This window comes from Cynocephalus volans, chromosome 8 (genome assembly GCF_027409185.1).
Source record: "Cynocephalus volans isolate mCynVol1 chromosome 8, mCynVol1.pri, whole genome shotgun sequence".
NCBI lineage: Eukaryota > Metazoa > Chordata > Mammalia > Dermoptera > Cynocephalidae > Cynocephalus > Cynocephalus volans.
The window spans coordinates 44,147,644-44,369,794 of NC_084467.1; the positions used below are offsets into that span (position 1 = coordinate 44,147,644).

General features: G+C 39.9%; 5 protein-coding genes across 8 annotated transcripts; 3 read left to right on the forward strand and 2 right to left on the reverse strand.

The window, feature by feature from the left end:
• Positions 1 to 6,722: 6,722 nt before the first annotated feature.
• ZYG11B (zyg-11 family member B, cell cycle regulator) lies at positions 6,723 to 102,646 on the forward strand. Of its 2 annotated transcripts, XM_063106938.1 has the most exons (14): positions 6,734 to 6,953; positions 30,833 to 30,998; positions 41,647 to 42,401; positions 47,098 to 47,238; positions 51,623 to 51,799; positions 56,126 to 56,190; positions 67,027 to 67,126; positions 67,382 to 67,432; positions 72,358 to 72,519; positions 72,628 to 72,675; positions 80,745 to 80,942; positions 81,079 to 81,131; positions 85,468 to 85,565; positions 96,984 to 102,646. In XM_063106938.1, exons 1-14 carry the CDS (start codon positions 6,924 to 6,926, stop codon positions 97,172 to 97,174), a joined length of 2,235 nt encoding a protein of 744 aa, XP_062963008.1. In that variant the 5' UTR covers positions 6,734 to 6,923; the 3' UTR covers positions 97,175 to 102,646. The 2 variants fall into 2 exon arrangements, with proteins under 2 accessions (XP_062963009.1, XP_062963008.1); XM_063106939.1 differs by lacking the exons at positions 72,358 to 72,519; positions 72,628 to 72,675 and having other exon boundaries at positions 6,723 to 6,953.
• LOC134385070 (1-acylglycerol-3-phosphate O-acyltransferase ABHD5-like) lies at positions 26,261 to 27,664 on the forward strand. 2 transcript variants are annotated; one of them, XM_063106942.1, is made up of 2 exons: positions 26,261 to 27,123; positions 27,311 to 27,664. In XM_063106942.1, the coding sequence occupies exons 1-2, from the start codon at positions 26,351 to 26,353 to the stop codon at positions 27,372 to 27,374; spliced, it is 837 nt and encodes a 278-aa protein (XP_062963012.1). In that variant the 5' UTR covers positions 26,261 to 26,350; the 3' UTR covers positions 27,375 to 27,664. The 2 variants fall into 2 exon arrangements, with proteins under 2 accessions (XP_062963012.1, XP_062963011.1); XM_063106941.1 differs by having other exon boundaries at positions 26,261 to 27,664.
• Positions 102,647 to 116,150: 13,504 nt separating the features above from the next.
• ZYG11A (zyg-11 family member A, cell cycle regulator) lies at positions 116,151 to 177,674 on the forward strand. The gene is given in 14 exon segments (XM_063105753.1): positions 116,151 to 116,237; positions 129,640 to 129,805; positions 143,334 to 144,082; positions 154,676 to 154,816; positions 157,281 to 157,457; positions 158,755 to 158,819; positions 159,801 to 159,900; positions 159,986 to 160,039; positions 164,361 to 164,522; positions 164,599 to 164,643; positions 168,037 to 168,231; positions 171,314 to 171,375; positions 171,773 to 171,870; positions 177,496 to 177,674. Coding segments are annotated over 14 exon segments (2,280 nt in total).
• Positions 177,675 to 179,344: 1,670 nt separating this feature from the next.
• ECHDC2 (enoyl-CoA hydratase domain containing 2) lies at positions 179,345 to 201,278 on the reverse strand. 2 transcript variants are annotated; one of them, XM_063104676.1, is made up of 10 exons: positions 201,085 to 201,278; positions 190,998 to 191,065; positions 190,840 to 190,927; positions 188,356 to 188,442; positions 187,505 to 187,597; positions 185,850 to 185,906; positions 185,455 to 185,642; positions 182,322 to 182,372; positions 180,769 to 180,816; positions 179,345 to 179,904 (listed from the first exon to the last, which is right to left on the reverse strand). In XM_063104676.1, the coding sequence occupies exons 1-10, from the start codon at positions 201,215 to 201,217 to the stop codon at positions 179,827 to 179,829; spliced, it is 891 nt and encodes a 296-aa protein (XP_062960746.1). In that variant the 5' UTR covers positions 201,218 to 201,278; the 3' UTR covers positions 179,345 to 179,826. The 2 variants fall into 2 exon arrangements, with proteins under 2 accessions (XP_062960746.1, XP_062960747.1); XM_063104677.1 differs by lacking the exons at positions 187,505 to 187,597; positions 188,356 to 188,442 and having other exon boundaries at positions 179,349 to 179,904.
• On the reverse strand, positions 192,441 to 199,238 carry LOC134384878 (uncharacterized). The gene is given in 1 exon segment (XM_063106671.1): positions 192,441 to 199,238. A coding segment is annotated over 1 exon segment (5,064 nt). The 5' UTR covers positions 198,342 to 199,238; the 3' UTR covers positions 192,441 to 193,277.
• Positions 201,279 to 222,151: the final 20,873 nt, after the last annotated feature.

The following is a 222,151-nucleotide window of genomic DNA, read 5'->3' on the forward strand; positions in this document are numbered from 1 at the left end:
TTCTTATCTATCAAATGGGATAATAACCCCTTCTAACTAGCTCCAGAGGATTGTTATGAGGCTGGGTGATAAATTGCTTTCTAAAAAACTGTCTGCTGTGACATTGTGAGAGTTTGCTAGAGTTACTATATGGATTGCTACTTCCAGCCCTGAAAAAATCTCCATGTAACTGCCTAGCTCTGTGTAAAGAGTAGCCAGCCCACCAACCATGGGTAGTTCTTTTAGTAGATGATGTTTATTGAAAACTTCTGCCCTAAATCTTGGGTTGTGATGAGCAATTGAAATGCAGCTTAACACCTCCTACTCAGGGAGTGGCCAGCTGAAATTTCATCCTCTTCAGTAAGTGTGTTTTTCCCCTCATTAAATTGTTAAGGAGGAGCTCATTTATTTTTTACTAATTGGGAGTCTTTTTCAGTATCCAACAGAGTTCACAAAGGACAGGAGACCTTCAGAATGGCCCCTTCCCTCAAAGTTTCAGGGCACTGAATATTAAAAATAACAGGAAATCCTGCCTCAGAAATCAGTGAGTTGTATTGAAATTCCTAATCTTTTGCTTTTGCCTTTTTCCATTTAACTTTCTTGAAACCCTGACTCTTAGCATTAGACGTAATCTTAACAATCATCATCAAATCCAATTTTTTTTAGTGATTATAGAGTTTCTATCATATCCCCAACATTTTGTCAATCAGCCCCTTTTTGTACATCTCTGGTGACCAGGCGCTTATACCTCATAAGTAGCTCATTCCAGATGGGATAGTTCTCACTCTTAGAAGGTTCTTCCTTTTGTTGAACTGATATCTGCCTTCCTGTAGCTTCCCTTTCCTCCTTTGTTTCTGACTCTACCTTCTAGAGCAAATTGATATTCTCTGAATAATAATAGCTATCATTTTAGAATATGAAGGAGTCTTCCAAATTCTGAAAACAATTGTCTTGCTGGAGAAATAATTATAAACCCTGAATACCTTAGATTCAGCCTTGATTATAATTAGGTTGAAACCAGAGGCCACAAGCTTCAATAGCAGGAATTTTGAAAGGACACAAATGTTTTTGAGAGGGCAAAGCACTGGATTAACCATTAACTTCTGTTTACATACATAAGGAAGGAAGAATAGTGCATAATTATATACCACTTATCATTGAATTTAGGCTAAAGATATACTTATTCTGAATACTTCCTCATAAAGTTGAGTTTTTATGTTTACCAAAAGGAGCAGAGCTTCCCAATAATATCAAAAGTTTTGTTTTAATAGTTCCAAGGACTATCAATTTGTAATCTTGAGAATATGCATTGCCATAGGAAATTACATTTGTTAAAATGTTTGCTGTAGAAAACAATATTTGTTAACTTAAAGTTGTAAACTCTGTTGGCCGAAGGAGGTGGACTATATTCACCAACCTTATAATGTGTAATCATTAATCTAGTTCTAATTAACTCAATAAGAATAAAAGACTGTACAGGACTTCTTAAAATTAGAAACATTGATAAAGGCATTCCTCATTATAAAAAGTTAATCTTACTTATGGAATAAATATGTGGCTCTAAATTATTATCTTTAAATTTTTATTTATTTGCTTTTAGAAGGTAGCACATTCTCATGATTTAAAAAATCAAAAGGTACAAAAGGCTATATAACTATGAAAAGTCTCCCTCCTACCCATCTCCTGCCATCCAGTTCTCTCCCTGCCCTCAATAAGGCGATCAATAATATCAGTTTCTGTTAAATTCTTTCAGGGACATTTTATGCATATATAAGTAATTATGAATGTATATTACTACCACCACTTTTTACAGGTATGATAACATGCAACACACTGTTTAGGACCTTGCTTTTTCATTTAACAATAGATTTTGAAAATCATTCTGTATTAGTACACAAAGAACTTTCTCATTCTTTTTTAGGGCTGCAGCTTACGTATTGTATGACTACACTGGTATTTAGCCAGGCCTGTATTGATAAACACTCAAATTGTTTCCAATATTTTGCTGTTACAAATAAGGCTTGTACATATACTTGAGCATATGTGTCGATTAAATTTTTACAAATGGAATTGCTGGGTCAAAGGGAATGTGCATTTAAAATTTGATAAATACCACCACCAAATTATCCTCCATAGAAGATATTCCAATTTATACTCCCACCAATAAAATATGAGTAACTGTTAAACATCATCCCCCCGTTACCACAAACTGTCCTATAAGTCTTAAAGATCTTTGCCAATCTGATAGCTGAAAAACAGTATTTCAAAGAAATTTTAATTTGCATTTCTCTTATTATGAGGAGTGAGCACTTAAGAGCCATTTCTGGTTTTTTTCTGTGAACTATCAATTCATATCTTTTGCACATTTTTCCCATTGGATTTTTGTTCTTACTGATTTCAGCTCTTATATATAAATTTGAAAACTATGGGCCGGCCCGTGGCTCACTCGGGAGAGTGCGGTGCTGATAACACCAAGGCCCCGGGTTCGGATCCCATATACGGATGGCCGGTTCGCTCACTGGCTGAGCGTGGTGCTGACAACACCAAGTCAAGGGTTAAGATCCCCTTACCGGTCATCTTTTTAAAAAAAAAAAAAAAAAAGAAAACTATTCATTTTCCTGTGATATGAAATGCAAATATATGTATATAGACATTTGTCATCTGACTCTCACTATGGTCACTTTTGCCTTACAGACATTTTTTGACTCATTTCTTTTCTTTTCCTTTTTTGGTGGCCAGCTGGTAAGGGGATCCAAACCAGTGACCTTGGTCTTATCAGACTGTGCTTTAACCAAGTGAGCTAACTGGCCAGCCCCTCCTTACAGACATTTTTTAAAAATTTCTATATAGCTGAATTTATCAATCTTTTTTTTTTTTTTTTATGGTGTTTAGGTTTTGTTTTATACTTAAAAAGATCTTCCTCACTTTGAGATTATAAAAAATTCTCCCACAGTTCCTTCATTTTTTGCTTTCTTTTTTTTCTTTACGTTTAAATGTTTTTTTTTTTTTTTTAAAGATGACCGGTAAGGGGATCTTAACCCTTGACTTGGTGTTGTCAGCACCACACTCAGCCAGTGAGCGAACCGGCCATCCGTATATGGGATCCAAACCCGGGGCCTTGGTGTTATCAGCACCGCACTCTCCCGAGTGAGCCACGGGCCGGCCCAACGTTTAAATGTTTGATACATTTGAAATTTATCTTCGTGAAAACTATGAGGTGTAGATCCAAGTAAAAATTTTCTAGATGGTTATCCAGTTACTCTAACACCAAATACAATTCCACCTTTGTCTTACTGATTTGAAATTCTGCCTTTATGAAACTAAATTCACATGTATATTTGGACTTTCTATTCCGTTCTATCGATTACAGATCAACTGTGTCTCCATTTCTTTCTTTCTTTCTTTTAGCAGTTGGCCAGCATGGGGAATCCAAGCCCTTGATCTTGGTGTTATAACACTGCACTCTAACCAACTGAGCTAACCAGCCAGCCCTATGGCTCCATTCTTTCTTGATGGCAGATCCCTGATTTTATATGGTGATTTTCTTCTGCAACCAGTGACTTTTCAGTTAAAATTTAGTACCTGTTTAAATTGCTCGTTGTTTCAGTAAATTTCCATAACTAACCTCTCACTCTGTTTCTTTCTCTCTGCTTTTTAAGATAATGCCACCAGTGCAGAAATCATGAGTTGTTTGCCTATGGTGTTTTGCAGGACCATTGGAGTTAGCTTGGCCCAACCCAAACCAGGCTAAACTGGTTGAGCCCACAGACATCCCTACTGAGCCTGTACAAATGTTCAATGGACAACATTTTGACATCAGAGGGCCAAAAACTCCACCTCCAGATCATGCTAATGCCACCATTTTTTTGAACATGCAACCCATGGAGAGGTGTACGGATGTCTTGCACCTGTGCAGATCACTGAATAACATCCTCAAACTCTTTAACCAATCATGAACCCCCATGCTTTGCACCACTCCAACCACCTTCTCCATAAATATACCTTTTTCTGCTGTCAAGAAAGTGGATTTATTTATTTCTCCCATCTTCTCTCTTGGCTGCCTTGTGAATAAACCTTTATCTCTGCTGGAAAGACCGGTGTCAGTATTTGGCTTGCCATGCATTGGGTGATGGGACTTGTTTGGTTTCACTTCCACTACCACCAGCTCTTCAGGGAAAGTGACTCAAAGATCAGACACAGAGAGTAAATCTGATTGGTCTCAGCTAATACTGGTGGTCTTATTCTCTTTGCTATTTATTGATTTAGCCATGGCCAACAGCACTTGAGGGGAAGTCTATCAGGTGGCTACTAGGAAAAATAGTAGCCTATTTTACACATGAAAGGAGGTGGTTAGTTGGCAGTTTGGATATATAACTCTGAAATGTAGAAAAGAGGTCCAGAATGAAGATGTAATCTGGGGGTATTATCACTACATAGATCATATTTAAAGTAATGTGATGGGATAAGATCATCAAGGAGTGAGTGTAAATGGAAAATGTAAAAAGTGTAAGTTCTGAGGCCTGGGGCACTGCAGTATTTAGAGGTCAGAGAAATGAGGAGAAACTAGGAGCAGACAGTGAGGTAAAAGAACCAGGGGAGTGAAATATTACAGAAGTCAAAGAAGAGGTAGTAATGAGCTGTGTCTAGTGCTCTTGGTAGGTCAAGTAACACATGGACTGAGAATTGATTATTAGCAAATTGGCATCTCTGGTGGCCTTGACAAGAGCATTTCAGTGGGGTATTGGAGGTGTAACCTTTACGGGAGAGAGTCCCACAGAAAATGGGAAAAAGGAAATCAAAATATCAAGTGCAGTATAGGCCACCTTTGTGAGGCCCCCTGCTGTAAAGGAGAGCAAAGAAATAGGGCAGTAGCTAGAGGGTCAAGCTGAGTCAAGAGAGGGTTTCTTGTTGTTGTTTGCATATTGGTTTAAGATGGAAGAAATAAATTCATGTTGGTATAATGATGGGAAAGAAAAACAGAAAATGGTGACATAGGAGAGAGGGAGAACTGCTGGATAGATGTCTCTGAGACCTAGTACCTGTACTCCTCAAAGTGTGGTCTGTGGACTAGTGATGGTCTATGAATAGTTTGTCACCAGTTTGTGGCAGAAATCGAGAGTAAATATTTAGAACAATTTATAACTTTTATAACAATTTAACAAAAAAAATTTATATCTATTGGATCTAATAATAAAAAATCCTAATTAGAGTACTCAAATTTGTAGAGACAGAAAGTAGAACAGTGGTTGCCAGGGTTTGTGGGGAGGAGGGAATGGGAAGTTATTGTTTAATTGGTATAGGGTTTCATTTTGGCAAGATGAAAAGAGTTCTGGAGCTGCATGGTGGTGATGGTTGCACAACAATGTGAATGCGCTTAATATCACTGAACTGTACAGTTGGCTCAGTTAGTTAGAGCGTGGTGCTGATAACAGCAAGGTCCAGGGTTCAATCTCTGTACTGGCCAGCAGCCAAAAAGAAACAAACATGGTTGAGATGGTAAAAAAAATCTGAGCTTGCATTTTGTATGTCTGCTTTTTAAATTTTATTTTTTCTAGCAATCAATTTTTATTGTATTTTACGAAGTATAGGTCTGTGACTGGGGGAAAACCTGGGTCTTTTAGCACAGATAGTTTGAGAAGAACTGAAGAGGGTCTGACATTAGCTAAAAGACAAACACAGTAACTTACTTATAGTGAGGAAATGAAGGCAGAATAGAGGCAGAGTTACAGGTAGGTTGGAACTCATGGCGTGTGGTGAAACTTGTGGGTATTCTCTTTTGTTTGCTCCATTTTCTTAGTGTATGGGAAGCAAAATCATCAGTTAAATGAGGATAAGGGAGGAAGTGCTGGAGGTCTGAAGAGACAGAAGATGTGAAATAGTTCTTTTGGAGGGATAGTGGGAGACTGTACGAAACTGGAGAAATATAGTAGTAGAGCAAAACATCAAGGGCCCGTTTGAGGATAATGATTATCAAATTTACAGGGAGTCAGTCAACCAGTTAGTATGGTTTTGGATTTTTCTCTACCCTCCCCCGTTTTGCTGCAGGTTCAGGATTGGAGTTTCATCAGTACAAAGAAAGGAGAGAAGAACTGGAGAAATGGTGAATACCTGGGAATGAGTTTCATGAAGGACAGTAGAATCTAAGCTGTTTAAGGAAAGAAGTCAGGATGTGAGGGCAGTGTGAATAGTGAAAAGGTAGTAGGATCAATTAATTTTGTGTTTAGGTGGAGTTAAACAGTTTTTGGAGTTGGAGCATTAGAGGGAGTGAGCTAGAAAGGAAGGAGGTTGTGGTGGGAATCAGATGATTAAAATTGAGATTACAGAGGGGTTACAGTTATTGGTAATGAGCATGGAAGTGAGAGGCTAAGGCAAGGGTGATCTCTGGAGAAGAACCTGAGAAGCCAGAGAATCGAAAGAGTCATCTTCGAGAATGTTGAAATCACCAAGAATTACAATAGTAGTAAATGACAGTGAACCAAAAGCGAAAATCGTAAAGAATAATGATGAGTGACACAGGGGTCTATAGGTGACTGAAACGAGTGGATGCTCTAGTCTTCTGTCAAGACAATATTTAAAGCTCTTATTATTTTTAAAGGGAGGCTAGGAGGATTTTAGGAGGCGTGGCTCCTTTAAAGGCCTGGGAGGGAGAGAATCCAGAGGTCAGGCTTGGGGGCGGGATACCTTGGCTGAGTCTGCGCATTGAGAGAGGAGGCGGGGCTAAACTCGGGCGAGCAAGAGAGGGCGGGGCCTTACGGGGGCGGAGTCTGCGCTCCGATTCGGGCTGCGGCTGCGGCTGCTGCACTTCTGTCTTCTGGGGGAAGGAGGCTGAGGCCTGGGCAAAGGCCCGAGCCGCTGCTCGCCGGAGCCTCCTGGAGCCCCCGCGCAGGCTCAGCCTGGGGGCGGGCTCGGGCCCGGCCCGCCGCCGCACCCAGGACCGAGGCTGCATGCCCGAGGACCAGGCCGGCACAGCCATGGTGAGGGAGCGAGGCCTGCCCAAGCCGCAGCCGCCCGCCACCCTAGCCCCCGCAGGCTTGCCCCTCCCTAGCTCTGGTGTTCCCTCGGGCTCCCTGCTTTTACCTCACCCCCTTGTTACCGCCCCAGTCGGTATCTAGCTCCTCCGTCCTTGTGTTCCCTATCCACCTGCTAGGGTGAACCCCTTTAGGTGACACCCCCTTTAATCTCCCTCCTCCCCGGTGACACCCTTTTTATCACCCCCAGCGACAGCCTCTTTCACTCTTCCTTTGCCGCCGCCTCCTCGTCGTTTAACCCTTCCTTCTCTCCTCTACCGTTTTGCCTTCTTCTCTCTTCTATGATCTTTACTCCTTCCTTCTTTTTCCTTCTTGTTTTTCGCTCCTGCTTTTTGCCCTCCCTTCTCACTCCCCTTCACCATTTTATCTCCACTTCCCCCTCCTCTCCGAAGCCCTTCATCCCTTCGTCCTCTACCATCCACATTTCCTCTCTCCCTTATCGAATGTCCTCGCTCGCCCACTCTCACAGTCGTCCCCGTTTCCTTCTACAGGCATCAGGGGTCTAAGCAGAACAATTTGAGGGCTGTTGCTTCCCAGGAGCTGTAGGGCGGGCAGATAAAGATTCTCAGGCTTTCTTCTTCCTTTTCTTTTTTGGAGAGGGGAAGGAAGAGATGGGAGGTGTTGAAGAAAGCCTGGAAGCCTTATTATCTTGTGTCATTGCAAAATGTGAGTGGAGGTGTGTTATCGAGTGATGGAGTGAGGGTGGGCTTACATATTGTGACCTTATGAGATATCTAGCCTTATGACTGAAATAGCTAAAAATGTTTTGAAATCTATTTTTATTTTGAGTGTCCTTTAATGTGGAGATGCAGTTTGAGAATTTAAAAATACTTATTTACAGACTTGACTGTTCTTACTTAGAATAAATGATTTGTTTTTGTTTGGAGGCAAAGACCAAGGGCATTGGAGGACTGAAAATCAGCTTGGCAATCAGATTGTGATAGTTTCTTTAATACCTTCTGAAGGGTTCATTTGTTTTGCCCTCTCTGCCTTTAGCTGGGAGAACCTTGTATTTGCAAATTTTCTCCTCCCTGTTTCAAAATAGATTGAGACTTCTGCTGGTTTTTCATTGAATTGGGTTACACATGGTTTGCAGTACGTTTGTTGAAAAAATTGCTCCATCGTATGCAACAAGCTCAATTTTTGGTCTCTTGAGAGGATTAAGACATTCTAGTCAAAACTAAGTCCTGATCATCATGTTCTCCTAGAATATTAGTTTCTATTTTCCCTCCATCTGTTGTTTAGGAAAGTGGTTTACTATAAAATCATTTAATCTGTGAACTCTCCCTTACTCCCTGACTCCTACATTTTTAGGTTGTCATTCTCCTTTGTCTCTTTGACTTTCACAACCCATCAGACTGTCATTGTGTGCTATCCTGTTTCTCCCTGTGGAATGTGAGTTCTAGGTGACAACTAGTCCTTACTTATTCTTGTTATTCCCAGTGCCCAGGCCAAGTAGTGCTTGAATGATTCACTTATGGTCTCATTTTCCCATCTGAAAGTATAATCTTAAACTGAAATTTGAGGCAACTCATGGACTGTACAGAAAGAGAGTATGAGAATTTTAATTTTGGTACAAAAAGGAAATTTAGTGAGATAAGATGATATTCTCTTCAGAATAAAGAGCCATCCTACCCAAGACATCAAACTGCTAGAGTTTTGGAAGTGTAGGTGCTCCTATTGAGAATGTACGTGTACAGAAGAAGGGGTAATGAACTCCTCTTTGGGTATTTACAATCCAAAAGTGTCATTTGAGCTGGTCCTGAAAGATGAATAGGCTTTATATATATCATTTTTAGGAAGTGGAAGAATGCTTCATTGTGAATGTGAGTAGAAAGTCGAAAGGAATTAGGTTGTATTGTAGGAAGTAGGATTAACTTCTTTTTTTTTTAGGATCACCTGTATATAGTATGGAAGGATGCAAGAATGAGGATGTGTAGTAGGACAGTGAGGCTGGAATGATATTGTCTTAGTCCGTTCGGACTGCTATAACAAAATACCATACACTTGGTCTTATAAACAACAGAAATTTATATCCCAGAGTTCTGGAGGATGAGAAGTTCAAGATAAAGGTGCCCACAGATTTGGTTTTTGGTGAAGGTTCTCCTCCTGGTTCATAGATGGCAACTTCTTGCTGCGTCCTCACGTGGTGGAAGGGGCAAGGCAGCTCTCTAAGGGCTTCTTTTATAAGGACACTAATCTCATTCTTGAGGGTTCTGCCCTGGTCATCTAATCACCTCCCAAAGTCTCACCTCCCAATATCATCACATTGGGGGTTAGGATTTCAACATATGAATTCTGGTGGGACACAAACATTCAGACCATAGCAGTTATATTAGACATGATTATGTTTTGGACTTTGCCTCCAACTAAATTGATTTTTCATTACTTGTTGAAACACGTGTGCGCAGAGTAAGAGTGTGTGTATCGAAGAAGTGAAGGGAAGGCAAAATATTAGCTTTTTGTGATCTGGAAATTATCTGTAGAGGCTACTTTTTTTGTTTTCCTTGTATAATAATTATGTTTAGTAGGCACTCAATAAATAGAGTTGAATGAATGATTATTGTAAAGTTTTGAGTAGGGCCTGAGAGTTTGCATTTCTGACAACCCATGTAATGCTGATGCTGCTGGTCTGTGACCCGCACTTTGAGAACAACTGGTTTAAGATATAATCTTTACTTTTCATTCATCTAACAATGTTTTTGGAGTGCCATTGATGTGTTGGCATTGAGGATATCAGAGTAAAACAAATGTGGTCCCTGCCTTTTTGTATCTTAACGCGTGTAGAGTAATTTTAAATGTGAAGAGCAGTGTTGTAACACCAACGTAAAGGGTTCAGATCCCCAGCCTGCTGCCTAATTAATAAATAAATGTGACGAGTTTTAGTACTTTTTTTTTTTTTTGGTGGCTGGCTGGTACAGGGATTGAACCCTGTACCTTGGTGTTATCAGTGACATTTTCTAACCAACCAAGCTAACTGGCGAGCCCATTTTAGTACATTTTAAATGTGCTAAGAAAGGAGAAATTGCTGCATCAGGAATGGGATAGTCAAAGGTGGCTTCACAGACAATCTTGCTTTTAAGTAGAGAACTGAGGGATTAAATTATTGGAGTTGTGTTATGGAAAGAGTAGTCTAGATAGAAGGAACAGCATGTGCAAATGACCTGTGGTGGTACTTATTTTGCTGCTTTAACTCTGACATACACTGTAGTTCTCAATTTAAGGAACTGAGGGAAACCCTATTTGCCCTGCCTACTCCTCAAAAAAAAGTAGGTCACACCCCTTTCTATTATGTAGCTCTTTTTCATATAATACATATCAATTGTAATTTTGCATTTCTTGCTGTGATTATTTGATTAGAATATGTCTCTACCTCCAGAGTGTAAAAATCATTGATATAGAGATGATTTTTGCCCAGCTGCTAAGGACCAGGCCATGTTCTAGGCACTGTGGTTACAGTGATTAAAAAAAGGCATGGTGTGTGGAGGGATGGACAATAAACAAATCTAGAAATATATTATGAGAAGTACAGTAGTTATAAATGCTAAGAAAAAATAAACCAGGGTAAGATATAAAGTGATATTTTATATATGTAGCAACTATTTTAGATGGGATGGTTAAGCAGCAACACTAACAGCTAATATTTATTGAACATGACCGTACTACATACTGTTTTAAGCACTTTACATATTTTATCTCATTTAATCCTCATGGCACTCCATTGAGATAGGTATTTGCTCTATAAAGGTAAAGACCATGTTTGTTTGGCTCATCATTACATCTTCAACACCTATGTAAATGTCTAGTCCGCAATAAATGCTGAAAAAATATTTGTTGAATGAATGAATGACTTTGGGGATGACCAGAAATTCAGGGAGGCTTTGTTGAGAATGGGACATTTGAACTGGGCGTTTTAACAAGTGAAGTTTTATTGGGTAAGAATTTGGGAAGAAAAACCATTCCTGGCAAAGCAACCAGTTTGAGCATAGAAGCTGAGACAGAAGCAGGTGTGATGTATTCTGGGAAATATATGATTCTAACATTGCAGATGCTGTAGGAAATGAAACGAGGTGAGCCTAGGATCAGATCATGGAGTACCTTGAATCATAGGCTAAGGAGTTTTGGCTTCATTGTAAAGACCCTGAGTATCTTGAAAGGTTTTTTGTGTGTGAAGGAGTATCATAATCAAGAAAAGATTTTGAGGATGAACAGTCTAAATGCACTATGAAACATGGTTTGGAAAGGGGAGAGCTGTTGCACTAGTCTAGGTGAAAAGTAAATGTGTGAACTTTCATCTTTATCTAGTTACAGTGGTGATGATTTCAATTGGAGGAATAAGAGTTTAGGAAATAATATTTGAAGATCTGTCATACCTCTTTTTGGCTAAGTTAATTTTCCATAGAGGCATCCCTACAGAGTTATAGAAGAAGTGTGAAATCACTAACAGCATTGCAATTTTGTTCACCGGTCCTCAGTTTTCATGTATGCTGCCTTTAGAGATTTATGAGACTATTAAAGCAGAGTACATCCACTGTACCAAAGTCCTTTATTTACAAACAGTAGGTCTCCCAAAGGTCAAATATTAGGGAATTAGCACTTCCCAATCTTATTTATTATTATTTTTTTTTGTTGTTGCTGATATTGTCTTTATTGCCCTGTAATGGCTGAGTATAGGTTACATTAAGCATTAGTCACCATGCGAAAAATACACTGACGTACACACACATCTTTTCACATCTTTTCAAGTAGAAAGCTGGAGATCAAGCAAGGGGCAGTGTCTTGTTTTAACAATGCTCTTTTATAAGAATTCAGTTCCAGGAGCACATCTTTGGCCCATTCTGAGTACACAGTGTTTCACTAGGGCTTCAGAGTGTGGAGGATGTATAGAAGACAGGGAGTTTGTCTGTGAAGAGTGTATATTCCTAGTCATGACAAGGCCTACACAGATACAGCAAAAGGAAAATAATTCCCAGGCAATAATGATCTGCCCCCTGGGGGGTTGTATATGGGGCTATCAACTTTTTTTTTTTTCTTATGATAGTGACATTTTGAGCTAAAAAGATGGAGGTTAGTATTAATATCAGTAAATATGTTCCTGAAACTGGCAAAAGGATGTGTATGTGAGGAATAAATAAGCAAATTGAAATCCCTTCAAAGTATATGTCTTTAAACCATGGTTCTGGGAGGTCTCATTCTAGTTATTAGCTGACTAAAATAATTTCTAAATTAAACAATTATTCTACGTAGGTAGTTATTTTCCATAGATGATAAATCGTGTCCATGGAAACAATTGTATATGAGACAGAATCACTTCCTATTTCACTAAAATTTACAAATAAGACTCAATTACTTTGTTCTCTTTGGGATAGTCATTCCAGTCATTTTCAGAATATCTTGTACTGAATTTCTCTAAGTAAAATTATCTTAAGTTACTGAGATACTTTTTATCAAATTTTACTCATGGTACTCTATATTAAACTTTTTATGGTTCCCAATTTCAAAGTAGTCGTGGTAATCTATTAAATAGAATGTTGTTACTTTTTAGTCCTTTTTATTAAATTTGTTTATAATAGAGGTCATGCTTAATCATTTCCAAGGTCATTTTAAAAATGGTTTTTGTGTGGTATGAGAAAGGAGTAATTTTAAGTAAAATACATTTTATTTTAAAATTACACATATAGTTCATTTAATACATTAAACAGAATATAAAATATATTAAAATATTAAATGTTAAAATATATTAAAACAAATTTCAGCCTTTTCCTGTTTAACAAATGATGTATTAACATAAGATAAAGCATTATTTATCAGATTTTAAAGTGAATGTTTATTAAAATGTAGATTGAAACTATATGGCATCAAAATAGACAAGAACTGACTTTTTCAAAATTTAAATTTATAACTCTTGCATTTTTGTATTTAAAAAATGAAATTTTTATGATTGTTCTGTTTTGTTTCTAAATGACAAAATAAAAGGAAGAGTTCCAGGCTGCTAGTTGCAAGCCTGTTTCCCCAATTATAATCTTGGAAGTATGGAGAGTTTATTTCCAATAAATGAAAATCCAAACTGGATATAACTATCACCATACTTCTTATTTTTAACACTTAGAAAAATACTGAGATATCTTGATATATCATTTAAGAATCCTGATCAGATCAATACACTCATTTTCTTTTTTATTTCATCATCAATGTGACTTACATATACTGTCTTTAACGGATTATTGTAAGAATAAATATACTTTAAAACTACTGTGATGTTCAGGTGAAGTATAACAGTTGAATGACTATATCATGAGTTAGCCTCCTAATTTCCGCTAGTTCAGACATGTTCAGTGTATAAATTTTTGGATACTCTCAAACTATTTTGTTTTCAAAGGAGAAAATTTTAGATAATTATTATTATTATTATTTTTTTTTTGTCCTTTTTTGTGACCGCGCTCAGCCAGTGAGCCAACCGGCCATCCCTATATAGGATCCGAACCCGCGGTGGGAGCGCTGCTGCGCTCCCAGCGCAGCACTCTCCCGAGTGAGCCACGGGGTCGGCCCTTAGATAATTATTTTATTAAATATTCAAAAATATCAAATTGAAATAGACATCAATATTGAATTTAATCACATGAACCTATAGACCGTCCATGAATTGGAAAATGCTGGCTAAAACACTGCTTTTTTTCATAGTTTTTAAAGCTAGCTCTTAAAAGCACACTTAACTAAAAAGTGGCACAAGTAGTATTAGTATTTGTAGTGGAACATTTTAATTTTATTTTTGGTGGTGCAGTGGAACTTTTTAGTGCTAATTAAAATAGAAAAACAATGTTAAGGACAAAAGTCTTGAATGCTGAGACATTTATTTAGAGGAGCATGATCTCACACAGTAGAGTTCATTTCGTGAGTACACAGTGTATTAGGTGATGTACTGATTAATCTTACAGCTCCATGAGGTTGATGTTTTCTCACTGCACAGGTAAGAAACTGAGGCTGTGAGAAACCAAGTAACTTTCGAATGATCATACAGCTAGTTAGTATTAGCAGTAGATTCAAACGCAGATTTGTCTGACCCCTAAGCCATGAGACTGTAGGAATCTGAACTGAATTCAGGTATTTTAAAGATTTGTACCATTGTTTTCATTCTAAAAGTAATTCATATTTATTGAAAGAAAATTGGTCAAAGTGTATGTATAATTTTATGTTTCTTGATCCATACTGCCAAATCACTTTTATAAAGCACTTTGAAGGAGAATATCTATGTCTTCAGCATTTAAGTATTTCTTTGACAAATTATGCTACTAGTACTACTCTGTCACTTACTAATTGTAATTAAGATTGTTCAGGCTCATAAATGAATGAAACGAAAGTTCTCCAACAGTAACAAGGCAAGGATGGAAAGAGGGAAAAAAGATTGAGGGCATGTCATTTTTCCTACTCAGAATTTTTTTGTTTCTCCCTGTTGTCTGAGGCAGTGAACCCAACAAAGATACCTTTTTAACACTGAAAACCTTGGGAAACATTACAGGAATATACTTTCAGAATACATTAATTGTGGGTAAACAAGCAAAAAAGCTGGTAGGAATTTAGTAATATTTTAAAAGGATATTGCATTCTATTAATCCTAACAGTATGTGTTATGCATTGAAAATATTGTATATTTCAAGATATTATTGTGTAGAGAGTGTACATGTTATGCAGGGTGTATTTGGTATGTGAGTTTGTGGACTCCTTATGTAGCCTGCAGTTTAGGCTCTACTAGTTTACAGTGGTCTTGTAGTACTGCTGTTACCACATAGATTGTACTGCACTAAGGCAGCAACCATACATATGGACAGTGCTGGATCTACAAATATCTATATCTTGTGTATTTGGTGATATCTAGCACATAGTAGGGTCAAAGCAAATGAATGTTGAATGAAGGTGTTTTGCATAGTATACTAGGACCCTTATGATCTAATCTTTTCTACTGCCTAAGCCTTATTTCTCATTTTATGAGAAAAAAAGTCTTTATTTTATGCTCAGTAATACTGAGTATACATTATGCTGTTTTTCATGTCTCTAAGTTTTGCTTACACTGTTTCTTTTGCCTAGAATGCTGTTCCACTTCTTGGCTATTAAACCTTCAAGTGTCACCTTATGCTCTACCTCCTTTGTGAAGCCTTCGGTTACCTTCAGGCAGCCTTGGGTTACTCCTTTCCATATGCCCCTCATGTACATGTATGTGCCCTGATTACAGCAATTATTTTGTGGTGGTATTATTGTTTGTTAATGAGGCTGGCTGGCTGTCCAGATTGTGAGCCCTTTGATGGCCGAGACAGTACTGTGTTTTTTGAACTTCATGTTTAAGCACTTAGCATAGTGATTAACACATACATAGTAAGTAGGTAAGTATTTGTTTAGTAAAAGAATGTGTTTTCTGTAGAGAATTCCATAAGGTGGTGTTAACTGAGATGTGAGTTGTGAAGAAGAAAAAAATTTGAACACTCTGTACAGGTCCTCTGATGGGAAAAAGAGATTTGATGGGTAAGAAATGTTAGATCGAGGCTAGCTAGATAGCTCACTTGTTAGAGCCTGGTTCTGGTAACACCAAGGTCAATGGTTCAGATCCCCTTACCAGCCAGCCATACATAAAAAATGTTGGATCAGGTCATTTCTCTTACTAGCCTATGTGGTACTTTTGACCTAGGGTAAATGTTCTGTCTACAAGGGTTTAGCAGGAAGCGTTGGGGAGAAAACCAAGTGATTTGGGGATGAATTGAAAAGCATTATCCTTTTGTATAAAACACTTGTAAGTCACTTGTCTATAATTTGTGGAGGTGTCCTTCCAGAGAAGAGAATATTTAAACTCAGATAGTAAAGAATCAGTTACTGGTAAATCTAGAGGGGTGGTTAATTATTTTAAAAAATTTTTTATTAGCTCTATATAAAGATCTTTTTTGTTTTGTTTTTCCCTATTTTCCTGTCTTCAGCTCTCCTTTGTATAAGCATTTTTCTTAGCTCTTTAGTATCTTAATGCCTGTTCAATGTCATATTCTTCTTTTCTAAGGGCATTTTAAGAAATTTGAATGTTCTTGGTTGTGTACTATTAGTTATTTTCTTTTCATAGGCCTTGTAACCTTTGGCAAAACATTTCACCTCTCTATGCCTCCATTTTTAAATGAAAAGGTTATATTAAATTCTCTCTGTAATTCCTTCCATCTCTAAAAGAAAAGGTAGTAAGATTCTAGTAAATTAAAGGTAAGTACTGTAGTAAACTAGATACATTCTATTAGCTGTAGTACTGTGGGATCTAGGCAAGATGCTTATGTAGGTTTAAATTTTGTGGAAGCTTGAGCTCTTACCTCCATGAATGCATTACCCAGTTTTTTATACCAGGGACCCTTCATTTGAAATATGTTACTATTTGCACAGTTCTTTAGCTTTTTTTTTTTTTTTTAAGGCAAGTCATACTTTAGCATTTTAAAGACATTTTCACACATGTCCCATTTATTCCTCACTGCCATTTTGTGAAGTAGTCAAGGTAGAGGTGTAGCTTCAGTTTTTTAGATAAGGAAACTGAGAAGTTAATTGATTTTCCTAAAGTCACACAGCTAGTAAGTAGCAAAGCCAGGATTACTGCAAGCCCAGTGCTCTTTCCATTATTAACCCCACTTCTCTGTTTACCGTTTTATATTTCAAAACTCATACTTGCAGTTAAGAGGAAAATAATGCTAAAGTATCTCTTTGAGTTAGTGATTCCTGTGATATGCTCAGTGACGACTGACACGAATTTTTGTTTTGTTTCATAGACTAGCTTTATTATGTGAACTAAGATGGAAGGGAGGGAGATTTATTTACCTTTCCAAGCCTTGATCTTCTTGCCCTTTACCACGTAGCTGATTGCCATATTGGCCAGGCCTTGAAGTGATACATGCAAGAAACTTGCTTTATCTGCTTTTTAATTTGGCATATAGGGATCTGTGAAGAGTAGTTGATGGTTTTTAAAAAATGAGAACTCCCCACAGTTCATGCCAAAGTTCAATAAATCTTTATCCTTGATATACTACCTCCTTGACCTTTCTCATCTGTAAAATGATTATGGTTGGAAAGGGGGAGGGTAAAGGGATTAGATCATACCTAAGATTATATTAGATGTTTATTCCTGGAAGCCTGACTTGCTTGAATCAGTAGTAGAAAATACAAGTGAAAAAGAACAAAACAAAGAAAACACCTATAAATGAAGAGGAGATCCAGTTAGCTCAGTTGTTTACCATGTGGTGCTAATAACACCAAGGTCCAGAGTCCTATCCATATATCAGCCAGCCGCGAAAAGAAAAGAGAGATTTCCCATGAAGTACTACAATGAGGAGTCAGTGATGTCTGATATCTGAAGTTTCTTATATATGTACCTGTAAACTCAGATGATACTTGTCAGCTTTTCAATCCCATTTTTAATTTCAAGACTACACTTGGGACTTAATATTTCTCTCTGAACATGTGTCTATTTCTCTAGTGGCAATTAAGCACTATACACCTAACAGTAAATTTGTCTTGACTGTCCATTTATTCATTCAATAAACATTTAGTGCCCACTATGTACTAGGCATTGTTTTAGGCTCTGGGAATATAGCAGTGAACACAACATAGTATTTTTCTATGGAGCTTATATTCTATAATAATAGCTAACATTTATTGAGCAGTTAATATATGCCAGTCACTGTTCTAAGTGTTTTGCACTTAGAATTTATTTAATGCTGAGAAAAATCTTGTGATGTAGGTACTGTTATTGTCTATATTTTACAGATCAAGAAACTGAGGTGCAGGGAGATTAACTACTTTGCCTAGGGTTATATAGTTTTGTAAATGGTAGAGCTGGCATTTTAATCCAGGCAGTCTGACTCCTAAGCCCATACTCTTCATCACAGTATTACACAGTCCTTCAGAAAGATGTCAATAAAATTATTTTTATTATAAGATCGTCAAGTTTGTAATCTTTGTGGTCACCTGGTTTCTGGCCCAATCTTTAGGAAAAAAAATCCTCGGGAATCCAAAAAAGCTCTATCAGAGCCATTGTGTTCTGTTGAAGGATTTGTCAGTCTAGGAATCTTTCAGGTAGGAGATGACATCTTGAGTGTGATTCATATGAGTTGGAACTGAGACCACTACATAAAGCCAGGACTCTAAAAGACCTACATTCTTGGTGAAAAGATAGATTAAGATAATACCTGCCTGATGGTATAGGGATAAAAAGAATCTTGTTTGTCTTGATATCGATTCTGGATGGGAAAAGTCTCTTGAGAATATATAACCATGAACATACCATCCTGTGTAGCTGAGGCTCAAATTTATATTACTTGTGCAAGATTATGGCTAATAAGGGAACACTTACTGAAGGAAGATTTACTGAGTTTAACTGCTCTTCCCACTTTATCCTGACAACAGCATCATGAGATAAGTACAAAGGTTATTCCCATTCTCCAAAAGACAGAACTGCAGGTCAGAAAAGCTAGATAATTTGCCCAATGTGACACCACTAGAATTCAAATCCAGTTCCAGTATTCTTCCTTCTAAACCATGATTCCTCTAGAGAGAACACTTCATTTTTGTGCCTGATCTGCCTTATCTATAAAATGAAATTCGCAATATTTTTCCTTTTACTTCATAAGGTTATTGTGAGTATCAAATGAAATAAAGAATGTGAATATGCTTTCTTTGCTATTAAGCTGTTGTTGTCAGCATCGTCCATAAAGGGTATTTTTCTTTGTAATTAAAACATAGACCTCATTACTCAGAGATTCCGAAGTCCACAGGTCTGTCTTTGAGAAATTAAGACAATTTTTAACACTTTTTGTATCAGATATTTCCTGAAGTAGTGTTGTGAGGAGAAATGAGTTTGAGACAAGTTATCCATCCAGTAATTTTATTAATTCATTCAACAAGTAATTTATTGGATGCGTATTATGGAGCTTCAGTTCCCAAGTATAAAAGATATCTGATCTATGAGAATCTCTTTCATTTTTCATTGTACCAGTATCAGTGGAAGCCCCTGTCCCCTCTAATAGTAGACCACAATTATGATATGTAGTCAATTGTCAGTGTCCCTCATATTCCAACTTGGTAGAAATAGATGGGCTGCTGCTCAGAATGTTGAAATGCTTCTTTGACATGGCTCTGGCAGTATAGTAACAGAATGAAGCTTTAAAATATATACAATATTCATAGATATCTAACAAAATAAATAATTAAATTATGGGAAAGTGAGAATGCCTCAGTTGAGTGTTGTGTATATGACTGAATCAGTTTTCTGTTGCTTATAACATAAAACCTGAAACTGGGTAATTTATAAAGAAATGAATTTATTTCTTACAGTTTTGAAGGCTGGGAGGTCCAAATTTGAAGTTGTGCATTTGGCGAGGGCCTTCTTCCTGGTGGGGACTCTGCCAAGTCTCGAGGTGGTGCAGGGTATAACATGGCAAGAGAGCAAGAGCATGCTAATATGCTCTCTTCGTCTCCTTATAAAGCCACCAGTCTACTCCCATGATAACTCATTAGTCCATTAACCCATGAATGATTAATCCATTCAGGAGGGCATAGGCCTCATGATCCACTCACCTCTTAAAGCCCCACCTTTCGAATATCATATTTGGGAATAAGCTTCAATAAGAGCTTTGGAGGGGACAAACATTCAAACTACAGAAATGACTAAATACTTCAAGGAAGGAGAGTATAAGGCCAGAAAGGGGGAGAAAAAAAGATTAAAAGAAAGCCATGAAAAGGTTTAGGAAGAGCTAATGATATGGAATTCCTTTTTTGCCCTGTCTTCATTGCCTTATTTTCCCAGGTTATGCCATGTTTTTATGAGAAGCTATAGTTAAAAAACAGGGGATCTGCTTATAGGTGGTTCATTTATTCATGCTTATTCCTTACTCAATAGACATAGTATTTACTCTGTCTGAGGAGGGGGTACAGAAGTGGATAAAGAATGGTTTTTAACCTTGGTGTTTTCAATGTGTGGGACACAGAGCTCCTTCTGATGGGTCATGAACTCTTCCAAGAATCCTTTCCATAACTCCTAGGGACTGGCAAATGATACAATTCCCCAGACTTGATTTTTATATACTGTTAAGGGCTCCATACCAGAGAACTACTAAGTGAGATATTAAGGATTTTTATGATTTAGTAATCATAAAATTAAAGTTAGCAGATTACTAGAGTTTACTGAGAACTCAAATGTTTATTAAGAAGTCTACCTGACATTTGGAAGTGTTCTCAGCTCCTACTATGTATGTACAAATGTAGTTTGTTGAATTCCTATAATATCTTGGGAGAGAGCTTTGTAATAAGTGCATCAGAAATGTTTTCTTGAGTTGGTGGTAGATTGTTGTTGGTTTTGTTTCTTAATTATGAATTATTAACTTTATTATTGATTTCATTTGTTTTGGTTTATTTGGTTAACTCTAGTATGTGGTGATGCATATTTGCATTAGTAGTACTTTTGACTTAAAAATTTCCAAATTGAAACATGAGAACGAACTGTTACTCAAATAAAAAACATTCATTTTCTTTTTTCTTTTTTGGCCAGTACAGGGATCTAATTCCAGACCTTGTTATCAGCACCACACTCTAACCAACTGAGCTAACTGAAAACGTCCATTTTCTTATTGTTAAAGTGTATTATGAAATATTCCTTTGCAAAGTGATATTTTATTTTTATCACTGTTTTCCAGTACAACTTAGTAACAAGGAGGGGTTAGGTAGGCTCTGAGATTTTTGCCCCACCTAAGTGGGCCATAGACAACATTTGAGGTCTACTGATTTTCCTTGAATTCGTAGTCTAGAGGGGGAAATAGACATCTAAACAAATAGGTTACACAGTAGAGAACTGTAATATAACTATATACAAAGTGTAGTGTGATTACATCTGTTTTTTGGGTTATGAGAAACAGCTTCATGGAGTAGTGGACCATAGGTACTGGCTCTTACAGAATGAGTAGAAATTGGATAGATTAGCAGGTGGGGAAGGGAATTCTAAGGAAGAGGTAACAGCAAATATAAAGAAAGGGAGGCATGGTTGCCACTAGTAGCTTTCCTTGTGTGAACCTCTGTTTCCCCAACAGAAATAATCTGTTCTCGTTACCTTACAGAGTTGTAATGATTGTTTTGAAAGGGCTTTATAAACTAAGTGCTAGGCAGATGTTATAATGGCGAGGATTCCCCTTGTTATTACTAACTTTTCTTTCTTTTCTTCAACATTTGTGAGCCTTCTGTGCCTGCCATAGGTGGTGTCATGTCAAGACCTCTTCTGACCCCCCTTACAGTGCAGTCATTCTTTCCTTCTTTTTAAAAATTTTTTGTTGTTGTTCTTTTAAGGCTCTGCTCCGTGGTATCCAAAGGTGGGAGCAGAAGAGAGGATATATGTATACACCTAGCTTTGATAGTAGGAGAAAGTCTATAATTGCTTATGTAATATTTGTGGTCTAATCTCAGAGCAATGTCATGATCTTTGGAACATAATCCTATGACCAAAAAATCATTTTGATCCAGTAAGACTCTTAGCAAAAAAAAAAAAAAAAAGTTTCAAAATAACTCAGAATTTTTATTGACATTTCTTGAAATATCATGAAGTAGAATAGAGTTCGTAGATATACTTCTCGAAGTTCCTTTTTTATTTCCTATGTACTTCCCTTAAACATCATAGCTGCTCCCCTTCCTTTTCCCTGAAAACTCCTCTAAAACCTCTTTCCCAATCAGTCTAGCATTATTAGATGGTAAAGGCTCTGGGGAATGTAAGGTTGCTTAGGGAAAGGGTATAAGATCAGTGGTGAGAAGTTACATTATGGCCAATTTAGGAAAAGTAAAAGTGTATGATATATATATACATGTGTACATGTATATATGTATATGTTTGTGTCTATACACACACACTTTCATTCAAAAGTAAAATAATTTTATTGAGTCTAATGGAAAAAGTGTTTATTCATATTAGTTTGAATACATATATTATTGAAAAATATGACCATCATTGTTAAACTTGGAATCGTTTTTGGTTACTAAGATATCTTATAGTATTTGAAAAACAGAAACATTAATGCAGCTTTTTTCATTTCCACAAATTTTATTTATGTTTTTCCATTTTTAATAATTTGACATATTCAGAAGACTATATGAAACATTTAGGTAAGCCATGGAACATGGTAAACAAATATCTAAAAACCCAGCATCCAACTTAACAATAGAACATGACCACTGCCATTTTTTCCCTGTGTGCCCATTCTTCTATCTTACATTTTTTTTTTTTTTTTTTTTAAAGATGACCGGTAAGGGCCGAGCCTGTGGCACACTCGGGAGAGTGCGGCACTGGGAGCGCAGTGACGCTCCCGCCGCGGGTTCGGATCCTATATAGGAATGGCCGGTGCGCTCACTGGCTGAGTGCTGGTCATGAAAAAGACAAAAAAAAGAAGTAGAAGAATCCATTAAAAAAGAAAAAAATGACTTATTAAAAAAAAAAAAAAAAAAAAAGATGACCGGTAAGAGGATCTTAACCCTTGACTTGGTGTTGTCAGCACCACGCTCACCCAGTGAGCTAACCGGCTATCCCTATATGGGATCCGAACCCGTGGCCTTGGTGTTATCAGCACCACACTCTCCCGAGTGAGCCACGGGCCGGCCCCCTATCTTACATTCTGAAGTAAATTTTCAGGCAGTATCATTTCCTATATCTGTATAGATGTATAATTGAAATCCTGCTGCATATATTGTTTTTATTTAGCTTAGATTAATATTTTATTCTTAGTGTTTTGCCTTGTCTTCAAAAGTTACTCAGAAACATATAAATTGTTGTATAATATTCTACAGAGTTGATATGCCATAATTTGATTACCATTTCCTTGTCTTTGGTTGGGGGGAGGGGGAGCTGACCTGTGTGGGATTCCCCCTATTTTAGACATTTGTTTGTGTGTTGGGCTTTTTTGGTCAGAAAAACTGTGATTAACCTCTTTGTATAAATACTTTGTTCATATTTCTGATTATTTCCTTTTAAAAAAATTTTTATATATTCCTGGATGAAGAAGTACTAGATCCAGGAGTAAGGGTGTTTTAAAGATTGTTGTTAAATCTTTAATGTCCAGAAAAATTGTGAAAATTTATACTATAACCAGAAATATTTGGGGTGACCAATCTGGGCAAACTTTATTTGAACAATTCACCATTATCAGGGCTATTTCATGTTCAAGAAAACACCATGTTAACTGAAAACTTAAAGATGGGCTGCACTGTTTTTTTCAGGCTGAAATTGTTTATTCTAGTTGCCATAGGATATCTTTTCAGCCACTGCTCAGGAACCATATCACTCTGCCTGCTATACTTGAGGTAGTTGATTACTTAGTTATCTCTTCTGATCACTTTATTATCTATTTTTTATCTATTCTTAGGACTCAGCTGTCACCACTAGGGGGTGATATTAAAATCTGTACATTCAGCCCAGTTCTTTCACCAAAGCATTAATTAGTTCTATTTCTGTACTTGCCTAAGCAGACAAACTCACTATGACCCTGAAGAAATAATGTCTTGCTCGGTATTCTTATCAGTTTTGTCAGTGAGATCATGGGAGTACTAATCACTATTTTTGTCTCTCTTTCTAACTTTTTATTTTGACAATTTTAGACTTACAAAAAGTTGTAAAAATAATACAAAGAATTCTCATGTAGGATTCTCCCAGGTTCCCCAAATGATAACATTTGTCCCATGTGCTTTATTGTGGCCTCTTTCTTCACACACACACACACACACACACACACACACACACACACACACACACACACACACACACACTCTCTCTCTCTCTCTCTCTCTCTCTCTCTCTCTCTCTCTCACTCACACACACACACTTTTTCCTGGCTAATGGCTATTTTAAATTTTGGATTTATTTTTTGTCTCAACTTCCCTTCTCTCCACTCTTTCCCTCCTTCACCCAAGTGGGGCCTTATGGGCAAAAGAAAGGGCATGGTATTTGGCATTAAAGACTTTGGTTCAAAGCCCAATTCTGCCACATTCTAAGTAGATGAATTTGGGTACATTATTCTTTCTGAGCTCCAGTATCCTCATATACCAAATGGTGTCTATTATAGCAGCTCCACAAGACTGTTGTGAGGCTTAAATAAGATAATGTGTGTCAAAAGTATGCCTGGGGCCCGGGGAAACCGAACCCAGCTGCAACTAGGCAAGCTGCCGCCACTGCCCCAGGCCCCACTGGGGTCCCAGGCATGGAGCCAGGGGAAGATGAACCCAGCTGCAACCAGGTAAAGAGCACACCAAAAACACCATTTTCACATAGGTAGCCCACCATAGCCAGTGCACTTGCCATGGCTGCTACAAAAGTGGCTAGTCTCTATAGCAGCAGTCATAGCCCCTGTGCAGATGGCACACCAGACTCTCAACTGCATTGACACAAGGAGAGGCACCAGTGGCGACCAAAAAAAAAAAAAAAAAAGGAGGTCCTTTCTCTCCACAAAGCACACTCCAGAGTAATAGAGGAAGCATCTGATTATGATAATAGGGGAGGACTTGATCACACCTGTGTCAGTACTGGACAGATCATCCAGGCAACAGACTAACAGAGGAACAGTTAATCTATCAGATGGAGAGAACAAATCTATGGTTATTAGTGGGGGGAGGGGAGGGAGAAGGGGGAGATTGGATAAGGGGCATAAAGAATAAGTATGATTTGTAACAATGAATATGCTAATAAAAATGTTTTTAAAAAAGTATGCTATATGAATGTTGGTCGATCTTCCTTTTTTTTTTGGCAGCTGGCCTGTGTGGGAATCCGAACCCTTGACCTTGTTGTTAATAACACCACACTCTAACTAACTGAGCTGACCAGCCAGCCTGGTTGATCTTTTAAAGAACTCTTGCCTGTCTACTAGGGTGTTAAGATTGTGCTAGGTTCTGGGATTCAGAAAAAATCAGCACCTATTTCCTGTTTGGTTTCTTACTACAGTTTCTCAATTCTTCTGGCAAAATATTTTTCACTTTTGTTTTTTCCCCCATATTTTCATTGCCTCTAATCCACACTGTAACAAATTGGTTCCCAAATTGTTTTTTAGTATTTATGTCAATGCCAGACTAATAATTGTTCTGTCAGAGAGATTATATGGTGTATTAGAAAAAGTATGGACTTCATAATCAAGAGATCTGGGTTTATATCTTGGCCTTCTTAGAATAGCGTGACACTGGGCAAGTCCCTTTACCACTCCTAACTTGAACTTTTTTTTTTTTTTCTTTCTTTCTTAGAGAAGGTAAATATCAGAGACTGTGCTGGGTTCTAGGGTTAAAGGAAGATATTAAGTTCCTTGAACTTGAAGGAGCCCATGGTTGAGTGGGTGAGACAAATACTGTCACAAATAACTATAGTGTAACATGGAATTATAAAAGAAAACTAGCTTTGGAATCAAATATAAAGGGCAGCATATGTAGTGATAAAAGTATAGACTTAATTCTAAAGTCCAATTGCTTGGGTCTAATCCTGAGTTATTAGCTCTGTACCTCAGTGTTCTTATCTGTAGAATAAGAATATATTTTATACTGATGCAATTTAATTAATAGAATTCTTATGAGAAGTAAATGAAATTATGTATGTAAAGCACAGTGTATATATATATAGTACATAGCATATATTAGCATATAACTGCTCAATAATTATGATTATAATATTAGTAGAGCAGTTAAGAGCGTAAAAATATCAGCTTTGACCTCATGTTGGAGTCCCAGTTTAGCAACATGCTGGCCATGTAAATATAGGGAAGATATTTAACCTAAGCCAGTTTCCTCATCTTCAAAATGCGTATTATAATTGTGCTTGGCTCAGGATATAGAAATTGAAAGAGCTCATTTATCTAAAGAGCTGTGCACCAGGACCTGATTCATAGTAAGTGCTTCATAAAAAATAGCTGTTGTGATTTTTATTCTTGCTCTGCCATCTGCTGGCTGTTTTATCTTTGATATGAAAATTAATCTTTCTGTGACTTAGTTTACCCACTTGATTCAAAACAAAGTTGTTTTGAAGATTGCAAATGAACATTAGTGCCTGGCACCATGCAGTTCTCATTCAGTACAAAATAGATATTGTCAGTGGTACAATTTAATTTTTCAGGTGCTGAGAGTAAAATGAATTCTGCCTTAGAAATTCAGAAAGGTATCATGGAACTAGTGAGCTTTGATTGAATTTGATTGAATTTTGAAGGATGAGTGAGATTTTTGCCATTAAATGGCTAATCTAGGGCGCGGCCTTAAGGGTGGCGGCGGCCCGGGGCGGCCCAGTCGGCCTGTCAGCCGGCTTCGTGGCACGCTGAGGCGCTATCGGGGCGGCGGCGGCTATGGCGGCAGAGGAGGACGAGGTGGACTCGGCGGATACCTGCGAGAGGTCAGGATGGCTAACTGGCTGGCTTCCTACATGGTGCCCTACATCTACATCACACCTTAAAGAAGCTGAAGAGAAAATTTTAAAATGTGTCCCCTGCACATACAAAAAAGAATCTGTTCGCATATCTAATGGAAATAAAATATGGACACTGAAGTTTTCTCATAATATTGCAAATAAGACTCCACTTGTCCTCCTCCATGGTTTTGGAGGAGGTCTTGGACTCTGGGCACTGAATTTTGGAGATCTTTGCACCAATAGGCCTGTCTATGCTTTTGACTTACTGGGCTTTGGACGAAGTAGTAGACCCAAGTTTGACAGTGATGCAGAAGAAGTGGAGAATCAGTTTGTGGAATCCATTGAAGAGTGGAGATGTGCCCTAGGATTGAACAAAGTGATCTTGCTTGGGCACAACCTGGGTGGGTTCTTGGCTGCTGCTTACTCACTGAAGTACCCATCAAGGGTTAATCATCTCATTTTAGTGGAGCCTTGGGGTTTTCCTGAGAGACCTGACCTTGCAGATCAAGACAGACCAATTCCAGTTTGGATCAGAATCTTGGGAGCAGCATTGAGTCCCTTTAACCCTTTAGCTGGCCTTAGGATTGCAGGACCTTTTGGTTTAAGTCTAGTGCAGCGTTTAAGGCCTGATTTCAAACGGAAGTATTCTTCAATGTTTGAAGATGATACTGTGACAGAATACATCTACCACTGTAATGTACAGACTCCAAGTGGTGAGACAGCTTTCAAGAATATGACTATTCCTTATGGATGGGCAAAAAGGCCAATGCTTCAGCGAATTGGTAAAATGCATCCGGACATTCCAGTTTCAGTGATCTTCGGCGCCCGATCCTGTATAGATGGCAATTCTGGCACAAGCATCCAGTCACTACGACCACATTCATATGTGAAGACGATAGCTATTCTTGGGGCAGGGCATTATGTATATGCAGATCAACCAGAAGAGTTCAATCAGAAGGTGAAGGAGATCTGTGACACTGTGGACTGAACACACTGAAGCCATTGTGAAAAAACCTGGTGATTGATACAGTTATGCAGCAATAATTCCTAGTCTACAATGAAGAGTAAGGAATCAAATATAAGAACTAGGCAGTCTACTTGACTGTACTTTGCACATATTTTCTTTATGAAGTTGCTTGCACATTTAAACCAGTTAGTGCCTTCTAGAAGAAAGGCTTTCCTTTCTCCTACACGAAATTGAAATACATGAGAGTCTCCAAATTTGATAGCTTTAAATAAAAGGTTATCTGTCCCTCTGATGTACTGAAAAATTGTTATTTTTCAACTGAAATTTTTTTTTACTTTAATCTAAGTTTGCTAGTTGGGTACTTTTTATATTACAGTCTATATTGACAATTTAAAGAAGTGATTTCTGGGTCTATTATGTTATATACTGTAAAGGTGGACTTTATTTTCTTTATTTTCTACATGTATTTACCATTTCTAATAACTGATGTAATTAATACAAATTCAGTGTAGTTTTATGTAAAAGTTTGTCAGTTTAGAATAGTTCACTTCATTTTTGAAATGGAGTGACAAGGCAGGTTTTTAGTTAAAAGGATGAGAGTTGATCACTAGCATTAATTTTTCTGGTTTTCTGTTTTATAGTTAAAGCTGCAAATCCATGTTCAACATTTTAAATGCGATTGATCCTGACATAATCTGCAACAACATAACTCCGTGGAGCCTTCTGTATATAATTCTACACTTCCAAGGAAATATGATATTAATACTTAAGTGATTCAAGTACTGAAAGGCCTTAACTAAAAGTCTATCCTTATTTTCTCCCCATTAATGCTGTTCTTTTTCATGAATCCAAATGCAGCAAACAATAGATTTCCTTACTTAAGGGGATATTAAGACTGTTACCTTCCAGTAAGCCAAGTCATATCATATTTTCATTAACATCTAACTCTTAAAGATAGGTGCTTACACTGGATTACATTTCTACCACTAAAATATAAAAATGGGTGGTGCTGTTATGTCTCATGGCACCAGAAATGAGCTAGAACTTGGTTTTGTTTTTTATTAAGAGTATTGTGTTGATCAAATCATTACATACTTGAAGATATATTACAAAAATTCTATAAGGTTGATTGAACTGTTTGATAATAACTAACATCAAGTATAGCACTTTCTTGTGTTTTTAAAATGAGGAAAACTTTGAAGCTGTAAAAAAGCTCCATGTGGTAACTGGCTGCTGAAAAAGCCCTCCACAAAAGAAAATTGAATATGATTGTCACCAAGGCACCTTTGCCTTATGTTTTGTTAACATTGCTTATCTAGGAGAAAAGTGGTTATGTAAATAAAAGCAGTGAACTAGTGCAAAAAAAAAAAAAAAAAAAAAAAAATGGCTAATCTAAACAAAGGCTCAGAGGTGTGAAAATGTCTATTACAGTGCTTAGGGAACATTTAAGTGCTAGGTTGCATTAAGGAATACTCAGTGTATCTGGCAGCTGTTTGCGGGGAGAAGGGAATATTGGGACATGAGGCTAGAAAGGGAGGGTGGAGCTAGTTAGTGAAACATTTTGAATACCTTGCTAAAATGTTTACACTTTATTCTATAGGTCTCTGTTTTTCCAACTTTTATTTCTAACAACAGAGGAAACTAAACTTTTGGGATAGGGAAGGGAATTACTTGAAACCAGTGTTACAGACAGGAATTTCTTCATAATCTTGTGTTTTAAAGTTTGTGTGACATCTGTCTTCTACTACATAACATATTTTTTTCAATACAAAAATATTGAGTTACTTACTGGTTACATAACTTAGCTTCCCTTTCCTCAGCTCACATACTCTTATCCCCTCAAATAATCTTTGTTTATATTCTAAGAAGATGTACCACATTCATCCTGTAGCTTTAGTGCCCTAGCATATCTCTACTGGGGAACCCTTGTACGTGCTTCCAGCATGAAAACTGTGGTTTCAGATGATTTGGAGTCTGAAATTTCTTTAGAAGGGGAGTGAGGGGATAAGGGCTATCCATTACAGCTGGGTTGGGCCAGATGGAGTAGAAGCTACTTTAATTAAGGAGAACTTTCCTGTTCTTCCTATAAATCATTTAGTCTTTGAACTGTGTGGATTACCTTGTGATCCAAATTAAGTCAGACTTGACCTCATCTCTTTCCTGCTTTTTCAGTATGAGCTTTGTTTTTACTCTGCCTGGGATGTGCCTAGTTAGCAACAGGAAAAACCTCTCTAAGCAGGGACTTTCAACAGAGGAATTGTACAGACATCTAATTCCAGCTTCTGTTTTATCCTTCTTTGTTAGTCTTCCTGTGCTGCTGCTATTGTTTAAAAATAAAGTAGGAAACACTTCTCAATACTTCTGTATTTGTTTAAATTACTGGGATTTGGGGAATCATAGTTGGCAGTATGAGTTCTGTAGTAGATCTCAGATAAACGGAGTACAGCTCTAGTTCTGTCACTGGCTAGATATATAACCTGTCTGTCCTTCCTCTTTGAATGGGGATAACTATCCTTATTCAAGTCACAGACCTGCTTTGAGTATTAGGTGAAATAGTATATTTGAAATTGGCATATAAAGTTAAAAAGATAGTATACTGGTGTTGATGAAGACGCAGGCTCTGAAGCTAGACTTCCTTGGCTTGAATCGTTACTAGCTGTTGTACCTAGACACCTTACTTCACATTTCTGTGCTCCAGTTTCTTTATCTGTAAAATGGGGAAAATGATAACATCTACCTCATAGAATTTTTGTGAAGATCAACACATATTAAATGCTAAGAATAATGATTAGTACATAGCAAGCGGTCAGTAAACATTAATTTTTATTGTTAAAGATATCTGTTAAGTGCCTATACAGTGCTTGGCATATAACAGGTATTTAATTATAATACTTCAGTAGTAAAATAAGATGACTAAACTACAAGTCTAATGACGTGTTTTGCAATTTAACGTGTAACCTAGGCCTCTCAGTTTCTATATTTACTGATTTTTAAAAATCTTTTGTTAAAATAATACAAATCTATTGTTAAAATACACAAATAAAGACATAAAAAAATATGCAGCCTAACAAATTGGTATAAGGCAAATGAAGACCTTTGTAACTATTACCCATGAAAAGAGATAAAAACTTACCAGTCATCCCAGAAGCCTTCCCTGTATCCCTTCAAACACAACCCCTTCCCCCTCCAAGAGTAACTGCTATCCAGACTTTTGGTATTTATTTCCTTACTTAAGAGACTGTATGTAAATATTTGTTTCTGTGTCTGTTTTCTCTTGCTTCTTGACAACATGAATCACACATTATATTCCTATCGCCTTACACAGTATCTGTCATATGATAGACATTGAATAAACACTTGGTGAATAAGTAAATGGATGTTTTATTCTCTGCTTTTCTAGAAACTAACTTGTTGACTTTTATGTTCCCTTTGTGTTTCTTCCTGGGCTCCAAGGAGGAGGCATCTCCCTATTCCTTACTTGATATCTGCTTGAATTTCCTGACTACTCACCTTGAGAAGTTCTGTTCAGCAAGACAAGATGGAACACTGTGTCTGCAGGAACCTGGAGTATTCCCACAGGAGGTGGCTGATCGACTGCTTCAGACCATGGCTTTTCATGGTAAAAAATAAACAGAGAAAATAAAAATTATGTGCTGTTAGTTGGCATTGTATTTTGAACTGCTCTTATGTCCATTTAATTATTTTCTTAGAAATAACAGAAAAGGCCAGATGAGCCTGATTCCAGAAAAAGGAATTAATTTATTTTTACCTATTGTGTCTTACTGTGTAATTTAAAATAAGCATTTTTCTTCCCTAACTTTGGCAAACTTTTTTTTTTTTTTTTGCTTTGAGAAGCCATTCTTATGTCAGAAATAACTTCTCTAACTCACAAAATATCCATCTTATTTTTTTTATTTTTTTATTTTTAAAAAGATGACTGGTAAGGGGATCTTAACCCTTGATTTGGTGTTGTTAGCACCACGCTCACCCAGTGAGCTAACTGGCCATCCCTATATGGGATCTGAACCCGGGGCCTTGGTGTTATCAGCACCACACTCTCCTGAGTGAGCCACGGGCCGGCCCAAAATATCCATCTTAGAAGTCTGCCATCTTAGAAGTCCATTTATAATACCTTATATCTTTATTTGACAGTGGGAGGGTTAATACTGTTATGGAAAAACTCGTTTCTGCTTTTGACCTTTGAAGTGGGAAATCTCAGCTAACTTAGTACTTCTGTTTACAAAAACAAATTCTGAAAATAAATTGGGAAAGATTTATCTGTGAAATTCTGGTTAAATATATTGAGTATTTTTGTTACTTCTATTTACATTTTAAGTTGAAATGTATATATATCTTTAGGGTTTATAAACTCTTACAAGTAGAGAAGATGATTTGTCCACAGAAATAAAATAGAATGAAAATTTGGCAATGATAATAGTTATCATTTAGTCATTGCTTGTTATGTGTCAAGCATTTTATATATGTTTTCATGGAATTTTCTCAAAAACTCTATAAAGTAGCTATTATTATCCCCATTTATATATAGACAAGGAAACTGAGGTTCAGAGAAGTACTTGCTGAGGGTCACATTGCTACCAAATGGTGAAGTCCTGGTTCATGTGCAAGTCTGTTCAATTCTAAATATTTGCTCTTCCCACTGTGCCACATGTCCTTCTTACACCTACATTAGAGGTATCCGTGCTCCTAGATGCCAGATAATTGTTTACACTTTTGCTGTGACTTTAAATATGTATGTAAAACTATTAAGCATGACTGCAGACAATGCATTCCAAGGAAGGGTGGGAAGAAAGGCTGTAATAGAGGCATTTTAAAATAATTTAGGAAAGAAAAAGATAGCTATACTCCTTGGTTTTCACTAAGTTGCTCGAGTCCTCTGTGTCTTTGAACTTTTCCTACCTGCCATGGGAACTAGGGTAAATTTTAGTGAGTACTTGTATACGTTAAAAGTAAAGATCCCTGGGCCGAGCCCGTGGCGCACTCGGTAGAGTGCTGCACTGGGAGCGCAGCGACGCTCCCGCCGCGGGTTCGGATCCTACATAGGAATGACCGGTGCACTCACTGGCTGAGTGCCGGTCACGAAAAAGACAAAATAAATAAATAAATAAATAAATAAATTAAAAAAAAAAAGTAAAGATCCCTTACAAAGCTGCAGAGCAATTTAAGAGATTATGCCAGTGCTAACATTTCTTTGTAATCTCAATTTAATGATTATGTTCAGCTTATTCAATTAAAAAAATGGTCTTATAAATCAAAAGAATGAGTGTTAACTAAAGTTTTAACTTTGCCAGATTCAGTGGTCCTTTTGAAATATAACTACTGATAGCTAATAATAGCAGCTAGCATTTATTGAATGCTTATTATTATATGTCAGGCACTGTGGCACATGCATTATATGGATAAAATAATGGAAGTGGTTTTTAAGTAAGTATAACTAAATAATTGTCCTTTGGAGTGATGTCTTGGAGAGATTATATGCTTGATTAGAATGTATTTTTTATCTCCTCTTTTCAAACTGCCTTCAGGTAAAAAAAAAAACTGAGTACCGGCCAGCCTCCAAAAAAAAAAAAGGAAACTGAGCATCAGAGTAGTAACTTGCTGCTCCTATTTGTGTTACCCCAATGTGGTGACCTGCCTTATTCACCAAAAAAGGTTCTCAGTTATTTAATCTCTTTGTAAAAAAATTGTATTCATCTTCAAACAGTCAAGAGTGGATACTGCTGAGAATATGCAAAAGAACATATTGCCAATTCTTGTCACAATTTTTTAAAAAGTTGCTTGATAAATTTTTCTGTGTTTGAAAATTTTCATAATAAAATGGGCAAAAGGTGCTCTATGAATTCTTTTAAAATTGGTAATAGTATACTTTTTCTAATAGCATATTGAATTTTAAAAGTGATTGACATTTACATTCAGAATTTTTTGCTTATTCAACCAATTCAAAGGATTAATGATATTGGTAGCAGTCTTTATTAAAATAAGTCTGATGCTAAAAAGAGTTTTACTTATTGGGGTCTGTGATTCTCTTCATAATCTTTGCTCATTGTGTCTGTGTTTCGGTGCTAAAAATTTTCCAGGAAATGTGGGTATAAGAGCTAGAAATCAGAATAAGAATTTTTTCGTCTAATAATAATTATATCTCTGTGTCATACTGTCTACGTAATCAAGTTTATAAACCTTGATATGTTCAGCATTCTAATTTGGGATTAAACTGGGAAGAGTAATATCTTTTAAAACATTACAAATTGCTTCCTTCAACAGCCAAATAGACTTTCTAGGTGATTGAAAGTTTATATCCTCAGACTAGTACCCCAGTCATCGGTAGGTCACATTGCTGCTCACCTCAGCTGTCTATAACTTAAACCAGAAAGAAATAAAAAAAGCTTTGGGGCAAAATTCTTCTATTTAGGCTTCTGTACTTTACTCTTTGAAAAAAGCCATTGACTTGCCATTTACAGCATATTGTTTCTTAAATATATACAGTCTAATTACCTTGGTTCTCTACCATAGCAAGTTAATAACTGCAAATCTAGGGCTGGCTGGTTAGCTAACTTCGTTAGAGCTCAGTGTTATATAACACCAAGGCCAAGGGTTCAGATTGCTGTACCAAAAAAAAAGAAAAAAACCCCTGCAAATCTGAAGGGGACAGGCTGCCAACTAAAAATACAAGTGGTTAGCAGGACAGCAAAGGATGATTTAGCATAAACACATTGTAGCAAGTACAATAATTATTGGTCATGAAAAAAGCTAAATGATTCTTTGGTATGTTTATTTTTGAAGGAAGGATAACATACCTAGAAAGATTTCCTTTAAATATAGTTAATGGCATTTGTGTAGTATTTCAGTTTGCAAAATGCTTATGTGTATCATCTTATTTAATCTTCACTGCAATCCCTGTCAGAGAGATATAATTATTCACATTTTACAGATAAGGAGTCTTAGGCTTGTGGAGTAACTTGTCCACTGTCAAACAGCAAATAAATGTTGGAACCAGGGCTCAAACCCGGGACTGGTTTATAGAACTCATGCTCTTTTCCTTTTTTTAAACTCCCTGCTCTTTTAATTCTATTACTGTCAAATGTAGACACTTAAACTTAGTTATTAAAGAAATTCTTTTAATGTAGACTGACCCAAAGAGGCCAAGAATAACCCATTTTTCCAAATGTATATGTACAATATAAAATTTTGTAAGGCACTATGATAATCACTATAAGATTAAAATCAGCCTTAATTAACTAAAGAGTCTGAGGCTGTATAAAACAAAACTAACATTTTGAAATATGTGTACATTTATTTTGTGGCGTAAACAAGGAAAACATTGATCTTAACCCAGGGTCTCTTTCCATTTTTGGTTTTTACAAAGGTCCTTAACAGAAGATCTCTAATATGTGTGTGAAATGAGTTATTTGTGGGTGCAGAAGAGGCCTGTAGAAGTAAAATAATGTATTAGAAGAAGCTCCGGAGAGGAAATTAATTAACACCCATTGTGTGTCAGGCACTATGTTAGGTGTTGAGTGTGTAATATTAAACACAACATGAATTCCTGCTCATGGAGCATATAGTCCAGTGGAAGGAATAATTAAGAAGTAAACAAACAAATATAGAATTACAACTTGTGATAGGGTCTCTGAGGGAAAAAATACTTATCTCAGGAGGAATAATAAAAGAAGGGATCTGTTTAGCTTGGGTGGTCAGAGAAACCTCTAAGAAGGTGATGCTGGGTTGAGACCTGAATAATGAGAAGGAAGCAGGTCAGTAATATAAAGATGGGGCCCCTCAGCATTGCCCAGGAATTCTTGAGTATTTCCCTGGTCAGTTATCCAGTGCTCCTAACAATAGTTTCAGATTTTCTTTGCTCTTTTCAGACTTTCTACCATTTACTCTTTGCAAGAAAATTGAAGCCATCAGATAGAATTACCATAACTCCATGTCCACATACTTTCAAATATTTCTTAGTGATTTTCTTCTTTCCTCCCTTCTTTCCTTCCTCCCTTCCTCCCTTCCTCCCTTCCTCCCTTCCTCCCTTCCTCCCTTCCTCCCTTCCTCCCTTCCTCCCTTCCTCCCTCTCTTTTTTTTTTGCCGCTGGCCAGTACAGGAATCCAAACCCTTGACTTTGGTGTTATAACACCACACTTTAACCAACTGAGCTAACCAGCCAGCCCCGGAGTGATTTTTTTAATTAAACTTTTTATTTTGAGATAATTGTAGATTTACATGCAATTGTAAGAAATAATACAGACAGATACTGTTTTTCTAATGGTAGCATCTTGCAAAACTATACTACAGTATTGCAACCAGAATATTGACGTTGATACAATCAAGATTTCCATCTCTACAAGGATACCTCGTTTCCCTTTTATAGCCACTCTCACTTCTCTCCTGCCCCCACTCTCTTAAACCCCTGGCAACTATTTCTGTTCTCTGTATCTATAATTTTGCCATTTCAAGGAGGATATATAAATGGAATCATTCATATATAAACAGAATTATAAAAAACTTTTGGTATGGCTTTTTTGACTCAGCATAATTCTCTGGAGAGTCATTGTTGTGTATATAGTTCATTTCTTTTTATTGCTGAATAGTATTTTGCGGTATAGAGTACATTCATTCACTGAAGGACATCTGGTTGTTTCCAGTTTTTAGCTATTATAAGTAAAGCTGCTATAATCATTCATATATAGGTTTTGCGTGAACATAAGTTTAATTTCTCTGGGACAAATGCCCAGGAGTGCAATTGCTAGTTTGTACAGTATTAGCATGTTCAGCTTTTAAGAAACTGCCAAACTGTTTTCCAGAGTGGGAATACTGTTTTGTACTCACACCAGCAATGTATGTGTGACCCAGTTTCTTCACATCTTTCCAAGCATTTGGTGTTTGTATTAGTCCATTTTTGTTACTTATAACAAAATATCTAAAACTGGGTAATTTACAAAGAAAAACAAAATTTATTGCTTACAGTTTCTGAGGCTGGGAAGTCCAAAGTCCATCTGGTGGTGGCGACAGTGACCCAGTGGTCTAACATTGCGAGATGATGGAAGCAGAGAGAGAGAGGAAGATAGATGCTCCTCTTTTAAAGCCCTCAGAACCACACTGGTGTCCACCATTTTTAATCCATTCACTACTGCACAGTCCTGCAGTCCAATCACCTCTTCAAGCCTCCACCTTTCAATTACCATAATAGGTTTTCCCACCCTCTTAACAGTCACAGTGGGGGCTAAGTGTCTAATACATAAAACTTGGAGGACACAATTCAAGTTTCAGGGAGTTTTGGGGGTACATAATTCAATCCACTACAGTGTTATTACTATTTTTTGAGTTATTCTGATAGGTTATTTTAATTTGCATTTCCCTAATGGCTCATGATGTTGAACATATATTTACATTGGCTTATTTGATGAAATGTTTGTTCATGTCTTTTGCCAGTTTTCTGATTGGATTGCTATTTTTAACCTATTGACTTTTGAGAGTTCTTGATGTTTTCATGATACTAGTCCTTTGTCAGATATGTGGTTTGCTTTTCTTCCACTCTGTGGCTTTCTTTTTCATCCTCCCAGAAAGATCTTTTGCAAAGCAGAAGTTTTTAATTTTGGTGAAGTTCAAGTTATCAGTTTTTCCTTTTGTGGATTATATTTTTTGTATCAAATATAAGATCCCTTTGCCTAGCCTTATATCTCAAAGATTTTCTTCTGTTTATTTCTTTTTTTTTGGCAGCTGGCCGGTAGGGGGATCTGAACCCTTAACCTTGGTGTTATAGCACTGCACTCTACATAACTGAGCTGACTGGCTAGTCTTCTTCTATTTTTTCCTAAAAGTTTATAGCTTTACATTGTACATGAAAGTTTATGATTCATATTTAGTTAATTTTTGTATAAGGTAGAAGACTTAGGTAAGTTTCATTGTTTTACCTGTGGATGTCTAATTGTGCTAGCACCCATTTGTTGAAAAGCTATTTTTTCGGGCCGAGCCTGTGGCGCACTCGGGAGAGTGCAGCGCTGGGCGTGCAGTGATGCTCCCGCCACGGGTTCGGATCCTATATAAGAATGGCCGGTGCGCTCACTGGCTGAGTGCCGGTCACGAAAAAGACAAAAAAAAAAAAAAAAAGAAGAAAAGCTATTTTTTCCCCATTTCAATTGCTTTTGTATTTTTGTCAAAAATCAGTTGGGTGCATTTGTATGGATTTATTTCTAGATCCTCTATTATGTTCCATTGATCTATGTGCCTGTCCCCTCTCCAGTACCACACAGTCTTGATTATGGTAGTTATATAATCATTCTTGACATTGGGTAGAGTGATTCCTCTCACTTTATTCTTTTTCAAAAAATTTTTTAGCTATTCTAGTTCTTTTACCTTTCTGTGAATTTTATAATATATCTATTCTAAAAATTCTTACTTTGATTTTTATAGGAAATACATTAAACCTGTATATCAATTTGAGGAAAATTGGCATCTTTTGTCAATGTTGAGTCTTCTAATCCATGTATATGTTATGTTTTTCTACTTATTTAGATATCCTTTGATTTATTTCATCAGTGTTTTATAGTTTTCAACATACAAGTCCCATTTTACTATACTTACACCTAAGTATATCAATTCCTTTTGAGTGGTTGTAAATGTTATTGTATTTTGAATTTTGGTGTCCATATTTTCATTGCTAGTATATAAAAACACAATTGATTTTGTATGTTTATCTTGTATCCTGCAACCATGCTGAACTTACTTATTAGTGATAGCAGTTGTAGTTTTTTGGTGGATTCCTTGAGATTTTTATTTTGCCATAAATGGTTATTGAATTTTGTCAAGTGCTTTTTCTGCATCTACAGATATTCATGTAATAGGCAAATACAGACTTTTTTTTCTTCCTTCTTATTTGTATGTCTTTTATTTACTTTTCTAGCCTTATTGCACTGTGTAGAACTTCCAGCCCCAAGTTGAAAAAGAGTGGTGAGAGCAGACATCCTTGCCTTGTTTTTTGGTAGCTGGCCAGTATGGGGGATCTGATTGTTTGACCTTGGTATTATCGACACCGCGTTCTAACTAACTGAGCTAACCTTACCAGTAATAAGTGATTTTTTTAAATTAAAACCTGGACATTTTGAGTATTATTATGAGACTCTTTTAGTTTGTCTCTGATCCCACTCCAGCCCTGGAAGGCAGGAGCACTGCCTCATTACTGCCAGATTGGGATAGATGTTCTGGACTTGGCTTCTGTGAAACACACAAGGTGGGGGACTCCTCATTACTGCTCTGTAGGGGTTGCTCCCCACTAGGACTCTACTGATACATTCCTAGCTGAGAGGGGTATGAGTGTGCCATTTCTGCCTCTCAGTTGACACTGTTGGCATTTGTCATTCCTGTTGTGCATTGTGAAAGTCCTGACTTTCCACTAGGCTCCCTATGATGCCGTATCAGCAGGGAGGGCACGGAGAACCTCATTACTGCCAGATGTGTGTAAAAGTCCTGGCTCCCCACTGGACTTAATAGGGTAGGAGGTGGTTCTCGTTCTTACCACCAGGTGGGAATGAAAGTTCTGGCTCCCTACTCAGCCTTCTCTACCACTTCTCTTGTGGGTAGATTTGGGCAAGTAGTTACAGACTGATGAGGGTGGAAATCTACGTTCCCCTTGGCATTTAATGACATGGGTGGGAGTGGGGTCACAGTTTTTTCTGTGGTGTTTGGCTGAAGTAGAGCAGTTACTATCTAAAAGTTTCCCATCTTGCTAGGCTGCTCCTTTCCTGGTAATTTGGCTAGAGTGAGCAGATTTTGGGGGGGCTTTTTTCATCCTGTGCTCATTGGTGTTTCTGTGTTGCTGGCTTTTTCAACTTTAGATCCTGGGATATATGACTAGGAAAAAACCCAGGAACTCCACCATGGTGTTTCTTGGGTTCCAAGGTCCCTGGCTGATCTGCTTTCTTCTCTTCACCTTTCAGAGTGGTCTAGCCCCAGATCACCTTCTCAGCCTCATTTCTTGTCTCTCCATTTGTGTATTTATATCCCCAGAAATGCACCTCATTCTCACTCACATCTAAGTCTTTACCTATGGTCTTGTTCCCCTCTTTACCAGAGAAACAGCTTATGACTCTAGCTGTTTCTTATGTTCAAGTAATGTAGAACTACTTGCCATTTTCCAGCGATGTGATGTTCTGTCACATCTTTTAAGACTTTGTTTATCCTATATATTCTGACTTTAATACCTCTCATCTTCTTTGGACATCTTTGAATTCTTCCATCATCTTTGAAGGCCTTAGTACAAGATCACTTCTTCCATTGGCTCAGATCTCCAGTCATGATGGATTACTTCCTTTTCTTTGCTTTCATGGTACTTTATATTGGGCACTGGTATACCATATATCTCATTTTGTTATGGTTGTTTGTGTCTTTTTTACTTTATAGAATTATGAATTCTTTGAGTATAGGGGCATATCTTTTTTTCTTTGTATTTACAACATTTAGTAGTGCTTGACATACAGTAATTATTTAATCACTGATTAATGGATGGAACTCCACCGTGAAATTTACTCCCCTAAGACAGAGTTCAGGTAGTCTGAAAGGCTGCCTCTAGAACAGCCCTGTCCAATAAAAATGTGATTTTAAATTTACTAGTGGCCACATTAAAAATGTAAAAAGGGACAGGTGAACTAACTTTAATAATTTTAATTTAACCCAATATATCAAAAATATTATCAACATCAATATAAAATATTATTGAGATTTTTACTTTTTTTTCTGTTAAGTCTTCAAAATCTGGTGTATATTTTACACTTATAGCTTACCTCAGTTTGTACTAGCTGCTTTTTAAGTGCTCAATAGCTGTGTGTGGCTGGTGGCTACTGTAATAGACAGCATAGCTCTAGAATAATAGGGTTCTTAATACATAATTAGTCCTTTTTGTCCAGTATAGCAGATTTTGTAAAGGTTTTCCTTGATTTTAACTGTTTAATGATAATTAAGTCTGCAAGCTCCATTAGGAGTAGTGCTCCCTTTGAAAAACACCTTATTTCTAATTTAAGGGTGGCTGGTTGGCAGCCTGATCTACATCTTTAGTGTGGGCCAGCTAAGGTACCACTTAGAGTCTCTTGACTTCAGGCTGTTTATTTACCTGGCCCCAACTGCTCATTCACCCCAGACTGTTCTTAGACTATCTATTATTGGCGGAACTGTTACTTCTTTCACAGTAAATGCTGATTAGTTGATAGGTGTTATTGTTGAGATGTGGCTCCAAAATATCATGTACTTGTGGCACTATTGGTTGGTAGACATGTAGACCTCTAAGGGACTTCAAGTAGTTACTGTATCTACTTTATTTGCATTCATCTGACAGGGACGGACTATAACTGCTAGATCCTTTTAACGAGACTTCAAATCTGGCTAGTGGCTTAATAATGAATTATAGGCATTATATATGTGCTAAATATATTATGTGTATATGTATTTGTATGTATAATAATGTATTATAATGAATTTAAAGGATAGGCTAGAAATGCATTGGTAACAAATTAAATAGCTTAACACAAAGTTTATACCTCACTCATGGTATATAAATTCTGCAAGTCCATCATAGAGGGTTCTGCTCCATGGTCAACCTAGGATCCAGACTGAAGGAGGCTGCACCCTCATAAAGCTATACTCCCTAGAACTTGAAGCCTCCTCGTTTATTATAACAGAAGATAGTATGGAAAAATCATGCGCTGGCTCTTAGATACTTTAGCCTACAGCCCATTGGCCAGAACTAGGCACATGGCCCCATCTAACTCCGGGAAGTACTGGGAGATGTGGCTTTCTATGTGTCTAAAAAGTTGAGGAGAACCAGATGTTAGTGGATATCAGTAATGTCTACCACTGTCCTGATTTTGCTGCTTACTAGCTCTGTGATATTGGAAAGCTACTTTCTGAGCCCCAGTTTACTCATCTATAAATTGTGGATAATAATTTCCTCACCTAGGGCCGGCCCTTGGCTCACTCGGGAGAGTGCGGTGCTGGTAACACCAAGGCCACAGGTTCGGATCCCATATACGGATGGCCGGTTCACTCACTGGCTGAGTGTGGTGCTGACAACACCAAGACAAGGGTTAAGATCCCCTTACCGGTCATCTTTTAAAAAAAAAATAATAATAATAATAATTTCCTCACCTCACTGTCAAATGAGCGACTGTTACATGAGAATGCTTTGGAAATATGAAGTCTGATATGGAAATTTTAGCTATTTTTCTCTACTGTTTTTTTAAGTTAAAGTACTGTTTGTTTTTCTCCAGGTCTACTAAATGATGGAACTGTGGGTATTTTTAGGGGCAACCAGATGCGCTTAAAGCGTGCTTGCATTCGCAAAGCAAAAATCTCTGCTGTTGCTTTCCGGAAAGCCTTCTGCCACCACAAGTTAGTGGAACTTGATGCCACAGGTGTGAATGCTGACATCACGATTACAGACATTATTAGTGGGCTTGGCAGTAACAAATGGATCCAGCAAAATCTCCAGTGCCTAGTGCTGAACTCATTAACTCTCTCCCTCGAGGATCCTTATGAGCGGTGCTTCAGCAGGCTTTCTGGCCTTAGAGCTTTAAGCATCACCAATGTTCTCTTTTACAATGAAGACCTGGCTGAAGTTGCCTCTTTGCCAAGATTAGAGAGCCTCGATATTTCTAACACCTCAATCACAGACATCACTGCTCTGCTGGCCTGCAAAGATCGACTCAAGTCTCTAACCATGCACCACTTGAAATGTTTAAAAATGACAACTACTCAAATACTGGACGTTGTTCGGGAACTAAAATATCTGAATCATCTTGATATCTCAGATGATAAACAGTTTACATCAGACATAGCTCTTCGCTTATTAGAACAAAAGGACATCCTACCCAATCTTGTCTCCTTGGATGTTTCTGGGAGAAAGCATGTGACAGATAAAGCTGTTGAAGCCTTTATACAACAACGGCCCAGCATGCAATTTGTAGGTTTGCTGGCTACTGATGCTGGTTACTCTGAATTCCTCACAGGCGAAGGATATTTGAAGGTTAGACTTTTAAAATGTGTTATTTTGTCAGGCTGACCAATGTCTGAGTATTATAAGTCTCTGTTAAGATGAATATCAAATAACAAATGAAACGCGTTCGTGAAGCAGGGCATTGTATAATTGTATAGTGGAAAGTCTTGCTTTAGGGTCAGAGTCCTAATCAAAATCCCATCTTACTTGCTTCATGACCCAGAGCATGCTGTGATGTAACTTCTTTGAGTTTCCATTTCTTTATTTGTAAAATAGTTATCATTTCTACCTTACAGAATTCTTCTGAAGATTAGTAATTATATATGTAAAATGCAAATCATGTAGTAGGTCCTGGATAAATAATAATAAGTCTTGTTATGATGATAATGTTTAGATATTTTGAACTATTTTAACATACCATTTCTAATGGATTACTTCAGAGAAACTAGGGATACCCCTTTGTTGAATTGAATGCCTAATGGATGGGAGATTAAGTTCTATGAGGAGATCTCACTGTAGACATGATAAAATTTTGCTTTTCTTAAGGTTTCTCATACCTAATGATTTAAATTTAGTTTAACAAACATCAGTTGGACTTGGTACAGCTTGGGATTCAGAGATGAAGAAGATACAGGATCTGACTCCAAGGAGCTTAGTCTGGTGGGAGTGGTGATGATATGATCACATATATTAATATATTTATATATATGAGGGTACTTCAAAAAGTTCATAGAAAAATAGAATCGAAAGATAATACGAATCCTTCCATGAACTTTTTGAAGTACTCTTGTACGTGCGTGTGTGTGTGTGCACGCACGCGCGCGCTTTAAACTGTATAGACTGAGAATCTAGAAGATACACAGTACTACAGATGAGAGTGTTTAACAGAAAGACCTGACTTAGTTTAAGGTTTCTCTCAGGGAATGATGAATGAGTGGAGATCTTAAGGGTCAGTGGCTTGGTAGACAGCATTACAGGTAGAGAGAATAATATGTGCAAAGGGCCGTATAATAGGAAGAGAGGTGGGACCCAGGCATCAGTATTTTTTAGAGCTCCTTAGGTGATTGCAATGTCCAACCAAAGTTGAGAATCACTGTTTTAAAATAATTTTTAAAAATAGAGATCATTAGAACTTTGCCTTTTATTCAGAGATGAACAGAAATTTTGTTGTTGTAGTTGTTTTTTTGGTTTTTTTTTGCAGCTGGCTAGTATGGGGATCCCAACCCTTGACCTTGCTGTTACAATACCATGGTCTAAATAACTGAGATAATCAGCCAGCCCCCAATGAACAGAAATTCATGTTCCTTTAAATTATTTGTTTGAGGGGGGGGCAGGTCTAAATAAAATAAATAAATAAATAGATTGTTTGACTACCAACTTGAGAGCTGAAAAACGATATATCATTTTAAAGGAGGAGAGCTGAAATTGCCATGTCTCCTTTTTTGCAATTGTCCAATTTAACAAAATTGTTGAAAACATTGTCTGAAATGATTATTTCAGTATTGTGTTGCTTTAGATTAGTTTAGATGGGCTTTTTGGCTTCACGTGCCTCAGTTTTTTTGGTGACGCTAAAGGATGTAAGAAATAGAATCAGTTTGGGGCCGGCCCGTGGCTCACTCGGGATAGTGCGGTGCTGATAACACCAAGGCCCCGGGTTCGGATCCCATATACGGATGGCCGGTTCGCTCACTGGCTGAGCGTGGTGCTGACAACACCAAGTCAAGGGTTAAGATCCCCTTACCGGTCATCTTTAAAAAAAGAAAAAAAAAAAAGAAATAGAATCAGTTTAACTCTCCAGTACTTATTGGTACTCTGGGTAGGTGGTTATAAGAACAAATAATTTGTTTATTGCACTTCCATATGTATTGTTTATTTTGGTCCTTTGGCTCTGTGAGGGAAGTATTGTCCTCAGCAAGAAGAAATGGCTTTCTTAAAGTCAACCAGCTTGTACAGAGCCTACCCTTGTACCCTTGATCTACTTGATACCAAAGCCTGTTTCCTTTCCACTGCACTTCACTGCCTCTATTTGAGTATCTCGTTCTGCCCTTTCCCCTCAGTTTCTAGTCCCACCACAGATAATTTTTTATTATAGAATTTCCAACTCTGTCATTGCTATTTCCCCACCCAATTTTCTCTTCTGTCACCATCAGTTTCCTGAACTTTATACTTCTCCACGACTAGAATTCTTATATTTGTTGGCCACCTCATTCCCAGACTTAGGTTACCTACTAAGCTGTGGCTCCCAGCCAGCTCCTGAGAACACTAGAAATCTGGTAGACCCAATGTTAGTTCTCAGTCTTCATCTTATTTGACCTAAAGTGATATTTGACATAGTTGATCTTGCCTTTCTCCTTGAAATACCTTTTTTTTTTTTTAACTTAGCTTCCAGGATATCACAGTTGTCTTTTTAATTTTTTTCCTACTTGTCTTGCTACTTAGTCTGAATTTTCTTTATTGGTTCTTCCTCATCTTCCAAGCCTCTAAATGTTGAAGTGTTCTGTACCTCAGTCCTTAAACCTATGTGCTGATGACTTCTAAATTTTTATCTTTATAAAAATTTTACCTTAGACCTTGCCCTTGAACTCAGGCTCCTATATTGAACTTCAGTAATCAACGTGCAGTGAAGATACGTAAAAGGGTTTTGAGCCAGAGGAGTTGGTTCTTTTAAAAAAAAATTTACTAAGTACTTTCTAAAGATGTCTGAATTTGTATATCTGCTCTTGAGGTAGTCTAGTGTAGTGGAGGAGAGACAGACAACTTTAAAAATAGCTTTAATCTAGTGCGAGAGATGCTGTAGAGTTATGTACAGAGTGCTATGACAGTTTGTCCTTAGATATAAATCATAGTTTTTTGTTGTTTTTTTAAAAAGATGACCGGTAAGGGGATCTGAACCCGTGGCCTTGGTATTATCAGCACCACACTCTTCCAAGTGAGCCACGCCCATGGGCCAGCCCCTATAAATTGTAGTTTTAATCCATACTATATATATTAATAGGCTTAATTTAGTGGTTAAGGACAGTTTCTCTATTTTAAACTGTTTGCAAAAACTAGTACATACTAACACTTGTTTTTTCGATCTAGTATATGAAATTGATTGAATTGAGGATGTTTATAGTTTGAGGAACCAAATTGCTTGATTTGAGGGTTTATCACAGGCTAAAGAAGTGTTGATCACTGAATAAAACATATAGGCAGTGAAATTGTCTTAAAGTATTTAACATTCTGGTAACAAAAGTTCTTTAATTTTATATTCAAAGATAACATGAGACTTATAACATTTCATAGAAGAGATTTGTAAAGTTGGAACCAACCAAATGTGGGTAAATCAAGTCTGACTGAGATTATTATTATATGTTTTCCCTCCTACATCTTTTTTGTTTCACATTTTGATGTCTTTCTGAATCTGTAAGAAAAAGCTCAGCCTGATTCCAAAAGAACTAAGTGGTTTAGGCTTGCCAGTTAGCTCTGTTGGTTAGAGTGCAGCCTTGTAACACCAAGGTCAAGGTTTGGATCCCCATACCAGCCAGCTGCCACAAAACAAAACAAAAGATCTAAACAGTTTGAAAAATCTTATTATTCAATAACTGATTATGTGATAATGTAGTCAAAATCAATTTGTATGTTTATATATTATACAAAATAGAGAGTTTGAGGTTAGCTGGCTAGCTCAGTTGGAGCATAGTACTGATAACTCCAAGGTCCAGGGTTTGATATCTGTACATTTTTTATTTATTTATTTTATTTTATTTTTTTAAAGATGACTGGTAAGGGGATCTTAACCCTTGACTTGGTGTTGTCAGCACCACACTCAGCCAGTGAGTGAACCGGCCATCCCTATATGGGATCCGAACCCATGGCCTTGGTGTTATCAGCACCACACTCTCCTGAGTGAGCCACGGGCCAGCCCCAATATCTGTACATTTTAAGATAAGTATATTAACCTGTGTAAATGGGAAATTCCTAGATAGATTTAATTTTGAACAGAACCTCTTGATGCTGCATGGGAGCTTGATAAACCTGGGCAAATTAATCAATACATTTATTTGATGAATACTTACTGAGTGCTTATTCTGAGCCAAGCATGTAAAGGGACTTCAAAAAGTTTGTGGAAAAATGGAATTAAAAGATAATACCGGGGCTGGCCGATTAGCTCCATTGGTTAGATCTCAGCATTATAACCCCAAGGTCATGGGTTCAGTTCCCTATACTGGCCAGCCACCAAAAAAATAACAAATAATAATAATAATAATAATAATACCTTTCTATGAGCTTTTTGAAGATTCTCATAATTTTAGCAGTTGGGGCACAGTGGTAAATGGATTAGTCCTCGTAGGTGATTATGATAATGGCCACAAAAGAGATGTTTCATTGGGACCTGATTTAAATCAATGGGTCAGGGAAAGCCTCTCTAAAGAAATGTCATTTAAATTGTATTAGCAAGGGTGAGTAGATATTAGTCAGACAGAGAGGGTTCAGTTAGAGAGGACATTATATGTAATGGCTTTTTGCTGAGAAAGTGTTTGGTTCTAAGCCTGTCTAATATACATCTCTTCAAGATGAATATACCTCTTTAGGGTGACTATTCTGGATGAGTTGGAAAGTAATCATTCCCATTTGTTTCAAGCCTTACATACCTGTCCTGGATGCCATATATACAACTGATGTTTAGACAGAGAAATAGTGTTGAAAAGAATTCTAAAAGGTAATCTTTTGGCTGCATTCAAAGGTGTCTGGAGAAGCCAATGAAACTCAGATTGCAGAAGCATTGAAGCGGTACAGTGAACGGGCATTCTTTGTCCGGGAAGCTCTATTTCATCTTTTTAGCCTGACTCATGTGATGGAAAAAACAAAACCAGAAATTTTAAAGGTAAGAATAAGGAACTAGATATGAGATTTTGAAATTCTCTCCTTGGTTAGATGATGATTTTGTGGAGAAAATTGGTGAAAACTGCATTTAGTCATTGATTTTTATTTGTAATGGGATTGATATGTGATTTCAATTATTAGCCATAAATGAGAGAGGACATAGTTGCATAGTGTTATTGAAGTTTTATAGTAGTCTCCTTAAGCAATATAAATGCCTTCCAGTGCATATTTAATTGCCTAAAACCAGCTACCACCATGATGTTTTATTACCAGCTACAGTAGAAAATGGAAGTATATGACTAGGATCAGGATACTGTATTGTATGTTAATCTTATACTGCTTCCCATAAAGGGTCTTTTTAGAAATACAGTATTGGAGGGCTTGTTGGTTAGCTCAGTTGGTTAGAGCATGGTTTTGATAACCCCAAGGTCCAGGGTTTGATTCTTATACCAGCCAGCTTCCGAAAAAAAAATAAAAGAAGTACAATATTGGAATTCTGTAAGGCAATTTTCCATGCCATTTATGAACCTCCTGTGCTTTTGTAACTGATTCACATTATTCCCTGATTAAGATATTTTAACCAAGACAGCCTTTGAAGGACAAGAAAGGAGATTCTTAATTTTATTGATCGCTTAGGGCAATGTTTATCAAAATGTGGTCCTTTGACCATTAGAAGTCTGGCATATTATTTATTTTTAAAAGCTTATTTCTGCTTATTAGATTCAAGAAAATTAGATTCAGTTGGGCTAGATTAGGCACAGGAATCTGTATTTTAGTAAGCCTCCAAGATAATGCTATGCACATTCAGTTTTGAAAACCAGTGAGTATAGGATTATATTATATTTGGTACCTCATTTAGTGGGCACAAAAATTTCAAGAGATAGGTTTTTATCTTCTGTTTTACAGACTGTGAAACTGAGGGTCTGTGAGGTTAAGTAACAGTAAGTCAGTGATAGATCCAGAATTGGTTTGACCCCCTAGTTATCTTAAATTTTGAGAATGGGGTGCTTGGATAGGAACCAGTAACATTTCAGTTCCTAGGATATTATGCCCAACATCTGTCACTCCCTTCATATATACCTTCATATATACCAGATACTGGCATTTGGTATATACTTTTCTTTTTGATTTTGGTTACTGTGAACCTGAACAACAAAAAACCAGATCTCTAGTCCTGATCTTCATTCATTCATTTATTCAGAGAGAAATTAAAGAATATAGGCAATTCCTGTAAAGAGTTTTGCTGCAAAGGGAAGCAAAGATAATACCACTGAGGAAGTGGTATTAGAAGATACTTTTTTTTTATTGAATCGTAATTGATTATACATATTTTGGGGGTTTGAAGTTGACGTATGTTGATCAAATCAATATCATTAGCATATACATTATTACAGACTGTACTTATTCTTTATGCCCCTTATCTAATCTCTCCCCACCCCCCTCTACGTCCCCCCTCCCACCTCTAATAACACTAGATTTCTTCTCTCCTTAGAGTAATTTACTCTGTTGATTTGTTGCCTAGATGATCTGTCCAATGCTGAGATGTATGTTCAGGTCCCTTACTATTATCATAGAGTAGATTCTTCTTCCGTCATGCTGGAATGGTCTTTGTGGAGAAAATCATCCTCTTCTTTTCTTTGGTCTCTGCTGGTGACTCCCCTTGCGTCAATGTGCTTGAGTGGCTGGTGGGCCCTCTGCATGGTGGCTGTGGCGTCTAGCTGCTTTTGCAGCAGCTATGGCTATTGTTGTGGATGTGGTGGGCCACCCACATGGAATTGGTGTTTTTGGCATGCTCCTTGCATGGTTGCAGGAGGAGGGGTTGGTCTGCAGATCCATGCCTGAGCCCTGTGGCGGCGGCAGCGTGCCTGGTTGCGGGAGGAGGGGTTGGTCCCCAGATCCTTGCCGCAGGACCTCAGGTGGGCCCCATGGCAGTGGCAGTGTGCTTGGTTGCAGGAGGAGGGGTCAGTCCTTGGTTCCATGCCTCAGGACACTGGGCTGGCCCCATGGCAGTGGCAGTGTGCCTGGTTGTGGGAGGAGGGGTTGGTCCCTGGCTCCGTCTGTTTTTACATTCTAAGATGTTGTTGTGGATCAGTTGGGTGGGAGGGGGAGAGGGAAAGAGGGAAGGAAATAGAGTGCAAGAAGAATGAAGGAGGGGGGTGTGATTGAGGCCTGTGGCACCCCCCTCATTCCTGCAGGGGAGACCAGGGGCCTTCTGGTGGTGACTTGGTCGTTGCTGGGCTGAATGCAGATGTCAGGGGGTGTGGCTGAAGCCCTCAGCCCCACACTTCCCTAGCTCAGGAGCCTGGGGCGCTTCCTGCGGCAGCTAGGTGTTCATCACTGGGCTGGTTGCAGGTGTCAGGAGAGCATTGGCTGAGGCCCCTGGCCCTCCCTGCTCCCTGGCTTGGGGGCCCAGGGGGCTTCCGGTCCTTCTAAGTTTTATAGGTGTTCTTTGTATAGTTCTTTCTAACTATAACACACTAGTTAATATCAAACTTTGTCTCTGGTCTGCGGGTATTTTGTTTTTTCTTTTAGTTCTGTGTTGTATTATCCTCTGTTCCTGCCACTTAAACTCTGCACTGAAACTAATCTGTTATCCTTTGGTTACTTCTAAAATGGGGGAACTTCCTGTGGGGAGCAGCACTTGAACCCTGTGGTTGAGGTAAATTGCTACTTTGCTGCTGATTCCCTGGGGAAGGCTTTTTGTGCAGCTCAGGTTTTAATGGTTGACTTTGTAGGTACTCCCAGGTCTCATGAGGTCCAGTATACCTGGGTTATATAGAAATTTTGGTATGGGCCTGTGTCTTTTTCCTGCAAACTACTCACCCTGCAGTTCTGTATTCCTGACCAGTCTCCACTGAGTGGGCCTGCACTGATCAGCTGTCCTTGCTATGCCTCAGTGTTTCCCCGGTAGGCCCATCTCCCCCACCACCTGCACTCCAAACACTTCCCATGGGATGGGCCATGCTTTGGTCCCTTGCGATGACTCACCAGCCTCTGAGCAGCTCCTTTTTTCAGTTATTATGGCTCCTTGCTCCTATGTGGGTCCAAGGGAACACTGTTAGTGGTCTTGCTGGCCTGAGGGCCACCAAGGCCCTCTACTCCTTTGCCGCCTCCAAGCAACATCATAGGAAGGGCATAGTAGCAGCTTTTACCAGCTCTTGCTCCATGTGCTCACCAGATCCAGCCTTGAAGCAGCTGGGATTCGAAATGGTAGAAATGGTCCTTTCTTTCTCTCATCGTGGTTTTGCCTGCCTTCATGCACTCCATAGGTCTCTCCTTCTTTTCCCCTGAGCTCTAGCGGCCCCAGTTTGGCTGTCATTGCGTTTTCATAGTTGTAAATTTGTTGATTTGTGGGAGAGAGTGACACTTGGGACCGTCTAGTCCACCATCTTGACCAGAAGCCTTGTTTTGTTTTTTAAGATAGGAGAGATAATAGTTGTTTGTATGCTCATATGAGTGATCCAACACAGAATAAAAAACTGTAGGAATGAGAAGGGAAAATAGATGAAATGATGTCCTGAGCACACAAGAAGGGAACTATCTATCATATAAGTGGAGGGATTAACTTTAGGGAGGAGCCCAAAAATCAGGAAGGTGGCATATGTATATATGTATGCTGGTGAGGGGGTAGTGAGAATCTGAAGTTCTTTTCTGGTTGCTTTAGTTTTCTTAGTGTAGTTGGAAACAATGTCTTTAGCTGATAGAGAGGAATGGGAAGGATTTGTTGGGGGTTGGAGGAGAGAGGAAATGGTGAGCAATTGTTGTCTAGGCCAGGGTGAAGTGAATGGATTTTATTGCACTTTGACTTCAGCAGTGTCTTCAAGGAACTAAATGTTGGGATTTGAGAATGAAGTTTGCTTCAGGTTTAGTCTATGCAAGTCAGTGAGAGTTTATTTACTGACTTCCATGTAACAGTCACCGTACTAGGTCTTGGAAATACAAAAATGAATTGCCTGTGTAGAAAAGATTCATTAGCAGAAGAATCAGACAGAAGAATCTCTAGATATGAACAACCAGACTACCTGCCTCAGCCAGGTGGGCAGGAACTATTTATGAATAATTGTTATGTCCTAGGGTCTTTGCACATGATGATGAAAAAGATACTTAAGACATCTTTGAGATTTTTTTTTTTTTTTTAAAGATGACTGGTAAGGGGATCTTAACCCTTGACTTGGTGTTGTCAGCACCACGCTCACCCAGTGAGCTAACCGGCCATCCCTATATGGGATCCGAACCCGTGGCCTTGGTGTTATCAGCACCACACTCTCCCGAGGGAGCCACAGGCTAGCCCATCTTTGAGATTATTATAGATCAACAAAGTAATGTTGCTCTTTTTGGAGGGCTTATATTTATAAGGTGAATTAAGAGGACTAATTTTTTTCCAGCTCGTGGTTACTGGGATGAGAAACCACCCTATGAATTTGCCAGTGCAACTGGCTGCGAGCGCCTGTGTATTTAACTTAACCAAGCAGGATCTTGCTGCAGGAATGCCTGTTCGACTCCTGGCTGATGTGACCCATTTGCTGCTCAAAGCCATGGAACATTTTCCCAATCACCAGCAGGTGAGTGAGCATATGTGAATTTCCATTCAAACAGTCCTTTCAGTGTCTCCTTCTATCCATCTTCTGCCTCCATACAGTTCAATGAAATAGACCAAGTCTGGAAATTCAAATATTTTTGGAGGCTATACAGTAATAAATTTGTGGTATGACTGAGTGTAGGACAACAGAGAAGTGAACAATTAAAGAGTACCTTCCCTTGCTAAGAAGATTTAAATCCATATGTTGGGGAAATAGTGCAAGCCATACAAAACTCACCTGCCACCTAGATCTTGAGTTTATGGATAATTTCAGCAAACAGGCACAGAGGATTTGTTTTAGGATAAGCACTATCAAATGCTGGGATACAAAAATGAATAAGACATGTCTGGCAGTTTGGTAGACCATATAACCTGTCCTGTCCTCAGAATGAATAATAAAAATGCTGCTTGAATTTTTTAAGTCTTTTGATATTGAGCAGTGAGTTGGCAAGTTAGTAAAAAATACCCAAAGAGGGTATTTTTGAGAGGCCCAAAACCAAAACTAAGTAAAAATGGCAACCCAAATTGGTGAGTGGATTATTATAGCCAGCTTCCCTCATTGAGGGCAGTTGCCAAACTAGATAAAATTTAGGCTTTGGTTTTTATGGTCTCATGAAGCCGGGTAGATAGTAGAAGACAGACTCCTAGCATAAAGCTATAACCCTCTCCTCAAAGGGATACACCCTTAGTAAAAGGGAGCTATAAATAAACGTGCCTATGTTAGGGAAACAAGAGAACAAGCCCAAAGAAAGTAGAAGGAAGAAAATAATAAAGGTGAAAGTACAAATGAAATAAAAAACAAATGTACCATTGGATTAGAGAGGATCAACAATGCCAAGAATTAATTCTTTGAACATATTTAATAATATTGAAAAATCACTAGCAAAATTGCTCAACGAAAAATGAGAGAAGATGCAAATAAACAACATTAGGAAATGCAGGTGGGAGGAAATGGGGACTGACTGTAATGGGTATGAAGTCTCTTTTTGGGGTGATGAAAATGTTCTAAAATTGATGTGATGGTTTCACAATTCTGTGAATACACTAAAATCCATTGAATTGTATGCTTTAAATAGGTGAATTGTATGGTATGTGAATTATATCTCAATAAGCTGTATATATTTTAAAAAGAATGTTCACAATAACACTGTGTAATAACAAATCAGAAACACCAAATGTCCATGAGCCTGGGTTTAGTCATGCAACAGAATACTTAAAAGCAGTGAATGCTGAATGAATTACAACTCCAGAGTGCAACCTAGATCAATCTCAATTATAAATTGGGTGTAAAAAATCACAGAAGAGTACATACATGTGATTCCATTTACTTACATTTCAAAAACTTGCAAAACTATGCAGTGCATTATTTAGGGATATAAATATGTGTTTTAAAAAAAAAGCAAGGTGGGGAGGGACGGGGGCAAACGAGGAATTAGTCAGGGGACACAAAGAATGATTGCGTATTGTAATGATGAATAAGCTAACTATGCTGATCTAACCACCACACATTGTACACAATTATTGCAAATCAACATTGTACCCCACATGTATGTATAATAAATAAATAAATAAATAAATAAATAAAAATTTTAAAATTTTTTATAAAGCAAGAGACTGTTAAACCCAAAATTCAGGCCAATTTCTCTCAGGGGAAATGAGAGGGAATAGAGGGGGGCAAACAGGATTTGCTAATGGTGCTATGAGTGATATATTCTTTTTCTTAAACGGGGTGGTAGGGACATAGATATTCATTGTGTTATTTCTTTCTACTCAAAGTGTGTTCTGCTAACCAGCTATGTTGGCATCTCCTGAAAGCTAGTTAGTAATGTACAATCTCAAACCTATCCCAAACCTACTGAATCATTTTATAAGGAATCTGCAGGTGATTTGTATACACATTAAATTTTGAGAAGCACTGCTTTTTTGCCTACATACATTTTGTAAATTTTTTATTTAGTAAAAGTATTTAAAATTGACTCAATTAGGCTGACTGATAGGCTCAGTTGGTTAGAGCATGGTGCTAATAACGCCGAGGTATGGGGTTCAATCCCTGTACCTGGCCAGCCACCAAAAAAAGAAATGACTCAAAAAAAAGTCCTTAAAACTCACCAATTAGTTGAAAAGTTGCATATACTATTAGCTATTATGTAAATTCTCTTCAGCTATTTGAACTAATTGCCACAGAAACTTGAGAATGATTAATTCTGCCAGTGGGATATAGACAAAGGTACCAGGCAAGACTTCAAAGAGGAGGTGACATTTGCATCACGTCTCGTAAAATGGATAGGATTTCACATGGGGGAAAAGCAGAGAAAAGCAGAAAAGCAGTGGGACCTATATCTGAACATGCAGGGCATTCCAGGAAGGGCCAGATGCTTGTGACTCCAGTGTAGGAAGGGCAGTGTAGGATAAGGCCAGTAATATCTAGAGTTGGGCCAGATCGGGGCCAGATTTGGTGAATGCCAGCATAGAAAATTCTTGAATATTTGCATAGTTCACACTCTAGCACCAAAAATCAAAACTCTAGCTGGGCAGAACTTGAAGATTACAGCAAAAATTTTCATCTTTTTGTTATTTGCATGTGGTGCTTTTCAGAGGCAGTAAAGCAACAGATCCAGTGAAACTTATCTTCTGTTACCAACTTAGCCATTAGTTCCGTTAAGCTTAGTGTCTCCTTATTGAATTCATAATGTGTGCACCTGTGCTTAAGTTCTATGCATCCAGACACAGGAGCACCTAAAATAGCATAGTGTGGCAAGTACTGAGGTAGAAATAAGTACTATTGGGAGCCCAGGAGAGGCATTTAGGACAATGTGAAAATTAGGAAGCCTTCCTCAAAGAGATAATATCTACCCTGAGCTGGATTGTGAAGGAAAATTAGGAGTGTTCCAGGTAAAGGAGGAACGGGCTTTCCACACAGAGGTAATTGGAATAGCATTATTGCCTCTCTTATTTTGATGGATTCTGTACAAAATTATTGTGTTCATTTAGGGAGAGAAATGAAGAGAAAGGCGGTGTAGTGGGTAAGGTACTCCCTCACTCACTCATCTGCCAGCAAGCTATTCAGCTTTTACGGGAGTTAATTTGATCCTCAAGCAGATTCATTCGATTACCTTAACCATCTGTGGTGAATATAAAACTTCCTGAGAAACCCTCTTAATTAATTATACTTGTACCTGATTTGTTCTATATATCTGCCTGGGACTTGGTATTACTTAGTCTTTTCTGTACCATTCCTTCTATTATATAATCTCTATACATCTTCCATGAAGCAAATAGGATGTTGGTTTTATATCTGTTTTTCTACTTCTTGCAAGCTTTATCTAACCCATTAATCCGAGTTTTGCTTTTATGATTGAACTCCCTTATATTAAGTCTTTTTTTTTTTTTTTTTTGTCTTTGTCGTGACTGGCACTCAGCCAGTGAGTGCACCGGCCAGTCCTATATAGGATCCGAACCTGCGGAGGGAGCGTCGCTGCGCTCCCAGCGCTGCACTCTCCCGAGTGCGCCATGGGCTCGGCCCTTAAGTCTTTTTTGGATAAGAGATTTTCCAACTACACACAGAAAGTATTTAAAAATATTAAAAAACCAATTTTTCCAAATTCAAAAAATTAGTAGTATGCAACAGGACATTTTTTAAAACCCATACCTTAAATTTCTTATTTTGCCTTACGGGAATAACCTGAATCACCTTTCTGTGGTATACCTTTACTCTGTGGATGAATGATTCATATTTTCATTTACTCTTAATTGTACTAGTCTAAGTTTTATTTGAAAGATAGAGCCAAGTCTCAGTCACTATTTAGAGGCCAATGTGTAGAATGCTAGTCCCAGGTACTCTAGGTTAGTCAGGCTGTCTTCAAAGCAAGCTGGCTTAAATTCCTCAATGGTATGTCACCAGACAAAACTTTTAGCTGTTGTTATCCTCTTCAAATCAAAAACACAAAAGACAGGTTTACTTCAGTGGCCACCAGAAGGGAGGGAGATTAGTTGGAATTATCCTATTAGTATCCTATTTCTCATCTAATGGAAAAGACAAAACGTGTCAGTAAACTTGTGCACTGGGAATCAGTCTTTCAATAGTACGTGGGCAGAGTGGAGGTGGTAAGAAGTAACGGGTGTGTTAGCTCAGTTAGAGCAGTTTTGTAACACCAAGGTCAAGAGTTCAGATCCCCTTACCGACCAGCTGACAAAAATAAATAGAAGCAACTGGTGTTATCAGTCTTCTTTTTTTTTTATAGACTACCTCTGGTTAAAAGATAACAAAGTGATATTTTACTGAGGATTTTTTTTCCCTTTGATTCTTTAGTTACAGAAGAATTGCCTCCTTTCACTGTGCAGTGACCGGATCCTTCAAGATGTTCCATTTAACAGGCAAGTGATAGCCCTGGATTGGCCTCTGTTTTCATAGCCCTTTGGTTAAGAATTTATATTGGTCATAGTTTTCATAATATTCACACAATATTGTGGGCTATGAGCATTATTATCGCCATTCAAAAGGTGGAGAAACAGGCAGAGAGATTCAGTGTCTTGCCCATGGTTTTGTTACTAATAACTGCAAAGGTAGAAAGACTGAGGTCTTCTAGTTCTAGGTCCAGTGTTCTTTTCTCTGTAACATACCTCTTATTATCATCATTTGGTAGCAAACTATGGAAGAAACTTTTTAAGCAGAGGTTAGGGGAGGCCATATAGCTGAATTCCGTTAAGTATAAAGGGGGTCCCTTGTTTCTTAAGATGTAATTTGGGAGTTAAAAAGTTTTCTTTTTTCATTTTATTGTTTTAGAATACAATTTTTTTTTTTTTTTTTTTTTTTAAAAAGATGACCGGTAAGGGGATCTTAACCCTTGACTTGGTGTTGTCAGCACCACGCTCAGCCAGTGAGCAAACCGGCCATCCGTATATGGGATCCGAACCCGGGGCCTTGGTGTTATCAGCACCGCACTCTCCCGAGTGAGCCACGGGCCGGCCCTAGAATACAATTTTTTAATGATGGCATTTTGAAAAGGAAAGTTATACTTAATGATTTAATGAAAAAGTGTGTTTCTCAAGCAGCAATTTTACTATGATTTACTTTTATTTGGGTGAGAGAGTATACTGTTATCTGGCCTGGATAAGGAATGGGGTTTACCATTAATTATTTGAAATAATTTAGATAAAATATAACTATATATTCTGATATAGTTTGCTAATTTTGTTTTATAAATATTGAGCCTCTGGACTGATCACTGCAAGTAAGTCAAAGGTAGGAAAGACATACTCTCCTAAAGAAGATTATGTAAGCTGGCCCAGAGGTTGGCAAACATTTTCTTAAAAGAGCTAGATTGTAAATATTTTAGGCTTGTGGGCCATAGGGTCTCTGTTGTAACTACTTAACTCTGCCATTGTACCTCAAAAGCAGCCATAGACAATATGAGGGTACTTCAAAAAGTTCACGGAAAAATAGAATTAAAAGATAATGTGAATCTTTCCATGAACTTTTTGAAGACCCCACATGTATTAGTCAGGGTTCTCCAGAGAGACAGAATCAATAGGATATGTTATATATATATGAGAGGGGATTTATTAGGGCATTGGCTCACACAATTGTGAAGAGAAGTCCCATGACAGGCCATCTGCAAGCTAGATGCTGGTAGTGTGGTCTAAGTACGGAGGCCTCAAAACCAGGGTAGACGATGGTGTCCTTGTTCTAAGTCCTGGAACCCAAAGCTGAAAAGTCGCAAGTTCTAATGTCCAGGGACAAGAGAGAAGAGTGTATCCCACCTCCAGTAGATAGAGAGATTCACCTTTTTTCTGTCTTTTGTTCTCTCTGGGCCCCAGTGGATTGGATGGTGTATTGCTAAGACAATTGTTGGAATCCTGCTTGCAGAGCTAGGGCTAGGGCTCACAGACCCCTCGAGCCCCTTGTACTGACTGGGTGACAAACCCTCCACACTCAGGTCTATGAGCTGGGTAATAGGAAAAAGTCCTGGGAGCAGTGGGTGAAAAATTAATAGGCTTTATTCAGAGCTAGGAGCAGCCACCCTAGTGGCTTCCCAGAGTGTCCCAAGAAGCGCCCTGTGTCAAGAACCGTTAGTCCTTTATACTTAAGTCCATAACCCAAAACACCTGGGTGCCCATGTGCATCTACATCAGACAAACAAGGAACACCTGGGCACATGTGAATATTTACATTAAATGCTTGGCAAGATTCTGAACATCTGAGGGGCCCTGACCATTTCTCTATATTTTCCCAACAGTCCACCCCTTCAGGGTCCCTCACCGTACAATCTACATGTTCAGAATCTTCCGCAATGTTCCCTTAGCGAGGATAAATGACCTCTACATTTATATAACCTATTGTTTATTCATTATGCCTTAAGGCTTGTAGTTCTGTCCTTGTAACTATTAGCTGCACATGTCCAGTTAGTAATCATCATTGGTGTGACTCCTGTAGTCATACTGATGGGCAGTTCAGTGCATATTCAGTAAACCATCACATTGGTCACACGAACGTATATATGTACTCAGTCGACTCTGGTGCCCACAGCCAGAACACTATAGGCAGAAAGACAGAAGGGTTATTGGTACCAATAGGGGGAGTTCTCACCCCTCTGGTAAGATACATGCCAGTTTGCCATCCTGAGAAAGGATGGTTACAGGAATAGGTATCTTACCTGGCTTATGATACCATACTTTATCTGCTAACACTGTTGGATCTGTAGGTTCTACATGTAACAGTATAGGGTAACTCATAATTGGCCATAATGATAATAAAAATGTGCCCTTTGGAATAGAGCACTTATCTGTTCCCGGCCATGTTACCTTTACTTGAGGAGGCCAGGTACTTGTCATCCAAGGTGAAACTTGCAAGTTTTCTTCTAGTACTTTCCCCCAAGGCCCTATTAGACCTACCCAGTATATATGGGGGGCTTCTATTCTCCAAAGCCATTCCCATTGTACTGTCTGTCCATGTTGTAAAGAGGTTGGGGATGGTAAGAGAATATTTCCATTCTTGCCATATCCTGGCTTCAAAAGCTTATCTTTAGTAGTGACTTGCAGTTGTATAGGTGCTGCAGCCCTATGCAACAGAGCTTCCACTGGAGAGGGCCTGCCCTTGCAGGGTCTCATTTAGAATCCTGACTGTCTGCCATAACGCCCTGTCCACCCCTTCAGGGATGGGGGTTGGGCAGATAGCCTTAGTCCTTTTTTTTTTTTTTTTTAAAGATGACCAGTAAGGGGATCTTAACCCTTGGCTTGGTGTTGTCAGCACCATACTCTCCCAAGTGAGCAAACCAGCCATCCCTATGTAGGGATCCGAACCCATGACCTTGGTGTTATCAGTACTACAATCTCCCAAGTGAGCCACAGGCCAGCCCTCCTAGTCCCTTTTTAAAAAGACCATTGTTCCGTTCAGTCATTTCCACTGCTTGGGGATGATATGGCATATGTAACTTCCATTGAATAGACAACTGGGAAGCCCACTCTGAACCTCATGTCCTGTAAAGTGGGTTCCATTATCACTCTCAATGACTACAGGTTGGCCATACATGGCCATAGGCTATTCAGTGCTTTCACAGTGTTTACCTGGTCTGTGGCCTTACAAGGCCTCACAAACAGAAGACCAGTAGCCATATCAACAGCAGTGAAGATGTATCTGGAATTCTCTGACCTTGGCAGTGGTCCAACAAAGTCCACTTGCCATCGAGTCAGGGGCACCCTTCCTCGAGTTATTTGCCCATCTGTATGGGGCACCCGCCAGGGGTGTGGACTCTCTTAAGCACATACTGGACAAACATGACAGGCATTCACTACATCTTCCCATTTTGGATGCAAGGCCCATCTTTGAGCCACCATCCACATGGTTTTGCTGCCAGCATGCTGCATTCATTGATGTAACCACTGGGCTACATCAGCAGCTGGGGCTCTCTCCAGCCATCTTACCTTAGCCAAGGCATCAGCTTCATCATTTCCTGGACTGGCTAAGGGGAAGCGTCCTGTGACATGGAAAAGAGTTACTTCTTTCTCATGTCCCAGTTCCCATAACTCTTGCCATATGGCTTGTCCCCACAGGGGTTGGTGGCCTACCATCCACTGTTGATATTTCTAAGTAGAGATCCAAAGGGTTAAACCTTTGTACACAGCCCAGCTGTCAGTATATATGGTTAATGGCCCAGGCTCATTTTTTATCACCATCCATACTGCTCTCAGTTCAGCCCATTGACTGCTTTGCCCTGTGCCATTTTCATACCACATAGTATCTGTTAAGGGCTGAGGGTTCCATGCTAGAGCCATCTGTATACCAAGCTTGCTCTGTGATAGGTCCCTGTCCCTCATGGAAAGGTATAGTCTCCACTTCCATGGGTAAGGGTTGTGTCAAAGTTTCCTCCACAACCTCTACTGGGCCTAGCACAGTTTGCAACTCTTTGGACAGAGGACTTGTTAACACAGTGTTTCTTTGTTCTATATATGCTCCCCATTAAGACTGAGTGGAGTCTGAGCTACACCCGTTTTAGGGTTGGTTGCCCATGTGCTTAGCCAACCTAGTATGGGGTATGTCATCCTTACTAGGACTTTGGCAGTTCCTGTGATAGCTTCAGTGGCCATCAAGGCAGAATACACAGCTGCTAACTGTTTTTCTGTTAGAGAATAACTCACTTCAGCACCCTTCGAGAGCTGAGACCAGAATCCTCCAGGTATTCAGAATCGGTCTTGTCTCTGCCACAAACCCCATCCTAACCCCTCTTGGGTTATATGTACATTAATTCAAAAGGCTTAGTAGGATCAGCCACTTGTAAAGCCTGTACTTGCTGTATTGCCCTCTTTGTAGCCTGGTAAGCCTGTTCTACTTCCTCAGTCCAATCCCAGGGGGCTCCTTTCTTTGTTAATGCATACAGTGGGCATGCCATTTGGGCCATATGGGGTACACAAGGTATCCAATACCCCAGAAGTCCCAAATATGTCTGTAGCTGAGCTACAGTTGTGGGGTGAGGGTATGCCTGTATCTTGTCTGTAATAGCTTCTGGGATGACTGTCATCTTACCCGACCAGACCACTCCCAAGAATTTGACTGACATCCCAGGTCCTTGCACTTTGGCTGTGTTCACAGCCCACCCACATTGTTTCAAATGACTTAGCAGCTGTTGGAGCTGCCTGGATTAAATCTGCAAGAGAATCAGAGGTTAGTAACACATCATCAGTGTAGTGAAACATTGTAACCATGCTGGGCCTAGTCCACTTGGCTAGGTCCCCAGCCACTAAACTGTGACAGATGGTTGGGCTATGCAGATAACCTTGGGGCAATACCGGAAAGGTCCACTGCCTCCCTTCCCAGCTGAAGGCAAACTGATCTTGGCTATCAGCTGAGATTGGAATAGAGAAAAAAGCATTTGCAAGATCCAGTACATAATGATAAGTTCCCAGCTGAGCTGTCAGCTGATCCATCAAGTTCTGAACTGAAGGCACAGCTGCATGCAAAGGAGGTACTATTTTGTTTAGTTCTCAGTAGTCTACAGTCATTCTCCAGCTACCATCAGGGTTTTTTGCTGGCCATACTGGAGCATTAAATGGGCTATGAGCCAGATGACAATACCAACTTTCTCTAACTCCAATATAGTGGCACCTATCTCTGCATGTCCTCCCGGTAGGTGATATTGCTTTACATTAACTACACATCTGGGCTTGGGTAACACCTGTGGGTCATGTTTAGCATATCCCCATAACACAGGCTTTACTGTCCGTATTCACAGCTGAAACTCTCCAACTGTTGTTTGCAGGTGGAAACCATAAAGTACATCCATACTCAAGATGTATTCATCTACTGGAGATATATATAAAGTATACACACGAGGGGCAATCATCCTATGCCCAATGGCAGTGACACAGCTTTGATTTCAATAGTATATCCTGTGTAGCTATCTACACAAACTGTGGCCCCTGGAAACTTATCTGGATTGCCATCTATCAGGCTACATTCTGTGCCTGTATCTACCAACACCAAAACACACTGCACATTTGTCCTTGACCGATGTATTGCCAATTCAGCGTGAGGCCTCCGGTCCTCGCTTGCCCCCAAAAGACAAGTACCTTGCCTGTTCCCTAATCAAAATGGAACATTTCATCTGCCTCCTTGGGAGCAACCAAAAAAATCCTTTAAATCCACTAAACGTACCTTGCTGCCTGTTTCTGGATGTTTAGTGGAACGCTGTTCAGGGTGCAATTGCTGCCACAAGGCAAACAGGACCACATTTGGCTGCTGGCCAATTTTCTTACTATCAGCCCCTGCTGCAAGCAAGTCAAGCCACATCTGCTTACAGCTAGTCTTGCTTGGTCCCCTTGGGATAAAATTTCGAGCATTTCTTGGGGTTTGGTGTTAGCCACCTTTCGGACCCCTTTTGCTTGTCTGCTATCCTCTACTTCACCCAGGCCAGCTATCATGGTCGTTACTTCATGTATAGGATGACCAATGTATGGGGCCAGTATGGCCATCAGTGACCCAAAGGACATTGACAAGGCATTTTGCAGCACTGTGTCTCTCATCTACCTGTAAAACTTTCATTGTCCGGGCCATGAGTGTTCACATTAAACATGGACTGCTGCATCCTCAGCTCCCGAATTATTTGGACCAACTCAGCATATGTTTGCCATTTATTCACAGTCTTGGGCAGTTCTCCAGCATTCGCCCACACCATTCAGGCAGCTGCATTCACCCATTCCATTAAGGAGCGATTACCTGGCCCTTGTGCATATCTGCCCTATTCTGTAGCTACTGCCTCAGGGATGGGTGCATGCTAATGGAGGCCAATTTTTCCATCTCCTCACCAGAGCATATCACACTGTCCACCCCTAGGTCGCATAAACACAGCAGCCAAGCAGCCAGGGGCTCCCCCTGTTTCTGCCAGAACTGTCTCCCCAAGTCAACTAATTCAACCTGGGTATATGGGACATAGGTAGTGAGTTGGGTCACCTGTGGATTGCCTGCCGGTTGTCCGCCTGGTCCCATAGGCTGCTTGTGCCTCACTTTCTGATGCACCACAGGTTGTGCCTGGAGACGCATGGTCTCCCCCAACTCACCACTGGCTTCGTCATCTTCCAGGTGTCGGAAGCAGGAGTGACTTCAGCCTCCAGGGTATGTACTTGCACTTCCAACCTGTCTGCTCTCTGCTGCAAATCTTGAAAATGTAATGTTTCATGGGGTTTCTGGTCCATGTTGGCTCGCAGTACAGCAAACAACAGCCAGACCCTGTTCAACAGGAAAGCAGCCACCAGGCACCAAATACCGAAGGGTAGCCACGTTTCCTTCCCCTCTCAAAGGGCTTTCTGCTTCTTTACCTGCTTGGCATCCTACCCATGACGCCAATTGCCGGGCTCTTTTACCTGCCCAGAATCCTGCCACAACTACGCCAGTTGTAGAGCTAGGGCTAAAGTCAAAATCCTGCTAACTACGCCAATTGTAGAGCTAGGGCTAGGGCTCACAGACCCCTCGAGCCCCTTGTACAGACTGGGTGACAAACCCTCCACACTCAGGACTACGAGGTAGGTAATAGGAAAAAGTCCTGGGAGCAGTGGGTGAAAAATTAATAGGCTTTATTCAGAGCTAGGAGCAGCCACCCTAGTGGCTTCCCTGAGCATCCTGAGAAGAGCCGTGTATCAGAACCATTAATCCTTTATATTTAAGTCCATAACCTAAAACACTTGGGTGCCCATGTGCATCTACATCAGACAAACAAGGAATACCTGGGCGCATGTGAATATTTACATTAGATGCTTGGCAAGATTCTGAACATCTGAGGGGCCTTGACCATTTCTCTATATTTTCCCAACACTGCTCATGTAGCCAATTGTATTGCTAGGGCCCACAGACCCTTCATACCACAGACCCCTTACATGCCAGGCTGGGTCACTGGACCCCTCATGTGCCAGGCTGGGTCACCAGACCCCTCACATGCAGGTCCATGAGCAAGGTAATTGGGAAAGATCCCGGAAGCCATTAGCAGATGACACAAGCTCAGTCTTCAGCTTCCTCAGCAGCAGGAGAAGCTTATAGCAAATCCAGCAGCAGTGCAGGTGGCAGCCTCCTGGAGCATCCTGGTGGTCCTGGCAGCAACAGCCTCCAGCAGCAGTAGCAGTCTACCTGGGGCATCCCAAGGGTGGGCGGGTAGGTACCCTGTGGATCAGAGCCACTAGTCCTTTATACTCAAATCTGATATTCCAGGACACCTGGGTGTGAGTCAGACAACCCAGGAACACCTGGGCACACATGCGCAATTACATTAGACAATAACCAAGGAATACCTGGGTGTACATGCATGTTTACATCAAATGCTCAGCAAGATTCTGAATCCCTGATAGACACTGACTATTTATATTCGCTTTCCTACAGATGGTTCCCATGCACATTGAGGGTGGGTCTTTTCCACCTCGTCCACTCAGGCTCTCATACTAATCTCTGCTGGAAACACCCTCATGGATACACCTAAAAAGATAGCTTTACCAGGGTTCTTGGCATTCCTTAATTTCATCAAGTTGACACCTAGAATTAACCTTCACACCTTGGAAATGAATGAATGGGTGTGGCTATGTTCCAGTAAAATTATACAAAACAGGCATCTAGGCCTACAGGCTATATAGTTTGCCTACCTTTGATCCAGTCAGTACACTCTGCTAGAATTGAGGTTCTTTGTGGTCAGAGGCTGTGAATGGTTCATTTCTTTGTCTCTAGTTTTTAAGTGGATGTTTAATGAATGGATGGATGAATGATTAAATAAGTACAACATGAGGCAGAATTTATCATAGAATAAGTGTCAGTGGAATGCGTTGAGCCCCCAGACAAGGAAGGAAAGATTCCATCTGATTGATGATCATTAAAGGCTTCATGTTAGTGATAGCACTTGAGATAATAAAGATAACAGCTAACATATGTGAAGCACTTACTATTGCCAGGCACTGTGCTAAAGTGTTTTACTTATTCTTATTTACTTTTCACAACAATCCTGTGAGATTGTTACTTTCATAATCTTCATTTTACAGATGAGGGGACAGTTGCAGAAAGGTTTAGTAACTTACTCAAAGTAAAAAAAAATAGTAAGTAGCAGGGTCTAGGTTTAAACTGAGACTGACTCTAGAGCTTCCATTTTTTACATTCATGTTATGTTTCTTTAAAGATGAGAGCTGGTTGAGTTATTTTATGTTGTGCGAACCACACAGAGGAAGTCAATAATAATAATATTAGTAAAAATTAACTTTCATCAAGAGCTTAGATTTGACTCCGAAGGGTATGATGTTCTTAACAACTTGACTGCATTGCCTCACATGATATAATAATTTATTTTATTATTATCATTAACATTAATTGGAACTAGAATTCAAACCCAGGACTGACTTCAGAATCTGTACTCTTAACCACTAGGCTATATTACCTCTTAATTGTGGGCATGTGTGAGGGCAGTAAGCATAGAGTAGGCAGGAAAAAAGAAGGATTTGGAAGTATGGGCCCATGCTAGAGTTCTAGAATGCTGTGAGTACAGGAGTGTACTCATACCTAAGTCCTCTGACAGGTTTATTTATTATAGTATGCAGGCACAAATTGAAGGGAAAGCAATGGAGACAGAAAAGCCCATTAGGAGGCCGAGCCCGTGGCGCACTTGGTAGAGTGCGGCGCTGGGAGCGCTGCGACGCTCCCGCCGCAGGTTCGGATCCTATATAGGACTGGCCGAGTGCTGGTCACGAAAAGGACAAAAAAAAAAGAAAAAAGAAAAAGAAAAGCCCATTAGGAATCTACTGTGGAAGAATTCCAGTAATGGGACTTGGAGATAGCCTTGGGAATAGAAAGAAGGTGATAGTAAACTTGAGGGAAGTTGCAGAGCACTAATCTACCTCAATGTAATCATTCAGCCAACATGTATTAAGCCATATTTTTGTGTCAATCACTGTATTGGGTGCTTGGCATAAAGGGCTAAACAGGGTATGGTCTCTTCCTTCAAGGAGCTCACAGGCCAGTGGGGGATTCAGGTGAGTCTATAGATGATCACAGATCTGGCAGTTATAAATAAAGTGCTAAGAAGCTGAAAAGGCACTGATAAACTTGCCAATGAAAGCTTTTCAAAGGAAGTGATATTTGAGCAGAGTCTTGAAAGATGAGATTATGGGTAAAATAATCAAATACAGTCTTTGGAGTTATCTTGTTGATTCCTCTCCTTGTCTCATATCCCACATTCAGTCCTTTTGCAAATTGAGCTCTATATTCAAAATATATCCAGAATGTAACCATTTTTCTTCACTTCCATTTCTACCACTCAGAGTGGACTAAAAGTGGTTTCTCCCCTGAATTATTGCAGTAGCCTCTGAATCGCTCTCCTGCTTCTGTCCTTGACCTCCTGAAGCTTAAGACTCTATCTGATTTTGCTCGCCTGTTACCTCTGACTTTGTGTCTTAGAATCTTTCCCCTTGTTCCCTCTGCTCTGACCTCCATTCTATTTCTTAAAACCTCCAGGTACACCCTTACTTCAGGAGTGTTGTCTTTCTCATTCTTTCTGCTTGGAATGCTTTTCCCCTAGATATTCACATGGCTAGCTGTCTCACTTCAAAAGTTTCAGTGAGGCCTTCACTAGCCACCCTACATAAATTTCAACATTTCTCTTTCTTAATATTCTCTCTTTCTCTGCTTAATATTTTTTTTCCTCCATCGCATACGTTAGTACCTAACCATACTATGTATTTTACTTATTTATCTGACTTATTATCTGTCCTCCTCTCTAGAGTAAGCTCTATTAGAGCGGGAATATTTTTCTGTTTTGTTTACTACTCTGTCTCCAGCACTAAGAACACTATGTGGCACAAAGCAGGGTACAATAAATATTTGTGAATGAATTGGCTATCCCCATTGTGCTAGGTGCTATGAGGAACCCAGAAAATACTTAAATTGCAACTACAGTATAGAAATCACTACAGTATACAAATAGAGAATAAAAACATAGAAGTGCTATTATAATTCTAGAAGATGAAATACCAGGTAGTTTTGACAGCATTCTCCAACCTCTTGTTTCTTTACAAAATAGTATCAATTAGTAAAGTGTCCCCTCTAAAACACTGTGTGAATGTTATTCTTTATCAGTTAAAAGGAATTTTCCCTTTCCTTCTTACCTACCTAAATTGTAGCATCAGTTCCCAGCTGGAACTTTGAAAGTGTGCCTGGGCCTCCAGGATTAATTTATGAAAACTTTTGTGTGTTTTCAGGTTTGAAGCAGCCAAGCTTGTCATGCAGTGGCTCTGCAACCATGAGGATCAAAACATGCAAAGGATGGCAGTTGCTATCATTTCTATCCTGGCTGCCAAGGTACCTGAATACTTGCTGAGTAATTTTCTGTAGGCAGCTATTTCCCATTGTAATTACAATTTTCCTGTAAATCTATGTTCCAGAAAGATAAACATGCCTCTCTGCCAGCCTACTTATTGAGGCTGCATTTGATATTACAGAATTCCAGGTTGATCAGAAATTTTATTCTGACATTTGGAGTCTGTTTTAATGAATGATATCAAACTCACACTGGTAAATTTGTGGACATTTACTTTGTCTTATGCTTCTTTATAGCTTTCTACAGAACAAACTGCACAGCTTGGTGCTGAGCTCTTCATTGTCAGGGTAAGTCTATTATCTCCTCTATGCAGGCCACTAGATAGTATTCACTTTTATTGTTTTTAGGCAGCATTGTGTATCTTCTGACATTTTATTTATTTATTTATTTTAATTCTTTTTGTTACTTTTTTTTTTTTTAAAGATGACCGGTAAGGGGATCTTAACCCTTGACTTGGTGTTGTCAGCACCACGCTCACCCAGTGAGCAAACCGGCCATCCCTATATGGGATCCGAACCCGCGGCCTCGGCGCTCCCAGCGCCATACTCTCCCGAGTGAGCCACGGGCTCGGCCCTCTTTTTGTTACTTTGAAATGGATGTATTCATTTCTTTTCATAGAGTCAGCTTTACTCCTTAACAGATGGAAAGAGCCCTGAGTCAGTGACCTAAGATCTAACTTGTAAACTCTCTTGTGAATTTAGGCAAATTACTTGAACTATTGGGACCCACATATGAATTAAGATCCTATCTAGTTCTAAAATTCTGTGATTTTTATTTATGAAGAAAATGCAGAGACTCTATTAGAGGCATAACATTGTCCTAGATGCATTGGGGTATATAATATATAATTATATATAAGTATATAATTTAAATAGCTGATATATGATTTTGCTTGCTTATAGTAAGTTGAGGAAATAATAATAGTCAAAAGTTTTAAAAGCTTTATTTTTTTTGTTTTTTTAAAAAATTTTTATTGAACCGTAATTGATTATACATAATTTTAGGGTTCAGTGTTGGCATATGTTGATCAAATCAATATTATTAGTATATATATTTTTACAAGTTGTACTTATTCTTTATGCCCCTTGTCCAATCTCTGCCTTTCCCACCTCCCTCCCCCCTCCTACCACTGATAACCCTATATTTCTTTCTCCCTCTGAAAGAGTAATGGTTACTCTGTTGATTTTTTGCCTAGATGATCTGTCCAATGCTGAGATGTGTGTTTAGGTCCCCCAATATTAACATAGAGCAGATGATTCTTCTTTCGCTCTGGAATGGGCTTTGTGGAGAAAGACATCCTCTTCCTTTTTTTGGTCCCTGCTGGTGGCTCTCCTTGTGTCGATGCACTCCAGTGGCTAGTGGACCATCTGTGTGGTGGTTGTGACGTCTAGCCACTTTTGTGGCAGCAGTGGTTACTGTGGTGGGCCTCCCACATGGAGGTGATGTTTTTGGCATGTTCCTTGGTGCTGGAGGTGTGCCTGGTTGTGGGGGGTGGTCTAGTCCCTGGCTCCATGCCTCAGGCCCTGGGCGGGCCCTGAGGCACTGGTGGTGTGCCTGGTTGTATGAGGGGAGCCAGTCCACGGTTCTAAGCCTCAGGTCCCCAGGCTGGCCCCGTGGCACTGGTGCTGTGCCTGGATGTGAGCAGGGGGTCCAAACCCCAGATCCATGCCTCAGGTCTCCAGGCAGGCCTTGAGGCACTGGCGATGTGCCTGGTTGTGGGTGGGGGTCTGGTCCGCAGTTCCATGCCTCAGGTCCCTTGGTGGGCCCTGAGGTGCTGGTGGTGTGCCTGGGCCGGAACTAATTTTTTGTCCTTTGCTTACTTCTAAAATGGGGGAACTTCCTGTGGGAACCAGTTCTTGAGCTGTGTGGTTGAGCTAAATTGCTGCTTTGCTGCTGTTTCCCTAGGGAAGGCTTTTTGTGCAGCTCAGGGTTTAATGGTTGACCTTACAGGTACTTGGCAGCTCTCCAGAGACCCAGTGCACCTGGGTTGTGTAGAAACTCTGATCAGGGCCTGAGTCTTTTCATCAAACTGCACCCCATGCAATTCTGCATTCCCGACCATTCTCCTCTGAGTGGTCCTGTGCTGATTGGGGGCCAGATCAGCTGTCCTTGCTGTGTCCCAGTGTTCTCCCAGTGGGCCCATCTCCCCCACTGCCCATGCTGCAAATACTTCCTATGGGACAGACTATGTGCCGGTCTCTTGCGATGACTCACTGGCCTCTGAATGGCTCCTTTTTTTCAGTTGTTGTGGCTCTTCGCTCCTGTGTGGGTCCACGGGAACCCTATTAGTGGTTTTGCTGTCCTGGGGGCCACCAAGGCCCCCTTCTCCCTGCCACCTCCAAGAAATTCCATCTGAAGGGCGCAGCTGTGGCTTTTGCTGGCTCCTGCTCCATGTACTCAGCATTAAAGTGGCCACTGCCCAAAGTGCTCCAAGCAGTTTTTTCTTTCTCTCCTTGTGGCTTCTCCCACCTTCATGAACTCCATAGGTCTCTCCTCCTCTTCCCTTGAGCTCTAGCAGCCCCACCTTGGCTGTTGCTGCTTTTTTATAGTTGTAAATTGGTTGATTTGTGGAAGAGAGTGATGCTGGGGACCATCTATTCTGCCATCTTGACTGGAAGCCTAAAAGCTTTAATAGATATAAATAATGTCTTAGGGAGGACTGGAGGCAAAAAACCCATTTAAGAGCTTCTTGTTAAAATCTTGGCATGAGATGTTTGAACAGTAGTAGTACATGGAAAACTCAAATAAGAGACTCCCTTTTTGTGACTTTCAATTTATGTATGTAATGAGATAAGTCATTCATTTGATTAATATTGTGTAGAGTACACATCAGATACCTGCCCCCTTACCAGATATTAGGGATTCACACTGAATTATGCCTGTAATTCCTGCCTATAATAAATTCACAGTATAGTAGAGAAAATAGCTATGTAGACATGGTTATAATACAGTCTAAAAAGTATAATAATAGAGGTAGTATGAATGAAAAAATAATGTAAAGAGAGGGAAGGCTCTTGTGGTATAATGGAAAGAGTGGGAACTCTGGAGTTAACATGTCTAGGTTTATTCCTACTTCTGTCTCTTACTAGCTGTGTTATTTTGGGCAAGTAACATTCATTTTCTAAGGGGTAATGAAAAATATTTTATACGGTTATTATTAAGATTAATTGAAAATTAATACTTTATACAGTTATTATGAAGATTAATGCTAAGTACCTAACACAAAATACAGTACATACAATAGTCTCCTTTTATTCATGGTTTTGCTTTCTGTGGTTTTAATTATCCATGGTCAACCATGGTCAGAAAATATTAAATGGAAATTTCTAAAAGTAAACAATTGTGGGCTGTTCTGAGTAGTGATGAAAGCTTGTGCTGGCCTGCTCCTTCCCATATGGGTGTGAATCATCCCTTTGTCCAGTGTATCCATGCTGTATGTGCTACCCACACATTCGTCACTTAGCACCTGTCTTCTTTATCAGATCCACTATCAAGGCACTGTAGTGCTTGTGTTCAAGTAATCCTTATTTTACTTAGTAATAGGCCCAAAGTGCAAGAGCGGTGATGTTGGCATATTGTTATAATTGTTCTATTTTATTATTGGTTATTGTTGTTCTCTTACTGTGCCTAATTAATAAATTAAACTTTATCATAAAGATGTATGTATGGGAAAAAACAGTACATATAGGGTCCAGTAATATCTGCAGTTTCAGGTATCCACTAGGGGTCCCCCATGGATAAGGGGGGACTACTGTATCAGATAAGTAGAAAAGTATACTTATTTTATTTACTTTTATTATTTTTAGGGATAGCTTTTTATTGCTGTGTATGTCTCACTAATTTTGGCTGGAGGTATATTCAAAGATTTTAAGGAAGTAATATACCCATGTTTTGCAGCGGGGAAGCAAGCTTAGTTTAAGCAGGAATTAGTAGTAGTAGTAGTAGTAGTGGTGGTAGTAGTAGTAGTAGTAGTAGTAGTAGTAGTAGTAGTAGTAGTGATGATGATACCTAATTTTTTCTTTAGCTTTTCATCACTTGCAATTTACAGATGAGGAAACAAAGAATTAATTTGGTAAACAAGGTTACAAATTTAGTCAAATGCAGAGATTATATCTAAACTCAGATAACTTGATTCTGCCGCCACACTCTTAGCCACTCTGCTGTTGTTACCTAATTGTACTTAGATGTTTGTGTTCCTTAAAATTTTTTTCTGAATTGTATATAACCTTTAGTGACGGTGTTGATTAATGTTTTCTTCTGTCTTTTTTAGCAGAGCTTCCTTTTACCTCCAAAAAATGTGATCTAAAAATGGAATCATGGATGTCTTATTAGTTCTTAAACGATTTACCTTTCCAACTTAAATTTCTTAGGGTAAAGGTATTATAGAAATAATTTACGACTGGAATCGCAAAACTGTTATCTCTTTTATATCCAATATGATTTTAATTCTCTTATCATTGTATGTAGTTTTTCCTTTCTATTTTTTTCTTAAGGAAAACTTGCAATTAGATAGATTAGATCTTCCAATTAATTTTCTCTTACTAAATTGACTATGATAAATTACTATTTCTTAGACTCAATTTCCTTTCCTGAAAAATGGGGGTAACATTACTGAAATAGAGGGTATGATTTGGTGATGCTTTGCAGATATTAGCTTTATTACCCCTTCTCCCCCTCCACTTTTTTTTATCCCAGAATCTGAAATAAGTATGTGCTGTGACTGATTGGGTAAGATAATTTGTCCAAAGCTTTTTTTTTTTTTTTTTTTGTCTTTTTGTGACCGGTAAGGGGATCGCAACCCTTGGTGTGGTTTCGCCCGCACCAGGCTCAGCCAGTGAGCCCACCGGGCATTCCTATATAGGATCCGAACCGCGGTGGGAGCGCCGCTGCGCTCCCAAGCGCTGCACTCTCCCGAGTGCGCCACGGGGCTGGCCCTGTCCAAAGCTTTAATCATTTTGCTTTTAAGTGTTATTTACAGGTCATTAGATTTTAGGTATGGTCAGAATAATACAGAAGCATTTATGAAAATCCCATACTTTTTTCTTGTGGATGGAATAGTCCAATCCAAAGGGCTGTTTGTTGTACTTGTAAGAATTTATGGGAAATGCTTTAAGCCACAAGACTAATCCTCATGGACTTGTGGTTATTAACAAGCACAAATTGCAGTAACAATTCAATAATGAAAAAAGTAATTTTGTTTTCCCTCTTTCAGCAACTTCTTCAAATTGTGAAGCAGAAAACCAATCAAAATTCAGTGGACACTACATTGAAGTTTACTTTGAGTGCACTTTGGAATCTCACAGATGAATCTCCAACCACTTGCAGACACTTTATTGAAAACCAAGGGTTAGAACTCTTCATGAGGGTTCTAGAGGTTAGAATGGGAATTTAGCCTACAGTTTTCACATTTATTGATTAACTTATTTAAGCATTTATTATATTAGGTCTTTAGGTAATTATAGGTTTCTCTTTCTTTTTACAGTCTTTTCCAACTGAGTCATCTATTCAACAGAAAGTTCTAGGACTTTTGGTAAGATATAAGCATTTTCTGCAAAATTCTACTCTGTAATTATTTTTTGTCTGAGGTAATACATTTAAAGTTGCTGCTATGATATTTATGAACACTTAATGACATTGGAAAATACATGCAATATAATTATTAAATCAGGGCTGGCTGGTTAGCTCAGTTGATTAGAATGTGGTATTATTACACCAAGGTCAAGGGTTCGGATCCCCATACCAGCCACCTGCCAAAAAAAAGCTATAAAATTATATATACATATTAATATTTTTGCCCTATTAAAAGGAAAAATATAAATGTTCATACTTTTATATTTTGCTGTTTTTCACATGCAAGAGTATGAAATACTGAGTAGTGAGGAGATGAATTTTTATGAAAGCTGAGGGTTGGCATTTAAGGAGGACCTATCTATTGTAGCTTTAGTTATATAAAGTAGAAAATGGAAAACTATACGCTCAGTAATAGAAGCATTATTTAATAAATTATAGTATTTGATTGTTTTACTTAGCATTCATATGATTATTAGAGATAGAAGTTGGCTCAGATGACCTCAATAGGAAAAGGGGAATTTATTTTAAGGATTTGGAAAGATCTCATAGGGCTTTAAAAATGCTTAAAAATTTTTTTTTTTCAAAAGGAATATGTTTACTATAAGTAGTAAAACAGTACAAAAATGTATTTTAAAAGTTTGACTCAGGTCAGGTATGGAGAGCCCCTCGTCCTGGGAAATAGAGTTTGGCTGGAAAGGGGGCAGCCCCCTTGCCCATCATGCAACACTCAGTTCTTGGGGAACCTGGTGCTAAACCATTAGTAGACAATGTGCTTCTGGGTTGGGGTTTTGTATGTAGCAGAGCAGCTCACTTCCTGTGATCTATTGAGAGTCAAGTGTTTATAATCAAAAAAAAAAGTTTGACTCTGTTCCCAACTTTCCATCATTTTCATCTCCATTAGGTAATTAAATTAATATAACCTGATATGCTTCCTTTCATATCTTTCTCTATTACCTTGTGATTAAAATTTTTTTCAATAATTTATTCTGAGATATTGATTGTAATTTAATTATTTGTGGTCATTCTGAATTTATTCAGACTTGTGTATGGCCCAGATTATGGCCTGTCTTGGTAAATGTTCCATGTGCATTTGAGAACGTGTGTTGTGCTATTATTGCCTACAGTGTTCTATAAATGACTATCAGGTCTAGTTGGTTGATATTGTTCACATCTATCATATCTTTATTGATTTTCTGCCTACCTGTTCTATCAATTATTGACAGAGGGGTTTTGAAATCTCTGATTATAACTGTGGATTTACCAGTTTCTCCTTACAGTTCTAACAGTTTTTGCTTCATGTAATTTAAAAACTCTATTATTACATTCATAAACATTTAGAATTGTGTCCTCCTGATTAATGGACCCATTTACTATCATGAAATGACCTTCATAATCCCTGGTAATATTCCTTGCTTTAAAATCTACTTTATGGGCCGGCCCGTGGCTCACTCGGGAGAGTGTGGTGCTGATAACACCAAGGCCACGGGTTCGGATCCTATATAGGGATGGCCGGTTAGCTCACTGGCTGAGCGTGGTGCTGACAACACCAAGCCAAGGGTTGAGATCCCCTTACCGGTCATCTTTTTTAAAAAAAAATAAAAATAAAAATAAAAATAAAATAAAATAAAATCTACTTTGATATTAACATATCCATTCCAGCTTTCTGTGGACTGTGTTAACATGGTATATCTCTTTCCATTTTTTTACTTTTAATGTATTTTTGTCTTTATGTTTAAACTGTGTTTCTTATAGACAGCATATACTTTGCATCCTGCTTTTTTATCCAATTTGACAATCTCTGCTTTTTATTTGGGATATTTGGATCATTTGATGTGTTTATTTTTTTAACTGACAAATAATAATTGTATATTATTATTTGGAGTGCAATGTGATGTTTTGATATATGTGTACACTGTGTACTGATTAAATCAAGCTAATAAATATTTCCATCATCTCACATATTTATTGTTTTTGTGGTTAGAACATTTAAAATTTATTCTTAGCAATTTAAAAATACAATACATTATTAACTATCATCATAACGCATGCAATAGATCTAAAAAATTTATTCCTCCTGTTTAACTGGAACTTTGTACCCTTTGACTAACATCTCTCCATTCATTCCCCCCACCCCCCAGCCTCTGGTAATGTTCATTCTACTCTCTACTTCTATGAGGTCAACATTTTAGATTCCACATGTAATTGGATCATACAATATTTTTATTTCTTTGTCTGGCTTATTTCATTTAGCATAATGTCTTCCAGGTTCATCTATGTTGTCACAAATGATAATATTTTCTTCTTTTTTAAGGCTAAATAGTAATCCATTGTGTATACATACCACATTTTGCTTATTCATTCTTCTGATGATAGACACTTGATTCCATATCTTGGGCATTGTGTATGATGTTACAATGAACATGAGAGTGCATATATCTCTTCAACACTGATTTCAGTTCCTTTAGATATGTACCCAGAGGTGAGATTGCTGGATCATATGGTAGTTCTATTTTTAGTTTTTTGAGTAATGTGATTATGAATGTGGTTAAATTTGAGTTCATCAACTTGGTATTTGTTTTCTGTTTGTCCCATCTGTTTTTTGCTTTTTCCTTTTTCTGCCTTCTTTTGGTTTGAGGGTTTTTTGTTTTTTTTTTTCTTTCTTGGCATCTGGCCAGGACAGGGATCCAAACTCTTGACCTTGGTGTTACCAACATTGCGCTCTAACCAACTGAGCTAACCAGCCAGCCTGGTTTGAGTATTTTCTGTGATTTCATTTTATTTCCTTTCTTGGCTTAATAGCTATTACTCTTTGCTTTGTTATTTTAATGATTACTTTGAGTTTGTAGTATACATTTTTAATCACAGTCTATCTTTAAGTGACTTTATTCAATTTCATATATAAAATCCTTGGGGTAGTAGACTTTCATTTCTGCTTTTTTGTGGTACTATTGTCATGTATTTTACTTTTTTTTTTTTTTTTTTTTTTTAAAGATGACCGGTAGGGGGATCTCAACCCTTGGCTTGGTGTTGTCAACACCACGCTCAGCCATCGAGCCAACAGGCCATCCCTATATAGGATCTGAACCCGCGGCCTTGGTGTTATCAGCACCGCACTCTCCGGAGTGAGCCACGGGCCCCGTGCATTTTACTTTTAAGTATATTATAAATCACACAAAACATTATTATTTTTGTTTGAAATGTCAATTATTTTTTAAGGAGAATTAAATAATTTTTTAAACTTATACATTTACCCAGATAGTTATTATTTCTGGTGCTCTTCTTTCCTTTTGTGTAGATACAGATTTCTATCTGGTATCATTTTACTTCTGCCTAAAATACATCCTTTAACATTGCTTATAGTGTGGGTCTACCGATGAATTCTTCAGTTTTTGTATGTCTGAAAACACCTTCATTAAATCTTTGTTTTTGCCAGGTATATGTAATTCTAGGTTGACAGTACTTTAAAGATGTTGATTAGTTTATTCTGACTTGTGTCTTTCCAATGAGAAATATGATGTCATCACTATCTTTGTTCCTCTGTATATACATATTGTTTTCTTCTGCCCACTTTTAAGATTAGTAATGATTTTGAGTGCTTTCATTATGGTGTGTCTTGGTGTAATTAACTTCATGTTTCCTATATTTGGGATTCATGGAGCTTTTTGGATCTATAGGTTTATAATTTTCATCAAGTTTGGCAAGTTTTCGACCACTATTTAAAAAAAAAAATTATGCAGCCACCTTCTCCCCGCATTGGAGTTCTTTGTACACTCCAACTTCCCATATATTAATTAAGCTGCTTGAAATTGTCCCACAGCTCACTGATGCTCTTTTAATTTTTTTTGTTTTCTTTTTTCTTGTGTGTTTCAGTTTGGATAGTTTCCATTGCTATGCCTTCTAGTTCAGTAATCTTTTCTTCTACAATACTCAACGTGCTACAATCTCATCTAGTATTTTTTTCATCCTAGATACTGTCATTTTCATCTCTAGAAGTTCAGTTTGGAAGTTTTTAATATCTTCCACATTCCTACTTTTGAATATATGAAATAAATTTGTAGTAGCTATTTTAATCCCTTCTTCTGCTAATGGTAACATCTGTGTCAGTTCTGACTCAATTTCAAATAATTGATTATTGTCCTCATTAAGAGTCATGTTTTTCTGACCCTTTACATGCTTAGTAGGTTTCAATTTACTTTTTAAAAAAATTATTATTATTTTATTGTGGCAAAATGCACATAACATAAAATTTACCATTTTAACCATTTTTTTGTATGTATTCAGTGTTATTGAATACATTCATAATGTTGTGCAACTGTCACCACCATTTATCTCCATATCTCTTTACATCTTGTAAAACCAAAACTCTGTACCTGTTAAACAATAAAGTCCCATTCCCATCTTCCCTAGCCTATGCCAAACACCATTTTATTTTCTGTCTCTGCAGTTTTGACTACTCCAACTACCTCATATAAGTGGAATCATACAGTATTTTTCTTTTTTGTGACTGGCTTATTTTACTTAGCATAATGTCCTCAAGGTTCATTCATGCTATAGCATATGTCAGAATTTCCTTACTTTTTAAGGTTGAGTAATATTTTATTGTATGTATAGAGCACATTTTCCTTACCTATCCATTTGTTGTTGAACACTTGGGTTGCTTCCACATTTTAGCTATTGTGAACATGGGTGTACAAATATCTCTTTAAGATCCTGCTTTCGATTCTTTTATATATATATACAAAAAATTTTTTGAGAAACTGCCAACTGTTTTCCACAGCAGCTGTGTCATTTTACATTACTAACAACAGCGTACATGGGTTCCAGTTTCTCCACCTCCTTGCCAGTACTCGTTATTTTCTGGGGTATTTTTTTGATAGTAGCCATCCTAATGGGGATGAGGTGGTATCTCATTGTAGTTCTAATTTGTATTTCTCTTTTTTTTTTTTTTTAAAAGATGACCCGTAAGGGGATCTTAACCCTTGACTTGGTGTTAGCACCACGCTCAGCCAGTGAGCAACCGGCCATCCCTATATGGGATCCGAACCCGTGGCCTTGGTGTTATCAGCACCACACTCTCCCGAGTGAGCCACGGGCCGGCCCCCTAATTTGTATTTCTCTAATGATTAGTGATGTTCAACATCTTTTTATGTGTTTATTGGCCATTGGTATATCTTCTTTGGAAGAAATATTTATTCAACTCCTTTTCACATTTTTGAATCAAAGTTTTTTTTGTTGTTGAGTTTTAGGAGTTCTCTACATATCCTGTATATCAGTCCTTTATCATGTATATGATTTGCAAATATTTTCTCTTTCTGCTTGATGTATTTTGATTAGATGCCAGACATTGTGAGTTTTACCCTCTTGGGTGCTGGATATTTTTGTTTTCCTATAAATATTCTTGAATTTCATTTTGGGATGCAATTAACTTCCTTTTAAACAGTTTAATCATTTGAGGTCTTGATTTTATGATTTACTAGGTGGTTTCAGAGCAGCAATCAGGCTAGGGCTAATTATTCTCTATTACTGAAACAAGACCTTCCTGAATACTCTACCCAGTGCCCTGTGAATGAAGAATTTTTCCATAATGGATGGTGAGAACAAGTACTATTCCTGGCCCTGCGTGGCACTGGATGCTTTTCCCTAATCCTTTTTGATGGTTCTTTTCCTGCCCTCAGATAGTATACTCATGCTTGTGAACTCTGATAAGTACTCTGCTGAATAGAATGGGATGCTGTGCAGATCTATGGATTCTCTCCCTGTGCGGTTCTCTTATCCCCCGGTATTTTGTCCTATAAATTGTCTTAGTCTCGGGCCGAGCCCGTGGCACACTCAGGAGAGTGCGGCGCTGGGAGCGCAGTGACGCTCCCGCCGCGGGTTTGGATCCTATATGGGAATGGCCAGTGCACTCACTGGCTGAGTGCCGGTCACGAAAAAGACGGGAAAAAAAAAAAAATTGTCTTAGTCTCTGTGGACTTTCAGCTCCATCTCCTCATCTCCTTTACTCTGTGAGTACACTGGGCTCTGCTTCAGGTCTATATTTTTGTGCCACAGCCTGGAAACTGTCTCAAGGCAGTATTTCACTTTGTTTTCCAACTGTAAGGGTCACTGTCTTTATTGCCTAATATTCAATGTCTTTTTTTTTTGGCAGCTGGCGGGTATGGGGATCTGAACCCTTGCCCTTGGTGTTGTAACACCACGCTCTAACCAACAGAGCTACCAACCAGCCATGTTAAATATCTTGAAAACTGTTGTTTCATCTTTGTTTATGTTCTTTCAGTTGTTTCAAGCATGAGTGTAAATCTGGCTGCTTTTACTTTATCTTGTCTGGAACCAGAAGTCTTTCTCACTCTTCCATTAGATTTAAAAGTGAGAAATTGGTCTTTCACATTTACCCACATATTTCTCATACTATTCTACTACATTTTGTCAACCTCTTTTACCTGCCCGTAATCCTACCAGCTGGGCCAAGTGTCAAGCTAGGGCTGTGTCTGGAGCTCACAGACCCCTCAAGCCCATTCACAGACTGGGTCACAAACCCTTCACATGCCAGGCTGGGTCCCCAGACGCCTCAGACGCAGGTCTGTGAGCTAGTAACTGGCCAAAAAAGGTCCTCGGAGCCGTAGGTTTGAGAGCAAAGCCACATGCAGCAGACACCTGAGGCAGTAGACACCAGCCAGGGTGGCAGTGCTGCCCATGCGCACTAACTCCACCCACACACAACTCATTTGCAAAGAATGCACTGCACCACCCCCAACCAGACCTAAGGCAAGGGGGCCTGATTAAATTATCATATTTTCCCAACACATTTCTTATCCTATAGGTCTGCTTGCAATGAATTTTCACTCAGGTTTTGTTTGTGTGAAGAAGTCTGATACTGTATTTTTTTTTTTTTTTTTTAATTATTTCTAGAAGTTACATTTAGGACTTTCCTATATATTCATTTTCTCGCCTCATGTTTGTTTTTATTCCTCCTGACTCATATTTATAATATTTATAATAGCTGTTTTAAGTCCTTCTCTGCTAATTTCACTATCTCTGTCATCTCTGGGTCCATTTCTAGTGATTAATTTTTTCCAGGTTATGGATTACATTTTCCTACTCCTTTGTATGCCTGGTAATTTTTGATTGGATACTAGTTATTGTGAAATTTACATTGTTGTTTGCTGGACTTTATTGTTTTCCTCTAAAGAATCTTGTACTTTGTTCTGGCGTGCAGTTACTTGTAGACCAAGTTGCTCCTTTTTTTTTGGTGGCTGGCTGGTATAGGGATCCAAAATCTTTGACCTTGGTGTTATAACACCACACTCTAACCAACTGAGCCAACCAGCCAGCCATCAAGTTGCTCCTTTTGAAACTTTGTTAGAGTGGCTTTAGAACACCCTTTACCCTAGGGCTAATATATAATTTAGCCTCACTGTTATCAAATGCTTTGTTTATTATGAGATTTCTTCACTCTGTCTGGTGGGATGTGAACTATTCCTAACCCTGTGTGACTTTGGGATTTGTTTGTGTACCACTTTCTGGTGGTTCTTTCCCTAGCCTCTTACAGATTTACTCTATATCACTACTTGGCCAAAGATTTGAGGGACTCCTGTACAGGTCAGTTGGTTTCTCTTGCTCTCTCCCTCTATCCCTGTGGAGCTTTTTCTTTTCCTGTACTTTATTCAGAAAAGTTTGGCTGCTTGGCCACCTGAACTATTATGGTATTTTCTTTCTTTCTTTTTTTTTTTGGCAGCTTTCTGGTACAGGGATTGAACCCTGGACCTTTGTATTATCAGCACCATGTTGTAACCAACTGAGCTAACAGGCCAGCCCAACCCTGAACTGTTATGATCTCTGTATCCTCAGCTCAACAAAACTGCCAGGTTCTCTTTAGGTCCCCCTTACTGCAATCTAGAAACTGACCCATTTGAATACTTTCTCTCAAGGATCACCTTCCTGTATTACCTGTTGTCCACTGTCTGAAACAGTTCTCTCAGCCATTCACTACACATATTACTTTAATTTTTATATCTTCTTTTTTTCCAGAACAATATAGCTGAAGTACAAGAATTACATTCTGAATTAATGTGGAAGGATTTTATAGACCACATCAGTAGTCTCCTGCACAGTGTTGAAGTAGAAGTCAGTTACTTTGCAGCTGGAATTATTGCCCATTTAATATCCAGAGGTGAACAAGCTTGGACATTGAGCCGTAGCCAGAGGAATTCTCTTTTGGATGATTTGGTAGGTTATTTGGTATTTTCTGGAAACATATAAACAGCCAACATTCATAGTGGCTAAACTGTCAAAGCCTTATAATGTATTAATACAGTGCTAAATAAATATTGTAATCCTTTCTTGTTTGTCTTGTATCTTCCAGCATTCAGCTATTTTGAAATGGCCAACTCCAGAGTGTGAGATGGTAGCATACAGGTAATTAGCACAATAATTAACATTAAGGCATAACCTAGTCATTTTTCTTGCCTAGAGATCATTCTTACTAGATGTATAATTTTTCCCACAGGCAGCTTTCTTAGTACTGGCTTTATTATTTTATTTTTACTTTTATTTTATTTATTTATTTATTTATTGGCATCTGACTTGTATAGGGATCCAAACCCTTGACCTTGGTGTTATAACACCATGTTCTAACCAACTGAGCTAACTGGCCAGTCCAGTACTGGCTTTAAAAGAAGCAAAGTATTTTTGCCTTTTTTCTGCCACCTCATTCATCATTCCTCCCTTCTTTCCAAATTTATTGAAGACAAGTGCCAGGAATTTGTTTTATGCTCTTGAAATTCATAGATAAAAAACAAAATGTGAATCAGATATAATTCACCATTATGCTATATGTGCATAGAATGTTATGAAATTAAAGATGAGAGCGTATTTTTTAAAATCTACACTGGAAAATGGTAAAAACCTTACAGAGGAAGTGAGCTGTAAGCTGAGTTTCGAAAGATAAGTAGGGGCAGGAGATTTTAGGAAGAGGAAGCAATGTATCAGTACAAGGAGGTCTAAAATAAGACCCATTGAAGAAACTATAAGTAGCACCAGATTCATTTGGGAAAACAGTTTGTAATAGTTTATTAAAGTGCATACTGGATGCCCAACTCTGTTTATGACAGTTAGGTGACTTGATAGCTAAGATACTAATCACCTGGTGTATTCCATGTTGTTGCATAATTAATCTTATTACAGCTTATTTTTGTCTGATTCATATGCTGATGCAGCCAACATTTTTGACTTCCCCAATTTAGGTTCTACACATTTTTGTTCAGACCAGGAGAAATGGAAAGGCTTATTCTAGACCTTCTTCGTTGTGTTCTGTCAGTCGGTTATCACCTAACTTCTCCATTTCTTAGTTTTTTTTTTTTTTTTTTTTTTTTTTAAAGATGACCGGTAAGGGGATTTCAACCCTTGTCAGCACCACGCTCAGCCAGTGAGCAAACCGGCCTGGTGTTGTCAGCACCACGCTCAGCCAGTGAGCAAACCGGCCATCCCTATATAGGGTCCGAACCCGTGTCCTTGGTGTTATCAGCACCGCACTCTACCGAGTGAGCCACGGGCCGGCCTATCCATTTCTTAGTTTCTGAACAAGAGTCTGCTAGTCTTCAAATGTGTATCTTTAAGAGCAAAAAAGTGCTTTTGAAAAAATTTTGTTCTCTTTTAGTACTGTGTTCTAATCACCTTCTATCTTCCGTGCCAGTACATGTGTGAACACAATCCTTTCTGAAATGGCTAAGACTAAAGACGTTCTATAGCTCATTTATATTAGTCTATAAATAGTAAAATGAATTTCTAAAATGAAATGTTCGAAAATAGAATAATCAGGCCCCCTTGCCTTGGGTTGGGTGGAATTAGTGCGCCTGTGCAGCACTGCCACCTGGCTGGCGTTCACTGCCTCGGGCATCAGCTGCGCGCAGACATGCTCTCAAACCTACTGCTCCAAGGACCTTTTTGCCAGTTACCTAGCTCATAGACCTACGTGTGAAGGGTTTGTGACCCATTCTGGACAATGGGCTTGGGGGGTCTGTGAGCTCCAGACCAAGTCCTAACTTGACAGTTGGCTTAGTTGGTGCAGGATTACGGGCAGGTAAAAGAGCTCAACAGTTGGCATAGTCTGCGACAGGATTCTGAGCAGGTACAGCAGCCAGAAAGCCCTTGGAAGAAGGAGGAAATGTGGCTATCCTTGAGCATGTGGTGCCCAGTGGCCAGTTTCCTATCGATGGGAGCATGGATGCTGCTCACTATGCTGCAAACTGATCGAGATTTGCGGCAGAAAGCAGAGTTGTTGGAAGTACGGATGACTGTCCTGGAGGATGACGTGTAGCAACTGGCCACTCTTGCCTCTCACACCAGGGAAGACAGTGAACGCAGTGGTGAGTTGCGGGAGACCGTGCACCTCCAGGCATGTCGTGCACCAGAAAGTGAAACACGAGCAGTCTGTGGGATCAGTAGGCAACTGACAGGTGACCCAATTCACCACCTATGTCCCGTCTACCCAGGACGAATTGGTTGGCTTGGGGAGACAGTAAAGCAGCAGAAACAGGGAAAGCCCCTGGCTGCTGCAGCCATGGGACCTAGGGGTGAATGGTGAAACACGCTCTGGAGATGGTATTGTAAACGCATGTTGTGTTTGTCTGAAGGCAGATGGCTCGCCAGGTGCCACTTAAACCTGAGAAGGCTCGGAGGGTGCCACTTAAACCTGATGGCTGGCTGGGTACCGTGTAAACTCTAGAAAGCAGATGGCTCGACAGGTGCTATATAAACCTGAGAAAAGAATGACTGAGTGAATGCAGTTGTTCAAACTGTAGGTGAACACTGTAGCGCTGCCTGAGACTGTGAGTGAATAGCTGGTGTGAGCCGAGCTGATTCAAGTAATTCAGGAGCTGGGGATGGGGCAGCTCGATGCTAACAGCCAAGACAATGAAAAGGCCCTGAGGGCATTTCAGAAGTTTGAGAAAGCATCCCTCCCATCATAGACTCTGGGAACTGAGTTTTTTCTGGAGGACAGACCTTGGGCACTGCTGCCCTCAGCAAACTGCTCCTGGCATCCCAGCCGCTCTGGCTGGAGCAGTCCTGCCTCAGCACCTCTGAAGAACAAAAGCCAAAAACCTTGGTGGCATTCACGTTGTGTTAAGTTTGCAGGCCAGAAGTACATGAGAGCAGTTGAGGTGTGGCAGCCTCCACCAAGATTTCAGAAGATGTGTGTAAAAAGCCGGGGATTCAGGTGGAGACCTGCTGCAGGGGTGGAGTCACTGCAGAGGTCATCTACGGAGAAAAGTGGGGTCAGAGCCCCCACAGAGAACCCCCACTGAGGAAATGTCTAGTGGAGCCAGGATGGCGGGACTGCCACCAGGATCCCAGAACCGTGGGGCTGCTGGCAGTGTGCAGCGCCAGCCTGGGAAAGCTGCAGGCACCAGGGCCGCTCAGTGGGCTGCACTTGGCAGAGCTGTAGTGTGACGAGGTAGATTGATTTAGCTTATGCTATTTTTACTATTCGAAAAGTGTTCTTGTTTGAACCCCCCCCCCCCCGCCAACACCTATGGTGAAAATTGAAGGTTAAAAATTGTCCTGTACTTAGAAAAATTCTAAATTCTGCCTGCCTTTGTTGTTTTCCGCCTATGCTGTCCCTAACTGATAAAACCAAGAGCTATATCTGGATGTATCTAGACAACCTAAGGAGGAAACCGCCCTGTGGAAGTTTTTGCTGTCCCTAAGTGATTAACTGGCTTATCTTGGCGGCTTCTGTAACCAGCTTGTGTTAGGCCTCGCAAAACCCCCTCCCTCCTCACACTAGGCGGGAACATGTGTGACTGTATGATAACTTTAAGTGTGTGACTATATGATAACTTTGACTGTGTGACTATATGATTTTCTTGCCTGTGTGACTATGTGCCTTTAAAAGACCCCTTAAACTTAAACTCAAGGCTGTTCTCTTACCAGAATATCTGGAGAGACAGTCACCGGCCAGCTAATAAAGACCCCCTTTTTAAATTCTCAATTGGGTGTTCTGGTTCTTTTTCCATGCGACAGCTTCACAACAGTAGGAGCGAGGTTGCCCAACGCTTTAGGGGTCCAGGTGCCCCAGTGTGCTTAATGTTTGCCCTGTTTGGGTTTATTTGTTTGGGGTCTGTTTTTCTTTCTGTTCCTCCCTTCTGGAACGGGAATGTGTACCCAGCGTCTGTCCCACTGTATCTTGGAAGCTAGATAAACTTGTTTTTGACTCTTTACAGGTTCACGCTGAAAGGAGTTTTTTGCCTTTAGTCTCAGATGAGACTTTGGACTTTTGAGTTGGTGCTGCAGCAGCTAAAGACTTTTGGGACTGGGATGGAATGTGTAATATGTGAATGTAAGGGTCTTCTGTCCTCGCTAAGGGAACATTGCGGAAGATTCTGAACGCGTAGATTGTACAGCGAGGGACCCTGAAGGGGTGGGTTGTAGGGAAAATAGAATAATTTAATCAGGCCCCCTTACCTTGGATTGGGTGGAGTTAGTGCGCATGTGCAGCGTGTGGTGTTGACTGCCTGGGTGATCGGCCACTCGGCCATGCTCTCAAACCTATGGCTCCCAGGACTGTTTTGCTGGTTACCAAGCTTGTAGACCTGTGTGTGAAGAGTTTGTGACCCAGTCTAGACAATGGGCTTGAGGGGTCTGTGAGCTCCAGACCCAGCCCTAGCTTGACAGAAAAGTTTAGGAATTATTGCTTTAGAAAATGATGCTGAGTGTAGGATGTAACTTTGACTCTTTTCTTTTGAACTTTTAGGTCTTTTAATCCGTTTTTCCCATTACTTGGCTGTTTCACAACGCCAGGAGTCCAGCTATGGGCAGTTTGGGCCATGCAACATGTCTGCAGCAAGAATCGTATGTACCAAAAAGGAGAATTATGTTTTTCTTTTTCAAGTGAAATACTCCTTTTATAAGAAAGCCATTTCTAAATTGTATATTGAAGTGATTTTTTAAGGGCACCAACTTTCAAAGATACAATATAAGAGAATCTTATGTTGTAAATTAAATGTATTCTTTCAGAATGGACTTGGCAGTACTAGATACTGAATAACAATGGTGAATGAGACAGTTTGAACCTCATGGAATTTTTTTGGGGGGAGGGTGGCTGGCCAGTAAAAGGATCTGAATGCGTGACCTTGGGGTTATAAGGCTGTGCTCTAAATAACTGAGCTAACTGGCCAGCCATGAAATTAATTTATTAATATATTTATTATTATTATCTTTTAAGAAGATGACTGATAAGGGGATCTTAACCCTTGACTTGGTGTTGTCAGCACCATGCTCTCCGAAGTGAGCTAACCAGCCATCCCTATGTAGGGATCTGAACCCGTGGCCTTGGTGTTACCAGCACCACACTCTCCCAAATGAGCCATGGGCCAGCCCTAGCCATGAAATTTAAAGATGAAGAGCCTACAGTAAATGCATTTGTTGAGTAAAAGGTCTCAAGTAGGTTCATTGTTTATGGTGCATTCCAGTGCCCAATTATCATTCACCCAAAATTCCATGTTTGAGACATTGTTGTCAGCAACCATGGTCTCTGGAAAAGCAAAACATTTAAGTCAGGTTCCATATCATTCTTTTTTGAAGGCTGTTATACAACTCTTTGTCAGTTATTTGTTAATATAAAGTCATTCCACAAATGATTTGACACAAGAAACACAGAAACACTTTAATACCAAAGTATAAATTTGAAAAGAAAAAAAAATTTGGGGGGGGGCAACCTGGCCATTATGGGGAACAATTTTAAGTTAAAAATCAGGACCAAGGAAAAATAATTTTTTTAAAATGTAAGGATGGAAGGGCCGAGCCCGTGGCACACTCGGTAGAGTGCTGCGCTGGGAGCGCGGCGACACTCCCGCCGCGGGTTCGGATCCTATATAGGAATGACCGGTGCACTCACTGGCTGAGTGCCGGTCACGAAAAAAAAAAAAAAAATGTAAGGATGGAAGGAAAATAGTTGAATGTAGACTTGTAGGCCGTACATAGTGATTCATATACCCTGTGGGTGGGTTCCAAATAATCAGCAACCTGGGCCGACCCCGTGGTGTACTCGGGAGGGTGTGGCGCTGGGAGCGCAGTGGTGCTCCCGCCGCGGGTTCGGATCCTATATAAGGATGGCCGGGGGTGCTCACTGGCTGAGTGCGGTGCGTCTGGTCACAAAAAGAAAACAAACAAACAAACAAACAAAAAAACAAATAATCAGCTACCTGGTTCTCCATATAATGGGGAAAAAACATTCTTTATCCTCACGGGAAAGTAAAGCTTTTATAAGCAATTAACTACAAATTAAATTTCTTGTATTGGACCTTAATAGGGAACATATTATAGGGCCTATTGCAATGTTCTTATAGCAATGGTAGTAACATTTTGTGAGATTATTTCTTCTTGCATTTTTTGATGAAAACTTAGTATCTCCCACAAAAAGGCAACTCAGTAAAAGCTCTTCTGTGTCAGGTAGACAGATAAGGAGAGTTTAAAGAATGGTATGTGACAGAGAAAACTTCTTTCTATCCACTTAAACTCCTACAAGAAGGCTTCTCTGGCTTCTCCTAAATTACTCAGAAACAGAGTTGTTCATTCATAAATATAAGACTGCTTATTTAGCTACAATAAACTGTCTCTAACCTAAAACTTTATTCATTTTACTGTACCCATGGGTTTTGAGAACTCCCTAATTTCTTAACAGTCTATTCCATCACATACCCAGCCTCTAATATCTTGGCTTCTTTCCTCATAACTCAAGAAATGGATGTTTCATAGCTCAGTAAGAGAAAATAAAACATAATAAATAAATAATAGTGCATTTTCACATAAGTGATTATTTTTGTGATTACTTTTAGGTGTCAGAGTTCTTTCAAGTTTGCTCTGTGGATGGATAGCCCTGAAGAATTTATTCTAAAATTCACTGAAATTTGGGAAATGTTATAATATTTCATCTCTAACTCAAGATAGTTTAGTTTAGTTTCCTATTTTCTTGCTTTCCTGGTTTATTTTGTTTATATTTTGAGTTGGTTAGAGCATGGTATTGTAACACCAAGGTCAAGGGTTCAGATCTCTGTACCAGCCAGCCACCAAAAAAAAAAGGTTTTGTTTATATTTAAATAGAATTTACTCATGTTTGTATTAGCATGTTTTAATGCTGCTTATAGCTTTTAATAATTAAGAGATAGTGTAGCATGGTGGTTAAGAGCATATAGGACTCCACCTGGATTCAAAACATGTCCACCGTTTACTATGTGTGCCACCTTGGGCAAATTATTAAGCCTGGAGGGCTGGCTGGATAGCTCAGTTGGTTAGAGCATGGTGTTGTTAACACCAAGGTCCAGGGTTTAATCCCTGTTACCAGCCAGCCTCCAAAAATATATGTATATTTTGAGACTAAGACAACCAGGGCCTAGTAAGTACCTCCCGGAAGAAAACCATATATATGTGTATGGGAAAATATATATTAGTACCTATTTCACACATTATAATGAGCATTTTTCAATATTTTAGAAAGTTTTGACATGATTTGTAATAATCACATAATCATTATCGTATGGTGTATCAATTTCCTACACCTGCTGTAACGAAGTACCACAAATTAGATGGCTTAAAACAATAGAAATTTATTGTCTCATGGTTCTTGATGCCAGAAATCTGAAATCAAAGTATCAGTAGAGCCATGTTCTCTCTGATGGCTCTAGGGGAGAAATTTTCCTTGCCTCTTCTAGCTTCTGGTGTTTGCTGCCAATCTTTGGTATTTCTTGGTTTGTAATTGCATCACTCAAATCAGATACCCCCCCTTCTCCCTGTGTGTCCTTTCTTTTTTTTTTTTTTTGCAGCTGGCTGTTATGGGGATCTGAACCCTTGACCTTGGTGTTCTAACACCATGCTCTAACCAAATAACCAGCTCTCCCAGTATGTCTTAACATCATCTTCCTTCTATGTGTGCCTATCTCCATGTTCAGATCTCTTCTTTTCATAAGGTCACCATCATATTGAGGTCTACTAATGACCTCATCTAAACTAATTATATCAGCAGCAACTCTGTTTCCAAATAAGGTCACACTTTGAGGTACTTGGGGTTAGAGCTTCAACGTATTTTTTCATGGGACACAATTCAACCCATAACATACAGCTCTACACTTATTAAATTGATTTTTTAGTAATTTATGTAACTACTTCCCTATTGATGAACATTTTGGTAGTCTACCTTTTAATTTTAAAATTATACTCAAAAGCTTATTTTTATAGAGATACTCATCCGCACATTATTTATAATAGTAAATAACGCTGAATAAGTTAGAGGTCCAGCAATAGGGAAATGTTAAATAATGTTGAAATATCCAGACAGTGGTATTAGTGGAATGTTTGCATGCCATTAAAAGTGAAAGAGACATAATAGAAAATGACATAAGTAGAAATTTATATTCTGGGGCCATAACAGAAGTAACTTGTACCAGATTAGCTCCCTAGCTGTAGAAAAACTGGAGGGTTGGAGGGAAGGTGCTGTTGAAACAACTCTTTCTAGACATTAGACAAAGGCAGCAAGAATTCTGACCCCTGAAAGTAGGGAAACAAACAAGCTCAAGAGTCTCTCTGGTTTTCTTCCTGGAGGTATTTACTAGGCCCTGGCTGTCTTAGTCCATTTTGTGCTGCTATAACAGAATAGCTGGGATTAGGTAATGTATGAAGAACAGACATTTATTTCTCACAGTTTTGGAGGCTGGAAGTTGTGTCTGGTGCAAGACCTTCTTGCATTGTTCTCACATAGCAGAAGTTAGAATGACAAGTTAGCGGGCTAGCTGAATGCTACGTGAAGCCTCTTTTCTAAAGAGCCTTAATCCCACTAACAAGGAAGGAGTCCTCATGGCCTAATCACCTTTTAAAAGCCTCTCTTAATACTGTCATATTGGCAATACCTGAATTTTGGAGAGGACACATTCAAGCCATAATGTTGGCATGGGGGGAGAACTAAGCACAGCACAGCAATTTCATTGAGCAGAGTTGGGCAAGACTGAGGTGCCTGGAATTGTAGGGCAGAGCAATGCAGAAGTGGCAGCTACTTCTACAAAAAACTCCAGAAATCTTCATAAGGATCCCTTGAGTCTTTGGCCAAATACTAAGCTGTGCATGCCTAGGGCTGGACTCCTTGCAGCCTGGGAAAGTACAAGTACCAAGGAGCTGCTAACTGAATAACACTTGGAGCTCACACAAGATTGAGAATTATTTGACTTCTAAACAGAATGGAAAGAACTTAATACCCAGGGCATTCTGTAGAGATGCCAGAAAAGGTTAAACTAGCTCTAAAATATCGGCTACTCACTTTAGGCCAGTCTTAATAAAACTTAAAATACAAGTCTTGAAATGATTAAGCTGCTCTGCAATTAAACTGTCTGCCAAACAACAAATAAGTGCTCTTTTTAAAAAGGCAACAAAATCTGGACATTCAACCACGCGTGTAATATCTGGTAAAAATTGCTAAGTAGACTGGCCCATTGTCTCACTTGGTTAGAGTGTGGTGCTGGTAGCACCAGGGTCAAGGGTTTGGATCCCTGTACTGACCAGCTGCCAAAAATAAATAAATAAATAAATTGCTAAGTGAAGCAGAAAATATGACCCATAACCAGGAGGAAAATCAGACAATTGAAACAGATCCAGGGGCCGGCCCGTGGCTCACTCGGGAGAGTGCGGTGCTGATAACACCAAGGTCCCGGGTTCGGATCCCATATACGGATGGCCGGTTCGCTCACTGGCTGAGCGTGGTGCTGACAACACCAAGTCAAGGGTTAAGATCCCCTTACCGGTCATCTTTTAAAAAAAAAAAAAAAAAAAAACAGATCCAGAAATGATAGTGATGAAAAAGACTTCAAAACATTTTTTATAGATATGACCCAAGATTTTAAAGAAAATATGAACATTAAGAGGAGACAAATACAATATAAAAAAGTAAAACAGAAATAATAGAGCTAAAAATTTTGAATCTAACATGAAAAATATCTAGGTGAGTTTAAGAACAGATAACAGAAGAAAAGATCAGTAAAATTGAAAACATAGCAATAGAAACTGTCCAAAGCATAGAGAGAGAAAGCTAGAATATAAAAAAGATGAACAGAGCCTCAATGACCTCTGGGACAACATCAGTGGCCTAAAATGTAATTAGAGTCCCAGTAGTGGAAAGAGGGAAAACAGAAAAAGATTGGAAAAAATGATGGTTGGAAATATTTCATATTTGATTAAAACTGTAAAAACCACAGATTGAAGAAGCTCAGCAAACACCAAGCAGAATAAACCCCCCAAAATCATACCAATGCTTATCATAATCTAATTGCTGAAAACTGATAACAAAGAGAAAACATTAAAAGCAATCAGAGGAAAAAAGGTGTGTTACATACAGTGCAACAAAAGTATTTTGAACTGAATGAACACACAACATCAAAATGGGTGGGATGCAGGTAAAGCAATACTTAGAGGGATATTTGTAGCATTAAAGGCCTATATTAGAAAAGAAGGGCTGGCTGGTTAGCTCAGTTGGTTAGAGCACTGTGTTACAACACCTGAGTCACTTATGGATCCCCATACTGGCCAGCCTCCAAAACAAACAAACAAACAAAAGGAGTATTTATAGACAACTTTATGCCAATAAATTTGACAGTTTAGATGAAATGGACGAATTCCTTGAAAGACACAAATTACCAAAGCTCACTCACTAAGAAATAGATAACATCTGAGTAGTAGTCTTGTGTCTATTAATGAAATTCAACTTGTAGTTAAAAACTTTCCCACAAAGAAAATTCCAGGTTCAGATGCTTTCTGTGGTAAATTCCACCAGACACCTGGGGAGAGGAAGGGATCTACAAAATCTTCCAAAAAAATTGAAGAGGAGGGAATATTCTTCAGCTTATTCTATGAGGCCACAATTACCCTGATATCAATACCAGTCAAAGAAAATTACTTAATATCTCTCATGAACATAGATGGGAAACCTTAATAAGTTTTTAACAGAATCCAGCAATATATGAAAAGGACCAAACAGGTTTTTCCAGGAATTCAAGATTGATTTAGTATTTGAAAATCAATGTTTTTTATCTTCTTACCAGAACAAAAAAGAAAAGCTATTTCATCTCAATACATGCAGAAAAAGCATGTGAAAAAATCTAACATCCAGTCTTGATAAAGGGTATGTAAGGAAAATCTACAGCTAACATCAAAATTGAGTGAAAAATTAAACATGAATGCTTTCCTCCCAAGATCAGGAACAAGGCAACAATGTTTAATCTCACCGCTATTTAACATTGTGATGGAAGTTCTGGACAGTATGATCAGGAAAGAAACAAAAAAGGCGTTCAGGTTGGAAAGAATGAAGTAAAACTTTTCATTCTCAGATAACATAATCATCTTTGTGGAAAATCCCATGAAATCTACAAAAGGACAACAACATCCAATAAGTGAGTTTAGCAAGGTCCTACAATACAAGATCAAATACAAATCAGTTGCGTTTCTATATACTAGCAACAACCAATATAAATGGGAAAATGACATTTACAGTTGCATCAAAAGCTATGAAATACCTAGGGATATCTGACAAAGATGTGCAAGACCTGCACACTGAAAACAACAAAGCATTGCTGAGAGATATTAAAAGAGGCCTAACTAAATGAAGAGATAGACTGTGTTCATGAGCTGGAAGACTTAATATTGTTCAGATGGCAGTTCTCCCCATACTTATGTATAGATTTGATAAACTCCCAGTCGATATTTCAGCAGGCTTTTGACGGGATTATTGACAGGTTAATTCTAAAAGTCATACAGAAATGCAAAGGACCCAGAATAATTAAACAACTTACAAAAAAGGAAGAACAAAATTGGAGGACTTGGGGCTGGCCACTTAGCTCAGGTGGTTAGAGCCTGGCCTTGTAACACTAAGGTCAAGGGTTCAAATCCCTGTACTGGCCAGCTACCAAAAAAAAAATTGGAGTACTTATACTACTTCTTATACTACTTGACTTCAAGATCTACAGTAGTCCCCACTTATCCTTCGTCACAATTTCACAGATAGAAAGAAGATTGATTCTTACAGTAGATCTTAGCAACCTCACAATATGATTTCTTTTTTCTTTCCTTAAGTTGAAACTTTACCTTTTCATCTACAGAAAGCTCTTTACAGATTCTCTTTGGCTTATCTGAATTTCTTGCATCACTGTTCTTGCACTTTGGGGCCATGATTGAGTAAAATAAGGTTTACTTGAACACAGGCACTGCAATACCTCAACAGTCAATCTGATAACTGAGAAGGCTATGCTTGAATACGCTGGACAAAGGGATGATTCAAGTCTGAGTGGCACACAATTTAAAACTTATGAATTGTTGGGCTGAGCCCGTGGCGCACTCGGTAGCGTGCTGCGCTAGCAGCGCGGCGACGCTCCCGCCGCGGGTTCGGATCCTATATAGGAATGACCGGTGCACTCCCTGGCTGAGCACCGGTCACGAAAAAATAAATAAATAAATAAAACTTATGAATTGTTTACTTCTGGAATTTTCTATTTAATATTTTCAGACCACAGTGGACTATGAATAACTGAAACCATGGAAAGTGAAACCATGGATAAAGGGTGACTAGTGTACTATAAAACACAGTAATTCAGAGAGTGCTTCCTCTTCCGGGGATGGCATCTAGAGGCACTCAGAATGGTCTGGCATCTGGCCTTCCTGTAGTAGGCTTTCCTACAATACAGCCTCTAACAAAATTAGGCTGTCCTGAACGCCTGGAAATAGAATTGTTTAACATTATACCAAGAAGGTTCGGGAAGCACCAAAATCTGCATGTGGTGTGTGTATAAGGCAGACTTATAGGGGTTCTTGCTGTGAGAACTAAAGTTCTTATGAGGTTGTCTAAAACAAAAAACATGTCAGCAATGCCTATGGTGGTTCCATGTGTCCATTACACGATCAAGAGTGCTTTCCTTATTTAAGAGCAGAAAATCGTTGTGAAAGTGTTAAAGGTACAAAGCACAAAGGCAGAAAGCTAAATTAAAAAATGAAGCTTTTGGGGGCCTGCCCCGTGGCTCACTTGGGAGAGTGTGGTGCTGATAACACCAAGGCCACGGGTTCGGATCCCTATATAGGGATGGCCGGGTAGCTCACTTGAGAGAGCATGGTGCTAACCACACCAAGTCAAGGGTTAAGATTCCCTTACCAAAAAAAAAAAAAAAGACTTTTTGAGTAATTAAAAAAAGTGTGTTATAAAAATAGACAAAGATAGTTCAGTGGACTAGAATAGAGAATACAGAAATAGGCCCATACATATATGGTTAATTAGTTTTTGACAGTTCAAAGCAATTCGATGTAGAAAGGATAGTCTTTTCAACAAATGATGCTAGAACAACTGGATGTTCATATGCACAGAAAGTGAACTTTTTGATCCATGCCTTGTACTATATACAAAAATTGACTCTAACCGATCATAAAGCTAAATATAAAACCAAAAACTGTAGAAAATAAAAAACAAAATCTTTGTGATCTTTCCTTAGGCAAAAATTTCTTAGATATGTAAAAAAGTATGATTTATAATAGAAAAAATCCCTAAGTTGGACTTGACCAAAATTTTTAAATTCTGCTCTTTGAAGACACTGTTAAGAGAATGAAAAACCAGTACACATACTGGGAGAATATATTTGCAAATCACATATCTGATAAAGCACTTGTATGTAAATATATAAAGAGCTCTCAAAACTTAGTAATAGGGAAATAATGCAAGTTAAAAAAAAAAATGGACAAGAGTTGAACAGAGCCTTCACTAAAGAAGAGTTATGGATGTCAAATAAGCACATTAAAATATACTCAACTTCAGGGAGAGAGACAGATAGATCCATACATTAGAATTGAGAGTCCAGAAATAATGCCATACATCTATAGTCAATTGATTTTCTTTCTTTTTTTGGCAGCTGGCCAGTATGGGGATCCGAACTTTTGACGCTGGTGTTACAACACTGTGCTCTAACCAACCGAGCTCTAACCAACCAACTGAGTTCTAATCAATTCAACTGATTGTCTTTTTTTTTTTTTTTTAAAAGATGACCGGTAAGGGAATCTTAACCCTTGACTCGGTGTTGTCAGCACCACGCTCTCCCAAGTGAGCCACAGGCCAGCCCTTCAACTGATTTTCAACAAGGATACCAAGACAATTCAGTGGAGAAAGAATAGGTTTTTCAACAGATGGTGCTGGGAAAATTGGATAGGCACATGCAAAAGAATGAATTTGGACCCTTACCTTATATTATATACAAAAATTAAGTCAAAATGAATTATAGGCCTAAAAGAGCTAAATATTTAAAACTTTTAGAAGAAAACATAGGTATGTCTTCATGACCTTGGATTAAGCAATGGTTTTTTTTTTTTTTTTTTGTCTTTTTCATGACCGGCACTCAGCCAGTCCTACATGGGATCCGAACCCGCAGCGGGAGCGTCACTGGGCTCCCAGCGCTGCACTCTCCCAGTGCGCCACGGGCTTGGCCCTAAGCAATGGTTTCTTAGCACACAAAAATAACAAGTGACAAACAAAAAAATAGATTAATTAGATTTAATAAAAATTTTAAAACTTTTATACTTAAAAAGACATTATCAAGAATGTGAAAGAACAATCCACAGAATAGTAAAAAAAAATTTGCAAGTTATATACAATCATATCTGATAAGGAACTTATTTTCAGGATATATAAAGAACTCTTACAACAGTAATAAAAAGAAAACCTGATTTAAAACTCAGCAAAGGATCTGAATAGACATTTCTCCAAAGAAAATATACAAATGGCAAATAAGCACATGAAAAGAAGCTCAACATCCTTAGTCAGAGAAATGTAAATTAAAATCACAATGAGATACCACATCACACCTACCAGGATGGCTCTATGATCAAAAAGGTGGACAGTGACAAGTATTGGCAAGGATGTGGAACAACTTTTTCATTCATTGCTGATGGGACTGTAAAATTAGACAACCATTTTAGAAAACAGTCTGGTAATTCCTTATAAAGGCAAACATACATTTAATATTTCTCCAGCAGTGTAGGTAATTCTTCAAGAGCAACAAAATGGAAAGTCCACAAAATAACTTGTACAAGATGGATCATAGCTGTTTTAGTCATTATAGCCCAAACCTTGGGGAGACAGGGAGACCAACAAATGTCCATCAGTACAATAACAGATTAAAAATATGTAGTATATTCAATGCAATGGAATACTTTCCAACTTAAAAAACTAGTGAAACACATAACAACACGTATCCATCTCAAAAACATCATGCTGAGGAAAAGAAGACAAAAGAAGACATGCCGTATGATTCCATTTATATGAACTTCTAGGACAGGCAAAAGTAGTTTGTATCGTAGAAATTAGAACAATGGTTACCTGAGGTGAGGAGTACAGAGGAGACTGACTGCAAAGGTGCACAAGGAATCTTCTTAGTTGATGAAAATATTCTTTATCCTGATTGTGCTGGTGGTTACACAGGTGTATACATTTGGCATAATTCATCAAACCGTAGAATAAAAATGGTTCATTTTATTTTATCTTTTTCGTGACCAGTACTCAGCCAGTGAGTGCACTGGCCATTCCTATATAGGATCCGAACCCGCAGCTGGAGCGTCGCTGCGCCCCCAGCGCCGCACTCTCCCGAGTGCGCCACGGGCTCGGCCCATTATTTTATATAAATTATACTTCAATAAAAATGGCTGAAAAAAAACTTTAAAGTTATGTACAAAAAAATTTTTTGGAACAAAAGTCAAAGAAAATGTTTAAAATTTTTAAAAATTGCCTGAGCAATATGAGTGCCATTAAGTTAAAAAAAAAAAAGTGGGGCCAGACTGTTAGCTCAGTTGGTTAGAGTGCTGTGTTATAATACAAAGGTCAAGAGTTTGGATCCCCATACTGGCCAGCCGCAGGGGGGAGAAAAAAAGCATAGGAAATGCATAAAAATATAACGGTACTTATCTTACCTGTGATTTTGGATCAGAGATAAGATACTTGTGATTCTGGTTCTTTTTATTTTCTTTTCCACATTGTCTATGCCTTGAGGTTAGAATAGATGGATGGACTGATTGATTGACTGTGTGTTATTTATGTGTGGGCCTTGCACTATACACATAACATCATTACAGAGGTATTTATCAAGCTGTAGCATGTTGGTGGTCAATAACCAAACAACTAAAATATAAATGCAAATAGCTCCTGTGAACTCAGTTTTTTGTGGGATAATTTGTGTTTTAAGAAAAGCTGTTTCTCCTGTTTTCTTTCAGCTTCAAGGTATTGCAGCATGCTGATTGAAGAAGGAGGATTGCAGCATTTATACAACATCAAAGAACATGAACAGACTGATCCCCATGTTCAACAGATTGCTGTGGCCATTCTGGACAGCTTAGAAAAACACATTGTACGCCATGGGAGGCCACCTCCCTGTAAAAAGCAGCCCCAAGCCAGACTAAATTGATAGCCATAGGTAATTGGATAATTGAATCACAGGAATCCTTTTTGTGATTGGTCCATTTGGAATATCTTACCCTTTGTGATTTTTTGAAGGTATCTATGACAAAACTCATAAGATCAGTTTGGAATTGATAATGTATAGTATTGCCCATGTGAACAGTCTCTAATTTGTCTTGTGATTTTTAACTTATGAGGCAAGAAGGGTCTGTTCCTTCATCATTGCCTTTTAGGAAATTTTCCACATCTTTCAGTGTTTGAACTTACCTGTGCTTGAGATTCTACAATTTTATGATAAAGTTTGCACGAATCCTTAGGCCAGACTTTTCTGATCTCAAAGTCCCTTCCGATAAGTTTGCAGCTTCAGATAAATTGTTAATCTGATTTCTGGCACTGCTTCAGTTGTAAATTTTATACTGCTTCTGTATAAAATGCCTTTATTCTCTGTGTATCCTTTATAAGATGTCCTTCTTATTGTGAAAGAATGGAAATCTGGGCTACTTACTGGTAGGAACCTGGATGGCTGGCAGAAAAAATATATTAGAAAGAAAATCTATTAAAGGAGAACAGAGTTTAGGAACTGGGAATTGCTTTCATGGTATAGTTTTTAAAGTGGGGTTTAGGAACTGGGAATTGTGTTCATGGTATAGTTTTTAAGGTGGGACAGGCTATTCCCCTGGAGCCCACCTTTCTTGAAGCAGTGAGCAGAAGCTTGTTCTCCATATTTATGCCTGGAAGCACGAACTGCTATTTCCTGCACAGACTACTGGTTATTCTCTAGAAATATTTCCTGAAGCATCACAGTGTAAAATATTACAGCATTCTGTGTTAAAGACTAACTGTCCAAATCTCTATATGTTATATTATTGTGAAAATGTGAATTTTTAGAATTGTCACCAATTAAAACTGACCATTCTTTTCCCTCTATTTCAAAGTCATTTTGTTCAGTGAAATAAAGACTACACATGGTGTTAACCTGGTCAGTTAAAATACAATTGACAACAGTAAATTTTGACACAAAAAGTTAAGTTTTCTTTTGTTAAAATACAAGGGGCTGGCTGGTTGCTCAGCATGGCGCTGATAACACCAAGATCTAGGGTTTGATCCTTGTACCGGCCAGCTGCACCCCCCAAAATACATGTATCTTCTTAATGTGTTCATGTTGGAGAAAGATGTCCACATCTCACTGCCAAAAATGAAAGGGAAGAATTAGACTATTGTTATATGTTTAAAGGTAACAATTCTAGTTGTCGAGCATAAAAGGAAATATTTATGGGCCGAGCCCGTGGCGCACTCGGTAGGGTGCTGCGCTGGGAGCGCGGCGACGCTCCCGCCGCGGGTTCGGATCCTATATAGGAATGACCAGTGCACTCCCTGGCTGAGTGCCGGTCATGAATAAGACAAAAAAAAAAAAAAAAAAAAGGAAATATTTATGATGGACTATTTTTTAGGCACTTGCTTTTCTTTTAAGATATCTGATACAGTATAGTAAAGAATCAGTTATTATATCAATAATAGCATTTGAGAAGCAGCAAGTCACCAAGAAACTTAATTTCCATTTAAAATTTATTTTGTGAATAAGGTTAATCTGCAGTCTCAGATGACTACATTTTTTCATAGATGGCCAAAGTGTTTTCAACAGAGATTTTAAATGGGATATTTAAATTATAGGGATTATTCAGAAGCGTTTTAACTTAGAAAGGAGCTGGTTTATTAGTTTGCTGATAACATTTTTGACACACTTGTTTCATACCACTACCACAGTAATCAGACTTGAATTTTTGGAGTTCATGGGGATGAAAACTGAGTTAAAGAAAATAGGTATTTAGAAGCATTAATAAATATTAAATTATGGGTTAATTCTGACAATTGGTTTAAGGAATTTTTGTAGGTGTAAAATAAATTTTCACAGATTGTTTATTTAAGAGGAAATGGAAAATTCTTTTGAAGTGTTTTTGTTGTTGTTTTGCCTTTTTCTGAATTTTAATGTCTAAGGTAAAATTCAGAAAATAGGATGGCCTATAGGAGCTTGGAAGTTGACCTTTGGAATAGCTATGTCGACCATTTCCAGGTCTCCTATCTAGTGTAGTTTGGGGAAAGCCCATTTGAGAATTTGGCTTTAAGTTTCTATTTTATACCATTCAAGACAGAACTGCATGTTCTTTATAGGCTACTAGGTTTTTTCCTTTACACCATATTTTCAGAAATGGCTAAAAATGTACAGAAAACAGTAAACCCTTTCTTTACTCACAATAATTTTTTGGTAGATGAAGACTTAAAATTTTTTTAAATTAAATTTAAATTTACTACTCAGCATTGGTAGTGGCCAGATACATCTGAGTATTAAAAGCTGAATAATTCATCACATCCCAAATATATAAAAACTTTAGTGCCTTTGTGGTTTGGATGGTTCATAAAATTGTGTATATAATTAAGGCACACAATTGTCTGTAAGGTCTTGAATTTGGCTAAAATATAGTAGATGTATATATTGAAATTATGAGACATAACTGGCCAGTCTCTAGTTAGAATCTATGAGGCCTCCCTTTTGCAACTGTAAACTAGAATATAACAGTACTTGGTGCCTTCAAAGGTTACCTTTCAGTGACCTTAGAGGTGCTATTTCAAGCACAATTTAGACTAGGGTTGAAGAACTCATTGCTGAAATTGTTGGTGTGCTCAGATATTATAAAACATCACTAGATCACTCCATAAGCAACAGCACGATTTGGCTCTACTAAAGGAAATGGAATTAGACATTTTAGAGTATAATGATACATGCTGGTATCATTGAGCAAAACAAGAACAAATTAGAGCAATTATAATTAAGGCCTCTTAATTTTTACATCAAGAAAATTTTGCTGTGGTCTTTGTACTCTAAAAAAAATTTTTTTTTTCTTTCTGCAGTCGAAAAGAAACATAAATCAAGTAATAATAGTTTAGTTTACCCTCTGACCAATGACTCAGTGGCTACTGGTCTTAGTTGAGAATTTTTAAAAAGCATATCAACCCACAATTCTAGGAATTGACCATAAATATTGCTGCACCTCACCCCTGGACAGGAATGCCATTTAGTGATACTAGTCAACTTAGGTGGATTAGCCAGGGTGAAGATGAATAAGGCTGCTAGGGAGTTTGCTTTCATGATATCTTTTATTTGTAAACTTCCAAAGAATCAAAAATTCATGTTTAGAAACCACCAGTTCTATTTCTCCAGCTTTAGGAAGTTGCTCTTATAAATGAGACCTTTTGTGTTGGCCTGTTTTCTCCTCAGTCACTTTAATTTGGCTATGTTTTTAATTATGCCATGTAGCAAGATAGCATTGGGCCACCTTCCATCCATTTTGAGTACATGTTAATGAAAACATTTTATGTGCTAAATTAGATTAATGAATCACAGATTTGGCTTAGTGTTTTATTTATATATTTATTTTTGGAGGGTGACTGGTAGGGGGACCTGTGACCTGTGACCTTGAGTTTTACAAGATTGCTCTCTAACCCACTGAACTAACTGGCCAGCCCTGACTGAAACGCTTTAAAATGCATGCAACAATATGCAGCAGTACCCAAAGAAGTAGTGGGAGGGCTGGGTGGTTAGCTCAGTTGGTTAGAGTGTGATGTTACAACACCAAGGTAAAGAGTTCAGATCCTGATACCAGTCGCCAATAAAAAATTAAAAGAGGTAGCAGGGAAAATAAACTTACTGTTTTGTATATGGTGAAATCCACCCCTCTCCTACCCGCTAATGGTATGTTTACATTATTTGGCTACTGTACATCTTTTATTGTGGTTTAAACAGTATTAAACTGAAGGCATAAGTTAAAGGCAGTGTTATACAGTCAGCTGATGAGGGCTCTTCCAGTTTTATCTGTATATTACTTATTTGGGGACTGTACTGAAAGGGCTTCTGAATAGTGCTCTGAGACAATTGCCAGAGAGGTCTGCAAACTTTTGGTTTCCCTCTGAAATCCTCTGTAGCAGTTTCAAATGATTTTGTGGGTACTGGATATTTAATCTTTACCATTTGCCATGTGTTGACACATTTTTAATTTTCAGTGTTAACTCATGAACTGCTTTTTTAAGGAATTATATACAAAACCAACCTTTTTCAAATGATGAGAATAGCAGTGTGATAGGAAAATTTGCTGATTGTATATTAAATGAGTAATTGCTTTACCTTATTTAGTATTTCATAGACTTTGCGTGACATGGTACACTCCTAATTATGCATTGTTTGGTTTCCAAATCTTAATGTAAGACACTGTATGTTAACAGACTGGTAGCCTAAGAAAGAGCTTTCTCTGCCTATTCCCTCCACCCTTTTTGGGGGGTAAATTATGCAAAGATCAATGCTGTTTTTCATTACTCTGAATGACATAAAGTTCTTTTGGGCAGCACAGCCTTACTCTATAGCTGGACAGAATGGCTATTAAGAATATTTCAGGACTGGCCAGTTGGCTCAATTGGTTAGAGCGCAGCCTTCTAACACCAAGGTCTAAGGGTAACGGCCAGCTACCAAAAAAAAAAAAAAAAAGAATATTTCAAAAGTCTAAATTTATCAAAATTATTTTATGGGAAATCTTTAGTCCATTAATAGTATGTGCTTAATTTTGGATTTACTTTGGAGAAAACTGTTCAAATTGGGTTCTTTAAACTTATTTTAATCAGCTTAGAAGCAAGAAGGTACTTAGCTAATGAAAGCTGAGACACTTTCATAAGCAGGAAATTCTTGAGAACATTTTTTTCTTTAGAAATGGGAGGATATTATATCAAAATTTATTCTCTCAGATAAGCTGCAAGAATAAAAGTTTTTAAGTCCTGGGCCGGCCCGTGGCTCACTCGGGAGAGTGTGATGCTGATAACACCAAGGCCACGGGTTCGGATCCTATATAGGGATGGCCGGTTTGCTCACTGGCAGAGCGTGGTGCTGACAACACCAAACCAAGGGTTAAGATCCCCTTGGGCCAGCCCCGTGGCTCACTCAGGAGAGTGCGGCATTGGGAGCGCAACTGCACTGCCACAGTGGGTTCGGATCCTATATAGGGATGGCCGGTGCGCTCACTGGCTGAGCGCGGTGCAGACAACACCAAGCCAAGGGTTGCGATCCCCTTACCGGTCATCTTTTTAAAAAAATAAATAAAAGTTTTTAAGTCCCTGACTTTTGTAGAATCTCAACTGTCAAATTCTCACTGACTTTGTGAGAAAAGCTATCTTCTGCTTGAAGTCTGATGGATGTGTTTAACTCCTTTAGAAGGATATGAAAAATTCATTGGAAAATGTAGTGTGTTTATATTTCAGATAAGACTCACTTATCTGGACTGAAGGCACTGTTCTCACTATGGCCAGATGAATGGGAGTATTTTGTACATGGATCATGCTATATTTTAAAACAGGACATCACTTAAGTATTAATGTTGTGTGTACAGATTTTTGTTTTGGGATTTTTTTTTGCCTAAGTAAATAAATGTTATAAATTTTACATGAAGTGTGTCTTGTCTACTTTGATTTTAGACATTATCTTAAAATTTAATATTAATAATGTAAGCTTCAGATTCCTTAGTGATCTACTTGCAACAATTGGTTTTTGAAAAAGTCCATAGTTTTTCTGCATACATTTTCAGTGCTGGAGTGTCATTCATTCAATTCATTAAATACCTGTGCTAGGTACTGTTTTTTGTGGTTTTTTTTTGGTCATTTTTTTGTGACTGGCACTCAGCCAGTGAGTGCACCCGTCATTCCTATATAGGATCCGAACCCGCAGCGGGAGCGTCGCCGCGCTCCCAGCGCAGCACTCTACCGAGTGCGCCACGGGCTCGGCCCTGTGCTAGGTACTGTTTAAGTGTTGGAACTTAACATATAAATACCTCAGGGAACTTAAATTTAGTGGAAAAGAATAAATATTAAATAAATAGATAAATATTATTTAACAGTGTATTACAGACCAGTCCACAGTGCTTGCTATAGAGCACAGAGACCATATCTAATGGATACCCATTAGATTGTCCAAGAAGACTTCCTGGAGAAAATAATATCTAGGTTGACATTCAACCACAGAAATATTGAGATAATTAACTGTTATAATCTATATTGTTTAAGTACGATATACAAAAAGCAAAGTATTATATAAGAACTCCATGACAGGAAGAATCCTTAGTGATTTAATTTTAGAACCTTCACTGTATAGTTAAAGAAAATAGGTCTTAAGTAAAGTGAGTTTGCCCAAGTCACATAGCAAGCCAGTGACAGACTGCACTATGATTTTTATTTCCAAATTTCCAATACAGGGGCTGGGTGGTTAACTCAGTTGGTTAGCACAGTGTTATAACACCAAGTTTAAGGGCTCGGATCCCCATACTGGCCAGCCACTAAAAAACCAACCACAAATTAATTTCCAGTCCACCATATTGTGGCACAATAGCATGAGATTTCTTAGCTCTTTGGCAGTATGTGATTAAGCATCAAATGAATGGTACCGAAAAGAACAGGCACCAAGGAGGGAAGTGGAAATTGTTCAAGATGGTATTATAGGGCAGCACTTGTGCTTTGATGCTATAGAACTGTTAATGATCACTACCAATACTACTGTTTCACTAATATAAACAAAAAGATTAGATGTATTAGGTTGATTGTAGGGTTTTAAAAATGTAGTTTTATTATAATTTTTATCATTATTAACTTTTCTTAACCTTATATGTCCAGAAAGTCACTTAATAGTGACTGTTAACTACAGGCCATATATATAGCGAAGAGGATAAATTCCTTTGGCCAATATTTAACAAGTTGAGCTGTGTTGTGTACAGCCATCACTTCAAAAAAGAAAAAGGAAAAAAATTAAGCCTTCCTTTATTCTTCCCACGTCCCCCTCTTGCAGTTTTTATTATGCTGATTAACCTATGCAGGACTTTCCTGCCTAAAGTCCTCTTTTGCCTCCCTTTTACCCTTCTGTCTCCTATTCCCATCCTCAATCTCCATCATAAAAGTCCAATGAACTGGTCTATCTCCATAATTCCTCAAACTGAGAAGAGGGAGCAAAAGGTGGAAACCATGAACACTCACATTAATCATTTTTTGTCTCATAATTTAAGATTCTAATGCAGTCTCAAAATTAAGCCTTTATACAGGTTCCAGCCTATGAAAGAGCAAGTCATAGGGTGGGGATAATCAGAGCTCTCAGCTTCCAGAAGCCAGCCTTTGGAGGGGCCTGGGGGAGATGGCACCAGTGGCCATGTTGCAGATGAATGGCTTACTCCTGTGCATTCAGTAGGACAGCTGTTTAACACCAAAGTCAAAGGTTCGGATCCCTATACTGATCAGCCACCTAAAATAAAACAAATTTCCCTTCTAGTGACTCAGTCAAGGATTGCTTCTTTTTTTTTTTTTTTTTTTTTTGTCTTTTTCGTGACCGGTACTCAGCCAGTGAGTGCACCGGCCATTCCTATATAGGATCCGAACCCGCAGCGAGAGCGTCGCTGTGCTCCCAGCGCCGCACTCTCCCGAGTGCGCCACGGGCTCGGCCCAAGGATTGCTTCTGAAGAGTGTCTCTCCTAGATTGGAATGTGAATCTAAGAGCTGAGAACAAAAAAACTTTACCTCTCTTGTCACTTTACATTAATACCCATTATAAAAGGAACCATTACAATCACGTTCTTAGAATGTGATTGTCATATTTGCATATGAAGGATAAGAAGTTGCCAAACACATTTTCTACCTAATTCTAGGTCTCATTATTTCAGTCTTAAACAAGGCCCTTCAAAACTGGAAAGATTATGAATAATGAGGAATATACATTGTTTAACACAAAATATCTTCTTTTTATTTTTTTGACCGGTAAGTGGATCGCAAGCCTCGGCACGGTGTGGTCTGTACCTCGCTCGGCCAGTGAGCGCACCGGCCATCCTTATATAGGATTCGAACGGGGCCGGCCCGTGGCTCACTCAGGAGAGTGCGGTGTTGATAACACCAAGGCCCCGGGTTCGGATCCCATATACGGATGGCCGGTTCGCTCACTGGCTGAGCGTGGTGCTGACAACACCAAGTCAAGGGTTAAGATCCCCTTACCGGTCATCTTTAAAAAAAAAAAAAAAAAAAAAAAATATATATATATATATATATAGGATTCGAACCCACAGCCTCGGCGCTAACAGCCCTGCACTCTCCCGAATGAGCCACGGGGCCGGCCCAACACAAAATATCTTCTGAGGAAAAATAATTATCCCCATTTTACAGATGAGGGGAAGCCTACTGAGGTCAAATGACTGCTATCATACAGATAGCAAACAGAGAAACTTGTGTAGATTAAAACCTACACACTCTTGACAAAGGAGTCCTCCTTCTGTAGAATCTTTGTACAATCTCCGTAGAATATAAGGAAAAAGGTATAGTCAAAAGCCCTCCAAAACTGATTCATAAAGTAACCACATTGTTGTTTGTGGATACTAGCAGTGGAGTTAAAGGGTCTTCCCCTTTAAAGATCTATGGGAACAGATCAACCACAGTATAGGATTTGGGGTCAATCAATTAGCACCAAGTGCCAAGTAGTACTATTGTAAGGGTTTTATAATTTCAAATAGGGGTGTCCAGTTAGCTCAGTTAATTAGAGCGCGGTGTTATAACACCAAGGTCGAGAGTTTGGGTTGGATCCCTGCACCAGCCAATTGCCAAAAAAAAAAAAAAAAAAAAAAATTCAAATACCACTAATATGGCTGACCAGTTAGCTCAGTTGGTTAGAGCGCAGCCTTGTGACACTGTGAGGAATAACCTAAGTGATTGATTTTCAGAAATAATTCTGGCCCAGCCCAAAAGCTGTCTGACTGGTCTAGCCCATTCCTTGGGGTATCCCTGAACAGATAAAATTGTCCTTGAGATGGTAATGAGTTACCAACCCTTAATTGTTCTCTTCATTTCCTAAGGCTTCTCCTTTCACAGGGTTTTGGGTGGGTCTTTTTCGCTGGCTTGTCCTGAGCCCTCAGACAAAAGAAATTTCTTACAAGGGGGTAGTAAATTGGGTATTCTTAGACGTCATCCGGGAAGACTGTGCACCCCAACCAATGAGAAGGTGGGGGCAGGGACTTGCACACTAGGGAATAAATTGCTTGTTGCAGCCCCCTTCTGTGTGCCTGCCCGTCAGCCACCCGAACGTTGCAAGGCTGTAATTAAAGTCTCTCTCTTCGCTGTACCTCGCTTCGCTATACCTCTTGTTTCTGTGTCCATCCTTTGGCCTTGGACGGGTGAGGGTGTTTCTCACAACACCAACGTCACAGGTTCAGATCCCAGAAATGTCCAGTTGCAAAAAAAAAAAAAAGAAAACAAATACCACTAGTGATTCAGTAGATTCCAATGACTGACTTGGAATTCCAATGTAGCTAGAGTGTATCAAGGCGAGCACTATGCTAAACCCTATGTATATTTTCCCAGCTAAGCTTTGTGACAACTTTGAAAAGAAGATAGTTTTTCAAAGAAGAAAACTGTGAGGTATTGAATAATTCTGCCACGGTCACAAGGTGTTAGGTGTCAGAGGCACACATCAGACTCAGGTTCTGTCAGGTTCTGAAATCCATGTTCTTAATCACTGTGCTAAAAAGGGGGAAGAATCCAATTTAACCAATATGGCTAATCCCAAATGCCATTTCCTTTCACACGTTTTTCCTGTCCCCCAAAATTGAGCCCATTGACAGCTTTCCAAGTTCATGATTATCAACCTCACCTTGCTCTCAGTGTCATTATTGCAGGTGCATAAGATTTTAGAGAGCAGAAAATGTCTTCCCAAGAATATGCAGTTGTAAAGCCCCCACAACCCACCAAGCTGGTATAGAGATTACTTCAGAATGAAAACATCTGAGCTGCAGAAAATGCAAAAAGAAATTTTATCTGAACTTCCCTTATCTGACTAGAACAGTTTTACAATAGTCAGCTGCCACAAACCATACCTCCCCCCACAGGGAGGTCTCCAGTCATGGAGGCACTGACCTTGGAGTATATAAAGGAGACTCATGAGCCTCTTCCCTTCTTTGAAGCTTTAAGCACCATCTCCCCCTTATTAAGCCAGAATATAAACCTTTACTCCTAACTGTTCCAGGAGCTTCTCTTGCTATAAAGTACTCACACATGTGTTTGTTTTTTTTTTTTTTTTAAAGATGACCGGTAAGGTGATCTCAACCCTTGGCTTGGTGTTGTCAGCACCACGCTCAGCCAGTGAGCAAACCGGCCATCCCTATATAGGATCCGAACCCGTGGCCTTGGTGTTATCAGCACTGCACTCTACCGAGTGAGCCACGGGCCGGCCTACACATGTGTAATAAACTTTTCTCCCATACAATCTGTCTATTGTCAACTAATTCACAGGCCCACCTAACCAGTCAGAACTAAGTTGGTAGAGAAGATTTTCCTCCCAACGGGGCTTAAATTCATTCTTAAAAAATTTAACAGTAATAAATAGGAAGACAGTGTCAGAATAAAGGACAGTACCTTAAACGGGATGCATTTAGTTGTATTTGTATTACCTGTCCTTATTTAATCATTTTCTGCCTATGTATGACAAATAAGGACAGCAAGAGTCTGTGTATCGTCTTAGGGAACCATTGCCCTAGCTAATTCTATTGCCCAGGAGCACTCTCTTTTTCAAGAGTTCAGTAATTCAGCATGTGACCTTTTATTAATAATCCTCCAGAGAGACCTCAACCCAGGTTGAACCTTTCCTGTTTAAAGCTGCTGCCACTCCCTACTCCTCGTGGTGGTTGTTCCTTTCTCCATTTCCTAGACAGGCTATTTCCATAATAAAGGTCTTACTGAAACAGACTAAGGTTAGGCCTGTGAACCAAACTGACTCCATTTTCCCTGCAGAGGACACTTTGTTACTTTTCCACTCCTCAGTCATGAGACCCCCAGGGCAAATGATTACCCCATGGGCTGTCCTAATAAAATAGACTGAGATAAGAGAGGAAACAGATATTTACTGAGTTGCAAAACCCCTCCCCAAGGTTTGTTTACCGTAATTGTAAAAGTTACAGATTAACCTTAAGACCCCTTTTGGAATTCCCACCTGTGCACAAAACATGAAGGTGACTGCTAAAATGACCCTCCTGGGATGAAAATGATGAACACCACTGCCACCTTGAACCTACTGAGCATGCGCCCATAATGCAACCAAGAAGAACAGAATGGACCACCTCCGTCACACTGGCCTGTACCCCTTAACTCCTTTCCCTATAAAAGAACTTGAACAGCTCCCCTTGGGGGGCTAGCTTTACTGTTGCTACCCCCCCCTTATGCATAGTCTATCTCCTCTTTTAATAAAGCATTGCTTGCTTTACTGCTGGGTACATTGTTCATTTCTATTACTTGAATCCAAGAGCCTAATTTAATCACTGGCAGAAATTGGAAATCTTTGGGCACCAGAGAAGACTCTACCTGCAAGAGGCAAGTGGCCACTGGGACAATTTTGCTCCCAAGTCTCTGCTGCTGGTAAGTCTCTCCTGGAGTCCCTGGCCTAAATTCTGACAAGGCAATGCTTTATTCTCTTTTACTCTCCTTTTTTCCCTTTTCTACCTCTTTTTTTTTTTTTTTTTTTGTCTTTTTCGTGACCAGCACCCAGCCAGTGAGTACACTGGCCATTCCTATATAGGATCCGAACCCGCGGCGGGAGCGTCGCCGCGCTCCCAGCGCTGCACTCTCCCGAGTGCGCCACGGGCTCGGCCCCTTTTTCTTCCTCTTTAAAGTGACTGTTGGACAACTACAGGTTAAACTCCTTTCATCCTGTAAGACGCATGCTCCCTCTGGCCAGCAGCGGCTTGCCCTGATGGGTAACTAGCAGAAGTGGGAAAGCCAGTCCTACACTATGAAGATCTTGCTTGAGCAGGTTCCCCCTGACGGGGAAGTCATGACAGTGGCGGGAATCATTCCCACACTGCACAGTGACTGGAAATCTGGAAGCCGCTAAAATTCTCTTTACCTTTCTCTAATTTTGTGAGCCCTCTTCTGCTGTTTGGTTAGATTGTATCCACTACTATGTAGGTGCACCCTGGAGGGCTCCCAGCTATGCTTTGCTTCTGATTTTCCAAGCCCTCTTCTGCTGTTTTGTATAGGTGCACCTTGGAGGGCTCCTGGCTATGCTTTGTTTCTCTGATTTATTTATTTATTTTTTATTTATTATTTTTTTTGTGACCAGCACTCAGCCAGTGAGTGCACCGGCCATTCCTATATAGGATCCGAACCCGCGGCGGGAGCGTTGCCACGCTCACCAGCGCCGCACTCTCCCGAGTGTGCCACGGGCTCGGCCCAGTTTTGTTTCTCTGATTCAAATCTAGGCAGTACTTTGCTTTGTGCCGACAACAGTGGGGAGAACTGCTTCTATCCATTACTATGTCAGCGGAATAGGTTGGTGTCTGGGGCCAAAGAGCCCGGTCCTAGCCTGCCCAGGGTCATGAAGCCCTGCCAATAGCCCTCTGGTACTAAAGATATAAATGCTGTGACCTTTCCACCCTTTTCTCCTTCTTACTGCTTGCACAGACCTAGGCGTAGATCACCGCTGCATTGCTTTAGATAGCTGAGAAATGTTCCGTTTCCCGGAAGGACTTGCCCTGTGGTTTTTCCTGGAAAATGTCTGCATACTTCCTTATCTGATGATTCCCTCCTGCTGGCTATATAAGCTGTGACCTTCTGGCTAATAAACAAGACTTGATCAGAATACTGTCTTGTCTCCATTTCTTGTGTCCCTTGTCCCATCCAATTCCCGCTCCCCCCTCCAGGATCTGCGTTGAATATCCCGCGGGTCGGGACAGGTTGGCACCCCTGATTGGGACTAGGATAAACTGGACCCCACTGCTCCTCTTTTCTCTTTGTTTATTTGCTTGGTTAGATGTTTAGTTGAGTACCGGTAATCTGAATAAACCTTCTAATCCTTGCACCAGCTTTTGGATTTTCAGGTCATTTGTTTAGTGTGAGAGGGCAAGCCAAGCCTGGTCTGTGAGTAGTAACATTACTGCTGATCACTACAATGAGAGAAATAAAGCAAGGCTAACAGACATAGATATGGGTAAATCACAAATCTTAATAGCTAGTCTTCGCTTTTTAAGATATGATTTATCTTATTTAATTTTTAATTCATTAATTTCAGTATATATTCCTGGAAAACATATTGAACACATTAGGTGAAGGAAGGGAGAGATTAAGAGAATGATAAAGATCTTCTGACCCAGCACTTTACACCATTTTATAGATGAAGAGATTGATACTCAGAAAGAGAAAATGACTTGCTTAAAACCACAGATCAACACACAATCTTTTCCTCTAGAAAGTATTCTATCTAAAGGGACACGAAAATCAACTACAACGTATATTGAGAAATGGAGAAGTTAAAATACAAAAAAAAGAAAAGAAAGCATACTATCTGAAAAAATAACACATGGGGTGTTAGACTCTTAGTATCTGAAATTCTGCAAGTTTGGTGTTATCGTTTTATTATCTCATTTACAGAAGAGGAAACTGAATTTCATAGGTTAAGTGCCCAAAGGAGAGGTAGAAGTGGAATTTGAACCAAGGCTTTTTTGACATCGAAGCCTATGATTTTCCCCCTATACTTCATGGCAACAAAGCTAAAGAAATTTTACAAAGTTCTTAAATCCAGCCCTGATGTTAGGATATCTTGACTATGGTTTTCTAATTTAATTTCAGGTGTTTGATTTTTTTAAACTTCCCAAGTTGTCTGTATCTGAACTATCCTTTTCCTGTCTGTTCTTCAGAGTTTGGCAGGAAGAGGATGGGGCATGTCAGTGAAGGTTTTCTAGAAGTCTCATTTACATAAGACCTGAAGGATTAATAGGAATTACATCCTAGGGGGAGGTACTTGTAGCTCACTCTACCGCCCCCCTAGGATGGAAGTCCTATTAATCAATGAATGTGCACTAATACACTCCTAGAACTGAAACAATTTCAGTACACAATGGTCAAAGGAAAGGTTATAACAGGGAAATACTGATGGTTTAAGATAGAGAGGTGAACAGGAGCCAGATCATGAAGGACCATCTAAAACCATCCCAAGAAGTTTGGATTTCATTCAGAGGACAACGGGGAGCCATGGAAGTGTTTTAAGCTGGGGAGAATGGTGATCAGATTTGTGTTTTAGATGAAGCACTCACTGTAAGTGGGCAAAGGAGTCTGGAAATAGATCAATTAGGAGCATGGACTAAATCCCCCCAAAATGTCTGTTAAATTGAAGTGGACACTGAAAAATAGGTGGGGGCAGCTGTACAGGACACTGGAGGAGGAAGGAATAGAAGACACTGTTTTGTCACAACTTGCCTTTCCCTAAATAGATGCAACCTTGTCTCTGATTTTAGGGGAGAAAGCAACCTTTACAGCTACATTCATTTTTTTCAGGTAGCCATTTCATGTATTTTTCATGTATTTTTCAATACTTTTTTATATTAAGGTATAACTGACATATAAAAATAGTATAAACAAATATTATTGAACACCTTCTATAAGTTAGGCACTGTTTTCGGCCTGGGAATATAACAAAACAAAGTCCCTGCCCTCATGTGGTTTACATTTTTTCCTAGTGGGAGGAGGCACAAAATATGCCAAAATAAAATAAATATATAGCATGACAAATAGTAATAAGCAGGAAAGCAAAAGAAGAGAGACAAGAAATGTGGGGAGGGTATGGTGATGGCAGTGAGGGTTGCTATTTAATGTATCAAAGTCAGGGAAGTCCTTGCTGATAAGGCAACATTTGAGCAAAAATTTGAATGAAGAGAGCCAGCCATAAGGATAGCTAAAGTAAGAGAGACAGCCATGAGAACAGCAAGGAGTCCAAACGTGCTGGAATGGAATAAGTAATGGGGAGAGTGGCAAAAGATGAGGTTAGAGAGGTAGGGCATGGGGAGAACAGATTATGTAGAATCTTGTAGAGCACTATCCTCAAGACTTTCATTTTATTCTGAGTGAAATGGAAAGATATTGGAGGGTTTTGGGGAGAGGGGTGACATGACTGGTTTAAAATGATCACTCTAGCTGCTGTATGAATAGATTCTAAGGGGCTGGATGGTTTGCTCAGTTGGTTACAGCATGGTGCTGATAATGTGAAGGTCCAGGATTCAATCCCTATACCGGCCAGCTGCCAAAAAAGAATAGAACACCTTTGTTTTAAGGGAACACCTTTTGTTTTAATGGAACAAAGGTGTAACCTGGAAAACCAGATAGGAGGATATGGTAAAGATCCAAGTGGGTAATGACAGGGCTGGGACCAGGATGGCAGTAATGGAACTGTGGAATATACTATAAAGCATACGTACTTCACAGGTCCTGGTTTTCCAAAGCCTGGCAGTTTCAAATATTGACCTTGCAGAAGACTGGAAATTTTCCTCAGGCTATAAAGTCTCTGGTGCAAGATAAAGATTTGTGGCACAGCAAGGTTGCTGGCTCAAGGCTAGACTAGTTACTGATTGTTATGTAAAGATACTGAGAAATTGCTGTAAGAAGGAATGTTTGCTAAGATCAAGCTTTTGTTGATAGTCTTACTAGAATGTCATCTGGCTTGTTTCACTGAAAGTTACCAGCCTATATTGTTAAACTATAACCCCACGTATGCCTCTTCCTATGACTTCCTGGTCTGGAAAATAAATGCAGGAAGAGAACCCCAATTTGGGGTTAATTTCCTGAGGAAGGGATGCCTCTCACTGGAGCATTCCCAAGGGAAGTTAACCGCTTCGGGGCTTCTCACTGCTCAGAAGAGATGGGCTTTGAGTAATCCTTTGCATCTCCATCACACAGGGGAAGTGGGGTGACAAATCCGTGGGGGGCAGAGCAACAAAAGCAACACGGAACAGGTGTAAGACATAGACAGTCTCTAGATATATTTTGAAGATAGAGCTGACAGGATTTCCTAACAGATAGTATACAGGATATAAGCAAAAAAGAGGAGCGAAGAATGATTTTCAGGCTGGCCCATTGCTCACTTGGGTAGAGCCTGATGCTGATAACAAGGTCTAGGGTTTGGATCCCCTTAACGGTCAGCCACCAAAAACATGGTTTTTGGTATAAGCAACTGAAAGGAAGGATTTGCCATGTACTGAGATGGGGAAGATTGGCAGGAAAAGTAGGTTTGGGGGAGGACATAAGGAGTTTTTTTTTTTTTCCTTAAAAGGTGACCTGTAAGGGGATCTTAACTCTTGGCTTGGTGTTGTCAGCACCACACTCAGCCAGTGAACCAACCGGTCACCCCTACGTAGGATCCGAACCTGTGGCACCACAGTCTCCTGAGTGAGCCACGGGTCAGCCCTGACATCAGGAGTTTATATTTGGAGACGGGGAGGCCTTCTAGATAACTCAGTGGATATGTTTAATAGACAGTTGAATGAGTCTGAAGTTCAAAAGCAAGGAGTAGGCTAGATATATAAAATAACGACACATCAGCACATAGATTGCTTTTTTTTGACAGCTGGCCAAGTTCAGGGATCTGAACCTTTGAAGTTGATGTTACAACTTTAACCAACTAAGCTAATCAGCAGTGCCTAAGATTGCTATATTTTATTTTATTCTATTATTTTACTTTATCTTATTTTTTGGCTGCTGGCCGGTACAGGGATCTGACTAAGATTGCTGTTAAAGTTATCAAACTGGATAAAACCACCTAGTAAGAGAGAATAGTTAGAGAAGAGGATAAATAAGCACTGAGTCCTGGGGTCTACCAAGATTTAGAAGTCTGGGTGATGAGAAATCAGGAGGATGAGAAGGAGCAGCTAGAGGTAGGAGAAGAGAGAGAGAGAAAGAAGAAAGAGAAAGGAATAGGGGGACAAGGAGAAGATGTGTCCTGGAAGCCAAGTGATCAAAGATTTTAGGGAAGAAGAAATGATCATCCAAAAATAAATAAATAAATATTTTTTAAAGGGCCGGCCAGTTAGTTCTCTTGGTTAGAGTGCAGTGCTGATAGCACCAAGGTCAAGGGTTTGGATCCCCATACTGTCCAGCTGCCAAAAATCAATAAATAAATAAGTAGAAATGATCACCAAGTCAAATAAGATGAGGAATAAGAAGGGACCATGAATTTGGCAAATTGGAAATTAATGAGAATGGTTTAGCGGAGTTGCAGGGGTGAAAGACAAAACGGTAGAAGAACTGAAGACAGCAAGAACAGACCACATTTTGAAGAAGTTTCTCTGTAAAGGGGAGAAGAGATATGCAGGAAATACCTGCAGAGAGAAATTGGGTCAGAAGAGTTATTTCTTATTTTTAATTATGGGAGAAGTATCAACTTGTTTATATGCTGATGGAAATGATCGAAGAAAGAGGAAAAAATAATGCAGGAGAAAGGACGTTGCTGGATGATGTCTTTGAGTAAGCAAGAGTAGATGGGACCTAGGGTACAAGTTCCGGAGTTGGCCTTAGATACAAGTATAAACAGTTCATAGCAAGAGGAGCGAACAAAAAGCAGAGAGCGTATACAGGTAGGTGAGTAGATGTGGTGGAGGTTGGGATGCCCTTTTTTGATTGCTTTTCTCAGTGAAAGAGGAAGGTGAGAGTGTGGAAGGGGGAGGAGGTGTTAGAAGTTTGAGGATAGATAAGATATGAAATTGCCCACTTTAAAACAAAAAGTGTAAGGGCCAGCCCATGGCTCACTCGGGACAGCGCGGTGCTGACAACACCAAGGCCACGGGTTCGGTTCGTATATAGGGATGGCCGGTTCGCTCACTGGCTGAGTATGGTGCTGTGACAACACCAAGCCTAGGGTTAAGATACCCTTACCGGTCATCTTTAGAAAAAATAAAAATAAAAAAATAAATAAATAAAACAAAAAGTATATCGATTGTACATGGAGTTAGAAAACTCGATTTTGACTCCCAGGTTGGCCACTCACCAGCTGGGTAAAATTTGTCTATTTAATCTCTCAGTTCTCCAGCTTCCTTGTGGGTAAAATAAATGTGTATGACACTGCTCAGGCTTCTTTTTTTAGTAAGAGGTTTAAATTAAAAACAAAAACAAAAACAAAAACAGTGAAAGGAAAGCATATTGCAAAGTTATTCTTACTTGAAAAATCATTTTAACACTTGAATCTATTATCAAGGACTTGTTATGTGCCAAGCATTGTGATGTGTTTTACATACATTGCCTTATTTAATACTTACGTTAACCTGGTGAGATAAATCAAGAATCATGCCTGGGGTTCACAAGTCAGTAGATGGCTAAGCTGGTATTCCAACTCAGGATTCAAACTCCGAGGTTTATACTCTGAGGTCTTTCCTTTCCTATATTTCCTATGTCTATATTTTCTCTTAAATTAGCTAAGTGTACTAATTTACTGGGCTTCTTTCTTGGAGCAGGTTATAAGTGTCTTCTTGGTACTTTTAGGTAAAAAGAAAGCAGAGTAGTTTTTTTTCCCCTAGATACTCGTCAATGTTTCGTATGCGTTTTGTGTACTTACGAGAGGGCAGAAGTGGTTCTGATACTTGATTTATCCAATGTCTCTAGGAGTTGAAACAGAGAGGACTGTTATGTGAGAGGTGCTGTTGCCAGACCTTCAGGGACAAGGTCTCTGAAAACATTTTTTAACACTGTTCCTCAACTCCACAGAGCTGGTCCTCGAGAAGGCCGCTGAGGAGCGTCAGGTATGTGCGACAAGCCCTGAGGTAGGAGCCTGAGGGAGGCTGGTCTCAGAGGGGAGCGTAGGAGTTGGGTGACTGGTGGGGCGGCCTAAAGTCTCCGGGGGGGCTCGGGTGGGGAAAGGAGGACGGCTGAGGCCCCGGTGCCGTGGAGTAGGGGTCGGCGGCGTCAGGGGCTGGGGACGACCCGTCTGGGGGCGGGGGCAGGGCAGGCCGTCCTTCGCGGGCGCGTGCACGTCGCCACGCCGGGCGTCTCAAAGGCTTGCGGCACGGCCCCGCGCTAGCGCTCTCCGCGCTGCGCGCACAGTCGGGTCGACGCCAGCTCTCGCGGGATCCGGGCTCCCGCTCGACGCCCGCTGTCTTCTAGATACCCCGCGGGCGGGGGTCGCCATGGTCCACTTTTTGCACCCGGGCCTTTCGCCCCGGAACATCGTCCCTCCAGACGTTCAGGATAACCTGGGTTGCTGCGTGGTGCAGGTGAGCACCGGGGCGGGGGACGGGGTGCGAGTCTCGGCTCGACGCCCGACTCCGGAGAGAGTGGTGAGCCGTCCGGGACGCCGCGGAGGCACTTGTTAGGGAGTTTGGCCGACGCGGAGGTGAGGTCTGGAGACCTGCCAGGCCCCGGTCGTCGTCTGGGAAGTGCGTGGGGGAAGGTGGACAGAGCGCTGGACGGGAATTGCCTGTCCCGGGCGCCCGAGCCCCAGGGCTAAGCGCGTCGACTTTGCGCGGCTGAGGCGGCGCGGCAAGAGCCGAGTCCTGAGTGCCGTGTGACCTGGGAGAGCCCCTCCTCAGATCTCGGACTCTCATCTGTACGTTGGCGGAAGCAGCAACCCTGCAGGGTGGTGTAGACTTAGACGTAGATGCTAAGCATGGCACTCGGCTTGGCTCGGAGTAGACGGTGGCTATTATCATTGTCGTGATTAACCCAAATGCCCCAAACTTTGACCGTTTCCCACGTGCGTTGTGGACGTGGTCCTCTCCAGAGGCTGTGACCCTTCGGCACCTACTACCCGAAGCCTTAGGTCCGGGAACCTTACAGGAAGCCCCTTCTGAGCCGGGCTGGGGGAACTGGAACTCCGATGACTGAGATTCCTTCGGTCCCACGTGTTGTCCGCCTCCCCCACCTTAGTGCCTGTTAAAGTAAGCTCTGAGCACAATGCACTCCAAAGATTATTTAGTGCCCACTGTGTGACGTGTCGCATTTCTAAAGCATTTTGGTAATCTCTAGTCCTTTCGTAGCCTGAAACTTAGTTGATTTGTACTTGAACTTGACTTCAGGTGTTCTGACGTCAGACTACATTCAGCAATGCCCCAAGGGCCATCCTCTGAGAACTCAAAAGTCTAGCGGTGAGGGCTTAACCCAAAGTCACTACAGAGGAAAGAAATATTCTGATTAAGGTTGTACTTGATTGCTAACGACTTGTTGGAAGACTTTGTGCCCTGCCAAGGTCTAGCCTATAATCTTTTGGACTCACTTGTAAAAGCTACTTATATAATTTGTAAATTTGTTGGTAGCTAATGGAAAAGCAGGATTTTTATCTATGCGCTAGTAGTGACTCAAGCACAGTTTTTGCTGCCATTGAGTGGAGTCGAAACAACAAGATTTCTTTACAAAAGCGATCATGTCAATCCATTTTCTCTGTCTCGTTTTCTTTGTAAGAATTTATCTATTTAGTTTTTCTTCTTTTTTTAACTTTTTTTTTTTTTTTTTTTGGCGGTTGGCTGGTTCGGGGATCCGAACCCTTGACCTTGGTGTTGTAACATCCCGCTCTAGCTAACTGAGCTAACCGGCCAGCGCCCCCCCCCTCCGATTTTATTTATTTTTAGTTTTTAATTACACAAATAATACGTGAATACATTTACCTGTGACATTTATAAAAATATTTATCTCCATATATTTATGTCGTCTTTAATTTTCTCTTAGCAGTGTTTCGTAGTTTTAAGTAGTTTATCCCTGTTTTTGATACTATTGTGAACATTTTTAAAACTATGCATAAACTTGTGTTATATATAGAAATACATAAAATTGATTTTTGTATATTGATGTGGTATCCTACAGCCTTGCTACAGTCGCTTGTTTTCTGGTTTTTTTTTTTTTTTTTTAGATTTCTTAAGATTTTCTTTTCTTTTTTTTTTTACATTTTTATTTTATTTTATTTTTTTATTATTATTTTTTTAAATTTTATTTTGTCGATATACATTGTGGCTGATTATTGCTCCCCATCACCAAAACCTCCCTCCCTTCTCCCTCCCCCTCTCCCCCTCAACAATGTCCTTTCTGTTGGCTTGTCTATCAACTTCAAGTAATTGTGCTTGTTATATCTTCTCCCCCCCCCTCCCGGTTTTGTGTGTGTGTGTGTGTGTGTGTGTGTGAGAATTTATATATTAATGTGTGTGTGTGTGTGTGTGTGAATTTATATATTAATATTTAGCTCCCACCTAGATTTCTTAAGATTTTCTAAGCAGTCATGTCATCTGCCTTACTTCCTCCTTTCCAGTCTATACTTTTTATCTCTTTTAAAATTGTGGGTTTTTAAAAAAATTTAATTTTATTTTGTCAATATACAATGTGGTTGATTATTGTGGCCCATTACCGGAACCTCCCACCCTCATCCCTCCCCCCTCCCTCCCCATAACCTCCTATCTGTTCACTTGTGGTATCAACTTCAAGGAATTGTAATTGTTGTGTCTTCTTCCCTCCCCCTCCCAGTTTATTTGTGTATTTATTTATTTATTTTTAGCTTCCACAAATAAGTGAGAACATGTGATATTTCTCTTTCTGTGCCTGGCTCGTTTCACTTAATATAATTCTCCCTAGGTCCACCCATGTTGTTTGCAAATGGCAGTTTTTCGTTTAAAATTGTGTTTTCTAAGACCTCCTCTACAATGTTAAAGAAAAGTGGTGTTGGAAAAAAAGTGGTGATGAGAGTGGACATCTTAATTTTCTAGATCTTTCCTAAGTATGATGTTGGCTGTAGGTGTTTTGAGAATGCCCTTTGACAAATTAAAGAAGCTTCCTTCTATTCCTCGTTTCCAAGTTTTTTTTAACATCATGATGTGTGTTAAAAACTTATTTTGTCAAAATTTTTTTGGCATTTGTATTAAAGATACAGTTTTTTTCTTGTTCCGTTAATGTTCTTTTTTTTTTTTCTCCTGGCGTCTAGCCAGTGCCGGGATCCAAACCTGTGACTTTGGGGTTTATAAGGCTGCACTCTAATCAATGGAAGTAAAACTGGCCCCTCTGTTAATATTATTTTTTTATTCTGAATTTCATTATGAATTTATATTCTAGGAATAAACCCCATCTGTCATGATGTATCATTAATTTGTTGTATATCGCAGGATTATATTTGCTAATATTTTGTTGAGTATTTTTATGTCCATGTTTATTAAGGGTATTGCTCTGTAGAAATATTTTATCTGGTTTTGGTATAAGTTAATGCTGTCCTCTTCTGTTTTTGAGTTTGTGTAGGATTGGTATTATTTCTTTATGTTTAATAGTATTCACCAGTGAAGCCATTTAATTTCCTTTAGGGAAGGTTTTTTTTTTTTCCCTCGTGACCGGCACTCAGCCAGTGAGTGCACTGGCCATTCCTGTATAGGATCCGAACCCACAGCAGGAGCGTCGCCGCGCTCCCAGCGCCGCACTCTCCCGAGTGCGGCACGGGCTCGGCCCTTAGGGAAGGTTTTTAATTACATCTATTATCTATTATAATATCTGTTTCTCTGGGAGAATAATTTAATTATATAGGGCTATTCATATACCTTATTTCATATTTAGAAAAGGGTCAATTCATCAAGAGGACGTAACATTCCTAAATGTGTATGCATTTACTAAACAGATTGTCAGTTTTTCGAGGGATTTTTACATTTCATCTGAATTATTAAATTTATGGGCATAAAATAGTTCATAGGGGTTTTTTTTATTATTCCCTTAATGCTTATGGTATCTGTAATGATATTCCTCTTTTGTTCCTGGTGTTGGTAATTTGTGTTTTTCTCTCTTTTTTTCCCCCCGTTGGTCATTGTATGTAGAGATTTAATATTAAATCTTTTCAAAAAACAACTGTTGGCTTTGATTACGTCCATTGTGTATCTTTTTTCCCTTTTATTGATTTCTGCTTGTATCTTAATTTCCTTCTGTTTACTTTGTTTAATTTTGCTTTTATCTCTTTAAGTGGAAACTCAGTCAATTTTGTTTTTGTTTTTTGGCAGTTGGCCGGTACAGAGAATGAAAAGGTCATTACTAATATGCCTTTCTAGTTTCTAATATAAACATTTAGAGCTGTACATTTTCTCCAATACTGGTTAACTCCCGTGAATTTTGATAGATTGTTCAAATTATTTTCTAATTTCTACTGTGATTTCTTCTTTGACCCATGGAATATGCAGAAGTATATTGCTTAGTTCCCAAATATTTGGGGATGTTCTACATATCTTTTTTGTTATTGACTTCTCGTGTATTGTTGTCAAAAATCGTACTATGATTACAGTACATTTACATTTATTGAGATTTATGTTATGGTTCTGATATGATCTTTCTTGGTGAGTGTTTGAGTGCTTTTAAAAGGAATATGTATTCTACAGTTAGATGTAGTACTCATTCTATGAAGTGAGGTCAAGTTGGTTAATAATGTTAATCTGGATTACTGTTTTTCCATCTGTTTTTCTTAGTTACTGAAAGGTGGGTGAGTGTTAATTTCCAACTGTAATTGTGGATTTTTCTTTTTGTCCTTTTAATTTTTTCTCCATGAATTTTGAAGCTGTTGGTAGATGCATATACATTTAAGAATGTTAATTCTTGGTGAATTTGCCCTCTTATCACCATGAAATGTGTATCTTGATCTCTGGTAATATTCTTGTCCTAAACCTTGCTTTTCTTGACATTAATGTAGTCACTCCAGTTTCCTTACAATTAGTGTTTAACAATTCTGTGTCTTTGTTTATGTTTAAAGTGCATTTCTTGTAAACAGCGGTCTTGCTTTTTTATACAGTCTGACCCTCTGCCTCTTTAAAAATCTTTTTGGCTGCTGGCTGGTACAGGGATCAAACCCTGGAACTTGGCGTCATCAACACCACTTGCTTTTGAATTAGAGTAAATGTAGTTATTGGTATTGTTAGGTTTAAGTCTACTGTGTTGCTACTTGTGTTCTATTTGTCCTGTTTGCTTGTTGTTTATTCTTCCTTTCCTTCTTTTCAATTGAGTGTTTAAAACATACTATTATCTCTTATATTGACTTACTAGTTCTTTCTCTCCCTTTCTTCCCATTCCCTCTTATGGTCAACTCAAAGGTGGCAGTTTTCAAAGGGTGGACCCAGGACCTCCAGGATCCCTGAGATCCCATTCTCGTCCATTAAGTCACACATAATGAAAATGGCAAAAATATAAAGCAGTGCTGCTGTTCTCACTAAACTTTCTTAATTCTTTAGGAAAACATAGCTATTTTAAAAAAATGTTCTTTATATTAACATGCTGTGGGGTTTTTATTTTTATTATTTCTTTTCTTTTCTTTTCCTTTTTAAAAGATGACCGGTAAGGGGATCTTAACCCTTGACTTGGTGTTGTCAGCACCACACTCTCCCAAGTGAGCCACGGGCCGGCCCTTATTTTTATTATTTCTAAATGAATCAATGCATACTTTAAATAATATAGTTTTAATTTATGATGTGGTAAATGTTTATAGATATAACCCAATTTTTAACTGTACAAAGGGTGGTCCTAATGTTACCAGAGGAGAGGGTCTGGGGAGATTGGATAGCTGACCTCAACCCTGTCCTCTACCAGGTTCTTGATTGTCCTGCACAAAGAATTAAAAAGCATATTCAATAGAAAGCAAAAACAGGTTTAATGTAAAGAATAAGAAATACACAGTGAATAGCAGCCCGAGAGTCAGTAGCACCAGCCCCGATTTTGTCCTGGATTCTATCTTTTATAGTTGGCTGTATACATATATGCTATCTATGAATATTTCACTAAGGGGATGGTACGTTCTGTACCTTTTATATAACTCTAGCCTTAGGCGTGCTGTTTGTTTATTTTGGCGCATGCTCGGTGGTCAAATTCCAGCGTATACACCAAGTATACTTAAAATATATTCATGTACTCCATGCCCTCTAGCGCTTCCAGTGGAAGGTCATTCAAGGATAAACTCCTTTCTACTGGGCGTGCTTGACCACTGAAATTGATCAAACTTGCCTCCTGTGGTCTCAATCTAACCTAGTTGTGCTGGAAAATAGGTGCAACATGCAACAATAACTCTCTTCTGGCTCAGGACCCAGGGAAGGGGCCTGAGCTCCACGGGAGTGGTTTGAGGCTCAGAGGAGTGGCCTGAGACCCATACTCTGCGAAACTGAAGCACCTCCTATGTCACTAAGACCAAAAAATTTGAGAGCAACAGCTCTAGGCTTTAAAATATGCATCTTAGCAGAGTACGTCTTTCCAGATAACGGGCTCACATCTTTCCATTCCTTGATCACGGAATAAACTTCTCTGCTCTGCTGAACTGAAAAAAATAACAAAAAATAGATGTGCGTCTTTGACTTATCACAGTGTACTATACTTCCACTTTACCTTATAGCACTTTTTTCCTATTCATTGTGCTATTGAAATACTACATTTTACTTCTCCGTGTTATAAATCGCACAGTGTATTGTTTTTATTTTTGCTTTGATCAGTCAGTTATATCTGAAGGAAATTAAGGATTAGAAAAATGTTTTATATTTATCTACATACACGTTCCTCTTTTCAGTACTCTTTTTTTCTCTAGATCCCAAATACCCATCTGGTGTCATTTTTCTTCAGCTTAAAGAACTTCTTTTAACGTTTTCATAGTGTAGATCTGCTTGTGACGAGTTCTCTCTTTTTTGTCTGAGAACTTCTTTCTTTCTTTTTTCTGGCAGCTGGCCTGGTGGATGTTTTTATTTTGTCTTCATTTTTTTCACTGATATTTTCACTGGATATGACAGTTTCCCCTCCTACTGTACTTCATCTTTTTTTCTTTTTCTTCTTCTTCTTCTTTTTTTTTTACTGTGTCTGCACACAACCCCACCACCTCTCTCCCACCTTAAGATTTTTCTCATCATTGGTTTTTAGACATTTGTCAGGTTGTGGGTTTTTTTGTTTATTTTGCTTCTGGGATCAGTGCGATTATATTTTGCATGTAATTTTTTTTTTTTTTTTTTTTTTGTCTTTTCGTGACCGGCACTCAGCCAGTGAGTGCACCGGCCAGTCCTATATGGGATCCGAACCCGCGGCGGGAGCGTCGCAGCGCTCCCAGCGCCGCACTCTACCAAGTGCGCCACGGGCTCGGCCCCTTTTGCATGTAATTTTGTGCAAATGTTTTTTTGCCTCTTTTTTTTAAGAAACCCATCAAATTTATTTGTCCTTTGCACCCAGTGAATTAACTGTGTAATTTTTTTTTTTTTTTTTTTTTTTATATAGATGACTGGTAAGGGGATCTTAACCCTTGGCTTGGTGGTGTTAGCACCATGCTCAGCCAGTGAGCCAACCAGCCATACCTATATAGGATCCGAATCCATGGCCTTGGTGTTATCAGCACCGCACTCTCCCGAGTGAGCCATGGGTCGGCCCTTAAATGTGTAATTCTATAAATGTTTAACTATGAAACAATTTTATAGGTTCGAGGTATAGGATTGTCCTTGTTGACAATTATTTCTTAAAATATTTTTCTTCCCTAATCCTCTTTTCTGGAGTTTGATTCACACATGTATATCAGGGAACTTAAGATTATTCCTTGAGTGCTGATAACACCAAGGTTCAGCGTTCAGTCCCTGTAGCAGCCAGCCACCAAGAAAAAAAAAAGATCGTTTTTTGGGGCACTATGTTTTTTGGTTTTTTGTTTGTTTGTTTTTTTCAAAATTTTCCCAGCCCTTTGCTGTTTTAGTTTGAATAGTTCCTATCACTCTGCCTTCAACTTCCTCAGTGATCTCTTATTTTGTAATATTTAATCTGTTGGGCAATCTCATCTAATGTATTTCTTCAACTCTATAAATTCCATTTGGGTCCGTTTCAGATCTTCCTTTCTCTGTTGAGGTTTCGTATTTGTTCCCTCGTTATGTTCATGTTCTCTTTTAAATATGTGAATTCCATTAGCTTTTGAAAAGTTTTTGTCTGCTAATTATGTCTTTTCATTTATATCTGGACCTGTTTTTATTGTCTGAGTTTTTTTCTTTTTCCCTTCTCCTGCTTCTCATGCCTGGTATTGTAAGCTGAACTTTATGGATACTTCTTTGAATGTCTGTATTTTTGTTGTCTTCCTTCATTTCTCATTTAATTGTTGGCTGCATATAGAAATCAGTTTGTTTTTAATCTTGTACCCATTAAAACATATTAATTAGGAGAATTATGCTTTAGAAATGATGAGTCTGGTCTCTGTGTAGAGATGGATTGGAAAAGGATTGGGAGTAAAAGTAGAGAAACTAATTTTCGAGTTTTGCAGTATTCTAGATAAAATAGTGTCATGGATTAGAAATTGGTAATGGAGCTAGAAAGAAAGGGGATAGACTAGAAATTTGTTTTGGAGTTTTAAGTTTATTTCTGCTGTTTCCCAGCAGAAAACAGATGACACTTTCGAAATAAGGGTAATTCAAGGAGGGTTTAATTAAGGGACTATTTCCAAAGATAATAATGGTGAGGTGTGGAAAGCAACAATAATAGCAGCTGTACTACCCAGAGGGCCTTCCAAAAGGAGAGAGGGCCAAGTTTTAGAGGATTACTTGGGGTACACAAACCAGGGCAACCTTTCAGAGAGAGAGAGCTGAGGAAATATGCTGTAGTGGGTTGAATTGTGTCCCTCGAAAAGTTATGTCCAAGTCCTAACCCCTGGTACCTGTTAATTTATTCTTGGAATAGGGTCTTTGCAGATGTAATTAAGTTGATCTTGATGAGATCATCTGGACCTAAATCCAGTGACTGGTGGTAACCTTATAAGAGAAAGGAGAGGGAGATTTGAGACATAGAGATACAGGGAAGAAGTCCATGTAAAGATGAAGGCAGAGATTTCTGTGCCCCATGTTGTGAAAAGCCAGGAGCCACCAGAAGCTGGGAGAGTCAAGTGTTCACCCTGATAGCCTTCAGAAGGGAACATGGCCCTGCTGACACCTTGATTTTAGAATTTTGTCCTTTAAGAACTGTGAGAATATAAATTTCTGTTGTTTTAAGCCACCAATTTTACAGTAATTTGTTATAGCAGCACTTGAAAACTAATACATGTTTTAACTTCACATGTTCTTGGAACCAAACTGACAACCAGCGAGCAAGAGAATCTATTTATAGGGATCCACACAGGTTACCTCCAGTAGTAGAGAGCAGGATGGAAAAGTTTAAGGAGGTAGGTAGAGGGTAAATAGAAGCTATCTGACACAGAGGTAGAACCACTGGAATTTGACAGTGGATTGGTTTTGTGTTTGTGTGTGGGTATGTTAGAAGAATTCAGAAATTAAATTCTGACTAACTAGTAAAATGCCTCTGTAACTAAATGTGCTTATTTCCCAGGGCACCCAGAACTCAGCCTAGTTAATAATCAACTGCCTATTGGCATCTCGCTTCTGTAATCTTGCTTGCCTGCCCTGCTTGTCTCTGTAATCCTGCCTGCTTGCCTAAGTCACATGGGTGAGAACGAGCTAGAGCCTGCAGCTGCTTGTCTAATATATAAGCTTATGGATCCCGCCAGACTTGCCTAGAAAAACCCTGTCAAATTCATGTTCAGGGTCCCAGGGTTTCAGAACGAAAGTTCACTTGGGTCCCATGTGTAATAAACCTTCTGACTCTCGGACTCCCACAAGTGTCTGGAGCCTTTCTTGAGAAGTTTGTTCCACAGCAGGTGTTGGTTAAGGACAAGGAATTGGGGTAAAGATTGAGCAACTTAATAGATGTGATGCTGCTTACTGAGTTGGGAAAGACTGGAGAAGTTGAATTTGAAGTATTTTTGACACAGTTAAATAGATATGTCAGGGAGGCAATTGGATATTCCAAGACCATGTCTTAAAGTGACATGTATGTGACCTAGAGATAATAATCGGGATTCATTGGTTTTATAGATAGTAGAGTCATGAATTGGTAATTGTCACCTCTCCCCCAGGGTGACGGAGATGCAAAGGATTACTCAAAGCCCATTTCTTCTGAGTGGTGAGAAGCCCCAAAGGGGTTAATTTCCAGGAACCCTCAAGAGAGAGGCATTCCTCCTCAGAAAATTAACACCGAAATTCTCTCTGTATTTATTCTTTAGGCAGGCAAGTTACAGAAAAGGAACATAGGTGGTTACAAAAGAACAGTAAAATAATTGTCATGGCAACAGTCATTAGGTTTGGCTGCACCAAGGACATCTTCCCTTGGAGCCAGCAATTTCGCTGTGTTACAATTCTTTATCTGCAACAGAGACTTTAGCCTGGGGAAAGTTTTTTTGTCTTTCTCAAGCTTAACATTTCTATGTGTAACTTTAAAAAGTTAGGCTATACCTGGAACTACAGGGCTGGGGCCTGTGAAATACATTTACTTATTAATGTTAGCACACTCCACAGTAATGAGATATTATAGAGGCAAAGAGAGAACAGTACTATCCAGAAGAACTTTTTGTGATGAAGGAAATATTCTGTATCTGCAGTGCCCAATATGGTAGCCACAAGACCCTGTGGCTCTTTGTGCAAGGAGGGTGTTAAAGTATAATGCCCTTCAAATTGAGAAGATACTTTGAGACTGAAGAAGGAAGCAGGCAGGTCCATTCAGTATTCAGAGATACTTATTAATCAGGATGACTTACAGACAAGGAAGCTGGGCACAGTGAAGAAGCAGATGAGAGCTCTAACTGCAGGTTAGATAATGTTTATATAGCTAAAGCCCCTGTTACTAAGAATAACTTCAAGGAAAGCCCTTAAGAAAAATAACATCGTTCACCAGGTGTCTTGTGATCCATGAAGGGGGTGGTTGTTGGCTTGTGATATCTGTGCTCAGACCACTCATGCCACCTGCTGTGATAAATTACTCGCTCCCTGAACCTATGTTCACTTTACATTTGCCCTTAGGTTACAGCATAACTGGTCAGTGAAACAAAGGTTAAATAAGGAGGAGTCAGCATGGCAAGTGTGGCACGAATGTCATTGGTTATGTTCACCCTCTAACAGGCTCTTGATCCCTTGAAATGTGGCTACAACTGAATTTCTATTTTATTTTTAAAAGTTTTTATTTATTTATTTTTGTTTTTTATTTTTGGCAGCTGGCCTGTACAGGGATCGAAACCCTTGACCTTAGTGTTACTAACACAGTGAGTGTTAGTAACCAACTGAGCTAACTGAGCAGCTCTGAATTTTTAATTTTAATTAATCTAAGTATAATATAAGCCACATGGGAATAGTGGCAACCATATTGGACAGCACAGTTCTAGGATGAAGCTGCAAGTAGTTCCAAAATTTAAAGTCATTATAGAGAAAGAGGAGTCAATAAAGGAAACTAGAAAAGAGATAGAAGGGAGGGCGATGTCATAGAAGCCAAGAGAAGAGTGTTTTAATGAGGGGGAGTGGTCACTTGTGCCAGAAGCTGCTGAAGAAGACTGAAAAGCATCTGTTAGATTTTGCAGTGGTGAAGTTATTAGTGGTCTTAGTGGGATATGAAGCCAGATAAAATGACATAAAGAATGATTGGAGTAGGAAGGATCTCTAAAACATAATGCTGTGAGGATTTGGAGCAACCAAAACTATAATATGTTGTTTTGGGAATGCAAAGTGGTACAGCCTCTGCAAGAAGAGAGGCTTATATAAAGTTAAATATACACATACATGTGTGACCCAGGAAGAATAAAAACTTTGTTTATGCAAGCATGTATATGAATATTTATAGCAGCTTTATTCAAAATTGCCCAAAACTTCGAAGAATTCAGATGTTCTTCAAATTGTGAATAAAGCATTTGTGGTATATTCATGAAGTGGACTACTTCTCAGGAATAAAAAGGAGTGAATTACAGAAACAGCAACAACATAGATAAACTTCATATGTGTTATGTGAAGTAAAAGAAGTCAGATTCGAAAGGCTATATGACATTCTAGAAAAGGCAGAATATGGGTGCAGAACAGATTACTGGTTGCCTGGTATTGACGGGAAGGATTGTTTACAAAGGGAATTTTTGGGTGATGGAGCTGTTCTTTATCTTTAGTATTAATGGTGGTGGTATGACTATGTATTCATCAAAACTTGTAATTGTACAACAAAAAGTGATTTTTTTTTTGCTATATGTAAATTATACCTCAGTTAAAACAAACAAACCAAAAACCTCAATGAGAGTAAAGTGATTACAGCATGTAGACTTAAACTTTTTTTTTTTTTTTTTTTTGGCAGCTGGCTGGTTGGTACAGGGATGAAACCCCAGACTTTGGTATTATCAGTAGCACCTTCTAACCAATGGAGCAAACCAGCCAGCCCTAGGCTAAACTTACTGGAGAAATTTGTTTATGAGGAGGAGTAACACAGTAAGATGTGGAAGTCAACAGAAGATTTTTCTTTCTTTTCTTTTCTTTTCTTTTTTTTTTTTTGGCAGTTGACCAGTACAGGGATCGGAACCCTTGACTTTGGTGTTACCACACCACTCTCTAACTGAATGAGCCAACCAGCCAGCCAATTTTTTTTTTTTTTAAGACAGAAAATAATAGCATAAATTGTCTGTTGATGAAATGATCTATTTGAGAAGGAGAAATAACAGGAGGGGGGCCAAGGCAAGAGGGATGAAATCCATCCTGTGGAAGTATTGATCTTTGCAAGGGAAAGAGGAGAATAAGGAAAAGATGCATGCAGTTTCTAGCCAAATTTGTTGGTGAGATGGCTTCATTTTTCTCAATGAAGTATGAATCAGGTTCCGATATCAGTAAAAAATAGATTTGAGAAACCAGTAGAAGATATGAAACAGTTTTTGCCAGATAATGGGGTAGAGTCCTGTCTTTAGAAACTGTAGGATTGTAGCTACTGATAGCCCATTTGAAGTTAATGATTACGAATTTGTAGTGGCATGCTATGTTGTGTGAATCTTTCCCCTCTCCATATATGCTTAGCTGCTGGGTATTGGGATAGTGGAGTTCTTCCCGATATAGTTTTTTTTTTTTCTGGAGAGTGTAATGGATGAGGGAACAAGGGAGTTGAGGGTATTTGTTATGGAGTTATTTATACTTGGACCATGGAGGGAATTTAGTGAGGTGAAAGTGGTGTGGGTCAATGAAGTGTTGCATGCTGAGGTTTCTGAGAAAGATATCAGTCTCTTTGGCTTATCTCTTTCTCATGCTTAAATGCAGTGCCATGCCTTTCAAATATTTGTTGAATGAATGAAGGCTTTGGAGGAGAAAAGGACCATATGCCTCTAGAATCTCACCTTCCTGTCAGTTTCTTACTCTTCTATAGCACCTTGGGTGTATTACCCTTATTGGTTGTGAATATTTTTGAGAGTAGTAATAGGCCTTAATATCCTCTGGCACATAATACTCACTCAATAAATATTTGTTGAATGAATAACAATGTGATCTCTGCTTGAAATGTTTCAAATGTTATATTGAAATTGTCAGATTTCTTGGTTGTATTCTCTACTAAACTGTCAGGTCCCAAAGGACTAGAACTGTATCTTACTCATCACTGTATTTTCAGTTGCTGGCACAGAAAAAGGATTGATAGAACTTAATTTTTTTCAAGATACAACAAAAGGTACAACAGATAAAAAATCTTTTATTCAGTTAACAGTTGGAATAAGGTGGTTTCATTACATATTAGAGTAAGGAGGATATATTTTCAGATATCCTTGTCAAATAGGATATGTTATGTCATGACCACTTTTATGTTGAAATTTTGCAGATGTATTCTAACAGAGTTTGTTTGGGGTTTATTTGCTAGGAGGAGGCATCTCCCTACTCTTTGGTCAACCTCTGCCTGAATGTTCTGATTGCTAACCTGGAGAAATTGTGTTCTGAAAGACCTGATGGAACACTGTGCCTTCCTGAGCACTGGAATTTCCCTCAGGAAGTAGCTGATCGATTCCTTGGGGTGATGACTTGGCAAGGTAAATGATAAGGCTCCTCTACAGTCTACTTTTATAGCACTTTACTATTTGAAATGCACATTTACACACAATTCCTGTTTTGATCCTCACAAATTATTTCCATTTTATTTGTGTGGAGGTTGAATCTCAGTCATTCTGGGATCCCATGATGGAAATTGTCTGGCTTCTGGGCTCACCCTGCTATGGCTTCACAGGTAAAGAAAGTGGAAAACTAAGTCAAGTTATTGCTCATCCATCTACTCTCCAGCTTCTACAATGCTGTTGCTGTAGTCTCATCTCACATTCTTTTCATTGTGGAGATGAGCCATTTAAAAAGAAAAAATTTACCATTGTAGTGGGGTTTAAAAAAACTACTTAAGAAAAAGGGTATGTTTTATTTGCCTTGTTACAGGTTTTTCTTAATGAAAATGTTTTTTTCTTATAACAGCTTTATTGATACATACCATACAATTCACACATTTGAAGTATGCAGTTCAGTGATTTTCAGTACAGTCATGTGTTGCTTAATGATGGGGATATGTTCTGAGAAATGCATTTATAGGTCATTTTGTCATTGTGTGTGAAAGTCATAGAGTGTATAGACAGCCTTCCAGGGATTCAACCAACCACAGATTGAAAATATTCAGGAAAAGAAAAGAAATTCCATGAAGTTCCAAAAAAGCAAAACTTGAATTTGCTATGCACCAAATACTACTTTGAATCCATGCAAATGAAGTGTAGGCATTGTATTAGGTGTTAGGTATTATAAGTAATCTAGAGATGATTTAAAGTATATGGGGGTGCTGGCCAGTTAGCTCAGCTGGTTAGAGCATGGTGCTGATAACACCAAGGTCTAGGGTTCAATCCCTGTACTGGCCAGCCACTGAAAAAAAAGTATATGGGAGGATGTGCATAGGTTATATGCAAATACTATGCCATTTTATATAAAGGACTTGGGTATCCTTGGATTTTGGTATGGAGAGGGGTCCTGGAACCAATCTCCCTCAGATACTATACTTACTATGTGAGGGATGACTATACTTACACTGATCTATATGGTATAGCCTATAATATACCCTTAAGCTTTATGGTATAACTTATCGCTCAGACCACTGTTGTATGTGTGGTCTGTTGTTGACCAAAACATCATTATGCAGCACATGACTATATATTCAGAGATTTGTGCAGCCTTGATCACAATCAATTTTAGGTAACCTCACAAGGGTGAAGTGCCTAGGTATTTGGTGACTGAGGCTGATGATTGGGAATTTTGCTGTGTGGTTTAACGGGTCATTATTTAAGAATAGAAACCTCAAGAGAAAACATTAGTTTTTCCCAGTTGAGGAGATGAAAATTATATCAGTGAGATGTCATTTAAGTTTATATAATAATAATAATTTTTATATAATAAAAGCCATGAAAGTTATAACGGCTAACCCTTTGGTAGATACTGTTCCAAAAACTTTACATTCATACTGTCATCCCTTTTTACACATGCAGAAACTATCCAAGGTAACATAGCTCAGAACTGGCAGTCAGGATTTGAACCGAGGCACCCTGGCTCCAGGGACTAAATTGTTGTTGTTGTTTTTGTTTTTTTGGTGGCTGGCCAGTATGGGGATCTGAACCCTTGACCTTGGTGTTACAACATCATGCTCTAACCAACTGAGCTAACCAGCCGGCCTTAGAAACTAAATTTTTTTTCCCCCAAAAGATGACGGGTAAGGGGCTCTTAACCCTTGACTTGGTGTTGTCAGCACCATGCTCTCCCAAGTGAGCTAACTGGCCATCCCTATATAGGGCTCCGAACCTGTGTCCTTGGTGTTATCAGTACCACACTCTCCCAAGTGAGCCAGGGGCCGGCCCAGAAACTAAAGTTTTTAACCACTGTGCTTTAATATGTCCACTGAATTTATGTTGGATTTTTTGGCCAGAAATTTACTAGGTGAATATTTGATAACATTTTCATGAGACTTGCTGCAAATTTCTTTTTCTTTCTTTCTTTTTTTTTTTTTCAATCTTTTTTTTTTTTTTTTTTTTTGTTGATATATAATGTGGTTGATTATTGTGGCCCATTACTGAAACCTCCCTCCCTCCTCCCTCTCCCCCCTCCCACCCAACAATGTCCTTTCTGTATGCTTGTCATGTCAACTTCAAGAAATTGTAATTGTTATGTCTTCTCCCCCCTGGTTTTTTTTTCTTTTGTGTGTGTGTGAATTTATTTATTTATTTTTATCTCCCACCAATAAGTGAGAACATGTGGTATCTTTCTTTCTGTGCCTGACTTGTTTCACTTAATATAATTCTCTCAAGGTCCATCCATGTTGTTGCAAATGGCAGTATTTCATTCGTTTTTATAGCTGAGTAGTATTCCATTGTGTAGATGTACCACATTTTCCGTATCCACTCATCTGATGATGGGCATTTGGGCTGGTTCCAACTCTTGGCTATTGTAAAGAGTGCTGCGATGAACATTGGGGAACAGGTATACCTTCGACTTGATGATTTCCATTCCTCTGGGTATATTCCCAGCAGTGGGATAGCTGGGTCGTATGGTAGATCCATCTGCAATTGTTTGAGGAACCTCCATACCATTTTCCATAGAGGCTGCACCATTTTGCAGTCCCACCAACAATGTATGAGAGTTCCTTTTTCTCCGCAACCTCGCCAGCATTTATCGTTCAGAGTCTTTTGGATTTTAGCCATCCTAACTGGGGTGAGATGGTATCTCAGTGTAGTTTTGATTTGCATTTCCCGGATGCTGAGTGATGTTGAGCATTTTTTCATATGTCTGTTGGCCATTTGTATATCTTCCTTAGAGAAATGCGTACTTAGCACTTTTGCCCATTTTTTAATTGGGTTGCTTGTTTTTTTCTTGTAAAGTTGTTTGAGTTTCTTATATATTCTGGATATTAATCCTTTGTCAGATGTATATTTTGCAAATATTTTCTCCCACTATGTTGGTAGTCTTTTAACTCGGTTAATTGTTTCTTTTGCTGTGCAGAAGCTCTTTAGTTTGATATAATCCCATTTGTTTATTTTTCCTTTGGTTGCCCATGCTTTTGGGGTCGTATTCATGAAGTCTGTGTCCAGTCCTATTTCCTGAAGTGTCTCTCCTATGTTTTCTTTAAGAAGTTTTATTGTTTCAGGGTGTATATTTAATTCTTTAATCCATTTTGAGTTGAATTTAGTGTATGGTGAAAGGTATGGGTCTAGTTTCATTCTGCATATTGATATCTAGTTATCCCAGCACCATTTGCTAAAGAGGCAGTCTCTTTCCCAGTGTATAGGCTTGGTGCCTTTGTCAAAGACCAGATGGCTGTAGGTGTGTGGGTTGATTTCTGGATTTTCTATTCTATTCCATTGATCAGTGTGTCTGTTTTTATGCCAGTACCATATTGTTTTGGTTATTATAGCTTTGTAGTATAGTTTAAAGTAAGGGGGCCGAGCGCGTGGCGCACTTGGGAGAGTGCTGCAGTGGGAGCACGGCGACGCTCCCGCCGCGGGTTCAGATCCTATATAGGAATGGCTGGTGCACTCACTGGCTGAGTGCCGGCCACGAAAAAGACAAAAAATAAATAAATAAATAAATAAAGTCAGGTAGTGTTATGCCTCCAGCTTTATTTTTTTTTGCTCAGCATTGCTTTGGCTATGCATGGTCTTTTGTTATTCCATATAAATGTCTGGATAGTTCTTTCCATTTCTGAGAAAAATGTCATTGGAATTTTGATGGGGATTGCGTTGAATCTATATATCACTTTGGGTAGTATGGACATTTTCACTATGTTGATTCTTCCAATCCAAGAGCATGGGATATCTTTCCATCTTCTTGTATCCTCTTTAATTTCTCTCAGCAGTGGTTTGTAGTTCTCATTATAGAGATTTTTCACCTCCTTGGTTAACTCAATTCCTAAGTATTTTATTTTTTTGGTGGCTATTGTAAATGGGCAGGCTTTCTTGATTTCTCGTTCTGCATGTTCACTATTGCAGAAAAGAAATGCTACTGATTTTTGTGTGTTGATTTTGTATCCTGATACTGTGCTGAAATCATTTATCAATTCCAGCAGTTTTTTTGTAGAGGTTTTAGGCTGTTCGATATATAGGATCATGTCATCTGCAAACAGGGACAGTTTGACTTCATCTTTTCCAATCTGGATGCCCTTTATTTCCTTCTCTTCTCTGATTGCTCTGGCTAGTACTTCCAACACATGTTGAATAGGAGTGGTGAGAGTGGGCATCCTTGTCTAGTTCCTGTTCTTAAAGGAAAAGCTTTCAGCTTTTGCCCATTCAGGATGATATTGGCAGTGGGTTTGGCATATATGGCTTTAATTATGTTGAGATACTTTCCCTCTGTACCTAACTTATAGAGGGTCTTTGTCATGAATGAGTGCTGAACTTTATCAGATGCTTTTTCAGCATCTATAGAGATGATCATATGGTCCTTGTGTTTGACTTTATTAATATGGTGTATCACATTTATTGATTTGCGTATGTTGAACCAACCTTGCAACCCTGGGATGAATCCCACTTGATTGTGGTGAATAATTTTTCGTATGTGTTGCTGTATTCTGTTTGCTAGTATTTTATTGAGGATTTTTGCATCTATAGTCATCAAGGATATCGGCCTGTAGTTTTCTTTTTTGGTTATATCTTTACCTGGTTTTGGTATCAGGATGATGTTTGCTTCATAGAATGAGTTTGGGAGATTTGCGTCTGTTTCAATCTTTTGGAATAGTTTGTAAAGAATCGGTGTCAATTCCTGTTTGAATGTCTGGTAAAATTCTGCTGTGAATCCATCTGGTCCTGGGCTTTTCTTTGTTGGGAGCTTTCTGACAACAGCTTCAATCTCCTTTATTGTTATTGGTCTGTTCAGATTTTCTGCATCTTCATGGCTCAGTTTTGGGAGCTTTTGTGTGTCCAGAAATTTATCCACTTCCTCCAGATTATCAAACTTGTTGGCGTATAGTTGTTTATAGTAGTCTCGAATGATTCCTTGTATTTCAGCTGAATCAGTTGTAATATCACCTTTTTCATTTCTAATTTTTGTTATTTGAATCTCCTCCTTTTTTTTGTTAGCCATGCTAATGGTTTGTCAATTTTACTTATCTTTTCAAAAAAACCAACTTTTTGATTCATTGATCTTTTGTATTGTTTTTTGGGTTTCAATTTCATTGAGTTCTGCTCTGATCTTAATGATTTCTTTCCATCTGCTAACTTTAGGTTTGGATTGTTCTTGTTTTTCTAGTTCTTTAAGGTGAAGTGTTAGGTTGTTCACTTGCCATCTTTCCATTCTTCTGAGGTGAGCATTTAATGCAATAAATTTCCCCCTCAATACTGCTTTTGCAGTATCCCACAGGTTTTGGTATGATGTATCATTGTTTTCATTATTTTCAATAAATTTTTTGATTTCCTGCTTGATTTCTTCTTGGACCCATATGTCATTAAGTAGAATGCTGTTTAATTTCCATGTGTTTGTATAGTTTCCAGAATTTTGTTTGTTATTGATTTCTAGTTTTAATCCATTGTGGTCTGAGAAAATACATGGGATAATTCCAATTTTTTTGAATTTATTGAGACTTGATTTGTGACCTAATAGGTGATCTGTCCTGGAGAATGATCCATGTGCTGATGAGAAGAATGAATATTCTGAGGGTTGGATGGAATGTTCTGTAGCTATCTGCCAAGTCCAATTGGTCTAGAGTATTGTTTAGATCTTGTGTTTCTCTGCTGATTCTTTGCCTAGATGATCTGTCTAATATTGACAGTGGGGTGTTCAGGTCCCCTGCTATTATGGTATTAGTGTCTATTTCCTTCTTTAGGTCTAATAGAGTTTGTTTTATAAATCTGGCTGCTCCAACATTTGGTGCATATATATTTATGATTGTTATGTCTTCTTGATGGATCAGTCCTTTTATCATTACGTAGTGTCCCTCATTGTCTCTTTTTATGGTTTTTAGTTTAAAGTCTATTTTATCAGATATAAGAATAGGTACTCCAGCTTGTTTTTCTTTTCTGTTTGCATGCTAAATCTTTTTCCATTCTTTCACTCTTAGTCTATGTGAGTCTTTATGGGTGAGGTGGGTCTCTCGAAGGCAGCATATAGTTGGGTCCTCCTTTTTAATCCAGTCAGCCAGTCTGTGTCTTTTGATTGGGGAATTTAAGCCTTTTACATTAAGAGTTGTTATTGAAAAGTGTTGATTTATTCCTAGCATTTTATTGATTGTTGTTCGGTTGTCCTAGGTGTCTTTTGTTCCTTGCTTTCTGATTTACTGTTTGTTTTCTGTGTTTGTTGGTTCCTTGGGTTGTAGATAGCCTTTTTGTTTGTTTATTTTCTCTTCATGAATGCCATTTTTATTATACTAGTGGGTTTTGATTTTTCTTGGGTTTTTATGGCAGTGGTAGTTATTTTTCAGGAACCAAACCCAGTACTCCCTTGAGAATTTCTTGTAAGGGTGGGCGTGTGGTGGTGAACTCCCGCAGTTTTTGTTTGTCTGAGAAATATACTATTTGCCCTTCATTTCGGAAGGATAGGCTTGCAGGGTAGAGTATTCTTGGCTGGCAATCTCTGTCTTTTAGTATTTTGAATATATCATCCCATTCCTTTCTGGCTTTTAGGGTTTGTGATGAAAAGTCTGATGTTAGCCTGATTGGGGCTTCCTTATAGGTGATTTGATGCTTCTCTCTTGCAGCTTTTAAGATTCTCTCTTTGTCTTTGAGTTTTGCCAATTTGACTATAACATGTCCTTCTTTTTTTTTGTCTTTTTTTGTGACCGGCTGCACCGTGGCTCAGCCAGTGAGCGCACCAGCCATCCTTATATAGGATCCGAACCCGCGGCGGGAGCACTGCCGCGCTCCCAGCGCTGCACTCTCCCGAGTGCGCCACAGGGTCGGCCCGTCTATAACATGTCTTGGAGAAGGCCTTTTTGGGTTGAATATGTTTGGAGATTGTTGAACTTCCTGGATCTGAAGATCTGTGGTTTTTCCTATACCTGGGAAGTTTTCTGCCACTATTTTGTTGAATATATTTTCAATGCAATCTCCTTTTTCCTCCCCTTCTGGAATACCCATGACTTGGATATTTGAGCCTTTAAGGTTGTCTGATATCTCTTTCAGATTTTCTTCAATGCCTTTGATTCTTTTTTCTTTTTCTTTCTTTCTTTTCTTTTCTTTTTTTTTTTTGTCTGCATGTGTTATTTCAAACAGCCCATCTTCAAGTTCAAGTTCAGAGGTTTTCTCTTCAACTTCCTCAAGCCTGCTGGTTAACCTCTCTGTTGTGTTTTTTATTTCGTTGAATAACTTCTTCAGTTTGGCAAGTTCTGCTACATTTTTTTTCAGGGCATTGATTTCCTTGTATATTTCTTCTTTCAGGTCCTGTATACTTTTCCTCATTTCATCATGATGTCTAGCTGAGTTTTCTTGTATCTATTCAGTTTCCTTAGAATTATCACTCAAAATTCCTTGTCAGTCATTTCAAGGGCTTCTTGTTCTATAGAATCTAGAGCTTCAGAGTTATTATCCTTTGGTGGTGTACTTTCTTGATTTTTCGTATTTCTGGTATCTTTTTTTTTGATATTTATTCATTGTGGCAGGGGGTTTCACAGTCCACAGGTTTGACACTATTGACTGACTAAGATGTTGCTGTGGTTGCCAATTTGGTATGGCTACCTCAGTGACTGCTCAGTTGGCCACTAGTGCCTTGCATGTGTGGTTGCCTTGGGTCTTGGGCCTCTCCGGGGAGCCACCTCTCTGGTCAGCTTGGACTCGGCTGGGCTGCTGGATCAGGGGGCGGTATCGCAGGGTGTGTAGTCTCTGCTGAGCTTCCACCTCCCGTGCGGGACTTCTCCCTGCTCCGTGCGCGCTAGGCGGGCTTGGGATGGAGCTGGGTGGCAGCGGTGAAGCCTACCTGCTGCTGGATCGTGTGGACTCTACGGAGCTTCTGTCTCCCCTGCTGGACGTCTCTGTGCTCCGTACACATTGGGCCAGGCTGCTGGATCACGCAGCAGCGATGTGGTCCCCGTGGAGTTCCCGCCTCCCCTGCCGGACGTCTCCCTGCTCTGAGAGCACTAGGCCAGGCTGGGAATAGAGCCGAGTGCCTGCGGTGAAGCCTACCTTCTGGATCATGCAGTGGCGGCCCCACAGGGTGTGTGGTTTCTGCGGAGCCTCCGCCTCCCCTGCCGGATGTCTCCCCCCTCTGTACGCACTGGGCTGGGCTGGGAATGGAGCCGGTGGCGGTGGTGAAGCAGTTTCTTAGCCTTCTCTCACCTGGCTTCTGTCCTGGGACTTCTCTTTTACATTCACAGTCTCCATTCGATGATGTTGACACGGAAGGTGTTCCATTTCCCTGGCTATCCAAATTTCTTACAAATAATAATATAGCAGTGTTCACTTACTAAGTATCTCCTGCTTGGCAGACACTGTGCTGGGATAAACCTTGAGCCCTGCTGCCTTTACGGAGCCTCTGTGAGTGCTACTTCATGTTTAGTTTTTTCCCCAGATTTTTCATGTTCAGTTTTAATATAAAGATGCTGTATATCACCCATTTAATAAATTTTTAAAGAAATTAAGTAAAAGAAGAGGCATTCAATTCTGTGGCTTTTACCCGGGAGCACAAGTATTTTTCAGGGTGAAGGAATAGAGTTTAGAAAGAAGATAAATTTCTTGCACCTTGTTATCTCTATGTAGGTTTCATTTTATTTTTTTTAACATTTTATTGAAAAAAAATTTAAATTTACAAAACTAGAGAAACTAAACAAACCTTGATATGTCCAGCTTCAGCAGTTATCAACTCATGGTCAGTCTTCTTTTATCCATAACTCTACCTACTCCTCACCCTGCACCCGGATATTTTGAAGGATAAATCCTCGATATCATATCATTTCAATTGTAAGTGTAGCTGGGGACTTTAAAAAAATTATAACTACAGTTTAAATTTCACAGTTAAAAATTTTAGCATTAATTTCTTTTCCATTTTGTATATAGATAGAGGAGATTTATTGTTTTAGGTGAGTTGGGTCATGCAGTTATAAGGGCTGAGAAGTCTCATGGTCGGCCGTCTATAAACCGGAGACCTTGGGATGCTGGTAGCATGGTTCAGCCAAAGTCTGAAAATCTCAGAACCAGAGCAGCCAATGGTGTAATTTAGTTAGAGGTCAGAGTCTAATTTTTTAATATTATCATATATCTAGTCAGTGTTCGCTTTGACTGATTGTCTTAAAAATTTAAAAAATCATTTGTTTGAATTAGGATCTAGAATTGGTTAACTGCTGTGATTGGCTGATAGGCTTTTTGTTTTATTTGTTTTGGTGGCTGGCTGGTGCGGTGTTTGATTGGCTTTTTAAGCCTCTTTTAGTCTATAGGCTTCCTTCGTCTGTCTCTCTCTCTCTCTCCCTCTGTCTCTCTCTCTCAGATATGTGTGTGTGTGTTTTAAAGAAACTGGTCATTTGTTCTGTAGAGTTTCCCACAATCTGAATTTTGACATTGTTTAACTGTGCTATGACTTTGATATGTTCCTCTGACCCTCATATTTTCTGTCATTTGGATGTCAGAGGTAGTGCTTGATCAGATTCAGGTTCAGTGTTTTTGTTTTTTTTCGGTGGTGCCTGTACTTCCTTCAGGGTGCTTATAAAGTCTGGTTGTCTGGTTGGTTTGCTTTTGTGATTGTGGTGGCCATAGATGGATGATCATTACCTAGATTCGTTAAATCATCATGGGTTCTTGTAAATTTGGCTTTTAGTGTTCATTACTCTCCCTGACCTTTCTGGCTTAGAGTACTTTTGTTCTTCTATTTTTTCTTTTATCCTGGGTTACTCTTTCACAATTTTTTTCTTTTTGTCCGCACCTTGTGTTTTTTTTGTACCTTAAAGTTCTGTCTTGGATACCCTTCTTACTCTGCACGCTCTGGGTGATTTTTTCCTCAGAGTTCCTAGCGTAGACCTTTTTTTAAAAAAAAAAAAGACTGGTAAGGAGATCTTAACCCTTGACTTGGTGTCGTCAGCACCACACTCTCCCAAGGGAGCCAACCGGCCATCCTTATATAGGGATCCGAACCCATGGCCTTGGTGTTGTCAGCACCACACTCTCCCAAGTGAGCCACGGACTGGCCCTGCATACACCTTTATTCTAAGCTTCAGAATCATGAGTCCTAGTGCCTCTTTGGAGTCCTGCACTCTGGGCTATTAAGGCATCACATTCTTCTGATTTTCTTCCTACCTCAGTGCTGCATGTCTCGTCCCATTTTTTTTTTTTTTTCCTTGTGGCTCATTAGTACAGGGATTTGAACCTGTGACTTTGGTGTTATAAGGCTGCGCTCTAACCAATTGAGCTAACCGGCCAGCCATTGCTGCCTGTCTCCTTATCTAACTTCCCCTGAAAGGCAATACAGTTTAAAAGCTAAGAGCTCTGGCTCTGGAGCCAGACTACCTAGGTTTGCACTCTGTCTGAACTATTTATTAGGTAGGTTTCCTTGGGCCATTTAACTTTTCTATTCCTCACCTCATCTGTAAAATGAAATACCTATTTCAGTGGATTTTATGAGAGAGTTAATATATCTAAAGTACTTAGAACATTAACTGTTAGTTATCATGATCATTACTTATCCTTCTACTTTTGGACCTTAAATGTTGATGTTCCTAATACTTTGTCCTTGCTTCTTGCTTTTTCTTTTCTCTCCCTACTATCTTTCCCCTGTTATCCATTCCCATGTTTTGTTATGTTTTTTCATTTTTTGGCTGCTGACCAGTACAGGGATCCGAACCCCTACCCTTGGTATGTTACAAGATTGTGCTCTAACCAACTGAGCTAACCAGCCAGACCATTCCCATGGTTTTAAATACTGTCTTTTACTTAGTTATTTATTTGACAGCTGGCCTGTACAGGGAGAAAACCCTGGACCTTGGTGTTATCAGCACCACGCTCTAACCAACTGTGCTAACCGGCTAGCCCTTTAAATACTGTCTTCATACTGACTAATTCAAAGGTTTAAGCTCAGGTGTTATAGATTAGAAATATATAGGCTCTAGAAGACCTCAGCTGATCTTGTGGGGAGTCCTGAAGATGACTACTCAGACCTGTCTTCAGTTGAGGTTTGAAGGCTGGACCTTTATACCTCAATCTTTATACCACCTTAATCTTTGGATGTGGGTCCTTGTGAGAAGGGGGTATATAACCTTGAGTGGGACAACTCTTCAACTAGGCAGTCCCCATAGGTGAGGGCTATCAGCTGGTGGCACTCCCAGCAGCTGAAGTAGTAAGTCCTTTATTCCTAAGGAGGATCTGGGTGGCACATCACAGTATTTGCTACACTTCTGCCATAATGGCTTGGCCATCTATGTAGTTGTTCATTGATTTAGGATTAATTTTTAATTCCTCCGCCATCTCTGCTCAGTTCTGTTGAAACATTCTCTACCTTCAGGGTATATATATCTCAAACATTGTTTTCCTCCTAGCCTCTGTCACAATGACATCATTCTGTTACCTCTCCCCTGGCCTCCCACATGGTCTTCTCACCCTCACTTTTGCCCCTTGCCGAGCTCTGCCACACAGCAGAGAAGCAGTCCTCTTAAAAATTTTAATCTGATCTGGCCACTCCTCTGTCACTCTTTGAGAGGCTTTCTGTTGTACTAGGATACAATGCCAACTACTCACTAGGGCCGGCAAGATCTCACTCCTGCCTCTTACTCCAATCTGTCAGATGCTGGTTTCCCCTTTACACTGTGCTTTAGCCACGCTGTTTTTTTTTTCATTTCACAGAAAAAGCCAAGTTGTTTCCCACATCAGGGCGTTAGCTTTTCCCCCTGTTTGGAATGACTGCTGCTTTCACCTTTCATGTCCTTTAGGTCTCATCTTAAATGTCATCTCCTCAGACCCCACAGAGAGGCAGAAGATTCTTGTCCTCCAGGTCCCTCCATCCACCCCCATATCATGTTCTTGCTTTTTTCATTAGAGCACTTACCACATTTCTAATGTTAGATGTATTCTGCTTGTTTGGTATCTGTATTCTCCCTTTAGGATGTAGGTAAATTCAGGACAGCCGGTGCCATGTCTCTTTTATTTACCATGGTTAGCATCTAGCACTTTGCATATAGTGGGTACTCCATGTTCAGTAAATGTATGAATGAACTTACTGAGTCCCCCATCAAAGCCCAAGGTATAGAAGCTCCCTTACTTTCCTGTCTTGGTAGCACAACCCAACTTAAACTTGGAACCTGGGAATCAGCTCATACACTTTTTCCTCAGTCCTTTCCATTCTGCCACCATGTTCTGTCCATTCAGTTTAAACTCTCATCATTAAAACCATTAATAATCTGTTGTCCCAATCTCATTCCCATCAAACACCATCCTAATTGTTTATTCTGTCACAAGATTGATCTTTCTAAAAATGTAATCATGGCCACTTATTTTTCTGTTTAAAAATCTTGAATTGTTCCTCATTGTCCATAGGGTAAAAGTCTGAACTTCCTAGCTTTTTTTTTTTTTTAGAAGATGACCGGTAAGGGGATCTTAACCCTTGACTTGGTGTTGTCAGCACCACGCTCACCCAACAAGCTAACCGGCCATCACTATGTGGGATCTGAACCCATGGCCTTGGTGTTATCAGCACCACACTCTCCTGAGTGAACCACAGGCTGGCCCTGAACTTCCTAGCTTTGTGTACGGCCCTGTCTGCCTTTCACCATCCTTTCCTCTCTCATTGCCAACTGTGCCTCCCATTGCACACTTATTATGGTTGTGCTGATCTACTTGGGGGTCGTTCCAAATAATCTGCTGTTCTACGTCTCCATGTCTTTGTCGTGTTCTTCACTTTCACCCTGGCAAACTGATACTCAGTCTTTAAAACCTTCCCCAAAGTTAATCACTCTCATCTGTGCTAATTTAATACCTGGTACATGTCACTACTGCATACAGCACACTATTGTAATTATTTATTTGCCTGGTATGCCTTCCTAGACTGAATTCCCCTGTGGTCACATGTGTCTAATTACCTTGTGTGCCCGCTTCTTAACATGGGATCTCACATATAGAAGATGCATAGTAAAGCTAATGAAATCCAGTACAACTCACTCATTTATAGATTAGGAAAATGAGGCTCAGAGTGGCAACTGACTTGTCAAAGATCATCCAGTAATTTGGTTAAAAAGTAGTCATTAGTAGTGTTGTTATCATGTATATTGTACTTATCTACCTATTTCATTTTGGTTTTTGTTTCTGTGAACAAGGTTACTGTAAATGAAACTTTGAGCTCAGGAGTCAAACCCAGTTTTGACTGGATTACTGACACATGTGACCTTGAGAAAGCTGGTTACCCTCTTCAAGCTTCAGTTTCCTCAGCTATGCAACAGTAATAATAATACTGTTGTTCTTTCTAATATTAGTGCAAAGAGTAAATGAGGTATTCTTAGTAAAGGGTTTAGAACAATGCCTGGTACAGAGTAAGCAGTAAACGCAGTCATTATTGTTATTAGCAGCATCTATTGTAGTTTATTGCCACATTGCATCCTGGAAAGGCATGAGATCTAATCGTCATTACAAGCTGGTTCTGGTTCTCTTATAGGCAAACTGACTGATAGAACTGCAAGCATTTTCCGAGGCAACCAAATGAAATTGAAGCTGGTCAAAATCCAAAAAGCTAAAATCTCTACAGCTGCATTCATAAAAGCCTTCTGCCATCATAAGCTCATTGAGCTGGATGCTACTGCAGTGCATGCTGACCTCCCAATCCCAGACATCATAAGTGGACTCTGCCGCAGTAGCTGGATCCAGCAAAATCTCCGGTGTCTCCTGTTAGACTCAACAAGCATCCCTCAACATTCAAGACTATTCTTTAGTCAGCTCACTGGTCTCCGCATTTTAAGTGTTTTCAATGTTTGTTTTCATAGTGAAGACCTGGCCAATGTTTCTCAGTTACCAAGGCTGGAAAGCTTGGATATCTCCAATACTCTGGTCACTAACATCTCTGCACTCCTTAACTGTAAGAATAGACTCAAATCTCTCACAATGCACTATCTGAAATGCCTGACAATGACCAAACCACAAATACTTAAAGTCATTAGAGAACTTAAATGTCTGCTTCACCTTGATATTTCTGATCACAGGCAACTCAAATCAGACCTAGCTTTTCATTTGCTACAGCAGAAGGATATCCTGCCTAATATTGTGTCACTGGATATTTCTGGGGGCAGTTGCATTACTGATGGAGCTGTAGAACTGTTTATACGGCAGCGGCCTGCAGTGCAATTTGTGGGACTATTGGCTACGGATGCTGGTTATTCTGACTTCTTTACTACAAAGCAAGGCTTGAGGGTTTGTTCTTATCTGAAATGTTTTGTTTCATTTTTTCCAGAACATTATTAAGCTCTTGCTGTACACACGAATCTGTACTAGGTGGCAGGGTTATAAAGACAGATAAAAAATCCTTAAGGTGCTTAATTAGTAATCAACAATTAATAATTATTGTGCACCTACTATGTGGTAGGTCATGGGAATAAAAGATTGAAATACAGTCCCAGCCTCCACGTCTTCTAGTCTAGTTTGATAATGATCAATACACGGCCATTTATACATTACTTCCTATGTGCCAGGTGCCGTACTGTGCATGTTTTCTCCTTTAATTCTTCCATTTTATGGATAAAGAAATTGAAGGTCAGGGAGGTTTAGCTACTTACCACAATCATGGAACTAACTATTAAATGGCAGGGCTGAGACCTGTACCCAAGTCTTTGTGACACTAAAACTTGCACCTCTATTAAGAACTTAATATAATTGATAAGGCAGGTAATCAGCCTGGCTAACATTGTTGGCCAAATTATGACAAAAAGTGATTTTAAAAAGGGCACTTAAGAAGAAACTTGTAAGCATTGCTGGAATAAGTTTATAGCTTCTTATGGTGTTACTTTTGAAAGCAATATATATTTAAATATATATATATGTTCAGGAATATTTCTTTTTTAAAACAGTGGTTCTTTACCTCAGTTGTACATTGTAATCACTTCAGAAGCTTTAAAATGTGAGGGTAGGGGCTGGCTGGTTAGGTCAGTTGGTTAACACCAAGGTCACAGGCTCAGATCTCTTTATTGGCCAGCCGCCAAAATGAAACAAAAATAAAATACAAGGGTACTTCAAACATGGAATGATTCATATTATCTTTTGTTTGTTATGTTTTGTTGGCAGCTGGCCAGTACAGGGATTGAATCCTGGGTCTTGGTGTTATCAGCACCACCTCTAACCAACTGAGCTAACTGGCTAGAACTTTTGTGTTATTTTTTAATTCCATTTTCCACAACTGTTTTGAAGTACCCCTAGAGATTCTGGTTTAGTTGGCCTGGGCTCCCAGGTGATACTTATGTGCAGCCAAGTTTCAGACTTACTGCTTAAAAGAACCCCCCCCCTTTTTTTTTTTTTTAAAATCAACTACAATGTATATTGAGAAGTTAAAAATAATAAAGTAAACCCCCTTTTTTAATAATCATGCCTCCTATATATAGTTCTTCCTAGGGGAAGATAGTGAAGTGATTTGCAGAGTCATCTGTTGTGGTCACATTTATTCTTTTGATTTGAAAATAGCAATTTTTGTATCATAAAGTCCTTTTAATTTTCTGGTATCTCTAATGGAGGTGGAAGCCATTAGTTAATATCATTAGGCTTGAAATAGAGACATAATCTGAACTTGTGGATTTAATATGTATAGTAGGGAGAATTATCTACCAGGAAGTATACAGCTAGGCCTGTTTCAGATTAACAGCATTTAATGTCACAGTGATTAAAAGACCACAGTGATTAAAAAAAGATTTTAGCATATAAACTGTTGGTATATACATTAATGTGGGACAAGTGCTAGAATATCCTGTAGGGGCATTAACATTAAGCATGTAGCTGAGATACTATCAAAGCAGGTACACCAAAAGAAAATGAGAAGTTTCCTTTCTTTAAACTTATCTGGTATATTTGTAAGTTTAATTCATTTAAAAAATTTTAAATTATACATTTTATACAGCTTTAGATACTGTGAGGAGAGGGAAAATCACAATCTTCACAGTATTAAGAACTTCTAAAGATCTTCATCCAGCCCCACATAGAGTGTAAGGTATGGTAAGTTTAAAAGTTGTGTTTTAGAAAACATTTTTTTCTGGCATCTGGCTAGTACAGGGATTGAACCATGGACCTTGGTGTTAGCACCGTGCCATAACCAACTGAGCTAACTTGCTATCCCTAGAAAACATTTTGTTTAATGTAAAAAAATACATTTCAAATCAGATGCAAAATATACTAGGTATTTTTGTCATTTGGGTAGATCAAAAATTTTGCTTAGATTATGATGGATAAAATTAAATGTTAGTGAAAACCTTAAAACACAACAAATACATGGCATTCTTGAATTCAAAATACAAATGGACAACACGGGATTTAATGCTGTGAAAATGAGGAGAAAGGATACCATCAGTAATAAAAACCACGTTCATTAGCTAGGAAATTCTTGTTGATCCACTGATGGAGTGGAGCAAGAATCCCCCTTAGGATTATTTTGTAGCAGTGGCATCTGCAGGACACCAAGGCGAGAAAGCATGATACAGAAGCTGTCCAGTTGTCTGCCTGGTCTTGCTGTGGCTCATCGTTTGTTTCTCTTTCAGCTCTAACATCTGGATGATCACCACACTTTATGATTTTAGAATATATACACTGTTTAGATTCTTAATGGCATGTAGGTTCTCGGCCAATTGATCTCTGTATAGTATTTTAAATTTTTACGTTGAAATAATTTTTAAGCTGCAGATTACTAATTTTAAACATTTTGCCTCATTTGTTTTTATATCCTCTTTTTACACATACTGTATTAGTCTGTTTTCTGTTGCTTATAACCAAATACTTGAAACTGGGTAATTTATGGGCCGGTCCGTGGCTCACTCGGGAGAGTGCGGTGCTGATAACACCAAGGCCTCGGGTTCGGATCCCATATACGGATGGCCGGTTCGCTCACTGGCTGAGCGTGGTGCTCACAACACCAAGTCAAGGGTTAAGATCCCCTTACCGGTCATCTTTTAAAAAAAAAAAAAAAAAGAAACTGGGTAATTTATAAAGAAATGAAATTTATTTCTTACAGTTTTAGAGGCTGGGAAGTCCATAGTCCCGGGAACACATCTGGTGAGGGCCTTCTTTTTAGTGGTGACTCTCTAGAGTCCCATGGAAATACAGGCCATCATATGGCAAGGATGGCATGAGCAGGAGAGATAACTTTTCTAATTTCTTGTCCTTATAATGCAATCAGAACCATGCCCATGACAACCCATAAACCATGAACCCATTACTGCATGAATGGGTTAATCCATTCATGATGGCACAGTTCCGGTGATCTGATAAACTCTTAAAGGCCTCACCTTCCACCACCATATTGGAGGTTATGTTCCAACATGAGCTTGGGGGACATTCAAATCACAGCATACACATTTTTTTTTTTTCTGAGCCATTTGAGAGTAGGTTGTATATCATGCCCCTTTATGCCCTAATATCTGAATTTATCCACTGTTTAGATTCTTAATGGTGTGTAGGTAACACACCACTGTGCAGTTACTCATATTTCAGAAAATTTAACATTGATGCAATACTTTTTAAAATTTTTTAATTTTTTGGCAGCTGGCCAGTGAAGGGATCAGAACCCTGGATGTTGGTGGTGTAACACCATGCTCTAATCAACTGAGCTAACAGGCCAGCCATGATGCAGTGCTTTTAGATAATCTATTATATATTCCAATGTTTATTGTCCCCGTAATTCCTTTATAAAATATTTTCCTTTTAGTCCAGGATCATATATTGCATTCAGTTGTCCTATCTTTTTATAATTTAATCTGAAAGAGTTTCTTAGTCTTTATCTGTCCTTAATGATGTGGGTATTTTTGAATAATACAGGTCAGCTTTGTTTTGTTGGCTTTTTTTGAAGAATGTTTTTCATTTTGGGTTTATCTGATGTTTCCTGAAAATTAAATTCAGGTTCTTCATCCTTGGCTGGAATACCATATAAGGGGTGTTATGTCCTTCTCAGGGTATTACATCTAGAGGCACGCAATAACCCTCAATAGTTTTGATCACATGGTCAATTTATTGTCTGGTTTCTCCACTATATGGGTAATATTTTTCCCTTGCAATTAATAAGCAATATATGTTATATAAGATACTTGAAGACTATGCAAATATCTTGTTCCTCATCAAACTTTTTGATATACATTTAGCATCCATTGATGATTTTTTTTTGGAAGCTGGCTGGTATGGTATTGATGATTCTTACCTGAACCAATTTTTACTGCCATGATTGCAGAATAGCTTATTTTTTCTAACTCTAGCACTCTTTTCTGCCTTTTTCAGTTGGCATTCTACCATAGGAAGAGCCCTCCCTTCTGCACCTGTTTAACCTGTCCTCAGTATGGACTCATTGGTTCCTATTGTTTTCAGTGGTTTGTAATCATTAGTGTCCTTGATTATTTTGGTGGTCAAATTGTTACAGATTGGCCAGTGAGAGCTCCTTTAAACTGGCTCCTGTGTCATTTTTTACTACTACTACTTATTTTGTTAGCACTTCCTTACTTTGTGGCACAGTAAGATAGTCTAGGCTTTCTACCTTCCCTGCCCTCACCTTGGAAAGAGTTGTTTCTCCCAAGAGCCATTTTTCTTTTTGTGGGAAACGAAGATCAGAGTACTAGGTAGACACATTGCTATTGGAGAATCTTTGTTTCTAAGTCCCTTTCAGCAAATAGAGGTAGGAAACTATGATATCTCCAAATGTCCATCCTCACACCATTTTCTTTGTCTTTCCCCATTCTGAAGTTGTTTCTTTCTCTTAGAAGAACCTTGGCTCCCAACATGAGTGCATTCACCCAGTCCTCCAATACATATAAAATAGTTTCAGAATTGCATACTTATACTATTAAGAACAAAAACCTACTAAAATAAGTGGAAAATTTGTTTGCAGTTCCTTTTTTTTCCTTCTAGCTCAAGAGTATAGATAGTCAAAGTACTAAGCAGATATGCTGATGTTTTCTTATTTCCTCTGTCATGCAAAAGGTAGCATAGTGTATTACTAGGGTACTTCAAAAGTTCATGGAAAAGTAGAACTAAAAGAGTACAAATTTTTCCATGAACTTTTTGAAGTACCTCTACTCTTTCACACTTTGCTTTTTTTCCCCTTTAATTTAGTTTTTTTATTTTAACATTTACTCATACATATTTGTGGGGTACAGTATGTTGTTTGAATACATGCATATACTGCACAATAATTCACTTAGTGTAAATAGCATAGTTTTGTACCTATTTGTCTACCACTCTACTCCATCCCCTCCTGGCATCTGGTAACCATTATTCTACTCTACTTTTATGAGACCCTCTTAACTGCTTTTTAAAGATTCTACATATGAGTGAGATCAAGCAGTATGTTTTTTGTAGTCTTTTCCAAAATAGCATAGCCCACTGCCATTTTGTGTAGTAGTTCCCCTGTTTTCTAGAACTTTCATAGTTTTAGGTCTTAAATGTAGGTCTTTAATCCATTTTGTGTTGATTATTGTGTATGGTGAGAGACAGGAGCCTAGTTTCAGTCTTCTGCATGTGGATATCTGGTTTTCCCAACACCATTTCTTGAAGAGGCTGTCCTTTTCCCAGGTATATTTTTGGCACTGTTGTCAAAAATCAGTCAACTCTAAGTGCATAGGTTTATTTCTGGGCTCTCTGTTCTGTTCCATTGATCTGTTTGTCTGTTTTTGATTATTTTTATGCCAGTACCATGCTGTTTTGGTTACTATAGCTTTGTAGTATATCTGAAGTCAGGAAGTGTGATGCCTCCAGCTTTGTTCTTTTTGATCAAGATTGCTTTAGCTATAATGGGGTCTTTTGTGGTTCAATACATATTTTAAGATAGCCTTTTCTATTTCTGTGAAGAATGTTGCTGGTATTTTGATAGGGATTGCATTGAATGTGTAGATTGTTTTGGGTAACATGGACATTTTGATGATGTTAATTCTTCCAACCCATGACGAAAGTGGAGTATGTTTCCATTTATTTGTGTTCTCTTCAATTTCTTTCACCATTTTATACTTTTCATTGTAGAGGTCTTTCACCTCCTTGGTTAAATTTCCTCCTAGATACTTCATTTTTTGGTAGTTATTATGAATGGGATTACTTTCCTGATTTCTTCTTACTATTTTGTTATTGGCATATAGGAAGACTATTCATTTTTGTGTGTTGATTTTGTATCCTGCCCCTATACTGAATTCATTTATTAGTTCTAGTAGTTATTTGCTGGAGTCTTTAGGGTTTTCTGTCTGCGTGACCCTGTCATCTGCAAATAGGGATGGTTTGACTTCCTCCTTTCTGATTTGGATGCCCTTTATTGCTTTCTCTTGCCTTATCGTGCTGGCTAGAATTTCAGTACTATGTTAAATAAGAGTGAGGAAAGTGGGCTTCCTTGTCTTGTTCTAGATCTTGGAGGAAAAGCCTCCAGTTTCTGTCCATTCAAAAACTGTGGGTTTGTCATATGTGGTTTTTATCGTATTGAGGTACATTCCTTCTATACCTTATTTGTTGAGTGTTTTTATCATGAATGGGTGTTGGATTTTATCAAGTGCTTTTTCTGCATCTACTGAATAGATCATATGGGTTTTTTTTCCCTTTATTTTGTTGTGATGTATCACATTTATTGATTTGCCTATGTTGAACCATGCTTGCAACCCTGGGATGAATCCCTCTTGATCATGGTAAATGATCTTCTTAATGTGTTGGTGGATTAGGTTTGCTAGTATTTTGTTGAGGATCTTTGTATCTGTGCTCATTGGAGATACTAGTCGGTAGTTTTTTTGTTGTGTCTTTTTCTGGTTTTGGTATGAGAGTAATGCTGGCCTTATAAAATGAGTTTGGAAGTATTCCCTCTTCCTCAGTTTTCTGGGTGAATTTGAGAAGAATTGGTATAAGTTCTTTAAATGTTTGGCAGAATTCAGCCATGAAGCAATCTGGTCCTGGATTTTTCCTTGTTGGGAGTCTTTTTATTAGTGCTTCAATTTCATTACTCATTCTTGGTTTGTTTAGGTTTCCTAGTTCTTCATGGTTCAACCTTGGTAAGTTGTATGTGTCCAGGAATTTTTTTATTTCTTTGAGGTTTTCCAGTTTGTTAGCATATAGTTGATCATAGTAGTCTCTTATGGTCCTTTGTATTTCTGTGATGTCAGTTGTATTGTCTTCTTTTTCATTTCTGATTGAACCCTCTTTTTTTTTTCATTAGTCTAGCTAAAGATTTATCAATTTCATTTATCTTTTTGAAAAACCAACTCTTTGTTTCATCAATCTTTTGTATGGTTTTTTAATCTCTAATTCATTTATTTCTGCTCTGATCTTTGTTATTTCTCTCATTCTACTGATTTTGGATTTGGTTTGTTCTTGTTTTTCTAGTTCCTTGAGGTGTAACAATAGATTATTTTATGTTTTCTTTTTTGATGTAGGCATTTATTGCTCTAAACTTCCCTCTTAGAACTGTTTTTGCTGTATCCCATGGGTTCTGGTATGTTATGTTGTGTTTTCATTTTCATTTGTCTGTGGTCATTTAAAAATTTCCTTTTTGATTTCTTTGACCCATTCATTGTGTAGGAGCATGTTGTTTAATTTCCATGTATTTGTACAGTTTCCAATGTCCCTTTTCTTGTTGATTTCTGGTTTTATTCTGTTGTGGTCAGACAAGATGGTTGATATGATTTCAGTTTTTTGGAACTTGTTGAGACTTGTTTTGTGACCTAACATAGGGTCTGTTCTAGAAAATGTTCCACATGCTGCTGAGAAAAGTATGTATTCTGCAGCTGTTGGATGAAATGTTCTATAAATGTCTTTTTGGTCCAATGGTCATGTTAGTAGAGATTAATTCTGAGGTTTCCTGGTTAATTTTCTGTCTGAATGGATGATCTGTCCTTTGCTGAAAGTCAAATATTAAGGTCCCAAACTATTATTGTGTTGTAGTCTTATCTCTCTGCTAGGTCTAACAGTATTGTTTTATATATTTGGGTGCTCAGGTGTTGAGTGCATACATATTTAGGATTATTATATCCTTTTGTTGAATTGATCCCTTCGTCATTATATAATGACCTTCTTTATCTTTTTACTTTCCTTGGCTTGAAGTCTGTTTTATCTGAAATAAATATAGCTATTTCTGCTCTTTTTTGATTTCTGTTTGCATGAAATATCTTTTTCCATCCCTTCACTTTCTGTTGATATGTTCTTTATAGGTGAAGTGAATTTCTTTTTAGGCAGCATATTGTTGGTTCTTGTTTTATAATCCATCGGGCTACTATATCTTTTAAGTGGGGCATTTAATCCATTTACATGTTTTTTATTGATATATAGGGGCTTGTTACTGCCATTTTGTTACTCTTTTTCTGGTTGTTTTGTGGATCCTTTTTTCCTGTCTTAATGTATTCTTTTGTGGTTAAGTGGTTTTCTCTAGCAGTATATTTTGATTTCTTGCTATTTATTTTTGGTATGTCTCTTAGAAGTTTTTGTGTTATCGTTACCATGAGGCCTACAAAAAACATTTTACAGTTATAACAGATAAAACTAACAACAATTTAACTTTGATATCTAAGAAAAAAACCAATGCTGACTCTGTTTTTTTTTTTTTTTTTTGTCTTTTTCGTGAGCGGCACTCAGCCAGTGAGTGCACCGGCCATTCCTATATAGGATCCGAACCCGCGGCGGGAGCGTCGCCGCGCCCCCAGCGCCGCACTCTACCGAGTGCGCCAGGGGCTTGGCCCCTGACTCTGTGTTTTGAAGTCATTTCTCCCCCACTTTTTGACATTTTGTTGTTTCAGGTTACATCTTTTAATATTGCCTATCGCTTATATGGTTGTTGTATTTGTTATTGTCTTTATAGGTTTGTCCTTTAGTCTTTATACTAAGGTTAGAAGTGGTTTATTCACCACCCTTACAACATTGGAGTATTCTGAGGTTGTCTGTGTACTTACTTTACTAGTAAGTTATATACCTTCAGATGTTTTCTCACTACTCTTCAGTGTTATCTTCTTTCAGATTGAAGAACTCCCTTTAGCCTTTTTTTGTTGGTTTGTTTTTGGACTGACTAGTACAGGGATTTGAATCCCCTTTAGTATTTTTTGTAAGGCAGGTCTGGTATTAATTCCCTTAGCTTTTGTTTGTCTGGAAATACTTTATTTCTCCTTCATATTTGAAAGTTAGTTTTGCTGGATACAGAATTTTTGGTTGAGTTTTTTCCTTCAGCACTTTGAATATATCATCCTATTCTCTTCTGAGTTGTAGGGTTTCTACTGAGAAATCTGCTGAGGGATGTATTAGGGCTCTGTTGAATAATAAGTGTTTCTTTTTTCTTGCTGATTTCAGTGTTCTTCTTTGTCTTTGATTTTTAATAATTTAATTGTGATGTGCCTTGGGATGTTCTTCTTTGGATTGAATTTGATTGGTGACCTCTGAGCTTCCTGTACCTGGATGCTGTCAACTTTCTCCATACTTGGTAATTTTCCAGTTATTATTTCCTTGAATATGCTTCCTAGGTCTCTTCATTTTTTGTTTCCTTAAGGTATGCAGATTATATGGAAGTTATTTTGCTTGAGGGAGTGCCATAATTTCTGCATTTCTGTTTCAATTTTTTTCTTCTTCTTCTTCTTCTTCTTTTTTTTTTTTTTTTGGCAGCTTGCCAGTATAGGGCTCAAACCCTGGACCTGGTGTTATCAGTCCCACATTCTAACCAACTGAGCTAACTGGCCAGTCCATGATTTTTCTTTTTTTTAATTCCCATTTTACAGATGATGTATTTTCTGATTTCTTATGATTGTTTTATATGGAATTAGTTTGAATCTTCTTACTTCATGTCAATTAATTGATAGAGTTCCTAATTCAAAAGCACTCCTGTCGATTTAATGAAGTTTAGTTTCTTCAATGGATGATGTTACTGGTCATGGTACAGTAGAGAAGGAGTTTTTCATTTTGCAGAGTCCTTAATTCCCACTACCCCCACAACGCCCTGCTCTTTCCTTCTTTTCCTTCACTACCCAGGAGTGCTAAAAACCAGATCATGTCTATTTTTATTTAATTCCTTGTTTTATGATTTGGAGAGAGGATTGGGTGGGGGTTGGGAGAGAAGGGGGATAAACTTTTTTCTTTTTCTTTTTTTAGGCTAGTCAAGCGAAGCAGTGGGAATGGGAAAGGAACAAAGAAGTCTATAACTGGTTGTGATCAATTAATTGTAAACACCACTGCATTCAGGCCATCCTATACATAGACTTTGTGAAATGTGTTATTTAGTGGTAGCAATGAAGAATTATACTAATACTAAATAAATTAAAAATGATACTATTTTAGAAAGTCAACTCCTTTTTCATTTTATGTGGCCTTTTTCCTGTCTTCTCTTATTATCTAATTCTATATGAGTACTTAGAAAACATGCATTCATGATTATTGGTTGTTTAAAAATTTACACATTATTGGGCCGAGCCTGTGGCGCACTCGGGAGAGTGCGGTGCTGGGAGCGCAGCGACGCTCCCGCCGCGGGTTCGGATCCTATATAGGAATGGCCGGTGCACTCACTGGCTGAGTGCCGGTCACAAAAAAGACAAAAAAAAAAAAAAAAAAAAATTTACACATTACCCATTGTTTAGTTGAGTTCTTAACTGTAATATAGTTGTAAGTGGATGGTATTTGATTCTGGCTCCACCACTTAATTGCTTTGTTACATTAAGCATCACACTTCACCTCTCTGGACCCATATGTAAATGCAGATTAGAATTATGATTAAATAAGAGCAACTTTATAAAGTACCTGGAATATGTAATTTAATTCAAATAATTGAGGCCCCAAAAAGCCTGTGCAAACGTGAACAGTGAAACCTGTTGGTAATATCTTTTTTTTTAGGTTACTGGAGGAGCCAATATGAGTCAGATTTCAGAAGCACTGAGCCAATACAGGAATAGATCATGTTTTATGAAGGAAGCCCTCTACAGGCTCTTCACACAGACATTTGCAGTGCAGGTAACCATGCCTGCTATTTTAAAGGTAACTGCACCTCAGAAAGGCAGTTCTTATTATTACTTCTTACTTGCTTTAATTCGAAGTTATTCACCAAACACACTGAATATAATAACTTATATGCCTTACTCTGTAGTGAGTCAAGTACCCTCACAGAGAAAGGAAAACAGTGTTAGGCCTAACCACCAAATAGTCTTGCTTTGAGCATCTGGATTTACGTGGAGTCAATCTACATCAAAAAATTTTTAGAGGCTGGCCAGTTAGCTAGGTTGGTTAGAGTGTGGTGCTGATAACACCAAGGTCTGGGGTTCTATCCCTGTACTGAACAGGAAAAAAAATTAATTTTTTTCTAGAGTTTGGTCTGAGGGAGGAGACAATATAACCATTGCACTAGTTTGCCTAAATAGAACTTATAAATCCATTAACATGAATTCTCTTTGCCCTAAAAGTTGTTTCTTATTCATTTATTTGTTTTTTACTCATTCATTTTATTTTTTTAACTCTTAAAAATCTATCATCTGATTTTTCTTTTCTTTCTTTCTTTTTTTTTTTTTTTTGTGGCTGGTTGGTACAGGGATCTGAACCTGTGACCTTCATGTTATAAAGCTTCATTCTAACCAACTGAACTAACTGGCTAGCCCTAACATCTGATTTTCTGAAAGAAAACAAGAACAGACAAAATAAAAAATAATTGCAAGTGTCCAAATCTACCATTTAATGTATTTTGTTATTCTTTTTTTAAAAAAAAAAACCATTTTTTTATCATTTGGTCTTTTTTTTTTTGGAAGCTGTCCGGTCTAGGGATCTGAACCCATGACCTTGGTGTTACAAGGCTGTGCTCTAACCAACTGAGCTAACTGGCCAGTCCATTTAAAGTATTTTGTGAATAAAGTAAAGTTATCAATATCAATATAGCTAAACTTTGCTTCTGGTTTAGCGAAGGATAAATTTATTTTAAATGTAATTGGAAGTATTAAGTGGTTTAGGAAAGGTAACTTCATTTATTTATTTTTCTTTTAGTTTATGTGTGTTTGCTTATTTATTTGAAAATTGCAATTACTTAAAACTAAATGAAACTTGCAAATGAAAGATATTAAGAAAAACCTCATCTTTATTATTTGTAATTCTTTGCAGCTCCTTAAAAATATAGCTATTTCTGCAGCATGGGAGATTAAATTTATTCACAATTTAAAAGCAATACTGTGTAAAAGGGGCCGACCCCGTGGCGCACTCGGGAGAGTGCAGCGCTCCCGCTGCGGGTTCGGATCCTATATAGGGATGGCCGGTGCGCTCCGTGGGGCCAGTCACCAAAAAAAAAAAAAAAAATACTGTGTGAAGGAAAAACTCTGGACCTTTGTTTCCCATCTGTAACGAAGAGATTGAATTAGATGTTCTAAAAGTCCTTTTCATAACTAAGATTCTGTAATTTTTGTGAAAATCACATTTCTTTTGTTTTCTGGATTTTTAAATTGCTGATGATGGCAATCTAATGAAATTAGTTTAGCAATATACAGAAAAAGTCAAGTCATTTTCCGCGGCAGAAATACATCCCAGGTCTGTCCATAGGCTTCATAAGTTGATGCAGCTGTCAAAGTGAAGGGTTCTGGTCTCTTAAAATCACGGTTCATGCGAGTATCAGTAGACTCATCTCTGAAGATGATTATCCCTGTATAATAGAGGAAACGAATCACAGTTTCCCTGAATGACAGAGCAGCTGGGGTCTAAGCTAAGAACAACACCCTCATTTTCATCATATTAAATTTGTGTTCTAGTTTTCCGCAATCTCGCTTCAAATTATCTTTCTAACATTATGTTTTGCCACTTTTTAAATTCTTTCTTCTCTTTGGGTGGATTCATCTCATCCTTTTGTCCACCTTGTGCTTTTCCTTATCATACTTTTCTTTCCTGGAAATACCCTCTGTATTCCACCCCCACCTCCGTATCTTCCTATCTAAATCATATCTGAGATTCTGCCTACCTATGCTTTCTGAATGAAGCCTTTTGATTCTCTATAAGAAATGATTGCTTCCTCCGTGATTGCTTCCTCTTATTGTGCTTTTTTCAGTTTTATATTTTGGCACCTCTCAGAGTGTTATTTGTTTACATGCTCTATTTCTCTCACAAGGCTTTATGCTAAGGAACAGCATAGGGTTATAAATCTGAATCATGTTTGTGTCCCCTGCAACACCTATCACAATACCTTGTATAGGGTGAGGCTCAATAAATGATTATGAAAATAATTTCACAGATGAGGAAATGGAGGTTCAGAGAAGAGAACTGATTTGCCCAAAGTCACACAGGAAGTTAATGACTGCATTTGGATTAGAAGGTATTGCTGCAATACTTTGATGTCCTAAAGAATAAATGCTGAGGAGAAGGAAAATCTGTTACTGTCCCAATGAATAAATATTTTTGCAAACCAAAACACATACAAGACAATATAAAGAATGTTAATATTGTCATATGCCACTAAAAACAAGTTCATCTTCAGCTTGTGGCTGTAGGAATGAGAAATCATCCATTGGATTTGCCTGTGCAGTTCACAGCTAGTGCTTGTGCCCTCAACTTAACACGCCAAGGCCTGGCTAGGGGGATGCCTGTTCGTCTATTGTCAGAGGTCACCTGTCTACTTTTCAAGGCTCTGAAAAATTTCCCCCATTACCAGCAGGTAATTTGAATTGAATACTTTATTGTGCTTTTTAACTTCAGGACAAATATATGAAAAATATGTATTATTTAGTTCTGGTTTTTCATCCTATCAGAGAGAGAGAGGGAGAGAACAGATAAGGAGTTTGTTTTTGTTATAAAACAAAACAAAAAAAGAAATGTGGATAAACAATGAGGTTAAATTTTTAAAACCTCTCATAAACTAGTTACCCAGAAACATCTACTATTAGCACTTCATTATATCTTTATAGGCTTAAAAATCTTGACCTTACATGAAAATTAAATTGAACTGAATCATAGATCTAAATATAAAATCAAATGAATACTACAATGAGATACAACTGCACACCTTCTAGATACTGCTACACACCCCTTAGATTGGCTGAAATTAAAACACTGACTATACCATGTGTTTGCAGGGTGTGGAGCAGCTGTGAAATTCTTATATAATATTGGTGGTAAGAATGTAAGATGATACAACTACCAGTTCATCAATTTGGTAGTTTCTTTAAAAGTTAAATATACTTTCTTTATTACCCAGTCATTTCACTCCAAGGTATTTACTAAAGAGAAATGAAAGCATAAATCCATATAAAGACTTACACATGAATGTTTCTAGTGCCTTTATTTATAATTGCACAAAACTGGAAACATCTCAAATGTCTAACAACAGGTGAATAGATAAACAAATTGTGATATATTCATATAAGAAAATACTGTTTGGCACAAAAAGTAATGAAGTACTGATACATGCAATATTATATGCTGAGCAAAATAAGCCAGACACAGAAGAGCATATACTATATGATTCCATTTATGTGAAACCTTAAAAAAGAGTAATGTATAATGAGAGTGTAATTTTCTGGGGCTAGAGTTTGCAAGGTCGAGATTGGCTGGAAGGGGAGCTTGATGGAACTCTTTAGGGTGATGGAAGTATTTTATATCTTGATTGTGCCAGTGGTTACACAAGTGTATAAATTTGTCAAATCTAGTTGAAATGCATACTTACAATGGGAGAGAGTTTTAAAAATACAATCAGGAAGGTGGTCTTCCTCATTTAAAAAATCCATATTTCCACCTTCTCTTGAAAAGTTGGAAGATCCTACTCCACTTGGTTTTCATTTCTGCATGGCAATGATTAGTTTCAGGATTAAATGAAAAGCTTGGAGAGGTCCAGGTACACAGTGAGCTGTTAACAAGAAAAGCTCATTTATCTCACCTTCCAAATGATTAGAATCTCTATTTAGAATGGAGTATATTACATTTGTTCAAAATTATTTTTCTTTATTTTCTAAAAGTTACAGAAGAATTGTCTTCTCTCCTTAACCAATTCCAGGATTCTTGTGGATGTTCCATTTGACAGGCAAGTATAAAACTTGATCATCTGATTGGGGTATTGACCAATGTTACACTGAGCATTTTTGGCTTTTGGGTATTAGTTTAGCAAGGGCCTGATTAAGGTTAGGTAGGATAAGGTATTGGGGAAAAGGCTCTGTTGAGCCTCTTCCACAGAAAGGTGATTAGAAGTACCCTACTTGGAAATATTATCTCCCAGAGTGATTCCAGTATAGGGCAGTGGGTGAGAATGTAGGCTCCAGACAGTCAACACACACTTGGACTCAAGTGCTAGCTCTTCCATTATCTTTGTGTATGTTTCCTCATTTGTAAATTGAATGTAATTCTCTTGTGAGAATTAGATATGATTAATGTTTGTGAAGTCCTTATAACAGTGCCTCACTTAAGTGTAGTCTGTTCTAAAGAATATTAGTTATTTTTATTTAATTATTTTCTTACTTAATTAGTAATAATTTTGATTACCATCATCCTAGACATTCCAGAGGGATTCCTTTGAGACCTTTGTAATTTTCCAGATTCATGAGTTTAAAAACATTTGTAATAGTTGCTGTGAAGTGCAGAAAGCTGACATGAGCAAAGCCTTTGATTTGTAGGTACAAGGTTGTAGGCCATTCTCTAGCTGAGTGATTTGTGCTACAGCATTTTAGCATTGTCTGCAATTCAGGTTACAAATTACTAGCTCTCTGGGAACTCTCTTTCTATTTCAGACCCATTGTAGTGGAAACTGAATGCTAAAAAAATAAGTTTTTTCTTGGATCTGCGCTTGTTTCTTTGAATCCTTTGCATTTTGCTCACATTCTTATTTGCATACTCCCCTGTTCCCTTCCTGGTCTGCTCTCTTTGCCAGATGCACTTGGTTCTCATAGCTGAGGCTTTAGAAGTTTAAGACTTTTTGTTATAGGATTTGCTAGGCAAGGCAAGTGATTTTTCCCCGCCTTCTACAGTTTTACAAACTTTATGTAATTGTGAAAAAAATACTGCTTTTCAGGTTTGATGCTGCCAAGTTTGTTATGAGATGGCTCTGTAAGCCTGAGAACCCTAAGATGCAAACAATGGCAGTAAGCATCACTTCTATTCTAGCCCTGCAGGTATGTGATTGCTTAAAGGCAAGATTTCTCTCTCCTTACTCTTGATAAAGGGATGTTTCACTTTTGGCTTTCTGTTTGCTTATAGCTTTCACCTGAGCAAAATGCTCAACTTAAAGAAGAGCTCTTCATGGCAGTCAAGGTAAGTTGATGTCACTTTTATAACCTTTTTTAAAAATCAAAGTAATTTATGAACATAGTTTTAAGTAATCAAATCATTCTAAAAGTTCTGTTAAAATGAAAAATCTGTAAGATCTGCTTTTCAAAAAAAACTTTCTACTCTTATAGCTATTTCTTTTAGTATTTATCTCCACATTTCTAAATAAAATTCTTATGCTGTGCAGTAGATCCCCTTTTTCTGAGAGGGATATATTCCAAGACCCCTAGTGGATGCCTGAAACCACATATACTGTTTTTTCCTGTACATACATACTTATGATAAAGATTAATTTATAAATTAGGTACAGTGAGAGATTAATAACTAAAGATAAATAGAACAATTATAACAATATACTGTAATGAAAGTTGTATGAGGGTGGTCTCTCTCTGTCTCTGTTCTGTCTCTCTCTCTCTCTCTCTCTCAGAGTATTATCATATTTTCAGACAGTGGTTGACTGTGGGTAACAGAAACCCTGTAAGCAAAGCCATAGATAAGGGGGGGACTACTATAATTTCTTGACTTAGCAGTTTTTAGGTGTCATCAGTTGATTTTGCTGCTAAGGTAAATAAGCATTTAGCTCTCCTACATATATTTCTACAAATTACTTCCTTCCCCAGTCTGCAACAAATTTATATATACATCACGATTTTTAATAAATTGGTAATTAGTATTTACATTATGGTCATGCTAACATTGCTCACCAAAAAATTTACATCATTTTATTTTGCACTTCCGTTATTTTAGATGAGGTTTGAGCCCTTTTTTTTGGAAGATCATTTATATTTCCTGTGAACTGTCTATTCATGCCCTTTATATATTTTCTTTTGGATTGCCAGCTTTCTTTTTAATTTATAGGATTTTAAAAAATATTAGATGCGTGTATTTTCTCCCAGTTTTCTGCTTGTCTGTTTTTGCTTTATTTATTTATTTATTGGCAGCTGGCTGGTCAGGGGATCCGAACCTCTGAGACCTTGGTATTGTAAGGCTGCACTCTAAACAACTGAGCTAACCAGCAAGCCCTGTTTTACTTTGTTTATGGCATGTTTTACCATGTAACAATTTTTTTTATATGGTTGAATTTATACTTATCTTTTATGCCTGTGAGATTGATGTTGCACTTGGAAAGCATTTCCCTTCTCCACAGAGTATTTTCTATAATTCCCCATGTTTTTTAAATCTATGGTTCATTTGTTTGTTTTAAACATGTAAATATTTTATTTGGAACTTTTTTGAGATGTCGATATCTATTTTTAACTTTTCTTCTTGATTTATTTCCATTTGCCTCTGCACCCTTTGTGGAATAATTATCTTTTTCACTGTTATGCAGTGCCACCTTTCTCATATGTTAAATTCACCTGTCCATTTCTGGACTTAGGTTCTATTAATTTGCATGTCTATCTACTTACTAACTTTGTAACTTTAATATTTGTCCTCAAGTTTCTTTCAGTTATCCTTATCTGTTTGTTTTTTTCTATGTGAATATCAGAGTTGGCTTGTCTAGTTTTAAGAAAAAATTGTTTTTTGGGATTACGTTAAATTTATAGATTGACTTAGAAAATTTGGCATCCTGTGATATGGATTTTCCCTATCTGAGAACAGGGTATGTCATTCCATTTATTCAAGTCTTTCATGTTCCCCAGAAGTATGTGGAAGCTTTCTTCATGTTGATATTGTATATTTCTTATGTTTATTCCAAGACTTTGTACCTTTTGCATTGCTGTCATAAGTGGAATCTTATGAATATTTTAATATCCAGCCAGTGGGTTTGTTTTGTTCCGTTAATTTGTATGCCTGTTTATAATAGGGATAAAATCAAGGATAAAAATAGAGATAAAAAGTGGGGTAAAAGTCGAGTGATTTTTGGACATATTAATTTCTGAGAAGCTTAAGATGTTAAGAAGGTCAGGGCTAGAGAAATAATTTGAGTCAGTTCTGATATTGGATGGGATCACTTTAGAAAGAATGTGGAATATATCAAGAAAAGAAAAGGGCTGAAATTTTAGTAAGAATATACATAGATATGTTGGAAAAGTAGGAGGAGCCAGAAAAGGAAACCGAGGAGGAGGATCCAAAACGTGTTAAAAAGAAAACGAGGAGGGAGGTATGTTAGAATCTCAGAGGAATATTTCAAGAAAAATTAGGCGGTCATGTCAAATGCTGCTAAGTGGTTGAGTGAGATGAGGACAGAGTTGACCCATTGGATTTGGCAAGATGGAAGTCATTAATCATCTTGCTTATGTTATTTGAGTTGGGTGGTGGACCAAAACCTGATTGGAGTAGGATGATGAGCAAATTAGAGGTGATAAATGGAGACAACTTTTTGATATAATAGAAAAAAAAAAGAGAGATAAAGATACTATGTAGGGTCGGTAGTTTTTTTTTAAGATGAGTTACATTAAGACATATTTTATGCCCATGAGAATAATTCTGAAAAGAGGGAAAAATTGATGGCATAGGCAAGACAGAAGGAAATAATTTTGATGCCAAATCTTTATGTGTGTGTAGGAATTGGATTTAGAGCAGAAGGAAAGATGTTGGCTTTAGACTGGAGCAGAGGGGAAGGCAGAGTACGTTAATGCAAGTGCAAGTAGGTTGGTAGATTTTGTTAGGAAGAGTAGTTATAGTTCTCAATGAAAAATGAGATGACGTGATGAAATGAGGGGACAATATGGTGATTACAGTTGCGGAGAGAGAATTAAATAGTAGTCTTTGGAGAAAGTTGATTGGGAAATATAGTGGTATTTCCAGACAGTTGAATGCTCTCTTGAAATTCGTGGGCAAGTATTGAAAGTGACACCAGTTGAGCAGTCTTTTTCAATGTTCATGTGTTTTGGGGGAAACATGAAGTAGACTGATGGTTATATTTAATTAACTAAGGTATGAATTCTGCCAAATGATGTGTTGGAGGAACATTGAAGTTGCTAGGAATGGTAACAAGACTAGATGTAGATATAGTGAGCAAGTAGGGAATGTAACACAGGGAAGTGTAGCACTGGAGTTCTTGGAGAGACAGTGTAGGTAGTGAGCTTGGGATTTAGATTAAGACAGAGGTTTAGCCACTTACTGGTCATATGACCTTGGATAAATCTCTGTGTCTCAGATTCTTCATCTGAAAAACTGGCATCAACTGACAAATAGGTATGTTTCATAGTAGTAATAGCTCATAGTTACTTTGAGTATCATTGAGATAAAGTATGAAAAGCGTCTGACCACGGGCCTGGCCACTGGTCAGCTCGTTCCCCTGTTCCCTCCCTTGCCTTGTTCTCATTCACCCTGTTGACTGCATATGTGAGGGCTGCCAGTCTCCTCTGCCACTCTTCTCTCTCCTCTTGGCTCTCGCTGATTTATTTTTTGATGAACTCTCCTGACACATTCTCTCCTGACTGGGCAAAATACTTGAGTCTTATTCCTCCTTAAAACAGACATATTCTGATTTTTTAGACTGGTTATATTTTATGTATCTTTTCATTAGCTGGTTAAGTGGAAATGGTTGCCTTTTTTTCCTCTCACATAGCAAGTCTAATATGCCTGAAAAAAACCATAAATAGTAGCTTAATGTGTATTCAGAAAAATTCTGGTCTAAGATGGTACATTGGAATCTGTTCAAGATGTGAGGTCCTATGTTTGTAACACTGGCCTAGTGCTCTAGTCACATTGACCTGATCAGTGGCCTAGGAACAGTGAACTTTTTCTTGCCCCGAAACTTTGCTTGTGGTCCCCCTCCCCCAATTCCTTTATATCCCTCGTCCTTACTTAGCTGACTTATCTTCTTTTTTTTCTGATCTCAGTTTTTACTACCTTTCTATGGAGGTTCTCTCTCCTACTCTTTCTAAAGTAAATTCTTAGTCTTTTATGTGTTTCCTTCAGAGAGAGCATTTACCAAAACTTAAAATTCTTTTATTTAGTTGAGAAAAACTGGGTTGTTGGTGTTTTTTGTTAGTTTTTTTTGTCTACCTCTCCTATCTGAATGAGTACCTAACTTACAGAAGTTGACTAAACATTCTCAATAAATAAATAATGGAATAGCTGGTATGTACTTGATGATGAACTTTATTACCAAGCACCAAGAACTGGACTAAGTACTCATTAAACTTTAATTTTTTGTATTTGTATTTTTTAAAAATTTAATCCCCATAAAAACCATGAGAGGAAGGTACAATTTATTTTATAGAATGAAAAGAACTTGTGTTTAGAACCCAAGTTTGATTGTTTTAATTCTAACGCTCTTCTTAACCTTGCTTTCTTTATACTCGAATTGAGTCAGTCGTTAGGGCATCTAACTCCCTGTCTCTTTGGTTTTTAGGAACTTCTAGCAATAGTAAAACAAAAGACTACTGAGAATTTAGATGATGTCACCCTCTTGTTTACTTTGAAAGCACTTTGGAATCTCACAGATGAGTCTCCAGCTGCTTGCAAGCATTTTATTGAAAATCAAGGATTGGCAGTCTTCATCCAAGTCTTGGAGGTGGGAAGACAGGATTGTGTTTTTATGTAGTGTTCTTTTTCTTCATGATAAAGTAACCTCTATCTTCTTTTGACAGACTTTTTCAGACTCAGCAATACAAAGCAAAGTACTTGGTCTTTTGGTAAGGAGTGTTTTTAATTAATTTTAATTACTTTTAAGTAGAAAACTAACACATAGTATGTACTATATGCTAGGCACTATTATAAGCAATTTATTTATATGAACTAATTTAATCTTCATTATCCCTGTAAAGTAATACCATTGTATATATTAGTTATCTATTGCTGTGAACAAACTGTACCTTAGTGGCTTAAAATAATATAATTTTATTTACTTATGAGTTTGTTAGTCAACAGTTTGAGCTGCTATTGGTCTCATGTGGGGCTGCTTATGTACCTGCAGTCATCTGGTGGCTCAGTTGGGGCTGGATGGTCTAAGATGACCTGACTCTCATGCCTGACCGGTGGTGCTCGTTGTTGGCTGGGTCTTGTATCTCCACGGGCTTTTTTCCATGGCAGTCTCAGAACAATAGAGATCACGTTCCACTGTACAAGTGCTTTTTAAACCTCTGCTTCTGTCACATTTGCTAATGTCTCATTGGCCAAAGCAGTTTCCATGGTTAAGCCCAGATTATAGGCAGTGGTGGACATCCCTTGATAGGAGGAGCAGCAAAGGGATGCATACACAGGGATAGAAAAGATTGTGTTACATCTGTACTCTACCACATTTCATACATATAGAATCTGAGTCACAGGAGTGCCATTTATCCTAAGTCACCTAGGTAGTGAGAGGCAGAATCAGAATCCAAACTCGGGCTGTCTAGCTCTTTTTTCATTTTTATTTATTTATTTTCTTTCTCTTTTTTGCTAGGGCAGTCAATTTTTTAGAAATTTCTTTGTTTATACTTCTGTACTGCCTCTCAATCAGTAGGTTCATAATTGAGAAAATTCTTTGTTTCCTAAAGATAAAAGTGAAGATTCACAAAAAATAAAGAAGACATATCGTAAGCACCTGCAGTTTGCCATGCTGTGTGCAATGGGAGACACAGATACATGAAATAAATGAAATTGATGGTGCTTATAACATAGGGAAGGTGGTGTTAGACATGTATGCAAATAGCTCTCTAATTTAATATTGACTGTAAGTGCTAGGAAAGAGACACAAAGTCTAGTGGTTGTAGCCTTTGGTTCTAGTTCATGAACTCCTTGAAAACTGTGCCTTATCCTCTTGTATACTTAGCACATATAGGACTCAGAATAGAGTAGATGTGGAAAGCTTCATAGAAAGGAATAAATGATTAATATTGCAAATTTGGAAGGTACAGAAAAGTAGAAAGAAGGGACAAGGGAGATAGGGGACAAAGGTCATCTTTGGAAAAGGAGGATGAGAAAATGTGATCATTTGAGGGACACTGTAAAACAGAATAGTTGGAATTTTGGGAGAAGGTGGGAAGGAGAAAAGCAATGGGAAATAATGCCAGAAAGTTGGATTGAAGCCTCTTATATCCTATACAGTGCAAAGTATCCTACCTGCCCACCTAAAAGATCATCCACTTTTTATCTTTTTGAGAGCCTCTCAGAATGACGAAGGTCTGCAAGAGAAACCTTGGGATTCAGGCATCCCTCTCAGTTATGCCAAGAATACTGTCATCTTACCCTTCCTTGTTTAGGGGCTATCGTCTGATAGACTTAACAGTGAAATCAGGCCACTGAGGGAAATCAGGGGGCAGGGGTGAGAGGATCTAAATTTCTGCTTCAATCTTTAGTGTCCTGTGCTCTTTTCAACATACGAGTATCTAGGGTTTGCTTTCCTGAAAGCTGCTTTGGAAGCAGCAGAAGTTAATACTAACTGCTGTGTTTACTTTGACTATCTGTTTCATCTTTGTTTTTTATTTGTGCAGACATGCCCTAAGGTGACCCCCAATGATTCCAGCCTTCTGGCACTCGTGTCTTTGTATAATCCTCTCTTCTCCAGTGTGGGCAATACCTGGTACTTCTAGCTAATAGAATATGGCAAAGATGATAGGATATCACTCCTGTGATTATGTTACAGTATAGTATTCCCCCCTTATCTGTTATTGGGGGATACATTCCAAGACCCCCAAATGGATGAATGAAACTGTGGATAGTACACAACCCTATGCGTACTATGTTTTTTTCCTGTATGTACGTACTTTATCATAAGTTTAAGTTATAAATTAGGCACAGTAAAACATTCATAATAACTAATAATAAAGTAGAACAATTATAACAATATGCCAACATCACTATTCTTGCTCTGTGGAGTCAATAGTAAATAAAATGAGTGTTACTTGAACACAAGCACTGTGATACTATGACCGTCAATCTGGTAACTGAAATGGCTACCATGTGACTAATGGGCTGGTTGTGTATACAGCATGGATACCCTGGGCAGAGGGATGTCTCACATCCCGGGCAGGATGGAGCAGGATGGTGCAATATTTCATCACATTACTCAGAACAGCACACAATTTGAAACTTATTATTTGTTTCTGGAATTTTTCATTTAATATTTTGGACTCTGGGTAACTGAAACTAGAAAGTGAAACTGCAGGTAAGGGTGGACTGCTCTGTGTGTGCGTGTGTCCATCTTGCTTGCAGGGATGCTGTAGGTCTCTTCCTCACTGGCTCTGAAGGAGTAAACTATTATGAGGTAAGTTGTTGGAGAAGGTAGAAGCCCACATTTCAAGAAGCTTTGGGCAGCTTCTAGGAGCTCAGGATGGCCTCCAGCAAGAAACTCAATCACTCAGTCCTGCAACCATAGGAAATTAATTCTGCCGATAGTCTGAGTGAGCTTTGAAGCAGATTCTCCCCTAGTGGAGCCTCCAGATGACGATGCAGAGCAGCCAGCAGTTTGACTGCAGCCTTGAGAGGTCTCAGAGTAGAGGATCTAGCTAAGTCATGCCAGATTTCTGACCCACAGAAACCGTGAGATAATAAATGCGTATTGTTTTAAGCCACTAAGTTTGTGGTAATTTGTTACACACCATAGAAAACTAATGCAATATATAAAATAAAGAAAATACTACCTGCCTTTCATTGTTATTGTTAAAACTTCAAGATAACAATTAGTAACAATTAGTAGGCTCCCAGTAATGTTAAGTACAAGTATTTGAGTCAGGCCTGGATTTGTATTCTAGTTAAACCAGTTATTAGCAGTGTGAGCCTGACAAATTAGTCGTGGCAAGTGTTAAGTTTTTCTGTAGGATTATTTTAAAGATTAAATGAGATAAGGCAGATTTAAAAGGACAATTTTTATTTATCTAGTACTGTGCCTGGCACTTAGTAAGTGCTTACTCATTGATGTGTTATTTATGATCACCCTCATCATCAGGAGGTGGCACTGTGGGTATTAGGCTAAGTCGAAAGGGAGTGGGATGGGAGTAAGTGTTCTGAATGTATCTGAGCTGAGCAGTAGGAAAGGGAGAAGATCCAGTTCCTGATTCTCTCCTCTCTTCCTGTGCTTGATACTCACTGCTCCATCTGACCTGTAGAACAACATAGCTGAAGTCAAAGAGCTCTCGTCCAAGCTGGTGACCGAAGATGTGATGGAGCATATCAGCAGTTTACTCCATAGTGAGGAAATGGAAATCAGCTATTTTGCTGCAGGTATCATAGCCCACCTGACATCTGACAAACAGTCCTGGAAGTCCCGTGACCTTCAGAGGAGAGCTCTTCTCCAAGATCTGGTACAGGAACCATTCTTTTTATAAAATCCAAAGTAATCTCTTCTTGCAGAAAACTTATTTCTCTAGATTATAAGAGTTTTAGAAATATATGATTGTGTAGAAAATGGGAAAAATACAGAAAAATACAGAAATAAGAAAAAAATGGTAGTCATCCTATACCCTGCTACCCAGTGCTAACCACTCTTAACATTTTGTTGCATCCTTTCCCATATTTTTCTTATATAGAAGTTACACATACAGACAGTTGTATATGGCTTATTCCAATCCTCTTTTTCACTTTCAGCTCTTTTTAAAACTATTTCCTTTGGTATTTACCTCCATCTCTCTAAAAAACGTACTATATTGCTATTCTCTCTCTCTTTTTGGTGGCTGGCCAGTAAGGGGATCCAAACCCATGACCTTGAGGTTATAAGGCTGCACTCTAACCAACTGAAATAACTGGCCTGCTTATTCTTGACTTTGTGCTTTTAGACATTATCTGTCATTTTATTTTCTCTCTTTGGGAAATGAAGATTCTTCTTGCACTGTCCCTATGCACACCTTTCCTATACTCCAAGTATAAATCTTTCAGTACATTCAAACGTATTCTGTCCACTTCACCTTCTCAGCGTCTCCTGTGTTTCTTCCATCTGGTCTGCTTGTTTTGTGTATCTACTATACTGCTGTCATCCTAGGATATTCTTTTGCTCTTATCCTGGGGATTCTCTTTGCCCCTCTCATGTTGGATTCCCTTTTTTCTGGATTGCATGCTTTCCTATTTCTTAGTTTACATCCTCATTTTCTTGGATCATATCCTCGAGTAGCTTCCTAAGAAGTGATGCGTGGAAGTGAGACCTTACCTGTTTGAAAAGACCTTTATTTTACCCCTCACGTTTAGTTGATCAAATAGCTGGGTAGAAATTTTAGCTTTGAAATATTTTTCCTTCAGAATTTTAAAATCTTTGTTGTCTTTCACTTCTTTTTTTTTTTTTTTTTTTTTTAAAGATGACCGGTAAGGGGATCTCAACCCTTGGCTTGGTGTTGTCAGCACCACGCTCAGCCAGTGAGCAAACCGGCCATCCCTATATAGGATCCGAACCCGTGGCCTTGGTGTTATCAGCACCGCACTCTACCGAGTGAGCCACGGGCCGGCCTTGTCTTTCATTTCTTAGGATCACTATTGGGTGTGTACGTTTTTTTATTAAAGCTTTAAGATCTTGTCCTTTCTATTCAGAAATCACAGCGATGTGCCTTGATTTGGGTTTATTTTCATATGTTGTGTTGGGTACTTAATCACTCTAGAAGTTTGTTTTGTTCAGTTCTGGGAAATTTCTTGTTTGTTTTTATTTTAACCCTCTCTTTTTTTTCTTCTGTCTCTTTCTTTGTGGGATGTTGGCCTTCTTATACTTTTTTTTATCTCACTTATCTCCTTGTTTGTCTTTCTTGATCTTTTTCAAGTTCAACTTGTAGATTTTGCATTTCTTTTTTTTTTTTTTTTTTTTGTCGTTTTTTCGTGACCGGCACTCAGCCAGTGAGTGCACCGGTCAGTCCTATATAGGATCCGAACCCGCGGCGGGAGCGTCACCGCGCTCCCAGCGCAGCACTTAGATTTTGCATTTCTGCTGTTATATTTCCAAGAACTTCTTTTTTGTTCTCTAAGTGCTTTTTTAAAAATACTATATCCTATTCTTGTTTATGGTTGCTATATCTATTTTGTCTTATCTCTTTAAAGATAATTAATGATCCTTTTGAATTTTATTAAGTTTTCTTTTTTCTCCAAGGTCTCTGTTTCCTGCAAGTTGCTTTTTTTCCTTTTTGTTTTGTTCCTTTTATATTAAAGATGTTCTTAAAGTGTATGGTGATCCTATAGTATCCACTAATATCGAAGAGCGGGGCTGTTTGGAAACTGTGTGCAGATGAGTGGAACTTGTCAACTGTGGGCTTCATTATGGAGTGATCTGGATTAGGTGTTCCTCAATGTTGGTTCTTTAGATCTTTTGTCCTAAACTGGTTGGAACTTAACAGGGGAAGATTTTTCTGTTCTCCTGCATGAAAACTATGAGCTTGGTTGCCAACAGTCTTAAAAGCTCACTAAAGGAAGAGAGTTAGGGGCAGGGGAGTCTTAACATTCAGTATTTAAATTTTCATTTGAGGGCCGACCCCGTGGCTCACTCGGGAGAGTGAAGCGCTGGGAGGGCAGCGGCGTTCCCTCCACGGGTTCGGATCCTATATAGGGATGGCCGGTGCACTCACAAGCTGAGCGCGGTGTGCGTGAAGCCAAGCCAAGGGTTGCGATCCCCTTACTGGTTACAAAAAAAAAAAAAAAAAAAAATTTCATTTGATTTTTAGCATAGTGCTCCTACCCTTAATTGTTCACTGGGTAGCCCAGGTAAGAAATTTTTGACAGGGGTGTGGTAATGGGCATGCTGCCAGTAGGGATCTGGCCTTCACATCTTGAGCATGAGGGTGACAGTCAGCTTTATATCTCAGGAATATTCATAACCAACTAAAAAAAATTTTTTTGTTAGAGGTGGAAGAGGAGATCTGGGAGTCTCAATCCTTTGATCTTTTCAACCAATTCTGTTTTCAATCCCACCTCTAATTTCACTTCAGAAAGTACCTGGTGTGCCAAGTTTTTAAGTTTCTTTTGGGGTTCTGTTCAAATTGGTTTGTTTTTTAACCTTCCCCAGTGCTAGAGCTATTAAATCAGTTACCATTTCTCCGTCTGCTTTCTTTTCTGTGTGTTTGCCTTCTTTTATTTTAAGCCATTTTTACTATTCAGTTAATGATATTAGAGAAAGGAGTAGACGTTAATGTATGCCCAATCTACTACTTTTAAATAGAAGACCGTTTTTATTGTATTTTTTTCCATGTGACTTTGTTCATATATTCTGCATATATTGTAATGGTTATCTGATTGACATTTTGGCAAGGAAGATTATCTAAATTTGTTTAATCATTCCCATATTTTGAAAATGTGTGTTGTTTCAAATATATGTAATTATAAATGACATGAAATAGTCTTATGACTTTTAAAATGATGAAATACAATATTAGAATCCTGGTTTCTCTCTCTCTCTCCCTCTCTCTCTCTTTTGTATAGCTTGCAACCATCCAGAATTGGCCAAGTTCAAGTTGTAAGATGACAGCATTGGTGACCTACAGGTAATTTCATGATGATGGAGTGCTTTTTTTAAAAACTTTTCCTCAGTGTACTCAATAATACAGTGATAAGGTATTTAAGTCAATTAACCTTGTGTTCAAATCATATTTCTCTGTGATACTGTGATTATCATCTCGAGAAAATCCGTGAGACTCAGTTTTCTTCATCTGTAAAATGAGGCTGACAGTATCCAAGATTGAGGATGAAATGAGATATTGAATGTGTAGAGTGTCTAACACAGAACGCAATTTCTTAAATGATAACTCCCATTGTATGCTCAATGTAATACATCTGTCTTAGTGAGGAATTGGCCCTGTGGAGAAAATGTTGAAAATTATTATTATATCCCTGAACATTAATTAGCCTGAGTTCTGAATTAACATCTTTGTACTTTCTTAGATCCTTCAAGGCATTTTTCCCGCTCCTTGGTAACTTCTCTCAACCAGAGGTTCAGCTGTGGGCACTATGGGCTATGTATCATGTCTGCAGTAAAAACCGTATGTATTCAGTGTGTGTTCAGAACAGTAGTTTACTAGCTATTTTATTGTACAACGAATAGTTTAATATGAATTTTGAAAAATTGTTTACCTGTGTCCTCCAAATTTAGCTCTATTAAAAAAGAAACTGAATGGGCCGAGCCCGTGGCGCACTTGGTAGAGTGCTGCGCTGGGAGCGCGGCGACGCTCCCGCCGCGGGTTCGGATCCTATATGGGACTGACCGGTGAACTCACTGGCTGAGTGCCGGTCACGAAAAAAAAAAAAAAAAAAAAAAAAAAGAAACTGAAAAAAGTTTTTATTAGTTGAGAAATTGCTACCGAATTAGTGATATATTTGGGGGTGGGTATCAATATAGAAAGTGAAAGTTTGCTCCCACACCTGTTTCACACAGGCAAGTATTATTAATAATTTAATAATTAACACGCTTTTCTATGTACATGCTATATTTAGTATATGTTGTATATGAATATGACAGTGGACTCATTCTGTGCATGCTATCCTACAGCTAGCTCTTTTCCCTGAACAGTTTATCACTAATGCTCTTCATATAGTAATACATAGATCTGCTTCTTTGTAATGGTCTGTGTGTGCGAGGCTGGGGAACCAGTTCCCAGCCAGATTAAAAGGTTTTGAATGTCTTACTGTTTAAAATCCCCTTTGAGAATTTTTTATGTATATCCTTTGCACAAGATTATTGTAAAATTTTTGCTTTTATTATAAAAGAAATATAGGCTATGATTTTATACTAGATAACCCAAGAGACAACTTTAGAGTTAAAGGTTTAGCATATTGACTAGATATAATGTATCTAAAAACCAATAATTTTCTAATACTAGCAAAAATCAGAAAATGTAGGAAAATTAAAGGAAAAGATACTCTTCATATTGTCAACAAAAGTATAAAATAGCTTTAACAAATAATGAGACCTATGAGTGTACTTCAAAAAGTTCACAGAATGATTCTCTTTTTCCATGAACTTTTTGAAGTACCTTTGTATATGCAGAAAACTATGAGAGATCATTTGAAAGCCTGAAATAATTATAAGATATAACCACATTCCAAGGTGGAAAGACTAAGACACAGATGTCAATTTATGGATATAATACAATTCAAGTGAACAGATAGGAGTTAGGGGATCTGAAAATTATTCTAAAGTTCATCTGGCAGAATAAATAGGAAGCAACCAACAAAGAAAAATGGATTTTAGGAGCTTGCTCTAACATTTCTCTTAACATATAAGAAGGTACTGTGAATGGTGCTGACGTATGAATAGATATGCAGATCAGAGTGGCCCTGAAACAGACTGCAGTATATTCAGTTACAACAGTAGTAACTATAACAACAATTAAAACTTAGCTGAGTACTTAATGTGTACCAGGCAGTATTGTAAGCTCTTTATGAGTAACTCATTTAATTTTCACAGCAACTACAAAGGGGTTAGCATTATTAATTATGTTATCATCATCATCATCGTCACCATCATCATCATCATCATCATCCATATATCACAGATGAGAAAACTTAAGCACAGAGAAATTAAGTAACTTGGCCAAGGTTAAAACTACCAGAGCCAAGGTTCTAACCTAGTGATCTGACTTCACATAGAGCACTATTAATTAGACTCCTCAGTATTTCTTCACTCTATGGATATAATAATTTATTTAATCAGTCTCCTTTAGATGGATATTGTTTCCAGTCTTTTCCTCTTATAAACACTGCTTCAATAAATAATGACATATAAATAAAAAGTGAAAGATGCACTTGTACAATAGTGTGGTAATTAAGAGGACAGACTGTAACCATGTGTTTTATTCCCAGTTGCTGCCATTTACTAACTGTGCAACTTGAGCAAATTAACCTCTTCTCTGTGCCTCAGTTTTCTCATCTATAAAATGGGGATAATAGTACCTACTTCATAGGGTTGGTATGAGAATTAAGTCGGTTAATATTTGTAAAGCATTTAGGGGCTGGCCAGTTAGTTCACTTGGTGTTGTTAACACCAGGGTCATGAGTTTGGATCCCCATACCAGCCAGCTGCCTCTCCACCTGCCCCCACCACCACCAAAAAAAAAAAAAATTATAAAACATTCAGAATAGAGCTTGGCTGTTCTAGCATTTGTATGTAGTATGGTATTATTACTAGCATAGTACATAGCACTTGTTAAATAAAATACATCATTTTGCAAGTGTGTGAGTTATTCTACAGATTCCTTAGGATTGCTGAGGTTATGAACAGGGCTGGCCCATGGCTCACTCTGGAGAATGTGATGCTGATAACACCAAGGCCACTGGTTCAGATCCCTATATAGGGATGGCCAGTTTGCTCACTTGTGAGAGTGTGGTGCTGACAACACCAAGTCAAGGGTTAAGACGCCCTTACTGGTCATCTTCAGAAAAAAAAAAGGTTATGAACATTCATAATTTTGATAGGTGTTGCTAAGTTGAACTCCAGAGAGTTGATTATGAAATCAGAGTATGAAAGTTTGCCGGTTTCCCTATATTCTTGCAAAAACAATGTTAATTGAACTTTTCTTTTTGTTTTATTTGGTGGCTGGCTAGTACGGTGATCTGAAACCATGACCTTGGTATTATAAGGCTGCGCTGTAGCCAACTGAGCTAACCGGCCAGCCCTAATTGAACTTTTGATCTTTGTCAATTTAAGATGAAGGTGATACTCTCAGTTGACATGTCTTATTTTGAGGGAAATTAACCATCTTATATGAGTCATTTTCTTGTCCGTGAATTGTCTATTGATATACTTTATTCACTTTTTACCTATTTTGTCTTTTTCTTTTTGATTTGAAGGGACTCTTTATATATTAGGTCTTTGTGATATATGTTGTAAATACTTTTTCCCAGTTTATTGTCTGATTTTGTTTGTTGTCAGTCTTTTGTTATATGGCCTTTGGATTTCAGATCATGGTTACACTTAGATTATAAAAGAAGTCTCATGTTTTCTTCTAGTATGCTTCCAATTTTTTATATTAAAGTCTTTGATCTATTTGAAACTTTTCTTGGTGTATGGTCTGAGGTATGAATATAACTTATTTTTTTTCTAGATTGCTACTTTGTCCCAATACTCTCTTTCATTAAGTAGTCCATATTTTCTATACTTAAAAGCAAGCTACCCTTTTCTGGATTTTTCTGGTCTGTTTTTAGTTTGTTGCATCTATCCATGTGTCAACTCCACTCTGTTTTACCTATTGATGTTTTATAGTATATTTTAATATCTGGAAAGATTAGTGTACTACTTACTCTTATTTGTGTTGGCTTTTCTTTCTTAGTTTTTTCACATCAGCTGTAGATTCATGTTTTCAAGTTTGTCCCCCAAGCAGTCCTTTTAATATTTTATCAGCATCATGTTAAATTTACAAGTCAACTTAAAGGGAATTCCCATCTCTATGACTATGAGTCATTCCATCCAAGAACATGATTAATCAATATATTTTTATTCCACATTGTTTTCATATCCTTAAAGGTAGTCTAGCTTTTATCACTTTATACATTCAGTGCTTATTTCAATTTACCCAATGTTTACCTTTTTCTTTATCTTTTTTTCCTCATTATTGCTTCTTTTACCCCACTCTTTATCTGTGTTCAGTTTATGATGGTCTATTAATGGGCCGGCCCATGGCTAACTTGGGAGAGGGTGGTGTTGATAACACCAAGGCCACAGGTTCAGATCCCTATATAGGGATGGCCGGTTAGCTCACTTGGGAGAGTGTGGTGCTGACAACACCAAGTCAAGGGTTAAGATCCCCTTACAGGTCATCTTTAAATGAATGAATGAATGAATGAATAATAAAATTAAATTTAAAAAATGATGGCCTATTAGTGACAAAATCCATTTATCTGAAAATATGTGGGTCCCTCCCACCCTCCTAAATAATAGAAAATTCTGTGTATAGAATTCTAGGAGACAGTTATTTTCTTTCAGCATTTGGAAGAAAAAATATTCCCAGTATCTTCTCCTGTTGCTGTTGTGGTTTTCTGTCAGCCTAATTATCATTCCTTGATAGGTAATTTTTCTTTTTCTTTGGTTCCTTCAAGTTCTCTTATTTTTTTTGATGTGCAGCTTTACTACATTTTATGTGAATGTAGATATATATTTTTTATTCTGCTTGAGACTTGTATTTCCCAAATTTAAGAATTCAGGTCTTTTCAAAGTGATGAAAACTCTCAGCTATGTTCTTTTAAAATATTACCCTTCCCCCATTTTCTTTATTCTTTTCTTGTTGCACTTCTATCAGACATAAATTGTACCTTCTCCATTGTATCCTCCACATCTTTTAACCTTTTTTTCAATAGTTTCAATGTCTTTTTAAATTTTTTTTTATTTATGCATAAGCCTACAGCATCTGGTATTCCCAGCCAGTCTCCCATCCAAATACTAACCAGGTCCAACCCTGCTTAGCTCCCAAGATCAGACAAGGTTGGGCGCAACACATTCAGGGTCATATAGCCAGCCTCCATGTGTTTGTTTCTTTGTGCTGCGTTCTGGTTAATTGTTGGCTTTTGGATTCATTATTTTTCTTTTTAACTGTGTCTAAATCTGCTCTTGGACTAATAAAGTCTTAAATTTCAGTGACACGTTTTTAAATGGATAGAATTTTTATTTGCTTCTTTTTCAAATCTTCCTGTTCTTTTTTTCTTTAAAAGTAATTATTTTGCGGTCTTTATGTGACTTTATTGTATGTGTATGTTGAAAGGGGCCGTTCTAATTTAGCTGTTCCTTTTATCTATTTGCTTATGTTGGGTTTTCATGTATTTGTAAATTTTTTTATTGTGAGCTCACCTTTAGCAGGGCTTGTTGTTCTGTGAGAATCCATTTTAGACTGGATATGTCCCTTCAGCACAGTTTTGTATTTGCTTCTGTGAAGTGCTCCAGAGGTTTCCCTAGGCTTAGGCTAATGTTTATAGTAATTTCTCAGCAACATTCAGGTAGTGTAAATTCAAACCCTATTACCCACTTGGGATTGTGGTTATGAATTTTCAGGAAAGACTTCTCTCCTACTCCTGTGTACACCTAGAGCCCAGACCAAAACAAAGATGCTTCATTGTCTTATCCCTTCTCTTGTCTAGCCCTTTGAGGGTCCAGCTTTATGCACTGGCTTTGCTGCCAACTTTCTACATTAAAATCTGAATTCCTAGGTTACTGAGAGTGACTGTCCTTTTCTGCCCCAGGATAGCTGCAAGTTATCTCACATGAGCTTAAGTGCTTTCTGCTCTGTTTGTCTGGGTCTTGGAAAATTCCTTTATTTGTACATTCAACTATGTTTTAGGCAACATCTAGTGTTTAGAGGTTGGTCCAACATATTGCCTGAACTTGAAATGTATATTATTTTTGTAATAAGTTTGCATCATTTTAACTAAGATTAAAAATGTTTGAAGCATTGAGTTGTCTGAAAGTAAACATATTAAAAAGATCATCTCTTATCTCACCATACGAGCCAAGCATTAAGTTTTGACATATTTCTTTGCAATTGACTCATTTTATCTGTTAATTCCTGGGCCAAATGACTTTAATTGTTTTGTACTCTTTCTTCAGAAAGGTGAATATGGTAATTTTGGAATATTTAAAATGCCAGTTGTCCATGGAGTTTCTTTGCTTGATTTTCTTCCAGCCAGCAAATACTGCAAAATGTTAGTTGAAGAAGAAGGATTGCAGCTTTTGTGTGATATCCAGGAGCACAAGGAGGCAAACCCCCAAGCACAGCAGATTGCAGCCTCCATTCTAGATGACTTCAGAATGCATTTCATGAATTATCAGAGGCCCCCTCTGTGTTGAGTGCCCTTAACCTAAGGGGCTTTAGAGGTGCTCTCTCTTCTTCCGCATCAGGTCTTCTGCCCTATCAGTAATTGAATGTTGAAACCAGTTGTTGGATTTTGTGTGTTGGCCATCTCATTGGCCTTTTATGGTTGATTTTCTATAAGTTACAAAAAAGTTGGATTTGTATGATAGCCACAGTCCCAAATCAAGTTGCAGTTATTCCGGGGACACTCCTTCAGCAACAAGTTGGAAAAATCAAACCATAGGCTCTGTGGGAAGACCTGGGAAGTTGTGTTAGAACACAAGTAACTGCTATGCCAGTTACTTTTTTCTAGCCCTTGACAATTTTCTTCACTTTGGGAGCTTGTCAGAGGAATGGACCCGTTTACCCAGAAGAAGAAAGGAGAGATCTATAGGGAGACCTTGGTACTTATATTGTTTGTTGAATTGTTATTCCTGGTTATGTAAAGCTACTGGAAAAGAAGTGCATGAAAAAAGGATGGGAAATACATGCTTACAAATGTGTTGTTTGGAAGGCAGAATCTCTGTTGGAGGTGGGAAAGAAGAAATTTATTTCGTGTGTGTGGTGAAGGGTGTGTATGTGTGTTTTCTGTTTTTACAGACATCAAAATACTTTCCACTTGAAGGGTGGAAGAGAAATACAATTTTTACAGTTTTGGGTATTCTATGTTCAGCCTTTTTTCTTACAACTTCATAAATTAGACAAATGAGCATAACATTCTGCACTATATTTTCTCACACTTTTCTGTGTGATTCCAAAAAAGTATCTTATTTTCCTGACCTGGGTTTGAGTACCTCAGTATTGTGTTACCAATTACCAGCTTTTGCTAATGTGGGGATGTGTCATGGGAACCAGTGTCCATTAAGATCCAATTCTGTACCAGGCACCCCATCAAGTTTGTCTCATTCACAAGTAAGTTTTATTCTCCATTTAACAGATGAGAGAAAGGAAGTTCAGTAAGGTTTATACTTTCCTGAGTAGTCACAGCTGGTATAGTTTGCGCTGCTGATTCTAAAGCCTACGCTGTTCTGGGGTTACACTGCCATCCATGATAGAAGCATGATCTTGGGACACATTTGTATTTAGCAGCAAATCAACGATGTTATTGGTGTGTGTCTGTGCACATCGTTTAGTGATTTAGGCTGGCCCTAGGCTCAGGATGCTTAGCCAGAGCTCAGATCCAGTTAGAGAATGACTACAAGGCTGCACAGCTTAAGATATAGCCTTAGTACAAGAGGAGGAGGAGTACTGAAACTAATATGGATATGTGGGTATCAGCCCCCACCCTCACCCCCACCCCGTTTTCTAAGTATGTCATCCTCTCGCACTCATCCTCGCTCATGCTGTTGCCATCAGCCTTCCTCTTCTTTGCTTCAAATGCCTGTTAATCCTTCAGGCTTCATTTCCAATGTCATGTGCCCATTTCTTGGCCCTCCCTTCTCTCCCTCAGAGTTAATTACTCCCTTCTCAGTGCTCCTGAAGGCTATCAGAGATTTTCCAGTCACCCTACAATTTACAAAAGGCTTTCACAGGGATTATTTGTAAAGCTGCAGGAAAAAAAGCCAAAGATAGAATACCCAAAATTGTAAAAATTAAATTTCTCTTCCCTTCATCCCTTGAGAACACTGTAAGTTAACAATGAACATGAGGTTCATTATTTTTTTCTTTTTTAAATCTTCACAATGATTTCATTTTGCAGATGAAGAAGCTGAGGCCCAGAGAGGTTAAACAGTTTTTCCAAGGTTACACAGTGAGTTACCGGCAGAGAGCTGGGATCTGCACTCTGGCTCCTGACACATGCTTAACCAATACTAGAGTTGATTTATTATCTCTGGCTCAGAGGAAGAAACTGGGGGTTTCTTATAACCTCTTGCTATCTCTAATGAATGCCTGATAACTTAGAGGCAGAGGTCAGGGCTTGAGAGCCAATGATACAAAGACCCAGATGGGGATCTATTTTAATAGAGCTTAGTTTATCATTTGAGTGGGGAGAGACAGGCATTCTCCGAAACAAACCTGACCCCAGTGCTTATCTAGCCCCATCATCTTCCTTGTGAAGAAACTGAAGCTCAGAAAGGTGAAATTATGAAGGCAGTCCAGCTGCAAGTTTTCCTTCTGTATCCTGCTCCTTAGGGCGTGGATATGCTCTAGGTTAAATGGGGGTCACTTGCCAACAAATTTGGGGGGCCGCTTCTCCCTGAAGGCTGCCATGCCCTCCAGCCGGTCCCGGGTTGGGATGTTCTGAAACAATGTACAGAAGGCTGTTAGTTTTGGGGGAGCAGAGCCAGGGGCAAAAAAGAGTTGCTTAAGCTCATCCAGCCTATGACAAGGCCAGGGTCCAAATGTTTCCATTGTTTCTAGACTGGTCTTGGACCATGCAAACATATAGGCCTCAGTGGTTCCTTTGTGTCCTGGGGAAGGCAGGCCAGCTTCTGTAGCCTCTCTGCCCCATCACCTTTAGCCTCTACATGCACACTGCTTATAGGCTTCTGGAGAGCTCATTACCTCCTGCAGCAGTCTGATATGAGGCTGAGAACAATTAGGCTTTGCAGCAAGAAGTCTGGCTTTGAGTCTAGTTATATATGGTTTACATAAGTTCTGCAATTCCCAGGACCCCTTGTTTAGGAATATTTTGGTTATTTGTTTACCTGGAGATTACCATTTTTTACTCAACCCAGGAGTTGGGCTGAATAGGTCAGCACACGTTTGCAACCCCTCTGTTGAACACATGCAACCTGCAGGCTAAGACCAAGGCCTTGGCATTCCAACTTCAGCCTCGCCTCTACAGTGGCAACTAGTATAGAACAGAGACCACAGAAGCTGTTCTTCCTCTTTGTCAAGTACCTGTGTGTCCTCCTGTGATTCTCTGGGCACTAAGTGGGTCAGGACGCACCACCATTAGATGGTGGAGGAAACAGTCCCAGAGAGAAGCAGTGTGGTCCCTTGGAATCAATCCAGGTTAATTGTGAGGAGCCAGTGGCATAGAATCAGAATATTTGGGTTGGGAGGAACCTTCTAAATTGGTCATGGACTGCACAAGGCCTCCCCCCTGCCTCGGCCCAGCCTCTGCTAACAAGCATGCACATAGGGGCACCAGTCACGTACCTGGGCATAGCACATCCCTTCAATGGCCATCCCTGATGCAATGTCCACCTGCAAGAGAGACATGCTCCCTGGATCAGCCTGACCTTGTCCATCTCCACCCACACTGGGAGCCAGCCCACCCAACTACCTACACCAGTCTATGTGAACAGAGATGACTGTGATAAGGAACTCCCTATCTGGAGAAGGAACACCATTCATAACAATGACAAAGCAGTTGTGGAAGAAATGGGGGCTGAGAGCAGGAGGAGGATGGACATGGTCTGTAGAGCTCAAGTCAGTCTTACAGAGGAGAGGGAGCATGACCTACATGGTCATCCGGTGGCCTCACCGCGCATCCTGCCCCCTCGCCCCCCAATTAGTTAACTTGTCAGCTTCTACTGCCCTCAGGAAGAAGTTCCTGGGCCTTTATGACCTGGCCCCTGGCAGCTTCTCCAGCCTCTACTGCCCAGTGCTTACTTTACTATGGGTAGCATTTACAAGCACTTTCTAAGAGAAGCACCATATGTGTATAAACTCATTTACATTTCACAACAAGGGCTATTATCCCCATTATGCAGCTAAGAAATCAGAGGCGTAACAAGGTGGAGTAATTGGTCTAAGGTGACAACAGTAGGTGGAAGAGCAGGACTTTGAAACCAGACAGTCCATCCTCGGAGCCCATACCCTTAACCTCGGTACTGTATTGTCTGTCTTCTCCCTCACTCCCACTCAGTCAAGCTGCTTACTTATAATCTGTGCTTTTGCTCACACTTTTGCTTTTCTTTGGAATTCTCATCCTTCACAAGGCTCAACTCAAAAACGTTCTTTAACCCAGTACTGCCCAATATAGTAGCCACTAGCCACATGAAGGAGGAACTGAATATTTTATTCGCTTTTAAGTTTTAAAGCAACTATCTCATGAGCAGCACAGCTCTAATCTCTCTGGGGTGTCCACTTGGTACCATTAACCTTTTATCAGTGTTTGTGTCCCTATCTGTCCCTCTCTGCCTTAGGGACAGTGACCATATTTAAGTCATCTCTGTGTCCCAGTTCCCAGCTCAGGTCTAGATTCAGTGTGTGATGAGTGAATTGATGGGCAAGTGGAACTCTAGGGATGGAATAGCTGCACCCCAGGCATCACCCTGAGCCCTGGGAACATGGACTGGGAACCACACAAACCTGGGTTCTTTTGGAGGTGGGGAGGGGGCGCATGTTGGTCGGTTTGGGGATCCAAGCCCCTGACCTTGGTGTTATCAACACCATGTGACATGGGTTTTTATTACTTCTTCTTTGACCTTGGGCAGGTCATTTACCCTTTCTGAACCTTGATGTCTTCCTCTCTCCAAGGGAGAGAAGGATGAAATGTAATTGGGAATATCATCTGGCCAAACTTCCCATTTTGTGGATGGGTAAACTGAGCCACAGTGAAAGAGAGAGGTCAGACTCAAAGTCTGTTAGAGTCCAGTTCCTGAGTTCTTTCCAGCTGTGTTGTCAGTCTGTACAAGCCATGAAAGAACTGCATCCTGGCCATGGCTGACTTTCGTGGACCCAAGTCCTGACCCACAACTTCTCACCTCTATTCCTCGGTCAATGGCTACTTTGCCCAGCCGTACAGCAATGGGAGCCTAGGAAAAAGAAAAAGCTTGGTTGAGGAGGGGATCAGTGCTTATAGAGGTTTGAACTAAAAGGGAGGTACCGAGTTCTGTTGTGAGGGAAGAGTTTTGGACAGGGAGACAGGTCTGGGTCTAGTTCCAGCTATTCTACTGACATGTTATGTTTTGTTAGTATTGGTCCTATAACTCTTAGTTGAGGTTCCTTTTCTATAATGAAGGAAGCCACTCTCACTTCTGACCCTCCTAGTCCTGACCATCTGGGGTTCTTGTCACTCAACCCATCCTTCCAAAGTGTATAACATAGTACATTCCACAAACTGCTTTCATACCTGCAGACCCATCTAATGGTGCTGCCTACCCTTCCAGGCTTGTGTCATTAATGTGAAATCGAGGCTCAGGGAAGCTAAACACTTGGCAACACTTATCCATTGGTGAAGCTTGGGCTTCACCTTTCCCACTACTGCGCCTGTCCTCTGCCCCATCATCTCAGCAAATGCAAGCATCTATTGGAAGCAGGTTTCACCCCGGCAGAGTAAAAGAGTCAAGGTCAGGAACTTGGGCTTTTGAATCTGACAGGCCTGGGTTGAAATCCTGGGTGGGAGGTGCATTTTGACACAGCCACTTGGAAGCAACAGCATCAAAGGTAGCTATTTTTAGTTTATCACTGGTCTTGCTTCCAAGTAACTTGTGCTGCAGCAGCCCTGACACTCCATCCCCAGCCCCACTTCCAGGCAAGAAATGCATTTATAAACACTTGGAATATTTGTAAGTAAAGACAATGACTTTTAAAATCTGTTAGTATAGAAGCCATAAATGAAAAAGCTAGCTACATAAAAATGAAGAACTTCAGCTGGCCAGTTAGCTTAGCTGTTTAGAGCATGGTGGTGATAACACCACGGTCCAGGGTTCGATCCCTGTACTGGCCAACTGCCAAAAAAAGAATTATTAGAAATGATTTCACATTACATGGAAATAAGAACAGTAGGTTGCTGGCCACAGTATCTTTTATCCCTTTGATGTTTAAGTAGAAAACACACCCAAATCCGTTGTTCAAAGGATAATGTAAATATACTATTTAAGGGGGAAGTCCAAGTTTTAAGATGCAGACAACTTTTTCTGGGCTAAGTAAACTCTGGAACCATTTGACTCCCTAATCAGAGTGGTTTGTCCACTAGATGGCGGCCATCTACCGCGCTCACCCCATCAGGAACCCTGTTTTTTCTGAGCACCCCATAACACAGCTGGAAGTTCAAGGTTTGTTTTTCAGGTATCTTGAGAAGGTCCCAGCTGTGGGATTGGTGACTACCGTGCTAGTTTTTTTGTAGGCTGGTGTTTTGGTATACAAAGTTACTTTTTAAATACCAGTAATTGTATTAGTATGAGTATAATACCGTTATTTCAGTATATTTGGGAATCTGGATTATCTTGAGACTGAGTTATTCAGTTTGTGCAAAAAGAAATTCTACCAGTCTAACTAGATAGTCTGCCTCTGTGGAAGCTGCTATCACCCACTCCCTCGAGTCACTGAGTTCCGTATTAAAACTTAACGTTTTGTTCAGAGACTTTCTGACCAAGTGTAATTGAAACCTGACAACAGAGCTGGCTGGTTAGCTCAGTTGGTTAGAGCGCAGTGTTATAACACCAAGGTCAAGGGTTTGGATCCTCCTACCAGCCAACCACCAAAAAAAAATCTTCCATTTAAATCAAACTCACTGTCAATTTAAAAAAGTTATAGTCCCTAATTAAAGAAGATCTCAGTTATAAAAAGAGATAGGATATTTAAATTTAAGAAGGAAGGATTTTTTTCTCCCAAAATAAAACACTTTCCTTATTTTCATTATTCAAATACTATCTGGTGATACTAAAATGATGTATGGTTAACATTTTTCATAGGCTTATATTTTAACTTCGTTTTGTAACATGTTTGTAAATTTTGTGTATTTGAAGTGCATTAAATGTTTAGTTTCACCGTTTAAAAAATTTTTTTTCTACACTCTTTAAAATACCAATTTTTATATTGTATTCTGTATTGTGCAAAGTGTTGAACTGCCAATCTTGTCTTTTTTTTCTGATATTGCAATCACTTTTTGTGACCTTTCTGGGTCTGTTTTCTCACAAATAAAATGGGGATAATCAACTCAACTGGATTGTTTTAATAATTAAACCAAGCTCTATTTCAAGCACTTTTATATATTGGAATATAATGGAAACTTGAGACCTCCTCCCCCCACCCCTCTATCCAGCCTTCTTAGAATAGTGAGATGCCAGCAGAGCTTCTCAGGGTCTCGGGAACCCCAGCCAGCCAGATCCTGGGTATCACTGCTCAGGGCTTGGGGCCCTGCAGCTGGTAAGACTGCACTTATTATGGGCCTAAAACCACTCCCTAGTGAGTATTTCTAAACCTTTTGGGGGACTATGCTCACAGGCTATTTGAGGATTTAAAAAAATTATTGAGTCTTAACACATGTCCTGCATGAAAGGTAGAAAAGATGGGCTGGTAGTTCTGTGTTCACTTTTTTTTGGTGGCTGGCTGGTACAGAGATCCAAACCCTTGACTTTGGTGTTATCAGCACCGTACTCTAACCAATTGAGGTAACCGGCCAGCCCTGTATCCACTTAGAATCTTGCTTTTTCAATTTTTGTGACACTTTAAAGCTCTGCTTGTGCAGTACAGTAGCTGCTAGCCACATATGGCTATTAGCATTTGAAATATGGCTATTATGACTGAGGCACTACATTTTTTATTTTACCTAATTTAAATAACCTAATTTGGCTAATGGCTGCCATACTGGACAGCACAGATATCGAACATTTCCATCATCTTAGGGGTTTCTATTGGACAGTGCTATTCTAAGGGCTTTCAAGCCCATTTGATTCTAGACCTTCAGAATTTAATTTTCATTTTAATTCAAAGTTAAGATTTGATTTAATTTTGTTTACTGGATAGCTGGATAAATATAAACACTTAATTTTATGTCTTTGGGTGAATGGACATTGCACAGTCCCAGGGAATGCCCTGTCACCATCCCTACTTCCCCATAAGTGCCTCCCCCATGGCACTGGCCTTCCCTCCTGTGCTGGGCTGTCACCACACCTGGGGCAGGATCTCCTGGGCCAGTGCTCGAGCCCGGTGGTAGGCGGCGTCACCCTCCTCATTCTGGGCCACAGCGTGATTCACCAGCCCCATTGCGTGGGCCTGCAGCCCACTCAGTTGGCGGCCTGTGAAGATGAGCTCCTTTGCCAGGGCTACACCCAGGCAGCGGGGCAGCCTCTGAGTCCCTCCTGCCAGGATGGAGGGATGAGTATAGTGAATCAGCATGGAAAGTGGGAATTCACAGAGAAGTTCCAACCAGGAAGTCAACCAAGGGTTCTCAGAGGAGTAGATTTAGGGTGGGAGGGCAGGGCCTAGACACAGGGCAAAGAAAGAAAGCAGGCAATGACCCTGGACAGAGCAGAACTGGGCAGATAGAGAAGGGTGGGTGCACTTACCAGCCCCTGGGAGGAGCCCTCGAGTAGTCTCAATTAGCCCCATGACAGCCGAGGAAGCTGTTTAAACAGAACAGAGTGAAGTCCTCCTTCCCACTCACCGCCATCCTCCAGTGCTAATCCCTGGGGTGAAGAGACATGCCTCTTCTCCACTTGCCCATCCAGCCACTTCCCTTATGGTCTGGCTGTGGCCAGACCTCTCCAGACTCTGCCTTCGGAAGAGCCCTAGCGTGGGAGTCAGGAAGCCCAGGCACTCATCCCACCACCTCCACTGGTGGAGTTCTGTGTCACCAGCAAGTCTCATGCTTCCTGAGCCCCAAAGGTGTAAGATAGATGATTGGCCCTCTTCTGCCTGCTTCACAGAGCTGCTAATGATCAAATGAGGTAATGGTGCTTAGAACAAGGAAGGGGTTGCTAGAAGGTTCCTGATACCTTTTTGTGGATTAAAGGATTCTCTGTCTCATGTGCCCTCAGCTCTGGCCTGGCCTAAAGTGTTGGCGACTCCAGCTCCCATCACAGTTATCCCTCTCAGCTTTTTGTCACATCCTGAAATTTCCTGACTGTTCTAGTCCACATTCCCTTTCTGAGTTCTGCTTCCCTGAGAAGCTTTCCCTGATGGACCGCCCCACAGGCCTGCCTCTGCTGAATTCCCTCAGCACAGGCCATCTGAACCATGCTGTGTAGGCAAACAGGAATGGCCATCCCATTGCTCATGAGGGCTTTTACATTCACTCTAAGTCCTCACCAGAACCTTGCAAGTTACTCACCTGAAACATGAGCAGGTGAGAAGCAGAGTAGGTGCTGTGACCTGATCTGGCATTTTGGTGCCTGGCCTCCTCTCTGATATGTGTTGTGTAGATAGGGGTGACCTTCATGTCTGGAGTTACCCACGTGTAAATGTCAGGGTGGCAGGAGAAAGCAGTGGGGGGAAGAGAGAGGCACTGTGATGGCACTCCGACTGTTTGTCTCCAAGAAGGGTGCTCCTAACCACTAAGTCAGTCACACTAAGAAGTTAGCAATTATGGGCTGGCTGGTTTGCCCATAGTTGGTTAGAGTGTGGTGCGGATAACACCAAGATCCAGAGTCCAAGTCTCTATGGGCCAGCCACTAAAGAAAAAGAAAAGTGATCCATTATCTTCATCCCATACCTCTACTCTTCACACAAAAGCTCGATTGCTCAGAACAAGTAATGCAAACTTTGGTTGGTGCCAGTGTTCCTGCCCTTTGTGATTATCTGGGGCGGTGACAGTCTGCCCCTGTAGCTCACCTTTGTTCAAAACATGGTAAGTCTGACTTGGTCAGAACTGTCAGGTTGAACGTTAATCTTTGTCCTTGGCTTCCCCTCTCTATGCTCTTTTTGCTGTCCTGTCAGCACTTCTTCTGAGGTTGGCAGAATCATCCTGAGATGGAAGCAGGTCCTGACAGGTGACTACAGGCACTGTACAGTTTCCGTTCAGGTTCTGAATAGCAGTGAGTGGCTGGGCCAAGAGGGGAAGCAGGTTCTGCCTGAGCTCCCACTGTGTGCCCTACCATGCCTCACTTTTGCTCGTGGTTGAAAGGCCACAAGTAGTAGCTGACTTTGTAGAACCCCCAGATTTACTCTGGTTCACTCACCTTCTTCTCCTCATCCCCCCACCACCTCACCCCCTGCCCAGTACCTGCCACTCGGAGGTCACAGGCCAGGGCAAGCTCCAGGCCTCCACCCAAGGCAAACCCATCCATAGCTGCAATGGTGGGTGCAGGGAAGGCCGCTGTGGAAATGAAGAAAGGCTCAGCCTGCGAGGCCCTGGCAGGACGAAGACAGAGACTAAAAGTTTGGGGGAGGGGGTGGCGCAAGCTGGTTGGGACATAGGGCCTCACTGGTCGCAGGTGTGGGGACCTCACCTGGGACCTCAGCCATGTTATCTTAGAAGTCAGATGAACTGGGGAATGTTAGGGAGATGGGCTGGATGATCCCTGCTCAGGCTCACTTTCCTGCTGGCCTCCCTTTCTGTATGCCAAGTCCTGTGCTGGAAACACATAACTGAATCAGACATGGCTCCCTCCCTCATAGGGCTCATTCTAATGGGGAAGTCTAATCAGGCAACGATGACCCAGGATCATCAGTGCTCCATTAAAAGGAAGCTTGAGGGTGGGACAGGAAGGCTTCCTGGAGGGGTGGCTCTGGAGGCCTTGAAGGATGAGTAAAAAGTTCAGGTAGCCAAGAAGGGGTATTCCAGGCAAAGGGAACAGCAATTTTCAAAGCCTGAAAGCATGCTTAGTCAAACTTGATTCCTCTGGAATGGTCAGACTTGAACCCTCAGGACAGAGTGGGGCCCTCTGAGCCCTCTTGTCACCCTCGTAGAATTCCTTGTGCCCATCTCCCTGGGAGAGTCATCAGTCTCCCCCCAGAGTTCAAAACAGAAAGAGAATTCTCTTAAGAGTAGAGGATGATGGGTAGAGTAGGGCTGGAATCAGCAGGGCCGCCCCCACCCCGAACTCCCTTCTCCTCTCCAGTCCCAGACCTCACCGATCTCATTCATCAGGCCTCGGAGTCGCTGGACAAAGACCCCCACCTCTGCCTCACTCATCTGCTCCCGCTCCTTTAGGTCTGCACCTGCAGATGGCGAGGGGTTGGTGCCAGCCCTTGGAAAAATGGCCCATTGCAAAATTCCAGGTGGCTAAAAGATCCAGCAAAAGAGACTTGAGGAGAGGCAGTCAGAGAAAGAGAAGCACCAGGAAACATGGCCAAGGAAGCTGGGGGGTCGAAGGGGCAGTGTCAGAAAAGGAGAGGGGCAACAACAACAAAAAGATGAATTGAACTTCATCAAAATGGGAAACTGTGCATCAAAGGACACTCTCAAGAGAGTGAAAACCCATAGGATGGAAGAAAATATTTGCAAATCACATATTTGATGAAGAATTAATATCTAAGATACATAAAGAACTCCTACAACTCCACAACAAAAACAACCTGATGCAAAAATGGGTAAAGGACTTGAATAGAAATTTCTCCAGATATACAGATGGCCAATAAGCACATGAAAAGATGCTCAGTATCATCACTCATTAGGGAAATGCAAATCAAAACTGCGATGAGATACCACTCTGTATCCATTAGGGTGGCTATGACAGTATTTAAAACACACACACATGAGAAAACAAAAAGTGTTGGCATGGATGTGGAGAAACTGGAACCCTGGTGCATTGCTGGCAGGAATGTAAAATGGTGCAGCTGCTGTTGAGAACAGATTGGTGGTTCCTCAAAATGTTAAAAATAGTATAATTCCAGTCATAAGAATTTACCCCAAACGGTTGAAAGCTGGGACTCAAACAGACACTTGCACACCAGTGTTCATAGGGGCATTATTCACAGTGACCAAAAGGTAAAAACAACCGAAGTATCTACCAACAACACACAAATGTGTAAACAAGACGTGGTATATATACAATGGAATATTATTCAGCCATAGAAACTCGAGGACATAATGCTAAGTGAAATAAGCCAGACACGAAAAGAAAATTATTTTATGATTCCACTTACATGAGGTATCTAGATAGGCAAATTCATAGAGACAAAAAGAACAGAGGTTACGAGGGGCTGGGGGGATGGGGAGTTATTGTGTAATGGGTAGAGTTTGTTTGGAACAATGAAAAAGTTCTGGGAATGAATAGTGGTGATGGTTGCACTAAATTGTGAGTGTATTTAAAGCCACTCTGAATTTTACACTTAAAAATGGTTAAAATGATAAATGTTATGTATATTTCACCAGTTTTAAAATATATAAATAATAATAAAATAAAAATTTATTAATTGATTATATATATTTTTAAAGCTGGGGTCAGTCAGGTCCAAGGAGGCTGAGAGGTCAAGTAAGCTGAGAAGTGAACACGGGATATAGTAGCATGCAGCTGGCAAGAACCTTGATGAGAGGAGTGATCATGGTGGAGTCATCACAAGCCAGACGGCAGGGGTTGAGCCATCTATATGCAGGGGGTGCATATAGACTCTTCAAGTCCTAGACTATAGGCAGTCAGAGCTAGGAGAGTCCTTGCACGTCAGTTCCAGCCTCTCAGTGACAGATCAGGAAACTGAGGCTCAGAGAGGGGCAGGGACTAGACCAGAATTCCAGAGCTAGTTGGGGCATACCTAGGCCTCGTGCGGCCCCCTGCCCTCCCTGTAATTAGCTGGGATAGTGAGGAGTGGAGCTAACAGGGGCCATGACATGACCTTGATAGAGGCAGTCAGACACGGAGTCAAAGGAAGAGGCCAGGGTAGGGTGAGGCCCTCAGCCAGGACAGCTGGGTCGGGCAGACTAGTCTGCACACTTGTCCTGTCAGCACAGACCCGAGCTGGGCACTCTGACCCTGATAATTCATACCTAAGGGCTGAGCCAAATCCCCTTGAAAGCCCCTGAGAATCCTGTTCCCGCCCCCACCCATCCCTCAACAGCCTTTTCCTGCCTCCCATGTGGCCCCTGTTGCTCCCTCCCCAGCCACACCCCTAGAGTTGGTTTTCAGCTCAGCTCTGCTCTCATTGACTTGCTTCTTGTGGGCCTGGGTGCACTTTTCTCCCCATCTTTGAAATGGAAGTTCATAGTGCAAGCCCTGTTGTGAGGACCAAATGACACAGGGTCAGTGGAGAGCCTTGGTGACAGGGACTGAGATCCTATGCATGGGCAAAGGGGCACAGAGTCCCATCTTGGCTACTGACCTTGTGAGCGTCTCTGGACTCAGTTTCCTCATTTCCTCAATGAAATGTCAGAACAAAGCATGGTATAGCAGAAAGAACTAGGATTTGGGGCTCAGAGAGGTCAAGTTCAAACTGAATTCTTTTCCACTTCTTACTTGCTGTGTGACCCTAGCAAGGAGTTTTACCTCTCTGAGTCTTTGAGTTCACATCTCTAAAATGGGAATAATGAGCTCCAATGCTAAAGCTGACCTAACGCCTCCTTCAACCCCTACAGGCTGGTGGGAGCCCTGTAGAGCCCTGGGGACAGGAGAGGAAACGCACCTGCGCAGAACACACCCTTTACTCCACTTCTGAAGAGCAGGACACGCACTTGCCGGTCTTCCCGCAGCCGAGCCAGAGCTTCCAGCAGCTGCAGAGGACACTGTGTCAGATACTTCCCAGTCCATCCCCAGCCCACCTGGGTGCCCATCCTTTCTCACCTCACTGACAAAGACCTTCCCCAGGGCATTGCGGGTGTGAGGTCTGTTCATCAAAATCTCAGTGATTCCTGCAGGGAACAGAGCAGCCCTGGGTAAGCCTGCTCACTCCTGGGCTGGGGACTGGAGGCAGGAGGTCTGGGTTCTGGGCAGCTTCTGCCTTTGATGTGCAGTGTCACTTGGGCCTGGGTGCACACACCAGGGCCTCAGTTTTCCCAGCTGTGATATGGAGAGAATTATCCTTGCTCCTTCTGCTTCACAGAGAAAGTGAAAGGGCTTGTGAGCCACAGAGCAAAATGGGGAGAAAACAAGAATGACCACCCCAGTAGCCATTGCCTGTTTCTTCCATCATTAGACACACACATGCATGTACACCTTCTTTTCACAGCTCCTTCCATATTATTCTTCCCTTCACAACCAAACTTCTAGAGTTTAGAGTTATGATAAGGCAAATACCTTTATACCCACCACACAGATCCAGAAATAGAACGGTGTGAACCTCAGAAAATTTACCACGTGCCCTGACTTAATCACAAACCCCTACTCCCCTCCCAAAAAAACAACTCTTCTGACTTTTATAATAATCACTTTCATGGATTTCTTTACAATTTTATCACTCAAGTGTGCATCCCTAGACATCATAGTTTAGACTTGCTAATTTTTAAAATTCTGATGTGCCTTTTAAAAGCCTGTTAAAATCCCTACATTCTCCCTCTAGCCTTGTCTTTCCCTCAAAAGTTACCTGTTGAGGAACCTGGGGCATTTGACCTATTTTGCTGATTATACACTCATGGGGGCAAATCAACATGTTCCTCTGTCGCAAGAAATTAGCAACTAAATCTAGAGGCTTGATTACACTCATGTTCTGTACTCTTTGGCAAGACAGTGACCCTTGCCTGACCTGTGTGATGTTTCACCAGCAGCAGCCAAGCTTTTTTTTTTTTTTTTTTTTGGCAACTGGCCAGTACAGATAGAACCCTGGACCTTGGTTTTATCAGCACCATGCTCTAACCAACCAAGCAACCAAGCAACCAGCCAGCCCAAATATAAAGTTTGGGGTTTCTTTTTTTTTTTTTTTTTTTTTTTTGACAGGTAAGGGAATCACAACCCTCGGCATGGTGCTGTCTGCACCACGCTCATCCAGTGAGTGCACTGGCCATCCCTATATAGGATCTGAACCTGCAGCCTTGGCGCTACCAGCGCTGCACTCTCCCAAGTGAGCCACGGGGCCAGCCCTAAAGTTTGGGTTTTTTAAAAATTTTGTTTGGCAGCTGGCCAGTGTGGGGATCTGAACACTACTGTCTAACCAATTGAGCTAACTGACCAGCCCAAAAGAGATTTCTGTACTCATTTAATCACTTTCTTATGAAAGACTCCCGCAGTGGGTAGTCAGTCAGTTCAGGGAGACCCTCCCAAGGAACAGCGAGACCACGGCTTCGGATGCAAAAACAAGAGGTTTATTGAACACACAGGTACCCGGGCGACTCAGTCTTTCGAAAGACTGGCGCGCCGAGTAGAGCTCCTGGGTCCTTTTTATAGCAAAAAGCGCGGGTACAGAAGCGAGAAGCAAGGTAATTGGTTAGTTTAAATCAAGCCAGGGGTGAACTTCGGTCAAGTGGGAGTCCTTGAAACAGCTGAGGGGCACTCTTGAAACTTTAACTGACTTGTCTATTTCTGGGAACTATCCGCCCTTTGCCTCGGGCCGGGGCCCAGGTGCATAACCACAGATATCCTGTTTGACTCTGTTCCCCTTGTTTCTTAACTTGACTTTTTGGCTGTATTTTCCCTATACCCTTGTAAAAAGCACTTCCTTCATTCCCCCATTTCTCTTGTGGATCGCTCTAATCTTAGAGCGGAATTAAAAGTTATCTTCGCCATTTAAGGTTTGGTATTTTTGCCTAAGGACCAGAATCTTAACTGCACTTACCCTATCATTGATGAATTGGACTAGTCTATTGATGACGTAGGGCCCAAGGGTGAACAACAGAAGGAGGAGTAATAGGGGCCCGGCGATGGTTGACAGTAGGGTGGTCAACCAAGGGGAGTTATTTGATCTGGTTATAAGCATTTTCATAGTTTGAGTCAGGAGGCCTGACTCTTTTAGAGGCCGGTGCATCAATTTCTGGAATATCCCAAGCCTCGAGACCCGCCGCCAGGGCACATATATCAGGGGTAAGGGAGGGCCACCAAGTCCAAAGGGGGTGGACTTCTGTCTTGAACCAGACAACCTTTCCAGTTTGGGACAGTACCTGCCAGGTGAGGGTGTTGGGCTGGTTAGGGTTATTACTTGGTAGGCTTGCTCCGCCGCCGCCGAATGCGCAACTTAAGAGGATTATCAGTCCTCTCCAGCTCCCAGGATTCATCTGGTACGGAGGGTGGCGCAGGCTTGAGGTGAGAAGCATGTACCCAGGCTGCAATGCCATCAACTTTTACTGCGGTCGGGGTGGTCAGCAATACCAGATACGGGCCTTTCCACCGAGGCTCAAGGTTGCTGGGTCGATGGCGTCTGACCAGCACTTGGTCTCCGACCTGGAACGGATGAGGGATGGCCACGGCACCTGGCTCGTATACCTCCTTGATCTGGTCCCAGATCTGGGTTTTTACAACTTCTAAAGCCTTTAAGTGAGTAAATAAGACAGGAAGAAAGTTATCATCGGGACCCAGTGTTCCTCCCAACTCAAGTATGGGGGGGGGTCCCCCGTGGAGGATTTCATAAGGGGTCAGACCAAGCTGGCCAGGGGTATTCCTGGCTCTGAACAGCGCTAAGGGAAGGAGGGCCACCCAGTCTTTTCCACCGGTCTCTAAGGCCAATTTAGTTAAGGTCTCTTTGATGGTTCTATTCATTCTCTCTACTTGACCTGAGCTCTGGGGCCTATACGCACAATGTAATTTCCAATTTATTCCCAGTTGTGTGGCCAGTCCCTGGCTTACCTGAGCAACAAAGGCTGGGCCATTATCTGACCCGATCACCTTAGGGATCCCGAAACGGGGCAGGATTTCTTCTAGTATCTTTTTACATACAGTCAGGGCCGTTTCAGTTTTGGTAGGGAAAGCTTCTACCCATCCAGAGAAAGTATCTACAAATACTAGCAGATACCTGTTCCCATACCGGCCAGGCTTTACCTCTGTAAAGTCTACTTCCCAGTATACGCCGGGTCGATCTCCCCGTTGTCTTTTTCCGGTCTCTCGGTAGGTGGTAGTCGCATTAGTCATGGCACAAGCCGGACACCGATTGGCGACTTCTTGAACGGTGGACCGGAGATTCGGGATGGAGAGGCTGGTGCGGCTCGTTAGTTGAAGGAGCTTTTCTGGTCCTAAGTGTGTTAGCTGATGTAACCGCTGAATGAATTCTTTTCCCTGGTCAGGAGTGAGCTCTCTTGGCTTGGTCCTAGCTTGAGCAGGCTCGATTGGCTCTTGAAGCTTTATAGTTTCTGCTAGCACCCTGACCGACAGGGCGGCTTGTTTTGCAGCCTCGTCGGCCCTCCGGTTCCCGGCCGCCACAGGGTTATTTCCTCTCTGGTGGCCCGGGCAGTGGATAATGGCGACCTGCTTAGGGAGGTGAATGGCCTCTAGCAGAGCCAGAATTTCTTCTTTGTTTTTAATGTTTTTTCCAGCCGAAGTGAGCAGTCCCCTCTGTTTATATATTGCCCCATGAATGTGAGCAGTGGCAAAAGCATACCTGCTGTCCGTGTAGATGTTGATGTTTTTTCCTTCGGCTAGGCGTAATGCCTGCGTCAAGGCGATTAGCTCGGCCTTCTGGGCTGATGTCCCTTCTGGCAGGCTGCTTGCCCATACCGTCCGTTTGCCATCTACGATGGCGGCCCCTGCTCTCCGCTTACCTTCCACAATGAAGCTGCTACCGTCTGTATACCAGGCAGGCACTCCGGGCAATGGCTGGTCCTTCAGGTCCCGTCGAGTCCCAGCTTCTTCAGCAAGGATTTCTGAGCATTGGTGTACTGGGGTGGATTCTGACTCGACTGGTAGTAGGGTAGCTGGGTTCAGGACAGCAGGGGGCGCGAAAGATATCCTTTCGTTTAGCAGCAAACTCTGGTAATGAGTCATTCTGGCATTGGTCATCCACCGATTGGGGGGCTGCCGCACAATACTTTCGAGGCTGTGGGAAGCAATCACAGTCACATTTTGCCCCAAGGTTAACTTATCAGCGTCTTTGAGGAGGAGTGCCACTGCAGCAACCGCTTTTAGGCAGGTTGGCCACCCACTGGCCACTGGATCCAGTTTTTTTGATAGATAAGCTACTGGCCGTCGCCATGGTCCTAGGGTCTGAGTAAGCACTCCTCGGGCTACACCGGCTCTTTCATCTACGTATAGAGTAAATGGTTTGGTGAGGTCTGGGAGAGCCAAGGCGGGGGCAGACAGCAAGGCTTTTTTTATGTGGTCAAAAGCCTTTTGATGCTCCTCAGTCCAGGTAAAAGGAATGTTTTCCCTTGTCAGGGGGTACAAGGGTGCAGCCAGGGAAGCAAACCCAGGAATCCAGAGCCTGCAGAATCCGGCAGTGCCCAGAAATTCGCGGACCTGCCTGGGGGTTGTGGGAGTAGGGATCTTCATAACTGTAGCTTTCCGGGCCGGGGTCAGCCATCTTTTTCCCTCCTTGAGCAGGTACCCCAAATAGGTGACCTCTTTCTGGCATAACTGGGCCTTTTTAGCTGATACCCGGTACCCCAACTTACTCAGTTCCTGCAAGAGCTTTTGTGTCCCTCTTTTGCAGCCTTCATATGTGGGAGCTGCCACTAGGAGGTCGTCCACATATTGGAGTAATATGACCTGGGGGTTGAGAGCCCTAAAAGGAGTTAAATCCCGGTGGAGGGCCTCGTCGAAGAGAGTGGGTGAGTTCTTGAACCCCTGTGGCAGCCGTGTCCAGGTCAGCTGACCAGCGTTACCTTTTTCTGGGTCTCTCCACTCGAACGCGAACAGTGGCTGGCTGTTGGGGTGTAGTTTGAGGCAAAAAAAGGCATCCTTGAGATCCAAGACTGAGTACCAAGTGTGACTAGGCGGAAGGGAACTCAGGAGGCTGTATGGGTTTGGGACTGAGGGATGAATGTCTTGCACCCTTTTGTTAATTTCTCTCAAGTCTTGGACTGGCCGATAGTCATTGGTCCCTGGCTTTTTTACTGGTAGCAGAGGGGTGTTCCAGGGCGACTGGCAGGGCACTAAGACCCCTAGGTCTAAGAACCTTTGGATGTGGGGTCTGATGCCTTCCCGGGCTTCTTTAGTCATTGGATACTGTCGGACGGCCACCGGTGAGGCACCCGATTTCAGCTCTACTACTACTGGTGGGACGTTATTGGCCAGTCCCATACCTGTCTTTTCTGCCCATACGGTGGGAAAAAGTTGGAGCCAGGATGGGTCGATGGAGGGAGAGGCCGGCTTTTCATACAGCCGGTATTCTTCTTCTAGGTTTAGGACCAAGCACATGGTAGAGTGATCTCCCCATGTTACTTGTGGGCCCTCTGTAGAAAACTGGATTTGGGCCTTTAGTTTGGTCAGAATGTCCCGGCCCAACAGAGGAGCAGGGCACTCAGGTATGACCAAAAAGGAATGGGTCACTTGTTTATGTCCAACCTTTAAAAGTCTTTGTGTGGTCCAGGGGTAGACTTTGCTGCCGGTTGCTCCTACTACGACTGTCCGCCTGGACCCTACCTTCCCCATGGGTTGGGTCAACACCGAATGTTCAGCCCCGGTATCGACCAGAAACTCGATGGGGGTCCCCTCCACAGTCAGTGTTACCCTAGGTTCGGGGAGGGGGTCCGAACCCCGACTCCCCTAGTCATCTAGGGATAGAACCTTGGCTTCTCTGATGTTCTTTTTCCGGGGACATTCTCTTGCCCAGTGACCCTTCTCTTTACAGTACGCGCATTGGTCTTTGTCTAGAGGGGGTCTTCCATCCCTAGGTGTTTTCTTTGCCCGGTTGCTCAGGTTCCCTGTCTGCCTATCTCTAGACCCTCTTTCACCTACCACTGCGGCCAAAATCCTAGTCAAGTTTTTTTCTTGGCGCCTATCGCGCCGTCTCTCTCTCTCTTCTGTCTCTCTTTTTTCTCTTTCTTGTTTTTCCTCTTCTGTCTCTCTCTTGTGGTACACCTTTTCTGCCTCTCTCACTAAATCTTGTAAGGAATAATCTTGGAGCCCCTCTAGTCTTTGTAACTTTTTCTTGATATCTGGGGCTGACTGGCCGATAAAGGCCATGGCAACTGCCGCCTGCTGTCCCTCAGAAGAGGGGTCAAACGGAGTGTATCTCCTATATGCCTCCATCAGGCGTTCCAAGAAAACCGAGGGGGGTTCTACCGGTCCCTGCAAGACCTCTCTTACCTTAGCCAAATTGGTGGGGCGCCGGGCTGCCCCTTTGAGACCTGCCACTAGAGTCCGGCGGTAGACCAGAAGACGCTCCCTACCTTCGGCCGTGTTGTAATCCCATTGAGGTCGATTGAGGGGGAAGGCCTCATTAATGAGGTTCTCGAGTTGTGTAGGGGCCCCGTTGTCCCCGAGAACGTTCTTGCGGGCCTCCAGAAGAATCCTTTCTCGCTCTTCAGTGGTGAAGAGGATCTGGAGTAGCTGTTGGCAATCGTCCCAAGTGGGCTGGTGAGAGAACATAAGGGACTCAAGAAGTCCCGTGAGTCCTGCTGGTTTTTCAGAAAAAGAAGGATGGTTAGATTTCCAATTATAAAGATCTGCTGAGGAAAAAGGCCAATATTGTAGAGGAACTAGGCCGTTGGGCTCGGCTGGGGGTCCTATGGCTCGGAGGGGTAAAATCACAGTGGAGTCAGGACCTGAGTCGTCTGCCGGACTGCGGGCACGGCGACTCCTGGTCCTAGCGGCTGGTCCCTCAGGATCGGAACTATCGGGCGCCTGGCCCGGCACCGGTCCGATCGCCTGAGGGGCCAGAGGAGGCGGCAGGGCCGCCGGGTAGGGCGGGGGCTCAGAGAGAAGGAGCGAGTCGTCTGGTGTCGGGAGGACGGGGGGTTGGGGAGGGGCGGAAGGCTTCCTTGTAGGTGGCCTTTGAGTATTTTCTGATCCCGAAACAACAGCGACTTTGCTGGAGGGTGGCACCCAGGGAGGGGGATTCTGGGCGAGGTCTTGCCATACCACGACATAGGCAACCTGGTCCGGGTGTCCTCCGGTCTCCTGAAAAACAATCTTTTTAACTGCAAAAATGACAGTAAGATCAAAGGTTCCCTCTGGCGGCCAACCTACGCCGAATGTGGGCCACTCAGACGAACAGAAAGTCTGCCATTTTCCTTTTTTGATCTCCATGGACAGATTGTGAGCCCTGGCTTTGACATCTTTCCAATGATCTAGAGTAAGGGAGAGGGGCGTAAGGGCACCTTGCCCCATCTCGAAAATTTCCAATAGGGGAACGACGACGCAAAGACCTATCACAACTAAGACAAAAAGAAACCAGAAACGGCGACGAGACCGAGTGCCGTAGAAATAGAAGAAAGAGTCCGATGGCAGAGCGCGCCTCCCGAGACGCGGTGAGACCAAAACACAATAATCCTCTGCCAAGGGGTCCACCAGGCGTCCCTGGTCCTCCCCTGATCCTGGGACGTCTCCCAGGATTGCCGGGTGGCGAGCCCCCGAACACGTCTGTTCGCTACCCGCACTTCGCTCCCAGAGCGACTAACCCGGAACAAACTGAAACCAAAATGCGCGCGCTCAGAAAAGACAGTCAGAGTCACAGGATTAGACACAGAAACGAGACACAGAGCAGTCGCTGGCCAGCTTACCTCCCGCAGGTGGGTCGGTGGTCCCTGGGTAGGGGTCTCCGATCCCGGACGAGCCCCCAAATGAAAGACTCCCGCAGTGGGTAGTCAGTCAGTTCAGGGAGACCCTCCCAAGGAACAGCGAGACCACGGCTTCGGATGCAAAAACAAGAGGTTTATTGAACACACAGGTACCCGGGCGACTCAGTCTTTCGAAAGACTGGCGCGCCGAGTAGAGCTCCTGGGTCCTTTTTATAGCAAAAAGCGCGGGTACAGAAGCGAGAAGCAAGGTAATTGGTTAGTTTAAATCAAGCCAGGGGTGAACTTCGGTCAAGTGGGAGTCCTTGAAACAGCTGAGGGGCACTCTTGAAACTTTAACTGACTTGTCTATTTCTGGGAACTATCCGCCCTTTGCCTCGGGCCGGGGCCCAGGTGCATAACCACAGATATCCTGTTTGACTCTGTTCCCCTTGTTTCTTAACTTGACTTTTTGGCTGTATTTTCCCTATACCCTTGTAAAAAGCACTTCCTTCACTTACCTTCCAGTCACTTAAACCTTCTCCAGTCTAGGTTCTACCCCTGCACTCAGCAGAAATTTCTCACCAAAGTGACCAGTGTAACCACATCACTAACCAAGGCACATGTTTCCATCCTTGTCTCAACCTCTCAGCTGCAGTCATCTCTGTTGACCATACACACGCTCCTTCTTGAACATTCTCTGCTTTGTTAAAAAAAAAGTTTATTTTTAAATACATGATTTTTAAGAGCAGTTTTAGGTTCATAGCAAAACTGAGCGGAAAATACAGAGTTCTCATAGAACCCTTGACCCCACATAGGCACAGCCTCTTCCACTGTCAACATCCGTCAGATTGGTACAATTGTTACAATCGATAAACCTACACTGATATCATTGTCATCACCCAAAGTCCACAGTTTACATTAAAGTTCAGTCTTGGTGTTGTACATCCTATGGATTTAGACAAATGTGTGTCTGTCCTGGCTGTAGTGGTCCCACATTCTCCTGGCCTTCCTTCTACCTCTCAGGGGATGACTCAGCCTTCCTTTATTGGGTTGGTTTTCTCTACCCAATGTTTAAGTGTCAAGAGTTCCTTAAGGTCCGAGCTGGGATCTCTTTATTCTTTTGTGTTTAACATGAGCTGGCCTCTGTACCAGAAACTATCATTCCAGAGACCAGGGCAGACTCAGCCCCTGTCCTCATGATACCTACGGTTTAGCAGAGAGAACAGACATTAAATAATTACTATTTGTGATGAGAATAATCACAACTTTCTTAAGGCAAGTGCTGTTGCTAGTTTGGCAGTGAACTAAGCATGAGTGTATGGGGTATTCCCTAAGGTCCAGCAATCCCACCTGATCAGAGAAATTCTCATCAAGTGATATAGTGGGACACTGGCCGCCGCGATATGTCCACCAAGTGCTGGATGTCCTTTCCATCCTTCATCGAAGAGGAAAGTAGTGTTGGATGCACACTAGGGAACTGTAAACAACAGCAGGACGCAAGGAACTAGATTTATATGGCAAAGCAGCTCTTCAAAAGAGTGTCAAGAGGATAAAAAGGAAGAAATACAATGAAATATACAGCAAATTATACAGTACAGTGCCATCTGTGTCAATTAAAACTCGAACACAAATAACTCTACATCAACTGCAGGGGGAAGGGGATGGGATTGGGGGGACAGCAGAGACACGAGAAGGGCCTTGAGCTGGTAGTTACGCGCGGCGGACTGAGGAGTGTGATCAATGCCACAGAATGCACCCGAAGTCCGAAACACGCACACGCGCACACACACGCGCGCAAAAAAAAAAAAAAAAAAAAATGTTATCGAACTTTCCCCTCGAGTCAGTGGGACGCAAAAGTCGTGCGGGCTGGGCCGGGGGCGCCCTCCTGTCTCGCGTCCGCTCTGCTCCACCGTGTGACGCGGCCCGGGATTGGCTCCGCCGCCTCCGCCCCCAATCTCGCTGGGGCCCTTGGCGGGGGACGGGAACCTGGCTTTTTAAGGCTGCTGACGGCGGGACCCTGGCGTCCAGGCCTGCTCCTGCGCGATTCCTCTTCCCTTCCACACAGCCCGAAGCCACCAAAAGGGAGTTGTGGAGACCGATAATGACATAGGGTCCCACTCCCGCCAGAGTCGGGAGGCTGGGGGAGCCAAGACTGGGAGGCAGGCGATTTGAGACCGAGTCCCCAGACGCACTGAGCCACCCGCCTTCCCCCACCGGCCTCGGTCTTCCCGCGTGCAGTGGGCGCGCTGGCCGTCGTCGCCCTCCTCAGCTCGGCCCGGGTCCCGGCCCGGCCTGGTCCCGGCCCAGCCTGGTCCCGGCCGCCTCCCGGGCGCGCCCGGGGGCAGCGCGTTTACCTTGGTCGGGACCCGCTAGGGCGCGCACTTGGATCTCGGGGCCCCCGGCTTCCCGGTCGGGGGCGCTGCCGCGGGCCCGCAGGGACATCCAGGGGCGCGGGAGGCGCAGGGCGCGGGGCAAGGCGCGCAGCATCGGGGCGCAGGCTGGGACGGTGCCGCTCGCGCTGAAGGCTCGCGGTTCTGGCGGCGGGCGAGGCCTTCGCAAACTGCTCCACCTATGGGCCGCGAATCCGCCGCTGCTGTCTGCGTCTCCAGGGACCGAGCGACCTGGGTGGGGGGAAAGACCAGCTCCTCCGTGTGATTTGGGGCAAGACTGCCAGCCTCTCTTACAGTCTTTTAATCAGTAAAACGGGGATAATAGTGATCAATACCATTGATCACTCATCATGGTGGTGGTGTGAAGATTAAATAGAGTGTGTGCAGCTTGCATACTCAAATGTCATTTCATTTTAAAAATGTCATTTCATTTGTCATTTTAGCATTGTCTACAGCCACCAACTTCATGGCCTCACCTCGCATTTGCATTCGCCTCTCTCAGATGTGACAGGAGGTGAGGCCGTGAAGTTAGTGACTCAACTCCCATTAAATTTCATGTTGGTCCCAATTTAATGCTTAATAAATTGGCTCGCAAAAATACTGTGAATGTGAATCGCTACTGTGCCCTCAGTGTCTATCCAAACTGTCTTTGCAGAGGTCAGCAGTGGCCTTGTTTAGCTCATTCAGGGTGGATCAGTAAGGAGTATTCAGTGCACACTCTCCCTACCCTGCGATCTCCTACCCTTCATTTGTTGAAGACACTAACAGTTCTGTCCTCCAACCCATGGCTGGACTGTTAGGCAATCTAGAAATAAAATTCTCTTTTTAAAGTCACTGATGTTTGAAATCTCTTTGTTACAGCACCTAATTAATATACAGCTCCCTTGACAGAAACAGGATCACTGTTGGTTTGAGTTGGGAAAACAAACCACCAGGGAGATTTTGGTTACATGAAAGGCAAAGCTACCTAACCTGGCTTACGTAAAAGATGTTTGTAATAAGGACATAATTAGCACCATAGGAAGTAGAATTGTCTTAGTTTAGGCTGCTATACAGAATACCATAGACTGCATGACTTACACAACAAACACTTATTTCTTACAGTTCTGGAGGCTGGAAAATCCAAGATCTAAGTGCCGGCAGATTCAGTGTTTTATGAGGGCACTCTTCCTAGTTTGAAGGCTGTCTTCTCACTGTATCCTTACATGGCAGAGAGCAGAGAGAGCTGAGATCAAGCTCTTCTATCTTTTCTTATAAGGGCACTAATCCTATTCATGATGTTTCCATACTCATGACTTCCTTACTACCTAGAGGCTCCTCCCCCTAATGCTATCACATTGGGGACTAGGCTTCAATATATGAATTTTGGGGAGTCCATAGCAGGAACCAAAATGTCAGGGGCCAGGGCCACTCTGGAGGGGTATAGTCTAACTCTTTGCTGCTTCTCTTGGGCTTCTTTTCATCCTGATGCTTTCACATGGCTAAACCAACATGGCTGTCCTAAGCCTGCTCAACTCTCCAAGACTTTTAAGTTTAACCATCGCTGTTATCAAGTCACTCAGTCTGGTCCAAATCCATATTCCAGGAGAGTTTCTGATGGGCCCACGTTGTCAGGCACCCATCTTGGGTCCAATCAGCTGCGGAGAAGAGGATTGCACATGGTCAAATATGGCAACCAGAGCTAGGGAGGAAAGGAGGTGGACAGTAGTCAATGGTCAGCCTGTCCACATTGACTGATGTGGAGCCAGTTGGGAGAGAAAATGATTCGGTTTGGAACATGATGAGTTTGAGGTGATGCTGAACTTTTCAGAGGAAGTGGCTTGTGGGAGGCAGACAACAGGAGATATGAGAGCCCAGAAGAGGGATCAAAACTGAGCTTTGAGTTGGAGCAGTGGCTGTGGCCTAAACCCCAGAAAATGCTTTCTTCAAGGCATTTACCACTCTTGGAAACAAACTTATTTACTTCTTGTCTTCTCCACTAGAATGAAAATTCCATTAGAATAGGGACTTTGTTTTGTTCGCTGCCTGGCACATAGTGGGTACCCAATAAATGTATACTGAATTAATCAACAAATGAAAGAGTTCTAAGCTTTGTGCTGGGGGGTGAGAGGTAGGCTACCTTCATCGTCTCATTTCCCAAAGGAACGTTACCTCCACCTTATTTTCTGCTCTGTTTTTGGGAGTTCAGACAGACAGCTGAGGCTTTAGCCTGGGTATATACTAGGGCTAGAAGAGAGGGTGGGAGTGTAGGAAGAGCTTGGCTCAGGTAGAGCTTGGCTCTAGGTGGTTGTGTGTTTAGACATGTGTCTGGGAGAGTGAGGCACTTGTGTCCCCACTCCAGGCCTCAGTCTCCTTGATAACATATGAAGGCTGAGACAGAATATGATTGAATGTTTTTTCCGTTCCCACATTTTGTGTGTTTTTTTCTGGCTATAGCACGCTCAGGCCAGAAGAGGTCAGAGGAGGTGAGTCAAGGCTTAGAGACCTCTTTGGCTCTCAGGACTGGGACCGCACAGCCATGCTAGCCTGGGGATGCCTACAATGGCCACAGGCCTGAGGAATGGGAAGGTGGGAAGGAGGGGTAGGAAGAAGTCATGGAGCAAGAAAGGAGTCAGAGATAGAGACAGGGGATAAAGAAATAAAGAGTAAAGATAGAAGGGAAATATCTAAGGAAGAAATAATATGAATTCTCCACAACCTCTTCAGGAAAATAGAACCAGATGGAATACTTTATTAAAAAGTTTTTGTTTTCAATCCATAGTCTGAACTCTTAAGATCTTTTAAACTATTATGTACACAGGAATTTTGGTATCAGTTGGAACTAGCCTGGGCCCTATACAGAGGTAGCTTACTTAACTAAAGTTATACAAACACTTTTTTTTTTTTTTTTAATTTTATTTTGTCGATATACATTGTAGCTGATTATTGCTCCCCATCACCAAAACCTCCCTCCCTTCTCCCTCCCCCCCTCCCCCCCAACAATGTCCTTTCTGTTTGCTTGTTGTATCAACTTCAAATAATTGTGGTTGTTATATCTTCTCCCCCCCCCCCCCCCGGTTTGTGTGTGTGTCTGTGTGTGTGTGTGTGTGTGTGTGAATTTATATATTAATTTTTAGCTCCCTCCAATAAGTGAGAACATGTGGTATTTCTCTTTCTGTGCCTGACTTGTTTCACTTAATATAATTCTCTCAAGGTCCATCCATGTTGTTGCAAATGGCAGTATTTCATTCGTTTTTATAGCTGAGTAGTATTCCATTGTGTAGATGTACCACATTTTCCGTATCCACTCATCTGATGATGGGCATTTGGGCTGGTTCCAACTCTTGGCTATTGTAAAGAGTGCTGCGATGAACATTGGGGAACAGGTATACCTTCGACTTGATGATTTCCATTCCTCTGGGTATATTCCCAACAGTGGGATGGCTGGGTCGTATGGTAGATCTATTTGCAATTGTTTAAGGAACCTCCATACCATTTTCCATAGAGGCTGCACCATTTTGCAGTCCCACCAACAATGTATGAGAGTTCCTTTTTCTCCGCAGCCTCGCCAGCATTTATCGTTCATAGTCTTTTGGATTTTAGCCATCCTAACTGGGGTTAGATGGTATCTCAATGTGGTTTTGATTTGCATTTCCCGGATGCTGAGTGATGTTGAGCATTTTTTCATATGTCTGTTGGCCATTTGTATATCTTCCTTACAGAAATGCGTACTTAGCTCTTTTGCCCATTTTTTAATTGGGTTGCTTGTTTTCTTCTTGTAAAGTTGTTTGAGTTCCTTATATATTCTGGATATTAATCCTTTGTCAGATGTATATTTTGCAAATATTTTCTCCCACTCTGTTGGTTGTCTTTTAACTCGGTTAATTGTTTCTTTTGCTGTGCAGAAGCTTTTTAGTTTGATATAATCCCATTTGTTTATTTTTCCTTTGGTTGCCCGTGCTTTTGGGGTCGTATTCATGAAGTCTGTGCCCAGTCCTATTTCCTGAAGTGTTTCTCCTATGTTTTCTTTAAGAAGTTTTATTGTTTCAGGGTGTATATTTAAATCCTTAATCCGTTTTGAGTTGATTTTAGTATACGGTGAGAGGTATGGATCTAGTTTCATTCTCCTGCATATCGATATCCAGTTATCCCAGCACCACTTGCTGAAGAGGCAGTCCCTTCCCCAGTGAATAGGCTTGGTGCCTTTGTCAAAGATCAGATGGCAGTAAGTGTGTGGGTTGATTTCTGGATTCTCTATTCTATTCCATTGGTCAGTGTGTCTGTTTTTATGCCAGTACCATACTGTTTTGGTTATTATAGCTTTGTAGTATAGCTTAAAGTCAGGTAGTGTTATGCCTCCAGCTTTAATTTTTTTGCTGAACATTGCTTTGGCTATTCGTGGTCTTTTATTGTTCCATATAAATGTCTGAATAGTTTTTTCCATTTCTGAGAAAAATGTCTTTGGAATTTTGATGGGGATTGCGTTGAATTTGTATATCAGTTTGGGTAGTATGGACATTTTCACTATGTTGATTCTTCCAATCCAAGAGCATGGAATATCTTTCCATCTTCTTGTATCCTCTCTAATTTCTCTCAGCAGTGGTTTGTAGTTCTCATTATAGAGATTTTTCACATCCTTGGTTAACTCAATTCCTAAGTATTTTATTTTTTTGGTGGCTATTGTAAATGGGCAGGCTTTCTTGATTTCTCGTTCTGCATGTTCACTATTGGAGAAAAGAAATGCTACTGATTTTTGTGTGTTGATTTTGTATCCTGCTACTGTGCTGAAATCATTTATCAATTCCAACAGTTTTTTTGTAGAGGTTTTAGGCTGTTCGATATATAGGATCATGTCATCTGCAAACCGGGACAGTTTGACTTCATCTTTTCCAATCTGGATGCCCTTTATTTCCTTCTCTTCTCTGATTGCTCTGGCTAGTACTTCCAACACTATGTTGAATAGGAGTGGTGAGAGTGGGCATCCTTGTCTAGTTCCTGTTCTTAAAGGAAAAGCTTTCAGCTTTTGCCCATTCAGGATGATATTGGCAGTGGGTTTGGCATATATGGCTTTAATTATGTTGAGATACTTTCCCTCTATACCTAACTTATAGAGGGTCTTTGTCATGAATGAGTGCTGAACTTCATCAAATGCTTTTTCAGCATCTATAGAGATGATCATATGGTCCTTGTGTTTGAGTTTATTAATATGGTGTATCACATTTATTGATTTGCGTATGTTGAACCAACCTTGCATCCCTGGGATGAATCCCACTTGATCGTGATGAATAATTTTTCGTATGTGTTGCTGTATTCTGTTTGCTAGTATTTTAGTGAGGATTTTTGCATCTATATTCATCAAGGATATCGGCCTGTAGTTTTCTTTTTTGGTTATATCTTTACCTGGTTTTGGTATCAGGATGATGTTTGCTTCATAGAATGAGTTTGGGAGATTTGCGTCCGTTTCAATCTTTTGGAATAGTTTGTAAAGAATCGGTGTCAATTCCTCTTTGAATGTTTGGTAAAATTCTGCTGTGAATCCATCTGGTCCTGGGCTTTTCTTTGTTGGGAGCCTTCTGATAACAGCTTCAATCTCCTTTATTGTTATTGGTCCGTTCAAATTTTCTACGTCTTCATGGTTCAGTTTTGGGAGCTTGTGTGTGTCCAGAAATTTATCCATTTCCTCCAGATTTTCAAATTTGTTGGCGTATAGTTGTTTATAGTAGTCTCGAATGATTCCTTGTATTTCAGATGAATCAGTTGTAATATCGCCTTTTTCATTTCTAATTTTGGTTATTTGAGTCTTCTCTCTTCTTTTTTTTGTTAGCCATGCTAAAGGTTTGTCAATTTTATTTATCTTTTCAAAAAACCAACTTTTTGATTCGTTGATCTTTTGAATTGTTTTTTGGTTTTCAATTTCATTCAGTTTTGCTCTGATCTTAATGATTTCTTTCCGTCTGCTAACTTTAGGTTTGGATTGTTCTTGTTTTTCTAGTTCTTTAAGGTGAAGTGTTAGGTTGTTCACTTGCCATCTTTCCATTCTTCTGAAGTGAGCGTTTAATGCAATAAATTTCCCCCTCAATACTGCTTTTGCAGTATCCCACAGGTTTTGGTATGATGTATCATTGTTTTCATTAGTTTCAATAAATTTTTTGATTTCCTGCTTGATTTCTTCTTGGACCCCTATGTCATTAAGTAGAATGCTGTTTAATTTCCATGTGTTTGTATAGTTTCCAGAGTTTCGTTTGTTATTAATTTCTAGTTTTAATCCACTGTGGTCTGAGAAGATACATGGGATAATTCCAATTTTTTTGAATTTATTGAGACTTGATTTGTGACCTAATATGTGATCTATCCTGGAGAATGATCCATGTGCTGATGAGAAGAATGAATATTCTGAGGTTGTTGGGTGGAATGTTCTGTAGGTATCTGCCAATTCCAATTGGTCTAGAGTCTTGTTTAGATCTTGTGTTTCTCTACTGATTCTTTGCCTAGATGATCTGTCTAATATTGACAGTGGGGTGTTCAGGTCCCCTGCTATTATGGTATTAGTGTCTATTTCCTTCTTTAGGTCTAATAGAGTTTGTTTTATAAATCTGGCTGCTCCAACATTGGGTACGTACATATTTATGATTGTTATGTCTTCTTGATGGATCAGTCCTTTTATCATTAAGTAGTGTCCCTCATTGTCTCTTTTTATGGTTTTTAGTTTAAAGTCTATTTTGTCAGATATAAGAATAGCTACTCCAGCTTGTTTTTCTTTTCTGTTTGCATGGTAAATCTTTTTCCATCCTTTAACTCTTAGTCTGTGTGAATCTTTACGGGTGAGGTGGGTCTCTTGTAGGCAGCATATAGTTGGGTCCTGCTTTTTGATCCAGTCAGCCAGTCTGTGTCTTTTAATTGGGGAATTTAAGCCTTTAACATTAAGAGTTGTTATTGAAAGGTGTTGATTTATTCCTAGCATTTTATTGGTTGTTTGGTTGTCTTAGGTGTCTTTTGTTCCTTGCTTTCTGATTTACTGTTTGGTTTCTTTGTTTGTTGGTTCCTTAGGTTGTAGATAGTGTTTTTGTTAGCTTGTTTTCTCTTCATGAATGCCATTTTTATTGTACTAGCGGGTTTAGATTTTTCTTGGGTTTTTATGGCAGTGGTAGTTATTTTTCAGGAACCAAACCCAGTACTCCCTTGAGGATTTCTTGTAAGGGTGGTCGTGTGGTAGTGAACTCCCGCAGGTTTTGTTTGTCTGAGAAATATACTATTTGCCCCTCATTTCAGAAGGATAGCCTTGCAGGGTAGAGTATTCTTGGCTGGCAATCTTTGTCTTTTAGTATTTTGAAAATATCATCCCATTCCTTTCTGGCTTTTAGGGTTTGTGATGAAAAGTCTGATGTTAACCTGATTGGGGCTCCCTTATAGGTGATTTGACGCTTCTCTCTTGCAGCTTTTAAGATTCTCTCTTTGTCTCTGAGTTTTGCCAATTTGACTATGACATGTCTTGGAGAAGGCCTTTTTGGGTTGAATACGTTTGGAGATCGTTGAGCTTCCTGGATCTGAAGATCTGTGATTTTTCCTATACCTGGGAAGTTTTCTGCCACTATTTTGTTGAATATGTTTTCAATGGAATCTCCTTTTTCCTCCCCTTCTGGAATACCCATGTCTCAGATATTGGAGCGCTTGAGGTTGTCTGATATCTCTCTCAGATTTTCTTCCATGTCCTTGATTCTTTTTTCTTTCTTTTTGTCTGCTTGTGTTATTTCCAACAGCCCTTCTTCAAGTTCAGAGGTTCTCTCTTCAACTTCGACAAGCCTGCTGGTTAAACTCTCCGTTGTGTTTTTTATTTCGCTGAATAACTTCTTCAGTTCAGCAAGTTCTGCTACATTTTTTTTCAGGACATTGATTTCCTTGTATATTTCCTCTTTCAGATCCTGTATACTTTTCCTCATTTCATCATGATGTCTAGCTGAGTTTTCTTGTATCTCATTCAGTTTCCTTAGAATTATCACTCAAAATTCCTTGTCAGTTATTTCAAGGGCTTCTTGTTCTATAGGATCTAGAGTATGAGATTTATTAACTTTTGGTGGTGTACTTTCTTGATTTTTTGTATTTCTGGTGTCTTTTTTTTGGTGTTTATTCATTGTGGCAGGGGGTTTCACAGTCCACCGGTTTGAGACTAATGACTAACTAGGATGTTGCTGTGGTTGCCAATTTGGTATGGCTCCCTCCGTGACTGCTCAGTTGGCCTCTAGTGTCTTGTGTGTGTGGTTGCCTCGGGTCTTGGGCTTCTCCGGGGATCCACCTTTCTGGTCAGCTTGGACTCTGCTGGGCTGGTGGATCACGTACCACAGGGTGTGTGATCTCTGTTGAGCTTTCACTTCCTGTACAGGACTTCTCCCCGTTCCGTGTGCTCTGGCCCAGGCTGTTAGATCGTGCAGTGGCGACCCCACCGGGTGTGTGGTTTCTGTCGAGTCTCCGCCTCCCTGGCCGCACGTCTCCGCCCTCTGTGCACACTGTGCTGGGCTGGGGTGTGTCTTCTGCACCCCTCGTCAATCAGCTGGGCCTTCAAGACCCTGCTCAGCACCTCCTCGCCCAGGAAGTCTACCAGGTTTCTGCTAGGCACAGACGACCGGTCTCTCTGGGTGCCTTTGTAGCACTGTGTAGATCTTTCTCGGGTCTTGTTCACCTTTGTATCCCCCCAGTATAAACCGAGTCTAGTGCCCTCCTGCAGCCTGCTCTCCGGCAGGTTCAAGCGGACCTGGGAACTCTCCTAACACACTATTCCCAACCAGAAATTCGTTAGGCTTTTTTCCAAACTGGTGGTCGCAGAGATGGTATCTGCCTCCCAGTAACAGGAAGTTTACCGGGCCGGAGTCCAGGGTGTGGTGGAGTGACAGTCGGCCCACCCGTACTTCCTAGCCCTCCCAACACTGGTCGGGACGCCCCACGCCCCCAGCCCCGCCAGAGAACCGCGGAGGGAGTGGGAGAGGAGGCCGGCCCGCAGGCTCCGGAAAGCCCTGCGCCAGGCCAAGCAAATGGGCTCAGTGATGGCCGAGCAGGGCGGAGCTGCCCGCACCTGGGAAAATGGAGGCAGCACCGGGGCAGTCAGTGGCCTGGTGGTGCAGGTGGGAGCCGCGTGGGCATCCACCCCCCGAACAGAGCTGTGCCAGGGATCACTCACAGTGCTGTGCCAGGTCGGGTGCTCGCTCTCTGTCTCTGGTTTGTCGCCTTCCGTGTTCTCGGCGCTGCCGCCTCGGGCTGTTCAGTCGCGGCGCGGCTCGGGCGCTCCCAGGAGTCTTCTTTAATGCCGGCCTGAAACCTCGAATCCTGAATAGGGCAGCTGGCCGCCTTCAGTGCGGCCTCAGCCTCCGGGATCCTGGCTGCATCCACAGCAGCCCTGGCGCCGTGTTCCCTGTTTCAAGACTCGCTTTTGCAGCTAAGAATCAGTTCTTTTCCTGCTCCACAGTTCAAAGCTGTTGCCTGTAAATGAGGCAGCCTCTCCTGCCGGGGTCAAAGTGGCGTTGAGCCCCCACGACCGGCCAGCAGCTGTAGTCCTCCCTTAAGAGATGGTGAGAGGAAGGTCCACAAGTTTCCCGGCTGCCTGAGGCCCAGTGGCCGCCTTTTACACCTCAGCTACTCCGCGCCAGCCGCCGCAGCCGCCGCCATCTTGAAACCTTTTCTATACAAACACTTTAAGGCAGTCTCATTTTTTGGATACTGCCAAGCCAAGATTCCAGTAACATTTTCTGAAATCTCTGCAAAGACTATTTGTAAAAACATGGTACTATTTTTTTTTCTAGGAATACTTTCTAATCCATTTTATGAGGACAGCATTACCTTAATACCAAAACCAGATAAAGACATTAAAAGAAAGGAACATTACAGACTAATATTTCTTATGAACATGACACAAAAATCCTCAACAAAACATTAGCAAATTGAATCCAATAATTATTGGATTGTTATTATCCAAAGTGTAATACACTATGTCCAAGTGCAATTTATTCCAGCTACATGAGGCAGATTCAACTTTTGGAAATCAGAGTTGTCCACCATGTGAACAACTAAAGAAAAAACATATGATCATATCAATTGATGTTGAAAAAACATTTTACAAAGGGAAGGATTTTGGGAAAATGCTATAATATAAAGCACCAGAAATCTGTTCCCCCACCTAGACAACTGCACTGGCAGAATCTGTCTGATATAACTATTTTGAAACTCTGGAATCTATTGAAGGCTTGCAATTTGTTTCTAGGGGAAGGCTTGGAAGGTAAATTGCAGTTAATTTGGTCAATTTCACCTTAGCACACTAGCAGCTACCCATCCCTCACTTCTAGCCCCAAGGAAGGCATCAGTGCAAGTGTTCCTGGAGCAGCTTGCATGCAACTCTCAGGAGTCAGGGTGGGCATAACAGACCCTGTCCTCCAAATATTGAGATCACTGATTGCTGCTTCTCACCATACAGGTACAGACAAAGAAGCTGGCAGCCATTGTTGCAGTTTCCTCTATTGTTGCAAGACCGTTCCCCTCCACTGAAATGACTTTCAGGGGATTTAAAGGGCTGGCGCCATTTTTTACCCTCTTTCATTTTTCTCTTTTTCTCCTTGTAGGAGCCAGACATTAAAAACTGAAACATTAAAAACAAAAAACAAAAAAACTGCATATATGGGAAAATTAGAAAGTGACTGTGCATACCCAGAGAAAAGTGAAGGCTCAGAAAAGACCTGTGAATACCTTAAGTTTACACCTCAGGCTGATCCTTGGCACAGACAACCTACAGCAATAAGTTTTTCAAAACCCCAAAACAACAAATAAAAACAATAACAGAAAATGGGAAACCCTAGGAAGGGGGAGAATATGAGTTATACAGTTACCACATAATTAGAGTCAACTGCCCAGTTCTCAACAAAAATTACAGGGCATGCAAAGAAAGAGGAAATTATGGCTCATTCAAAGGAAAAATATAAATCAATAGAAACTGTCCTTGAAAAATACCTGATGGCATGGAGCCGGCCTGTGGCTCACTTGGGAGAGTGTGGTGCTGATAACACTAAGGCCACGGGTTCGGATCCTATATAGGGATGGCCAGATAGCTCACTTGGGAGAGCGTGGTGCTGACAACACCAAGGCAAGGGTTAAGATCCCCTCACCGGTCATCTTTTTTTTTTTTCTTTTTTTGTCTTTTTCGTGAGCGGCACTCAGCCAGTGAGTGCACGGGCCATTCCTATATAGGATCCGAACCCGCAGCGGGAGCGTCGCTGCGCTCCCAGTGCTGCACCCTCCCGAGTGCGCCACGGGCTCGGCCCATCTTTAAAAAAAAAAAAAAACCTGATGGCAAATCTACTCTACAAAGACTTTAAAATAACTGTCTTAAAGATACTTAAAGTTCTCAAAGTGTATTACCTAGAAAAGAAAAAAAAAATTGCTCAAAGAACTGAAAAAGATGTGGAGAACGTCAAGAAAAAGAAACCTAAAAGGAAACCAAAAAGAAATTCTACAGCTGAAAAATACAATAATTAAAATGAAATTATTCACTACAGAGATTCAAAGGCAGATTTGAGAATGCAGAAGAAAAAAACAGCAAACTTGCAAATAAGGCAATGGAAATTATTAATTCTGAGAAACAGAAAAGATTGAAGAAAAGTGGATATGTCAGATCCTAAGGGATCTGTGAGACACCATCAAGTGAACCAACATATGCATTGTGGATATGTCAGAAGGAAAAGTGAGAAAGAAAGGGGCAAAGAGAATAGTTGAAGAAATAATGATTGACAACATCCCAAATTTGATGAAAGCCATGAATATAAACATCTACGTAGCTCGACAAACTCCAAGATGAACTGAAAGACACCCACGCTGAGACACATTATAACCGAACTTTAGAAAGAGAGTGAAAGAGAAAAGAGAGAAGTGACTCACATGCCAAGGGTCCTCAATAGATTTCTCATCAGACACTTTAGAGATCGGAATACAGTGGATCAATATATTTAAAATAGTAAAAGAAAAATTTGTCAGCCAAGAATCTTATGTTCAGCAAAACCATCCTTCAAAAGTAAGAGAGAGATTGAGACATGGCCAGATAAACAAAAGCTGAAGGAGTTTGTTACCACTGGACCTGCCCTGAAAAAAATGCACGAGGGAGTCCTGCAGGTTGAAATGAAAGGGCAACAAAATAAAAAATAGGCAAATCAGACTGCATGAAAATTTAAAACTTTTGTTCATCAGAAGATGCTATTAACAGAGTAAAAAGACAACGCACAGAATGGGAGAAAATATTTGCAAATCATATGTCTGATAAGGATTTGATATTCAGAATATATAGAGAATTCCTAAAACTGAACAACAAAAAGCAAACAACCAAATTCAAAAATGGGCAAAGGACTTTAGGATAGACATGCAAAAAAGATATACAAATGGCCAATAAATATATGAAAAGATAGTGAACATCACTAATCATTAGAGAAATGCAAACCAAAACTACAATGAGATACCTCCTCACACCCATTAGGATGCCTACTATCAAATAAACAGAAAATAATAAATTTTAGCAAGGATATGGAGAAATTGGAACACTTGTACATTGTTTGTAGGAATGTAAAATGGTATAGCCATAGTGAAAATAGTAGGGCAGTTTCTCAAAAAATTAAAAATAGAATTACCATAGGTTATAGCAATCACACTTCTGGATATATAACAAAAGCATTGAAAACAGAGTCTCAATGAGATATTTGTACCTGCATGTTCATAGCAGCATTATTCACTATAACATTAAAACATGGAAGCAACCCAAGTGTTCATCGACAAATATATGGATAAGAAAAATGTGGTGTCCCCCTACCAGCCAGCTGCTAGAGAGAGAGAGAGAGAGATGTGGTAAATACACACAATAAAATATTGTTCAGCCTTAAAAAATGAGGAAATTCTGACACATGCTACAACATGGATGAAGTTTGAGGACATTATGCTAAATGAAATCTCAGTCAAAAAAAGACAAATACTGAAATAAGTTTTTTACAAAAAAAAAAAAAGACAAATACTGTATGACTACACTTATATGAAGTAGTTAGAGTAATCAGAAACATACAGGCAGAAAATAGAATGTTGATTGGCAGAGGCCCAGGGAAGTGGGAAATGGAGAGTTATTTTATATTATGTGTATTTTTACAACAATAAAAAAAATAAATTTTTAAAAAGCTAAAAACAAAAGAAAAGAAAAAGCACTTGACAAAATCCAACACCCATTCATGATAAATAAAACAAAACAGAACAAATTCAGCAAATCAGGATAGAAGGGGAACTTCCCTAGCTTGAAGAAGAACATTTACAAAAAACTTACACCTAACATCCAATTTAATGGTGAGAGACTAGACACTTTTCTCTTAAGATGAGGAACAGGCAAAGATGTTCCCTGTTAAAGAAAAACTGCTCTGGACGAGAGGAGAAAAAAGAAATCAGTTGTATTCTGATACTATTGCCAGCAATAGGGGAGAGCACAGACCAAGTCTGGATAACCAACTCTCCTGAAATAAAAAGTGGAGGTTTTTTAAGTGCTGGTGTAAGCTAGTAGAAAAGTTACTGGAAGACATTAAGGGGAAGGTTGATCAATGGTATGCATCAAGCACTCAAGTTATTCCTCAGTTGGCAATTGTTCTCCATTATTAGGCCATCTGTGTTTGCTAATTGGTGCCCTTTAAAGTTATGTTCCTTCCCTCCCAGAGACTGAAAGATTGAAATGCTGTCTCCTTCAGTGTTTACATTTCAACAAGATGGTTTTCAGGTCCTTGAGAAAGACATTTCCTGGGTTATAAAATTGGCAAGAGGGCTGGGAAAATGTTTACATACATGTAAAAAGGGCAGAGATTGGGCTGGCCAGTTAGCTCAGTTGGTTAGAGTGTGGTGTTATAACACCAAGGTCAAGGATTTGGATTCCTGTACTGGCTATTAATGAAATGAGCTATTAAGCTATGAAAGAACATGGAGGAATTTTAAATGCATATTACTAAGTGAAAGAAGTCAATCTGAGAAAGATACATACTGTATGATTCCAAAGATATTCTGGAAAATGTAAAACTATGGAGATAGTTAAAAGATCAGTGGTTGCTAGGGATTAGGAAGGAGGGAAGGACAAATGGGGGGAACACAAAATTCCATAGGATTTTAGGGCAGTGAAACTGTTACCCAATGCAGTGGGGTCCATTTGCCCAAGGGCCACAGAAAGCCAATGACCAAAGCATGTGTCTTTGCAGTAGAGAAAGGAAGCTTAATCACAAGGCGCCTGCTGTGGATTGATTGAATTGTATCCCCCAAAGTTCATATATTAGAAACTAATTTCCCACTGTAACTGTGGAGGGTAGGAAATCCTATTGTGCTAAGTGAAAGTTGGGGCCTTGAAGAGGTGATGAGATGATAGGACCATGTCATAGTGAATGGATTAATAATGGTGGTCAGGGGCCTGGTTCTGAGGGTTTTAAAAGGAAAGCACTTGAGAGTCTCTCTGCTCCACCATTTCATGATGTGATATGGTACATCACTGATGTTACCACCAAAGAAAGCTCTCACAAGACGTGTTCCCTGGACTTTGGACTTCCTAGCCTCTGAAACTGTAAACAATAAATTTCATTTTTGTATAAATTACTCAGTTCCAGATATTTTGTTATAAGCAACAGAAACGGACTAAAACAGAAAATTGGTACCAGAGAAGTGGGGTGTGCTGTATATAATAAATACTTCAAAATATTGAAGTGGCTTTGGAATTGGGTGTTGAGGAGAGGCTGGAAGAATTTGGAGGAGCAGGCTAGGAAAAGTCTAGCTGCTGGTGGGAGTTAAGAAGACAAGAAAACTGGGGAAAGTTTGAAATGTTTTAGTGACTGGTTAAATGCTGGTGACCAGAATACTTATGGAAATATGGACTGTAAAGACCATTCTAAGGATGTCTCAGATAGAAATAAGAAGGAGTTTATTGGAAATTGGGGCAAAGATCACCCTTGCTATGAACTGGCATGGAACGTGGCTGTATTCTACTCATGCCCCAAAGCTTTACAGAATGTAGAGTTATAGAGGATCACGATTGGTCAAAGGGCTTGAAGGAGTCTCCCAGTGATCTGCACTAGCACAGGCTGCCTGCATGTTCAGTAGATGGCAATGTCTGAGGTAGAGCCCTTTCCTTTTGATGTCAAAGGTCAGACATTCTCACAGGCTCAGAAGGGATGTCTTCAGGCTCAGGCCAGCCCAGTTAGGATCGGGCCAACCCAACCTCAAGGATCCTTAAAAGAAACTTTCGGCGCACAGCTCCTGACTTCTATGCCAGGGTGTTGGAGTGAGCAGGACTGAAGCCACGTTGGGACCTAAAACCACATGGGCTTTATTTATTTATTTTTTTGGTGGTTGCCTGGTATAGGGATCCCAACCTGTGACTTTGGCATTATAAGACTGTGCTCTAACTAACTGAGATAACTGGCTAGCCCTTCACGTGGGCTTTAAGGAGAAAAAAACAAAAAACAAAAAACAGTTTTTTTCTTAGCATGCATTCTTCTGAGTTCCCTCTTTCCCATGATTGTTTATATTTTGAACCTTGGTTATGGGGCAAGATGACATTATTTACATAAATGTAAAGTTGTTTTCAGTCAGCCTGGAGTTGCAAACTTGCCACGAGACATGTACTATCTAGACACTGAGAAACCAAGAAAGACATCAATAAAGCTATGCTGATTCCACCCCAAAGCAAGACCCTAAGATGACATCAAGGATGGGAAACAGAAACCAAAGAGAGCCTTGGCTAGACCTTTTACCCAGCTCCTTGCATGGAGCCCCCACAGCTCATGTCCTTTTCCTTCCTGCTTTTTGCTTCCCACATACCATTCCCTCAAACCTCTCTTTAAAAATCCCTTGGTGTGGGGCCAGCCCATGGCTCACTCGGGAGAGTGTGGTGCTGATAACACCAAGGCCACGGGTTCGGATCCTATATAGGGATGGCTGGTTGCTCACTGGGTGAGCGTGGTGCTGACAACACCAAGTCAAGGGTTAAGATCCCCTTACCGGTCATCTTTTAGAAAAAAAATAAAAAATAAAAAAAATAAAAATAAAAAAATAAAAATCCCTTGGTGAATCTGAGTCTTGAAGGTGGCTTTAGTCTGGCCACTCTCCTTCAGGTTCACCAGGAAGAAAGGTTAGCCTAACTTCCCTTCTCAGGTCACTGGTATTCCTGAACAAAAGCTGACTTTCTATTCCACCAACAATTTGACTTTTTAGATGCTTGTTTTCGTTTGGGGCAGGGAGCCAGATGTAGTTTTGGTAACAGATTTTGGCAAGCCTATGCCAGGAGCTGAATGCCCTGCAGGAACAAGATTTTGGAAGCCTCAGCTGGCAGCTGAATGTTCTGGGTTCTGTTACAGATTTTGGCAAGCCAAGCCAGGGTCCTTATATGGGGCAGGCAGCTGGACTTGGGTTCAGTAACAAGAGGCATTATTTTAAAGGGCAGATAGGAAGAAACAGAATGAGACATTAGTTATGGAAATGTACTGAAATACCCAGCAATTTAAAGAGGGAATAAACTTTAATTGAAAGCCACAGTTATAAAACTATTCTGTATACTACAATGATGGATACATGTCTTTTCATATTTGTCAAAATTCATTGAATGTGCAACACCAAGAATAAACCCTAATGTAAACTATGGACTTTGGGATGATGATATGTCAATCAATGTAAGTTTTTGGAGGATACTAATATTAATAAGCACATGTATTTCACAGGGCCTAACTTATAGCTTAGTAGGACCACAGTCCTTAGTTTTTAGAAAGGCCAAAGCCCTGTAGTTTAGGGTATAGCCTAACTTTTTAGAATTGCACATAGTAATGCTAAGCTTGGGAAAACCAGAAAACTTTCCCAGGACTAAAGTCTCTGTTGCAGATAAAAAAAATTGTAACACAGCAAAAATGCTTGCTCTACAGCCAGTCATCCTTGGTGCAGCTAACCCTCATGATGGGAAAGTATGTGAGCTAAAGGCTTCAAGGTTGATGGTTGGGGGATGTTCCTCATCTTGCCTTCAGCTGTTTCTTTAAGTTTCTTGGCGAATTAAGTGTTGCCACGATGATTATCTCATTGTTCTTTTTGTAACCACCTATGTTCCTTCTCTGTAACTGTCTTGTCTGACAATAAAAACTGAGAGAAAACCTGATTTGGCATTACCTGTAGGAATCCTTCTCTCTTAAAGGAATTGCTCCTGGGATTAACCCCTTCTGGGCCTCTCACTGCTCTGGAGAAATGGGCTTTGAGTAATCCTTTGTGTCTCCATCACCCTGGGAGAAGTGACATAAGTTCACCAATTGTAACAAATGTACCACTGTGGTAGGAGATGCCCATAGTGGAGAAGTCTGCTAATGGTGTGGAGACTGTGTATGTGCAGGAGGGAGTATGTGGGAAATCTCTGTACCTTCTCTTCAAATTTACTGAACCTAAAAATACTCTAAAATAGTCTACTTTTCAAAAAACAAACCATTTGTAACATCACCAAAATAAATTAAATACTGAGGTTTAAATCTAACAAAATATGTATAGGATCTGCATGTGGAAAATTACAAAACATGAAAGAAATCAAAGAAGATCTAAATAAATGGGGAAATATTTCATGTCAGGGATTGGAAGACCGAGTATTGGGTCTTCCCCCAATATTATATAAAAATTATAGGAGGCCATTGTTTTAGACTAAGTTTCTGTACTAGGCCCCAACAGACCAGACCAAAAATCAAAATGAAGTCTCTTGTGCTAATGGTCCACATCACCAAACCCTAACTAAGTTGTCTGACTTTCCAAGAAATCAGGGGAGATAACAGCCTATCTCCCAAACAGGCCAGTTTAAATTTTCAATTGGCATGATAATGAAGTTCCCTCTGCTTTAATCCTTACGTAAAAGAGATAGCCTGAAGTAACCTGATGTTAACTAATCAGTAATTTTATCTCCCTGTTCCCATTACAAGAAAAAGTAACCCTGAAAGTAAACATTCTTTATTCTTTGCTTCTGCTTTCTTCAGCCCTTCTCTGTCTATAAAGCCAACCTCTTCTGCTCAGTTCCTTGGAATTCTTATTCTATTTTATGGAATGAAGTGTTGCTCCATTCTAGAATTGCAATAAAGCTAATTGACATCTTTAAATTAAATTTGCTGTAATTTTGTCCTTTGATAATTGTTAGGATGTCAATTTTTCCCAGTTTGATCTACAGAGTCAATGCAATTGAGGCAGGACAGAATAGGGACATGCCCAAGGGAGGCTGGTCGTAAAAATTCAGACTGGATCAGCACTAGTAGTTAATGAACCCATAATGAGCTGATAACAGCTTAACCACCCTAATAATTAGCATGCTACACCTGGAACTTTGCAGATTACAAAAACCACTGCACCTCCACACTAGGAGGAACAAAAGTGCAGACAACCACTATATGACCTTCCACCCATGGAACTAGACCAGAAAGGCCACTGTGCATTACCAAAAACTTCAGAAACTCAGGGATGCATGACAGGAAGCTGATATAACCTTGCATTAGCCTGTTAGGCCTTAATATCTCTAGATCATCCCCCACAGCTGAGTATCTCTCCCCTTAGTTAGGACAGAGAAACACTTCCATCCCAGAACAACACATAAACCCTCCCCTTAAGAATCCACACACATTCCTCCTTCACAGAGATACCTGCACACCCTTCTGCACGTACTTTCAGTCTACAATAAAGTCCTATTGCTTAAATGTTCCATCTGTCTGTTCTACTTTTTCTTTCCCTGAGTGGGTGCTTACCATAATGCAGACTTCACTGGGTCCTATGAAAGCAATTTGTGTGTGTCTTTGTCTGTCTTTTGCCGTGTATTTTAATAGCCTCAACTTGAACATATCCCTCTCCCCAGAGACAGAGGACTCAGTCCCTGCAGAGGCAGCATGTTCAGCCTCAGAACACCTCTGCTTTCCCCAAAGTTCTTCCTTTGGTCTTTCCTTATAGCCACCTATTCCCCCTCCAGCTGAATGCTTTCAGCTGTACCTGCAACAATGTGTCCCCAGTCTCCTCACTTCTTCCCTAGCTGTCCTCCAATGGCAGCCAAGTAGAGTTTCTGCTAAGTGAATGCCTAGCCTTAAATTTTAGCAGTCATAGGAACAATTACAGGAGGTTTCCCAGATGGAGCGTCCTTATAGCTGTTTGATGCTTTCTGCCATAGTGATTTACAAGGGCTCTTACCGTGGACCCTTGGGCTGGAAGGGGACTCAGAAATTTTATATATACACACACACAGGGTCAGTTCTTGTTTTTGGTGGTAGTTATGTTCTATAAAATCGTTATGAGCACTGAATTAGCAAATACCAAACCATTGCTCCTAGAAGATATATAGGGGTTATTTTCCTGTGAACCTCTGGTCACATTTTTGCCAACCAATTAATACATAATTTTCCTTGTTTTATGTTGTGAACCCTGGAAGTGCCATCCTTTGAGATGGATCCTGGTGGATAACTGGGTCTAAATTGAATGGAACTGAACACACATTTGCTGACTGGAGGTTACACACATACCCTGTGTCCTTAGGGAAAAAACCCCAGGATGAACAATAGTTGAACTTTGGGGCTTTCATGGCTATCTGTTTCTGTTTATGCTGCCAGAATCATCTGCTGCTGGAAAGCCCCATTTCACCATTTGAACTTTTTTTTTTTTGGTGGCTGGTCAGTAAGGGGATCCAAACCCTTGACCTTGGTGTTAGCACCATGCTCCAACAAAATGAGCTAACTGGCCAGATCCACCTGAACTTAATCAAAGACTTTAACCAGTCAAGTGTTGATTGGTCAGAACTCAGCAAGCCAGAATTCTTCTTTTACATATTGGGCGAAACCAATCAGGGCTTGAGTCCCTCATTTGCATAGAGGACCAAAGTTGGATCCTGGGTGAGAACTCTGCTATAATTTGCTGTAGATTAAATGTCTTCCCAAAGCTCACTGAAGCTTAATCACCACTGTGACTGTTGAGAGGGTAGGAAATCCTATTATGGTAATTGAAAGGTGGAGCCTTTAAGAGGTGATTAGATTGTGAGGACCATGCCCTAGTGAATGGATTAATCCATTGATTTTTTTTTTCTTAGTGACCAGTAAGGGGATCTTAACCCCTAACTTGGTGTTGTCAGCACCACGCTCTCCCAAGTGAGCTAACAGGCCATCCCTATATAGGCATCTGAACCTGTGGCCTTGGTATTATCAGCACCACACTCTCCCAAGTGAGCCACAGGCTAGTCCCATTGATAGTTTAATGGTGGTCTTGTGCATGGTTCTAATGGCTATAAATGGAAAGCAAGTGAGGACTTAGCTATCTCTTGTTCCTGCCATATTCTCCATGTGACACCCTGCATTGCTGTGAGGAGTCACTATCCACTAACAAGGCCCTCACCAGAGGTGTCCCCTGGACTTTGAACTTCTCAGTCTCTAAAACTGTAAGGAATAAACTTTATTTATTTATAAATACCCAGTTCCAGGTATTCTGTTATAAGCAACATAAATGGACTAATACATAAGTCAATCCCTCTCTGTTCTGTTGGAGTTCACTTTTGTTTTGTACTGAAGGCTGTATCTCACCAGTTTGCAAACTGTGTGTGAGGAAAATAGAGTAGTTTAGTCTGGCCATCTTGCCTCAGGTCTGGGCATCCTTTGTAAACAAGTTGTGTGGGAGTGGAGTTAGTGAACATGTGTGTCCATGTATCCTTTTGCTTGTTGCTGTTTTGTGTGCTCTTTGGTGTGTGAAGCAGAGGCTCTGAACTGCTGGTCAGCAGAGCTCACATCTAAAAATAAAGCCTATCGTTTCTTCACCTATGGCTCCAAGGACCTGTTCCTGTTACCAAGCTTGTAGACCTGTGTGTGAAAGGTTTGTGACCCAGTCTGGACAATGGGCTTGAGGGGTCCGTGAGCTCCAGCCCTAGCTTTACACTGTGAACCCAAGTAAATTCTCTCTTTATCTCCAAATTCCTTTTCAGTGAAACTTTGTTAATAATGTATAAAACAATTATTTATTAATATTGTGGATTTAATAACACTGAGTACAAGGC

Excerpts from the sequence above, each read along its gene's own strand:
- LOC134385070 (XM_063106941.1), top strand. The coding sequence starts at position 26,351 with ATGGCGGCAGAGGAGGACGAGGTGGACTCGGCGGATACCTGCGAGAGG.
- ECHDC2 (XM_063104676.1), bottom strand. The coding sequence starts at position 201,217 with ATGCTGCGCGCCTTGCCCCGCGCCCTGCGCCTCCCGCGCCCCTGGATG. Across the intron at positions 185,643-185,849 it reads AGGGCTCCTCCCAGGGGCTG|GAGGGACTCAGAGGCTGCCC; the intron begins GTAAGTGCACCC and ends CCATCCTGGCAG. Across the intron at positions 179,905-180,768 it reads AAGGGATGTGCTATGCCCAG|AACATCCCAACCCGGGACCG; the intron begins GTACGTGACTGG and ends ACATTGTTTCAG.
- ZYG11B (XM_063106938.1), top strand. The coding sequence starts at position 6,924 with ATGCCCGAGGACCAGGCCGGCACAGCCATG. Across the intron at positions 6,954-30,832 it reads ACCAGGCCGGCACAGCCATG|GAGGAGGCATCTCCCTATTC; the intron begins GTGAGGGAGCGA and ends CTGGGCTCCAAG. Across the intron at positions 81,132-85,467 it reads TGTGAGATGGTAGCATACAG|GTCTTTTAATCCGTTTTTCC; the intron begins GTAATTAGCACA and ends TTGAACTTTTAG.